This window comes from Lissotriton vulgaris, chromosome 4_1, assembly GCF_964263255.1.
Source record: "Lissotriton vulgaris chromosome 4_1, aLisVul1.2, whole genome shotgun sequence".
Classification (NCBI taxonomy): Eukaryota; Metazoa; Chordata; class Amphibia; order Caudata; family Salamandridae; genus Lissotriton; species Lissotriton vulgaris.
Genome location: NC_141691.1, coordinates 699,632,061 through 699,920,418, shown reverse-complemented (window position 1 = coordinate 699,920,418; position 288,358 = coordinate 699,632,061). Strand labels below are relative to the sequence as shown.

At 45.7% G+C, this 288,358-nt stretch overlaps 1 protein-coding gene across 1 annotated transcript; it reads right to left on the bottom strand.

Moving 5' to 3' along the window:
- Nucleotides 1-47,445: 47,445 nt before the first annotated feature.
- Nucleotides 47,446-287,990, bottom strand: LOC147722464 (uncharacterized). Its single transcript, XM_086966847.1, has 29 exons — nt 287,943-287,990; nt 248,424-248,532; nt 239,301-239,603; nt 223,474-223,597; nt 207,676-208,069; nt 203,286-203,363; nt 203,165-203,176; nt 202,970-203,056; nt 199,027-199,080; nt 182,135-182,188; nt 179,387-179,440; nt 174,204-174,257; nt 171,676-171,729; nt 171,507-171,560; nt 163,773-163,826; nt 154,292-154,345; nt 124,789-124,833; nt 108,013-108,066; nt 107,876-107,929; nt 106,398-106,451; nt 93,842-93,913; nt 85,549-85,584; nt 83,176-83,220; nt 81,888-81,920; nt 81,332-81,478; nt 80,166-80,342; nt 53,997-54,087; nt 53,064-53,141; nt 47,446-48,262 (listed from the first exon to the last, which is right to left on the bottom strand). The coding sequence occupies exons 1-29, from the start codon at nt 287,961-287,963 to the stop codon at nt 48,033-48,035; spliced, it is 2,676 nt and encodes an 891-aa protein (XP_086822973.1). The 5' UTR covers nt 287,964-287,990; the 3' UTR covers nt 47,446-48,032.
- Nucleotides 287,991-288,358: the final 368 nt, after the last annotated feature.

Sequence of the window (288,358 nt, the reverse complement as noted above, 5' to 3'; positions counted from 1 at the left end):
CCTGGGATGCCTGTGGCACTAGACATGTTAAGGAGTTGGCTAAGCATTTCTACGAAATGCACGGGGCAATTTGTTGATAAAAGTTCATGAACTTCCGTAGCTGTCCTTGCAACTAGGAGATCATACGTCTCTTTTGATGACGTTATGGGCACTGTTGTCTGCAAAAGCACAGACTTCATTTTGCTTAAAGTATCAATTCGTATAGAATAGAGATTCAGACGAGGCCAGATGGCAGTCTCTGTGTCTACAAGCCCGCTTGGAAACAATGCTTGCATACAGCATTTGACCATGGATGTTACACTTACTAGATAACTTTTCCCTGGCACAAGGCCACAACATCTGTGATCCGTTCTAAGAATGTAACTCCTGTTTGCAAGTTGCATAAAGAAGGGCTCTATCTGAGTTGCAGGTGTAACTAGCTGGTGGCATGAAAGTGTGTTAGAGCTACCTTCACAGGCGCCGTGTAGATTAATACCCTGGCACAAAAGTATACCGCTTAGTGAATGTTTACAATTTTCACCACTAAGAAATACATTTTTGTCGCTGTCACTATAGCAAGAATGTGTGTATGGTAATTTCCATTCTGATTTTACATATCCTTTACCCAATCGTTCATACTGGCCAGTAGGTATGTATTCAAGGCACTTTTTAAATCGGAAAGTTGTTATCGGAATTGTGATAATTCCGTGTATTATCCATTCAATGACAGGACTCTCTGACATTGTCAATGGTAATCTCTCAAGTTTTTCGATGCTCAGGATTGTATAGTCTGCTCCTTTCTGTGCCAAACTGATTTGTTTATCAGTAAGGTTAAAAATGGAAAATAATGATGTTGTGTTTATTAAACGCCAAGGCACATAGCCTGAACGAAGATTTTGCAGCATCCAGCCCAATTGTATAATAGAACCTAATTGTGACTGGCCATGCTGTAACATTAGCAAGTCTCTGTCTATCACATCAAAGGCAGAGGATACAATATTGTCCAACGAATATATTCTGGAGGACAGAGTCATTAACCCATTGTCCACTACAGAAAGTGATTTCTCCAAATGAATACGATCAATTTCTCGTATTTTTTCAGCTGTTTCAATTTGTTTGACTTTCCAAGCCTCGTTGTATGCAGCATAGATACTGGTCGCTATGAAACGTTTTTGACGCTGTTTGCGTGGTCCAAGAATGAAATCGCGCAAATCAGCACCATCTTTTAGTAAAGACAAGTGTTGCTTAATTTCAGCCAGTGTGGATGATGTTAGCCATTCAAGGCAGAGTTTCCCTACACTGTATGGTGTTACTATCCCTGCATGTTGTCTCTGGGAGTATCTCGGGTCTTGTCTGGTCATTTTTAACCCCTGTGTTTTATTCAGGAATCTATCTTGACAGTTGTTTGTGTCTGTAGGCCAGATTAACCACTTTTTCCAATCAGGATGTGTTCTGTTAAAATGTAAAATTTGTGGCACATCTAACTCAATATCTGTAGTTGTATTTTCAGGTATTGGCTTTGGAATAGACGGTGTTTTAAGGTCTTTGATCTTAGCTAATCGATTTACAAAAGGGGGTGGTGATGAACAGAGTGTCTGAATTGAGCAGACCACTCTTACCCAGTCCAAAGATCAGGGCTTGATCCATCACCGTTATTTATCTCACTGCCCCATCCCAGCTCAGAACCTGGCTATATGCAAATCAGTCTGTCCCTGGCCCAGTGCATCATGGGAACAGGGCAGACTAAACTACCAAGCCAATTCTTTACCAGAAAGGAGACAAGCTACCGGGGACCGGTTTCTGGCATTTCAGCCTCTTCGGCCCGGCTTGCTTGAATCCTGATGGAGCAGTGAGAAAGGGACTCATGTCTGAGTATACCCTGCCACACCTATAGTGGCCAAAATCGATTTACAAAAGGGGGTGGTGATGAACAGAGTGTCTGAATTGAGCAGACCACTCTTACCCAGTCCAAAGATCAGGGCTTGATCCATCACCATTATTTATCTCACTGCCCCATCCCAGCTCAGAACCTGGCTATATGCAAATCAGTCTGTCCCTGGCCCAGTGCATCATGGGAACAGGGCAGACTAAACTACCAAGCCAATTCTTTACCAGAAAGGAGACAAGCTACCGGGGACCGGTTTCTGGCATTTCAGCCTCTTCGGCCCGGCTTGCTTGAATCCTGATGGAGCTGGGTGAGAGTTTTCTGCTTGATTCAGAGACTCTGTCCCTCACCACCCCTTTTTGTAAATATTTTTGTCCACCCTAAGCGTGGAAGGGTATTCTCAGATGTGAGACCCTTGCTCATTGCACCATCAGGATTCAAGCAAACCGGGCCGAAGACGGCTGTAATGCCAGAAACCGGTCCCCGGGAGCTTGTTTCCTTCCCAGTGTAAGAATTGGCTTCTGTAGTTTGGTTTGTCCTGTTCCCATCATGCACTGGGACAGGAACAGACTAATTTGCATACAGCCAGGTTCTGAAACTGGGATGGTGCAGTGAGCTAAAAAACGGTGTTGGATCTAGCCCTGATCTTTTGACTGGGTGAGAGCTTTCTGCTTGATTCAGAGACTCTGTCCCTCACCACCCCTTTTTGTAAATATTTGATCTTAGCTAGGCCAAGACAGGATGTTTGGTGTATTGTGTCATTCAAAAACATCATTTGTTCTGGTATCATGCAGGTTCTGAATAGTGCTTCAAGGCCTTGTACCTGCCAATCTTTTGTACCCCAAATTGTTTTCGTTTCAATGTTATTTTTCCAATAATCAAAACCAAATGTCATAATTTTTTCATAAAATGCTTCTGAATATATCAATTTAGAATTTGTCAGCATTGTTTTCATTCCTGTTTTATCTAACAGTTTGTAATAAAACGTTTCTGCATCACTGGTGTTAAACCCTGAGAAGTATTTGAATTTCTCAAAAAATGCTTTAGAACTGCTTTTAGGTGGTGTAGCACAATGTTCCCATTGATTATACATAAAAACATTTCTAGGCTGTGCAGATTTATGCAAGTAATGATCGCCATAATGTGTGTAGCAGAATAATTGCTCATAACTAGATGAACCTTGTAAATAATCATGTTCTGTGAATCTAGCTGACATTATTAAATCAGACATCATGTCATTAATACTGTTAAAGTCCCAATCATCAGAGAATGTACTAGGTTTTACAAAGTCACTTAAGGAAACCTTCAGTTGATGAGGATACTTCAGGATTTCGACCGGACCATAGATCTCATAGTCAGTTTTCTCCCATACTACCCCACCAGGTATTGGAATTGCTGTGACATTTACTGTTGACAGTTCTCTTTTCTTCACGTGGGATGATCTGTGTGGTTTCAGGACTAAGTTGATGTTCTGACTTGCTGTGTCCATTCAATTGTAATAAACTTTCCTAAAATTAAAACGAAAATTAGGCATAGTAGGAGTATGAATACCCCTGAAATAATCCAATGCTCAATCAACGGTGAATCCAGATATAATTCTTTGATTTGTTGAAGGAGTCCTGTTGTATTTTCTTTAGAATACTTTATTGTTTCTGGCATCACTTCGGAGTCGTTTTGATCTTCAGAGAAGTTGTCGAAGTTGATGAAATAACCAGAGGCAGTTCTGTCGATTGATGGGATTGTTCTTTCAATCTGTCTCTCGGTGGCACTTTCTGATGCCACATTAGTGTAGACTGGTGTTTCTTGACGAACTGTTTCAATCTGTGTCTCAAGAGGCACGAGTTCCATGGCATTATTGCATAGTCCTTCTCTGTGCACTGCAGGCTGATCGAATGTGATTAGTCTTTCAGTTTGAACCTCTTGGATTGTTGCAAGTTTGGGTATTCTGTTGTTTCTTGGGAGTCCACTGGGCCTACTGTTGATTATAGGCCACATGCTTGTGGTTTTACCAGGTCGATAGACACGACTCTGTTCTCCTTTTTACCAGCAAGGGGCGGTAATACTACTGATCTTGTTCCGGTGACTGCCAAGACAGGTACTGCTTTTCTGTAAGAAGGCCCAAATTTCTTCTTCACCGCGATGTTTTCTCTGACTAGATCCCCAATCTTTGGAATCCAGATCGGCCTTGCTGGGGCTGTTGCTTGTGGTGCCTCGTCAGTGGTAGATGGCTGTTGTTTTAACTTTATGTTGCTTAAGGATTTTCTTGTTTCATTCAGTTCCTGTAAAACAGCCAAACGATCTTTGATGTCAAAGTCTGTTGTTTTTTCTTGTACCACTGATATCTGACTATCGAGGTCCTGAATGTTCATTCTAATTCCGAACAATAGTTTGTATGGGCTGAAACCTTTTAGAGAATTTCTTGGCAAGTTATTAAGACTAGTCTGGACACTTATTAGATGTTTGACCCACCCAGCGCCTGAACCTAATACCTTCGCTGTTATAGATCGCTTTATGTCCCGGTTTTTTCTTTCTACCACACTATTCCCTTCGGGGTGCGATGGACAAGAATACCGCAACCTAATTCCCAAGCTGGCCATGGCCTCCTTATAAGCTCGAGAGCTGAAAGCAGGACCCTGGTCAGAATGGAACGTGGTAATTGCGTATGTGCGGATATAGACTCGCAGATCTCTCTTATAACAGTTCTAGCGTCAGCCGAGCGCTGGGGGCCACATTATTTAAGTGTTTTTTAGTCTTAACTATTAATAGGACGCAGGATGGGGTGTAGGCAGCGTTACGCTCTTTCTGATTGGTAGCCGGTAGCATGGATCACCACTGCGATCCCTATCACAGTCCGGACAGTTCTTTACATATATCTGATGTTGCACGCTCATCCCCGGCCACCAGTATACTGATTGAAATTCAGTCAGAGATTCCCTCATCTGAATGTGCCTTGGACCTTCACCCATGTGTGCGTCTGCTATTAATAATGCTCTCCTGTTCATGTTTGGAATTACCCTATCCCCCACTCCAGGGATTCGAGCAAAAGGAACGGAGTTTGCATCGATTACGTATGCATAATTGAGTGGATAGTTCACGGGTAATGCTGCACAGTCGCCTTTTACGGTCGTTTTTACTGCCAGCATGGTTTCCCCGTCTATGTATTTTTCTGTACGCTTTTTTGTGGCTACGGAAACCGGGTTAGTTGCTTCCGCTGTGGCTGTATTAGCCAATGAATTCCCTGCAACGTGAACGCCATCACGTTGAAGACTCTGTGCGTGTATCACGTGAGTCTTTTGTAGTTCTTTATGTAAAAGAGCTACCTGTTTCCAGAGCAATTTATGCTTTATTGTGGCACCTGTGTCATCTTTGTAATGGTTTTCAAACCACCTCTGCTATTTATTGTTGTAAGAGTTGACGCAAAAATGAGAATCGCACACGATAAGTGTCGGGAATTCACGTTCTGCATTTTCGAGCGCCATCTTTAAACATCTGATTTCAGCTCTCGGAGCCGAACAGTTTCTCAATGATTCAGTTTTTGTTACTTTCGGTCTGAATTTACCGCTCAGCCAACGACCTTTAACAATCGCACAGGCTGCATCGTAGGATTTGCTCTCTACGTTGAAATGCTGTACAAATCTGTCTGTATAGATTATACAGGCGTATTGTGGGAGAGGCAGAAGTTCGATTGGCAGAGGATATTCTTCTTCATATTCTAAATCATTCAGTTCTTCGAATTGCGGAGCGAAATAGTATTTCACATCTTCCGCTCCTAGAGAATCTACACACTGTATCCATCTCGGATCCAGTGACACTGTAGGCAGGTTTATTGGGCTGAATAGCGCCTCGAAGGCGGATTCCGCTGTGAGGATATTAATCCTTTTGCCGTGTGCTAGTTCTCGTTCATTTGCTAATGCGATTTGCACTGCTTTCACAGTTCTTTCTGTGAGACTGAATGCTTTTTCTACTTGTGTGTACAAGTGAGATTTAATTGAAATAGGTACCTTTTCTCCCTCATTAGAGGTTAGGTACGTGAATCCACATCTTCCTGGGATGACTCGGATTACAAGATCGCGTGTGTTGTCACGTGTATCTATTTTTGTTTTAGCTAACATGTCTGTTTGCAGTGATCTCAAAATTTCTGTGTGTTTTTGAGTCCAATTGATTTGTTTAAAATCAGGTTTAATTAGTTCGTAGAGAGGTTTAACCCTCTCTGCGTAATTTAGAATGTATGTTCTTCCGAAATTCAGAAAACCTAGTATGGATTGTAAATTCTTCAGCGTTTTTGGAGCTTGGAGTACAGCGCACTTCTCTAAGAAGTTGTCCGCTAGGCTTTTTCCTTCACTTGATAATTCGTACCCTAAAAATAGTACTGTCAGATGGGCAATTCGGGACTTTTTAAAGTTGAATTTGTAACCCTCTGCTGCGAACCCAAGTATAATGGTGTTCACTCTTTTCAAGTGAGTATCCAAGTCGTCGTCTGTGAGATAAATATCATCTACGTAAGATAATGCCTCATCATCATATATTTGTAGTAACTCTGTTACTCTAGCTGAGAATAGTCCTGGGCTGTTCTTGACCCCCTGTGGGAGTCGACAGAATTTTTTCTGCGACCCAAATGCAGAGAAAGCGGTCAAATATCTGCTTTCTGGTGCAATGTTTTGACAAAAGAAACCATTAGATATGTTTAATGTCGTTTTATATTTTTTCCTAACTATGTTATTCATTAGGGCTGCACTATGTGAGTTTTGTACCGCAAATGTTTTACAACATGCATTAAGGTGTCTGTAGTCCAAAACTAGACGATATGAATTGTCTGGTTTGGAGACAGGAAACAAAGGATTGTTCATTTGAGAGGTGCATGTTTCAATCACCCCCTGGTATTCAAGTTGATCTAAGACCTCCCTGACTTGTTTTTTAGCTTCTTGCTTAATGGGATACTGCCATTGGGCAGTTGGTTCACTTTTTAACTGGATTTTGTGGGGAGGTGAGTCCTCATCCCATCCTACATGATTTTTATATAATGCCGGTGCCTGGGCTACTGCCCATTTCCTTGCATAAGTATATTTTTTGTGAATCCGAATGTGATTCGAGAAGGCAGGCATAATCATTTCTTCGCCATGAGGGCACTCCCTGACAAACTCTGGGGGCCAATCTTTTTCAGCTAACAGAATATCATAGCCTTTTGAGAGCTTATCCCAAAATAGACCTCTTATTTTCTTAGTCTTATCACCCTCTATACGCAATGTTATTTCGTATATCTTATGGGGCTCGCTAAGTCTGGTGTCGGCAGTTTCAACCTGAATGTATTCATTCGTGTCCAATGTCTCCAGATGACTCATCAAGATCTTGCGGGCTATACTGATTTCTGCTGCACTGTCCAACATTGTCAATGCCCACTCCCCGTTTTTCAACTGTGTCCTCAGTATTCTCGGCATGGTTGATTACTCTAATACTGGCTACCTTCTTTTTTGGAAATTGAGATTTTTTACTCTGAGCAGGTTCCTTGTCTTTGGACTTGGTGTGCTCTCCTGGGTCTGACCGTCCTCTTCTTTCCAATTTCTGCGAAAAAGATCGAGAGGGACGTGTATCAATACTTTGATATCTATCAGGTTTTTTCAGATTATCCCTATTTCTAAGGTTAAATCTTTTCTCAGAGGGCTCCCTCTGGGGAGACTGGTGTTCTCGAGTCGGAGTTCTTTCCCTCCGTCGAGGAGACCTTCCTCTGGACTGGAAAACATTTTCCTTGGGAGTGGATTGTTTATTTCCATCCCAGCTCTTTTTAGGAGTGTTTAAATTATTTTTAATAAATAATTTTTCAGGATTTTCGAGCAGTTGGGGCTTTACTGGTTTTCCACCCAAGCTGTCTCTACCAAATTCTTCATAGCATTTTTCTATGATTTTGGCAAGCTCAACTGGCTGATCTTTTATATCTGTTTCCTTCAACTTCTGGCGAATCGCCACAGATGCTGCTTCTCCTTTTATATTGGCTAATAATATAGCCGAGACCTGCTTGAAGTCTTTCAGTAATTTCATACCAAGAGTTAAAGCGGGCTCTGGACCGTATTCATTTTGAATCTGTTTTAGCACTTCTGGTATTACCCCGATAGACGGAACACCATGTGTTTTTGTGTAAATGGAAGCAAAGACTGTACCCCAAGTGTCACAGTCCTCCACGTGTGGTGCGATTCTCATAGGAAGGCAGATGGTCAAGATTCTGTGTTTCTCTATAGGGGTAGTATCAGGAAATACTGCCTCTATTTGAGTGATTTTCTGTGCTAACCAGAAAGGAATTTGTTCCCGTTTTATGGGTGTTTTACCAAGACATGACTGTATGTTCTGTGGTGTAATTTTATTAGTATTCCCCTGATGAGGGGTCAGCTGTTGTACATTAACAGCTGGTTGGACTGTTGCAGTCCGCATTACATATTGGACTAATTGCCTATGTATTTTTATAAGTGTTTTTAGCTGTACTAACAGCTCTTCTCTAGACATTTTTGCAATGTCCGGATGTGGTGTGTAGCTGGCTAGAACTGGCCACGTTGCTCCTGGTCTACCTAGTGGACCGAGCCTGGTAATATGATCATTATGTTTTAGGGCGCCATTAAACCAGAGCAGGTGCTCTTGGAATTTTAGTGGGATTTCAGTCTCCTCGAAAGGAGCGTACTCTTCCGGAGGTTCCTCTATTTTGTAATAGTGAAACTCTTTTGTTGTAGCGTTTGCCGCTGGAATGGAAAGTTTATCCATGAATAGAATACCTCTGTCTGCCGATATTCGTGTGCCTCTATCACGAAAATTACTGTACCACCTTGAGGTGTCAGTCCGTTCTCTATAAGTTTTAACGTTATAGATTTTCTTAAGTGGACCGGGATGATAATTGCATCCGGGTCTGTGTGTTCGGGACCCTGCTGAGTCGCATCTGCTGCGGCCCCAGTGGTTCCGTTTTCTCCTGGCATTGTATAAATGCAGGTTTTGCAGAGTAGGTCTCCAAGGAGACAAAGATTAGGTGCACAATATTTTGGAACACTGTATCCTTCAACGTTGAATAAACCAGAGCTTTACATAGGAATCTCTTCCTACTGAGTTCGGGCGGATTTTAACCTTTCACCCACTCCAGACGTCTATTGGAGTATTTACGGGAGAAAGGGGTCTGTGTGAAATATGCACGACTGAGTTACTCTAACGTCTTGCGTTAGTTTATCGCCTTACCAAACGTTTGGGCGCCATGTAGTGTAGTTCCTAGTTTCCCACTAGGCCCTGCGCATTGGAATAACATAAACAGTAGTATCGACGTAGAAGTGCGGATCTTCCAGGCCTCTACTGACTATGCTAAACTTAAGTGGGTTTGTTACCAACTAGCTCAGAGGTCACTGGAAACTTTCTTGGCTGAATAGGAAGTGATCAGCTTCCCTGGCACAGACAAGAAGGGATTCAGTTTTCCAACAACCGTGCAACATGACAACTTTGCTCCTCAGATCAAGAGTCAATCTCTTTGGTCGTATGAAACAATAGACAGTTATTTTACTCAGTCAGGTTAGTGCAGTTTACTTTCACAATATGTAGAGAATAGAGAGACGGGCGTTTGTCAATAAAGGGTTAACATTTATTGAACAGTCTTTCTTCTCGTACAAGAGAAATGTATTGCCACAATTGCAAGACTTGTTATGATAAAAAGTACGTACAGTAAGATAAGTATTGCGAAATAATACTGTAAAAGCATTGATATGGTTTCTTAGCCATACAATGGTTTAAAAGTAATAAAACATATATACAGTCATATATACATTAGGCTAAAATACTCAACTGGTGCTTCTAACTACGCCTACCCCAGTGTACCTGACCTAAGCCTAATACTTGGGAGGGGAGTAAGTAAGTAGCTGTAAGTTAAGTTGGTTTTGCCAAGGTTTGCTTCAAGAATTCTCACTAAGGGTTTAGTCAACACCATACCTCTGAATAGAATGATGGAGGTCTGGTATCTCCTTCAGGGGGAACTCGGTATCCCAGTCACCCGCGAGGGTAGACCAGAAACGCTGGAGCTGGATTTCTCTGCAGGAGAAAGACAGCGTCTCTCTTCAGCGCGTCGAGGAGGAGGAGGGGGGACAGCGTCCGCGGGCAGCTGGCATCTGCTGGGCTCTTCGCAGAGGGACGGCTGTTCAGCTCCTAGTTTCACCACACCATCGTTCGCGCTTTGTCAGTGATAATGGTATCAGCAGCTTGCATACAGCAGCTTCATCAAGCGACGGGCAACAGGCTGCAGCAACAGGCAATTGCTTAAGGCAACATTGGTAATATTTATACCTGACAGGTGCCTGGTTTGACGTAAGTTTGCTGGACATAAGACGTCAATTAAAGATGTCACTAGGAAGTGATAGCTATCAGTTGCTCATTAGAGTTCCATTACTAACCAAAACACAGCAAGCGGGGATTTCCAGGTTTGCTGAGTTTTTATCTTGTTGAAGAACTCGGAGTGTTAATCTAGGAATCTCAGATAGTGACTTCTGCTCTGTCATTGCACTAATTGGTTGCAAAGGAAGTGGCAGAGAAAACTATTCTGGAATGTGGCTCTGTTCGTGTGAGGCCAGAGATGACTTTCTGAATATCGCACTTGAACGGTTATGCCAATATAAGGAATAAATGGATTTATAGCCGAATAGGGGCATAAGGTCACAGTATCGATCAGGATCCTAGATAAGCACGCAACATGTCCAAATACCGGTCGGAATCGGCCAAAAATCTGTATTTTCGGCCGTTTCCGACCGGTATTTGGACACCTACATCTGGCCCATAGAGAGGGAGATCAGACCGAAGGAAGTCATCACAGTTATTGCTCACTTGAAACTGGGCAAGTCACCTGGCCCGATGATTAAACCGCAGCCTTTTATAAGCAGTTCGGCACAATGCTTGCCCCCTTGCTCACTCGGCTCTTCAATTCCTTTGCAGCTCCCAGGGCGATCCCCTCTTCCATGTTGAAAGCAGCGATAGCCGTTATCCCTAAGCCAGGGAAAGACAAGTCAGATTTTGGGTCATATCGGCCTATCTCGCTTTTGAATGTAGATCTGAAGCTATATGCAGGGGCTGGTGGATCCTGATCAGGCTGTATTCATACCGCAGCTGCAGACAAGTGACAATACGAAACATGTAACGCACCTCATAGAAAAGGCCTCTAGTATACCCGGGAACTATATGCTCCTCACAATCGATGCCGAGAAGGCCTTTGATCGGGTCCATTGGCCCTATCTCGAGCAGGCACTGGTCCACTTTGACCTGGGGGAAAAGATGCGGACGCACATTTTTAGCTGCTACAGGTCTCCCACTGCCACAGTACGGATCAACGTGCACACGTCCAACCCATTCCCTATCAATAGAGGCACGAGGCAGGTGTGCCGCCTGTCGCCCCTGTTCTTCTCTCTCTACATGCTGACCATGGCAAAAAGGGTCAGAGACCACCCTCAGATCACGGGCATCCCCTTCGGAGGGGACACTCACACCATAAGCTTCTATGCAGACGATATGCTAGTCACCCTAGCGAACCCAGGGAGGGCGTTGGGAACCTTCTTGGAGGAACTGGACACTTTCGCCAGCACTTCTGGGTTTAAAGTTAACCAAATCCATAGCGATGAATCTTTCCTTGTCACCCCAAGAGCGGGCGGACCTGCAGGCTTGTCATCCTCTGCAGTGGTCCGATGATGTCATCCGTTATCTGGGTATCCATTTGGCCTCGACCTTGCAGGCCATGAGGATGTCTAACTACTCTACCAGATTTCATGGCTAGAGCGTATCACAGCTGTCAAAATGACGATCCTCCCCAAAATTCTCTATTTGTTTCAGACGCTCCCCTTGCCACCTTCAACTGGCTGGCTACATAGGGTGCAATCAGAACTCTCTCTTTTTATCTGGCATGGGCGCAAGCCACGACTAAAACAGATGGTTAGCTTTCTCCCGCCTCACGAAGGGGGACTCGGGATTCCAGATCTCATGCTCTATTATAACGCCGAGCAGCTTTGACATTTGGTCTAATGGAGCCGGGCTGAGTCCGAGAAACACTGGCTTTTTCAAGATTGTGCTGTCGCAGGTACGTCTCTCATGAAAATTCCCTTCCTCTTGACGTAGAAGTGCGGATCTTCCAGGCCTCTACTGACTATGCTAAACTTAAGTGGGTTTGTTACCAACTAGCTCAGAGGTCACTGGAAACTTTCTTGGCTGAATAGGAAGTGATCAGCTTCCCTGGCACAGACAAGAAGGGATTCAGTTTTCCAACAACCGTGCAACATGACAACTTTGCTCCTCAGATCAAGAGTCAATCTCTTTGGTCGTATGAAACAATAGACAGTTATTTTACTCAGTCAGGTTAGTGCAGTTTACTTTCACAATATGTAGAGAATAGAGAGACGGGCGTTTGTCAATAAAGGGTTAACATTTATTGAACAGTCTTTCTTCTCGTACAAGAGAAATGTATTGCCACAATTGCAAGACTTGTTATGATAAAAAGTACGTACAGTAAGATAAGTATTGCGAAATAATACTGTAAAAGCATTGATATGGTTTCTTAGCCATACAATGGTTTAAAAGTAATAAAACATATATACAGTCATATATACATTAGGCTAAAATACTCAACTGGTGCTTCTAACTACGCCTACCCCAGTGTACCTGACCTAAGCCTAATACTTGGGAGGGGAGTAAGTAAGTAGCTGTAAGTTAAGTTGGTTTTGCCAAGGTTTGCTTCAAGAATTCTCACTAAGGGTTTAGTCAACACCATACCTCTGAATAGAATGATGGAGGTCTGGTATCTCCTTCAGGGGGAACTCGGTATCCCAGTCACCCGCGAGGGTAGACCAGAAACGCTGGAGCTGGATTTCTCTGCAGGAGAAAGACAGCGTCTCTCTTCAGCGCGTCGAGGAGGAGGAGGGGGGACAGCGTCCGCGGGCAGCTGGCATCTGCTGGGCTCTTCGCAGAGGGACGGCTGTTCAGCTCCTAGTTTCACCACACCATCGTTCGCGCTTTGTCAGTGATAATGGTATCAGCAGCTTGCATACAGCAGCTTCATCAAGCGACGGGCAACAGGCTGCAGCAACAGGCAATTGCTTAAGGCAACATTGGTAATATTTATACCTGACAGGTGCCTGGTTTGACGTAAGTTTGCTGGACATAAGACGTCAATTAAAGATGTCACTAGGAAGTGATAGCTATCAGTTGCTCATTAGAGTTCCATTACTAACCAAAACACAGCAAGCGGGGATTTCCAGGTTTGCTGAGTTTTTATCTTGTTGAAGAACTCGGAGTGTTAATCTAGGAATCTCAGATAGTGACTTCTGCTCTGTCATTGCACTAATTGGTTGCAAAGGAAGTGGCAGAGAAAACTATTCTGGAATGTGGCTCTGTTCGTGTGAGGCCAGAGATGACTTTCTGAATATCGCACTTGAACGGTTATGCCAATATAAGGAATAAATGGATTTATAGCCGAATAGGGGCATAAGGTCACAGTATCGATCAGGATCCTAGATAAGCACGCAACTTGTCCAAATACCGGTCGGAAGCGGCCAAAAATCTGTATTTTCGGCCGTTTCCGACCGGTATTTGGACACCTACATCTGGCCCATAGAGAGGGAGATCAGACCGAAGGAAGTCATCACAGTTATTGCTCACTTGAAACTGGGCAAGTCACCTGGCCCGATGATTAAACCGCAGCCTTTTATAAGCAGTTCGGCACAATGCTTGCCCCCTTGCTCACTCGGCTCTTCAATTCCTTTGCAGCTCCCAGGGCGATCCCCTCTTCCATGTTGAAAGCAGCGATAGCCGTTATCCCTAAGCCAGGGAAAGACAAGTCAGATTTTGGGTCATATCGGCCTATCTTGCTTTTGAATGTAGATCTGAAGCTATATGCAGGGGCTGGTGGATCCTGATCAGGCTGTATTCATACCGCAGCTGCAGACAAGTGACAATACGAAACATGTAACGCACCTCATAGAAAAGGCCTCCAGTATACCCAGGAACTATATGCTCCTCACAATCGATGCCGAGAAGGCCTTTGATCGGGTCCATTGGCCCTATCTCGAGCAGGCACTGGTCCACTTTGACCTGGGGGAAAAGATGCGGACGCACATTTTTAGCTGCTACAGGTCTCCCACTGCCACAGTACGGATCAACGTGCACACGTCCAACCCATTCCCTATCAATAGAGGCACGAGGCAGGTGTGCCGCCTGTCGCCCCTGTTCTTCTCTCTCTACATGGTGACCATGGCAAAAAGGGTCAGAGACCACCCTCAGATCACGGGCATCCCCTTCGGAGGGGACACTCACACCATAAGCTTCTATGCAGACGATATGCTAGTCACCCTAGCGAACCCAGGGAGGGCGTTGGGAACCTTCTTGGAGGAACTGGACACTTTCGCCAGCACTTCTGGGTTTAAAGTTAACCAAATCCATAGCGATGAATCTTTCCTTGTCACCCCAAGAGCGGGCGGACCTGCAGGCTTGTCATCCTCTGCAGTGGTCCGATGATGTCATCCGTTATCTGGGTATCCATTTGGCCTCGACCTTGCAGGCCATGAGGATGTCTAACTACTCTACCAGATTTCATGGCTAGAGCGTATCACAGCTGTCAAAATGACGATCCTCCCCAAAATTCTCTATTTGTTTCAGACGCTCCCCTTGCCACCTTCAACTGGCTGGCTACATAGGGTGCAATCAGAACTCTCTCTTTTTATCTGGCATGGGCGCAAGCCACGACTAAAACAGATGGTTAGCTTTCTCCCGCCTCACGAAGGGGGACTCGGGATTCCAGATCTCATGCTCTATTATAACGCCGAGCAGCTTTGACATTTGGTCGAATGGAGCCGGGCTGAGTCCGAGAAACACTGGCTTTTTCAAGATTGTGCTGTCGCAGGTACGTCTCTCATGAAAATTCCCTTCCTCTTGAAAGCCCATTGACCCTCCAACCTATACACTTCGCAGGTGACACGCACAATCCTCGCAGTCTGGGATCGGACTAACACGCGCCATGACCTCACGACTTTCCCTTCTCCACTGACATCAAAATTGGATAATCCTGACTTTAGCTCCAGGATGGGCTCACAGACCTTTCGATTGTGGCGAGTGGCTGGATATCGCGCATTAGGCCTCTTATTCGCCAAAGGTGACATTATCCCCTTTTAGCAGCTTCAGGCAGATTACAGCCTCCAAGAATCCGAACGCATGCACTATTTACAGGTGCAAAACTGGGCTATGCATCGTGGCAACCGCTCACAGGCAACTAGGCTTCTCACTCCCTATGAATGGTGGCTTATCATGCGGTCCTCAGACAAGAAGTTGATGTCAGATCTATACAAGATGCTACTGTCCAGATATACCCACACTTACCATGTGGGGCATACACGTTGGGAGAGGGACCTTTGATGTAATCTCAGCCCCAAGGAATGGGAGGGTGCATGCTATAGAGTGTGCCATACAGTAACACATGTAGGTCTCACTGAAAACCTCACCAAGTTAGTGTATCACTGGTACTAAACCCCAGAGAGACTTCACCAAGCCGCCACGATGCAGAACGCTGACTGCTGGTAAGGTGTGGGAAGAGGGGCACAATGGTTCACCTGCTGTGGGATTGTGAATATCTCCGGACTTACTGGACACACATTCTAGAAGATGTGGACAAACATCTTGACACTGAAGTCTCTAGGCTTCCAGCATATGTCCAGCTAGGGGTGCCAAACCAGCTTACCTACCTCTTGAAATCCAGGTGAGGAAAAAAGATAGCCGTAGCACTGGGCACAGCCATCCAGAACATAATAATTAATTGGCGAACCCCCCGTATCCCTGCACACACACAGGGTGGTATCAATGATTATGGCATGTGTTAGGCATGGAAAAGATTTCTCTTACCCTGGCTGGGAAAGGCTCCTCCTTCAGCCATCTGTGGCAGCTGTTCCTCCCTCTGCTTTCACAAGAATTGAGGGAGCTGTCCTGCCTGAGTTACTTACGCCTTCTACGCCTATCGGTGCCGGAGCCCTCTGCGTAGGCTGACTAGCCTTTCGGACAGACACCCCGCTTGGCGCAGTGCCATATTGCCGGAATGGACCGTGGGAGGGTGGCTCTTTCTGTTTCCTCTTTTTTTTTCTTTTCTGTTTCTTCGGGTGGTGGGTGGGACCGTATCTATTTATTGTTGATTTTTTTAATAATGATGCACTGATTTTTATTCATGGTGGGCCCAGTGTGGCCCATTACATGTGAGCTCGCTTCTTGCAATGTTCAATAAAAAGAATTAAGCCATGAAATATTTATTTTAACTAACATGCCCTACATGCAGTATACATGCCAAAAAAAGCAGCAAAAATGCATAGTACAAAAATTGTCAGCATAGCAGTCAGTCCATAAACCATGAAGGGAAATGGTTCGGAAAAAGACAATGGAGAAAGGACTAAAGTACCTACCCCCCCATCTCTTGCTAAGAAGAAGTATTATTATATAATAGAAGAACTCTGGGGTTTGTCAGCAGACCCCATACCTTAGTCTTCAGACGATAGATCTATACCCAAGGTTATTTATGACCACAATCCCATTGGGCTTAGTTTTGATTTACATTTTACATCAACCCCGAGGTCATGGTCCTTTGAACGTAAATTTTTGTATGATGCATCTTATATTCAACATATGACTAAATGGATCCCCGAATTTTTTGAGAACAATAAAGGATCCGCCGCTATTAAAATAATATGGGATACGTTTAAGTGTGGGGTTCGGGGCAAAACCTTGAGTTACTCCCTTAGAACACAGAAGGAGATTAGAAAGAAGGTGGAAGCTAAGATGCTTAAATTGAGAGATCTTGAAATACAACTTATGCAGGCATGTAATGCAGGGCTTGATACTGATAGCATTACAAAAGATCTGTTGCTGCATAAGGTCAGGATACATCAGAGCTTCGCTTCAAAATTTGCACAGCAACTTTCTGCATTTCGTATGGAAGTTTATGAAGTGGGTGAAAACTCTGGGAAACATCTGGCTAAAAGGCTGTGGGAGAAGGCGGTTTTCGCCTCTATAGATAAAATAAATGATACTACAGGGAAAACGGTCAATGATACTTCAAAGATATTGGAGATGTTTCGCGGATTCTATTCTAGGCTTTATACAGAGGATGGTGGTTTAGACTGTGGAGACAGAATATCAAATTTTTTGGAATTAACTCTCAATGGTACCTTGACAGGAGAGGAAAGGGAGCAACTAGACCTACCTATTTCTTGGGAAGAAATAGATTCTTCCCTTTTATCTTTAGCGCAGGGGAAGGCAGTCGGACCTGACGCTATTCCTCTTGAATTCTTCAGGGTTTTTTGAGGTATCTTAAAGACAAAACTAGTCTCTATATTTACAGCAGCACAGCAGGGCACTTCTCCTCCGTCGTGGAAAGAATCAACAATCATGTTTTTTGTTAAAAAGGATAAATCTCCTCTTCTTCCATCTTCTTTCCGTCCGATTTCATTAATAAATGCAGATAGCAAAATGTTTTCTAAAATCTTGGCTTCTCGTCTTTCCACTGTCATAACCTCATTAGTTTCTAGGTTTCAACACAGCTTTATCCCCGCACGGGATACGACTAATCATATCCGGCGACTCATTACCTTTCTCGACTGGGCCCAGGCAACCAGATCAAATATTGGAATAATCTTGCTAGATGCTGAAAAAGCTTTCGATAGGGTTGCCTGGGCTTATTTATGGGATATGTTGGACAGGAAGGGATTTGGTAAGGGCTTCATAACTGCACTTAAGTCTATGTATATTACTCCTAAAGCATGTGTTCGTATAAATTCACAGTTATCCTCTTTTTTTTCAATCACTAGGGGTACTAGACAGGGGTGTCCTTGCTCACCTTTGCTTTTTGCAATTTATATTGACCCTTTACTTAGTTACTTTAATTTGGAAGAAAAAATTAAACCAGTTTGCTTGGCCAGTGTAAATTATCGGGCATTAGCATACGCTGATGACATTGTTGTTTTCACAACCAATGTTGAGAGTGCGGTGCCAGCAATTAATGCTTTAGCATTAGAGTTTAGGGCATTCTCGGGATTACATTTGTTGAAAACCCAGATTTTATGTGCAGGACATAACATGCTGACTAATTTCCCGACTGTATCAGAGGTGATGTACCTAGGGGGTCAAAATTTCGCTACCTATATCTGGAATCCCGTATTTAAATATGAATCCGCTCCTGGCTAAGATTAACTCCACTTTGCAATGTTTAGATCACCTACACTTATGTTTACATGGTAAGGTTAACGTTCTAAAAATGCTGATTCTACCTAAGGTTCTATACCTCTATCGCTCAATTCCCTTGGAATTTTCCCCTACTTGTATTAGAAACTTAGAAAGTGCAACATCTAGATTTTTATGGGGATGTAGGCGACATCGAAAGGCTCTTAAAAAAATTATTCTTAGTAAAGAGCGTGGAGGATGGAATGTTACGTATTTTTTGTTCTATTATTTTGCAGCAACTTTACAATATATCAGTCCATTAATAATGGGAGAGCGAGCTCAAATACCAACCTGCAGCTCTCCTTCTATTTATGAGATGATTCTGGGGGAAGGAGCAAAATCCCATTTTCTTAAGATGACAGAGCCCAGTTATTATAAGAAAACCAAATTCAAGACGCTAAAAGCAGCATTTGAGGTATGGTATAAAATCCTAAAATGTCTGGGATTAACCAAGTTGAATGCCTATACGCCATTTGCAGCCTCTGGTTTATTACCAACTGAAATTTTTTGTGACCTAGTGGCGATTAGGTGGAACTTAAAGGGCGTTCGCTATTTGGGCGACCTTTTTTCCGGAGGCCAGTTGGCCTCCTTTCAGGAATTACAGAATAAGTACTCTTTAAGTAGAAATGATTTTTTTAAGTTTCTTCAGATTCGTAGTTTTTCTCAAAACGTATCATCTCCCTCAGGCATTAATATGAATAAGGTCCCCCTTCTGGATCTCTTGCAAAAAAAACTCAAATAGGGACTTTCTATCTTTGTCAGCTCCAGGAATTAGGGGATGATTTAGCTGTATGCCAGGGGAGGTGGGTAAGCAAATTGGAGGTATCTGATATTAACGTTTTAGAATCGGTTAAACTTGCCTCCGAATGTCTTATGACTGGGATGATGAAATCTCAACCTTTTATGTGTATACATGATCTTTATTATACTCCTAGTAAAGTTGTTAAATGGAGTACTACAACAGGGACAAAATGCAATCGCTGTGGTTTGTAGGCTGCAGATGTTACACATATGTTTTTTGGTTGCTCTAAGCTCGGAGAATTCTTTAAACAAATCGAGAATTTTCTGGCTGTTGTGTTAAAATTTGATGTCAAAATAACCGCTGTGATGGTATTAATTGGTTTAGACTCAGGTAATTTAAGACCTAAACCGTTAATGTTTTTTCTTTTTATCTGTATGGCGGTAGCCAGAGCATGTATTACTTGGGAATGGATTAACACGGACTCTCCTTCCTTTTTCAGTTGGAGGGAAAGATTACTATATATGTATAATATGGAAATTGCTATTTATAGATTAAAGGGGGCCAAAAAAAGGGCTCTGGGTGCAAAAATTTGGGAGCCTATAACTGAATGGATCTAGATATTGTTTTATAATTCCTATGCAGAAATGACATACCTTTTGTTCCTTTCCACGTAATCATTTGTTCTGTTTCTTCTTTCTTTTGTGTATAATATATGATCGACCACTACTGTATATCCATGCATAAAACAATCAAATAAAAAAATAGATGCTAGATCTTCAAAATGGGTGCTCTTCTCCCTGGAAAGGTCCCTCTCCAAGTGTGTGTCACCTATTTGTGCACCCTACTAAAAACCCAAGTAAGCTGTCAAATCAACAGCAGCATCTGTGTGTTTTGTCTAAGGGGTAAGGACTGGCTGTGAGAAGTTGGCCTGCTATGTGATGCTCACTAATTCTAGTGATCACCTTGTACCATGCCAAGCAACCCTTATGATGATTGGTTGTAAGTCAACCTTATAGACCAGCAATCCTAGTAGCGTGGACAAAGCAGTCTTAGGCTAAACTCTGTAAAGACATGTGAAGCGAGCTGTTTTACCATACACAATCCCCTTGAAAACCAAATGAAAGGACACCACACAGATATATATTGAAAATACATATATATATTTATTTACTACAAAATCCCCTATACTCTTTATGAGCTCAGAAGCAAATGCGTTAAAACAAAACACAGTTTAAATATACAAAAGTTGCACAATATGGATGAGCCCTAGGGGCCATCTAAACCATATACTAAAATGGTGGTATAAGAACCACCTAGCTGAAAGGAAGTAGGCCTAGGGCCTTGGGAATCGCTGAAGCTGTTCGGGACTAACAGTGAAGAAGTTGGGAATGGCCCGCGGGACTCGGGTGCCGCGGGACTCGGGGAAAGTGCACGCATATACCAATGGAAAGTCAATGGTGCGTAAAAGTTACAAAGTTAGTGATTAAGAGGTGTGTACCAGTGTAGGAACACCGGCGTTGCTGAGTTACCTCACCCACAGGAAGCGGGTGCACAGGTGCGAAGTAGTGTTGGGTTTCGTCACGCAGGTCGATGGTGCTTGGAGCTGAAGATGCTGCAGGCGTCGAGACGAGAAGAGTTCCGGTGGATCCAAGGGTGGATCTGAAGTGGTGAAGACCTGAAAGCAGAGGGGACAATGTTCAAAGTCACTAGCCAGTGAGTACTGTGGAACCAGGATGGAACCAGGCGATGTCGGGTGCAAACAGGCGATGAGGTGAAGATCGTCTCTGCAGCTACGTGAACACGAAGAGGTCGAGGATGTCCAGGCGTTGGTCACAAGCTGTCCCTTGTAGGCTCTAGCTGCTGGCGGTAACGGCTTCTTGATCAGAGCAAACAGGCCTTGGCTAATGCAAGCCACGCAGGAATCGATGCAAGCTTCTCACTCGGACCAGCAATGTCAGAGCAGGTGCTCCTTTTTACAGGAGCGAGGGCAAGTCTGGAGCAACCAGACCCGCAGTGTAAATTTTAGGTTTCGTCGCCAAGATGGCAGCTGACCACGTGGCAATTGGCCGGGATGGCGCGTTGAGTGGCACGATGCAAAAGGGCCTCATGCAAATCGTGGAGATGCGGGGGGGCTGATCTGCGTTGCAAGGGCTGCTCGGTTGTGGGGCTTCTCAATCCCCAAAGCACAGCGTCGAGGGTGCCTGGGGTGCTGCGCAGTCAGCTTCTCGGGGGTCTTTCGAGATGTCCGGTCCCACGTCTCTCGGTGCCTCCACGGGTCCCTTCTTTGCAGGGACTGTGGATCGGGCGGTGAGAAGTCTGGGAGTCTGGGTCTCGTCAGGTTCTGGGCTTGGGCTTCGGAAGGAGGCGGCGGCAAAGCAGATGTCGAGTTGCTTGATGGTGCCTGTGTTCACAGGGTGGCCACTCCTAGGCCACAAGGGAGATGCTCTTCAGTCTTCTGTGCAGCAGAATGTCGAAGTCCAGTCGTCTTCTTAGTTTCAAGTTGATTCAGGATGATCTGAGGTGCTATGGCACTGCTCCCACTCTTATTCCCAATCTGAGGGGTGGATCACCTGCTAGGTCCCTCCTCTGGGTGGGGCCAGGAAGGGGGGCAGTTACACCCCCGTTCCTTTGTCCAGCTCCGCGCCAGGACTGGGGCTGGAAAGCCCCAGCACCGGTTTGGACTAGCTTATGCACGAGGACACCTTGTGTGCCCCGGGCATGTTTGATTCTATTCAGCCCTGTCCTACCCAATACACAAAATCCTGTCTGGGGTGGTGCTCGCACCTCCCAAGGCAGGAAACCCTTTGTCCAAGCCTCCCTCGCTGGAAGGACTCCCAGCAGCAGGAGGTCAGACTTGTGTCTGTGGTGGCAGCATCCATTTTGTGATGCTGAGGCTCGAGTTTAACTTTAACCGGGGTTCAGGTTATGTACAAGTCGTGTCCCTCTAGAAGGGTGGACTGCTATCCCCGTCGACAGAACTGTCGAGGGGATAGTATTCCAAATCGTATGACACCTTACTCGACATGTTTTGATAAAGCCAAACCAAAGTTAGCATATAACCGCGAGGATTATAATGCACTTAAGAGTATGTGGTATGGCAATATCCCGGTACAGCTAAGGGAGTTGTTCCCGACAGCTGCAGACAGGCTCCGCTCATGCTAGAGCACCGTCTCACATGAAACCACGCACTCTGCCTTCAAGATTGCAGAGGCCTTCCATAGTAGTGGCTTATAGGTTAACATGTGTACAGTTAAGGGTATATATAGGGATACTATATCTAAGTAAGAGGTGATTACACCAACTTACCCCAGCTGAGTGATCAGCCAGTTGTGTCAAATATGGAGTCCAGGCCAGGGGTGGCACAATACATGCTGCAGCCCCTGGTAGGCCTTGGCTACACCTATGCCCTGGGTACCTATGGTACACTGTTACAGGGGCCTATAAGGTGAACCAGTTCCAATTCGTAATGCACCTAGAGTGCATTGGCAGTAATTTAGAGAGAGAACAGCAGGCTGTGGGTCTGATTAGCAGGCCCACAGCCACATTAAGTCATAAACCAGTGAAGCAAAAAGCAAAAATTTGGGGTGACCATAGTATAGCAGACCCTACTCTCCTACACAACCCCCCCCCCCCAAACGCAGGGACATTAGACTAACCTTGACCAGTTGTGTCTTCATGTTCTAAGTGGAAGTACCTGGAGAGACCATCTGCGTTGCCATGGTCAGTCCCTGGGCGGTGCTCCACTGTAAAGTCCATCCCCTGTAGGGAAATGGACCACCTGAGTAGTTTGGGGTTTTCACCCTTCATCTGATTAAGCCATAAGAGGGGCTTATGGTCGGTCTGAATCTTGAAGTGAGTGCCAAACAAGTATGGTCTCAACTTCTTCAGGGCCCACACCACAGCAAAGGCCTCCCTCTCAATATCTGACCAACGTTTCTCTCTGGGGGTCAGCCTTCTGCTAATAAAAGCAATGGGCTGGGCGTGACCATCTACATTAAGTTGTGAAAGCACAGCTTCCACTCCCAACTCAGAAGCATCTGTTTGAACAATGAACTCTCTTGAGTAGTCAGGACTCTTCAGGATAGGTGTAGAGCACATGGCCTTCTTCAGGTCATCAAATGCCTTTTGACAGTTTACTGTCCACTGAACCTTTTTGGGCATCTTCTTGGATGTCAGATCATTAAGAAGAGTCACAATGGACCCATAGTTCTTAACAAACTTCCTGTAGTACCCAGTCAGGCCCAAGAAAGCTCTGAATTGAGTCTGGGTAGTTGGAGGGGACCAGTCCTATATGGTCTGGATCTTACTTTCCAGTGGCTGAACTTGGCCTCCACCTACAAGGTGGCCCAAGTACACAACCTTACTCTGCCCTATCTGGCACTTTGTGGCCTTGATAGTGAGGCCTGCCTTTTGCAGAGCCTCTAGCACTTCCTTTAGGTGGACCAGGTGATCCTCCCAGGTGGAGCTGAAGACAGCAATATCATCCAGATATGCTGCGCAAAAGTCATCCAACCCAGTAAGGACTTGATTCACCAACCTTTGGAAGGTGGCAGGTGCATTTTTCAAACCAAAGGGCATCACCACAAATTGGTAATGTCCTCCTGGGGTAGAAAATGCTGTCTTGGCTTTGGAGTCCTCAGATAATCTGATTTGCCAATAGCCAGCTGTCAAGTCAAATGTGCTCAAATATTTGGCAGAAGCCAACTTGTCAATGAGCTCATCTGCCCTTGGAATAGGGTGTGCATCTGTCCTAGTGACAGCATTGAGTCCTCTGTAATCCACACAGAACCTCATCTCTCTCTTGCCATCTTTGGTGTGAGGTTTGGGGACCAGAACCACTGGGTTAGCCCAGGGGCTCTCAGAAGGCTCAATAACACCTAATTCCAGCATCTTTTGCACCTCAGTCTTTATACAGTCCCTGACGTGGTCAGGTTGCCTGTAAATCTTGCTTTTCACAGGAAGACTGTCACCAGTGTCCACCACATAGGTACACCAGTTAGTCTGACTGGGTGTCAATGAGAACATATGTCTGTATGACTGCAAAACTTGTCTACAGTCATGTTGCTGATGTTCAGTGAGGCTGCCATCTAAGGCCACACCATCAACTGAGCCATCTTCAGGGTTCTGAGTTATCAGGTCTGGGAGAGGGTCACTCTCTTCCTCCTGCCCTTCATCTGTAGCCATGAGCAAGCCCATGTCTGCCCTGTCAACATATGCCTTCAGTCTGTTGACATGGAGCACCCTGTGGGGGCTCCTGGGAGTTCCTAGGTCCACCAAGTAGGTAACCGCTCCCTTTTTCTCAACAAGTGTATGGGGTCCAGACCATTTGTCTTGGAGTGCTGCTGGGGCCACTGGCTCCAACACCCATACCTTCTGTCCAGGCTGATACTCAGTCAAGACAGCCTTTTGGTCATGCCAAGCTTTCTGTAATTCTTGGCTAGCCTCAAGGTTTTTGGATGCCTTCTCCATATACTCAGCCATCCTGGAGCGGAGATCAAGTACATAGTCCACTATGTCTTGTTTAGGCTTTTTGAGAGGTAACTCCCATCCTTCCTTCACCAGACATAGGGGTCCTCTTACAGGGTGCCCAAACAACAATTAAAAGGGGCTGAAGCCAACCCCCTTTTGAGGGACCTCTCTGTAAGCAAACAGAAGGCAGGGTAGAAGGATGTCCCATCTCCGCCTGAGCTTTTCTGGTAATCCTTTGATCATACCCTTTAGGGTCTTGTTAAATCTTTCAACAAGCCCATTACACTGTGGATGATAAGGAGTGGTGAACTTGTAGTTGACACCAGATTCCTTCCACATAGCTGTCAAGTATCCTGACATGAAGTTGGTACCTCTGTCAGATACTACCTCCTTAGGAAACCCCACTCTGGAGAAAACTCCCAGTAAGGCCCTGGCCACAACAGGAGCTGTTGGGGTCCTAAGTGGAATTGCCTCTGGGTACCTGGTGGCATGGTCCACCACTACCAGTATGAATCTGTGCCCAGATGCTGTAGGGGGATCCATTGGACCTACAATATCAATCCCCACTCTTTCAAAGGGAACCCCCACCACAGGTAGGGGTATCAGGGGGGCCTTTGTTGTGCCACCTGCTTTACCACTGGCTTGGCAGGTTACACAGGAGCGGCAAAACTCCTTGGTGTCTTCAGACATGTGAGGCCAGTGAAAGTGAGGGACAAGCCTGTCCCAAGTCTTATTCTGGCCTAGGTGTCCTGCTAAGGGAATATCATGGGCCAAGGTAAGAAGGAAGCCCCTAAATTGCAGAGGTATAACCAACCTCCTGGTTGCACCAGGTTTGGGGTCTCTACCCTCTGAATAAAGGAGCCCATCATCCCAATACACTCTATGGGTACCTTGAGCATTCCCAGCAGCCTCAGCAGCAGCCTGCTGTCTGAGGGGCTCAAGAGAAGGACAGGTTAACTGAGCCTGCCCCAAGTCTGCCCTAGAAGGTCCCCCTGTCCCCAGAAACTCAACCTGATCAGGTTCAAGTTCTTCAGGGACAGTTCCTTCAGGGGTCTCAAGATCATCTTCCTGTGAAGGCTGATCCTCACTTGTAGGCAGTTGGGAAGGCACAGCCTTTACCCTCCTGTTCTTCTTCTTGGAAGGTGCTTGGTCCATTGTTCCAGGATCGAAGACCTGAGGTTCAGAGAGGCACTTTTTGGCATGTGACCTGGTCACAGCAAGGACATGTGATGATATCCCTAACATCTCTGCATGAGTCCTATACTCAACGTCTGACCATAGATAGTTCTCCAGGTCATTGTTCAACAAACATTCAACTGGGAGATCAGCACTAACCACAACTCTTTTTAGGCCAGTTACCCCTCCCCAGGAAAAGTTAACAACTGCCACACTATGGGTAGTAGTGACATTGCTGGCATTGGTCACCAGGTAATTATCACCTGGCAGGTATTGTCCAGGGTCCACAAATCTAGGCGTCACCATAGTGATACTGGCACATGTGTCCCTGTATGCTTGAGCCACTTTTTCATTAATCAAAGGCGTCTGCCTGTACTTGCCCAGATTACTGGGGCTGACAGTAGGGGCCCAATCTAGTTCCCCATCACAAATCAGAACAGCCTGTGTAGGGGTTCTGACTAGGCCAGAATCTCCCTCAGTTCCCAAGGTGATACCCACTACCCCCTTAGTTTGTGGACCAATACTGCCAGCTGTACTAGTGGGTGCAGGTGCCTTAGGGGCTGCAGTATTGGGGGCTCCACCCTTTTTACACTCACTTGTCCAGTGAGAGGTGGTTTTACATGTACTACACCAGGGTTTTCTTTGACCTTCTTTCTTCTTCTTCTTCTTGGAAGTTTGGGACCCACCCTCAGTATTAGTTTGGGGCCCTGTTGAAAACTTCTGGTCTTTAGCTTTCTGCTCCCCACCCTTCTGGTCTGTTTTCTTTTGGTCACCACCCTGGTTCTGGTTCTGGTTCTTTTGCTTAACTCTGGTTCTAACCCATTTGTCTGCCCTCTTTCCCAATTCTTGGGGAGAGGTCAGATCTGAGTCAACCAAATGTTGACGCAACTGCTGGTTCTGACAATTATTTAAAATGTGTTCTCTCATAAGCAAATTGTACAATCCTTCATAGTCTGTAACCTTACTTCCCAGCAACCATCCCTCCAGAGCCTTAGTGGCATTTCAACAAATTCAGACCAGTCCTGAGTCTGTGTCTTTTGGGTTTCTCTGAACATTAACCTGTACTGTTCAGTGGTTAAGCCTAACCCATCAATCAGAGCACTCTTCAGGACCAGGTAGTTTCTAGAATCCCCATCACTAACTGTGAGGAGTCTGTCTTGGCCTCTACCTTCAAAGGAGAGCCACAAGATTGCTGCCCACTGCTCCTGAGGGATCTGCTGTACTCTGCAGGCTCTCTCAAGTGCAGTCATCCATTTGTGGATATCATCCCCAGCTTTGTAGGGGGGCACAATCTTACTCAGGTTTCTATTGTCATAGGACCTGTCTTTATCCTTTGGGATAATGCTGCCACCAGTGGGTACTAACCCACTCTCTCTAGGCTGTCTTGCTCTAGCAAGTTTCTCTTAGGTCAGGGCAACCTCCAATTCTTGCTTCTGGATCCTAAGCTCAGCCTCTCTCATTTTGGCCTCATGTTCCCTTCTCTGAGGGCTAGTCATCCCCCTTCTGGAGTGACCATGAGAACCTGTAGAAGCCTGGGAGGTATTGGATTCACCTGAGTGATTCCTCCTCCTCCTATGTTCCTGGTTAAGTCCACTTGGGGGTCTGGGTAAGGTCATCCTTAGCTCAGTCCCAAATACACTTAAGTTAGCCTGGGTAAGCCGGCTGGCTGGCACCTGACTATTTCTACCATCATCAGAGTCACTGCTCCCCCCTTCTGTCTCCTCTTCTTCCTCCTCCTCATCAGGCTGAATATCTCCAGTGACTTGGTCATCCTCATCTACCTGGACTATAGGGACAGGGGTGTCAGTATTATCATCTTCAGTGGGAGAGCCTCCATCAGCATTCCCTGTGGGGTCTGCTTTAGAGGTTTTTAGAGCTTCAGACTGGTCTAAAAGCTCTCTGAGGTGATCTGTGGTAGGGGTTGGACCCATCTTGAGACCTCTTAAGGTACAGATCTGCCTCAGTTCTTTAAAACTAAGCATAGCAAATTTGGATGGTGCCCTTGTAGGGTCACTCTCAACAGGGACAGTCCCAGTGGACCCCTCTGCTCCAGACATTGCTCTAGTGTGGGTGGATATGTTGCAATCTACCTACACTGGTGTTTACCTACTAAACCTATCTAGTAGCTGTAGTCAGGGTGTGCTACTCCCTATCCTCTACAACAACTAAGTTCAGTAGAACTTAGTCTTGTTTTATATGAACCTAGCAGTTGAAACATCATACAGGTATGTATGATCTTTCAAATAATACTCTCAAAGATTATAATGGTAAAACAACAGCAAGCTCAAATCCCAACCGCTGCTCACCAATGTGAGAAGTTGGCCTGGTATGTGATGCTCTCTAATTCTAGTTATCACCTTGTACCATGCCAAGCAACCCTTATGATGATTGGTTGTAAGTCAACCTTATAGACCAGCTATCCTAGTAGTGTGGACAAAGCAGTCTTAGGCTAAACTCTGTAAAGGCATGTGAAGCGAGATGTTTTACCATACACAATCCCCTTGAATACCAAATGAAAGGACACCACACAGATATATATTGAAAATATATATATATTTATTTACTATAAAATCACCTAAACTCTTTATGAGCACAGAAGCAAATGCGTTAAAACAAAACACAGTTTAAATATACAAAAGTTGCACAATATGGATGAGCCCTTGGGGCCACCTAAACCATATACTAAAATAGTGGTATAAGAACCACCTAGCTGAAAGGAAGTAGGCCTAGGGCCTTGGGAATCGCTGGAGCTGTTCGGGACTAACAGTGAAGAAGTTGGGAAAGGCCCACGAGACTCGGGTGCAGTGCGGAAAGTGCACGCATATACCAATGTAAAGTCAATGGTGGGTAAAAGTTACAAAGTTAGTGATTAAGGAACCTTCCGCTGACCTAGAAGGACAAAATTTTAGACCTAGGCACTAGAGGTGTGTACCAGTGTAGGAACACCGGCGTTGCTGAGCTCACCCACAGGAAGCGGGTGCACAGGTGCGAAGTAGTGTTGGGTTTCGTGACGCAGGTTGATGGTGCTTGGAGCTGAAGATGCTGCAGGCGTCGAGACGAGAAGAGTTCTGGTGAATCCAAGGGTGGATCTGAAGTGGTGAAGATCTGAAAGCAGAGGGGACAATGTTCAAAGTCACTAGCCAGTGACTACCGTGGAACCAGGATGGAACCAGGCGATGTTGGGTGCAAACAGGCGATGAGGTGAAGATCGTCTCTGCAGCCACGTGGACACGAAGAGGTCGAGGACGTCCAGGCATTGGTCACGAGCTGTCCCACGTAGGTTCTAGCTGCTGGCGGTGTCGGCTTCTTGATCGGAGCAAACAGGCCTTGGCTAATGCAAGCCACACAGGAATCGATGCAAGCTTCTCACTCGGACCAGCAAGGTCAGAGCGGGTGTTCCTTTTTACAGGAGCGATGGCAGGTCTCGAGCAACTGTTAAAACTTAGGCCGCAAACTTCAACATTATCGGCGCCATCTTGCCCCTTTTCGAGCCCATTCGTGCGCGTAAGCGGCAGCCATTTTGAGTACCATGGCCTCTCTGCCCCTCGCTGGTAGCCAGCGCCTCTCTCTCTCTCCCTCCTAACCTCGCAAGCATCCCCCGCACGCTGACAACCCCCGCTCTCACATGCCTTGGGTCATAAACCCCTCTTCAGCGCAGCTCTGCCTCGGAACCCCATCCTGTTCCCAGCGCAACACCTCCCTTCATTCCTTTCATGGTCCCGGGTCCTTTGATAAAACCCCCTTTTTCCTGTGTGCCCGTTTGTCCTCCTCGTTCTCAGGCCGCCACCTGGCCCTGCGGATACTGTTTATTGCCCCCCCCCCTGTACAGTAGGAAGCTTCCCCCATCAAAGGACCCTCGAGTTGATCAAAGCCCCCACCCTATGAGATCCGATCAACCCCACACATTCCGTGAATCGGCGGAATATCCAGCTGCGCGATAATCATCACCTGTTGTGACCGGGGTGGGGACTCCAACTGTAAATGTGTGTGGGAACGGGCCTGAAGGGGGGATTCCGAGGATGTCTTTCCGTACATCAAAGTGTTGACAGAGATGTGTTTCATACAATAAAGCAATAAACTCGTGTATAAGAGGCCAGGCCTCAGAGATGCGGGAAGAGCACCTCGAGAAGATACCCTGTTGTCTGATTTGATGTGTTCTGCTCCGTCGGAATAAAACTTCTGTTTCCTGCCTTCCAGTCTCCAGCGCCTGCCTCTTTGTTTGGTAACTTGAGTGGGTATAGAGGCGGTTAACGCCGGGCCACTCTGAAAAAGGTCATCGGCCCTACCTTTTTCCACAATTGGCGTCCCAAACGTGGGGCCCATCAGCGACTCGTGGATCCAGTGGGAGAGGTCCTGACGACAGAGTGAACGACTGCAACGATCGGGAGTGCACCTGTCCGATAGACCCTCGTCTGACAGCCGATCATCCGAACTTCACTGGTTCCGAACAGACCTCTCTCGAGTGATCTACGGTCCTGACTGGGAACCATCAGGAGTGCCGCGAGGATCACGAAGAATAGAGGACGATCGGGCGCTGGATTCGGAAGACAAGAAACTGTCCATGCGGTCCGGGTAAGGTCGTGTAAACACGACGAATTGCGAAATGATTGTTTGATTGTTTGGAAAATACTAGTATTACTCTTTGTTGATTTGTTTGGAGATTCGCTGTCTGCAAACGGAGAAACAACAGGCTCTCTCTTTGCAAGCAGTGAAGGATAGGTAACGCAGACTTTTGTCCCCATTGTAATCCGCGTGCCTATCTTTCTCCCCCACTGATTGATTGATTGTTTGCCCGAACTACTGTTCGTGGATTGTTCTCTGGAGATTCTCTGTCTGCAAACAGGGAAGAACAGGTTCTCTCTTTGCAGGTAGTGAAAGGGTAGGTAACGCAGACTTTTGTCCCCATTGTAACCCGTCGTGCCTACTTATTCTCCCCATTGATTGTTTGATTGACCGAACATTGACTGTTCGATATTGGTTCTTTTTGAGGTATTCACCGCCTGCAAACAACGTAGAATAGAAATATTCTGTCTAGTCTTTGCACGCAGTGATAAGATAGGTAGTGCTGACTTTTGTCCCCGTTGTAATCCGTCATGCCTGTCTTCTCCCCACTGATTGGTAGCCTGTTTAGCCCGGACCGCTTATTAGAGATGAACCATCCGGCTCCACTGGAAGGCACCCCTAATAAGGACATGTTCATGAAGCATGGACTGATCGCTATAGCTTATAGCAAGCTGTGGCATAAATATACGAAAAAGGATCGAGAAAGTCAGTGGCCACTGATAGGATCCTTCGATGAGGATAAAATAAGCGCGCTAGAAACTGCCCTTGGTAAACACAAGACAACGCCCACTATGCTTGATAGTCTCGGCATGTGGCGCAAAGAAATCGAACAACGTAAAAAGAGAACTGAGAGTAGGTTGGGAAAAGAGCTGCGAAAAGCAGCCCACCTAGCTGCTCAGAAACTAGAAGAAGAGATTAAGGAAAGAGAGGAAGCCAAACAGAAACTAGAGATGGAAACATCAAGCCAGTGTCCGGTTAGAACACCCTCCACGCTCTATCCTGAATTACCCTTGAAACAGCGAGCCAACGATGATCTGCTGTTAGGTCCTCCGATCATCTACATGCCCCCTCCATATGCCCCTTCCCAACCCTTAACACAGCACCCACCACCCCCAAGCACAGACGAGAGTAGTACCAGAGCTTCGGCCCCCGTGGCCTCTGTGCCGACCGAACCCCTTGTATTAGGTACAACTCAAGTGACAGTGTTAAATGACCCGGAGACCCGGAAGGCTGATTCTGCAAGAACGAACAGATTAAGCAAGGATGAGCGAGCAGGGATAGACAAGGTAGTGAGGACATTGGTAGAAAGAAAGGAAAGTGAAGAGCATGCCACAGACATGTTCAACACGTATACAGGGAGCCACAGACAACATTTTACCGTACGACTGTGTTACCATATCTTGAATGCGTACGAGGACCGATATCGAGAAAAGGGTCCCGAGAGCCTTACGACTCTATACAGAAAGGTCGATATCGGGGATGAGAGTGAGTGTGATGTGATGGACCTCCTCACGCGTACGCCTGAGGTTTTCCGCCACCTCACTGAACAAGAATCGGAAGCTAAACCCCCGACACCCGTAGCAACCGAACCCCAAACTGAGCGAGCTAGCACCATGATGCCAATTAGAGAGGCTGTTCCCTACTGGGTTCCTCCACGAGGTCTAGGAACTCACGATGACGTTAACCACAAAGATGCAAGAGGGAGGGTAGTGTATAATTGGGTCTACCAGCCATGGGATCGACAGGATATCCTGACGTTCCGAAAATCTCTGCCTGATTTACGTAAAAACCCCACTGCCTTCTATACTGAATTAGGTACAGCCCTAGGTTCAACGATCATGACCCTGGCTGATATCGATTTGTTTTTCGGGCTGTCTCCCAGCTGATGTGTGGAAGCTAATCCGGAAAGTCGACCACCTTGAGCTGTTCGGACATACCTGGTCACAACTCGAAGACATAGATAAGCAACGAGAGCCTGGACAGAAACCCTTGAAATCCATTTTAGACCTCCCAGATAAGATCGTACAGAAATTGAAAACCCTGATTCCAGAAAAGAAAGTGGACTGGTCGATAGTAACGGCTTGTCGTCAGAAACCCCAGGAGGATGTATCGGAATACTTCTCCCGGTTTGAAACGGTGTTCTCCGATTACAGCGGCCAGGACATGACCACTGCAACCGGACACCATCTGTTTGTCCAAAATTACGTTAAAGGTTTGTCACGGAGGTCTCCCAGAAACTGCAGGCCAGCGAGAGTAGTTGGGCTGCCTCCAAACCTGCGGCTATCCTCCAGATGGCCCAATATTACGAACACCAGAAAAACGAAAACGATAGAGCGACAGAGAAAAAGAAGAAAGACTTAAAAGAGAGGGTGATGATTGCGCAATTGCAAGGGGTGACTATAGGACGAGAGCAATACAAGGGAAGCTATCAGGCGAATGTCCCTAAGAACGCACCTCCTAAAGACCGCACCTCGACACCCCACATTGGACGTACAGACATCAGAGAGGACCAGTGTGCCTTCTGAAAAGGATATGGCCATTGGAAATCCCAGTGCCCGGTTCTTTCAGAGATGAACAGAAATAGGGACCCCAAGGACGTAGCGGGTGGACCAAGAAATAGAGGACAGCAGCGGGGGCCCACAAATGACATGACTAACGATAGATCAAACAGACCGAATACATTTGACCGACCCAGACAGAATCAGTACCAACAGTCTGACTGCGACGATGCCCACGACTTTGCATAGGACTGCCAAGGGCAAGGGAGGGATCCAGTCGAGCTCTATGTTGACCAGCAAGGTCCTTATGTCACTGCTAAGGTCCTGGGTACAAAGTCTCCATTTCTGGTAGACACTGGCCCAACATGTAGTGCGTTATCTAAACGACTGATTCCAAGGGCACCCTTGTCTGGCTCACTTGTGACATCGATAGGTTTCGATGGAACGCCCTCCACTAACCCTTTGTCCGCTCCGATCCCCTTTGACTTAGAAAACAATACCACTGACACAACGTTTTTGCTTTCCTCCAATACTCCTGACGCCATTATGGGACTTGACTTACTGAAACACTTCCGAGCGACCATTAGATGTTCCCAAGACGGAGTTCGAGTTTTCCTGTACGACAACCCCATTCTGCTTAGACATTGCCCTTCCCGACGCATGTTTTCTATCAATGACGCTGACACATCCCTGCTTGACACTCTGCCTCCGTATCTGTGGGCCAAGACGGATTCGGACGTAGGGCGATGATGATTGACCCAGTGCACATTACTGTCCGACCAGACGCAACACTCCCAAAACTTCCACAATATCGGATATCGCCCGAGGGCGAGAAGGCATTGGTAAAGATTATTCAGTCACTGATAGACGCAGGAGTGGTAGAGGAAGTGGTTAGCAATGTTTGCAACAGTCCTATCTTGCCCATCATCAAGAAACAGGGAGAGGGGGATGAGAAAGCATACCGCTTCATCATCGACCTTCGAGAGATCAACAAAGTGGTTGTACCCCAGTACCCCGTGGTCTCAGACATCACCACTATCCTGACCTTGATTCCTTCTACTGCCACCACCTTCACTGTCATTGACCTTAAAAATGCATTTTTCTCTATCCCCATCCACCCAGACAGCCGATATCTCTTCGGCTTCACCCTGAAAGCCCGCTCATATAGGTTCTGTCGAGCACCCCAAGGATACACTGAAAGCCCCAGTATCTACAGTCAGGCCCTCAAGAGACAACTGGATCAAGTCCAGTTACCCGATGGAGTGGTGTTAGTACAATGCGTCGATGACATCCTTTTGGCGGCCGACACCACTCCACTAGCAGTCACAGCACTATTCAACTCCTGCACTTCCTTGCGGAAAATGGCCACAAGGTCTCCAAAAAGAAGTTGCAATTTGCCAACCCCAGGTCACTTACTTAGGCCACCTCCTGTCCAAAGACGGAAGGAAACTTACTCCCGACCGGATCCAAACCATTCTCGAAACCCCTGTCCCTAAGACTCAGAAACAGGTTCGCTCCCTACTAGGCCTCACCTCCTTCTGCCGACAGTGGTTACCAAACTTTAGCCTCATTGTGAAACCGCTGCTTTCTCTGCTAGTTAAAGATGTCCCCTTCCCACTCCCTTGGACCCCTGAGTGCCAAACCTCCTTCACGGAACTACGAGATGCCCTCTGTTCGGCCCCTGTCCTAGGTACCCCCGATTACACAAAGCCCTTCTCCCTCTACACTCACGAAAGGGAGGGGTGCGCTTTATCTGTCCTAACCCAGTCCATTGGCCCAAAGCAACGACCGTGCGCTTACTTCTCTGCCACTCTTGACCCTGTAGCCAGAGCCTTACCTGCCTGCCTTCGAGCTGTAGCTGCCGCTGCTATCTCTATCCGACAGAGTGAGGGGATCGTGCTCTCGAATTCCCTCACGGTACTAGTACCCCATGCAGTTGACACCCTCCTGAACCAAACCAAGATGCAACACCTGACGAGTGCACGACTGACTGGATACGAGCTGACTTTGCTTGCACCCCATATCACCCTGAAAAGATGCACCACACTGAACCCGGCAACTTTGCTACCCCTACCAGAGAACGATCCCAATGTGCCCCCTGTACACGACTGTGTGACTCTTACGGACGAACAGACTAGAAGTAGGGTTGACCTCAGAGACACGGCTTTTCCTGACCCTGACGGAGAGCTGTGGGTGGACGGCTCTTGCATCAAACTCCCCGATGGCACCACTTCAGCTGCCTATGCAGTCACCACGGCCCGAACTGTAGTAGAGACAGCCCGCATCACACAACGATCTGCCCAGGCAGCGGAACTGATTGCCCTAACACGAGCATGCATCCTGGCAGCAGGAACCACAGCGAACATTTACACCGACAGCCAGTATGCCTTCGGGGTGGTTCACCATTTTGGGCTCCTTTGGAAGGAAAGGGGATTCTTGACCTCACACGGCACTCCTATCTTGCATGGAGATTTAGTCTCCGCCTTGATCGAAGTTGTCCTTCTCCCCAAAAGACTTGCGGTCATCAAATGCCAGGCACACAAGAAAGTGACAGACATTATTGGACAGGGAAATGCACTAGCGGACCTCACTGCTCGAACGACAGCTGAAAATAGGACGACAACACGCATGTACGTGACCAGGTCACAAGCAGAGAAATGGACCAACGCTAGGGACACTGTTAGGGACATTCAAATGGCTAGCACACAACGCGAACTGACTGAATGGGCACGGGTGGGACTAAAGGACGATGAAGGCTGCTGGCGGGCGAAAGACGCAAACAAATGGTTGTTACCTGACTCATACCTGATTCCCATACTGACTATGGCACACTCCCCTGCTCACATAGGATCAGCCCCCATGATTGAACTTGTCTCCAGAGTTTGGCACAACGATAAAATCACGGACTCCGCCAAACGTCTGGTCCAACAATGCCCGATATGCCTGCAACATAACCCTGGTAAAGGAACTGTGGTCCCCCGGGGAGGGTTTGGGGTTCCCAATCACCCATTTGAAGTCCTACAGATGGACTACATCCAGCTAGACAGATGCCAAGGCCTGAAATATGTGCTTGTAGTGGTGTGTGCATTTAGCAAGTGGGTGGAGGCATACCCAACCCGTGATAACACTGCTATGGCCACTGCAAAAGTACTGCTAAAAGAATTCTTCCCTCGCTACGGCCTTTGTCGAATTTTATGGAGCGACAATGGCCCCCACTTCATAGCCGAAGTCATCCAGCTCATCTTAAAGGGGATGGGTATCACACAAAAGTTCCACGCAGTCTTCCACCCCCAGTCTGCTGGACTAGTCGAGCGACACAATGCCACACTGAAGTTAAAATTAGCCAAGATAGTGGCTACCACAGGACTGAAATGGCCAGACGCTCTCCCACTGGCGTTGCTATCAATGCGTTCCACCCCCACCAAACACCACCTGACACCATACGAGGTCGTTTTCGGCCGGCCCATGAGCGTCTGGTCTGCACCTAAACCAACCTCCACTCATGACGTCCCGGACGTCCTAATGTCTGATTATTTGTACAAGTTAACTGAAACGCTGTCTGTCATTCATCAGCAGGTGCAGCAGGCCATCCCCGATGCTTCCAGGGGTCCTGGCCACGACATCCAACCGGGGGACTATATACTAGTCCGAAATTTTCAGCGGGCGAAGAGTTTGGAACCCCGGTGGACGGGCCCCTGGCAAGTGCTGATCACCACCCGGATGGCGCTTCGAGTGGAGGGGAAACGGCACTGGCTGCACGCACACCACTGCAAGAAGGTCTCCTCGACCCTGGCCATGACAGAAAACATCGACAACCAAGAAGAGCTCCTGAAAAAGCATCGACCATCACTGAACTGCTATCCTGACACCGAGGCACTTGAACTTGCCAAATTCTCTGATCCCACTGTGCCAACCAGAGAAGGGTATTTCCTGCGTCGAAAGAAGGGAGCTTCGGCTAAGTAGACCACGGACTGAGTTAAAATCTCAGAACGGTGACCTAAACACTACCAAGGGTTACCCGGAGAGAAGCTAAACAAAGTCTGTGGTTCTGCCCGCTACCGAGCACCTTGAAGATGATGGAAGCGCCAGATAAGAAGATGATGGAAGCAACAGGAAATACCCACTACAGGAACCCAAAGACTGACAATATGCACAAATCAAAGACAATCGCCTTCTTCATTGTCTTCCTCTTTTGCCTCCTCCTTATGACTTCCTTCTGGATCTTGGAAGAGAGCACGCCTGCTCATCAGATACTGTTAACCACTGCACAGCCTACCACCATGAAAGAACATTATTTGATCTCACTCTCTCCTCAACTCAGAGAAAGGCGAAAGGAGTTCTGGAACAACTCTTTAGTGCAGCTACTCCACCAGCACAATCTCGCCACCAATGCCACCAACTGCTGGATCTGTGGGTTGCTACCCCACGCCACTGGACACTCGATACCTTTCATCCCTTCACCCTTCTCAATTCACGGCTCCTGCCTTGCTTGGCTGATCCTCCTGCAAGAAAGCTATAAAGACAATGCCACCTCCAGCAAAACCATGACGCACTTCTTTCATGAGGTCTGGCGAAACAAAACAAAGACACACTTCTGCCCGCAGACCTCCAACGACTCAATCCACATGGACATCCCTACTAAAGAACGAATCGAAATGCAGGTGTTCAACAATCCAACCAGACCCACCTTCTCCTACCTGCGGAAACGAACGGCTGCCACTCTGACTGTGGCCCTGTCAGTCATCAACGTCACAGGCCACATGTGCATAGAAGGGCTTGGGACACAGCTGGTAGGCCGCAGCGCCTGCCGTTTCACCAGAACTTTGGACTCCACCGATCCACCTTCCTTTGTATCCTCTCCAAATATGTATTTCGTTTGTGGCACAAAGGCTTACACCTGGCTCCCCAAAGGCTGGGGGGGCACTTGTTTCATCTCCTTCATTCTTCCTCCGACCTATGTGGCCCCAACAAATCACCATAGACAAAAGCGAGCCATGGATATTGAACAAGCCGACTCAACAGGAGCACAGTTCCTCGATGCTATGAAGGGACTTGTTCCACTCTGGGGCCCGATGGCAAACAGCCGTGCCATCCGACATCTGACTCAGGCAGTCGAGACAACAATGAACATCACAGCTGGTGTTCTTGCTAATAACACAGCCGAACTTCAAGCGGTCCGCCTGGTGGCTCTCCAGAACCGCCTGGTTCTAGATGTGGTTCTTGCGGACCGTGGTGGAGCCTGCCGCATCATTGGGTCCAGCTGTTGTACATATATACCGGACAATTCACCCTCAGTATACAAGGCCATCGAACACCTCCACAGACTCTCTTCAGAAGTCCACCAAGAACAGGATGAATGGTCGATTGGTGGTTGGTTCTGGAACACCGTTAAGAACTGGGGCTGGAGACTGTTTACGATTATCCTGATTCCTGTAGTTGTTATATGTGGGTTGTGCTTAGGAATCCAATGCCTGCTGCCTTTGTGTTCCTTATGTATGAATTGTATTTGCCCTAAGACTGTGGACTTTGGAAATGAACGCATGGGAGCATTATATGATGCCGAGGTTAGGAATTTGATGAAGATTGACATTGAGTAGGCAAGTTGGCTAGATACGTTGAAAAGGGAGGACTGTTAAAACTTAGGCCGCAAACGTCAACATTATCGGCGCCATCTTGCCCCTTTTCGAGCCCATTCGTGCGCGTAAGCGGCAGCCATTTTGAGTACCATGGCCTCTCTGCCCCTCGCTGATAGCCAGCGCCTCTCTCTCTCTCCCTCCTAACCTCGCAAGCATCCCCCGCATGCTGACAACCCCCGCTCTCACATGCCTTGGGTCATAAACCCCTCTTCAGCGCAGCTCTGCCTCGGAACCCCATCCTGTTCCCAGCGCGACACCTCCCTTCATTCCTTTCATGGTCCCGGGTCCTTTGATAAAACCCCCTTTTTCCTGTGTGCCTGTTTGTCCTCCTCGTTCCCAGGCCGCCACCTGGCCCTGCGGATACTGTTTATTGCCCCCCCCCTGTACAGTAGGAAGCTTCCCCCATCAAAGGACCCTCGAGTTGATCAAAGCCCCCACCCTATGAGATCCGATCAACCCCACACATTCCGTGAATCGGCGGAATATCCAGCTGCGCGATAATCATCACCTGTTGTGACCGGGGTGGGGACTCCAACTGTAAATGTGTCTGGGAACGGGCCTGAAGGGGGGATTCCGAGGATGTCTTTCCGTACATCAAAGTGTTGACAGAGATGTGTTTCATACAATAAAGCAATAAACTCGTGTATAAGAGGCCAGGCCTCAGAGATGCGGGAAGAGCACCTCGAGAAGATACCCTGTTGTCTGATTTGATGTGTTCTGCTCCGTCGGAATAAAACTTCTGTTTCCTGCCTTCCAGTCTCCAGTGCCTGCCTCTTTGTTTGGTAACTTGAGTGGGTATAGAGGCGGTTAACGCCGGGCCACTCTGAAAAAGGTCATCGGCCCTACCTTTTTCCACACAACCAGACCTGCAGTGTAAATTGTAGGTTTCGTCACCAAGATGGCCACTGACCACATGGCGAGTGGCCGGGATGGCGAGTCGAGTGGCACGATGCAAAAGGGCCCCAAGCAAATCATGGAGAGGCTGGGGGGCTGATCTACTGTGCAAGGGCTGCTCGGTTCTGGGGCTTCTCAATCCCCAAAGCACAGCGTCAAGGGTGCCGCGGGTGCTGCGCAGTCAGCTTCTCGGGGGTCTTTCAAGATGTCCAGTCCCACATCTCTCGGTGCCTCCACGGGTCCCTTCTTTGCAGGGACTGTGGATCTGGCGGTGAGAAGTCTGGGAGTCTGGGTCTCGTCAGGCTCTGGGCTCGGTCTCCGGCAGGAGGTGGCGGAAAAGCAGATGTCAAGTTGCTGGATGGTGCCTGTGTTCACAGGGTGGCCACTCCTAGGCCACAAAGGAGATGCTCTTCAGTCTTCTGTGCAGCAGAATGTCGAAGTCCAGTCGTCTTCTTAGTTTCAAGTTGATTCAGGATGATTTGAGGTGCTATGGCACTGCTCCCACTCTTATTCCCAATATGAGGGGTGGATCACCTGCTAGGTCCCTCCTCTGGGTGGGACCAGGAAGGGGGGCGGTTACACCCCCGTTCCTTTGTCCAACTCCGCGCCAGGACTGGGGCTGGAAAGCCCCAGCACCGGTTTGGACTGGCTTATGCACAAGGACACCTTTTGTGCCCCGGGCATGTCTGATTCTATTCAGCCCTGTCCTACCCAATACACAAAATCCTGTCTGGGGTGGTGCTCGCACCTCCCAAGGCAGGAAACCCTTTGTCCAAGCCTCCCTCACTGGAAGGACTCCCAGCAGCAGGAGGTCAGACTTGTGTCTGTGGTGGCAGCATCCATTTTGTGATGCTGAGGCTCGAGTTTAACTTTAACCGGAGTTCAGGTTATGTACATGTCGTGTCCCTCTAGAAGGGTGGACTGCTATCCCCGTCGACAGAACTGTCGAGGGGATAGTATTCCAAATCTTATGACACCTTACTCGACATGTTTTGATAAAGCCAAACCAAAGTTAGCATATAACCGCAAGGATTATAATGCACTTAAGAGTATATGGTATGGCAATATCCTGGAACAGCTAAGGGAGTTGTTCCCAACAGCTGCAGACAGGCTCAGCTCATGCTAGAGCACCGTCTCACATGAAACCACGCACTCTGCCTCCAGGATTGCAGAGGCCTTCCATAGGAGTGGCTTATAGGTTAACATGTGTACAGTTAAGGGTAGATATAGGGATACTATATCTAAGTAAGAGGTGATTACACCAACTTACCCCAGCTGAGTGATCAGCCAGTTGTTTCAAATATGGAGGCCAGGCCAGGGGTGGCACAATACATGCTGCAGCCCCTGGTAGGCCTTGGCTACACCTATGCCCTGGGTACTTATGGTCCACTGTTACAGGGGCCTATAAGGTGAACCAGTTCCAATTCGTAATGCACCTAGAGAGCATTGGCAGTAATTTAGAGAGAGAACAGCTGGCTATGGGTCTGAATAGCAGGCCCACAGCCACATTAAGTCATAAACCAGTGAAGCAAAAAGCAAAAATTTGGGGTGACCATAGGATAGCAGACCCTACTCTCCTACACTGACCAAAACAAAATAACAAGGGGCATTGCTGTTCAACCTTTCACATAATGTTCAGTCAAAATCCCAGGAACATGCAGAGAGTGAACACAGTGATTAGTTCTCATTTGAAAGTATTCTTTGAAATAATGGCAAAAAATAAAGATGTGTAGTAATGTGTGCAAAGCAGCAGGCAAGTTGCAATGTGCTCATGCTAAGTTAGTGAAAAACGACAATGTTCCTATGGGCCATGTGACAACATCTCACACGTGCACCAACTGATTTAGAACAATACTTCTGCCTTTAACATAAAACAGTGATTTAGAGGGAAAGCTTTTAGCCAGTCAGCAGAGACTGCATCTCAATGGATGACTGCTACCCAGGCTCTAACTAGGGGCTATGGGGGACAGCTATTAGGCAGATTAAAATACTGAGACATTATCTGAGGCAGAGGAAAATGGAGCAGAATTTGGAAGGGATTTCCATCATACGATTCATCTTCCAATGATTCTGAGGGACATCATTATGGCAGTCATGATGTTCCTTCACAAGCACAGTCTGTGCAGCGGAGTTACCATAGCAGTGTAGACCAACCCAGAGATTAGGCACATCGCAGCCCCCTTATTTAGTGCAGCCCCAAATTCCCACATTTACTGGTGGCGCTAGATGTAAAGTTTATACAGCCAATTTTTGTCGATTGATTTCATCTTTCTCTATTTTCGATGTTAACTTTCTTGAACAAATTGTATAGCAAACAAGTGTGTGTGCAGAAAGATTTCTGAGGGAGAAAGAATTTATCCATGGGACTCTGAAAAATAACTAATTTGGTACTTCCAGTATGCGTAAGCATCCCAATACACGCCATTTCCTTCCATTCAATGTGGCGAAACAGAAAGGACAAGAAGATGAGAGGGCGCCTGCATCTTCTGCAGTCCTACAGAATATCCAAACTTATATTCCAGCACATATCCTTGCTGCCCAACTGTAGGTCTTGAACTCCTTATACTCCAGGATAGAACTATACTGCATGGACTGTGGCAAAATATTATCTGTGGGTGAACAGAGTGCCACAGGTCATAATACCCCGGTGGCTGCCCATCAAGCTACCTGCATGAATTAATATCTTTATTTATTTTACATCAAAATTATGACACCCAGTTTTCTTGTTATTTCTAATTAATCCCCCAAAATAGACAAGGGTTCGAAAGAAAATACTTTTAAAATAAAATACAGACAAAGGGTTCATTAGAACAATATCTATTGGTTCAAAAATAGAAAAAATATGCTTCTTATCATGTCTCTCCATAACTGTCAAGAGAAGTCACTATGGACCTGTGTCCAGAAGTACTAATTAGATTAGATTTAAAAAAAAATGGCTTGGAAAATAGGCACCAATCTTTTGCACATCCATTGCAAATAATATCTCAAAAGCTATTCAGTATTAGGTTGGTTCAGAAAATACTGGATCAAGTGGTTCACAATCTCACCTACCTCATCAATATTCATAAGAAATGTTTCAAATTGCAACCTACTATGATTGGCTGCCGTCACATGGATGGTGACCTACTGAGGTCAGCATACTACTCTCTGATTGCTTTGTCAAGGTCAGGCCCTGCACCCAACCGGGGTGGGGCACCCATGCATGGTGGCTGTTGGCCATGGCCCCCTTGGGTGCAGCCAGGACCTGCATACAACTCCCCAACAATAGCCAACTTCAAAGGCAGGCAATATTAGGTTTGACTGCAGGACCTGGCCTAAGTTGTGGAGCCAGGCACTGCGCCCAACCTGCGACCTATTATTTTCGGGCACTACGTTACTGCTGTTGTATGGTGGAACCACTATAATACTGTGGTACCACACTGGCCTGTACTTGGTCCCATAGTAGTGTTGTGTTACTGGCAGCAAAAGCAACTTTTTAAAATTAAAAATACTAGGGGTCATCATGCCTATCTCCTCCCTCCCCACATGGGCTTAGGGCCAGGGTGTACTCATCCTGGAACTTTAAATGCCCCAAATTTTTTCAAGACTCAGGAGGTGAGTTCAAGTCCTGCAATGGAGGCCACAATATTTTCTCTAATGTTGCAGCCAGCCAATCAGATCTTTACAGTCTTTTGGGACGTTTACCAGTTCAGCGGACCCAAATGACTAACAGAGGAAAAAGCTCTCTTGACCAATCTTTTGAGTAATTTTTTCTTTTGATATTGCAAGAGTACCAGGATACCAACTGTTCAGATAGCTCAAATGTCTTCTGTGAATTAACTCCTTTATGTCCATGTCAATCGCCTCCTTAAATGCTAATTTATTAAAAATGGCTGAATTGATTTACACTAAATGACAACAAGCATGATTTCTGACTTCGTGCAAAATTTGGTGCAATTCTGTTTAGCTGTTTTTTCTGTATTGGAGAGCAAACTTTCCATTGAAAATGAAAATTGGAAATCTCACTTTTGGGTTTACCCCTATTTCTTGGCCCCCACACTACGAATCAGTGTAAAACTGTATATGAAGGAGCCAAGGTGGACGGACTTTATTTTTGAATGTTTCCTGCAGAATGTCTATTGTGTCAAAGTTATTTAAGAAACAAAAAATGTGCTTCATGTGGGAAATCTGAGCTGACTATAACTACAATGACCCTATTGCAGCCAGTTTCATTTTACTTGATTTCATCAAGAAATGTTTACAGCCAGCAAACAGGGCAGTGGCGGCTCACAGAAGGAGTGCTGCAGGCGGCGAGGCAAGGGAGAGGCAGGGTGGGGGGGTAGTGGACTCGGACACACGATGGAACAGAGTAAAATAACTAAATAAATAAATAAAACGATTTACCTTGCGCTTGCTGCATCGCCGAGTTGGCGATGCAGCAAGCATAAGGTAAATAGTCCGAGTCCGCTACCCCCTACCCTGCCACGCCCCACCACCCCACAGCACTCCCTCTGCGAGCCACCACTGAAACAGGGACTCAGAGAAGAAAAGGAGGAGGGCAGGAGTCTGTTGGGCCAGGGACATGTTTAAAGGCAATACCTAGAGGTGAAGTGGAGGGTTAAATGAGTAAGACCACAGCCTAATGTTAGGAGGGAGAGCCTAGATGTTACTGGTAAAGAGAGGAGGCCACAAGCAGGGCCTAGAGGTTAGTAGTGAAGCATATAGATCAGAGGCAAGACAAAAAGGTAAGGAGAACAAAATGTAAATGTCAAGCCAAGGCCTATAGGTCAGGAGTGGGACCTGGAGATCAGGCGGCGGGCCAGGCACTAGACTAAAGTGTACAGAAGACCCACGAGCCCATCAGGGGGCCAAAGAAGGATTGCAACTCTATTTAGTACAGCAAGATTTCTAGATTTGTGAGCAGCTGAAGTGGTGTTTTTTTTACAGAGTAGCAGGGTTTGTTAAAGAGAGACACATGTACTGCAACCCAAACACTGGGTACCAGACTCACTTAAACCACCTGAGTCACTGGCAAACCGCTGGCATAGACCTTGGAAGTGGGCTATAATGAACAGCATAGCATGAATCTTTAACCACCTCTCAGAGGTAGGAATATGATCTTTTTCAACTTCTGCTTGCATGTGTAAAAATTATTAATGAACAACCATGGTGAAAAAGCAATGCTTATGCACACCTACAGAACATTTTTACATAACCTCAGCATAATCTCCTACGCCGACGACACCCAGCTGATCCTCTCCCTGACCAACGACCCCGCCGCCGCCAGAGCCAACCTGCACGAAGGGATGAAAGAGGTAGCCGAGTGGATGACGACCAGCCGCCTGAAACTGAACTCGGACAAGACGGAGGTCCTCATCCTGGGCTCCTCACCCTCCGCCTGGGACGACTCCTGGTGGCCTCCCGCCCTGGGCACCGCACCCAAACCGACAGACCATGCACGAAACCTGGGCTTCATCCTGGACTCCTCCCTCTCCATGACCAGGCAAGTCAACAACGTCTCCTCGGCGTGCTTCAACATCCTACGCATGCTACGGAAGATCTTCTGGTGGATCCCCACAGAGACCAGGAAGACCGTCACCCAGGCCCTCGTCACCAGCCGACTGGACTACGGCAACGCCCTCTACGCCGGTACCACCGCCAAGCTCCAGAAGAGACTCCAGCGGATCCAAAACGCCTCAGCCAGACTCATCCTCGACATCCCATGAACCAGCCACATCTCCGGACATCTGAGAGACCTTCACTGGCTCCCCGTCAACAAGAGAATCACCTTCCGCCTCCTCACCCACGCACACAAAGCCCTACACGACCAAGGCCCGAGCTACCTCAACAGCCGAGTCAACTTCTACGCTCCCAAACGCCACCTCCGATCAGCCAACCACGCCCTCGCCGCCGTCCCCCGCATCCGAAGAGCGACTACAGGAGGAAGGTCCTTCTCCTACCTGGCCGCCAAGACCTGGAACTCCCTCCCGACCGACCTGCGCCTAACCCAAGACCACCTCTCCTTCAGGAAGAAGCTGAAGACCTGGCTGTTCGAGCAGTAGCGGCACCCCCCCCCCCCCCCCCCCCCAGCGCCTTGAGACCCTACAGGTATGTAGCGCGCTTTATAAGTGTCACTGATTGATAGATCAGGCTTGCTCACAATCCAATAAGATTATCACAGCCATTCTAGTAATGCACCTCATCCTTAGCAGGGCAAATATCCGAAGATGTTCTGATGAATGTATATCCTGTAAAACCACTTAAACCTGTTGAATCGCAATTTATCTTGAGAAAATATTCAGACACACAACACATTTAAAGAGTGGGTCACATGCAGAGATGCGTATGTCCCCCCTATTTCACAAAATATGTGTATCATAAAAGGAACGGCAATTATGTTGTGAATATTTATTTTACAGTCGATCTTTATTCATTTTGCACAGCTTTTTATTTTTAATCGAAAAATACATAGTTTTCTTTAGGGACAAAATTGAAGATTTGTGGAAATATTTTTTTATTTGCTCAAAGCAGAGAGGAAATCATACTATTCCTACATAACTAATCAAAGCACACCGTGCTTAATCACGTAACAAAATTAAATACGGACTTCAGATGTAATATCTTACAAATCTTATAAACACTTTGGGCCTTATTTATGAAGGCCTTGCGCCGCCGGTGCGTCACTTTTTCCCTTGTTAAAAGTGACGCACCGGCGGCGCAAGGCCTTCATAAATATGGCCCCTTGTTTAATGTATGTTCCAAGTGAATAAATAGCAACCAAAGTTAAAGCAACCAAAGCTTTTTGAGATGTAGGGTAACATCCATTTTCTATTAATATATAATAGAAAAATCCCACTGTTTAAGTTCTTCTGTGTGTGTGTGTTTTTAATTTCTGCTGCATTGTGTCAGATCTCGGGTTCCTCAGATTAGACCTGTCGGATTCGGTATGTAAAACGTATGATCTAAGAGAGATGGCACAAGTTCTTCTCAGCTGCAGAGCAAGCTAGAGGTGCCCTAGGGTCTGTTCGTGGGGAAGTCAGTCAAATTGCTGATTGGCCTAGTAGACCAAATCCACCATGAATATCAAGGTGGTATTACCCTATGCTTAGCAATGTCCGTAAATGATTCAAGAATATGACACCAAAGGGTGCACACTTAAAGGAAGTATCAAATTCCAATTTTCGGGAGCCAGCAAAGCTATCGTTTCACCTACACTGTGAAGGTGTTGAGCTGTCAATCATAGGTTCTGTATGTGTATGGGGGCACTTCTATGGAAAGGCAGTCTAACACTGCAGTTCACTTGTGAGATCTGGGTTATGAGAGGAGTTGTCCAACCAAACTGTCCAGTGTTGAAATGCTTGTGACTGTGTTTTACACCTAAATGGAATCCTTTCTCACTTTTCGCACATTCAGATGTTTAGAGCATGTTGGGCCGAGCTCAAAAGCATTCGAGACTCCTGTTAAGAGATGGGGAAAGGGAGTCTAGGAAACTGGTAAAGGCTAAAGAGCAAATTTATTATTTTGCCCAGCTCTTTCCAGGAAGTAAAGACTAATTACATTAAAAAAAGCATAGTATATATGCAATCTGCCTTTTTCTATTCACTTTTTTGTGAAAGTAAAAAACACGATTGTATCGACACTACAAAATATTGGTTTGATCCAAATAAAGCACATTGGGCCATATGTATGAAACTTTGGTTTTGCGATTCTCAAATACCAATTTTTTGCGAATCGCTATTTGAGAATCGCAAAACGCTATGTATGTAGGATTTGCAAATCATTTTGCGAATCCTACATAGTCCTTAATTGCGAATTGCAAATTGCGATTCGCAATTAAGGAATACCTCCCCATTCATTCTTATGGACCTAGAGGCCCATTGGAATGAATGGGAAGACATTCTCAATTTGCGATTCTCAGTTAGAGAATCACAAATTGAGAATGCAATTTCAAGGGTGCCAGGGTGTCAAGAGGACACCCTGTTGCATCCCTGAAATGTGCATGTGTGCACATGTGGCACACATACATGCCCTCAGGGTATGTATGTGCGCCACATGGCACTTTGAAAAATGCAAAAAAGGGCATTCCTTATGGCCATAATGCACTTTTTCTGGGCCTCGTACATTGCATTTAAGGAATCGCTAGTTCCGATTCCTTAAATGCAATTGCAAAATAGGGAATCACAAGTTTGCGATTCCTTATTTTGCGAGGCTGTTCCCCATTCATACATCCCACTTAGCTAAGTTGCGATCGCAATTTTGAAGTATAAAGATTGTAAAAGAGTATAAAGGTTGTGTATCAATACCAGAATTTTGGGTTATAGAGAGTAAGGCTGTTTTTTTTTATTTATTTCAAGAAAATTGTATTTAATAGAAGATTATTCAAGACATTTTATTTTACATAAAAGTATGCACCTGTCATGCAGATGCATCACCAAGAATTGTGCCCCTGTCCCTAGGTGATATTTACAGAACAACATGCTGAATTAATTCAGATATTAACAGCAATCAGAGAATTAAGGTGTTTTGAAATGCCTCAGAGCTCTGAAACGCGCCTTGCTCAGACACCACAAGCTCCATGCGTGCCCTCCCCGCAAAGGAGATTCAGCAAGCCATCCCTCACTGTCATAGTAATGAGCTCTAAATGCTTCTCTGAGACTCTCGAGGGTTCTGTGAATGTGGCATTCGGTCGAGGAATGTGGCAAAAGAAACAGGAGATCTCCCAAAAGCAGAGACAGTTCACGTTCCAGTGTTTGCTTACCTGCTCTCTAGCCCCTGGCAGGGCTGCGTATTGAAGGATGCTCGGAATGTGGGAAAGAATACAAGGATTAGCGAATATATGGGAAACAATTTACAAATTGTTAGACAGTTCAGTGTGCCTGTTGGGCTTTCTGTGGCATGATCTTCTGAGCAGGTACCATGTTGAGTGCTGCTGTTCCTCCAAGGCCTCCAGTTACTTGGCAGATGTGTCCATTTCCCTAAGCTCTTCTCGTTCTGTCAGTGTTTTGTTGCTGAACCAGCGGTCTAATTAGCAGGCCTTGTTCATCCCGTAGAGTGTGAGCATGGATGCTACAGTCTCTGGCTTCACACTGGCCAGCGACACCTGGTGGTCCAAACAAGCCGGGCTGGCCAGGAGGGCCGGTGTAGCCACGAGGTCCTTCTGCACCAGGCAGCCCATCTTTGGCTACCCCTGGATATCCGTGGTACCCTAGAGAAGGAAACAAGGAGATGGTAATGTAAGAATGTACAATAAAAGACGACACAATCTGTCTGTTCAAGAGAACTCTAAAAGTAAGCAAGGTGAGGTATAAAAGGAGCGCATTCGCTCTATCTTCTGCGATAACAGAGTGAAGAGAGACAACAAAAAGCCCAGAAATTCATCAAAGCAATATACAAAAGGTGTAAAATGGGTACAAATCTCAGCGGCCAGGCTACTCCTAAACATAAAACACTGTGATCACAATACTCCAGACTTCATGACCATGCACAGGCTTGCTGTATCTTCCCAGATTGCATTCAAAACACTGAGACTAATACAAATAGCACTGTATGGAAGAGGATCAACAATCCTTTGCCAAAATATCATACCCACATTCTCAAAAAAGCCTCCAAACACACTTTGACCAATCAAAGTGCCACATTTCAATTCACCCAGGCGTGACGGTCACTAATCCTTAGTCCACCCCAGTAATCTCTGGAACTCCTACACCATCTAGGTAAGGAAACTGCAAAACGACCTCATTTTCCAGAAGGCCAAGAAAACAAGTCTCTCGAGTTTTGAAATGCTTAAGGTCTCCTTTATCAATCAATGCATAAAAACAACCTCTATCAACCACTGAACCACATTAGAAATTACAGGATTATACACCCTCCAACTAAAGCCTCTCCAAAGCACATATGCTAAAATAAAAATGCCCAAAGAGCAATCTATCACATCCCACACACCCTATAAACATGAGCACAAATACTAGTAGTGCCAAGTTCACCTCAATACTTTAAACTATTTGTAAACGCTATATGCACCCTTCTCACGTCTTCTCGTATAGCTTGTTCTACAGCCACACAACCACACAGGCCTGCTTGTAATCGGTCTGAACAGCTAGAAATACAATTTACTACACTAGTACCACATGCAGGCCACACAAGTTCGAGATTATATAATATTCAATTGATGAAAATTGTCGATAGACAAATTCTCTATTGGATCCTACTGTTGACAAATCATTTTGGAAAACCTTCCAGTTTATTCAGAACATCTTAAAACTGGTTATTGTTGGTAACAGTAGATGGAGTGTTACTTTTTCACCCACACATACAGAATCATGTGTCCACAAACTCATATACTGTATTATGTGGATGTGTAAGACGCACCTCATATTCTACAAATGAATTTAATAGAAACTATTAGTTGCTAAATAGTCAACAGGAATTTTCACCAGGGGTAGAGCTTGAAGATTTGTGTTTATTTGCAAAACATAGTCTGAAACGCACTATGATCAAAGCAGGACATTGCTTATGGAAATGGACAGAAAGTAAAATATATTAGCAAGTATAAAACCATATAATTGTACACAGATCATAACGCTAAAATGCACGCAGCTATAGGATTTAAACCATTGTGCATGCATTTGGTCTCGAGACAAAATGTGTGTTCGGTTCAAACTTTCATTCAAAGAACCTTAAAGAGTCTGAGCGTAATGGGTGCTATGGTAATAGGAGATCATGAAACATGGATTCCTCAACAATTGAATAATTAGTATTCATAGCCAGATGTGTAAAGGGAAAATTGCATAACTTTGTTTTCACAAAAGTTCCAAATAGTGTTTTGAGAGTAAAATGTGACTTGCTTGTACCTTGCATAACTTTTTTTTCACGCAAGTGAATATTTTGTGCAAAAACAAATCACGTAAGATACCAGCCTGATACTTGTGTCAACAGAAAATGTCTCGCTTTGCCACATTATCCTGCGAAAACAAGTCTCTTGCAGTCGAAACGTACCCTTATTCACAAAATGTGAAAGTTCGTGAAATTCTGTGTACTGAAAGATTCAGGAATTTTTCAGCCTGAGACTTGTGCCAACAGAAAGTGTCTCGCTCTGAGACTTTTTCCTGCGAGAACTAGTCTCTTACAGTTAAAACGTACCCTTACTCACTAGATGTGAAAGTTCGTGATACTCTGTGTAATTAAAGATTCAGGAATTTTTCAGCACTTACCAGCTTAATTTAAATATCACCTCTTCCTAGAACTAATTCACAAATGAGGAGTCTAGACCAAGCCCAAACACTGTTAGAGGGGATCTCTCCAGGAACTGTGTAGAGGAATAAGCTCAATACATGCCTCTGTCCCATAGCACTGCGAAGTTCCCTAGCGGATGATTCCTCACCCAGGATGGCGGTGTGTCACAGCATCGGTGCTCCAGCTATCTATATCCCCTGACTGTGGATGAAGATCCATAGCATGGCAACTCAAGATTCCAGGCACAACCCCAGTATTACCTCCTCACAACAGGCCTACACTAATGAGGGAGTAAAGGACAAAAAAACAATCCAACATCTGCCTTTGGAAGGCAAGAAGAGTGTCTGTCAGGCTGAACAAAGGTCATCCTGACAGACACTCTATTGGTTCAGGTCAGGCAGCCAGGAGAAAGAAATTTGCTAAATCCAAAGGCTCCTGGCTGCCTGAGCTGAACTTTGCCATACTGTGGATTTCACAATCATGTGGGTGTGACCTCCTCAGCCTGGAAAAAGTGCCTCAAGGCCACAACCTCATGACATAGGGGAGCATCACCGATTGCCTCTGCCCTGGGCTCTTCAGGTCTAAACCTTAAAGTGCCCAGGGCCAAGTGTCAATCAGTGACACTTCATAACAGAGTAGGTGTGTGGTCAGCAGCCCTCACTGACCCCCATCCCACTCTGTGACAAGATTTGCAGAGGAGCCACAACTGGGTGGTAAGCAGCACACAAGACAGAGGACAAGCAAACACATGCTCTGTCTTTGAGTGCTTAATGAAAAAGAAAAAAGTAGTTCCATTGACTATGAACTATGGAAGAATACAAGTCAGCCAATCACAAGTATGGTGAAGAGGCTACATACCAGGGGAGGAGCAAGAAGGGCAAGGCAAGCCTTGTATTAGGAAGCAAGCAAATGAGTGACAATAAAATAATCAAAGGTAAGCAATGGGCGGACTCTGAACCCACTGTAAATGTTTGGTAAGATCCAAAGGAGGCTACAGACAATTAAAAGCTGTTCAGTAGGTGAAACCTGAAAACTTGGTAGTGTTATCCTGTGGCGGGCCTCCCTTATCTGCCCTACATCTCACTGTAAAGCGTAATACATACAATGTATGGAGCTTTCTTGTACCCAGGGAAAGAATCAGTATAGACAATGTGGATAACTTTGAGGTTCAACAGTGCACTGCCATCCTCAGCAAATGCTTCACAGTTGGCATTTGTGTCTTCATCAGGCACAAGTGATATCAACAGCATGAATTGGCACATTACAGAGACGGTCTTGCGCAAACCTGAACTTTGTAATTTCATTGGGAAAGGATGTTATCATTATTTAATATTTTTCTAGCCTAAACCATTTTCTTGCAGTATAATAATGGATGTAAAGCCTCTTGAAATGTGAATGTCACAGATCCAAATAATACAATCAAATCACTCAGAGTGTGCTTTGCTCCTCCCAAGTGGCAAGAAATTGATATACAAACCACTCAATATAACATGATTTATAAGATATTGGTATTATTTGGGTGCAGCAAGAAGGGCAATGAGGCTGTGCTAAATTTGCAAAAAAACATAAGCATAATCAAAAACATAAGCACAAGGGGCAAGGATTTCATTATGTGCGTTTGCTGTCAGTGGAATACCAGGACTGCTGTCAGTTCTTAATTTGTAATATAAGCGCCGTTGCCCAAAGCTCTGTCCGGCAGCTCATGGCTTGTGCATCTAAATGTTGGTGCGCCGAATACCATGGCTGTGTATTCTTGAACCACCTCATGTCTCTTTATTTCACTACCAGATACTCCATGCACTGTCTCTCTTGCAGGTTGTGCTTTCTCCCTTTCAGTGGTATAACAAAAGTTTATGGCCCCCCCCTGCAATGTACACGGAGGGGCCCCCACTCCGGATTTAATCTGGAGCGCTCAGGCCTGAGTACCGTGAAGAGGGAGCCCCTTGCAGCTCGGGGGATGCGGGGGCAGTGTTACGCCCCTACTCCGTTTAGGATGGTTTCAATGTCTTTGTCTTACTTTCGCTTTCTATTTTTTTTTTCCTCTCTTGCTCTAGGTAATTGTCTAATCAGGAAAAATAAGTGGTGGCCACACCCAGACAATACCCCGGTGCGCCACAAGGGTGGGGCCGGTTTTGGGCTCCTGGAGGCCGTTTTTGTTACAGAGCCGTAAATCGGCCCTGTAACAATATAGTCTGAAAAGCAGCCCTGGCAAAGGGTTCGGTCGCACCGCCCTCCCCCCCCCCCGGGCGGGTAAAGGGGGGCCGGCCGAGCTCTTTGCCAGGGCCGATTTTGGCTCCCAGTCCGGCCCTGGTGGTGGCCTGCTAAAATGAGTGCCAGTGGCCCCCACCGGCAACCACAGGCTCAAATTAAGCACTGTCATTCACAAGGGCTGTCTAGTTTTGATTCCACCTCATGACTCTTTCTTACAACACTCTAAACTTCCAGTCTCCTGAGTTCTCTTTCATCCCTGTTTTTTCACCTCTGACAAAGTTTTTTTCTCTTCCTCTTTCGTTCTGCCTTTTCGCCTTTCATTCCTGCTCTTAGCCGAAGTCTGATGATGAAATATAAGTTTTGGTCTGCAAAAGAGAATGCTGGTGCCCACCAGAATGCCGCCATCGACACAATGTAAGCCCTATTAGGAGGGTACCTAAGATGTCACTAAGTGTTCTGAATTAGCTTACTGCATCAAAGAACTCTCCAATAAATATCTGTGGCTAGCACATGAAGCTTCCAACATTTTTCAAATTGGAGTTTTAGTTACAAGTAATCCTTACCTCTGGGCCCTTGAACACCATCTGGTCCAGGGATTCCCGTACCGGTATCGCCCCTCTGACCCTTCTGACCTCTGTCACCTGCAGATTGCAAAACATGACAGAAATGGTGCATTTCAGCATGTGCCTCATTTAATGCAAAAGTGGCTTGCGAAGAAGTAGGTCTATTTGTATCAAGCTTAAAAATCGGTTACTTATACTCATCATGACAGATAGACAAAAATAAACTATACTTGTAGTGCAGAATACGTCTTAAGTACAAACCCCTCCATTTCCCTACACTTTTGTTTGAATCAGAAGTTCATGAACATTATGTAATGCTCCATACTAGGGTGCAGGGCCTGACTGGTCATAGCGGGCACCGGGCAATCCCCCGGGGCGCCGCACGGGTGGGGGCCAGTTTTGGGCCCCGGGGGGCCGTTTTTGTTACAGGGCCATGGGGGCCGGCCGGGCACTTTGCCAGGGCCGGTTGTGGTTCCCAGTCCGGCTCTGCTAGGGTGCTGAACTATGTAACAGGGAGGAGCACATAGCTAGTGCACCCGCATAGGCTGGTGCCCTCTGCTACCGTCACATTGTAAGCGCCGTCTTTGGAGGGGCTCCCGGCAACTGGCTGGGCGGCTTAGCGCGGGTGACATTCTCTCATCCCCCCACACATACAACAGACCTCAGGGATAAAGGTGGCACTGTGGGGCTCTATACTAGAGAGCTAGACTAAAAATCTCTCAGTAGTGCCTTTTAACAATACTTTGAAAGAGAAGCTGCCAAGGCTTTTCTTTTATGTCGTCTGTGTCGTTTTCTTATGCTTGATCCAGACTATTTTTGGAAAATGTTGTGAAAGCGATTGTTCATGCTGCCCTCTCAAATCACAAAATTCTTTACCAGTTTAAACTCTCAAATAATTGTGATAGGCCCTAATGTATGGATATATATATTTACCTGCATCTCCTACAGCTCCCTTTTCCCCAGGTACACCAATAGGTCCTCGTGTGCCGCGATCTCCATTGATCCCAGCAGCTCCTGATTTTCCCTGTTGAAATAAAGGCATTTGGTGATCAGAGGACTAGGGTCCTGTTGTATTGGTCAGAAATATTGCTCAATAAATAGAAGTCCTTCACTGATAATGTTTCTGGGCTTGAGTCACAAGGACATTTGAGGTTATCTGTGAACAAAGGACGGAGTTTACCAGAAGAAATATGTATTTAACAATGCGCTATTCTATTCCATTTACCGTCTTTTGTGTCACATATATGACTAGGCGCAGCACCAAGTTATCCGCAACAAGGCTGGAGCTCCCTTCAAGCCCCCAGGTATGTCAACCCAACACTTTCCACTATCTCATGCACTCTACCAACCAAGCACAAGCATACATAGCTCTGGACAAGCTTTCCTAAGTGCTTCTGTGGTCATAACTTGCAATACAAATTGGTAACACAGTACAGTGCAATACATGTGAAACTTAAGTGCACAAGTTGCTCTTTCTTGCAAACGTAAATTCAGATATTGTATTCACACAATGTAAAGCAACTTACATGCAATATTTCCAAAGATCAGCTCTGGGGCAAGGAGAGGGTATTTGCAATGGACTATAACGGAAGGTTATGTCTCTAAAATGTTATTGGTTGCCCTTTCATTACAAGGTGAATTTTATAAATCTTCTAACCAAGTACTTTTCAAAAAACATTACAAAATTCCTAAGATGGTGCTCCTAATTTCTTCTTCTAAGTATTTGGGACAATTACTCCAAAATCATTTAGAGCTCTGTACTACTAATTTTACAGTCCTGGATCCACAGATATAGCCAATAAGAATTAAAAAATACAACGGCCTATGTGAATCATGAAATCGTCTCCCAATTTCGTTTCTAAAGGGAGAAGATATGTACTATAGATTCAATTACTGGGTGCATCCTAAGAGCAATCCCTGATATCTTGGCCTGCTCTTCCATATGATTGATGAATGGATCATGGTTAACAGTATTCAAAGCCTGAGTTAGGTCCAGTAGTGCTGTTAAGCAAATTGAGTCTGAGCATAATGTAGAGGTGTCTGTTACAAAATGTTTAGGATGGCTGACTTTAATCTATGTTTGTATCTGACGTTCAAAAGCTCAAAGTACATGATGCTGGTATTTTTTCAAATCAATCCGAATTTGTTGCAAAGAAACTTTTTTCAAGATTTTGCAATATAGAGTAAAGTCAGTAAGTACTTTGAGCCTTGAATCATAGTTGGGTTTTTAGGAGGAAGTTATTGGGGTTTGATTTCATTGCAGTACACATGAGTCCTTGGATGAAGAAGATACTAATTATAATGTAGATTTCACACATGCGTAAGGAGGGTAGTTCCATTAACTCACTTAAGACTGCGTGTGCTCAGAAGGGAACAAAGTGCATTTCAGTATGTTGCTTCCTGCCATGCATTGTCAGACATGAAAATCTGATGCAACCTCGGTCACTCTGGTGCAACAGCACATGCAACGACCCAGAAAGGATTCTCATGGGCTGTAGGTAGAGTGCGCATGAGTGGTGGCAGTGGGACTCCAGTACAACGCATGGCGTACTAGGTGTCAAACTTGGGATTTTTCATCAAGAAAGACTGTACTGGATGAATTCTCAAAATGGAATGAATCTGAGGCTTTTACATTTCCATTTCCAAGATGGTGGTTAATCTACTGGAAATGTACTGGAGTATTCCATTCCTAGTAATGTTCTTTCTGTGATGACAGTTCGTGGTTCAAGCATTTTTAAGTTAGCACTTTTAAAGGCAAGATGATTTGCAACACATGTGTTCCCTGCTATTTCGTAGCTCGCATTGTCTATTGCTATTCTTTTTTTACCTGATTTTTTTCATTAATTAAGATAGGATTTTTTTGTCGATTTTCTTTTCCTCTCCTTTGGCTTTCTTCAGCATTTTTCTCCCTCTTGATTTTAGGAGGACTTTTTGGTGCCTTTATGTTATCATCAATGCTATCTGTATCTTCTGTAACAATTCCCTAACATTACCAAAGGAAGCGTTTCCCCTTTGCGGATGATTTTATCTCCTAGCTATGGCCCTCCATGCTAGACACTTGTAACCTTTTACATATAATATCCTATGCAGGATGCCATCATGGCCACTAGGATGCCTTTTCTCTGGCACTTAACAGACCTTCTCATTGTCCAGCTCTTGACAAGATGGCAATGGCCTTAGTCTTTATGTATGCTTTGGCTATTCTCATGCTAGGAGGAGTTCAGAATTAGTTAAATGAATTCAAGGCTTAAACATTTTTCATATTGACTTGGTCAAGTTTTATGAATTTTCTTATATATTTATAAACTTTGATCACCTTGCATTCCAAGATTCCAGATTGTTATATTCAATAGAATAGATTAAATATGTTTTTAAAAAAGTGTAAAGTGTCAGTTCTTTTTTTGTGTTTCGTCATATGTGAATAGAATATTTTTTTAATGTCTTAATGTTAAACTATGTTGTGAATTGCGCATTCGTTTATATGATTTAGGGTTCATTTTCAATAGTTTGTGAATTTCTTTTTTAATTTTTTCTTCCTTCAGATTTTGACTGACAGGGAGCTTAAGCATTCAGGATAATTTTAAAAGTGTGGCTGCGTTCTTACAGTAGTGAAATGGTGTTATAAGTGTTATTAAAAGGAAATACAATATCACATAATTTATGTGACTTTCAGCATGTTAGGCAATCAGAAATGTTCTCCTGGTAGAATAATACTAGGTTTGAAGTACATGTCTGAACTTTTCGAGATTCAAAAACAATCCCAGTTACCCTATTACAAATCTAAGACAGTGGTGCCTTTCTTTGATTTTCCAGTATTTAAACTGTGAGCATTTGGAATTGCCACCATGTGGAAAATTCAGCATTTGCAAACATGCATTTTCATATTTGAACTTGGTTTCTCCAAAGAGAAAATATGTTTCTCCATGGAGAAACCCTTCCCAACACCACTACATTATATAGGGTGATCCCATCCAGTGACATCTCAAGGATCTGGGGGCCCCTCTCAAAATATATTGTAGGGGTCCATGTACGGAAAAAAATAAACTCTCATGATGCCAAGCAATACTAAACTATTTTAATTGTTAACAGGGTCACTAAAAACAGGTGAAATATAGGTCTTGCTCAAAATCCCCAAAACCCTTAAGATAACACTCAGTAGACAGACAAAGTCAGAGGGAGGGGTAGGCAGTGAAGGAGAGAGGTTTACATAGATAAATAGAATATAGCCAAAATAGAGAGAGTTTCACTTTCCCACAGGGCCCAGGGAAATTGCCCAGTTGTCCCATGCCTTAAGCCATCTCAGATCCCAACTCATTTGCGCAACAGAAATACACATTCACCAGCCCTCGACAGAAGTAAGGAGCTGATTAAGAGTTTGGCGGTCCGATGGACCACCAAACCCACGGCGATGGTGCAGCTACCACTGCACCGGTGGTCTGACCGCCTTAATACGAGTTGGGCAGTCGGACCACCATAGGACCACTGGTACCGCCAGGGATCCACTGATCCCTGGCGGTCTTGCAGCGGTCTGGGACCCACAAAAGGCTGGCAGTGCCGCTGTGGCACCACCAAGTATATTATGAGTTTCCTCACTGCCATAATTTTCATGGTTTTCAGTCTATGGCCACTTGTTGCCTCAGGGTCTGGGAATGCATGCAGGGGGACATATGGTGTGCCCCCAGTAAGCATGCACCCCCAGTTTCTGCATGGCATGAACTTAATAGTGGTGTGGTGCTCTCATTGCGGTGCCTTTCTAAGGCTCAGATATAAGCCTTTGAAAGGCACCGCCGTGGGACTGCTGCCACAGGACCACCCACCAGAAACAAACTCATAATCTGGCAGGCGTCGGATTATGGGTTTGGTGGTGTGGTGCGGCCGCCTGCTGCCACGCCACCAAACTCAGGCCCCAAATGTGTGCACTTCCAGAGTGGGACCAGACTCTTAAAGATGCAGATAGCTGTTAATAAACAACCATGTTCAAAGTCTGATTTTGTTCTTAGCCAAAGAAAAGTAATGGATGACAACCAAGATAATGTAGACAAATATAATGAAATGTAGTGGTCATTTAAAGACACTCCAAGTGAATGGAACATATTACATTTGTCAGGTCGAGCCTCTAAGTGCGCATGCGCTGTCTGCAAGACCAGCTGCAATCAATAAAACGGATGTATGACAGTACAACGCATGCTTTTACCACACATGGCTTTACAACGCAGTTTTTACATCGCAAACCATTACAACGCAAAGCGCTTTGGGGTGCTGGATAGTAAAAAGTTTAATTTACTATTCCAACACCAGTCCCCGTGGACACTAGGGAAGGTGTTGGATAGTAAATTAAACTTATTCCCTATCCTAGAGCGCCCCCCAGCGTAACACGTTGTAAAGGCACTGTGTGGTAAAAGTTTCATTGTAAAGGTTGTTCACCAATAAAACAACTATTCCCACCTCCTGCTTACTATTGGTTCACTCCAGCATCACTCTTCTTTGCAGCCTCCTGTCTCATTCCCGCAGCCAATACCTCACTTCCTTTCAAGGCTGAGGAGCACTGGTAAAGCACAGTGTTCTTACGTTTGGCTTCTTTATCTCCTATATGGGAGAACTTTTTTTTATTTATGATTTCGGCCCGTCGCTGCTTGTTTTGCCATCTTTTTAGGTCTCGCCTTTTCCCATTCCGCAGGAACGGAAAAGGAGAGAATTCTAGTAGTCAAATTACTCGTCAAACTATGGCTTTTTCTGTGCGTTTTTCTTCGAGTTCACGTGAATCACGTGTCCAAACAAGCACGCGCATCAGCCTCCCTCCCTCCCTCCTAATTGCATTTTTTCACGGCCACCACCACATCAAAGGGCTTCTCCCAGCGTGTGCTCTGCGGCTTCTCCTCCCCTAATTATTCATGGCTGGACGGCCGTACTTTCAGTTTCCCGGTCGCTCTTGTTTCCCTAATTCTCTCTCACGCTATCACGTGCCCTCTCTTGTACTGTTTTCTCTCTCAGCTCCCTCTTTCTCTATATCTTTATGTGTCAACTGTGTCTCTCTCCATATTATTTGCCTACCCGTTTGTTTCATTTCAGTTTGTCTGTCTTATTCGTCCCTTTGTTTTCTTTCATCATATGTGCCAGGCTGTCACCCCTCATCGCTCTCTTTTCTGTTTTCTGCATTTGCTTGACTCTTTCACTTCCGAGCTTATTAAAGCATAACCCAAGACAGAATACAAACCACTTTATCCATTACCATTATCCTTTTTATGAAATGTATTAATCTACTTGAAGTTGTGCGGGCTTCTCCGAGAGGTAATGAGGTGTCAGCATCTGCTGGGGACCGAAGAGGATTCCTCCTCTCAAGACACAGACGATACTCAATTAACTGAGCGCCAGCAAAAGTGGGCTGGGACCGACTCCATTAAACCCTTCAGATGGTTGAGAAGAATCGATGTAATTATTTCATACAGCTAATACCCAGTGAGGGATGTGCACGCATGCGGCTATGCAGACGACGTGCAAGAGAGGCGCGGAAACAGGAACGCGTGAAGATCCTTACAATGAGACACAGCGTTAATAGGTGCGCGTGATGTGCAAGGATATTATGATATGCAGTGAACCTTCCATAGTTACTATTAAACATGCATCTTTCCCTATGCAGACATGCACAAACAGTGGAAACAAGTACGGTGTTGTTGGCCAATACACTGACTGAATACGACCATAAGCATCAAACAAACAGAAAGCCACAACCTCAACAACCACCAAAGAAAATGATGGTTGCAAGCATATCCAGGTCCTTTGAAGTTCGTGTCAGTGCTCATCACACAGGAGGAGCAGAGGCTGGGATCAGTCCTTGGGACTGCCTGCTGCTGGGCAACGAGAAGGCACTCAAATATCAATAAAGACTATTAGATGGCAATCAGCAGTTGAACTAAGCCAGAACACAATTTGCAGTTTTTTAGAGGTTTCTCACTTCAGAAGGTTTGCTGGTTTGTGGCCAACTAATTATGTCATTTGTATTGCTTATTTTTGGGCCATTTATTAAAGTCATTTTTCCATCACTAAAACTTTCACATAGTCATTTTGGCTAGCCTCCACACAACCACACACCCAACCACACACACAACCACATACCCAACCACACACACAACCACACCACACACACAATCTCACACACAACCACACACAACCACACACCCAACCACACACCCAACCACACACACAACCACACATACAACCACACACAGCTACACACACAACTACACACACGCAACCCCACACACACAACCCCACACACAACCCCAAACACCCACACACACCCCCATACACCCACACACACACAACCCCACACACAACCCCCCACCATACACGCATACATCCACTCACACATACAACCACTCACACATACAACCACTCACACATACAACCACTCACACATACAACCACTCACACATACAACCACCCACACATACAACCATTCACACATACAACCACTCAAACAACTACACACACAACCACACACAACCGCACACACACATCTGTCGCCCTCACTCTATCTATTCCCCTCACTCTATCTATCTATTGCCCTCACTCTATCTCTCTATCGCCCTCACTCTCTATCAATCTATCTATCTTATTGCCCTCACTCTATCTATCGCCCTCACTCTATCTATCGCCCTCACTGTCTATCTATCTATCGCCCTCACTCTGTCTATCTATCTATCGCCGTCACTCTGTCTATCTATCTATCGCCCTCTATCTATCTATCGCTCCACCACAGCATCACTCAGGGGCACCACAGCATCACTCAGCACTACCACAGCATCACTCAGCACTACCACAGCATCACTGGTTCAAATATGTTCTCTCAATGTTTGAAGCTTTATTGCAAATGTCACAAAAAAAGTTAATATTTCACTTCTGTTCTTGGATTTTAGTCACTGAACATAATCTTCACAACAGTTATTTACAAAAGTTTAAGCTATTGCCATTAAAAATTACAATCACTTTTATTTAAGTATTAATTATTTAAAAAAATTAAAAGCCAATGTTAATTGTAATATCAATACATCTAAGTAAAGGCAATACAAAACATGTGACATTACAAATACTAAAAGTGTCACATATGCTAAAGTTAAAAGTATTGGCATTGTAAATCACAAAACATAAATATAAAATGTCACTTACAAAACCAATAGCTCCAACTTTCCTACTGCGAGACCTATTGGCAACGCCAGTGCTTGTTTAATGCAGGTACTATTTCTTCTTTGGCAAGCCCCTTTATGTTGTTGTTTCAAATAACTCTTTTTTTAAATAGTTGCTTTTGCACCAATCGCTGCTTTTTTGGTTCGGCTTACGATGCCGTGCTTCATCTTCTTGGCTTAGTGTGGTGTCTGCATTTCTGCTTCATGGTGTTTGCCTTTTGTTTTTATTTTTTCATATTTGGCCAACCCTCACCCTCCATTACTCCGTCCCCCGCGTCTCCAGCACACACGGCGCTGCCTCTCCTTCGGTTGCAGTCAGTGCTCCTGCAGCTAACCCAGACCCGCCTTTGCCCCTTTGACGCTCGCAGCCCGGCCATGGACGAGGGGGAGGAGGAAGAGGAAGGATCCATGAACTTCCCCGGGCGTGGGTAAGGAAAGCAGTTCCCAATATAATGCCTCCAGATGGGGAAAAAGGTGTGTCTTTGTTTAACGATGATCGATTCAATCCAGATCTGTGACTGGGGGTGAGTGTTTGAAAAGTTTCACCACTCCCTCCATCATCATCTTGTGTTTGCTTTGTTTAAATGCTTACAATTAAAAAAATCTCCTCTTCTACAAATGGGATGTTTTATTTTGCTGACAGCAGAAGTAAGTTGGAGTAGAAAGCATTATCGTCCCTTTCAAACTACTTTTAAATGTGCATTATGCAGTAGATGTTTCCATATGCCGCATTACTAGTTTAGTTTCCAAGCCCTCTAGTTTTTAGATGATCGTTGTTTACTCTGTAAGCACTTGGGTTTTCAGCTGATCCTCGTTAGTTGCTTGCAAACTAAATAGGATCGGCTGAAAAAAAGGGCTTGCAGCTTGTGTTTTCAGCAGATCCCTGCCACTACCCGCCAGCCCATCTCTCCTGGTTTTTAGGTTTCGCCTGGCGTCCGCTGCGCAGCAGCGTTCGTGCAGGTGAAATCTAATGTTAGAACAGTATGGGGGACTTGAAACCGCCCCTTCTTCTATTGGCTAGCTCCATAAATGGAGGCTAGCCATTGGAAGAGATTGGAGGTCAATCACTCTTTCCCCGTCGGAACGCGATTCGGGGGCGTTTCTCGGTCTTTTTTTAAGTCCCGCCCCTTGTTGCCGTGTGTCCCAGGCCACGCTGTGTTTGACTGCCGGCCCGGGACACCCCCGTGACGTCATTCCCCAGGCCGCGCTGCCGGCCCGGGACCTGACTTGTTATTTTAGGGTCCTTATGTTGCTTTAAAGGGTCAGACTCTGGTGAAATCCCACGGCGCTCCGTTGATATTTCTGGAATTGCTGTGTTCGTGACCAGCCGCTTTTGGAATTTCCTGTCTGTCTGGGAAAGTGGCAGCCGGGCTTGGGGCCAGGCCAGGGGGGCAGGGATTCCCGACACTCATCTGGGTTCGGACTTTTATTTTTCCTCGCCTCATCCGCTAGTGAGGTGCATACACCCATCAAAGATGCTTTTCGGACTTGGCGCTAAGCTGTGGGCTCATCCGCTGTCCTCGTGGAAAGCCCCCTGTATAAATGAAGCAAGCCGGGATGAGTGAGCTGTCCACTCTAGGGCAGGCAGTGAAGGCCTCCTCTGTAACTGATGCGGGCAAGGTGCAGTCCAAGCACTGGCTGGCACCGATGCCCCCTCCTTATCTGAGACTGTACGGAACGCACGATGTGGGAGCTACCCTGGCACGGTTAGCGCCAAAGATTTCCTGCATAAATGACGCTGCAGTCCCGCAAGGATCTAGGTGCTGTCCTGGCATGGCATGGCATCGCAGCCCTCCCGTATGCAAGCTGGGAGCAGACTTGGCACAGAGGGGCCCCTCCAGACTCCTTGCGTAGAAGCCGCATTGATTCCTTCGGTGCTCCGTGGCCTTCCAGATGTACAACACAGTGCAGCCAAGAGCGGCGGCTGCCTTGGCTCCAGGGCCCTGGGAGGGGTGTCAAGGGCCCCCGGGCAGCAAAGAAAACGAGCTTCTATTGCTGCTCGGGTAATAAAGGCCAGCAATCCTCAGGGGCCAGTGGGCCTCTCGGGATTCCGGGCACTGGTGCGTCTGCGTCTGCCGTACTGCTCTCATGCATTGCCCACGAAATAAGCCCCCTCCCCCTTCCATACACCGAGGTCTAAATGATATATCAGCTGGATTGATGTTTTTGCTGTGTGACACGGTCTGTTTCCCCCCCCTCTTTTCCTTTTCTTTAAGTCGCCAACTGTTTTCATTTCTCGTTATTTTCCACCCTTTTCACCTTCCTGACTGGTACTAAAGGTTTAGTGGGGATTAGGTTTCATCCAATGCTGCCCCGAAGTTTGATTTACAGTAAGAGCTGCTCTGCTTGGCCCAGAGGCCTCCTTCCTCACTGCGTAGATGATGGTCAACTCCCCGGAAATCGGTGTTTCGAGTGAGGCATGCGGCCTGGCACGGCCCTTCCTCTGGTGCCCAGTGTGTCCAGGGGTGCCTCCAGGCCATTGTGTTCTCTCCCTGGATTTACAGCCACTCACCGCCCTCCATTCTGGCCTCTCTGCTTCCCGTCCCAAGATGCTGGCGACATAACCCGGCAGAGTCCGCTCTCTGCGGTGTGTTAAAGACATTACTGAAACAAAAGCAGTGCCCCCTGGCCCGAAGTACATCCGTGTCACGACTGTCATAGTCCTGACATGGCACGCTGGGCACAAATGTAAAGACACCGCCCTCAGCCCATACAGATAATCTTTGTGTTCGCATAAAAGTAGAGCGCCTCGCATGAGGCAGTAAGCGCTATATAAATGCAACAACAGTAGTATAATATCCATAAACCGCAAGGTATGTATGATTAGGGCGCTATGGATTCGTTGCGCTATGGATTCGTTGCGCTATGATTTTGTTGCGTTAGTATTTTCTGGCTCGTTCGTTCTCCTTCGACTTGAGGCTGCATGAACCATCTGAGCTTTATTACTCCATTCCTACTAGGCGCTAAAATGTTGGCTGTTAACGACAGAGGGATGGATACGCTCACATGGGTTGGGTCTTCGTGGTTTCACATTTGAGCTTGAAGGATCCCCCGGCTTCAGACTGGCAAACTTAAACTGAAAGCCCTCTTCCCCTCCCCGCTTAGCCCCCGCTCCCAGTGCCCGGAACAGCTGCTATCAGCTCGGCAGCAGAAGGCGCTGCTCCGGCAGAACAACACAGGCCCTGGCGCGGCGCCCATCAGGGCTTTCACCATATGCGCTGCAGTTACATCAGATCTGACTCCAAAGGTGCCTAGATAGCTGGTCAGCGACTCTAGGCACACGTATGCACTTTATGTCCTCTGCAATCGTGTAGGTTAATCTCCAGCTCCTGGTCCGAGCGGACAAGGGTGTATAAATAGCTATATATGTGTGTGCGTATGTATTATGCATGCCAAGTGATCGTGTACTGTCAGTTTACTGTGCCACCAGCATTTGTAAATGTCAACAGAACCCCGACGTGGCAGTGTAGGAAAGTAACAAACACTACCGGTTTATTTTTTATATTCCATGGATTTTTTCAGGTAGTAGGCTTGAATACATGAACGTATATCTACAACCGCGCGATATGTAATAAACAGTAGATGAATACTGTCCGGAATGCTGCTCGTTTGTAGAAAAAATGAGTCTTCTAGTGCGTGGAATGTAGAATTTTAGGAGAAACTCACTTAGCTAGGGTTAAAAATAAGGCGCCTAAAGAAGGGAGGAGTTTGTCATGCGCGAGCTGCGGCTGACAATGGGCCCTGATTGGAATTAGAATGTGCAGACTTGTGCACTTGTCATGAATAGAATGTTGATTAGGCAAAGGGCAGTGGTGAAGCCCCACAGCAGTTACAGGCTGGCGGTGATGAAGCCGCTATTTCATAAGGACCCGTGAAATACTTTCCATATTTCACCGGGCCCTGTGAATGCAGCTTTATGTGGCTGTACGTTTTGTGCGGTAGGAACACAGAAACATTAACACAATGATGCAGTGCCAGTGAAAATAATTGTGGGCCCTAAAACACAGAAGCCGAGTCCAGGTGAATGAATGCTGCTAGTTGTACAAGCTCACCCACCCTCACATTATTACTTACAGCGCCGGGTCAGTTTCAGTGTTATTACAGTAGTATACACAGCATTGACATGAGAAAAGAGCTTTCTATTGTCTGACTGCCTGTCACTTTGACGTAAGAAAGGAGAATGCATGCTAGTAAACAGTATATTACTCTATGCACATCTGCATATATTTTCGATGTCCATTCTGGTTCCTTAAAAACTGCCATTTTGTTTAATGCGTGCGTACGTATATTTTGAAACCTTCAGGTTAATCTAATGAAAGTGTTTTTTCAAACCAGTCCAGCATGCTCCTACTCCTTCGTCATCGCGCACGTGCTGAAGAGCTCTTTTGAGGCTGGCCTCTCTGCTCTGCCCCCCCCCCCCCCTTCTCAGCCTTGCACAATTCACTACAGCAGGGAGCCCCGGCTTCCCCTCGCCCCTGCTGACACTACCTGCCTCCGCCCCTGCCCCCAAGGTGATGACACTCACGGACGGCCCTGGGAGCGGCAGGTGGAGGCGAAGACCGGGAGGCTGCCGGGTCCCAGAGCATGTTCTGTGGTGACCACGGTGGGGCGGAAGTGTGACTGACTGCGACACTGCGACACTGACCTGTCAATCGTTTTAACAGCAGGAGGTGAAGACGGGAGCACTGGAATTATGATGCAAGGAGGAGCAAATTATGAAGCAGGGTTGAACAAATGTGGCAGGCAAAGGTAAATTATGCGGTACTTGTGGCAGTATTACTTTATTATTTTGTACTTTTACGCATGTTACCGCTATCTGGACCAAGGGGTTTCCCCCTCAGCACCAGCACCCTTGACAACGTTTTTAGTAACTTTTGATCCGTTAGAGCGCGAAAGAGTTTTTTTTCGTAATCTGCAAATTCTGCAGCAGTAGATGGATTATGTGGCTAGTGCAGAAAGAGCTCCAGCTAGCAGTTGCATAGTTCCAATGATCCTGGATGTAGGCTGGGTGGTGGAACAGTGTGGCAACGGAGTACCAGGTTGTGTCCGGATTCACCCAAGTACGTAGCAAGGGCGGTCATGTTTGGTGGGACCTGCTTCAGAACAGCCGAGGGCCCATTATTAAGATTCTTTAGAAGTTTTGTGGGCCTGGGGAAATAGAGGCACATCTGTGACCATGGCAGCCGTCCCCTAGAGTCCTTCTTTACAGTTAAGCCCCCCAGCCCAGGGATGTCCCCACCCAGTGACTTCATACTCCCAATACCACGTGCTAGCTGGTAGGTGTTCCATAATGCAAAGTGAAATTGCGGAGGAGGGCCTGAGTGTGGCATGTCAGGGTGCAGGCAGTCTAGCATCGGTGTGCTTAGAGCATGTGTAAGGGACTCCTATCCTGGCCACAGCACTTTTGGAGGTGTTCACATACTTTTTCCACAGAGTTTGACTTCTCGGTTTGAGGCTTTTAAAATAACACCAGGTCTCCCTCGGTAGCCAATCCCATATCACTTCCTGCTCATTCTAACAATAGGAAGCAGGTGGCGCTGCTCCTTCCAGCAGCAAACAAGTGATTGTGCCCTTCTGGTTGGAGGGCATAGTGCCAAGATCAGAGGCTTGGCAACAAAGGACTTGGCAGTTGTTCCCAATTGAAAAATTGACGCTGAAAAAGAGTGGGGGGAGGAATTTGGTCTGTTGTGGGGATGTTACTGCGGTTCCTGGCAGAAGAATTGAGATAAGTGACTGATGGGTTCTTGACGTATTTCAGTGTTGGAAAAACGAGCTGTTTCTGACTGAAGGTAGAGGATCAAGGGGAAATGATCTTTAGGGAGAGGATGACTCAATAGAACGTTTCAAAAAATAAACAGGAGACTAAAAAAGGTAGGGTACTCGCAGTGTGTGGGGGGGCTAGCAGTGAGTGGGGGGGCTCGCAGGGTGTGGGGGGGCTTGCAGTGTGTGGGGGGGGCTCGCAGTGTGTGTGGGGGCTCTGTGTGGGTGTGTGGGGTGGCTCACAGTGTGTGGGGCGGGTTTGTGTGGGTGTGTGGGGGGGCTCTGTGTGGGAATGTGGGTGTGTGGGGGGGGTCTGTGGGTGTGTGGGCGGGCTCTGTGTGGGTGTGTGTGTGGGGGGCTCTGTGTGGGTGTGTGTGTGGGGGGCTCTGTGTGTGTGGGGGGGCTCTGTGTGGGGGGGGCTCTCTGTGGGTGTGTGTGTGTGGCATTTGCGAGAGATTAAGCTATTGACATTGTAAATGACAATGCCATTTATTTATCTGTTTTCAAAACCAACACATAAATAAAAATGTTGTCATTTACAATGCCAATAGCTCTAACTTTTGCAAAGGCGAAACCGTTGCATTGTAAATGCTTGTTTTTGTTTTCAGCAACCACTCGTGTTTTCAGCCGATCCTCGCCCCCTCCAGCCCCTCTCTTCTGATGATAGGTATCCCTGCAGATACATGTGCTTAAGACCGAAGGACACCAGTGGTTGTCTGCTCTCTGCAGATACACTTACTGCAGAGCCACGGACACTCCAACTGCCTGCTCCCCGGACTCCTGCAACTGACCCAAGGTCAGGTGTGAGTGATTAGCTCGACCATACCCCTTTCTTTGCATTCTGTGTCTTGTACCTTTGATTCTGGACGTAAATCCAGGACTACAAATTACAAAAGTCAAATCGACATTGAGGACTGTGCACTCTGTTGACACTGCAAAACACATGGTGGCCCTCTGAGCTATGCTCTGCTCGGTCCAAAGTACACTTAGCGGGTCATTAGGATGGCCGGCAGACTTTGTCTGCCCGCCATCCTTTCAGGGTTTGGGACCGCCCGCCATTGGTGCGGGGTCCCATCGCAGACATCAGGATCTAGGTAGATGCGTCACTTTGTAAACCCCTGCGCCACATTATACCTTCGTCAGGTATAATGTATGCAAGGGGGACGTATTGACGCCAGGAAGGGTCGTAAAAGTGACGCAGTGAAATCTATGAGATTTCACTGCGTCACTTTTAGGACACCGTTGCGTCAAAATCTTGCGCCTGCCTCACAGCAGGCGTAAGACTGACGCAGGCGCTTTCACATGGGGCTTGCCCCACGTGAAAGGACGCATTGCTGGAGTTGCGTCACTTTTGTGACACACTCCAGCAATGTGTCACTTTTGCGCTTACAGATACGTCAGAAATACTGACGTATCTGTAACTCCTTGCGACATGATGCCTCATACATTAAATATGACGCATCAGGAATGTCGCAAGGAGTGCGCACTGAGAAGTGACGCATCGCTGCTTTCACGCAGCGATGCGTCATTTCTCATAAATGAGGCCTCAGAGGTTTTTCGGTTTTCCGGTAATTAACACATCTGATCTTTGCCATTCCAAATTTTCTGTCCATTTATCGGCTGCTAATAGTTGTGCTGGTGGCTTGTCCAATTTCTCTTTCCATGCTCTACTGTGGGTACTCGCTGTGGCCTGGAAACAAAGGGGCATATTACCAAGCAATAGCGATAATTATCGCTATTGCTTGGTTAGAGACAAAAAGTTACCGCTGAGCTGCGGCGATTTTTACCGCAAATAAACCTTGGTATTACCAAAGTTTAACGCAAATGCGATAAAAATCGCCGCAAAGCATGAATATCGCTGAAAAGTCAGCGATATTCATGCATTACCGAGCTAATGCTCTTAGCCATGTTATCCACCTCCCATTGGATAACATGGCTAACAACTGCTCAGGGCAGGTGTTAGCTTTTGGAGATATTCGCGCTTAGCGCGAATATCTCCAAAAGTTGGTAATAGGAGATAGCGAGGTTAGCGACTGTTTTCAGTCGCTAACATCTTGGCACGCCCACTTTGCATGTCATTAGTGATAAATATCACTGACATGCAAAGTGGGGCCCAAGATGGTCGCTATCTCCTACTAGCTGTCGCTAACTGGTGTTAGCGACAGCTAGGTAATAGGGAGATAATTTTATCTCCGCTTTCTTGGCTTTTAAAGCCAAAAAAGCGGAGATAAACCCCCTTGATAATATGCCCCAAAGGGTAGAACTTCAGCTGCATCCAGGCGCAGGCTCTCTACCTTAGCAGCATGCATTATTGCAATGGGGACAACTGCAACCAGACTGGCAACGCTCAAAAAGGTGACCCAGGTTATTTCTGTTTGAAAACTCCATAAGAGAGCTGTGTTTTTACAAGCCGTTCAGTGGTTCATGGTTCGCAGAGACCCAAGCCTTTTAAAATAATGCTTATCGCACGAGGCATGTTTATGTTGTTAATAACTTTCTGCATGGAGACGCGCGAGCGCGTCAACCAAGATGGCCGCCGCCACCGGAGCTCCGTGAGCACCTCAGCCTGCAAATCTTCTTTTACGACGAATTAGGCACAGAAAGTCGGCAAAATTACCGGCGCTTGCCTCCCTATGTTGCTCCTCACCTGGGAAGTCGTTTTCTGTTGAATTTCCTAGACGGAAGTGCTTCTGCTTACTTCATGGTTCCTGCTCCCAGCTTCCCTTCAAGGTACTGCCGGTTTTGACTGCCTAGGGGGCGGAGTAAAATCTATGACAGGGCCTGGCTTGGGCCTAGCCACGCCTACAGCTTAGTTTAGCTGCTGCACCTGTTGTTTTGGAGACATTTTTGACGTTTTTCCTCCTAATTACGTCATTTCTGTCACTTTTTGAGGTGTTTATTCGTTATTTCAATATTCCTGTGTGATAGTGAATATTTTTTCACCTCAGAATGGATTCCAAACAATCCACTACTAATAAAAGAAAGCAGCAGGTCTCTCCTCCTCCAACTAAATCCAAGTTGGTGGAGTCTTCAGAACCTTCTCTTGCACTCATTTTGGAAGAAATTAAGGCTTTGCGTCTAAACACTGATACTATTGCCTCAGAAGTAAAAAATGTTCGGAAAGACATGGCTTCCATTTCAATGAAGGTTTCTGACAATGTCATTAAAATTCAAGACAATAAAAATAAGTTGGACGCTTTTACTCCTTTAATGGCCAGCATTGCTCCAATGCATTCCCAACTGTTGGACATGGAAAATCGCAATAGACAATATAATCTACGCATTTTTAATTTACCTGAAGATGTTGAGGGGACTAACTGCAGACTCTATCTGGAATCTCTTCTGCCGGGTCTCTTGAATATTAAGTTTTCCAAAAAATTTGAGATTGACAAAGCCCATAGAGTCCCATCTCATCGGAACCCTCGGCATACTAGGCCGCGGCAAATGATATTTAAGGTACTGCGCCATCATCATTTGGTTCTAATTCGCAAAGCTGCCAGAGAAATTCCGTCATTGTTGGTGAATGGTACCAAAATCTTTATTCACCAGGACTTTGCTAGAGAAACTGTGGCTATTTGTAAAGAATTTTCTTCCCTTCGTCCGCAGTTGAGAAGCCTTGGTTTCAAGTATGGTCTTTTTGACCCTTCTACAATGCGTGTGTGGAAAGATAATGTATCCAAATCCTTTCAGCGCCCAGAAGATCTTCGCTCATTTCTTGATCAGCAGGCTCCTCCATCTATGGATACTCAAGACCCTAACTCTTGAAATGATGGCGTCTGACATCCTGTGTCTTACCTCTGCATAATTTTCTCCGTGGGCTCCAACGGTTAATGGCCATGCTTGAGGAACGTGTGTGCGTTTCTTTGTCTCTATTCATGTTTCTTGTTTGTTCCTTTCTCTATTTTTTTTGTTTCTTCCCTTCCTTTTTTCTGCATAGAGTTACTCTTTTCGCCTGTCTTCTTCTTCCTTCTTCTTGTTCTGATTCCTTTCTTTCTTTCTTTCTTCTTAAATCTTAATGGCTAATACTCATAATATTAAGTTTGTTTCTCTAAATGTAAAAGGTTTAAGGCATCCAGTAAAGCGTAAATTTTATTTAGATTATTTAGGTTGTTGTAAAGCTGGCATTTGTTTTGTTCAGGAAACACATGTTGACGATAAAGTGTTACAATATATGAACAAAAAATGGGTGGATTATATTATCTCTTCACCTGCTAACGGTAAAAAGAATGGGGTTGCTATTTTCTTTGCTAAGAGACTGCACTGTCAAATTCTTAACAAGATTTCGGATACTGATGGCAGATACATTATAGTTAAAGTCAAAATTCATGATTCTATTTTCTTTTTATTTAATGTTTACGGCCCTACTGCAGATGACTCTGTTTTTTGGGCTACTGTTACAACAGAAGTTTTAAAGTTAGGCAAAGTTCCCTTGATTTTTGGGGGTGATTTCAATGTTTTTGCGGACCCCTTATTAGATAGATTATCTACCTCTAGGTTTCGACCTTCTAAGATTTTTCATGCCTTTAAGACTTTTCTTCATACTACCAAGTTAGCTGATATTTGGAGACTGCATCATCCCACTGCTAAGGAATTTTCTTTTTTTTTCAACCCTCACAACTCCCACTCCAGAATTGATTATTTTTTGCTTTCCCCCTCTCTCATTCAATTGGCAAATAATCCAACCATTGGTACTATTGATGTATCTGACCATGCCCTGATTTCTTTTGTTTTAAATGTTTAATCTCCTTTTGTTAAGCAATCTAGATGGCGCATGAATATTGATATTGTCCTTAATGATACTCATAAACCTAAATTATTGCAAGCGATTCAGGATTATTTTACTTTTAATCCGGAGAATTCTACTTCTGTTATTAATCGATGGGATGCTTTTAAGGCTTATATCAGAGGTTCTACAATTTCCATTATGGCACATGAGAATAAGAAATGTAATTCTGATATCATATCCTTAGAGAAACAAATAGCTCATTTTGAACGTTTATTTATAACTTCCAGTGATCCCCAATATAAACTCAAATTACAAAAGCTGAGATATGAATTTAATGCTATTCTCAGTACTAGGGCTGGGATCCAGCTTACTAATTCTAATGCTAGATTCCGTTTCAACTCTAATAGGTCTGACTCTAATAGGTCTGGTAAGCTCCTTGCTAATTATTTACGTATTAAAAGGGATAAAACACAGATTACCTCTATTCAAGGTCCTCAAGGTAAAATCACACTTTCTCACAATGATATTGTGCAAGAATTTTTAAATTTTTATTCTACCTTGTATAATAAGCCAGATTTTTGTGATGATTCTCTAATTGATGCCTTTTTAAATTATTCTAATTTACCTCATATCTCTCCCTCCAATAAACTTGAGTTGGATTTCCCTATCACTACTAATGAAATATTGGCTGCTATTAAATCCCTTCCAAAAAATAAATCTCCTGGTCCTGATGGCATCCCTGCCGAATTTTATAAACAATTTCAAAATCATCTATTACCTTATTTGCACCAGATTTTTTCTCACGTTTGTTCCTCAGATACCATTTCGGGCTCTTTTTCAGAAGCCTTAATTATTGTACTACCCAAACCTGGTAAAGACCCTACCCTTGTCTCTAATTACCGTCCTATTTCTTTGATTAATCAAGACTGTAAATTATATGCTAAAATCCTTGCTTCTAGACTAGCCCCTGTTCTTCATTCTATTATACACTCTGACCAAGCTGGTTTTATGAAAAATAGATATTCTGCTAATAACACTAGAACTTTACTGCATGTTATTGAACAAAAGTCCCGCTCTCCTTGTCCCTGCTGGTGTTATGGCTTTAGATGCGGAAAAAGCTTTTGATAAAATCCATTGGCAGTTTTTATTTAAAACCTTATTGTCTTTTGATTTTTGCCCATCCTTTATTCGTATGATTTCTGCTTTATACTACGCTCCCACTGCTCGCTTATTTATTAATGGTCAGATTTCTAGCCAATTTTCCCTTTTTAGAGGTACACGTCAGGGTTGTCCCTTATCCCTTATCCCTTATCCCTTCTTTTGTTTTTACTGGGAATTGAACCTTTTCTTAATTTCATTCGTCAATCTGAAAATATTCAAGGTGTTACTATTAAAAATGTTACCGTAAAAACTTTGGCATATGCTGATGATGTGTTATTGTTTATTAGTAATCCTGCATCGTCTGTTCCATTTTTGCTTGATATTATTTCTCAATATTCAACTGTATCTGGCTATAAATTAAATGTTACGTAAACTGAATTATTCCCTTTAAATATGCTTTGTACTCCTGATATGTTACCTTCAAAAGACATTGTTTGGCAGAAAAATAAGTTAAAATACTTGGGTATATTATTTTCGTCCTCCTTGCCAGCGACCTTAAAATTGAATTATGATTCCATTCTTGATTATATTAAACAAAAGACCTCCAAGTGGTCTCCCCTTCATCTCTCCTGGTGGGGAAGAATGGAGTCTATTAAAATGACTATTGCCCCAAAAATATTGTATTCTCTTGCAATGATACCTACTCAATTTCCACTCAAAATTACTATGTCTCCCACCTCTAAGATTGTACATTCTTCGTCTATACTCAAATCTTCCAGATTAATTTTTAACGATTTGGACTCTAATTTTGCATTACCCCTACTCTCCACGGTGCATTTGTCTTTATGGCATAGTGCTCTAATAAAATTGAACAGAAATGTTTCTTTTTGGTCTTCATGGATTGCTAAAGGTATTTTCTTTCTTAAAGATGTTTTCTTAGATGGTGCATTTATTCCTTTTACTCTACTTCAATTAAAATTCAATTTGCCTATATCAGATTTGTTAAAATATCAATTTTTATGTAATTCCATTTTAGATTCTTTCCCGGACGGCATTCCGTCTGCATCTTCAGCTGATTTTTTAATTTACATCAATACGGTCTCTGTTTCCCCAAAGGCAGTTTCTGTGTTTTATAAAAAAAATTACTAATTCACTAGGTTCCAACGTTGATGCTATTTCCACTTTTTGGAATAATGAACTCTCCATTTCCCTGTCAACTGATTCATGGTCATTGATTTGGACTAATAGTATTTCTGGTTGGTTACCAGTTTCACTTTATCAAACCAATGCTTATATTTTGTTTAATTCTTTATGGACGCCGTTACGTTTATTTAAAGCTAAATTATTACCGTCCAACCTATGTTGGCATTGTAATTTACATCCTGGTTCTTTACGTCACATGTTATTTGATTGTCCTATTATTATGAAATTTTGGTCCGAAGTATGGAATGTTATATTGAAAATTTTGCCTATTTCTGATTTGCTTTCTTATAAATTGTTAATATGTAAATCGATTGCCTTAATTACTCCTCTTGAAGATGCTGAAGCTAAGTTATTTAATTTTCTAATATCAGCTGCATTCAAATCAATTACTTTTTGTTGGAAGGATGCTACTTCTCTCTCAGTTAATGCTTGGTGGTCTTGGATTATCTTTACAAGAAGAGGTGCTCAATTATCTTTACAAGGTGTTCATCATAATTCTTTGCATTTTCAATCTTTTTGGTCACCTATAGATTCATATATAAGGTTATGACTTCTGTTTTTCTGATGTTATTATACTATTTATTGATTACTATATTAAGTTTGTAATTAATATTTTGTAACTCTATTTGGTTTATTTATTCTGACATGAATTGTATATTTCCCTCTTCCCTTCCTTCCTTCCCTTCCTTCTTCCCTTACATTTTTTGTTATCCTTTCATTGACGTTAGTTTTTTAAGTGATGTGATATTATTATGAATGCTTATTTTTGACTGTGATTATTCGCTTTATGTAATTTAATGACTTCTATTATCAATTTTTTGTACGCATTCTATGTTTTTTCCTCTGTCAAAATTCAATAAAATCATTTTGAACATAAAAAAAAATAATAAAAAAAAAAAACTTTCTGCATGTCTCTGCAGTCCCTAATTCATCCCTGCCATTGCTGCTTCATTGCTTGTGTTGGTTCCCTTCATCCTCCACGCCCCTCCCAGCTGTTTTTGCTTGCTTGCCCACCCCCCTCCCTCTCTATCCCACCCTCTGCCCTGCTTTAATTACCACCAACACCCCTCCCTCCTCCCTCGTGGTGCTTGTTTACCTTTTGACAATGCCGATCGAAAATGAGTGCCTGTTCAGCCTCACACATAAAGGGAGCTTGTAAATTCAAATTCAGCATTCTTCTGTTTACCTTCTTTTTTTAGCCCAATTAAGACAGTGAGTAACTCCTCACGATTAGAGCCCAGCTTAAAAAGCAGATGTGAGCAGTACAGCGGGGCTGCTCTTAACCAGACACGCATAAAAAGAGCCCCCAGTTAAACACCTCCCTGTCAGGCTCCTGGTATCTGCAAGGAGCCACGTTGTCTGCTATTTGCTGTTTATGTTTTTTTAACATGCTCTTAGGCTGCATCTGGAATACTTTCATAAAATAATTTCCGTCATAAAAACAGTCACTCATTGCTTCCACAAACATGGTATAAAGTGGCTCATAAGGCACTGGGGAGCAGACTTCAGCTTTTATACCTGGTGTTCTATTTGTTTGCAAAATTGCTTATTTCAGGTTGCTTCTCCCACCCCATCAGGTCTTACCTTTGTATAAGCTGCTGAAGCCCACATGCTCCCCAAAATACTTGCTCTCACACCAATTAACCCCCTCAATGGCTACAGCCTATTCTGGCTTTGACAGCTGTTTACTGCTCCCGTTCTCAATGGCACCCCACCCCCTCACTTTTTAGTTCCTTAAATAAAGAAAGAAAATATTGGCAGGATTCTAAAGGAAGTTTGTGACAGGGCTCATAAAAAAAGTGCATTTATTGCATTTTCAGGTCCAAGCAACTAATGCAAACAAAGCCCTGGTTCTGCTCTGCAGCCTGTGCTTTGCCACAAGCTCACAACGTAAGCTATGTGTGCCGCTGTGTATGCTTCGTAAATAGCGCTTAGTTAAGAACTGAGAGCCTAGGTGCTATAGGTGGTGACTACTGCTCATTTGATATATTTTCTCATGTCCTGTGCCAAATATGGCAGCTCCATTTGAAGGCTTGCAGAAGCTTACTTTTATCACCATTGACACCCGTGTCCCTACATCTGCTTCCTTAGAGAAGTCATGGTGTGTTTCAGATCATATGGAATCACTACACTCAGAGCGTGCTATAATATAAAACATTCCCCCATGCCCTGCAGTATCATAATTGAACTGCAAGTATTATGGGTTATAGTCCAATTATCGAATTCAGAAAGATGAAATCCTAAATAAAATAAAAAATGTGAACAGACACCTCCAGGCTACAAAGATGTATTTGCAAGTCTGTATTGTTACACTTTCTCTGAGCAAGTCTGCTGCCTAGAAGAACAACTAAAGGGCTTAGAGGTTGCCCATTGCTTAGCATTTGTTGGCTTTATCATCACTCTAATGTCCTTGCTTCTCTTTGGTCAGTGTGTACCAGCTTCATCTTCGCTTCATGTGTTTGACCCTTCACCGGAGAGTGAGCCAAAAAATGCTTCCTTACAGAGTGACATTCTACTGCTCAAGCTTTCGGAACTACTTTTTCATTAAGTTGTAGCACCACAAAAGAGTGCATGTGTTAGCTGGCTATCTAACCCATCCTGCTGTACATTGCTGCTTACCCCATCCCATCCAGTTACCTGTTTTACTTCTGTTCACCTGCCAGAAAAACTGATTGCCTCCAAGAACTTTGTGTCACTCCCACCCCCTACTCCTGTCCTTGCTTGCCCATTCCACCCAGTGCTGGCCACGTCATATCGCTTTTTTTCCAAACTTTACTTTTAGCCATGCTGCACAGCCATGCACTGTATATTATGGCTAAAAGACATTTGAAAAGACAATACCTCTTCCATAGGCGAAAACAAATAGCTTTGCCAATGCTTGTTGTTTGTTAATGTCCAGAGAGCAATGCCTAACTGCTGGTAAGCTTCCACTGGTGTCCTGAAGTGTTTGATCTTGGAACAATTTTTTTCCTGCTCATCCTGAACGTGCATGTATTGTTTGCAGCTCCTCCTTGCTTAGAGGTGAAATTGAATAGACGTTTGTGTGTTTCCAACAGTTTTTGGTGCAAGCATTGTGTTTTAATTTTGTGAATGTGTGCACAATTAAAGTCTCACTTTCTTTTGAATTATGTTTTTATAATTTTAAACTTGGTAACACAATCCACACAAATACACTCTACACCATGCCACATAATTCCAATCAGCAGAATTTCACTCAACGCCACCCACTCCCACGCCACACAATTTAACTCTTCACATTTCCATTTCACACCTAATAATTGTACAATAATTCGCATAATTCAACTCAACAACACAACTAAACACACCACATACATCCAATCATGCCACAAAATACCACAGCACACCTCATAATTAAACTCCACTCCAAAGCACTAAATATTATTCCAAATAAATACACTCCATGACACACAATCCCACTCCACATAATTCCAGTACATTCAATCCTACATAATTACTATCCACTCAATTTCAATGCACACAATGCCACATAATTCCACTACACAAATCCACTCCACCAAGCACAATTCCATAACTAACAATACCAATTCAACCCACATAATTTCACTACACACCCACTCCACATTCATCCACTCCACCCTAAACTAAAACACGTAGGTAAAAGACTTGGGGCCATATGCATGAAGCTAAAATGGGTTCGCAACGCCAAAATTCGCAGAATTTCGGTGTTTGCAAACTCATTTTCGCTAAATGGTATGTATGTAGCAAAATTGAGTGCAAAATAGGGAATTGCATTTAAGGAATCGCACATTTTGCGATTCCTTAAATGCAATGCAAGAAGCATTACAAAAATGCAAATTGGCCTTAAGGAATCGCAAATTACCACCAACTTCAAGGTGGTGGTAATTTGCGAATTCCTTGAAAAATGCACTTTTTTGCATTTTTCAAAGTGCAATGTGAAGCACATACATCCCCTTAGGGCATGTATGTGTGCCACATGTGCACCAATGCTAATTTCAGGGGTGCAACAGGGTGTCCTTTGGACCTCCTTGCACCCTTAAAATTATTCTCAATTTGCGATTCTCAAATTGCGAATCTGAAATTGAGAATACCTTTCCATTCATTCCTATGGGCCTCCTGGCCCATAGGAATGAATGGGAAATTATTCCTTGATTGCGATTCGCAATTTGCTAATCGCAATTACGGAATTTTAAGAAATCACAGAAAAAATGCGATTTTCTACATACATACCAATTTGCAAATCTCAAATAGCGATTTCTAAAAAATCGCTATTTGAGATTCGCAAATATGGATGTTGATACATATGGCCCCTGGTCATTTACAACGCCAATAGTCCCAACTCTCACAAATGCAAGACCTATTACATTGCCAATATTTGTTATAATATCCAGTGTATATGATGTGTCTCTTGCCCGTTCTATTGTATGCTTAATTAATAAAAACATTTTATCCCTGCTTATTGTTAACTTGTATGGGTGTTTTGCTTAGAATTAGTTAAACCCTGAGAAATATTGCATGATGCTGTTTTTCCATAACTGACGCACAGTAAAAGAATTTATTGCATCAATAATAATATGTAAATTAAGACGATGTAGTAAGTAATATAAACACGTATGTTTTCCCCTTAGTTGCAAAAATTTAGATTTCAATCTTTCATTAGAAAATAGTACAACAGAGGAATGTCTGCAAAGCTTACCATTCACTAATCACAGGGGCTGCGACCGCTAAATTGTTTTAGTATGAGTTTACCCCTTCTGTGATTCGGCAAGTGCCACCAAACAGCAACATTGGTTCAGAAGTGCTTTCTGGAAAGGGAGTGTTTAGGGCGTCCCTTCCAAACGTCTATTCAGATTTCTATGTATCAATGCTTCGCAACCGAAATTTCACTCTCAAGCCATTAATAGACGACCGATTTCTCAAAGGGATAGTTAGTCACTCCTAGAAAGGGACCTCATTGGGACCTCTTCCCCTTTTTTAACCTAAAAAGAAATTTGTTTGGGAGTGGGGAGTGTAAGAGATCACTGCAAACTACTTAACAATGCTTTTTACATTTTTAAATTGAGCTCTGTTTCCTTTAAGGAACACAGGCTGCATTTATAAGAATGAATACCTTATTTAAATGCAGGAGCAGGCATGATGATCTGCTGATTCCAGCAGGCCACCATCCCTGGGGTGGCGTCCAATCAGAGTGAGTAGCAATTTTCGACCTATGTCTTCAATAGTTTTGAGGTAGGTCGAAAGTTGGCTCACTCTGAATAGTGATTGTACAAACTGATCTAATAGTACATAGGTCGGTACGCAATTTGCGGCCGCTTTTTGGAAATCAATTAATTGTACATCTGGCACTTGGTACCCACAGATTTCAACAACACAGCACCGGGAAAGGGCTACATTTTAAAACAAATATATATATTTATGGGCTTAAAGCTCACAATGTTAATTGATAATACATGAAAAACTAAGGGCAAGCACACTCACACTGACATGTTTTCTACTCACATCTTCCAAACAGATTTGAACATTTTTCTGAGGAACTGTAAATGTTCATGAACTGTACCTATAATTTCAATGCAACAGAACATGAGTATTTAATACAATGGTCTGTTAATACTAATTGTGGAATGGAAGGTAGCAGGGTAGTTTACTATTCAGATCAGCACACGCAATGATAAACTGACGTCAACAGCCGAACAAATTCACAGGACAAAAATTGGCTGTGCTTTTTCTGCAGTAATGTAGTTTTCCTGATCCAGACAGATTGCCAAACCATCAAGAAGTGAGCTTTTTGGGGGCAATGGTAGGCCTGGCATCGAGTGGTTGACCTAAAGGCTTAAATGGAATAAAGGTTGTCAAATGATTTACACCAATACTATTAGTGTTAGTTTGGTCGCGAGGCCTGTATGTTCAATATTTTCCATTCTTTAGTTCCATATCTATGGATATGCCTCTGCCAACAGAAGAATCCAGCATGACACATCATAATATTGATGATTACAGAAAATATGCAAGCATGAAGGCTGCTGATCTTTTGTGGCACGTGAGATAGCTAATAGGTCTGTTCAGCTGGACATTGAAGGGCCTTGGCTCTTGAGGAGCAGCAGCGGCAATGTACCATCACAAATTTCTTACCTTCTTCCCAGTAGCTCCCAGTGCCCCTCGAGGCCCAGGAGGCCCAATCAGTGTCCTGTTGGCGGTAGGGCAGGCGCTGGCACATTTCTGTCGGATACTGGCGGCATACTGAGACATTTGCTCAATGATCATCCGGCGGCACAATTCATACACCTGCTCATCCTGCAACCCAGCACCCTGAAATACAGATTTGCAACTTCATAAATATAAGGGATATTTGAGCTGGTCCAATTGTGGTCAGCTATTTGTTCCAGGCTGCAGTCACTTTATTTTTGGCAACATTTGGCAGCTATGGTGCATTTGTTTCGGCTTTGTCAAATGATTAGTATATTTCACAGAAAGGAGATCAAATGCAGTTTGCTAGGCAAGTAATATTTGGCATCTAAGATCAACTCCATACAACACCCTGTTGTAAATGCAGATCAAATGCAGTTTGCTAGGCATGTAATATTTGGCATCTAAGATCAACTCCATACAACACCCTGTTGTAAATGCAGATCAAATGCAGTTTGCTAGGCATGTAATATTTGGCTTTAAAGATCAACTCCATACTACACCCTGTTGTAAATGCAGATCAAATGCAGTTTGCTAGGCATACAATATTTGGCTTCTAAGATCAACTCCATATTACACCCAGTTGTAAATGCAGATCAAATGCAGTTTGCTAGCCTAGGCATGTAATATTTGGCTTCTAAGATCAACTCCATACTTCACCCTGTTGTAAATGCAGATCAAATGCAGTTTGCTAGGCATGTAATATTTGGCTTCTAAGATCAACTCCATACTACACCCTGTTGTAAATGCAGATCAAATGCAGTTTGCTAGGCATGTAATATTTGGCTTCTAAGATCAACTCCATACTACACCCTGTTGTAATTGGAGTTTTCATCTCTTAAGGATGAGTGGAACATGTAGAGGAGTTCACTTGGAAATATTCTAACAACATATGTCTATTGAAAAGCTTCCATAAAGTGACCCATCCTTTAGTGGAATTTATGGAAGCATGCCCACTCCATGAGCTCGGCTTGGATGATGTGGAAGAACATGTGAGTGGATCTGTAGCGCATAGAATCTAAATATAGGTTTACAAAGATGCATCACTAAGTTAGGCAAGAAATCCACAACAGTAAAAAAAAAATGCACATAATGAACGAGGAAAGACCTACCTCCGGTCCTGGAAGTCCTTTTGGGCCAGGAGGACCACTTTTTCCATCTTCTCCACTGGAGCCGGAGAAACCCCTTGGTCCTGGTAGACCAGGGACACCTATTCTGCCCTTTGGACCAGGTGGGCCTGGATTGCCACGTGGTCCTTGCTACAGGTTTAGAAAGATTGCAGGCAGTTAGATTAAACTTCAGAGCAGCCAACATCGAAACACACAAATTCATCTTTGCAATGCTGAAACGTTAGTCGCTTAAACTTTGAGACACTCTCCACTGGCAGCGTGGGTGGGTTGCAGCTGGAACACCACGATGTGGATGGTGGAGGTGAATCAAGTGGTGTTCCTTACAGAGGACATGGCATTGTCACACCAGACACATTCCTCAGTTTAGGCACCATTCAGTCATTCAAAGAAAGCTTTTTACCACCAGGATAGCAGGTTTTATAGAGATATGGGTTCACAAAGGAATAACCTATCAATTTAATCATGCTCTCTTTCACACTATTGGTGATGAATTGCAGCAAAACAAATGCAAACATGGCATGCAATGAAAAAGACTTACAAATCCTTTATCGCCTCTGTCTCCCAAATCACCCTGTTTGGGAAAAGAAGAGAACATAAATGATATTTTCTGAAGCTTAGATCCCAGTTCCTTTTTGCATATACAGCCATATGTATGCACTGTCAACTCAGAGTTTATCACCGAGTTTTATTTATGCATGAGTGTGCAAACCTGAAATAGGTTGTCCTTCACAATTGTTGATGTTTTTTTTAAACTACGCATTTTGAATGAAGGTCACAAAGTTTGCAATTTAAAAAAATTTGGAGAAGGCGCTATTGAAGGATTTTAGGGATAAATCCTCAAAAAAGCCACTTTAGCAGTTTTCTGCTAAAAACCTTTTTGCTGGATACTTCTCTACATCAACCATTTTAAAAAAACAATTTGAAAGGTACATTTTGAACAGTTGGCCACAGTAGACATTTGACACAAGATTATAAAGCAGGGTTCCTTAGTTGAGCTCAGGTATGACTAAACAATTATCAGAGACACCAGAACTCAGTTTCAATGAGCTAGAGAACAAATTACAGCAAACAAATATGAAAATCAAATTTAACTGCTTCTTGGCCATTGAAGTGCTGGTCAAAATGAGTAGATAACCCAAGAAAAAACTAAATGAGAGGAAGAGCAGGGGTTGGATACCTTCTCCCAGTAACTTCTAGCAGCAGAGTATTGAGTGGGAGGTGTTCCAGATGGCCATGCTGTGACGTCAATATAGTGTCCTCTTTGACGTTACAGTGATCCAATGAAATACAAGCCATTTCCAAGAAGTGTAGTTTTGGGGCAATTGAAAAAGCATTAGCTGTCCTCTTTTGAATAGTCACCATCAGACACCTGCACTACTATGTTCATTAATGGCATATACGTGGTTAATACTGGGCGCATGCGTCGGGTCTAACTCTCAGCAAGCTGGGGTGACAATGATCCGGACTTAAGAAAAGGATGTTCATAGACACCATGTTGTTGACTTCGCATAAGGGCTGATAGTCCTGTTTAGTTTTACTCATTACCATTTTCCTGTAACCTCATACGTTCTATGCAACCTCCAGTACACGTGGTTTAAATCACTTGTTACAGTGCATTACAAATTTCATATTTCAAATTGAAACCAATTTAAGTCTTTTTAGCTTAATGACAGGGTTATTCCTCAAACCGTGAAAATATGTTTTCAAGATTTTCTCTAAACAGATTTTTTTTCGACCTTCATCATCTCCGGGACTAACACCATTCTTCTCTGGAAGACCTTATTCTGATTATGTAAATTCTCAAACATTTTGTTCTAGGTACCTACCTCAGCTCCAGTTTTTCCTACCGGTCCTCTCTTTCCCTTATCGCCCTGAGGAAAAAAAAATATTTTGTTAGTTCCGATAAGAATTCATTTACCTGTTCCTGTTCATACAAAGACAAAAAAAGCGTATTTATGAGGCCATTATGCAAATACACACCAGGCAATGCAGCCGTTCCCAATCGTTAGTAACAAGCCATGTCCTCATTATTTGAGCATTTTGACCTCTTGGAAAGGTAAACACACAAAGACATAAATAATGATGCATTAAATAAACATGTGTATATTGTGGACGTGTTGCTGAATTAATTTGGGCATTGCACCCTTGGCTGGCATGTAGCAACCAGAAAGCGTTATCTAAAAAGCAATATACTTCACTAGGATACACACCAATACATGTTGTTATACTGTAAGTAAAAGCCTACGTTACGTACAACACTGGTCCCAACCACCATTTATTTGTCCACCTGCTGCCAGGAAATAGAAACCACCCAATGCTTGAGGGTGATAGCTGAAGGATTCAAACAGCGGGAGCCACCGCATGGCTTCACTGGCTACGAGGTAGCAGGTGATCATATGTACAGAATCCCCCACAATTTCACAATTGCGGTGCTCAATACCAGAGTGTGAATGTGTGAGAAGGCGTGTGTTTCTGTTTGAAGGTAAGGGACTAAGAGCGAGAGATAATGAGAGAGAGAGAGTGTGGGTGTGAGTGAGTGTGTGTGAGAATGGGGAAGGCTGGGATAAAGTGTCAGGGAATATCTAGTGGCAGTTGAAAAGGCATGAGGAGGAATCAAGACTACGCAGCCTGGGTATTCAGCAATCCTGACATTCCATAGCACCAGTCATGGGCTGACAAGCTAAATGATTAGCCCCAGCACTTTTATTTTTTTATTTTTTTACTTTACCCAAATAAAGCGCTGTGGGGCAACTTACAGAGGTGTATCAAATACAACTGTAAAGTCACACAGGATAACTTTTGTACTATATTGTACACTCTGCACAGTTGGGTGGAGACCTCTGCAATCGGGGTTAGCGCTCCCTTTGGGAAAACATAGGGAAATTTAGAAAAAAAATATATATATTTTTATGTTAATTGAACATGTAAGTTAATGTTACATACTTATTTTAAATGTAGAACAAATTTTAAAAATGCTACAGCGCTGCCCGTTGTATCTACCCACCACAAAAGAGTATGCCCATTCATATTCACAAACTGTACTTCTATGGTTTCTACAACCAAAGAAAAACAAAACTGTAGTAAATTCATACAGTAGTAAATGCACTCCATCTTGGACCAGGAGCTAATCAGGCACCAGACATGGTCAACTATTGGTACTGCAATGCCTTCCCATAGAAAATGATAGAGGTAGACATTTAAAATAAAAAGCGCATAGGAAAAAACATTAAAATAAAAGAAATTATGATGAGGTTTTAAAAATACATATACATGTACTTTAATGTTAAAATATAAATAAAAAAAATGTATTTTATACATTTTTATATTTGAATACATTTATTTGAAAATAAATAACTATTTAAAAATAATAATTTTAATTAATTGTGTATGCAGCTTTAATCGAACTATTAATACATAATAAATGCAAATAAACTTTTCACTTTTAATGGATTATTTAATCTTTAAAAAATAATTTGTATTAAGTTTAATATACTTAAATTATTTAATTAGAAATTTAGTTAGCAGCACTGTAGCGTTTTTGAGAATTTGTTCTACATTTAAAATAAGTATGTAACATTAACTTACATGAACAATTAACATAAAAATACATATATATTTTTTTACATTTCCATTTTTTTTACCAAAGGTAGAGCTTTACCCCAATTGCAGAGGTCTCTGCCCAACTGTGCAGAGTGTACAATATAGTACCAAAGTTATCCTGTGTGACTTTACAGTTGTATTTGATATATATTTGCATGAGCTTCAACTGTCAACTGGCAGCAGAACAGTCCCCTTGATGAGGTGTGAAAACTGCTCTCAGAGCACATGGGCCTTGGGCGTGGGGAGGTATCTATTCCTCTGACAAGACGACCATCTGGGCTTTGTCCAGGTACTTGTTTAACTTCAAAGACCCCCACCCTGTCACAGGAAAATGATACCCAACACCTGAGTAGGGGCCTTCTTTGATCTCCCAGTCCAGCATGCACCAATCCCAGTGGAAGAGAAGCTACCTTCAGAACTGGTTTAGAGTGACCACAGAGTATTTTGACACCTCCTTTGCTTGCCATGCCCTGGTGAAATTAATTCCACCAGATTTCACAATGATTTGATGCTCTAAAAAGTTGTTTTTCTCTGGAGCAAATCTACAAATAGAAATTAATACTCTCTTGCTGGCCTAGACAGAAGGGAGAGTGATTTACCTCAGGCCCATCATCTCCGGTGTCACCTTGTGAACCCTGCACAAAAGAAATAAACAGTTGAAAAGACGTAAATGTGATAAAAAATCAACGTAATCAGGCACGTTCTAATATATATAATAAAGGTTCTGGTCATGGCAAACAAATGAAATAATAAATATAAAAATATACAAAAACTGAATAGTTTATTTTTGGCGTCCCCCTTTTGTTTATCGTTCTTAGAATGCTGGGGCACAAAGGATGCTGTGTTCGGTAAATCATATTCCAACACTGGAAAGTTGAGAGCTCCAATAAAGACAATGGAGTGGCTCATGACAAGTAATGGTGGCTCCAACCTTCTGTTCCAACATTGCAAAATGTGTGTTTCAGTTTCTCCATTTTTAGTTCAGAACATTCTACAATCTGTGGGTGGAATGCTCTGATAGCCTCATAGCCCTTCTGTGTTGCACTTTACCAGTTGTTAAAGGACTGCTCTCTTGTTATAGACCCTTGCCTTCAGCTCGGGCCTGTAAATCAGCTTCAGAGAATTCAATACCTGGTATAGCCCTATTCAGGAAGATATAATGCTATAATAAAATACAATGCAGAATAGGGCTATTGCATTTGCTATTCATCTCATATCACTGGTTACTTCATTTACAGAAAGACTGGACTACTCTAGTAACCAAGAAGATGCTTAGGGTCCACTTAAAAATAAAATTTCAAACAGTTGCCTTGCTAAGCAGTGTAAGATAAGCTCCCGCATTACTTATAGGTTAGATGGCCAGGCACAATGAAAGAAGTGATACCACTAACATCATCCTCTCACTGACCACTGACATTATGACGACGTTGAAAGTTTTTATATGTGCTCCAATCGCGTTCCCTTGATCTGACCACTATTAATTCTGCATTTTAAAATGTTTTGAAAAGGCCTTGAAATGTGACATCAACCAAGGGCTGAATACTTTCTATTTCCATATCCTCGCTTGATTTACTGGTGCTATAACCTGGATTCCTTTGTTTATATATTTCAATGACACTTACATCCCACTGCAGGTAGGGAAGTCTGGCTGCACAAATTGTCAACTTTCCAATTTGGCTGCATATGTAGATTTACAGATAAAATAAAACAGGCTAAAATCAAATTGAAAGAAAATTGATAGGACAATGATGACATTTCTTTAAATCAAGTCTGATACTACAATTTTGCTATGTCTAAGCACTTTAAATAATAGGTCACTATTTCCTGATTTATTTATAGTCAATTCACCACACCACAATCAGAAGACTGGAAGGCTTAGTTGGCTTTAACAGGAGTCTATTTGTGAACTCTAGGTCACAGCACAGCAGCAGTAAGCATTTAAACTCACCAAACTTTCATGCAGCTACTATTGCACTGAATCGAAACACTTTTATTGTCCTTTCTCTTTCGGAGATGTGGTCAGGTGGATACATTGCTGACCACTGAACAAGGACAATCTGTGAATGATTCCAGACAAATCACTTTATCTCCTTTTCCCAGGAATTTTAAATTTGCTGAGTGAACGATACATGCATTATCTTGTTTAAGATAATGCAAAACATTTAAATGTATCTTGGTACAGGAATGCCTCAAACATGGTGAATATGTGCATTCCCTTCACTGAGTCCCTGACTGCATATGTATCTGGTAACATGACTTATTTTGCAATTAGTATAATTCTAAACTAAGCATGAGAAGAGAGGACTATGTCTGTACCCGACTATGCAAAATCCTGGACCAGTCCTGTGACCTGAAGAGGTGTACCAAGCATACGATCATAGCAGACAGAGGATGGCTGTTCCCATCCTGGGCATAGGACATAAAGCAATGGAGGCATCATACCATGTTTTTCGAATTGATAGTCTGACAAGACCTTTTATCTGTGTCACTGAGATTGCCCTCTTGTGTAAAATGATGCTGTTATGTGAAAGAGCAGAACTTTGTGTTGACACACTGTGTGTATGTTGAATGCTTGTGTTTGTAGTGTACATGTAACACATATGCTGTAGTAGGACTCTGTGTATGTGTGAGCCTGAGTACTGAAACCAGTGAAATCGATTTTGAATGCCCCTGGTTTGTCATAACACCAAATGAAGAATGACAACAGAGTCCCCATATAGTGCATGTGTATTGCCGATATTTCTGTTGTTTCATGGTGGTGTTCCAGATACTGAAGCGAGGAGGATGGAGACAGGTCTGACTGTACACATGTCATTAACAGGAGGCTGCTGATTGTTTTTTCCTGATTGGGCCATTTGTTTGATGGTAGTGGTGGAGGTGGGACTGGAGTTTCTGTTGTGCTAATTGAGGGAGTTTATAGTGTAGGCCTGCCCTTTTGTCTATATCTGATTACCATTTCAGAGAGGCTGATAATACCCAGGTGCAGAAACCTCGATCTTCATTGTGCCTGTGTTGTGGTTGCTCTAGTTTGGAGACAGTCTAGTGCTACCCACTTGGAAAAATGCTCTCCATCTCCTTATGCAATCTCTCTCTTCTCATCCATTCACTATCTCTCTCCCTCCTTCTCTCCTCTATTCTCCCTCTCTGATCACTTTCCCTCCACCTTCCTCCTACCCCCCTCTCTTTTCTCTCTGGAAACCTCCCTGTGCCTGCTACAAATACAGGCACGGCCCATGCCGGGCGTTATACTGGGGCGGTGACATCAGGCAGGGAAGGGTCAGGGTGGGGGGTTGTAAAATGCTGGATCTGGACCATAAGAGGTAAGTACCGATAAAAATAAATTAAACGAATTTCATTGCCCACGCTGCATCACATTTAGCGATGCAGCGTGGGCAACGAAATTCGTTTTATTTATTTTTATCAGTACTTACCTCTAATGGTCCAGATCCCGCATTTTAAAAACCCCCACCCTGACCCTCCCCTGCCTGACGTCACCGCCCCAGTATAACGCCCGGCACAGGCCGTGCCTCTACAAATAACCTCGGGAGGTTTGGGAAATGACAGAGGCACCAAGAGCGGCCCTGGGCATCAAAACTGGCCTCCAAGGGCTACAGTCAACCAGGGAAATGTCTGGTGAAATAAAAGGCCTGTCCGACCATGGTGCTGCCTTCTGTGAGAAGACTATGTCTGGAGAACAACCTGATAAGGGCCCCTGAAAGGAAAATCGCTTCTGACCAATTCTAGACAGTGGATCCATATCTCCGGTCTAAAAAATGTGTATGAAAGTGGGACCCAAACCACCCCACTTTGTTCCAGGTCTGAGTCCTTCATTTCAAAGGAAGCGAGTGATCTGCAGAATAATTAAAGAACTGCAGCATGACCAGGCTAGTGTGTGCCTGACAGTCTCTCAGATGTGAGGGGATAAGACCTTAAGGTTGCAAGGTCTGTCTATTGCTTCAAAGCACATCTCCCTGATTCAGGCTGAGGGTGGAAGGAAGTGTTCCTGGCCCTGCAGGAGAAGAGAATGTCCAGGAGTAGAAGATTGACATTGGGACTGATGGACACCCAGAGAATGAGGATATCTAAGAGCAAATCCAGGAGCGACCCATGCTGCAGAGAGTCCCCTGGTATCTCAGAACGGTTCCAGTTGCAAGCTGCTACAGACCTTTGCCAATGTGATGGGCTAGTTGAGGCATCAGCCTGATCTGGGTTATAACTGCCATGGTGACTGTGTTGGACTGATCAGTGCTGTGTCATTCTGGATTGGAGCCCCAAGTTTCCCAGACTTCTGCGTTCCTCCTCACTCGTCTGCGCACACACACCCCGCATCCGTAACAGCTGTAGCAGGGGCCGCTCCTTCTCCTACAGGATCTATGACGTTACAACGCGTTATTTTACAATGCAGACCGTTACATCGCAATTTTTACAACGCAGGATCCATTACATCGCATGCCTTTACAACGCATGTCATTACATAGCATATACTATTACAACGCATGCCATTACAACGTAAGTATAGGTAAGTATATCTTTTTTAAAAAAATGTAATTAAGTTAATTTAATTAATTTAATTTAATTAATTTAATTTAAATAAATTTTAAAATAGTAATTAATTTAATTTAATAAATGTAATTGTATATATTTAATTTAAATAATTTACAAATTGTAATTAATTTAATTTAATTAATATAATTTAATTAATTTAATTTAATTTATTTAATATAATTAATTTAATTTATTTAAAGTCGTTTTTTTAAAAAAAATGAACCCTAAAAATACCCCTGTACCCCAAAACCCAAACCCAGCCCTGAACCCTAAAAATACCCCTGTACCCCAAAACCCAAACCCAGCCCTAAAACCTAAAAATACCCCTGTACCCCAAAACCCAAACACTGCCCTAAAACCTAAAAATAACCCTGTACCCCAAAACCCAAACCCAGCCCTAAAACCTAAAAATACCCCTGTACCCCAAAACCCAAACCCAGCCCTAAAACCTAAAAATACCCCTGTAACCTAAAAATACCCCTGTACCCCAAAGCCCAAACCCAGCCCTAAAACCTAAAAATACCCCTGTACCCCAAAACCCAAACCCAGCCCTAAAACCTAAAAATACCCCTGTACCCCAAAACCCAAACCCAGCCCTAAAACCTAAAAATACCCCTGTACCCCAAAACCCAAACCCAGCCCTGAAACCTAAAAATACCCCTGTACCCCAAAACCCAAACCCAGCCCTAAAACCTAAAAATACCCCTGTACCCCAAAACCCAAACCCAGCCCTAAAACCTAAAAATACCCCTGTACCCCAAAACCCAAACCCAGCCCTGAAACCTAAAAATACCCCTGTACCCCAAAACCCAAACCCAGCCCTGAAACCTAAAAATACCCAAACACCCCAAAACATATACCTCAGTACCCCAAAACATATACTCCTATACTCATACTTATTTTTAAAATTACTTAAATTAATAAATTTATTTTATAATATAAAAAAACATAAATAAATATATTTATTTATAATTAATAATAATTAAATAAAAAAATAATATTAAATAAAATAAAATAAAAATTATATACTTACCTATACTTACGTTGTAATGACATGCGTTGTAATAGCATCTGCTATGTAATGTCATGCGTTGTAAAGGCATGCGATGTAATGGAACCAGCGCTGTAAAAGTTGCGTTGTAATAGACTCCCGTTGTAAAAGTTGCGATGTAACGGTGCAATACCCTCCTACATCACCACCAAGACCTGGAACAGCTAGCCCCTCCACTTCTGAACACCACCCTCCCTGGTGGACTCAAGCCCTGCCTTTTCAACTGAAACATGGTACCCTCAGCACCCAGATACCCCTAAGGGTGACAGTGCTGCGCTATACAAATACTGACTGATTTGAGTTCAGTGATGCCTTAGTCAGCCCAACTTGGGCTGCAACTGCCACAATTACATCACCAGGGCAATTGGGGCTCTATCTACAGTGATGACAGTATCAGCGATGCAACTACCATGCTGGCTCTGTCTGCCCCATCGGCTGCAATGTCCATGGTACCTGAGTTAGTCATGCCAGAGCCTGTGCCGGCTTAGGAGCGAATAGCCTACTCAGGTCTAATTCCATTACTTTGGCCTGATGGGTAACTGCAGCTGGGCCCACATCCGCATACAAGCACTAAGCTACCATTGAACTGAGTCTGGGCCGCTGCACAGAGAGATGGGGTATGCCGAGCCTCTACAGCAGTCCCTCAGACTTTCTCCAATCACAGTGGGCCTCCACCTAGGACAGGACAGTGAGGCCACTGGTTCTTCACTGGATGAGCATGAGAGGCCAATATACCACTAGGGGTAAGAACTATAGAAACACTGCATGCACATTTGATTTGAGGATCAGCAGAAAATTGCACCTGCAAACGTATGCCCGATCACCCGGGTGGGATTAGTACAATGGGAACCAGTGGGTGAAGTGGCATGCGGGAGAATAATAAACAGGATCACTGCCTTGTATATTAATTTTAACTGAGTAATGATTAGTTCTTCTGTGAGATGAAAATGTACATTCTTTTTTAAGAAGACAAGCCCTGGGCTGGGCATTGAAATTATTGTGTCTGTTGGATCTTTACCTCCCTAAGACGCCTGTGACTGCTCACACTCTCTACCCTTGGAATTGAGTGTGCACTTGGCCCAGTTTCCAGAGCCATTGTAGGATGGGCCCCAAGACATCAGTCACAAATGACTTCAACCAACATGGTTGGGGTCCACTAGCCCATGACTGCCTTGGGGTCCGACAATGTAGTAAGAAGCAACTCTTCAATTATGCTGGTTGGTACTGTCACGAAGATATGGTCCCAGCCTCACTTCTAGTCCTCTCTAACAGCAGGTAAAAGCACCTCACAAGTATACTCTACAATGTACAGCACTTTAGGCTTCAGAAGCTCCTGGGCTAACAAAGGTGCTCTCATTAAGCTGTTTCTTTGGGCGGTGTTCCTGTTTCTTGACAAGAAATTGTTCCTGCTCCAGTTGTTTAAGAATTTGGAAGTGAAATTGTATTCATAAGTGGGCATGTGGCCTCTGGTTAAAGTTATATCCCTAACTGGTTACCTCAAGCTTTGATCTTTGGGCTGGGGCTGTACGTCAGAATATAGTATGCAAAAATATCTTCTGACATAAATACCTTGTTTTAAATATCATTGGCACATAATTGTTCAATTGTGTGCAGCTTTTATACATTTAACTCCTTTGGGGTAATACTTGTTTAAACAATATTCACAACACTATCTTATGTCAGATGATGTTCTGATGATATTCTTGTACCATACCTCCTTGAGGGCAGGACCCTACACTGATGCCCCTTCATATTTTTTTCCTTTGCTTCATATCTTGCGTTTCTGAAGTCTGGATCATAAAATTGCAATTGTTCTAAAGTTTTGCTACACATCCGGTTCTCAGTCTTGATGACACAATATGCATCTCCATTGCTCTACTCACCTTGCAGTGTCTATCCGCTCAAAAGCCAGAAAATCATACAATTCTTGGGTGGGTGTATAAATGTATTTGCTCTAGAGATATGGTTTATCTGTCAATTCTCTCTCTAAAATCCTCACCATGCTCTTTGATTTGACTTAAAATCTTAACTTTTTCATCAAGAAAATGGGTACTCCTGGGCGGTTGAGCTTGTTCTGACTAAGTAGTTCATTGACTGAAGTCTCTTCCTGAAAACATCAGAATTTTTGAAAAACATCCTTTGGTCAAGAAGAAACGGACAACTTACCTATGCCTACATTTTGAGGCTGTTTCTATCAGTTGTACTTTTCCAGGTCCAAGAAGTCCTCTGGTCATATGTTGCACTTGACAAATGCAGTTCCCGCCCATTACCATGTATGATTGTTAGTAACTTTAACCATTTAGTATCGCTATGTAAACTAAGGAAGCTCAAAGTGTACTAAGGATGGCACCGATTGGGTAACGCCTGTCCCAAAGAAAGCAGCAATATAGCATAACCCAAGCTTCTGTTTCAAGTTGGGAAGAATAGGCACCTTTCTGTTCTCTTGCTCCCTTCCAGCTGAGATTGTAATAAGAACAGAGGCTCCATGGCAGTGGTCTTCAAACTTTAAACTTCTTAATGCTGCGCCCCCGTAAAAAAACTTAAATCCTCAGCCCCACTCAATTTTTCCATTAACACTCTGTCAAATTTCCAATGTTTAAATATGTCTAAACATATTTAAACATTGCAGTTAAGCTCTGTTACCTATTTATACACATACTCACAGTCAGAATATAAATGTCAAAAGTTGTTAGTGATGGCCCATTAAAAGGTGGCTTACTGCGCTCATGTTTTTAACACTTAAACTAAGCATGTTGCTTCACTTGGCTAGAGACTGGCACCCCCCTGAGATCACTTTTGGCCCTCCCAGGGGTGCCCGCCTCCCAGTTTGAAGACTTCTGCTCAATGAAGTCCTTCATTTGTAACACTGAATGTAGCAGTGAGTGATGTTTTAATTACACTGGATTAGCCAAGTAAATTGGGTGCGGGAGGCAACTACGTATGTCAAGAACAAGTAGAAAATTCCGGGACTCCCACAAGACCAGTATGTTTTCACTTCAAATAGGTAAGTAGTACCCTCCGCAGAGCAGGAAAGTTCCTGCTGCACCATGGGCGACTTTTTAAGATCCAATGTTAGAAAAGTAAAGGGCAGGTAGACTTTGTGCAAGATTTGTGCCAACATTTGACTCTTTTTCATGTTATACCAATGTAATTAACTTTATGTACTTCTTCTGTACGTATTGCCTGTTCTATTTTTATACAACGATTGCAGAAAGAAGGCCCAGAATGCAAATGAACGTAAGTTGATATGACAGATCTGGTTCAGGGCATAAGTACATAGGCCATTCAACACTCACCTTAGGGCCCCTGAGTCCTTCAGGCCCAGGTTTTCCAGGTACACCAGGGTCACCGCTATCACCTTTTGGACCCTGATTTAAAGCAAAATATTGTAGCATTAGTGGCTCAGTTTAAACATTAGGTTTGGCATAAGAATCTATGAAACATCAATGATACTATTGTTGTACTGAATTTCCATATTTAAAAACAACTGGCATAAATGCAAAAAATGCAACATTTACAAGATTTGAAGAAAGTTTATGCCATATATACATTGAGCAAATGTTCAAACTTTCTGCATACTGCAACATATTTAATAATTCAATAGACCTTTAGGCAAAATAGGTCCCAGGCAGCTGCAATCAGATGTGCCAATACCAGCCCAATAAGAGAGTCAAATATTGAAAATATAGATAGGAAGAAAAATCACCTTTGAGCCCACAAAATAATTTGAGATGACTGATGTGAAGAATGTGCAGTGATCCCCAAAGAAAATAAAAGGTAATCATATTGGAAATGACTATGGACCGACACAGACCAGATGGCAACAACAGAAGCAGACTAGGGAGCCATCAAGACCTGCAGCCGTGGTGTTGTACCCTGCAGCAGATAATGATATCGAAGGCTCCCAGACACAGACTAGTCCTTTAAATTTTTCATAAAGATCCACAGAACTGGTTCCATTTTAGTTTAGTATTTAGCAAAGTTAAGAAGTGCATTGATATTCACAGGACCATCTGTAAACCACAGCTTCCAAAAGCAAGATCCCCATTAGGCTGCAGTCCTTAATAATCATTAGAAAACACAAACACTGGGAGCTCCATTGAAGACAGTTAATTGGCTTAGGGCAAAGAATGGCTGCTAAAGGCTATCTTCTCCTGTAGTATGGGCTGAGGCCTGCTTTGCATGCATGTTATGTTAGCATGGCTTTTTAGAAGTTTAAACGCCATTTTACCTTTTGCTGCTTTTGCACACAACACTGTATATAACTGTTTTTGTAAGCTAGGCTTTGCAAAGGTCTATACATGAGAAAATGTTTGTTTTTGACATCTCTAGACTTACATCGTGCCCCTAGTCTGTACAGCGAGTGCTGAAGCCTTCAAGGTTATCATAACAGAATAGATGTTGTTCGACATGATCGAGTAACGCGGTTAGACACAACAATTTGGTGCCCTTATTATCACACACTTGCCATGATTTCAGACACTTGGAAGATATCCGTTTCCAGGGATGCAGAGCGCTTATGCTGATCCAGATGTAGTTTACTCTTACTGAGCGGAAAGGTAATGGGGTCCCCCACACAAGCCTAAGAGACCTTGTTTAGTTTATAATACATAGTTCCTATATAAGGAGGGTGTTAAAACTAGGCGCTACAAGACCTGGTTTTCACTATCATTGTAATATGATTTCTTCTTTTGTATTTTATGGAATTGGAACAATGCTGACCATATTATTTGTAATCATATGTCTGCTTATGTTGGTTAAGGTACTGCACCTGAGATCACGTCGTTAAAATAAATATTTTAATCTTACTGGGTCTCTCCTTTATTCCTGTTGTGGACTGGTATGAGAGTATAACAAAAGAGTGTTTTCACTTCCCACCATTCCTGAGATGTTCCTAAGTTGCATGTTCTAGGTTGTCTAATCATTGGTTACTTTGCTATTGGACGAAGAGCTAATGTGACACTGATGCTAGCTGTTTGGGGGTTTTCTAGGAACTGAGGTGAGTTTCTGGTACACCACAATTCACTGATGTCCTGGGTCTCTGTAAACAGTTCTGTGTATGAGCAGGATCCTTGCAACATGGCGCAGCCAATGTAGTGGTCTTATTGTGAGACTCTTGAGTAGTGCTTGTATGAGTCCATGACCTCCTCACTGTTGTTTCCGGTTGACAGTGGTGACGGATAAAACCTACCTATGGTTGTATAGGTCTTTTCAAGCTTGATAATATAAATCGGTTTTCTATTGAAGTACTACCCAGTTGTGCTACATTTGATTGCATTGTACTTTAACCTTTCTTTGTCATTATGGCCGTCGATATCCCGCAACATAGTAGGATGGCGGTCCGTAACCATGTGCAAGGCTTTACAGTCGCCTTGGATGGCATGGCAGTTGTATTTGTTGTGGAGGCGGACGCAGCACACCCGTTTGAGCTTTTCTACTCATGGGTTACGATTCCTGCGGTTGATGCTAACACTAATGTGTTTAATACTTTCACTCCCACAGTCCAGCCTGCGCAGTACACTCCTTATAGGACACAGGAGGTTCCGATTTCTGCTTGCCAGCACCGCGTTTGGTTTGATGGCGCCCTTCCCCACTTTTTAACACCAATTAGATTAGGTCCTTTGTCCATTCCAGGCGCTTCTTGGCCTGTTTTGGCTGGATTTACCCCGCACCCACGTGCAGGTGAATGTCCTTTACATTAACTAAGGCCCCTCTATACCTCTGCAGTGACAGTTATTAGGGATTTAGTTAATTATATTTCCCGGAACTTGCCATGTGGGGGTCCTGGCGTTGCAGCTCATACAGTTGGGCCGAACGGGTTGAAGCTTAGTTTGGTACCTGCGTCAGCCCTCGTTACCAGGTAACGAGGGCTGGCGCAGGTACCAAACGGGTGCTTGATGCTGAGGGCGGTGTGCCAATTGCATCACCACCCTCCTCCCGAGGTCTATGGTGTGATAGCTTCACACCTGTCAAGTGCATTTTAATTTTTGTGTGGTCTCCAAATCTGCGAGTACCTACCATCTTTTGCACTTCTTTTTGACAGTATTTTAATTTTCACTTTCACGTCCCTTGGTAGGGTGGTCCTTAGCGTGTCCATACCGCCGGGGTTTAAACGCTATAGGTCCTGACGAATCCCAGGTTAATTAACACCGACATTGGCAGAAACATGTTGACCAGCACGTAAATTTAGAGGAAACAGGCCAGCCAATTTATCTGGCTTAGTTTTCCCACACATATTTTAATATGTCTTATTGATCAGGTAATAAAGAGATTTTTTGATACAACTAAGGCATTTTTAACCTCACCACCTACACTTATTCTAGTCACTCACACAACCACTTAGTCACTCACGTCTTCACATTACCCGCTCCGCAGTAATTCTGTCGTTGAAGCACACTGGGGTGGCATTCGACCACTCCCAGTGGGGCCCGATGATGAAGCATGTCACCGACCAGGTCGGTGAGTAAGGGCTTTCCATAAACACTAAGCAGGTGTTTTGACTTTCGTGTCTTTGTGCTCTGATACTCGTCTTTCCCGACGAGCTTGAACACTCTTTTGTTGGTATTACTGATGATCAGTGGGGAATAAGAGTGTTCCCTTCTCCCTACCTCTCTCCTTGTTGATACATGCCTGAACATTCAGCCATCTTACAATCTTTGCAGGCTGATCTGCTAGAATGTAGATTCTTGTCGACTCGTGATAACCACACCAACCTGATAATAAGAATCGTGCTTGGGGCAGTGGGTTTCACGTACCTCACTTTTAATGAAGGAAACATAGTCCCTATCGCTTACAAGTCACACTTGTACACTTCGGCTGAGTTGCGGTTTTCCACTGTGGAAAAAGTTTTGACTGCAGTGCAGATGGCGATTCTTAAGGAACGTGCACTGTTGCAGGGAAAACCCATTTTGGTTGTTACTCAATATCCTGCCATGGAGGCAGTGACAAAAGCCAGTGTACCGAATTCCAAAGCTTTGCACCCTTGGTGGATACAATGGGCTGCGTCCTTGACATCCCCGGATGTCACGTTCATTTTTGATTCCTCTCTGCAGACACAGGAGTTCTTGCAGTATGAATTTGTTCATCCTGCTCCTCTGACTATGCGCCCACTTGAGGATTTCCAAGCGGCTATGGGTTCAAAGCAAGCATATTCTTCGGCCTGCGCAACTGTGGTTGGTACTATGGTGGATGGTGAATTCTAGTCCGATGTCGTGCAGACACAGACATTAGGGGACTGTACAGCCAAGTTGGCAGAACTTCGTGCTCTGATGCTTGCATTGGAGTACGCCGATCCCAGTGTGACTACTACTATCGTAAGTGACTCTTACTACTGTGTTCAATCATACAGTGACAATCGCCCCTTTTGGGCTGAAAATGATTATCGTGACTCCAAAGATCGCATAATAAAACATAAAATGATCTGGGTTCAAGTGACTGAACTTAAAGAACGGCTGCCACTCGTGTTTGTAATTCATACTCTGGGTCACCAGCGTGTCGGAGTTCACGCTGTTGGCAACTGTCTCGGGATGAAGCCGCAAAGACAGCAGTTGCGACATATGAAGTATGTTGGACAGGCCTCGTGAAGGGCTTGCTCCCTCCCCGCATGACAGAGCCTGGACACCGGGTCTCCCGGGGTCCCCAGAAGAACAACCCCGACGACCCACAGAAGCAACCCGCAACCCGTCCCCTACGGGATGCCTGCTCCCGGACATCTCTGTATCACTGGCCCGGGCCACCACCAGCACCATTGCCCGGCCCAGCCGCCATCTTGGGCACTGCACCACGAGGCCGCGTGGCCTCAGCTCGACCCCAAGCCAGGCCCCGACATCCCGGCACCACCATCCACCCAGGAGGTGAATGGACCACTTGGCAGGTCAATGGGAGAGAGGAGTGTCGATGGCTCTCCCCCCCAGGTGCCGATCGCCCCCAGCCTCCCCGGGCGCTGGCTCCACCCCCCTGCTGGGTGTCTGGACTCTCTCATCCCGGACCTCCCCACCTCCAAGAGCGAGGGTCCGGACATCAAAGGAGGCCAGACCTATAACTGGGGCAGCTCCAGAGCAGGAAGGCAGTTGTATCCTGGAGTCGAGAGACACCTTGAAGAACTCATCCTTGACGGACTGCTGGCGCTGCCGCAGCCCTGCCTTGTGAACCATTGTCCTGCCTGCCGGCGCTGCCGCGGCCTTCTGCAACCTTCCTCCTCGTCCAAGGGACCTGCTGGCGCTGCCGCGGCCCTCTGCAACCTACGTCGTCCAAGGGACCTGCTGGCGCTGCCGCGGCCCTCTGCAACCTACATCGTTCAAGGGACCTGCTGGCGCTGCCGTGGCCCTCTACCAACTACATCATCGTAGGGACCTGCTGGCGCTGCCGCGGCCCGACCCTCCAGAACTCCGAGCTCGAGGATTGTGAGCTATCCATCATTTGACTTCAATACCAGATCGGTATCAAGACTGTCCCGCTACCCCCTGTCCCTTCCAGAGACTAGAATTGAGAGGACCCTTGTGTCCCGATCTCACTGTACCGTGATACCTTGCTTCAAGAACTGCATATAAAGAGCGTTAACCTCATCCTTGTGTGGTGTCCATCTGTGGGGGGGAAGTTACTTGTCTGTACGATCGCTGGAGACGGCCCTCCCCGGAGGCCTCTCCCCTTGTCCTCGGCCGACCCTCCAGGTCCCCGTCTAACACAGTAGCAGCAGTTACACGTTCTAATAGTAAGATTGATGATGACATCTTGGCAGCTATTGTCGCAACAGAGAAGGGAGGTAATTACCCTAGAGGTTTCCCTTCTAAATACTCTTATCATTTAAGTCCTGATAAAGTTCCTTATGTGAGAATTAAAGACGTTGGTAACCACAGACAGACTTTGATTACAGCAGCCCACGCTGGGATGGCCTCATTGCATGTCGGCGTGTTAGCTACTGTATCTCTACTCCAGCAACGATATTGGTGGCGGGGTTTGTACAAATAGACGTATGATTTTGTCCTTCAATGTGGCATTTGTCAGCAAATTAAACCTTCTACTGCTGCACGCCCACCCCAAACTCAGTTGTACATATCTAATAAACCACTTGTGTGTGTTCATTTAGATTACTGCGGTCCTTTCTCATCTGATACTGCGTAAAAGTACATCTTAGTAGCAATTGACTCTTGCATGCGTTTTGTGTGGTTATGGCCGCAAAGGAGTGCTGATTCCAGATCTGTCGTAATGGATCTGCGTGTCTTTGTGGGAATTTTTGCATGTGGTGCCTTCCATTCTGACCAGGGTCCAGCATTTGCCTCTAAGGCATACAAGAATGCCATGAGTTCTTTTGGGGTCCAAGTCAAATTTTCGTCTCCAGACAGGCTTAATGGTAATTCAGTTGTGGAGCGGATGAACCGTGACTTAAAGCAATCCTTGCCAGCTAAGGTTTTAGGTTACTGGCCGAGACTGGTTTACCCACCTCAATAGCGTTCACCGCGCACTTAATAATCTCCTTAGAAGGTCTCTGGGTGGGCGGACCCCATACGAAATGCTCTTTGGCATCAAAATGTACGTTCCAGACCTTGAGGGTTTAGACATGGTGGCGGGATCCGCATCCTTTGAAGTAGATGAACATTCTGCTGTTTTACAGAACTACAAAAGACCAGAGACAGTCTTACAAAGGAACATTTGCCCTGCACATCTGATGCTGCGTTGCAGATTCCGGTAGTCGGCTGGCTACCCCAAGTTGGAGAACTGGTCCGAGAAAAGATCGAGAACAAAAAGGAATTCGGCCCTTCCAATTGAGCTCCAGTTCCTGTGCTTGGAGTGAAGGGTACAAGAACAATTGTTTACCTCCTCTTCCTGGTCGAAAGGGGAACAGGTACATTTCCGTTGACAATGTCAAACTACACAGGGTGGCCGATTCTTCTTAGTATGACACCTGCGGTCTCGTGTCCAGCAATGGTGCAACACTCTGTTCTGGCCGAGAATCCTGCCATCGGGCCTGATTTTGCAATTGAGATGAATACAGTTCCGAATCCTTTATTGAATACACCTGCTGGTGATCCTCTTAATGATACTGAATATACTTACCCCACTAACTTGTGTATGCCTGATTTGGAGACCCGTGTGGCTAATCAATCACGTTTTTCATGTGACACTGGCTCGACACATCAAAGTTCCCTTCAAAAGTTTTTTTGCTTCCTGGTTTAAAAAAATAATTTTGATTCCCCCTTGGACTTACATTTGGCTGGTGCTTTTTTCAATTTTTGTATTCATGTCCATCGGATTTGTGGTGTATTTTTTCCGTTTTGTGTATGGACACTACGTTCAAGAAAGAACTTCAATTAGACTAATTGATGGAACTTTTGCCCCCCACTCCTCTTCGCACAGCATCAAGAAGGACCAGACATTTGTGAATATAACTGCTTGGCCCGTTTTAGTTGGGATTGTATGGGATGCTGTAAAGTTCCAGATTAATGGGCCCACAGAGGTTATTAATGTTCCCAATGTACTCCGTGTTTCTATGGGGGATGAGGTTCAACAAAATATTTGCTCTGATGATTGGAACGTCCAGGCCGTATAGGCTTTATATTCTTATTTGAAATATTATGCTGCTTTTGATGCTGAAGATTTGTATCTAGATTCTGCTAACTATTGTGATGTATTCTGTTACCAGCATTTCGGAAATCACTTTCTGCATAAAGCTAACACGTTTAGAAATGTGGTTAACTACACACAGTGGGAACATTGTCCCGCACCTGTCGAAAGCAGCTCAAAAACTCTTTTAAAAAAAGTTTTCTTACTTTACTGATTTTGATCACGCAAACCCTGGTGCATTTTCTTTTAATATGACTGAAAAGTCCTCTTCCAAAGTTAGACTTACCCACACAAAATTACTGTATTCTAAGTCCTTTATTAACCATATGTTGTTTCTGAATGCTGCTATTTCTCAAACCACCTGCTTTGGATTGGCTGCTTCTAAAAAATTAAATGCTCCTTTTCCTGATTTGGGTGAATGCCCCGAATGGAACAATTACACCAGAACTTCCCTTAGTGATTTACAGGCCCTTTTGAGAAATTCCTCTTTTAATGTTTCCAGCATGAATCCCGACGGCTTGTTGCTAAAGCAAAAAAGTACAGATTCCTGCCAACACCGTTTTCTGGGTCTGACCACTGGCTATACAGAGGTTAGAGTAGATCCCCGGTTCGAGAGTCAACCTTCAGTCACCACCTATTCTGTCTGCAAGTTGTGTTAGAGTTGGCTCAAACACTCTACCTTAGCGTCAGTTAAATCACATTTGGCTAAACTGACTGACATTATTGATCTCAATGATTTTGTGAAAGGTCCTGCAGCAGGCAGATCAAAAAGATGGATATATGCTGCATACAACAAGGTTTGGAAACTTTCCCAAATCGAAGCTACTTCTCGGCTCCGAGCTATTGATCTGGCTAATTTAGAAAGTGCTTGCCATTGTAGATAATAGCATTAACACCCTTTCTTCCCGTATTTACATATTAGATAATATTGTTTTGTCTGTTGTTGATATTGTGCAAGAAGATGTTTCAGTTCTGTGCCATGGACAAAATCAGTTGCGTTCTGTTATGCAGTTTGCATGGACTCTTCAAACGTTAAAATCTGGGAGGGTACCTTGGGATTACATGAACACGTCCTCATTATTTTTGCCTTTTAATTTGACTGTTAAGCAACAATTCATGTCAATGAAAGATGCCTCGTTTTCACTGCTACATATTGCGAAACTGGAGCCGTTACCATTTTCAGTGGCCGGGTCCAATTCGGCAGTTTGGCTCATCCATGGGTTAATAACTTTACCTTTCCCCCTTTCAAATTCAAATCCTGTATGAAACATTTTGCCATAGGTAGATTTGAACCTTTAGGTGGTGCTTATCTTCATGAAGTTTAGAATCTCCCATTTACTGATAGGTGCTTGAGAGAAGGAAAGGACGTTTATTTAAAAGGTGAAGACTGCACATCCACACCAGATTATTCCTTAGTCTGTAGACATTTGCAATTGCCCGGCTCTTATAATGTACAGGCACCGAATCTTGCGTGAGTCTTGAAAGACACCCCAGAAACAGATTTTTCACGTTACTTGCAAACTGTAGTTATTCGTTATTAAATAATGAAGATTGCTGTGGTATGCTTGCTGGAATTCCTTATATTTTTACGGTTTCCTAATGTGTAGTTTGCTGTAAAAATGGCCTGTTTCCTCCTCCACATGGGAGGATCGATGTTTCCATCTGGCCTGCTATTCCGACCTTGAAAGCAGAGTTCAACAAGATGAGTCGAATAAGAGCTCTTTTGTCCCAGAAGGAAGTCGCCCTTACATCTGCGCGTGAAACATTCATCCTTCACGGTGCAAACACTCGTACTGAGGTACATGCCTTATTAAATACAGATCTGCCCCTGCATGTTGGTGCTTTGATTCACACAATTTTTAATGCCTCGTCAACCACGAACCTGGCACACTTTTTTAAAATAGTAAGTTCTGGCCTTGTGACCTCATTCCAAGCTATATTTGGTTTGATCCCTGCATTTTTTCATTCGATTTTTTCGAGTGTCTTTGGCGGTTACCCGTTAATTCTTGCTTTGGGAGCGGGCGTACTGCTGTTAATTTGTTTACTACAAAATGGATGCACATCCTGTGCCCCACAACGGTCTTCCCGGGCTGCTCCAGCTGCGTAACCGAATGCTTGAATACTATGGATCTCTACCTCTGGCGACTCTGAGTGTAGCTTATGGCTTATCCTTCCGGCTTTCCTTCTTTACTTGCGTGCAGCCTGTTTTCCATTGCATGGATTGTGGATTTGAATTGGCCCTGGATTTGTGTCTCTGCATCACGATGTCTCCTGACCTGAATTTTAGTCTACTAATGAGTCCCTTAGTTGCTCAAGAAATAGATTGTTCTGGTTTCGGGATTATGGCCTGCGCAGTGGCTCATGGGGTCCTGGGCAATTGGAACATATGGACTGCGGCCAATGACTTTTTGGCACGCAGTTATCTTGAAGTAAGTCTGAGTTGTCCTCTGATGTTGCTAGAGGCTCCAGCTATTGAAGAACATGTATGTTCATTTCCATTATTGAGTTAGATGGCTGAAATGTTCTCAGACGATAATAATGACTAGCTATTAGAGGCAGTTGCGACATCAGTGCCTATACGTTGTTGGATTGAAGTCATAATTTTTTTCATATTCATAGACATGTACTGGTATCCTGAACAATTTTTTAATTGGTTTAAAAATGTTTGTTTTTTTAGCGTCATATTCACAACATGGCCACCCGTGGATGTTTTTCACTGACTTGGTTGCTTTTTAATTTGAATTTTTACTCCCTATTATCAAGTTTGGCAAAAACTTCTGAACTTGGTTCTGTCTCATTCGAACTTGAACTCTGCGTTCTATGACTTCCACCCCCTTTATTGTGCGTTCTCCGATCAAGGGAGGGTGTAGTATGGGCTGAGGCCTGCTTTGCGTGCATGTTATGTTAGCATGGCTTTTTAGAAGTTTAAACACCATTTTACCTTTTGCTGCTTTTGCACACAACACTGCATATAACTGTTTTGTAAGTTAGGCTTTGCAAAGGCTTATACATGAGAAAAGGTTTGTTTTCAACATCTCTAGACTTACATCGTGCCCCTAGTCTGTATAGCGGATGCTGAAGCCTTCAAAGGCTATCATAACAGAATAGATGTTGTTGGACATGATCGAGCAACGCGGTTAGACCCAACAGCTTGGCAGCTGTGAGCCCACTAAGATTCTGGCGCCCTTATTATCGCACACTTGCCATGATTTCAGACACTTGGAAGATTTCAGTTTCCAGGGATGCAGAGAGCTTATGCAGATCCAGATGTAATTTACTATTACTGAGCGGAAAGGTAATGGGGTCCCCCACACAAGCCTACGAGACCTTCTTTAGTTTATAATACATAGTTCTTATATAGGGCGGGTATTCCAACTAGGCGCTATAAGACCTGTTTTTCACTATCATTGTAATATGATTTCTCCTTTTGTATTTTATGGAATTGTAACAATGCTGACCATATTATTTTTAATCATATGTCTGCTTATGTTGGCTAAGGTACTGCACCTGAGATCACGTCATTAAAATAAATATTTTAACCTTACCGTGTGTCTCCTTTACTCCTGTTGTGGACTGGTATGAGAGTATAACAAAAGAGGTTTCTCACTTCCCACCATTCCTGAGATGGTCCTAAATCGCATGTTCTAGGTTGTCTAATCATCGGTTACTTTGCTATAGGACGAAGAGCTAATGTGACACTGATGCTAGCTGGTTGGGGTTTTTCTAGGTACTGAGGTGAGTTTCTGGGACACCACAATTTACTGATGTCCTGGGTCTCTGTGCACAGTTCTGTATATGAGCAGGATCCTTGCAACACTCCAAGACTAAAATGTTTGACTTTATTTTTCTTCTTTTTTAATGTAGAACATTCTATACCCTTCTAGGATTGTGATGGTTAGTAGTTGTGTTTGTTCTGTCCATTTTTTCTTTTAATACAAATGAAACACAGCAAGTAGGCAAGACCAGGCTAACGCCAACTGTTACCTTTACAGGTGTATAAGACACTTATACTGCTCTTTCTAACTTTGGGTCTTATTTTCAGAAAGGTTGTTCTGCTGGAGTGTTTAGTGAAAACCCCAATTATACCTCAAGAGATGTAGATGCATCCCATACAAACATTTCACAATACTAATCACCCGCATTTCAGTAAAATGGTGTAGTCCTGTCAGATTTACTTTCCAAATATAGGGCCTGATTAAAATCTTGGCAGATGGGATACTCCGTCACAAATGTGAGGGATATCCCGCCCGCCGTATTATAAGTGCCATAGCATACAGTGGAAGTGTAATACGGCGGACGGATGTTTGTGACTGAATATCCTCTCCGCCAAGATCGTAATCCGGCACTAAGATTTTAAGCTATCCAAATCCTAAGGAAGCTTCATGGTGAAACTGTAAATAGCTTGGGGTTTCTCCCTTTAAAGAAGGACTTTAATAGAAAGAAATAACCTGTAGAGTAACTATTCACTTTGTGACAAAAGAACACGGGCGTTGATCAGGTTCTTGCTTTAGGAACCTTCCATCCCTAACGCAGCCAGGGTGCGTACAAAAGTGTAAATACTGGGTCTCCTCTACCTCTCCTGCTCTGTGTCTAAGCAGGATTCTGTTCTGCCAGCTCCTCACAGAACCCAGGAGGTTCATCAGAGCATTCGTAAATTAGTGCATTTTCCGTCAAAGACATTTATCAATTTCGTCTTTTGCTAAAATGTGAAATAATCAATCTCTGAAAAGTTAAAAATGAACAAATATTTAAAGTTTATTCGAAAAATTGGTCATTTAAAGTACAAAGATGCGTAGGTAGTGAAAGTAAACTTGGTACCTTTTAAAATGTTGTGAATTCAGGTTTTTTTAATTTAGCATTCCTCATGTGAAAGAATGTTCAAAGGTGCAATCTTGCCTTGTGCCCTAATACACCAAGACATCTTTGGCTTTTGAAACAAAAAAATCAAGATCAAGCCACATAATCACACAACTACTAAACCTTAAATTACTTTGATTGTCATCCTGGTGCTCGGACCTTAGGCCTGCAACAGGCACATTCAAAGTAAATGTACATTTAATTTGACACAGAGCACGCGGGACCAGCAATCCTTCATAAGTCCTCACACTTCAACAAAAGTCCAAAACCTATAGTTCCAAAAAGTGAAAAACATGGGAATTTTTAAGCAGACAGATGGAGATTTCCACATGCACTCATTTCATCGAATTGTTCCATAACATATCTAAAGATCCACATAGCTTACATTCATCATTTAAGAAGGGAAGTAGGGTCACAGCTGTTTCTGGAACTTACCATGGGCCCTTGTCTTCCTTGTGGGCCCCTCGGACCTGGATCGCCTTTATCACCCTGCAAAAAAAGACCACCAAATTAGTCCTTTCGGAATCCATCAGAATCTAGGTGAACATACTGTCAGTGTCATGAATGAACAAGAACCAAGCATTAATAAGATGGTGTTCTCCAATAGCATTGAGAGTGAGCTATAGACAGCATACCCAATTTAATTTAAAGCTGCATCTCCATTTGTGTCTCTTCCCACATCTACCACTACTGAAAGCTAAAATTCCACATTTTGTTTTCAATAGGCAGAGACAAAGGTTTGGGGTGTAGTGTGCAGACATGAGCCTACTGCATGGTTTGCAACCATGAAACTCTTCATATTTGATCTTAACTCTACTTAACAAGGTGCATTTATCAGGAAGTAAAGAATGTGAAAGTGTGTAGTAACCCTATCACTGTACACTTCCTGTATTTGCCCATTCTGCATTAAAAGTGCATGTGTTTTCCAGTAATATTGCAGCATTAATGTGATATCACTTTATAACAGCACATAACAACCATGAGCCTTATGTCGAGTTTGGTGGAGCGAGATAGCTGCCAAAAGATGAGGGAAGTCCCATTGGGCCTTGTTAGATATCCTTGGACACCAAAGACTTAGAACAGCCGACGATTATACAACACTTTTTGGCAGATAGCTCACATCCTCAAAACTCTAAATAAGGCCACTTTTGTTTTACTGCCACTAACCAATGGCTGGTGGTAATTATGAGGAAACGTGTACAAAAATGCATGTGAGGCAATATTGCACATTATTTCTCCTAACAATTTGATGAAGTTTGCAGCACATTCCCCTCAAAAAAGAACAATTAGTCCACTCCTTTCTGGTGACTGGTCCCAGACTTATTGGGGAACTCATTGCACCCCTTTACCTAACTTGTGACTGTGGAAAATGTACCTCTCTTGTGTTTTATTTTACAGTTTTATGTTCCATCTGCAAAGGAATACACCCGCAGATCCTGATGCTAAGAAGCTGGATGTGTCATATGAACTCTTAACTGACACCTTTTGCAAACCCACGAGAAATGTCACTGCTTAAGAGGCTCGCCAAATCAAGTACTCTGTGCCCTAAACTTGCATATTGGGTGAACACATTTATGTATGGGCCAGTTGTTTGTGGATGCAGAAGTAACCACAGTATTTCATTCTCTACCACCTAAAATATGTGACAATGGAATGAAATGAACAAAATTGGATTATTGTTACCATTATTATTAATAATAAGACTAGTAATATAATTAAGTTTCATAATATTTAGCTGCTGATGTCATATTGGGTACAACATGGCAATATACCCTTCAAGGAAGCGGTTAGCATTAGCCTGTTAACCCCAAGTCTCAAAGACCTTCTATGCCGCGGCTCTATACAACCACATTACATTTAAAGGAAAGCCACAGTTCATGTTGCAGTCCAGGCTCTGGGGAGTGTTCAATCACCTTTTCTCCGAATATTCCAATATTTCCTTCCCTTCCAGTCACTCCTACAGGACCCTAGAATTAAAAATACACAGGTAAGGACACACGTTGAAGTTTCACTGATCTAGAAATGCTCTTCCTTGTGCTTCAGAACTTACGTTCTTTCCAGGTTTCCCATCATACCCTGGGATTCCGGCAGATCCAACATTACCCTGAAAAGAAGTAATACAAGAGTCATCAGAACATTAGGTTGACACCAAAGAGTTTTTTACAGGTGCAGACTTTCTGGGGGACGACCCCCAGCCATGTATTCTAACGGTGTCTTACGTCGGCTGTAACAATACGTCTATCAGGTAAACGATGAACTGGTCTATCTTGGTCACTGATGTATGACAAAGTGCTCAAACCGTCCTCACTAAATGTATGGGAATAATCTGTACTGAGTCAATGAACATCCAGATGTACAATGCTACATCACTGTCTGTTTTCTCTCTAACGTTTGTGTCAGAGTCAGCGGCATACCGAGGGACATCTCACAGCATTTCACTTTAGCCCCCTTAAAAATTCCTAATACCTTCAAAGAATGTAGTGAGTTTTATGAATAGGCCTGCAAAAAAGGGTCATGTTGTCCTTAGCTCATGAAAGGAACCTGTAGAGGTCCACAAATGCGCCAAATACCGAAGCAGTTGAAGAAATCAATATTTTACTGCATGTCAGTGAACTACCTCATTCAAAGAGAGAATGTCAAAATGTGAAACCAGAACCAATCAAAACCGCCTTCCCCGCTTTTCCAAATTGTTTGATCCTAAGCAAATATTTAATTTGACAGGCTTTCCTTTTTCATTGTCATCACATGGGACCGCACGTTTAAATACTTCCGCTCAGGATGTGCGCTGTACAAACACCATTTATATTTGATGTAATAGACTGTAATGTTGCTCCATTTATAATAAGAATCCAGGCTACTTAAGGGTTTTCTTGACTTCTGACTTGCCTTCTAGATCACTAATGGCATTGTCCTAGGGGGAAGGGGAGTTGGGGTGGGTGGCGAGTCGGCGATAGTGAGCCGCAAACGTTTGCTAAAACTATCACTTGTAATAAATATCTGCCTACACAAGATATAATCTAATGTACTAAGGTGAAATGTTAAAGAAACACATGTTTTTGAATTTTGAAGAGTTCGTACCCTATTTTTAAATTGTTAGTTGCATGATATGCATGCCACACTTTTTCATGGCTTGAATCTAGCACACACTCTTAGAGACCCAAGGTTCTGCTCTGTCTCAGCACGACTTATTAATTTGCCTGTGCAACTTTCTCTATTTGTGACTTGGGCTCAGTTAATGGGGCTACGAGTCACTTTATAAAATGCAGTGGTGGCTCCTCCGCTAAGGCGGAGGAGCATCGCCGCACTGCTTTGCAGCAGTGAAATAAAGGATAAATAAAATGATAATAACTCAAGGATGTTATCATTTTACTTTGTCCTGGACGAAAGAACTGTGAAAGATTAAACCCAGATCTGTTGACTGGGTGTGAGTCTTTGATTGGTTCAGATGCTCCGTCCATCACCACCCCCTTTGGTACCGCTTTGTTCGCCATAAGTTGGCAGGGTATGCACAGACATGAGTCCCTTGCTCACTTTGCCACTGGATTCAAGCAAGCCGGACTGAAGACGGTTGAAATGCCAGAAACCGGTCCTCGGAAGCTTGTTTCCGGTCCAGGGAAGGCATGGCTTGGCAGTTCGGGCTGGACTGTTCCCATGAGGCACAGGGTCATACTGATTTGCATATGGCCATGTCTGAACTGGGGTGGCAGAGTGGGCTAAAGAACGGTGATGGATCAAACCCAGATCTGTTGACTGGGTGTGAGTGTTTGATTGGATCAGATGCTCCGTCCATCACCACCCCCTCTTGTACCGCTTTGTTCGCCATAAGTTGGCAGGGTATGCTCAGACGTGAGTCCCTTGCTCACTTTGCCACTGAATTCAAACAAGCCTGGCTGAAGACGGCTGTAATGGCAGAAACCAGTCCCAGGAAGCTTGAATCCGGTCCAGGGAAGGCATGGCTTGGCAGTTCGGGCTGGACTGTTCCCATGAAGCACAGGGTCAGACTGATTTGCACATGGCCATGTCTGAACTAGGGTGACAGAGTGGGCTAAAGAACGGTGATGGATTAAACCCAGATCTGTTGACTGGGTGTGAGTGTTTGATTGGTTCAGATGCTCCGTCCATCACCACCCCCTTTTGTACCGCTTTGTGCACCATAAGGTTGGCATGGTATGCTCAGACGTGAGTCCCTTGCTCACTTTGCCACTGGATTCAAGCAAGCCTGGCTGAAGACGGCTGAAATGCCAGAAACCGGTCCTAGGAAGCTTGTTTCCGGTCCAGGGAAGGCATGGCTTGGCAGTTCAGGCTGGACTGTTCCTATGAGGCACATGGTCAGACTGATTTGCATATGGCCATGTCTGAACTGGGGTAGCAGAGTGGGCTAAAGAACGGTGATGGATTAAACCCAGATCTGTTGACTGGGTGTGAGTTTATATTGGTTCAGATGCTCCGTCCATCACCACCCCCTTTTGTACCGTTTTGTTCGCCATAAGTTGGCAGGGTATGCTCAGACGTAAGTCCCTTGCTCACTTTGCCATTGGATTCAAGCAAGCCTGGCTGAAGACGGCTGAAATGGAGTGGTGTGGCTCACTGGTTAGAGGCGGCAGACCCGGAAGCAGAGAGCGGCCCGAGACCAGGGTTCAATTCCCGACGCGGCAGGGTCGTGGACCAGGGTCAACGGACTCGATAATTCTCGCCTCAGTGCCTACTCTAACCAGGGATCACACTCAGCAACTCTGGGCATTAAGCTTGCCTCATCTTCACAACGGCCCCCCACAGACGCCGTGGATGCCTGTTTTCACCTTGGAGATACCCAGAAGGGACCATCTCACAGGGAAAGCCAGGACGGGTTCCCCGGCAGTCTTCAGCGCCAGGACACCCCGAGATGGGGTAACAGTGCGCTTTACAAGTACCATAATTACATTACATTACAAATGCCAGAAACCGGTCCTAGGAAGCTTGTTTCCGGTCCAGGGAAGGCATGGCTTGGCAGTTCGGGTTGGACTGTTCCTATGAGCAACATGGTCAGACTGATTTGCATATGGCCATGTCTGACCTGGGGTGGCAGAGTGGGCTAAAGAACGGTGATGGATTAAACCCAGATCTGTTGACTGGGTGTGAGTGTTTGATTGGTTCAGATGCTCCGTCCATCACCACCCCCTTTTGTACCGCTTTGTGCGCCATAAGTTGGCAGGGTATGCTCAGACGTGAGTCCCTTGCTCACTTTGCCACTGGATTCAAGCAAGCCTGGCTGAAGATGGCTGGAATGCCAGAAACCGGTCCTAGGAAGCTTGTTTACGGTCCAGGGAGGCCATGGCTTGGCAGTTCGGGTTGGACTGTTCCCATGAGGCACAGGGTCAGACTGATTTGCATATGGCCATGTCTGATATGGGGTGGCAGAGTGGGCTAAAGAACGGTGATGGATTAAACCCAGATCTGTTGACTGGGTGTGAGTGTTTGATTGGTTCAGATGTTCTGTCCATCACCACCCCCTTTTGTAACGCTTTGTTCACCATAAGTTGGCAGGGTATGCTCAGACATGAGTCCCTTGCTCAGTTTTCCACTGGATTGAAGCAGGCCTGGCTGAAGACGGCTGAAATGTCAGAACCCGGTCCTAGGAAGCTTGTTTCCTGTCCAGGGATGGCATGGCTTGGCAGTTCGGACTGGACTGTTACCATGAGGCACAGGGTCAGACTGATTTCCATATGGCCATGTCTGAACTGGGGTGGCAGAGTGGGCTAAAGAATGGTGATGGATTAAACTCAGATCTGTTGAATGGGTGTGAGTGTTTGATTGGTTCAGATGCTCCGTCCATCACCACCCCCTTTTGTACCGCTTTGTTCGCCATAAGTTGGCAAGGTATGCTCAGACGTGAGTCCCTTGCTCACTTTGCCACTGGATTCAAGCAAGCCTGGCTGAAGACGGCTGAAATGCCAGAACCCGGTCCTAGGAAGCTTGTTTGCGGTCCAGGGAAGGCATGGCTTGGCAGTTTGGGCTGGACTGTTCCGATGAGGCACCGGGTAAGACTGATTTACATATGGCCATGTCTTAACTGGGGTGGCAGAGTGGGTTAAAGAACGGTGATGGATTAAACCCAGGTCTGTTGACTGGGCGTGATTGTTTGATTGGTTCAGATGCTCTGTCCATCACCTCCCCCTTTTGTACCGCAACAGCTTTGCAGGGCAGGCGGGCTGCTCTGATGACAAAAGCAGTGGGATTGGTGAGCATACTTTGTAAGTGCACCTGAATGTTTGGCCGGCCGTCTCAGGCTGACTAAACATGAATGCTCCCTTTGCATGTTCTCCACCCAGGCTGCATTACAGCCTGGGTGGAGAACATGCCTAGGCTCCCATTCCCTGGCTGAGCACAGAACCATGACGCTCAGGGGAGCGTGGGTGGGCTTCCTGTTCTTAAGGTGCAGAGGGACTAGGAGGAGAGACAGTGTAGAGACGCGGCAGTAAGTTCTGATTTTATTTCTTATTTTAGATCCCTTTAACCCTCCCCTCGCCCGCCACCTCCAATCTGTGCCAGGCAAGAACTAGAAACATGAAGCCCTGACAAAAGGCACTGATTTGACAACTTTAACTTCAAGGCTTCTTGTTGCAGAGACGAAGAGTGCATGAAGTGAAATTACATTTTAAAAAAGTGATGCTGGGCATGGTCGTGCGTCCGGGTAGCTCCAAGTCTTCGCTGCCTTTTAAAGCAAATAACATGGCACTGGGGCATTGGAGGGCCCCCCTCTAAGATGCCACAGACATCGGAAGGGCTGGCGAGAGAATTTACCGTGCTCTCTATGACGGCAAGCCCGGGGGCTGTTGCTGTGCACCTAACACCAGGGGGCTACACCCACAGCCGCCATCTTGATCCACCCTACACCCTTAGAGCTGCAGAACGAGTGGGCAAACTTCCTTGGTGGATCACCAGAAACCCCAAGCGATCTGCGCAATGGCACTATTAACGTCAGCGGCGATTTCGAGGGCAGATGAGCGAGGACTGGAGATCGTCCTCCGACAGTGAAAAGGTATGGCACCTCGCAGAGGGAACGACCTGGGACTGCCATTTTGGGAGGTCCGGAGAGCCGGAGAGTCTGCGCGCCCCATCGCAGCCGAGAGATCTTCACACCAAGCGCTCTTGAGGCAAGCTGATGAAAGGTGTGATGGAGTACTGAGTTGCGCCTGATCCCTCCCTCCTTGGCAGAAACTAAGCTACGTAGCTATAAGCACGCATTAAAAGAGAGCGAGGCCGCCTAATCCTAGTGCAGAGGAAGACAATCACAACAGGGCTCCAGAAGGGGAACAGCACCGGCGGCCCTCCAGTTGGACCTGGGGAACTCGGAATGTGCCGGTGATCATCACCAGCCCGAAAAGAGTCGAAGAGCGACCGAGAGGGACTATGAAATAGCGGAGGGTGCATAAGGGGAAATTATTGGACTGGGCAGACCTGTAGCTCAACCACCTGCAGAAGGTAAAAGCCATGCTTACCACAGTATCACTAGGCCGATTGAGTGTGAGCTCGGATCTACCAAACTAATACGCAAGTCCGCCAGTACCTCGCAAGAAAAGCCACCCAGGCGAGCGATTACAGGCCCCACGCCGTGGCCTGCGATAACCACATTCACCCCACCATAGGGGTAATATTGGAGTTGCGTGTATAAGCAGAAGAATATAACTGCAGGCAGCATTCTGGGAGAAGGTGGCTCTCCCCTGCGAAGCTAACATAAAGACCGGGTTTACCTCCACACAACACACAGAAAGGAGACCCACTTGGACATTGGCGTAGAGGGCGCAGCACAGCAGAGCTGGAAACACACCACAGTGCTATACTATACTCAAAGGAGCCTGAATCCAATACTAGAAAAGCTTCCTGACCATCTGGAAGCGATCCTGCCTCACACCGCCAGGTACTTTGAGACTACTATCCTGATTACCTGGGCAAGCTGCAACCAAAGAGTGATACGGACTACGGGCTATGCCACGCTCCAAGGCAGGGAAAGACGCTGCTGCAAATTTGAAGGACTACCCAGTGACCACCTTGTGTAACAAAGCTGGTCCCTCAGCTACTGCGTCCATCCACACCGGAGGGATCGTCCGAACCTCTCACCCAGGCCTTTATGACCAACTTCCTACACAAAATCAAAACAGAAATTTTCTCCCTTAAGGCCCAATTTAAATCATGCATCAAAGAACTCAAAAAAGACAACTGAAATTGGGGAGAGAGTGGACGATCTCGAAATGACAGTGGCTAACTGCACAGAAGACCAGGGACATCTCTGAAAGTGACTGGCTTCGAGGAATACCATATTGAGCTCCAGATAAAGCAAGAAGAGAATAGAAGTAGGCGCACAGATATTATGACATTTGTAGCAGAGCTCCTTCATGAGATCAGAGGTGATGAGGACACTTCCCCAGCTGCTTTTGAGAGGGCGCGTCATGTGGCTACATACCCTGGGCGGTCTGAACTGGTCCCTGATATTCTAATCAGAGTATGTTTTTTCACGGCGAAAGAGGCAATACTACAGACGGCGTGGAACAAAACTGAACTGACACACAAAGGTTCTGCCATCCAACTCTTTCAAGACATTGCCCCAACTACACTCCAGCGGCGCAGGGACTTTACACAAGTTACCGACAAGCTTAATGAAATGGGCATCCAATACCAATGGAGCCACCCCTTTGCCCTAATCTTTACATGGGAGACCAAATGCTGGGTATTGCACTCTCTCCAGGAAGCCAAGCAATTGCTACAACTCCCTATGTCCTTCAGAGTGGCAAGCCCTTCACCCTTGCCGCCATTAGACAAAGAGCCTGTGCAATCCGAGTGGGCCAGGGTCCTTAGACAGCGACGAGGGGGCAGAAATAGGGGACAGTTATCTGCACAATCTAAGCAGGACATTATCCAGCACCTCCGATCCATGGAGGACAAGAAGTCATCCCCTCCCTCGCAGACTGCGTCAGAATAACATAACTGGCACGATTAAACAAATGCCTGTAAAATACTCCTGCAACAGGTTTTTGGAAGACAATGAGAAGCTCTACGCAGAGAAGAACCTCCCCTCCACCCCGGCATAGACCAGACAGCAGAGCTGGAAGACCCTGTTTGGCGAAGTACTTGCCTCTTGAGACCCGCTCTCCCCAACGCTAATCCTAAGAGAGTGACCTCTCTGGAATGGACTGTGTTATGGCGCCTTGCCCATTCTTGGACTGGAATAGGAATTGTTGGCCTTGTTGGCCCCTAATTGTTTTTGAAACTTCTATTTTTTATATGTCTTTTCTCTTTCTTATTTCTTACACCCTTTTGGAGGGAGGGAGGGAGGGAGGGGTGTTCAATTTCAAGCGAACAGGTCCCCCAATTGCGATTACTGGAGCAAGGGATTTCCCCGGAATATCTCCCCTTGGGTGTTGGTGCGACATCCTCTACCATTTACTCTAACAGACTGTCTATTCGGGCAGAACACCGTGTCAGGAGCATTCCTCTTTCAATCCAATGCCATAATACAGGTGGTCATATTAGACATCCACAATGACCACTATCCCCTGCTACTATCCCTTAATGTAAAGGGCCTCAACGCCCCTAACAAACGCCGTCAGATTTGGCGCTATCTGCTATATCATGACCCAGACATTATTTTCTTACAGGAGTCACACCTCCCGAAAGAGGACACCCACTGCATGGCTCACCACAAATATCCTCTCCAAACCTGGGTGTTTGCACCTACGAAGACAGCTGGAGTAGCAATACTCTGTAAGACAGGAATTGCCCAAGGTAACACCCGAGTGGAAAAGAGCAGAACATGGTAGACATATTACATTTGTGGTACAATTAGGGGCACAAACACTTATTCTTTTTATGTCTCGCGACCTATCGATGTGCGCAAGCGCATCGAGCGGAGCGAGAATTCATGTGGCGAAAACATCTTCAAACCAAAGGGCTTTCAGCCCCGCGGTTTTCATGCTGTTCACGTGAACCACGTGATAACATGCACGCGCATTCAGGGCCAGCCAGCCCAGCACATCAAAGGGCTTCTCCTCCCCTAATTATTCATGGCCGGCCGCAGGCCGGCCGTACTTTCAGTTTCCCGGAACGGCTTCTCCTCACCTAATTAGGGGAGGAGAAGCCCTTTGATGTGCTTCACACCAATGCGCCTCAGTCATTCCTCTTGTTTGTATTTGCTTCCAGACTCCACGATCTGCTCATGTGCACAAGACGCTTTACACATTACACTCATCTGCCTGAAGTGGGAGTTTTAAACAAGAAAAGCTGGTCCTTCTGTACTTGCAGTTTCACTTCTAATGTGTGTTGTTATTTATCATGATTTTTAGCTGAGGTGTATCACGCTCGTTCATGAGTTTGATCTTTTCATACTGTGAAATGTTTTCTAAGTTGTTTTTGATTGTCTTACCGCTGGAGGTCTCCCTGTGCTACATTTAGCCTCTGACACATGGAACGCCACGCAACAACGCAATGCCACGCAACAACGCAACGCCACTCAACCATGCAACGCCACTCAACCATGCAACGCCACTCAACCATGCAACGCCACTCAACCATGCAACGCCACTCACACATGCAACGCCACTCACACATGCAACGCCACTCACACACGCAACGCCACTCGCACACGCAACGCCACTCACACACGCAACGCCACTCACACACGCAACGCCACTCAACCACGCAACGCCACTCAACTACGCAACGCCACTCAACCACGCAACGCAACTCAACTAGGCAACGCCACGCAACTACGCAACGCCACGCAACTACGCAACGCCACGCAACTACGCAACGCCACGCAACTACGCAACGCCACTCAACTACGCAACGCCACTCAACTACGCAACGCCACTCAACTACGCAATGCCACTATACTACGCAACACCACTCACACACGCAATGCCACTCACACACGCAACGCCACTCACACACGCAACGCCACTCAACTACGCAACGCCACTCACACACGCAACGCCACTCACACACGCAACGCCACTCACCTATGCAACGCCACTCAACTACGCAACGCCACTCAACTACGCAATGCCACTCAACTACGCAACGCCACTCACACACGCAACGCCACTCACACACGCAACGCCACTCAACTACGCAACATCACTCACACACGCAACGCCACTCAACTACGCAACGCCACTCACACACGCAACGCCACTCAACTACGCAACGCCACTCAACTACGCAACGCCACTCAACTACGCAACGCCACTCAACTACGCAACGCCACTCACACCTGCAACGCCACTCAACTACGCAACGCCACTCAACTACGCAACGCCACTCACACACGCAACGCCACTCAACTACGCAACGCCACTCACACACGCAACGCCACTCACACACGCAACGCCACTCACACACGCAACGCCACTCAGCGCCACTTTCACACACACTGTGCAGTGCACAATAGGTCTCGCAGTAGGAAAGTTGGAGATATTGGTTTTTTAAATGACAAAGCCCTTTATGTTTTTAACATGCAAAATAAAAGGCATTGTTATTTGCAATTGTAATAGCTCCAACTTTCCTACTGCGAGACCTATTGGCAACGCCAGTGCTTGTTTAAATTTATGCACCTAAACAGGCGCAAGATGTATTCATAAGGGATCTTTTAAGAGAACAGATACCACAGAATGAAAGCCACCTTGTTTTAGGAGGAGATCTAAACTTAGTATGGGATGCAGAACTCGACCGGAGTACCAACACCTTCCAAGGAACTGGAGCCATGTCTGCCCCTTGAAAATAGCAATTGGGGACCTGGAACTTATAGGAGCCTTTCGCTACCACTCCCCGGACACACTTGATTACTCATACTACTCGCAGGCACACTGTTCCTACTCCCGCATAGACTATCTTTTTCTTTCTCATTCTCTTGTGCGATCCAGTAGATGTAACAGAAATTAGGGAGGCAATCACAACATATTTCATACCTAACGATCTCCCTGAAACTCCATTCCCAGTTGTGTGGGACGCTTTTAAGGCCATCACTAGCGATAGCGCGCAACCGAAAAGCCCGCCTTGTTGAGGACAAGTTAACTAGCGACATAAAAACAATGGAGAATGGATCACGAGACTCCCTCAGCCATTAATTAACGATGCCGGGCCATGTTCCGGGGTCAACTAAGGGCACATAGAATGAACAAAGTGGAGCGTTCCTTAATGGCACTACGGCAGAAGTACTATGATAGGGTGGACAAGGCGGGGACAATCCTAGCGCGCCGGTTGAGGACGAGGGCAGCAAAGGCACACATAGCAAAAATTAAAAGCTACGGACGACACATGGGCCACAACTGAAAAAGCTAAACTAGCAGCTTTTCATGACTATTACACTACCCTCTATGCAGAGGAGAACCCCCACCCAACTCAGATTCAGGCAGTGCTGGCTGACTACGAATGGACTCCACTAGATAAACAACATGTGCAGATCCATGAGGAGCCACTCACACTAGATAAACTTAATCGGGCAATGAAAGACCTGTCGCTAGGCAAAACATCGGGTCCGGACAGCTTTCCGTTCCACTTCTACTGCATCTTCCTATCACAAATACAAGACCAACTGTTGCGCCTCTCTAACTCATTCACAGACACCACTGGTCCATCAGCCTCTATGGCTATGGCAGAAATGGCATGCATCCCCAAACCAGGCATGGACCACACACTATGTTCCTCTCAGCCCCGATTGCACTTCTTAATACAAACTTGAAGAGCTACACAAAAATCTTAGCTAATCGTCTAGAGCCACACATGCCAGGACTTATATAACCAGATCAGATTCATATGACACCCCCAGGGAGCTGATAATGTACGATGGATAGTACACTTGGTAGAAAAGGCACAACATTGGGACATTCCCGCCTGTCTGCTGTCATTAGAGGCGGAAAAAGCCTTTGATCGAGTGGACTGGGAATTCTTGAGGGCTGTCTTACATAGAATAGGGCCTGGGGCCCACGATGACCTCTAGAATAATGGCATCATACTCCTCCCATCAAGCCCAGGTTAGGGTAAATGGCAAGCTCACAAACCCAATACATATATATAGGGGCACAAGGCAAGGCTGCCCGCTACCCCCTTGCTTTTTGCTCTAGTAGTAGAACCTGTCGCTATAGCAGTAAGACAGTCAAGCAAAATTAGCGGCATCACCCTTGGAGGAGTGGAACACAAAATAGCTCTATTTGCAAATGACTTATTACTTATGTTATCGAAACTGCAGACCTCACTGCCAGCCCTTCTCATTCTACTGCAAACATTTGAGACAGCATCTGGCCTTAAAATCAACCCCACCAACTCTTCAGAGCTAAACCTTGCAATCCCCGCGGTGGAGATCCGACAACCTAATCCCTTGCCCCTTTCCAATAGGCTAAACACTCAATTAGATACCTCAGACTTAACTTAACCTCCACGGTATCTAAATGAACACAGGCAAACTGGCAAGAATATAAAAAACAAATCATGGAGGACCTGAGAATGTGGAAGTCCTTAGCAATATATCATGGTTGGGGCGAGTTAACTCAGTTAAGATGTTGGTGCTCCCGAAAATATTATATCTATTCCAAACACTGCCCACGTCAATACCACAAGCCCGCATCCTGCACCTACATTGTGACCTCACCACTTTCATTTGGGGGGGGAGATCACGCTTCTCAAACAAATTACTCATGCGAACTCGGGACAGGGGGGGTTAGCATGCCCCAATATAATGATGTACTACATGGCATCAAACTTGAGTTATATCTCTGAATGGGTGGTTCGGGAAAGCAAGAAAACTTGGCTCCTCATGGATAGAGCAGTGGCACACATGCTAATTTGGGACCTTGTGTGGCTCCCGCGTCGGGTCAGGCCGCGTCGCGCCTATATAGCTTCACTCACAAAAACAGTACTGGAAATTCGGGCCAAAATTACAATACCCAGGGACCTCACCTGCTTTCCATCCCCTAATACTCCTTTAGCGCGTAACCCCAACTTCCTGCCAGCAGTGCAGCCCCACTCTTTCCCAGCATGGGCAGAAGGTGAATGCCGGACAATACAAGATCTTTTGGAGGGAGACTCCTTCAAGATTTCAAGCAATGTATACGGGAATTTCACCTCCCAGAGGAAGTGCGATTGCAATATCTTCACCTTAGACACTGGTTGCAGACACCATCTAACATACAGGGGGCCACCCGGCCCTTTACCCCATTTGAGATACCAGTCCACTCATATGACGGTTCTCGAGGCCTGATCTCTCGTACATATCAAGTACTGCAATTTTCAGCCCAGATTAAACCCCACACATGCCAGTCGCACTGGCAATCAGTCAGTACAGATGACATTAACAACAAGCAATGGGAACAACTTAGGCGGGACATGCCAAGAATATTTAAAAGCATACCATAGACTGCATATTAACTTATAAAACAGTGGTACTACACTCTCAAAGGCTCCATAAAATGTTCCCCAAAACCCCACCCACATTGCTGGCTATGCAAAAGCATGGTTGGGGACTTCCTCCACATCTGGTAGTTCTGTCTGTTGTCATCCACCTATTGGAAGGAGATCCTCAGTCATATTAAGAAGGTAATCGGCTACCTTATACCTGAGATTCCAACAATGACTATCCTGGGACTAAGACCTATGGCCCTCCTTGCCATGAGCCATGAGGACTGGCGTATAATATCCCATATGCATGGAGCAGCCAAAAAAACAATAGCGGTGTCCTGGAAGAAAACAGACATGCCGCCTGTTGCCTTGTGGTTCACCCGTCTGTGGCATACCATGTCGATGGAACTTCTCACAACATGGATAACATTTTGCAAGAACAAGTTCACAAACACATGGCAGCCGCTAGTAGATTACTTTTCTAAGCTGGAATACGCCTGCTTCCAGCCACCAAAACTCAGATCCTTGCACCTCTTTGAAGATAAGCTCCTACCTTCATGCGCAGATGAACTTTGGGGGATAAACCAGATTGTACATATAGAAGGCTCACTGTTAAGCCCCCAACGCTCTCACTTAAGAAATCTCCCTTCCTTCTCTCCCTCATCTCTCCCAACTTTACCGTTCTCTTTATTTATAAAAAATGCTCTGTTTTTTTTATTTTCAATTACTCGGCTCGGAAACATGGTTAAAAGTTAAGTTGCAAATACAATTTACCTACTGTTTATCAGATGTCGGGCATGTGATATTGCAAAGTAGATTGGATGTAGAGCAAATGTTAATGTTGGACACCAGTGCTATGAACGATTGAGCTCTCTTTTTTATCCTCTTTTCTCTTTTTTTCTGTTCAACTGTCGTTAATATGGTGTAAACCTTTAATTAAAAGATTTTAACATAATAAAAAGTGATGTAAGGGCAGGAACATCAGGCTGTTGTGTTGTTCGGAGTTCCCAGGGAAAGCTTCAAGGGCCAGGAAGGATGGGCGGGGGCGTAGCTTCAGCGGTGAGAGTTTGTGGTTTGATACCCCTCTAATGCATTTTTGGTTGGGTAGTTGGCTCTCGGGGGCCTGAATCAAGTCTGCTATGTCTGTGTTTTTCTCGTCATTTTCAATTCACTAAGAGGTTTTAACTTGTTTATTTTTTGGATCGAGAACCAAATTATATATGTAGTGACCAATTTACAAAACAAAGTAGTACATATCCATACTAATATAATAAAGAGAGAGTCCAAACCTTTGAGGCAGGTAATCTCAGGAACCACAGCACCAATCACAACACCCAATACAGCGTTGGAAAGGGCAGTTGCAGCAGAAGGACATAGGCTATGCAGACGCCCACCATATACATATAAAAGGTAAAAGAACCGTGCCAGCAAAGTAGTCCCTTGTGGGTGTGTCTGCTTTGTGCTGTGGGCGTGTGCTGGGGGCGTGCAAATGCTGGGGGCGTGTGGTACTTTCCGCCCTTCATGCCATGTCTCATATTGTGTGCTAATCCCACCCTGCTCCCTTTAAGTACCCCTGCACCCCATATTCATAATCCACCCTTACTCCTTAAAATACCCCAACACCCTTAAACACTAACCCATCTTAACCCTATAAATATACCCTGTACCTCAAAACCCAAACCTATCCCTAAACCCTGAAAATACCCCTGTACCCTAAAACCCAAACCTAGCCCTGAACCCTAAAAATACCCCTGTACCCCAAAACCCAAACCTAGCCCTGAACCCTAAAAATACCACTGTACCCCAAAACCCCAACCTACCCCTGAACCCTAAAATACTTCTGTACCCCAAAACCCAAACCTACCCCTGAACCCTAAATATACCCCTGTACCCCAAAACCCAAACCTAGCCCTGGACCCTAAAAAAACCCTGTACCCCAAAACCCAAACCTAGCCCTGAACCCTAAAATGCACCTGTACCCCAAAACCCAAACCTATCCCTGAACCCTAAAAATACCCCTGTACCCCAAAACCCAAACCAAGCCCTGAACCCTTAAAATACCCCTTTACCCCAAAACCCAAACCTACAACTGAACCCTAAAAGTACCCCTATACCCCAAAACCCAAACCTATCCCTAAACCCTAAAACTACCCCTGTACCCCATAACCCCAAACTATATCTGAACCCTTAAAATACCCAAACACCCAAAAACATATACCTTAGTACCCCAAAACATATACCCCTATACCCATACTTACCTTATCCAAATATTTAAAAAAAACATGCTTTTACCATTCATGCATTTACAACGAATTTCGTTGTAAATGTATGCGTGGTAAAAGCATACCAAATGTAATGCGATGCGTTATAATGGCATTGCGGAGTCATGGTACTTTCGTAATGAAAGTATGCGGAGTGATGGTATGCGGAAAGAAAGTTGAGGAATAATGGGGGTTTACCCTCCCCCGGTAAGTACATTGGTGGCACGGCGGTCCACATCTCCAGCAACATACTCATATTTTCACCACCCATTTGAAAAATGCATAGGTCTCTCTCATTGATGGTCCCGTGCCTACCACTAATGAATGTGTTCTTCTGTAATGAAAATTGTGCTCATGCCATGTTGTTGAGTTAATGCTATATAATATTGCAAGGAAAAATAAAGTAGGGAAACTCGAGTTCACACTCTACTGAATGCGCACTCTTAAGTGCATCAGCAGTGCACTGTGAATCGGAGTGTTTCACAGGCCTGTCACAGATAAGAAATGCTATCAAAACAAAATCCTACAAAACAATATACTACTGGCCGGCAGCAATTCATGCCCGGACAACGTCGGGACGGGCTGCTAGTGACCTTATAAAAGTACTCCTTGAATTAGTGGAAATGGACAACGTTTTGGAATTCACAAACATTTGCAGTAGTAGTCTGGGAACGCTGCAATTCTCAAGTTTCCAGTGATTCTTCTGGCAATCAAACACTCAAAAGGTGATGGGATGAACGCTTTCAAGTAGTCTAACGCGTGGCAATCGTTTGGGGTAGCATTCCCACCCATCGTTATTCACTCACTGTGCAACTCTAGACAGAGGCCCACCTAATGCATATCAGTGCTGACCCTTATTTTTTGGGAATGAGTCCATCTCATACCTTGGTCTCCTCCTTTTTTGTTCGGGAAATATGAGATTCACATCCACACATTTCAGTGGCTAAACTACTCTCTTGAATATGGCCTTGCAGTGGGAACAACTACAATCTATGCACTACAGGCAAGAGTTTAAACGAATGTAGACAGTCAAGAAATTGGTCATTCAGTCCTGTACAAAGCATATTAAGTATCATCTCAAATAATTAGGTCAACTTTATTTGATCCTCTATAAAGCTTTCAGTCAACTGTCAACTGTCTGCCAGACTGTTGGTTTAAACTCTCTTTCTCTCTCTTTGTTTTTTTCTTTCCTCCTCTCCTCTCCCTCTTTCTTGTTTTTTTCTTTCTTTCTATTTTCATGTTTATTTCTCTCTTTACCACTCTCTCTTTCTACATCTTTTTCTGTCCTCCTTTATCTCTCGCATTTCCTCTCACACTTACTCTCTATTTCGGTTCTCTCCTTTCTTCCTCAATTTCTCTCCTTACTTAGAGTCCATCTTTTTTATAATTTTCTCTTCTCATTCTTTTTCTGTCTCACTTCTGGCTTCTATCACTCTCCCTAACTCCCGTTCTCTCACTCGCTGATTCTGCCCCATTTACCTGTCCTTAAGCTCGCCCTCACCCCCTTGCTCTTCTTCCTGGCACACCCTACTTTCTCTCTATTTCTTTGCTTCTATCTATTGCTCAACGTTCTTTTTCTTATCCCTTGATTTCTGATGCGTTGATCACAGCACATCTTTTTAGTTGTCATGTACCAATTGTCAAGGCAGCTTTACATTACGATTTGTTATGGCATAAGGCCTTCTATAGTTGTAATGTTAATTGCAGAACCTACTTTAATAAGCTCATAGGCACCTTTGTGCAGTGAGATTTCATCTTATGGTATAGTTTTATCAGTAATTCTTAGTTTTTACTGTTCAGGACCTGATTACAAATTAGGTGGTTAAGTCTGTCCTGTGCTTGTACCCCTGTTTACACACGAGATTGAATTATGAGATTGCTTTTATTTAACACATCCGGTAATTATCGGGTGCAATAAATAACCCAGCCTACGTTAAATTTCGGCAGGTCAACCCTGCCGAAATTTAACAGGTGGAAACACATGGTATTTACTGTAGCATACGAATTTTGGTGCATTAAACACCAAAATCTGCTTAACTCATAATAGGCGTTATTTATCGCACCTGATAAATACCATATTCTGCAGAACCGTTAAATAATACCTCAACTTATAATCAGGCACCATCTTCAAGGGGGAATTTTCCTGTTCTGCTTACTCAGCACTGACAGATGAACACTTTGCACAGTTGGCATCTCCTTACCTTGGCACCTTGTGGTCCATGTCCTCCTGGTATTCCTAGATAACCCTGAATGGTACACAAGGAAAGAACAGAAAGATTACACATTTTGGTGGTGCTGTACATCTCTGTGGCACACGCCTCTTTGTGGCAGAGCATGGATATAAACAAGATCAATTTGCACCCTATAATGCCACACTTCCACCAGGCAAGACAATCTGCTCCTGCACCTTTGTACTAAAGGAGCTATTATCCTTTTAAGAACTGAAAGAGCAATACACTTCTAAGCTCTGAAAGGTCACTCAAAAATGTCCACCAATAATGCTTTTCTATTGCACTGAATTCTTAATATGTGTACGTTGTTTTAATCACTTATGTAAAAGAGAGTACCTTGCAAATCTTCAATAACATCATGGTTGAGCTGGAGCTCACATGTCCATGCAATAGCAAGTCAAAATGCTGACTGAGGTGTGTGACTGGTAAGAATTAGAGACAATGGGGGCGGAGCTAGCCGGCGTTCATGGTGGACGCTTAAGTGCGGAGCTCTGCGCTAGCGCTACCGACTATCCTTCCAATATCCTTCCAGAGCGGCAAAACCTGCGAAATTCCGGCGGGGACTGCCTCCCCTACCCCCTGCGGACCTCCGGCGTGACTCTTGAGGAGCTGCGTGCGCCGGTTCCCCCGGCGCCGTCGCCGACCGAGGAGCCGCGGACCAGGCCGGGATCCCCGCTCTGCCCTGGACGCCGAGGCCGCGCTGCGTCACCCGACGTGCGGCCCCGGCGAGAGGAAGCCCCGCTGTGGCGCGGGCGGCGTGACCGGCGGGAGCCGATGCCCATCCAGCGTTCCGCGATTGCACTGCGGACCACTGCTGTGACGCCTGAACCCCTGGAGAGGAGCGGAGGCGCCGAGTGAGAGCCGGCGGCGAAACGGCCCGGCTGGGAACACACATGTGGCGCTCACACGGGCGCCATTGCATGCTGCGGAGGGGACCCGCCTGACGGCCTGAACACTTGGAAGGAGCCTCGCGGAGCAGCGGGCAGCTTTGGGACGGAGGCCACTCAACACGAGCCTAGCTCTATCGAGCACTGCACCCCCGAGCTGACTGGGGGTGTCCTGACATTAAGGCACCCGGAGGGGGACAGCGAGAGGCGAGTGCCTACCCTGACCTGAGGCGTTACTGGGCACGCAGGACTACACGCGACAGGGGCCTGTACGCGTGGCCTCCGGTGCCGGTCTGTGCACGAGGTCAGCTCCCGCATCGTCCCATTGGGACACATTTGACACTGTAAGGTCTGTGAACACTGGCCTCCCTATCAGCAGCAACGATGGGCAAGGGCGATAGGACGCAAACGAAACTTTCGTTTGACCAGAGGAGACAGAAGGCACCAGAGCCACCGGCGGCCCAGTCCCCGGGTGCAACTGCGGACACGAACACCGCGCTGTGCACAGAAATCAGAGGCATGCTCAACACGATGGAGAAAGGCCTACAGGAGGGCATGACGGCCATCGGCACCAAGATTGACGCCCTGGCGTATCGAATGGATCGCATGACGGAGAGGGTGGATAAGCATGCGGAGAGGCTGGACATGGCGGAGCGCAGGCTGACGGAGGCGGAGGAGGCGCAGACAACGTGGGACGCTGACCGCAAGCAGTTTGGGAGGCTACTACAGGTGATACAAGAAAAGTCGGAGGACTTAGAGGCTCGCTCCAGGCGGTCCAACATACGCGTCACGGGCGTGGCGGAGTCGACCCAGACAGGGAAAATGGAGCTGTTTGTCGAGAAACTACTTAAAACTCTATTGGGGGACGACACCTTCTCTCCCATGTTCATAGTGGAGCGAGCCCACCGTACCCTGGGCCCGAGGCCCGCTCCAGGGGCGAACCCTCGGCCGATAATAGCGAAACTCCTCAACTACAGGGACAGGGATGCTGCCCTCCGAGCTGCTCGAGAGAAGGGGGAGTTGCAGTACGAGGGAATGAACATTTCGCTATACCCTGACTTCACCTCCAAGGTACAGGAGGAGAGACGGAGATTCGTCCCCTATAAGCAGCAGCTCAGAGACCTGGGCTTGGACTATGCCATGTTGTATCCGGCACGGCTGCGCATCAATAGGCAGGGCCACTCACATTTCTTCACCGACCCGAAGGAGCTGCAAAAATCCCTGAAGCAGTGGATTAAGGAGCATAAGGAGAGCCGGACGGCGCCCGCGGAGGAGGGCGCTGACAACGAGGATCTGGATGAGCAGGACTAGTGTGACGGAGGGGCGCAGTGGTCTCTCCTGAGGTCCTGGCCACTCGAGGCCTCACCATGGTCACAGACTCTTGGCCCGGGGGATGCCCAATCTGGGCTCTCCACTGCAGTGAGCGGACATCTGGACATGGTATCACGGGTGAGATCTGTTCGGGCCGCACGGGTTTAGGTGGTGGGCGGCACTCTCCATGACTCAACTAGCCTGCCCGGGGGTGGTGTTGATAACGGCCCACGACAGGGAGGGTTCGATGGGGTCTGGGGGGGGGGGGTGGTAAGGCGGGTACGATATTGTTCTTGTTACTTCAAAAGCCGCACTGGCAAATGGGGGCGCTGGCGTAGGGGCGGCCAAAAGACATTGCGCAGAAGCGACGACCGGACGTTGGTCGTTTGAGACATTGAGCGTGCTACCTCTGCCCTGGCGCTCATAGTGCTTGCGGCTCTACTTGAGACTGCTTGGGGGAGTTTGAAGATGGGTGGGGGGGGTGAATGTAGGGATTTCGGTCACACCAGGTTGGGGTTGGTTGACTGTGGGCGGTGGGGGGCGATTGGGGTTCTGAGTTCGGGGAAGTTTGGGATGTTTGGGGAAAGGTCCGACATGTGCTCTAAAATGTTTTGTTCTATAGGATGGGTGGGCGGCTGCTGCCACTGGTGCGGGGGGGTCCTTGTCGCTGCACTACAATTGTTGTACTCCTTCACTGTTAATGGCTGACACACCACAGGCAGACACACTGAGCGATACCGAGTCCCTCAGGGCTCTTACCTGGAATGTGAGGGGTTTGAATGATTATCGGAAACTCCGTAAGGTGCTACACTACCTACAGAGACACCACATAGACCTGGCGCTGCTGCAGGAAACGCATCTGCCCAACACCAGTAAGATGCTAATGCACAGGGGGATCCAGGGTCACTCCACTTACGCAGGCTTCACCACCCATGCCAGAGGGGTCCTCACCTGGGTCAATCCGAAATCCAAGCTATCCCTCGCCCTGGTAAAGGCGGACCCGGAGGGGAGGTTTTTGTTAAGCAAGTGCACGGGCAAGGGACTTAACCTGCTGGTCATGAATGTCTATGGCCCGAACTATGACTCCCCTGAATTTTATACAACGGTGGCGGACCATTGTACTGAATGGGCCACTGGTACTATGATCTGGGGTGGGGACTTCAATTTCACCTTTAGCCCTGAGCTGGATAGGTCTGCGGGCCCTGCCAGGCGCCCGGCGGCGGCTGCGCAGTGCATGCAGGCAGAAATGCTGAGACTGGGTCTGGTAGATGTGTGGAGGGATAGGAATAGCGCCAAGGGGGGGTACACGCATTACTCAGCTTACCACAATATCCATACCAGGATTGACTACTGGCTGGCTTCACACTACCTGCTCACCATGGTCAGGGGCTGCAGTGTGCTTCCCCGCACTCTGTCGGACCACTCACCGGTGCTGTTGGCGTTGCGGACTCCCCAGCAGAGAATCCCGCCATTCACGTGGCGCTTTCCACCCTACTCGCTGCTGGATGAGGCTTTCAGGGCTGACCTGGGGGAGGACATAGACACCTTCTTCGACACCAATCTGGGATCAGTGGACAGCTTTGGGACGGTTTGGGAGACATTTAAGGTGTACGTGCGGGGGGTGGTCATGGCGAAACACTCAGGGGTACTAAAGGCAATTAGAAACAGGCTGAAATATCTGGAGGGGCAGATAGCGGACTACGAACGCCGACAGCTGCTTGACCCGAACCTGCCTGGGGATGAGACCCTGCAAGACCTTTTGAGTGAGTTCCACGAGGAAGCTGACAGGGAAGTGCGACATTTAGGAAAATACGCGACAGCGCGCGCGTATGGCGAAGGGGACCGCCCGGGGGCACTGCTTGCCAGGATTATGAAAGGCACTAGGCGCAAACAGACCGTCGCGGAAATGCGTACCTCAGGGGGGGAGACACTCACGGAGGAGACACACATTCTGGCGGAATTCAGGAGGTTCTATGAGGAGCTCTACACCACTAAAATCTCCGGGGTCGAGGACCAAATTGACAACTACCTCGCCTATATCAGGATGCCATTCCTTGAGAATTGGCAGAGGGAATTTCTGATGTCCCCCATACACCGTGAGGAGATATCCGATGCACTGGCCACCATGAGGGCGGATAGTGCCCCCGGGATAGATGGTCTGACGGTGGCCTTTTACAAGGCGTATAAGGATAAGTTGCTACCCCACCTCTCCACCCTCTTTGACGAAATCTGCGAGAACGGCGCTATGCCGCATTCCATGCGAGAGGCGCTGATTGTCACCATACTCAAACCTGGTAAGCCCAGCGACCAGCCAGGCTCGTACCGCCCACTGTCCCTTCTTAATGTTGACGCTAAGCTCTATGCAAAAGTACTAGCTACCAGGCTGGCACTAGTGGCGCCGGGGTTGGTGGCCCCGGAGCAGGATGGGTTTATCCCGGCCAGGAACCTCACTTACAATATCCGTACGGTCATGGGAGCCATGCAGCATACTAGGCATGACACTAAGGCCATTGCGGTCTTTCTTGACATGGAGAAGGCCTTTGACTCTGTGGAGTGGCCCTTCATGCGCAAGGTGCTGCAGAAGTTGGGGCTAGGGGGACTTTTCCTCCAACTGCTGGGTGCCCTCTATCACGAGCCCACGGCCAGAGTCAGATTGGGAAATGCAGTCTCGGAGCCGATCTCCATCACCAGGGGCACGAGACAGGGATGCCCCCTTTCCCCGCTACTCTACGCCCTTGTGGCGGAGCCACTGGCGTGTGCGATTCGGGAATACCACTCGTATGAAGCCATCAACTACCCCACCTACAAAATGGGCATTTCCACATATGCGGACGACACCCTGCTTTATGTCAGGGACCCGGCCAATAACCTCGCGTCGGTGCTGAGGGAAGTGGTGAGGTTCGGTGCGCTCTCCGGACTGAAGGTTAACTGGGCGAAATCAGTTGCCTTCCCACTAACCCCAATCACGGTCCCCTTCGAGATGGACTACCCGCTCCAATGGTCCACTGAACCGGTAAGGTATCTGGGCATCATGCTCCACACGGACCCTGAAGTTATGCTGAGGGAAAACTACGGGGTGGCTTACAGCAAACTAGTGGATGACGTAGAGCTCTGGATTAAACTCCCGTTATCTCTGATGGGGAGGATTGCCTTAATGAAAATGGTCATTCTCCCGAGGTTTCTGTTCCTGTTCAATAATCTCCCGATTGTTCTCTCGAAAGCCTTCTTTGCAACCCTGAACAAACTCTTGGTGCGACTAGCGTGGGCCGGGAAACAACCTAGGGTGCAGTGGAAGGTACTGCAATTACCGTATGAGCAGGGGGGCTTAGCTGCCCCGGACCTGGAACGCTACTACAGGATAGCGCAGGCCTCCCACCTCCACACCTGGATACATGGCAGCCGTGATGTTCCGCACGTGATACTGGAGCGGCTGTTCGCGGACCCTACTCCGCTTCCGGCTACTATTTGTGGCCCGCAAGACCGCAGAGTTGGCGTACTAGACTCCCTCCTGTCTACCAACCATGCATGGCATTCTATTCTGCAGAGGCAAAATAAAGAACTAATGTACGCTCCCAACATGCCTCTACAATGGGCGCTCTGGCTACCGACCTTGGCGGAACCGGGAGTCCATAGGGCCCTTCACGAGTTGGGTGCTCTTACTTTGGGGGACCTATTCGAGCATGGACAGGTGAAGACGTGGGCACAGATTTCACATCGGAGGGAGAGCCCCACACTGCTCCAACGCTTTCAGTACCATCGGGTCCGTAGCGCCCTGCTGGAGCTGCTGGGCCCCGACATGGAGGAACCCCCTGCGGTCCCGGAACTGGTGTATATCATTGACACCGTCTCACCAAAGAAGCTGATTACTAGATTATACAGGATAGGGCACGAGCACACGGCCCAGCTCTACACGAGGGCGAGACTGGCCTGGCAGACTGACTTGGATACACACGTCGATGACGGCATGTGGGCCTACTGCTGTGCGGCCACCAGGCGCCTTTCCCTGAACGGGAGGCACCGGTTGATACACTTTAAGTTCTTACAAAGGGTATACCACACTCCGGAGAGGCTCCACAGGTACGGTCTCCGTGACACCCCACACTGCGAGAGGTGCCGGGCTCGGGTTGCGGACTTCCTGCACATGGCCTGGAGCTGCCCGGGAGTCCAGAGGTATTGGGCCAGCGTTTTCGCTGAATTGAGCGCCATAGTGGAATTGGACCTAGCAATGGACCCAGCCCTTGCTCTACTGGGGTACACAAAATCGATCCCAGTCGCGGTTAGGAAACTGGTGAGCGTGGGACTGCTCCTGGCGAAGAGGGTAGTCGCATTATGCTGGATGAGGGGGCCATTACCTACGCTCAAGCGATGGGTTAGCGACATGAAATACTGCAACACGCAGTCGGACACATACAGTGAGCTCCTACCGCCCGGGAGTCGCCCCAAGAACTTCTGGGGGCTGTACCAGACCTACTTGTCCTCCAAGCTGGACGGGGAAGTCTCGGAGGAGGGGGAGGGGGGAGACAGTGGGAGTGACATGCAAGAGCCATCGGATACACATGACTAGGGTGCTCCTCCGCACGACTAATGTACTGTAAATGGTGGGGATTCTCCATCCTACTAGAAGTGAGAACAGGGGGGAGGCATTCCGGGCAGGGGGAGGGCGGCAGGCCGCACTAGCTACCACAGGTGATAGAGACGTCCATAGGCGACTCGGGGAGCACGAATGAGGGACCAGTTGAGGGGAGGGGGGCGTTTAGAGGGTTGGGGTTGGTTTGGGGGGGGGGGGGAAATTTAAAACTGTTTTGCTTTACCAATTTATCTGAATTGCACACTACTTTGCGGATGGTACGAGCCCACAGAGGAGGCCCGTCCCCGGCAGACCTCCAACGAACTCTCACACTGGACTCTATGATGTTAATATGTCATGGTATTTGTACTTGTTGTCGCATGGAGACCTGTTGCCGGCCCGGGATGGGTTGTAGGCAAGTGACTGCGTATACATTGTGCTGTGCTTTTTCATAATAAATACAATAAAAAAAAAAAAAAAAAGAATTAGAGACAATCCCATTCTATACATGGCACTTCCACGTCTCTAGTATGGTGGTTGGTGTTGGTACATAGATGTCCATGTGACCACTTTTGTGGTCTTTAAAGATGAGGTAGGTCCAATGTAGACCTTCATCAGACACGGGGGAAACTGAGTTCTGTGAATTATACAGATAGTTGAAGTCACCCAGTAGTTCCATTTCTATTGAGGAAAAAGGCCAAAAACCTATGGCCCAGATGTATGGTGATTTAATGTCAGCAAAGGTTGTGATTGGTTTAATCACAGAGGGTGGGTGTTAGACGGACCGGGAGGGTCGGCCGAGATTACGGGGAGAGGTCTCCAGGGAGAGCCGTCTCCAACGACTGTACAGACAAGTAACTTCCCCCCCACAGACGGACACCACACAAGATTGAAGGTTAACGAGACTTTATATGCAATTCTTAGGTTACGTGGTATGATACAAGGAGGTCTGGACTCAGGGGTCCCCTCGGTTCTAGTCTTTGGTTGAGGAAAGGGGTAGCGGGACAGTCTTAGTTACCAATGAGTACAAAATAGCTCTCAATCCTCGAGCTCGGCGTTCTAGATGATCGGGCCGTGGAGGAGCCAAGCAGGTCCCGAGATGGATGAAGGAAGGACGACGGTCCGCGGCGGAGCCTGCAGGTCCCGGTGAAAGATGACGGTTACAACGGTCCGCGGCCACGCCAGCAGATCCCGACGACGATGAAGGATGAAGGTGACGACGGCTGTGGCAGCGCCAACAGGCAGGACGATGGTGCACAGGACAGAGCTATGGCAGCGCCAGTAGTCCGTCCAGGATGAGTTCCTCTTTACGTCTCTCGACTCCAAGATACAACTGCCTTCCTGCTCTGGAGCTGCCCCAGTTATAGGGCTGGTGTGCTTTGATGTCCGGACCCTCGCACTTGGAGGTCGGGAGGTCCGGGATGAGGGAGTCCAGACACCCAGCAGGGGGGTGGAGCCAGCGCCCGGGGAGGCGATGGGCGAGCGGCACTTGGCGGGGGAGAGCCATCGGCACCTCTTTCTCCCATTGACTTGCCAAGTAGCCCGCTCACCTCCTGGGTGGAGGGTGGTGCCGGAATGTCTGAGGCCGGGCTAGGCCCCGGGTTGAGGTTGATCGGGGGCCAGGCGGCCTCGTGGTGAAGTGTCCAAGATGGCGGCCCGGGCTGGGCGCGTGGGCCGGCAGTGGATCGGATCCACGAGGTTAACGTGCTCGGGGGCAGGGGTCCCTGAGGGGACGGAGGACGTGCAATGGTGGTGTGTGGTACTTGCGGGACCGGGCTCGGGCCTGGTTGAGCCGGGGGAGAGCGGCCCTTCATGTGGCCTGTCCAACATGCGTCCCCCCCAGCTGAAGGCGGGGAGAGTTACCCATCCTCTTGGGGACTCTCCTCGTCGAGGCGGAAAAACCGGGACAGGCCATCCGCGTTGGCGTGGTCGGACCCAGGCCGGTGTTCGACTGTGAAGTCCATACCTTGCAAGGATATGGACCAGCGTAGCAACTTTGGGTTTTCCCCCCGCATATGCATCAGCCACTGCAGGGGTCGGTGGTCGGTCTGCACCCGAAAGTGGGTGCCAAAAAGGTAGGGCCGGAGCTTCTTGAGGGCCCATACCACAGCGAAGGCTTCCCTCTCTATGGTGCTCCAGCGTTGCTCCCGTGGTAGGAGTCTCCGGCTGATGAAGGCCACCGGTTGATCAAGGCCTTCGGGGTTCACTTGAGACAGGACCGCCCCAATGCCCTGGTCGGAGGCGTCCGTCTGGACGACGAACTCCCGGCTGTAGTCTGGGGCCTGGAGCACAGGAGCGGAACACATGGCGGCCTTCAACTGTTCGAATGCCGCTTGACACTCTGGTGTCCAGTTCACCTTCTTGGGCTGATTCTTTGACGTGAGTTCGGTGAGAGGCCCCACTATGGTACCATAGTCTTTCACGAACCTTCGGTAATAGCCCGTGAGGCCCAGGAAGGCTCGTACTTCGGTTTGGGTGATAGGGGGCTGCCAGTCCTGGATGGCGGCAATTTTCAGCTGTAGAGGGGCCACTAGGCCGCTTCCCACCTGGTGTCCGAGGTAGGTCACAGACCCTTGTCCAATTTGACACTTGCTGGCCTTGATCGTGAGGCCAGCTCGCTGAAGGGCTTGCAGTACTGCTCGGAGGTGGTGGAGGTGCTCGGTCCAATGGTGGCTGTACACAGCGATGTCGTCTAGGTAGGCGGCGCTGAACCCTTCGAGCCCCGCCAGGACCTGATTGACGAGCCGTTGGAAAGTCGCTGGGGCATTCTTCATGCCGAAGGGCATGACCGTAAAATGGTAGTGGCCATCGGGGGTGGAGAAGGCAGAACGTTCTTGTGCTCGGGGTGTGAGGCCGATCTGCCAATAACCTGCTGTCAGGTCGAAGATGCTGAGGTAGCGGGCAGCTCCCATTCGGTCGACCAGTTCATCTGCCCGGGGGATGGGATGTGCGTCCGTTCTGGTGACTTCATTCAGGCCCCGGTAGTCGACGCAGAACCGGAGTTCTGGTGTGGTTCCGGGGGCGGCTGCTTTGGGGACCAGTACGACCGGGCTGGCCCATGGACTGTCTGAGGGCTCGATGACCCCGAGCGTGAGCATCTTAGCCACTTCCGCCTGGATGCAGGCCCGTACCCGATCAGGTACGCGGTAGGCCCGGTGGCGGATAGGAGGGCTGTCTCCGGTGTCCACATCGTGCACACACCAGGAAGTGACACCTGGGGTGAGGGAGAACAGACTGGCGAACCGTGACAGGAGGGCTTGGCACTCTTGGCGTTGTTCTCGGGTGAGGGTCTCCGAGAGTCGGACCCCATCCACGGAGCCGTCTTGCTCCTGGGTCCGCAGGAGGTCAGGGAGAGGCTCGGAGTCGTCTTCAACCCCATTGTCTGTGGCCATCAGCAGGCTGAGTTCTGTTCGTGCAAAGTGGGGTTTCAGTCTGTTGGTGTGGAGGACTCGGAGTGGGTTCCGGGAGGACTCCATATCGATCAGATAGGTGGCAGGACCCTTGCGCTCGATTACCTTGAAGGGTCCCGTCCATTTGTCTTGGAGAGCGCAGGGCTCCGTGGGGGACATTACCCATACCTGTTGCCCCGGCTCGAATTCAATGGATGAGGCGTTCTGGTCATACCATTTTTTCATGTCCTCTTGACTGGCCTCTAGGTTGGCTTTTGCTAGGTCTCTGAACCGCCGGGACTGGTTGCGGAGGGTGAGGAGGTACCGGAAGACATCTGGAGGGCTCTTGGCCGGAGGCATCTCCCAGCCTTCTTTGATCAGGCTGAGCGGCCCCCGCACTGGGTGCCCATATAGCAGTTCGAATGGGCTGAAGCCTAGGGATTTCTGTGGGACCTCTCGGTAGGCGAAGAGGAGGCACGGCAGCAGCACATCCCACTGGCGACGGAGGGGCTCTTCCAATCCCCCGATCATCCCTTTTAGCGTGCGGTTGAACCGCTCAACAAGTCCGTTCCCTTGGGGGTGATAGGGGGTCGTGAATCGGTAGGTGACCCCACACTGTTGCCAGAGGGATTTCATGTATTTAGAGATAAAGTTCGTGCCTCTGTCGCTGACGACTTCTCGGGGGAACCCCACACGGGAGAAGATCCCCATCAGGGCCCGGCCGACCACTGGGGCTGTCACGGTCCGGAGAGGAACAGCCTCAGGGTAGCGGGTGGCGTGGTCCACTAGCACCAGAATGAAGCGATGGCCTTGTTTTGTACGCGGGTCCAGGGGTCCCACAATGTCTATTCCGACCCTCTCAAATGGGGTCGTGACTACTGGAAAAGGTTGCAAGGGGGCCTTTAGTTTGCGGCCGCTCTTCCCACTGGCTTGGCACGTGGGGCAAGATCGGCAATGCTGGTGCACATCGTTTCTCATTTTGGGCCAGAAGAAGTGGGTCACTAGGCGACTGTAGGTTTTATCTTGTCCCAGGTGCCCTGCCAGGGGGACATCGTGGGCCAGGTTTAGCAGGAAGTCTCTAAAGCGGAGGGGCACTACTAGTACTCGGTTGGCCCCCAGCTCGGTGATTCGTTGCTCGCTGTACAACAGATCATTGTCCCAGTAGACCCAATGAGTTCCGGAGGTATCCCCTGCGCTTTGGGCGAGCGCTTGTTGGCGGAGTCCCTCGAGGGAGGGACAGGTCTTCTGTTCCTGGCGAAATTGTTCTTGTGTGGGTCCCCCCTCTTGGGCCCACTGGTCAAGGTTAGCGAGGTCGGAAGGTTGAGCAGGTTCGAGGGGGGTGTCATGGTCGGGGGTCTCGGCTGGGGCGACCGGAGGCGGTGGCGCCGGCCATTCTGGTTCTTCCGGGTGATGGTTGGCACGGGCGGCCATGGACCGGGTGGTGACGCACGCCCAGTCCGGGACGCCCAACATCCCCAAGTGTTCTTTTCGCTCCACGGCTGCCCACGGGGAGCTCTCCAGGTCATTTCCGAGGAGGCAGTCCACGGGGGCGTCGTCTCGGACCGTCACCTTCAACATGCCGGAGACCCCTCCCCATTCAAAGGGGACGCAGGCCATCCGACACAGACTTTCCGAGTTGTCGGCTGATCGCACAGGGCAGAGAATGTTCGGTAGATATTGTTCTGGGGTCACCAGGTGACAGCGGACGGCTGTCACACTGGCTCCGGTGTCCCGAAGGGCTTCGGCCCGTTGTCCATTGATGCTCACCCATTGGCTGTACTTCTGGGTGTTAGCGGGTAGGGGGACCCGCGGGACCATGTCTCTTCCCCCTAAGCACGCGAGAGTCATGGCGGCTGGCTCCCACTCTTGATACTCTTGCTCGTCTGTTTCTTGTTCCTCGGAGATCTGTTCTTCCCCTAGTGCCGCGGCGGCCACATGGCGGGGTTTTGGACTCTGATACTGCGGGCAGCTTGGGTCGTTTGCATAGTGGCCGACTCGTTGGCATCGGTGACATGTGACATTGGCTCTGTACCCCGGTCGCGCCGGGGTGCTGCCCCGGTTGGCCGGGGGGGTGGTGCTGGTAACGGGGGCGGCCGGAGTGTTGTCTCTTCCTCGTCCTTGGCCCCCTCCTCCTCCTCTGGGTCGGTGGTGACCATTGTGGTTCCTGTTCTGCTCGTAGGACCCATTCCGGCCCACTCTGGTGATCTCCCACCGGTCAGCTTCGGCTGCGAGCTGCCGGGGATCGGTTAACTTGCTGTCGAGGAGGTGCTGGCGGAGTTCAATGAAGCAATTGTTCGACAGATGCTCCCATACCATCAGATTAAATAGTTGCTCGTAGGTCGTGACGTTGCTTCCCCGGATCCAGCCCTCGAAGGCTCGGCTAAAGTATGTTACATAGTCCACCCAAGTTGTACCCGGGATGCGGGTGCAGTCTCGGAACCTCTGACGGTACATCTCGGGTGTGAGACCATAGCGGGTGAGGAGTGCCGCTTTCATATGGTCGTAGGAGGTCATCTGGTGGTCCGGGAGCTGTAGCAGGGTGTCGCGGCCCTCATTGAGGAATCTTCCCCAGAGACCGGCTCCCCAGTCGCTTCTATCGATCCGGTGTGCAGTCATAGCGATTTCATAGGCTTTAAACCATTGCTGGATGTCGTCCTCTCTGAAATATTCTCGGACAACATCCTTGGGGATGTGTACCTTTTTGTCTGTGGCCCCTGAGGTGGGGGGTCGCTCGGGCACCCCTGCTTCTTTATTCTGCTTGCGTAGGTTGATCTCGGCTAGGTTCCGTTCGTGTTCGTACGCTAGTTTCTTTTCCTCGAGCTCCCTTTGTCTCTGTTTCTCCTCTCTTTCTTCTCGGAGACGCAGGTGCTCTAAGTTGATTTTTTGTTCGGCCAATTTAAGTTCAACGTCCATTTTGAGTCGGGCCATTTCTAGTTCGTGTAGTCGGGTTCTTTCTCTTTCCTGGATCTCGTCTTGCGAGAGACCCGTTCTTTGTCCTTCAGGGGCCGTGGTCGTTTTTTCTGCGGTGCTTTGATCAGGGGTTCCGGCAGCCCCGGTCTCTGCCCAAGATTCTAGGGCATGCTTAAAATCGTCCTTGGTACTCAGTCCGGTGGTAGCGATACCCAGTTCGATGCAGAATTGTTTTAGTTCACGATGGTTGTACTCTTCCAATTTCTCCATTTGGAATTTCTCGGTTGATCCGCTCTCTTTCGTGGTCATTGTGACTTCGTCGTGGGGTGAGCTACTCTCTGTACGTTTATGCGGTGATTCGGATCCCACTTCTGACACCAATGTTAGACGGACCGGGAGGGTCGGCCGAGATTACGGGGAGAGGTCTCCAGGGAGAGCCGTCTCCAACGACTGTACAGACAAGTAACTTCCCCCCCACAGACGGACACCACACAAGATTGAAGGTTAACGAGACTTTATATGCAATTCTTAGGTTACGTGGTATGATACAAGGAGGTCTGGACTCAGGGGTCCCCTCGGTTCTAGTCTTTGGTTGAGGAAAGGGGTAGCGGGACAGTCTTAGTTACCAATGAGTACAAAATAGCTCTCAATCCTCGAGCTCGGCGTTCTAGATGATCGGGCCATGGAGGAGCCAAGCAGGTCCCGAGATGGATGAAGGAAGGACGACGGTCCGCGGCGGAGCCTGCAGGTCCCGGTGAAAGATGACGGTTACAACGGTCCGCGGCCACGCCAGCAGATCCCGACGACGATGAAGGATGAAGGTGACGACGGCTGTGGCAGCGCCAACAGGCAGGACGATGGTGCACAGGACAGAGCTATGGCAGCGCCAGTAGTCCGTCCAGGATGAGTTCCTCTTTACGTCTCTCGACTCCAAGATACAACTGCCTTCCTGCTCTGGAGCTGCCCCAGTTATAGGGCTGGTGTGCTTTGATGTCCGGACCCTCGCACTTGGAGGTCGGGAGGTCCGGGATGAGGGAGTCCAGACACCCAGCAGGGGGGTGGAGCCAGCGCCCGGGGAGGCGATGTGCGAGCGGCACTTGGCGGGGGAGAGCCATCGGCACCTCTTTCTCCCATTGACTTGCCAAGTAGCCCGCTCACCTCCTGGGTGGAGGGTGGTGCCGGAATGTCTGAGGCCGGGCTAGGCCCCGGGTTGAGGTTGATCGGGGCCAGGCGGCCTCGTGGTGAAGTGTCCAAGATGGCGGCCCGGGCTGGGCGCGTGGGCCGGCAGTGGATCGGATCCACGAGGTTAACGTGCTCGGGGGCAGGGGTCCCTGAGGGGACGGAGGACGTGCAATGGTGGTGTGTGGTACTTGCGGGACCGGGCTCGGGCCTGGTTGAGCCGGGGGAGAGCGGCCCTTCATGTGGCCTGTCCAACAGTGGGCCATCTAAGGGGCTTCAGAAATGGGTTTAGAAATATTTTCCAAATCGCAAATTGGAAGGGGCTTGTTTATCGCATCCCTTCCAAATTGCAATTCATAATGCTATATATCAATGAGCTAAACTGCAATTTTTGGCGCAAACCATTGATAGTTGCCAACTTCAAAAAAGTTGTAAACCATTCGCAAAGGGGAAGGAGTTCCTTTCACATATGCAATTGAAAAATAGTTTTTGGGGGCGTGGGCATTGGTCTGAGAACCACTGTCCACTCTTAAAGAAACCTTTTTTCATTAAATGCTTTTTTTTTTCCTTAACTGTCCAGCTGCATTGACCATAATGGAAAATGGGCTGCATTTAAAAATATGTACCTTAATTAAATGCCATCGCAGACAGAGTGGTCTGCTGACTTCAGTAAACTACCATTCCTGTGATGGAATCCAATCAGAGCAAGAGTCAATCTTCAACCTGTTGGACATGGCCCTTCTTTGGGGATTTCCCAAAAACCTTTGGTTTCTGTTCTCCTGGTTTTTGTTGGCTCTCTGTTCCTGGCCTTAGGACGCTGGGCACTTTCCCACGGTACTGCAGTGGGAAAGCGCACACACCCTTCCAGCACATGAGAGGAAAGGGTGTTTATGTAATTGGTTTAGGTGTTGTACCTGTGAGGGCCTTGTAAAGCTATACCACATTCCTAGGACTGGTACTGCACTGGCTAGGGGTGAGCTTGGGGTAGGTGAGTGGCCAGGTAGGTACACCTGTGAGTTTGCTGCCCGGGTAGGGAAGAACCCTCATGTGGGTTTTCCCTACCTCAGGGGTCGGATCTTGCCATGGGACACCTCCAGGGTATAGCTGATTCTCGTGTTGTGGCCTTAGGTCCTGGGGCACTTTACCACTGTAAATGCAGTGTGAAGGTGCGCACACCCTTCCTACCCATGTTAGCAAGGTGTGCTTACCTGATGTTGTGAAACAGGTCACCAGCCTGCCATTGCAGGCCGGCATGCACACTCACACCAATGATGTGCTTAAACATGTGTCCAGCCTGCCATTGCAGGCCGCTATGTGCCCTTGTACCTATGATGTTGTAAAACATGTGCCCAGCCTGCCATTGCAGGCTGGTCTGCCCTCTTGCACCAATGATGTGCTTAAACATGTGTTCAGTCTGTCACTTCAGGCTGATGTGCGCATTTGCACCTATGGCGTTTCTAAACATGTGCCCAGCCTGCCATTGGGGGTCTGTGTGTGTGTGTAATTGCACTTCTCCTCAGGCTGGCCATTCTACAATCACTAGCCATCCAGATAGGACCTTTCACTACCACTAAAGCACCCAAGGGTATATTTTAAGGGGTGAAGTGAGTGATAGGTAAAAGGCCGGGCAGGTACACAAGTGTGTTCTCTGCCCAGGTAATGAGGAATACCCATGTGTGTTTTCACTACCTATGAGGTTTGCTCTTCCCATAGGGTAACATGGGAAAATTGTTGAAATTAGTTAAGGTGGCAATAACAGATTGCAGTGGAGCAGCCTCAATGTTTCCTATCATTGGACATTGACAAATACTTTCCAGTGGTGAAGGTGGTTTTGTCATTAAAACTTCGAAATGCAATTTACAGAAAGTGTGCATTTCTCTGCTATAAAAGTCTTTGTGTGCCTTTTTGCTTGGCTCCAGTCCATACTGGAGGCTGGCGGACCACATCTGAGCATTCCCCAGCAACAGCCATAAAACATTGGGCATGCAACTGGAGCGACAGACCTCTGTAATCTGAGGGTGTGGATAGATGGATTGAAGGAAGAGGTTGTGACACTTGGCCTTTGGAGCTGGAGCAAGGCCCCACTAAAGAATAAGATCTGCATTTTGCTCATGGCAGACAGGACTGAAATTCAAAGGAGACATCTGTGGTTCAGAGGAAGAACATTTGAACCAACCCCAACTTCAAAGGCACACTACAGTATAACTCAGTAGTTCTACTGTAGTGTGCCTTTGAAGTTGGGGTTGGTGCCATACTTCAGCAGGGCAAAGATACATTTGTGGGGACGTGGGTCTGGAGAACCTCGAGCTGGGTGGTGCACTCTGCCAGAGGAATCTGTCATGCACAAGGAGGATTACTGCCATTGAAAGGGACTGTGTGCCCTTCCTGAATAGTGCCTGGCCCGGGCTGACTACCCGCTGCTGTGTGGCACCATGAAGTGTGCTCTCCACTGGCTTGTTGGTTTTCCCCCTGTTCTTTTGGAATTCTCAGGGTTAAGAAAAATCTTCTATGAGGGACCCACACCATCTACTTGTGACACCGGGAGAGCTATGCCCTCTAAAATGCCCACGTCATCTACCAGATCCCAACTGGTAACGAGGCATGAATGTGGAAATAAGTATTGTTTCTGGAGACCTGATTGCCTTGTGCGGAGCCCCAGATGTCTTGCCATCATCTAAGGCATGTGGCCCCTGCATCATGGGGACCTCGGCATGAATAAGCAGCTTGTTGGTGGTGAGCGGATTCACTGATTGCGCGATCCAGTGTGCCCGCTTTGTCGATCGTGCTGCATCTCTTTCTTGCGACAACCCGACTGAATGCTCAAAATAATAATAATAAAGAGCTTATAGAGCGCACAGTAACGCCATCACGGCGTGTCCCCGCGCTAAAGCTGTCAGTGAGCAACGAGTGAGCCAATGATCTACGCAGTGTATAGATGTGTTTTATATATATATATAGATCTGCTTTTTTGGCTTTAAAAGCCAAGAAAGCGGAGATAAAATTATCTCCCTATTACCTAGCTGCCGCTAACACCAGTTAGCGACAGCTAGTAGGAGATAGCGACCATCTTGAGCCCCACTTTGCATGTCAGTGATATTTATCACTAATGAGATGCAAAGTGGGCGTGCCAAGATATTAGCAACTGAAAACAGTCGCTAACATCGCTATCTCCTATTACCAACTTTTGGAGATATTCGCGCTAAGCGGGAATATCTCCAAAAGCTAACACCTGCCCTGAGCAGTTCTTAGCCATGTTATCCAATGGGAGGTGGATAACATGGCTAAGAGCATTAGCTCGCTAATGCATGAATATCGCTGACTTTTCAGCGATATTCATGCTTTGCGGCGATTTTTACCGCATTTGCGTTAAACCTTGGTAATACCAAGGTTTATTTGCGGTAAAAATCGCCGCAGCGCTGCAGTAAATTTTTGTCTCTAACCAAGCAATAGCGATAATTATCGCTATTGCTTGGTAATATGCCCCTTTATTTTAAATGAAGAACTGGTTACACCAGTGGTGGTAATAGCAGCTGAGTACCTGCTGAACTGATCTAAGCACTACTTTACATTTCAAATGTGAGAAACAACATCCATCTTTGCGCCTGGCCATCAATCTTTACACCTCTTGAACTCAAACATCTGATGTTGCCCTAGCAACCTCTAGTTACCTCTGGTAGCTCCTTCTACGTTCCAAAGTTGAGAGGTTTCCCTGTCTAATTCTCCATACACCACTGAACATCGCATAACTTTCTTGATCTTGGTAGCTTGCCTTCACTGCACCTGAACTCGACAAGTGAATCAAGCACTTGTGATTTACTAGATCAGATCGAGTGATTTAGCTTGACTCAATTTGATCTAGCTAACACACCTAAATCAATAATCACAAAGTGTAATCTTGGTCCTCTAATACATTATGACTTTCTACATGAGCCTGGACTTGAAAGCTAACCTCACTTATTGACTATAGACCAACCATTTCAATTGCGAAACAAAAATATGCTAAAAAAAATAAATCGCAGCACTCCCACCAAAAAAGCCAGAGAATTGACTATCAATTTCCTACCTTTTCCTGTATATTTCAGACCCCTATACCAACCTCACCCCGTGCCATTGCTACCTCCTGCTATTCCTATTGCCACGACTCCTCACTCAAGCTCTTCTTACCTCCCACCTCTCGAAAATCTCCTTCCCCTTCTTTATACTACACCATAGTCAGGCAGGTCAGGCATTTTGCAGATGACGTCCCTTCCTATGGAACACAACGCCAGATACTTAAGTTAATATCAGGAAGAACTACGCAGGTCGATTGTGGAGTTCTCCGAGCATGCACAATGTGTGTGCTGTAAATCATAATTGTAGGAGTGGTTCAGTGACAATTTAGCGCTGTGGAAACTCGACATGAACCTCCTGTCAGGAAAAGATGGCCATGGTTGACCACTGATCGGTGTTTGCTTATTGCACCAAAACTATTAAGTACATGGTTTTAGATCTACTTCTGCTTACAGTGTATGCTTTGTTTGTAGGTTGTGTTATTTCCTATTTGCCACAGTTCTGTGGTACATTATTATTATTATTATGTTCTTATATAGCGCCAGATTCGACCCCCGAAGGGGTATCTCCGCGCTTGCCTTGGGAACCCGTCCTGGCTTTTCCCTGTGAGTTGGCCTCTAAAGGGAATCCCCAAGGTGAAAGCCAGGCATCCCGCCGCGGGGGGCCGTTGTGGAGATTAAGCAAGCTTAATGCCCAGAGTTGCAGAGTGTGAGCCCATGATTAGGTCAGGCACCGAAGCGAGAATTATCGAGTCCATGGACATTTGAGCTCAAGACCCTGCCGCTCGGGAATTGAACCCTGGTCCCGGGTCTGACCTCTGCTTCAGGGTCTGCCTGCTCTAACCAGTGAGCCACACTTCTCCACATTAAACTTTTAATTATGCCATGGAACTTTCAATTGGATAGATTGAGTACAAAACAGTGTATCCTCATCATTCTCTGAGAAAACACACCATCCAGTTTTTTGTTTTTTTGTTTTTTATTTTTATAAATGAATGGAGCACTTTCAATAATTGGTATTAATGGTACTTCAGTTTTGATTAATATTACATTTTAATGGATGGGAAATAAATTCTCAGTTGAAATAAGATTGCCCATGTTGTACAACTGCTTAGATACTCACGGTCCAAACTGTTTGATCCAATGCAAATACTTTATTTCACCAGGCATCAATTTGTCTCATTATCACATATAAGAGCACCTTCGAATACGGAGTGTGCGCTCTACAAAAAACCTCGCCTGGTTGATTTAGTCACTTCTAATATTGCTCCATCTATTATAAGAATCGAGGTCACAGATCGGGCACACATGAGGACTGACTTGCCTCTTATTCACTAATGGCATGGTTGATCGAGGCAGGAATGTTTCGCATTAAATGTTTGAAAACTCACGTCATACATACTTCTCAATGGAGAGATATGTTCTGCTGTACTTTAAGAGAAACGCTGCTTCGTGTATAGAAATGCTCCTCTTTGAATTTTGAGCTCTCCTTGTTGATTTGTTGACGCGCCCACCTCTACATTAACCCAATGCATTCCAATGCCTATCATATTTGATGCTCGCTCAGAATGTTTCATCCCGTGGACATTGTGTTTAGGTCTTGCATGGGTTACACCAGCTACAATCTTACATGACAAGAAGTGTGTCATACTCCGACCTTTCCACCCTTGAAAATGCAGCTAGTCTGCATTCGGCAAACACTAGATTCTTTATAGACAGTTCAAAGGTCATTGTACGCAGCAGTTCAAAGGCCATAGTCCAGGCTGTAGTACGCTTGAGAAAGGATTCACTCCGGTCTGTGCTAGAACACAGATGGAGAATGAACTGAGCTTTAGTCTTGCCATATGTGTGCTGCCCTGAGGTTCAATCCACGCTCTGGTATAAAGCAATAGGGACCCATATTTCCCTGCTTTAGAATGCATGTCTAGAATGCACAATACAACAATGTGGATCGAAATTGCACTGCGCTAGTGTGTGGATCCAGAAATCACTGTACTGGAACGTGGACTCAGAATGCACTGTGTTACAGTGTGGATAGGGGAAGTGCTGTGCTAGAGTGCAGATCTGGAACACAGTGTCAAGGCATGTGGATACAGATTGCACTGTGCTAGAGTGTGGATCTAGAATGTACTGCACCGGGTCGTGGTTGCAGATTGCACTGTGCTAGAGTGTGGATCTAGAATGTACTGCACTGGGTGGAGGAGGCAGATTGCACTGTGCTAAAGTGTGGATCTAGAATGTACTGCACTGGGTCCTGGATTCAGATTGCACTGTGCTAGAGTGTGGATCTAGAATGTACTACACTGTGTCGTGGACGCAGATTTCACTGTGCTAAAGTGTGGATCTAGATTGTACTGCACTGGGTCTTGGATGCAGATTGCACCGTACTAGAATGTGGGTCTAGACTGTGCTGTACTGGGACGTGCATGTAGATTGCACTGTGTTAGAGTGTGTATCTGGAATGCATTGTCCTCTGATGTGGATGCAGTTTGCACTGTACTAAAATGCTGTTCTTGGATGTACGGTACTGGGAGGTGGATACAGAGGGCACTGTGCTAGAGTATGGATCTAGAATGTACTGCACTGGGTCGTGGATGCAGATTGCGGTGTGCTAGAGTGTGGATCTGGAATGCATTATCCTTTGATGTGGATGCAGTTTGCACTGTGCTAGAATGTGGGTCTAGAATGTATTGCACTGGGTCGTAGATGCAGATTGATTGCACTGTGCTAGAATGTGGGTCTATAATGCACTGCACTGGGTCGTGGATTCAGATTGCACTGTGCTAGAGTGTGGATCTAGAATGTACTACACTGTGTCGTGGACGCAGATTTCACTGTGCTAAAGTGTGGATCTAGATTGTACTGCACTGGGTCTTGGATGCAGATTGCACCGTACTAGAATGTGGGTCTAGACTGTGCTGTACTGGGACGTGCATGTAGATTGCACTATGTTAGAGTGTGTATCTGGAATGCATTGTCCTCTGATGTGGATGCAGTTTGCACTGTACTAAAATGCTGTTCTTGGATGTACGGTACTGGGAGGTGGATGCAGAGGGCACTGTGCTAGAGTATGGATCTAGAATGTACTGCACTGGGTCGTGGATGCAGATTGCGGTGTGCTAGAGTGTGGATCTGGAATGCATTATCCTTTGATGTGGATGCAGTTTGCACTGTGCTAGAATGTGGGTCTAGAATGTATTGCACTGGGTCGTAGATGCAGATTGATTGCACTGTGCTAGAATGTGGGTCTATAATGCACTGCACTGGGTCGTGGATGCAGATTGCACTGTGCTAGTGTGGATCTAGAAAGTACTGCACTGGGTCGTGGGTGCAGATTGCACTGTGCTAGAGTGTGGATCTAGAATGTACGGCACTGGGTTGTGGACGCAGATTGCACTGTGCTAGAGTGTGGATCAGAAATGCATTGTCCTCTGATGTGGATGCAGTTTGCACTGTGCTAGAATGTTGTTCTCGGATGTACGGTACTGGGACGTGGATGCAGGTTGCACCGTACTAGCATGTGGGTCTGGAATGTATTGCACAGGGTCATGGATGCAGATTGCACTGTGCTAGAGTGTGGATCTAGAATGTACTGCACTGGGTCGTGGACACAGATTGCACTGTGCAAGAGTGTGGGTCTAGAATGTACTGCACTGGGTCGTGGATGCAGATTGCACTGTGCTGGAGTGTGGATCTGGAATGCATTGTCCTCTATTGTGGATGCAGTTTTCACTGTGCTAGAATGTTGTTCTCGGATGTACGGTACTGAGACGTGGCTGCAGATTTCACTGTGCTAGAGTATGGATCTAGAATGTACTGCACTGGGACGTGGATGCAGATTGCACTGTGCAAGAGTGTGGGTCTAGAATGTACTGCACTGGGTCGTGGATGCAGATTGCACTGTGCTGGAGTGTGGATCTGGAATGCATTGTCCTCTATTGTGGATGCAGTTTTCACTGTGCTAGAATGTTGTTCTCGGATGTACGGTACTGAGACGTGGCTGCAGATTTCACTGTGCTAGAGTATGGATCTAGAATGTACTGCACTGGGACGTGGATGCAGATTGGACTGTGCTAGTGTGGATCTAGAAAGTACTGCACTGGGTCGTGTGTGCAGATTGCACTGTGCTAGAGTGTGGATCTTGAATGTACGGCACTGGGTTGTGGATGCAGATTGCACTGTGCTAGAGTGTGGATCAGGAATGCATTGTCCTCTAATGTGGATGCAGTTTTCACTGTGCTAGAATGTTGTTCTCGGATGTACGGTACTGAGACGTGGCTGCAGATTTCACTGTGCTAGAGTATGGATCTAGAATGTACTGCACTGGGACGTGGATGCAGATTGGACTGTGCTAGTGTGGATCTAGAAAGTACTGCACTGGGTCGTGTGTGCAGATTGCACTGTGCTAGAGTGTGGATCTTGAATGTACGGCACTGGGTTGTGGATGCAGATTGCACTGTGCTAGAGTGTGGATCAGGAATGCATTGTCCTCTAATGTGGATGCAGTTTTCACTGTGCTAGAATGTTGTTCTCGAATGTACGGTACTGAGACGTGGCTGCAGATTGCACTGTGCTAGTGTGGATCTAGAAAGTACTGCACTGGGTCGTGTGTGCAGATTGCACTGTGCTAGAGTGTGGATCTAGAATGTACGGCACTGGGTTGTGGACGCAGATTGCACTGTGCTAGAGTGTGGATCAGAAATGCATTGTCCTCTGATGTGGATGCAGTTTGCACTGTGCTAGAATGTTGTTCTCGGATGTACGGTACTGGGACGTGGATGCAGGTTGCACCGTACTAGCATGTGGGTCTGGAATGTATTGCACAGGGTCATGGATGCAGATTGCACTGTGCTAGAGTGTGGATCTAGAATGTACTGCACTGGGTCGTGGACACAGATTGCACTGTGCAAGAGTGTGGGTCTAGAATGTACTGCACTGGGTCGTGGATGCAGATTGCACTGTGCTGGAGTGTGGATCTGGAATGCATTGTCCTCTATTGTGGATGCAGTTTTCACTGTGCTAGAATGTTGTTCTCGGATGTACGGTACTGAGACGTGGCTGCAGATTTCACTGTGCTAGAGTATGGATCTAGAATGTACTGCACTGGGACGTGGATGCAGATTGCACTGTGCAAGAGTGTGGGTCTAGAATGTACTGCACTGGGTCGTGGATGCAGATTGCACTGTGCTGGAGTGTGGATCTGGAATGCATTGTCCTCTATTGTGGATGCAGTTTTCACTGTGCTAGAATGTTGTTCTCGGATGTACGGTACTGAGACGTGGCTGCAGATTTCACTGTGCTAGAGTATGGATCTAGAATGTACTGCACTGGGACGTGGATGCAGATTGGACTGTGCTAGTGTGGATCTAGAAAGTACTGCACTGGGTCGTGTGTGCAGATTGCACTGTGCTAGAGTGTGGATCTTGAATGTACGGCACTGGGTTGTGGATGCAGATTGCACTGTGCTAGAGTGTGGATCAGGAATGCATTGTCCTCTAATGTGGATGCAGATTGCACTGTGCTAGAATGTTGTTCTCGGATGTATGGTACTGGGTCGTGGATGCAGGTTGCACTGTGCAAGAGTGTGGGTCTAGAATGTACTGCACTGGGTCGTGGATGCAGATTGCACTGTGCTGGAGTGTGGATCTGGAATGCATTGTCCTCTATTGTGGATGCAGTTTTCACTGTGCTAGAATGTTGTTCTCGGATGTACGGTACTGAGACGTGGCTGCAGATTTCACTGTGCTAGAGTATGGATCTAGAATGTACTGCACTGGGACGTGGATGCAGATTGGACTGTGCTAGTGTGGATCTAGAAAGTACTGCACTGGGTCGTGTGTGCAGATTGCACTGTGCTAGAGTGTGGATCTTGAATGTACGGCACTGGGTTGTGGATGCAGATTGCACTGTGCTAGAGTGTGGATCAGGAATGCATTGTCCTCTAATGTGGATGCAGTTTTCACTGTGCTAGAATGTTGTTCTCGAATGTACGGTACTGAGACGTGGCTGCAGATTGCACTGTGCTAGAGTATGGATCTAGAATGTACTGCACTGGGACGTGGATGCAGATTGGACTGTGCTAGTGTGGATCTAGAAAGTACTGCACTGGGTCGTGTGTGCAGATTGCACTGTGCTAGAGTGTGGATCTTGAATGTACGGCACTGGGTTGTGGATGCAGATTGCACTGTGCTAGAGTGTGGATCAGGAATGCATTGTCCTCTAATGTGGATGCAGATTGCACTGTGCTAGAATGTTGTTCTCGGATGTATGGTACTGGGACGTGGATGCAGGTTGCACCGTACTAGCATGTGGGTCTGGAATGTATTGCACTGGGACGTGGATGCAGATTGCACTGTGCTAGAGTGTGTATCTAGAATGTACTGCACTGGGTCGTGGATGCAGATTGCACTGTGCTAGAGTGTGGATCTAGAATGTACTGCACTGAGTCGTAGATGCAGATTGCACTGTTTTAGAATGTGGATCTAGAATGTACTGCACTGGGTTGTGGACGCAGATTGCACTGTGCTAGAGTGTGGATCTAGAATGTACTGCACTGGGTCATGGACGCAGATTGCACTGTGCTAGAATGTGGGTCGAGACTGTACTGGGACGTGGATGCAGATTGCCCCGTACTAGAATGTGGGTCTAGACTGTACTGTACTGGGATATGAACGCAGATTGCACCGTACTAGAATGTGGGTCTGGACTGTACTGCACTGGGTCGTAGATGCAGTTTGCGCTGTGCTAGAGTGTGGATCTGGAATGCATTGTCCTTTGATGTGAATGCAGTTTGCACTGTGCTAGAATATTGTTCTCGGATGTACGGTACTGTGACGTGGATGCAGGTTGCACCGTACTAGAATGTGGGTCTAGAATGTACTGCACTGGGTCGTGGACTCAGATTGCACTGTGCTAGAATGTGGCTCTAGAATGTACTGCACTGGGTCGTTGACGCAGATTGCACTGTGCTAGAGTGTGGATCTAGAATGTACTGCACCGGGTCGTGGTTGCAGATTGCACTGTGCTAGAGTGTGGATCTAGAATGTACTGCACTGGGTGGAGGAGGCAGATTGCACTGTGCTAAAGTGTGGATCTAGAATGTACTGCACTGGGTCCTGGATTCAGATTGCACTGTGCTAGAGTGTGGATCTAGAATGTACTACACTGTGTCGTGGACGCAGATTTCACTGTGCTAAAGTGTGGATCTAGATTGTACTGCACTGGGTCTTGGATGCAGATTGCACCGTACTAGAATGTGGGTCTAGACTGTGCTGTACTGGGACGTGCATGTAGATTGCACTATGTTAGAGTGTGTATCTGGAATGCATTGTCCTCTGATGTGGATGCAGTTTGCACTGTACTAAAATGCTGTTCTTGGATGTACGGTACTGGGAGGTGGATGCAGATGGCACTGTGCTAGAGTATGGATCTAGAATGTACTGCACTGGGTCGTGGATGCAGATTGCGGTGTGCTAGAGTGTGGATCTGGAATGCATTGTCCTTTGATGTGGATGCAGTTTGCACTGTGCTAGAATGTGGGTCTAGAATGTATTGCACTGGGTCGTAGATGCAGATTGCACTGTGCTAGAATGTGGGTCTATAATGCACTGCACTGGGTCGTGGATGCAGATTGCACTGTGCTAGTGTGGATCTAGAAAGTACTGCACTGGGTCGTGGGTGCAGATTGCACTGTGCTAGAGTGTGGATCTAGAATGTACGGCACTGGGTTGTGGACGCAGATTGCACTGTGCTAGAGTGTGGATCAGAAATGCATTGTCCTCTAATGTGGATGCAGTTTGCACTGTGCTAGAATGTTGTTCTCGGATGTACGGTACTGGGACGTGGATGCAGGTTGCACCGTACTAGCATGTGGGTCTGGAATGTATTGCACAGGGTCATGGATGCAGATTGCACTGTGCTAGAGTGTGGATCTAGAATGTACTGCACTGGGTCGTGGACACAGATTGCACTGTGCAAGAGTGTGGGTCTAGAATGTACTGCACTGGGTCGTGGATGCAGATTGCACGGTGCTGGAGTGTGGATCTGTAATGCATTGTCCTCTATTGTGGATGCAGTTTTCACTGTGCTAGAATGTTGTTCTCGGATGTACGGTACTGAGACGTGGCTGCAGATTTCACTGTGCTAGAGTATGGATCTAGAATGTACTGCACTGGGACGTGGATGCAGATTGCACTGTGCTAGAGTGTGGATCTGGAATGCATTGTCCTCTGATGTGGATGCAGTTTTCACTGTGCTAGAATGTTGTTCTCGAATGTACGGTACTGAGACGTGGCTGCAGATTGCACTGTGCTAGAGTATGGATCTAGAATGTACTGCACTGGGACGTGGATGCAGATTGGACTGTGCTAGTGTGGATCTAGAAAGTACTGCACTGGGTCGTGTGTGCAGATTGCACTGTGCTAGAGTGTGGATCTTGAATGTACGGCACTGGGTTGTGGATGCAGATTGCACTGTGCTAGAGTGTGGATCAGGAATGCATTGTCCTCTAATGTGGATGCAGATTGCACTGTGCTAGAATGTTGTTCTCGGATGTATGGTACTGGGACGTGGATGCAGGTTGCACCGTACTAGCATGTGGGTCTGGAATGTATTGCACTGGGACGTGGATGCAGATTGCACTGTGCTAGAGTGTGTATCTAGAATGTACTGCACTGGGTCGTGGATGCAGATTGCACTGTGCTAGAGTGTGGATCTAGAATGTACTGCACTGAGTCGTAGATGCAGATTGCACTGTGTTAGAATGTGGATCTAGAATGTACTGCGCTGGGTTGTGGACGCAGATTGCACTGTGCTAGAGTGTGGATCTAGAATGTACTGCACTGGGTCATGGACGCAGATTGCACTGTGCTAGAATGTGGGTCGAGACTGTACTGGGATGTGGATGCAGATTGCCCCGTACTAGAATGTGGGTCTAGACTGTACTGTACTGGGATATGAACGCAGATTGCACCGTACTAGAATGTGGGTCTGGACTGTACTGCACTGGGTCGTAGATGCAGTTTGCGCTGTGCTAGAGTGTGGATCTGGAATGCATTGTCCTTTGATGTGAATGCAGTTTGCACTGTGCTAGAATATTGTTCTCGGATGTACGGTACTGTGACGTGGATGCAGGTTGCACCGTACTAGAATGTGGGTCTAGAATGTACTGCACTGGGTCGTGGACTCAGATTGCACTGTGCTAGAATGTGGCTCTAGAATGTACTGCACTGGGTCGTGGACGCAGATTGCACTGTGCTAGAGTGTGGATCTAGAATGTACTGCACTGGGTCATGGACGCAGATTGCACTGTGCTAGAATGTGGGTCTAGACTGTACTGTACTGGGATATGAATGCAGATTGCACCATACTAGAATGTGGGTCTAGACTGTACTGCACTGGGTCGTAGATGCAGATTGCACTGTGCTAGAGTGTGGATCGGGAATGCATTGTCCTCTGATGTGAATGCAGTTTGCACGGTGCTAGAATGTTGTTCTCTGATGTACGGTACTGGGACGTGGACGCAGATTGCACCGTACTAGAATGTGGGTCTAAAATGTACTGTTCTGGGTTATTGATGCAGATTGCACTGTGCTAGAATGTGGGTCTAGAATGTACTGTACTGGGATGTGGATGCAGATTGCACTGAATAAGAAAATGAATCCATATTGCATTGTGTTAGAACATGTTTCTCGCTTGACTAATTTCTGCAGATCTCAAGCATACGAGGTGTGACTAAAAAGCAATTCAGCAATGTAATGCTACCACAGATTTCTAGACAATTTATTCATTCCTTCAGTGAAAAGTTTTCACATGGTGAAATGTTTAATACTCTCCCAGGTATCTGCTTTAGCCTGCAATTGGCGAAAAGGAGCTCTGTAATTTCTTACATTGACAGAATCTGACTCTGGTATGTTTGTTACTTGGGGTTTCTTTCATTACTGAACAATTTCACATTCAAAAGCTGGAACAAATCAGCTTGAAATTCAAACACATGGTCCAAGTGGACCCCTTCTCTAACATGTGCACCATTGGGAAAACGTTAGTTTCCATATCATTTGCAGCAGTTGATTTTGCGAGGCGAGGAGTGGGGGCATCCAATACCACAATGCTCCTGGGTGTAGAATTTGTGATGTATACTTGACACACAGATTAGCAGATTTAGAAAGCAGTGTCAGTGTTGTCACATGAAGTACACTTTGATAAATGTTCCAGTAAGTTCTCTCCCGAACGGATCATACACGTTGTTAGTATGGGAGTCAAATGCACAGAACATTCAGGGCCTCATTTAAAAACCCATTGCACCCCCTGATGCACCAGCAACACAATGGGCTTGCCCATATTTACAAGGTCACGAAACGTCACCCTGCGTGACTTTTCATGGCCTTGTAAATATAGGCCCATTTCACGCATTGCTCTGCGTGAAAAGGGGCATTTCATGGGTGTTGCTGAGGGAGTTCACACGCAACATCCATGGAATCTAACAGAATCCCAGATTTACAATGTTTTGTAAAGCTGGGAATGTGTCAGAATCCTATGCCTCCCCAGGTTCGGTGTGGGAGTGGCGCACTGAGGAAAAAAACGTGTATTTCCTCTTCTTTTTTCTCAATGCCGCACACAGAAGAAAATGCAATCAATGATTGTTTTTGTTCAGGAATGTGTCCATTCCTGCACAAAAACAATCATCTCCGCAACGCAGACACTCTTGCAACTCATGCAACCAATGATGTCTGCGTTGGTACACGGTTACTGTTTATGCGCTGTGGCAGGAGAGGACAGGAATGCGCCGTATCTTATAAATACAGCGCATTTCTGCCCTTTTATTCTGGCGTACAGCAGCACAGCAGGAATGCTTGCTGCGCTGCCATGCGTCAAAATACAGTAAATGAGACCCTCAGTGGGATGTGCTGTTTTGACCATGTCCATTTGTTTGTTAGCATTTTGATGTTTATAGCACAGAAAAGACAAAGGGCATCAAACCGACGTAAACTGAAACGCCCCGCTCCAGCCTCCCAGCTGCTCCTCCCTTCCACCTCCCCATATATGGAGGCCGCGCAGCGGGCGCGCCGCTGACGCACCAAAGCCGGGCCTAAGGCAAGCCCGTCTGCACCCGTTTATTCTCCGCGGAGGTTTACCAAATATTGGAATATCTGCTGATAGCAGATCTGCTTGATATAAACTTACCGGGGATCCGAAGTCACCTGTGTTTCCAACCGTTCCCGGAGAGCCAGGAAAGCCCTAGCAGAAAATGAAAGCAGACACTTATTGGAAGGGAAAGAGGAAGAGAGAAAAAATGCAAATTGCTTACAATCGTTCAATGTTTTTTTATTTTGTGGTATTTCTCTCACACATCTTACCACTTCTCGGCAGTCTTTTCTGAGTGCCTAGTTGTTTATTGAGAGATGTTGAGTTCTGTGTAAAGTTCTAAAACCGGTTTATGTACGAGTTCTATATCGGATTGTTAGATTGATAAAATATATATGAATAGATAGATAGATAAACCACATAAACTAAGCTTCACCTTGCCACCAGGCAGTCATAATGTATATATATTAACAACAGTCCTATGTGCTGGCCCAGGTGGTGTTTTTACCAACACAGCAGACAGCATAATGTTAATACGGAAACTCATATTTGTTTATTTTCCCAGAATTCAGCTGCAAATCAGTGTGTGCAGCCTCGACATTAAATAAGTACAAAAAGTATATGATACACTCCAATGCTGGGAATCAACACTGACGCAAGAATACAGCGAACACGACCAAACAAAAAGGCAGGTCTGGCCACAAATATCTTTTCCCTGTGTGAGAGCAGAAGGAGGGACTTGGTTTCTAGAGAGGTGGTGGGCTTTTGAGCTGTCAGCATCTGGAATCTTTGTGATAAACACCGCAAAGTATAATGCAGATGAGCCCAGTCTCTTCTGCTAGTGGGCTCATTGGAATTAAAGAGCCCCTTCTGTTCAGGGCCAAAGAAGTAAGAAAAGAACCTCACTTGGTCTGGAGCCCACCTTCAGCCAAAGGCTCCCTCTCTGGTCTTGCGCATCAGGGAAAAGGAAAACAAAAGGCTGTGAGCTGCGCCTCTGTAGGCCTCCTTCGTGCTCTTAGTCCGGAAGCCTAAAGGGTGCATGGTGTAGCCTGGTTCTCCCTGGCATTGGGGATTTTGGAGGGTGGCCGACCAGCGGGAGGCTCTCTCCCCCCGCCCCCCCCCCCCGGGAAGTTTGGGGCACCAGGGGAGGGGGGGGGGGGTGAAGCTTGACACTCTGGGCTCGCCGTAGCTGGCGATATTGGGCTGGTTGGGCTCCTTGGGCTCCTTGGGCTTGTTTTGGGCTTGTTAGGTATTTAACCGGCCATTTTGTGTCACTGCACACTGTTTGTGGTGCAGTGACACAGCACGAACAAATAGATGTGGGGTGAGGGTCTAGTTTAACGACCAGCCTATGCTATTATCCCAAATAACATGTATCATAACAAAGTATAGCTAGGGGTCAGAACAAATGATGCATCCTGAGTGAAACCTCCTGTGGTGTGAGTGAAAAAGGGATGAAACTAAGCTAATCGTGTGTTGTGAGCAATCACACAACTAGTCCCACAATGCTGTGAGGAAAGTTCCCATCAGTCACCACACGGATCCGCCCTTCATCATCTGGGAGTCCCTACTCACAGGGGTGATCGTGAGACCCGCTATGGATTGGCCAGATGTCTAAGCCTAATCCTATATGTGGTGCTCACTGTGAGCGGAATACCAAATATGTATTGTAGTGACTGAAAAGCAGTGCTAAAAAGTGAAGTGAATTAAGTGCAAACAGAGATATAAAATTAGGTAAAGAAGAGGGAACTACTTTATTCCAATCCTCTTCAGTCCTAAGAATAAGAGAGTGCGTAGTGGACTCAACAAATAACCACTATACTAGATGAAAGGTCGACATGTTTCTGCAAAATAGGTCCACGTGGTATCCAGCTGCTTCGTCAGGACCATTATCGCTACTGCTTTTTATTAAAAAATAGTGAGTTCAAAACAAAGGTGAAGGAATAAGATACCACCACAAACTTGGTGATTAAAGAATCTCTCCTACCAATTTGGCAGGAGAGAAAAACCCACCTCACCTGGCTACAGTGCAGGTAAAACAGGGCACCGCTCTATCCGTCGGTACCCTGCGCGTCCCTCTGGGCTGACGTGGGAGGTCCAAGTTTGTGGTGGTATCTTATCTAGTCCACTACGCACCCTCTTATTCTTAGGACTGAAGAGGATTGGAATAAAGTAGTTCCCTCTTCTTTACCTAATTTTATATCTCTGTTTGCACTTAATTCACTTTGCACTTCACTTTTTAGCACTTTTTAGCACTAGTTGTGTGATTGCTCACAACACACGATTAGCTTAGTTTCATCCCTTTTTCACTCACACCACAGGAGGTTTCACTCAGGATGCATCATTTGTTCTGACCCCTAGCTATACTCTGCAGTGACACAGCAGCCAGGGGCCGTAGGCAGTTTCGTGGTGCAGTTTCGTTGAATTGCGAGGCGGACTGTAGCTTGGGCGTGCTGTGAGCGTGGTTGTGCGCTTTTGCTCCAGGCGGTGTCTTGCTAGTGCGGGATGGCAGCGTGTTCCGATCCGCGGGTGGCCGAGGCTTTGCAGCAGTTGAGCGAGGCGGGCCGCATGGACATCGTGCGGCCCGATCTCAAGGTAAGGCCGCAGCGGCGCGCTGCCAACGGCGCCGCTGCGGCTGTGGCGGCATGTGAGCCGCCTCGGTCGCGGCCGGCTCACCGGGGTGGGAGGGGGGGCGGAGGAGCGAGGGGCGGAGAATGGCGCAAGGAGGCAGCGCCGCGTGGGAAGGCGAAGGGAGGCGCCAAGAGGGCGGGGCGGAAGGGGAAGAAGCGGGCCCTTGAGTTTGTAGATGAGGTGGGGGGGAGGGGGAAGGTGCCGGGGGGGGCGGGGGCGGCATGCAAGGCAGTGGCTGAGCTGGGAGGGCAGGGGGGGTGGGGGATGATGTGGGGAACCAGGTAGTGTTGCCGGTGGAGGGTGGAGGGTGGGGGGAGTGGGGAGGGGGGCCAGGGGCTGAGAATGTTGAGGGGCCTGTTGTGGAGGGGGGATGCAGTGCAGGAGGGGGAGCGGGCCGAGGCGCGATGAGCAAGGTGGGCGGTTGGGGGGAGGGGATGGGGGGCGGGGCGGTTTCCCCACTATTGATTGAGGAGACGGATGTGGAGGATGGGGGGGGCGAGGGGGGGCGGACACAGAGCTGGACTGGAGTTCGTCCTCATCGGAGGAGGGGGGGCTGGGGGGCCCAAGTAGGCTGGCGTCACCGGGGCAGCGGGGGAGGGGTGGGGGGAGGGGCCAGGCGGAGGGGCGTGGCAGACCAGAGGTGCTGGGGGGATGCGCGGAGGCGGAGGTGCGGCAGGCGGGAGGGGTGGGTCGGGAATGGGGGTGGGTCGGTGGTGGTAGTGGAGGGGAGGCAGGGGGAAGAGGGGGGGTGGGGGGAAGTGGCGGGCCAGGGGGGAGTTATGGCGAGGGGGAGGGGAGCGGTGCGCGGCAAGTGGGGGGGGCCTGGGGAGTTGGGCGTGGGGGGGTGCTGGGATTACGGGGGGTGGGCCGGGGGGCTGGGCCGGGGAGGGGGGTTGGGACCTAGGGGGCGGGGGGATCCCGTTGCGGCGTGGAGGTCATTCGGCAGGATGGGGGAGGGGAGCGGCAATGGGATGGGGAGCGGGGGAGGGGCGGCGCGTGGGGGGAGAAGGGGGGTGTTTTCACCCTGGCATGCTGGACTCCACCTTTTTTTCTTGGCAGGAGCTGTTTGCGAGGCGCTCGGGTGAGCAGCATGCGGCTCCAACCCACCGAGAGGATAGGCCGGCTCTGTTTGGTGCGGGCGGCCGAGCTCCAGCGAGGGACCTAAATCATGACCACGGCGAATGGAGGCGGGATGTGTCTCCGCCGGCCCCTCCCCGAAGGGTCTTTACGGCCGCCGGGGGTAGGGGAGGGAGGATGGATGCGAATATTTCTGATTTGACTGCGAGTGTGGCGGATTGGAGTGCGACTGTGGACTTGATGGATTTGATGCGGGTGTGTCGTGAGAAAGCGGGTTTGAGCCGGCTGCAACCCCCAAGTGGGGGGCCGGGGTGGTGTGGAGCCGGCGAAGGAAGGAGAGATTCGGGAGGACGGGGGTCTTGTAATGTTGTTAGCAGTGTATTACAGGTGCCAGCAAGGCAAGAAGTGCCCAGAGTGACGGCCCCCTCAGCTCCACTGGTTAGGTAGCGGGATCCAGCAAGGACGCCGACCTTGACGCCAGGTAAGACGGGTGACGGCGTGGTGAGTGGCAAGCGGCGTTGTGTGCATGTTTCGGTGGGGACGGGGGGCGAAGGGGAAGATGGATGGCGGCTGGTGCGGGGACGGTACGTGCAGGACGCGGGAGTGGGCACGGACGGAGCGGCGCCGGGCGGAGACGGGTCGAGCGCTGGCGCCAGGTCGGCGGCGGCTGGAGAGAAGGAGCCGGCGGGGGGGGGAGGAGAGTTGTGTGGTACCGGTGCGTAAGTTACCGTACATGGGGCTGACCAAGCCGCTGGGGGCCCACCTTTCGGCGGCAACGAAGGAAAAGATCTGGAAAGGGGAGTACATTGACATCTTGAAGCTTCTCCACAGGGAGTTGACGTCCAAGGAGGGGTCGAAGGAAGAAGAGCAGGAGTTAGCTAGGCGCCCAAAGGTGCCCCTGACGGTAGACAACTGGTCAGCGGCGTTCCTCATATACGTGAGCGTGTATTGCGAGAAGTTCCCGGACCGGTCCGTTGCGCTGTTCAAATACATGGATGTGGTGCAGAGGGCACAGGTGACTTACGGCGGGTTTGCGTGGTCACACTACGACGAGGAATTCCGGGCGCGCATGGCGGCGGACCCAGAAGCGCAATGGGGGGACGATGGGAGGGGCCAAGTTTGGCCGCACCATTTACACGGCAAGCGGTTTGCCGCTGGTGCCGCCCCCCTTTGCGGCCTGCCCCACCCGTGGGGGGGTGGGGCAGGGAGACTCTGGCAGCCAGGCCTCAGTCGGGGCCTGCTGGGACTTTAATAGAGGAGCCTACAGGCGGGCGGCATGCCGCTTCCGGCACGAGTGCTCGTCGTGTGGACGACGGCATCCAGTGCTGCGTTGTTGGGGGCTCGGGGGCCCGCCGGGCCGCAGCAGCCCGTGCAGGAAGGTGCTCCAGCCAGAGGGGGACAGGGTGGGGGGAGGGGAGGGGGCAGAGGGGTGGGAGCTGGGGATGGAGCCCTGGTTGGCAGCGTATCCGCGGGCGGAGGATGCTGCGGTGCTGCGTCGTGGTTTCCGGGAGGGGTTTAGGCTGGGGTACGAGGGCCCTCGGATTGCTCGCTGGGCGGACAATCTGAAGTCAGTGAACGCGCACAAGGGCATTGTGAGAGAGAAACTGTTCAAAGAGGTCAGAGAAGGTCGGATGGCGGGCCCCTTCACGGCACCGCCGTTGCCGGGCTTGATCATCTCCCCCATCGGGGTGGTGCCCAAGAAGGAGGAGGGGCGGTTCCGACTGATACAGCATTTGTCTTGGCCGGAAGGGGAGTCGCTCAATGCCTACATTTCGGCAGATTTGGCGTCGGTGATTTATTCGTCGGTGGACGTGGCGCGGAGGCTCGTCGCGGCGGCGGGAAGGGGCGCGCTGTTGGCGAAATGCGATGTCAAGTCGGCGTTCCGACTCCTTCCGGTGCACCCGGCCGATCACCAGTTGCTGGGGATCCAGTTCCAGGGTCTCATCTTTGTGGGCAAGGCGCTGCCGATGGGGTGCTCCATTTCATGCGCGCTATTTGAGCGTTTCAGCTCATTCCTACAGTGGGTTTTTTCCAGGCGCACAGGCTCGGAGTCAGTGATGCACTATCTGGATGACTTTTTCCTGGTGGGGCGGCCCGGAGCGGCGGACTGTTAGCAGCAGCTGGATGGTTTGGCCGGGTTGATGGGGGAATTTGGGGTTCCCCTGGCGCCAGAGAAGACGTGCGGTCCCAGTACGGTGTTGTCCTTTCTCTGTATCGAGCTCGACTCGGTCGCCATGGAAGCGCGCCTACCGGAAGACAAAAGGTCAGCGATGCTGGTTCTGGTGGATGGAATGTTGTACAAAAGGGGGTGGTGATGGACGGAGCATCTGAATCAATCAAACACTCACACCCAGTCAAAAGATCTGGGTTTAATCCATCACCGTTCTTTAGCCCACTCTGCCACCCCAGTTAAGACATGGCTATATGCAAATCAGTCTGACCCTGTGCCTCATGGGAACAGTCCAACCCGAACTGTCAAGCCATGTCTTCCCTGGACCGGAAACAAGCTTCCGAGGACCGGTTTCTGGCATTCCAGCCTCTTCAAAGAAGCCTGGCTAATCCACTCAACTCTGACCAATCAGGACAGACCACTGGAAGGCTGAATCTCAATTTACAAACAATAAAGTCTTATACCTTCTTGTATGTACATTTTAGGAGAAATTAAATCATATCATGGGGTTGAGTTTATAAATACCATTCTGGGAAGTCTTTGAATGGTACTTTTAGCCTTCTCCTATCAAGAGTTATTAGTTAATAACTTATTGCCATGTTAACCTATGTGGCAGGGGATTTGCCATTGGAAAAATAACTTGGGCCATTTTTCACCCCCAGGGCTTATAAAAACATATTTTATAAATACTCTGCCTATATCTACAGGACCCCCACTCCTGGTATACCTAGGGGAGACTTTAGGGGTTCTGAATATGTAGAAATATTGCAGAACCGCCCTCCATAGTGCTCCTAGCACCAAAGTCGATTTTGTGCAGCACTTTATCACAATGTGGGGAGTGAAATGTGCAATTTCACTTAACCCAGGGCACATGAAACTCATTTTATAAGGGTCCTCCTTATACATACCTGACCCCCCTCCCCGCCCCCCATCCCCCACCCCTGGGACACCTAGGAGAGATCCTGGAGGTACCTAATATGCCCAAACATTGTAGGTTGTCCAGTTTTAAGTGCCCCAAACACCAAAGTCGAGTTTGGGTAAAATTTACTTTTTAAAAGCAGTCCTGCAACACAGGGCTACTTTTATACTAACCTCAGGCTGAGCAGTGCACACATGCAAGTGCAGAAAAGGGCTGCTGGCCTCTAAACTACCATGCCCAATTATATACTAGGGACTGAGAGGTAGTTTCTATCGCCCTAACCTATTATATACTAGGGCCCTATGGGGTAGGTCATGCCAATCACAGGGGTACCCCCAACCTATGGTGTACCCTAGTGTATGTAGGTGTTTTCACTGTATTCTAAGTGTCTTCTGGCATAGCACTGGTCCGGTGCCTGGTTAGGCAGAGCCCAGGGTCAGTCAGAGTCAGTTACCACCAGTACCAGTCAGCAAAACGTTGGGGGTGCCCAGGGCACAGGATGACTTTGCAACAGTACACATCAGTTTTTTGCCCACACAATTGTCATCCTGTAAAACTGGGAGAAAATTATGTAAGTAAGTAGCACTCATAGAAGTTTAAGCACCTTATAATGGGACCAATATGTACTATTAATACTGTATCCCCTATTCTGAGCAGTATAAATCAGAATGTGGCTCAAATTCTGCAGCTGGCAACCTCAAAACCTGGGATGTCCGCATTTACTCATTTTGTTCAGTTTGTGCCAAATCAGCAAATAAGGGCATCAGACATTTTACTATTTATATCATAACCATCATACATTCTAAAGGGTTTTTACAATAAGCCTTTATTACAGACTTTATGCCTAAAGCATTATTTACCAATGTTTTATTGCATATGGGTTTGCGAGGGTTACACTTAGGTCTTTTTTTGCACCCTTGAAATTTTAGTGACTTCTAGTTCATGGATTCCTACCATTTCCGATTACTATTTAGTACTTTATAAACATATTTTACAAAAAAAACTGATTTTTCTTTAATTTTAACTGTTGTGCAGTGAGTTTGTACTTTCCTCCCTCCAAGCAACTCTTAACTCTTGCATGGTTAAGCTTGCAAGTTGTAGATGCTCATGTAAAGAGGTTTAACTCGAGCGGACAAGAGAGCTTCTCAAAATGTTACTGTGTGTACAACATATGTTTAGGTTCTGTCGACATCAGAATGTGTAATCCCCAGTGCACTTGTTGCACTTCATCCAAATGTTTATTGATACTGATCTCAATAGTTTAGTCTTAGATCTTTTGGACACGATTGTCCTGACAAAACAGGGGTTCAAATGGATAATAAAGTCTTGTCATGGTATGGCAGTCATCCACTAATGTCCCCCATAAAAACAATCACTATTTCTCATAAACACATACACAGTCTTGCTCAGCTCTGATATACAGGCTGCAGCTGTATTACGAACATTGCATCTTTATGACTTATTCATGTCTTCATCTAAACAAGTTTAGGTTACAAGAACGTTTCTTACTAAAAGTTTTCTGAAAGACTTGTAAGGAGACTCCCACCCTGAAAATGAATGTTAACCACAAAGAGCATATCACGTAGGGATGCATAATCCACACAAGTAATTCCACATTCCCACTCTACACATCAACCTAGGCCTGGCCATTTTCAGAAGTAGATCTTCCAGCAAGCGTCGGGTTAACCTCTTCAATGCTAATGACAAGGGTAACTCGTCATGATGTACTGGTTGAGCTGTGCTGATGACAAGGATAACTCGTCATGTATAATGGGAATTATCAAAGATCAGCACAGGAGGGGGAAAACCCCTTAGCAGATAAGGTGTTAAGCATCAGCAGCAGTTTTTATAGCTGCAAAATTAAGTATGTAGATGCATAAATATAAAAGACATTACTATTGTATTGATGCTTTGGAAGGCTGTTGATAGAGTGGAAATTCTATTTACATTTTAACGACAGAAATAATCTAACATGACATTTTTTGAGATAAAAATTAATAAGCATGCGTCAAATACACGTTATAGAAAAGATTACGACAATAAAGAATTTTAGTTACTGCATCGTATAAGCATGCAGAAAAAGAGTAGTTTCGATGATATCATACATATAAGTAACATAGGTTGTGATTTACGAAAGAAAAAAAACGATATTTTATTAACGCCTGTTAGAAAACCTGCAAGTGTTGAACTCTCACGTTACAAGGTTTACTTCTAATCATTTCTGAATATCATTTATATGAAATAATAAATAATAAGATTTATCAAATAGTATGATTAATCCTGATTATGGCAGTGAATTTTACTAAAATGTACTTCTTTGCGTGCAAATGTGTGCTTCGAAAATGACAAAATAAAAGTAGGTGCTACGCATTTATATTTGATGATGCTTTCGTGAACCTTATGGCAAATGTACTTCATCTATATAACAATCTATATTGTCTGAAACAATATTAATAGTGTGTGGTTTAAAATGTATTTACATGTTGGTACTTTAAAAAAAGAAAGTTATAAGTACCCTATAGTGACACGTATTATTTGTAATCCTACTAAATGTTCCTAAGTGCACAGAAGTTATACTAAAAACTTGATGAGCATATATGATCTATTAAAAAGACTTAAAATCACTCTTTTACCTCACCATGCCTAAATTCGTGTTGTGTCTGACCTGGACTTAAACCACATTCCACATTATGGGAAATATTACAGAATGCATAGAGTTGCCTGCCTATTACGGAAAGTATAGAACCAGAACAAAGTAAAGAAAAAAGTGCCTCACAAAATACCTTTTGCCCTTTTCTTCCCTGGGGTCCATCTTTTCCCTGGGGACCTTGGGAGCCCTGTAGAAAGCAAATATAGAACATGGTGTCGTTAACACACATTAATGGAACTTCCAAACTGCTTGATATGAAAGCAAAGCGGCAAACAGTGAGCAGAAGCAAAAGTACCCCGAATTGATAGATCTTTGTGATATGCAAACATCTTCCTATATACAGTATGTCCGAGACATTTGCAACCCCGTTATAAATAATAGTTTGGAATTCCTTGGAAACGCCTTATTGGCTGATGAAACGGGGACTCGGAACATCAGCCTACACTGATGTCGATGGCAGCCCAAGTAGGGCAGACGAGACATCCACCTTCTGCAGATGTCCCAGGATGTGGCTTAACTGTGAGAGCTGCCGACTTTGGAACTAGGGAAGCAGGTTCGAGTCTCGGCGTTGACTCAAAATCTTGTGATTCTGGGCAAGTTACTTAGGGGCAGATTTACAAGGAACTGACCCATATGCATAGATGCATCAGTTTCCTTGCTGCAGCGCTGAATGTCCTTGCGCCACTATGGATGTGCTGTATTTACAATACAGTGCTCCATGGCGCCAAGATTAACAGATGCGTCAGAAATTCTGACGCATCTGTTGGCACAAAAGTGACGCATTGCTGGAGTTGCTCATGAAAGTGATGCAACTCCAGCAATGCGCCACAATAGATGGGTGAGTCCCACACAAAAAGCCCTGCGTCATTCCTTACGCCTGGTTTGAGCAGGCGTAGAGATTTTGACGCAGTGAAGGCGTAGAGTGGCGCAGTGAAATCTTGTAGATTTTACTGCGTCAGTTTTACATGGCTTTTTGCATGGGAACGCCCACCCTACATATATTATACTTGGCGCAGGTACAATGTGACGCAGGGCTTTACAATGTAACGCATCTCCCTAGATCCGTCACATTGTAAATGGGCCGCTGAATTTTACGCCGCGGCTGTGTCACAAAAGTGACGTAATGGCGGCGCAAAAATCACGAAAGGGGCTTGTAAATCTGCCCCTAAAGGTCCCGGTGCCTACCAAAAGTATGTGTCCTTGTGTAATGTAACTGGTGCTCATGGTAAAGCACTCCAAGACCTTCGGGTCGAGTTTGCGCTATTTAAAATATATATATATATATATATATATATATATATATATATATATATATATATATATATATATATATATAGGCTCCAACGTATGCAAGGTACAGCACACACGGGCACTCCGGGAAGTTTCAAAACACCTTCATTTTCGCAGACGCGTTTCAGCAGTGGGCTTTCATCAGTGCTCAAGGTGTTCAGGGTGTCGATCGTTCGTGCACACCGTTCCGTTTTTTTAAAGAGAAGCTAATCTCTCTTGATTGGTCAGGTCTCAAGGTGTGGCAGTTGAAACAGGATTACCCCGTACTTGGAAGGTGATGTTCAAGTTTAAATAAAGTTCCTTAATTTACAGCACATTTTCATTGCTGTATGTGGCGTCAGGGCCGGCGCTAGGCATGGGCAGTGTGGGCAGCTGCCCAGGGCCTCGCGCTCAGCACAATAATAGGGGGCCCCCGATATCACACATTTACAGGCAGCTCACCTATTCTCCGAGGCCCCCCTCCCCAACTCGATCACATTGCTAATGTATTTGTGAGCCGAGCAAGGTGTCTTGACCTCGCTGTTCAGGGCGGCATTCCTGGGTGTGAAAGGTGGGGGGAGGGTAAACAAGGGGTAGAGGATGTGAGAGCAACAAAGCCAATAATTACGGCAGCTCTCCAGAACAAGGGCGGGGCAGCTCCTCTGTTAAAATCCTGTATTGAAGAACTTGTCTGCCGTTTGTGTATTTCCTCTCCAGGAGATAGATGGCCCTTTGTTTCCATGATGAGCCAGGCATCAGCAGATAAGGAGAGGTTGATGAGGGGAGGGGGGGAGCATCTAGCTCAGAGTGCCACAGTAGGGCAGTGTTTATTTATTTTATGCGTTTTTAACTCACACTGACTTTACCAGAAGGTGTCAGAGCGCTTCACAATAGGAACAGTACTGATACAGGAGGAGAAAATTCCAAGCGAACAAATTACAAAAGCAAACGTTAAGTTACATGAGGCAAAAAAAGTGACAATTGTGAGCAAAGAAAATAAAAGAGGTAGCAAATGGTACATTACAGGAGGAAAAAGTGACATGGGTGAAGGGTACAAAAGCGTACAAAGTAGAAGTAGAGGTAAAATACTGCAATAAATGGGGGACAACTCGAACACAAGAACAAACGTTAAGGAGGCAATGGTGGCACTTGTGCTCAGCAAAGTGTCTCACTACTGCTTTGAGACACAGCCATTCCGTTTCTGCATTTTGTTCCTAGGCGACAGAATGCCCCTTTGAGTCCAGGAACAGCCGGACATAGGTAAGGAGAGGTGGGTGAAGGGTGGAGGGAGCCGCCAGATCACTGGCTTTTTTAAACATTTGCAACACTCAGTTTTTTTTTTAATGAGAATATGCATTTAAAATGTATTTACGACTGCCGTGGTAGAGCAGGGTTTTGTGAAATGCCTTGTTATTGCTTCAAAGGGGCAGAGCAAGCTGCAAGGCCCAGATGTGGGGCCCCCCCTTCCCTGGGCTTTATAGCCATTACTCCCTCCTTCCATTATTTGAACCCCTGTGAAATGTATGCAAAAAAGAAACTCTTGCTGGAAAAGTAGTCTCTTTCTAAGATTTTTCCCTTCCAAAGTGCAGCATCGGGAAGGAGAGCAAGACCAGAGTGTGTCGAAAAGGGGCCAGATTGATTTTATTCACATCCAAAACACGTTAGTGCCACTTTACAGTGTTTGCCAATGAAGCACTACTTTTGTTTTCTTGTATTTCTCTGAGCAGCATTTTTTGTTCCGAGTGAGGAAGCACCCCATTCCTGGAGGTACTGTGCCATACCCGCTTGATGGGCGGATAGGAAAACAAAATGCATGCCGCAGCTCTGTGTTCACGAATGTGGTCTTTTTAAACCATACTGCTTACATTTTGTAAGGATCTAAGCAATGGACATTGAAACGGGTCCCTTCTGGTCCTGTAGTCATGTCCTTACCTTTTCATGGAAAAGCACTCACTGATTCTGAACAATGAGTGTAAAAGCGTTGAGGTTAGCATGTTATTCATGCTTACATTTCACATGTTTTACTTAATCTTGCATTCCCTATCTGTGTTTGCTTTTTTCCAGTATGTTAATTTTATTTTAGGCTCATATTGCTCTTGTCTAGTGCATAATTTAGATTGTGTCTCATTGAGGTGTTTATTGTGGGGCGCAATTGGGCTGTAGGTGAAGGCAGTGCGACTTTCTCTCAGTGGGGCAGTACGGTGGTCAGTGGGGGAGAGGATGTGGCACTATGGTCAGAGCTGCCAAATTTGGAACTTTGGAACCAGGTTCCGCCTTCATGACCAGTCCACCATGCCATTCTCCTGAGAGAGCACATTCCCATGCTAGTCCTTAGAAGTCCCCGAAAGACCTTAGAAGAATGGTGTCTGAGTACCAGCAGGTGGACCATAGCGATGGCAAGTGTCAGTTAACCTTGAAAGCCCGTCCACTACAACCCCTATTGAAGCTCCCCTCCAGTCTTGTGGGCAGGCCTACGAAGCAGAACACCTTAGAGCAACAGTGACTCTGTCACTGAGGTCACAGGACCCTTGAGCAGGGAGGCTCTAGGGCGGTGTGACCGGTGAGATCGCACTGAGCTGACTGAGGTTGGGGTCGTCATGTTTTTGAGTATATTTTGTTTTTAAAAGCACTTGCTGCCTCCTTCCTTGCCTCCAACAATTTTTGGCAACAATAAAAATATCATGATATCTCCGGTGATTAATGTTTCTTCCTTGAGACAGATAGAGTTTCGTCAGGTGGAAGTTTTGACTTGTGAAACGGTAGAGCAGAGGGTTAATGTGCCTGCTCCAAAGAACATGTACCGTGCAGATCACTAAGTCAACATGATGTAAATAGGCCAGTGGGTTACTGCTTTTGTCAGAGATCCTATTGTTACTTGCAGTTTATAAGTCAAACTCCTAACTTAGAACAATGAGCTATTAACTGTCATCTAAGAGCTACATGCAAACACAAAAGGTATACATTAGAGCGTTATGTTTTTTTCCCCAGTCTTTGATTATCCTAATGATGCAAAAAGGGTTCATTTGGACAGAAATCAATCCTGGTTATTAAAGAGAATCCCCAACTATGGTATTACGTTCTAAATCCAGAGTTTGTGTTTCTCCAAATAAATCGCTATTAAACTATACTGCCTACTAGTAGGATTGTCATGTGACTCCTACACCTTGTAGTCCTTTGTCTTATGTAACATTACCTTTTGTGATTTACAGACGTATGATTGATTGTCTCTGTGTAATGTGTGTGATATAAAGTTCTCTGACACCCTACACTGATGTCAGTGGCGCTGTAAATCAAATTGAATGCATCTGAGCAAGAATGTGGTTGTGGAGACTTGAGGGACACTGTTAAAGGGTGGTAGTGAGGGAATCCATGGCAGAGCGAGTCATTGGGAGGAGGGGGGGAAACAAACATTGTCGCATAGGGCTCCACCAGCGCTAAAGCCAACCACTTCTACTTTCTACAGTTCTAACACCCAATCAAAAACGCTGATTTCAAAACCACTTCAATCTGAAGCATACCTTCAAGTCGATGTATGATTTAGCAGTGGTCTCGGTTGTTTTAAGTCTTTTTTATTCATGTACAATCTTTATTTGTTTGCAATGGTGTCTTGTAATTTTGTATTATATGTGTTGTGTTTTTGCACATAACATAGTTCTGCCGAGTAAAGAGCCCACACATAAAAAAGATTGTCCTATGACTCTGGGATCCTGGTGAGAGGATTTACGTTAAAACAAATTACTAAGTATTAATGTCATCCAAAGGTAGCACAATAATGGCACAGAAAGACAAGGGAGCTTTTTGAAATTTGCAATTATATCCATGGTGTGAGAGGTTTTCTCTTGTGTAATTTTATATTTTGAATGATCCCGCTCCTCATTACCTCCACAGGATCTCCCCCTTTATGAGACAGAACTGGAATGTTTATCATGCAGTCATCTGGAAACAATCAGTTAACATGAGTAACAAATATCCATCTTTGTTTAGATCTGAACCTAGCTTTTCCATCCTAGTGACAAATGTAATCCATTTAATAAAGTTTTAAAATATATGGACTTATTTAATTTGTATATTTATCTTTTTATTCATGTTACTGATATCCACATTAGATCTCTTTAGTGATGCCAAATAAGATCAATATTCTGCGATGTCACTTTCTGTGATGTCACTTCTTGTGATGTTACCAAGGATGGCTCCTCCACTAGGGCGGAGGAGTGTCACCCCACTGCTTTCTTGCAGAGCGAGAAGCAGAAACATAAAATGCTAAAACTAAAATGTTATGTTTCTGCTTCTCGCACTGCGAGAAAGCAGAAGTGTTTGGTTGGGGGAGGGTTCTGCTCTAGGGCAAGGGAGGAGTGGCTTGCACACTGCTAAGGGCTCCGACTGTTTGGTCGGCCCTCTGGGGCCGACCAAACCAGTCATGCGCACTCTGGCCTTTTTGGTCTGGCTGGTCACCGTCCGGACCAATCACAACGCTGTCATTTCAGCTTTGTGATTGACTTGGGAAAGGGGAGGGAGGCTGCAGGAGAGCAGAGACGACACCAGACCCGGAAAGGGAAGTTTAGTTTTATATTAACCCCCTGCGTACCCTCCCGCAAGAACCCCGCGAAACCCCCCACCCGCGAGTCATGCCGGCCGCGACTGGATGTTACATGCAAATTAGAGGGGCCTCACATCTTCCCTTTCGCCCGGGGCCCCAGAAGTTCTAGGACCGGCCCTGTGTGACGTTTTTGGGATATGTCGGCTCCAATGTCAATTACCCCAGACACTGTGTGCGCTTTTCCTCGCCAAGCCTCTTGTAACAGGTCGGAACCGCAGGCAACAATAATTAAAGTTGTACCTTGAATTAGGATAATCCATGACATATGGTCGCGGGCCCTTCCATGAAGAGACGGTTCAGGGTCTGTAAAGTTTAACACTCCAAGTTCCTTCGTGGCAGACTAGCGAACTCCAGGCGGGTGCTCTCGTTTTAGTGAGGAAGGGACTCACTTGTAGATATAGGCTCCAACGTATGCAAGCACACACGGGCACTCCGTGAAAGTTTCAAAACACCTTTATTTTCGCAGACGCGTTTCAGCAGTGGGCTTTCATCAGTGCTCAAGGTGTTCAGGGTGTCGATCGTTCGCACACAGCGTTCCGTTTTTTTAAAGAGAAGCAAATCTCTCTTGATTGGTCAGGTCTCAAGGTGTGGCAGTTGAAACAGGACTACGCCGTACTTGGAAGGTGATGTTCAAGTTTAAATAAAGTTCCTTAATTTACAGCACATTTTCATGATGTTAGATTGCTGTATGTGGCGTTTTTGGGATATGTCCGCTCCAATGTCAATTACCCCAGACGCTGTGTGCGCTTTTCCACGCCAAGCCTCTTGTAACTGGTCGGAACCGCAGGCAACAATATATATATATATATATATATCTTTTTTTTTAAATAGCATGAACTCAACCCGAGTATATATATATATATATATATATATATATATATATATATATATATATATATATATATATATATATATATATATATATATATATATATATATATATATATATATATATATATATATATATATATGTATATATCCAACTCTAAGAAAGACCAAAAAAAAAGAAGTTGGCAAATGTTTAACATGTGCAGAGCCATCAAAGCATCTCGATTCCATTGACCTTGACGAAAGAACTTTATGGCCCATCCCCTGAACTGAGCAGTTGTCCTTTAGCCTCCATTTTATAACAGTATCGACTCATGCCCTATCCTCTTTTTATTTTGTTTTACAGGCAAATTTTCTCCATGCAACAGCACTTTTGCACGAACATCTTAGGCCTAACCACAAACACAGCATTGAGGCAAAAACAGCAGATTTGCATTATTATTTCAATATTCGTTAATAAGGAGCGGGAACAGTTGTATTTGCAGAAGGAAACAATGTGGAGTAAACGAATTTGGCTCTGTTTTTACTATCTGTGTAACAAGGAATAGAAAAAAACTTGTATTTGTTTTTTTAAAGACGAACTAGAAGTCTGTGTTTAAGGCAACATCACTCTAATATTTTATCACATATGAAGCATACATAGGGTAAGATCAGTTTGGTTTGTTTTTAATGGGCACTCCTGGATTAAAATATCTGTTTTTAAGACCTTTGTGATTCATTTACAATGATTTCATTGCAATATTTGGACAGTATATGGTTTCATAATCTTTGTTCATTTTGGCCATGGTGCATAAATGGGCCTGTTGCATGGACACGAGCATAGCCTGTCTGCTCCCTTCTGTTTGAAACAAGAAAGAAATTAGTGCAAATGTATCAGCAGTGTGAATGTTCTGTGACACAATCCTCCTTCTTTCAATTGGCATTTATTTATCATGTATGTTTTAGAAGCGTCATGAGAAAATGCATGCAGCTGAATTTGACAGAAGGCATCGTAAAATAAAGAATCGTGTTACTAGTCCTGTAAATATGAGAGAATGTGAGTATAGTTTTTGTATACAATATTTTGCCCATTCCTTGAAAATGTGATCATTATTTACTCATTAGCCCCGTGTCGTTCACTCTCGATATTTTTTTTCATCATGAAGAAAATGCAATAAAAAATAAAGCGCCTACCTTCCCACCCGGTGCTCCATCCAAGCCATCGGTACCGCCTCTACCAACGTTTCCCTGTAAAGAAATGGCAGAGGTTACCGCTGTCTGTCTCCCAAATAGGGACAGCCACAGCTGCCAGCACTGTGTTGTGGGCACCCAATGCAAGTGACATAAATTGTAAATGACTCACTGTTGTCCCCTTCGGTCCAGGCTCCCCCCGAGGACCAGTCAAACCAGGGTCACCCTGGAACAGAAGATTACCACAGGTTACACACATATCCTGCACCACTGAATGGCTTCTTGTAAGCACGTATTTAAATGCACAGAGGCAGGGAGAAGGCGTGAGTTCAGACCTCACAAAAGCAAATAGCATGATAGTTCCTAAACCATGTGAGTGGGTCAGTAAGGAGCAACAGAAATACGTGTACTATGTAAAATGCACTTGGTGACCAGTGGTGGAATATGGAAGATATAGTGAAAATAATTCTCTTAGCAACTATTGGAAAAGGTCAAACAAGCAACCAAAAAAAGCTTCACTTTATATTTAAAATCACGAAGTTTTGTTCCTTCTGCTGAATCACCACAAGAAAGAAGCATTGGCAAAGCTAACAGGCCTGCCTAATAATAACTGAAAATGCAAGGCAGGCTTATTGGATTTTGCAATGTTTATTTGAAATCCTTGTTGGCAGCAAACCTCAGGGCTATATGGAGGTAAGTCAAGGACATTATTATGTTAAACCTGCTTACGAAGAGACTAAGGGCCTGATTTACAGTTTGGCAGTTAGGATACCCTGTCCTCCAAACTCTTGATCTGCCTACCTCATTTAGAGATGAGTGGGCCCTAAGTTTTCTGTCAACAAAGCTCCTGTTGGTTCTGTGAATGGAAAGCTTCTTCCAAAGGCCTGGCGGAGTAGGGGCATTGAAGCACGGGTATTACAACACCTGCCTATTTATGGTGGCTGGGGTAACGTCCTTTTCTTCTATCCATCATGAGGACCAGAAAACAAAACTAATGAACCCCCAGTGGCAGTCATTAGGTTTTTTGTCTTTTAGACACAAACTCCCGCTTTAGAAGTTTGTTTCGGGAACAAAAGCAAAAGTTGAAGGTTTGGTGGACGGCTGTCAATATCGACAGAAGGCCCCCCAAATTTTTTGTACCTTGAAGAAAACATTTGATGGCAGTACCTTCCAAGGGACCGAAAGGACCGCTGGGCCAGCAGTGATCTATAAATGTGAAAGATGGAGTACCATTGGGATACTGGAAGTAATGTCCTCCACCATCCCGATACTACTCCGTCTGTCAAACTAAAAACAGGCCTTAAGTGCAGCTCTGTTAAAATAGCATGTGATTAACAGCAAAGCGATGTCAAGAAAAGGCTTTCAACTAAACCTTTAAAGAATTACCTCTACAGGCATAACAACCATACTCCCATCCATTGGTGCCCCATTACCACGAGAGCTCTCGCGTCATTTGCGCTACCCATTACAGCCTTCTTTGCTCCCCTCTTATGATGGTGTCAGCAATATAGTGCAAGTCTTTTTCAGCCTTAATCTCTGCTTCATTGAAAAATTTGGGGATTATTTACAAGCCCCTTGCGCTGCCGGTAAGTCACTTTTTCCATGTTAAAAAGTGACACACCGGCGCCGCAAGAGGCTTGTAAATAAGCCCCTTTGTGTCTACTGCTGGGGCCTATTCACAACGTTTTTTTGGATATGTAAAGTTGCACTCATGTAGTACTCTTTTACTTGCTCTTAGAAGCTTCTATAAATTACTCCCAAAACATCTGAATTGTGTTTACTGATTAATCAAGTACAATTAGTAGAAATAGAAATGACTGTGCCCTCTTTGCTGTTTAACATAACATATCGTGTATTTGTAAATGAACGTTCACCCAAGGGTATCTTGGCGCTGAATAACAGATGTTTATTGTTACCCAACTCAATGGTACTCAGTTTACCTAACAGGGAGGGACTTAAAAGAGTACTCCTGTAATACTTCTTCCCGTACTCATAAATGCTATGTGGATCTGCTTCAATGAGAACGATTTCCACTTTGGGGGAAACTTTAAAACTGACTTATTCTCCTAAGTGTCATAGCAGGAGTACAGTAAACGTTTAGTGCCAACTAACTGGTACTGTACTAACTGATGTGTCCTAGCAATCTATAAACATAATATAATTAGATAGAAATATCATAGTAGTAAGGAGATACATTACATGGAGTGGGTTCAAAAACTCACAAAGTACATCAGAATTAAGTTAAAAGACTAATGATTCTTATGTCCACTTTAATACCAATTAAAGGGAAGGACTTTTGATATCATAAAGGTGAGTAAACTGTTAAGAATACAATGTTGTTTTGTGACTGTAGCAGAAGGCGAGGATACAGTGGCAGAATGTAGTTGTATTGTGTATATAAATGGAAAGTCACAACATTAATATGTCCCTATTGGTGCTTCCTCTTGGCATTTTGAGTGGTGCTTGTTTAAATCAAGGCATATATAATTTAAAATAGATCATCAACTAACACATTACATATTTTCCTATAACCCATTCAAGAAGTTCCAATTAATATATGTTAATCACGCCACTGTAGAATAACATGGCATAATTGTGATTGTTAATAATTTAGATTAAAAAAATCATATTGGAGAATGTTTTTGCAGAAACAAAAAAATAAGAGAATGAGACTATTTTACAAGTGAAAATATTCCTTACCTTATTGCCCAGGATCCCTTCTTCGCCTCTCTCTCCAGGCGGTCCAACGTAACCCTTAGGAAAAATATTGATAGCATTACCACCCTGACAGCAATACATAGATAAATATTTTTACCACCCTGCCAGCAATACATAGATAAATATTTTTTACCACCCTGACAGCAATACATAGATAAATATGTTTTACCACCCTGACAGCAATACATAGATAAATATTTTTACCACCATGACAGCAATACATAGATAAATATTTTTTACCACCCTGACTGCAATACATAGATGAATATTTTTACCACCCTGAATGCAATACATAGAAAAATATTTTTACCACCCTGACTGCAATACATAGATATATATTTTTTACCACCCTGACTGCAATACAGATATATATTTTTTACCACCCTGACTGCAATACATAGGCATATATGTTTTACAATTCAGTCGAGGTAAATATTTGCTTAATCTTTTATCTCTCCATGTGGAAAATATGTTCTGTTGTGGTTAAACCCTGTAACCCATATTGCTGGTCGCTCCCCACCTAGGAAGGTATTTACTCGTCTTTGACGTAACTATTTGTGCACGTATCCACCATGAAAAATTAACTGTATGAGGATATTCACTAACGTACAGACCCGTGAATACTCATTTACTTTGCAGGAAGACCAGTCCAAGAATGCACACAAACACTCCTTACCCTAAATTTGTGATTTTGCAAATTTCACCTACAGGCCTAATTTCCCCAGGAGGTGCAACTGGTGATGGGCCGGGCACCATACATTTGACAGCCAGTTTGATGCTGTTTCTGTGTCGTACTTTACCTACAAATTTTCAATATCTGCACTTTGAATTTTTGTGTATTTTGGAAGTTTTGCTTGAATGGCAGATTACGTTTATTCTTGAATTTGTGCTGTTCACTTTGAACCACTTCGTCTCCACAAGAACCTCCTTGCTAATACACTCTTAACAGCCCTTCCCTAGATTGAGGGTCTAACTCGTAATACAATAATTCCAATAAGTATAACTTATCCCACAGACACACCTAATTCTGCCGTACAGTGTTTTATCTACTAGCTATTCATTTCTTTTCGCCCTTGCTCTGAAATTCCGCTTCAACAAATTCTCTATTACAAAGTTTTGTGCTCTTTTCATTGAATTCAGTGACGGACAGCATTAGCTCAGCTCAAATTGGCTAACTCTGGATTCGAACATGCAATTACCTTTGTTTTTTTTTTACTTAGGTAAGGCACATTTTAATATACCTTCTGGCATTAAGCTATTGCTTGACCTGTTGTGCCACTTTTGTTGGATAACAAATAATTGGCACACTCATCTCCAATGGCTACTAAGCTAAGAACCTAACTTGCAATCATGGAAGCTATTATCTCTTAAAAACCGTACCCTATTGCCGCATTTATTATGCTGTACCCAGAAATGTATTTGTTATGCCTGTGCTGTTCATCACTCAATTACTCTTAAACACTTCTTTTCACTAAGTCACCCCTGGATCTTGATGTCTACCTACTTCCCTTCAGTCTTTACCGGCTTCCCAAGCTATACCCTTTGTCTTCTGCCTTTTCTTTTTACTCATTGTGTCCTCCTGTGATTCAGAACTTTCAAATCCTTGGAATAGAGTCAGCCTGGTTAAAACTCAACAGTATCATAAATACAATTTTAAATTTCCTACACACTTTGTGCTAAATTTACAACATTTAGGGGCATATCTACAAGCTCCTATTGCCATGGGAATGTCACTTTTTGTGTTGTTCCCGTGGCGATAGGGGCCTTGCCTTATGTACAAGGCAGCGTTAAGCCACTTAACGTGGCTTAACGCTGCTTTGTACATAAGTCACCCTTTCCTGCTATGTTTAGCATGAAAGGGGCATGCAGTGGCTGTTGTGGTGGGCGTTCCACCGCAACACCCATTGTATTTGATGCTGCCCCCTATGTACAAGGGTGGTGTACAGAGGAGGCAGCACCAAAATTAAGACCAGGAAAATCCTGGTCTTAAGTTGGCGAAATGAGTAGAAATCTATTATTTCTCCCCCTTTTTGCTTTTTCCACGTGTGCTGCCTTGTGCAGCACATATGTAAAAAGCAAAATGCCATGGTATGTTAATGTACAGGAAGGTGCTCCTGAGGCAACCTCAGAGGATAACATGAGGTTGCCTTATTACATTAAATAAGTGCTAACTTTTGATTGGGAACACATGAGCATTTAATGTTTGATGCCTGTGAAACTGTTGCTCTTAGAAAGCTGGCATTTCCTTGCCCTAACTATTTGGTGCCTGCAGCCAGTCATAGGTCAACTGGCTGGATGCAGTTAGGAGTTGGACCTTGTTTATTCTTCCCAGACAGCCACACAATAAAGTGGTTAGGTGTGCTTGGATTGGCCATCAACTAGCAGGATGGGGGTGGAGCTGGGCACAGTCCCACTTGCAACGGAATAGACTGTTTTCTGCCTTTACCCAAAGTACTTGTCAGCACTGTGTTGTCCCTGAAGCCAGCTTGGAATCAGGGGAGTCAGGAAACTTCAAACACTTCAAAGAAACTTTTCTAGTAACTTCTCCTGGTTCAAAAAAGGCACCAGGTTTAAATCAGGGACCCTCAGACCCAATCTTCATTTCACTTTCTGGATCTGCAGAAGGACTCTCAGAAGACTGCCTGATGCTGTGGCCTATTGGGTACTCCACAAGCCTTCTTTGCTGCACCCTGAAGGACTGCTTTGTTGGCTGGAGACTGCCTTGAGCACTCAGAGGCCTGGCCTGATGCTTGAGCCCTGCTTCATCACTTGAACCCAGGACTACCAAGTTACTCCAATGGCTAGTTTGCTGGCCTCCTAAATAGATCCTCAGTGACAATAAAGGCTCCAATCATCTTGAACCCACATCTGGAACCCAACGTAAGTAAGTCGTGACCCTCCATATGGTGCCCCTCCAGTCCTAAACCCTTGTGGTGGTGCTAAAGGTGCCCAGATCTCCAAAATGCAAAACGTGGGACTCCACGATAATGCCGCTTCCTCCTTGGACACCGCCTGCAGCCTTGCCCTGCTGAGCTTTACCTTCTCAGAACATGTTTCTGCAAAATGTCTTTTACGTCTGAAGGTAAGCACCGACTGGACCAATCCACTTTGACCCGGTCTTGCGTGACTAGATGTTGTGGGTCTTGCTCTGATCTTTTAGGCACTAGCTTTTACATTAAACTTTAAAAGTTCATAACAGTTCTACTGATTGGATTTTTTACGTTTTGGTGTCAAATAATTTATTAACATTTACTCTATTTTTCTAAATTGGTGTGAGATTTTTCTTGGGTTGTGTTCTCACTTTATTACTGTTTGTGTGCTGAATAAACACTTTACACATTGCCTTCAACTGAAGCTCGACTGCTTTTTGTGCTAAGCTACGAAGGATTAAGTGCAGGTTAATTTAGTGACTTTTGTGGCCCACTCCGACAGGGATTGGGGCTGGTGCTTGAACGGGTCACCTCTAGGCCTGGACGGAGTTTGTAGAGTTTCACTCCTCGGAACTCTGCAAAGTGCCGGAAAAACTCAGCTGCGCGCCATGGAGTTCTGCCAGTGGCAGAGTAGGTTAAGTTGCACTGCTCACACTGATTTTTAGCGCCACAAGTTTGTCTTGTCCTGTAAAATCAGAGCAAATGGCACTACGCATCACGCCAGAGGGCGCTGCTGCTTTCTGTAGCTCGAGTAGACATTCTACTTGAGCAGCAGCTTCCTCAATGCGAGCGGCAGGCAGATTCCTCAAGGTCAGTGATCGCGACCAGCCACGACCGCCTGCGTTGAGAAATCTCAGCAGGAGCAGGTCTAGAATGCCATTTTCTCTCAAGAATGCTCACCAACTTAATGTTGGAGACCTGCTTGAGAGAAAAAAACTCTGCGCTGCGTCTCTTTTTGAAGTTTTTCGCAACTCTGCGCAGAGTGGGCAAAACTCAGCAAACTGTGCCAGCGGAGCAGAATTCTTCATCCACCCCTAGTTACAACCCATTCAATCAACAACCTAATTTCTCGCAAATAACACCAACAATAATTATAATATTTACAGCATTTATACAACTTTATCTACTTAGTCTGAAAGTGCTGTAATAACTTGTGTTACTATTACACAGTCTAGTAAAACTCACGTTATTCACCTCGATGGTGAAGCAACATTACTCCTCTGTGCTATGTTGTCAGTTTATCAATCCACCCGCTTTAATAGCTAATATTTAGACAATGTAGTCCTGCGCAAGATTTCCCATAAGGCATTTTCAATGCCTTGCCTTTAGTATAGTCTTCTAGCCATGGGGCCTCATTTATGAGAAATGACGCATCGCTGCGTGAAAGCAGCGATGCGTCACTTCTCAGTGCGCACTCCTTGTGACATTCCTGATGCGTCATATTTAATGTATGACGCATCATGTCGCAAGGAGTTACAGATACGTCAGTATTTCTGACGTATCTGTAAGCGCAAAAGTGACGCATTGCTGGAGTGTGTCACAAAAGTGACGCAACTCCAGCAATGCGTCCTTTCACATGGGGCAAGCCCCATATGAAAGGGCCTGCATCAGTCTTATGCCTGCTGTGAGGCAGGCGCAAGATTTTGACGCAACGGCGTCCTAATAGCGACGCAGTGAAATCTCAAAGATTTCACTGCGTCACTCATACGACCCTTCCTTGCGTCAATACGCCCCCCTTGCATACATTATACCTGGCACAGGTATAATGTGGCGCAGGCGTTTACAAAGTGACGCATCTACCTAGATGCGTCGCTTTGTAAATATAGCGCAACAAGGCGCATTTTTTATGCTACTGGTGCGTCACAAAAAGTGACGCACCAGCGGCGTAAAAGTGACGCACAGCCTCGTAAATGAAGGCCCTGGAGTCTTGCTGCTGTTCTTGAAGCCTACACTGTGTTGATACCCTACGAACGTGAGCCTGGCTGCTTCCTAGGAAATGATGACGGATGAGGCAGACGCTGGAGAGATGTGACGTTTTCATTATATTGTTCACCAAGAATGCCCTCTCACCTAAAACTAACCATGGGGAAAAGTGATACCAATAATGAGACGGAACGGACAAGGTTTATATGTCGCCTCTTGTTATTATGGTTTCATGGGTTATGTTTGTAATAAATATACTCGGCGAAAGGTCAGCAGTGGCGGAGTTTATTTGTGTCCACCTGTCATACTCACAATGGCGCCGGAGTAGCCTGAAGGCCCCTCGGATCCATCGTCACCCGGATCACCCTGCGGAGAAAAAGTCAGTTCATCAACAGAAGCAAAGACATTTCGAAGAACGCATGCATGTCTGTTAGTTCGATGATTCATCACTGTGACGAGTGGTGAAGACAATCTCTACACGCCGCGCTTAAAAGCGGTAATGAGCGCCTCTAACTAAAGCCTGTCACGGGTACGCGCGTTTTATCAACTTCAGTCAGCTTGAGAGACCACAGGCGGCTGCTGCAAGCTCGGGCAAGCATGGCGGCGCCCAGGATGCTGTTGCCTGGCACTGTTCTGTCCCGGGCACGAAGGAGCACTGCCAAGCTCAGGAACATTCATATAGGGACCATGTTGAGCATCCACATTGGGACTTCTCTCTGAGGCTAAGAGTGTGTTATGGCAACCCCGGGCATAGAGGGCTGTATTTATATCAGCACATTGGTAGCTGCACTTTAATAATTATTGTTGCAAAGAAAGAGGGGACATGGAAAAGAATAATCAGGCTTCTTGTAGCAGGCAGTGTCTAGCGAAAGGTTTGTCTGAAAAAAGTGAGGGATGGAATGAGTGAATTATTCTCAGCCACTGGTAATTTTTCGGGCTTTATCCCAGTTCATTATTTTGCCCACCGTGACACCTCGGTTTGGAACCAGCCATATGCGATTCAGTTCGCATTGGACCAGGGTCAATAACGATTTGCATATGGCTGGGTCCAAACTGAGGTGGCATGGTGTGCAGAATAACCTTGGACTGGGGTGCGCACCGAGTAAATTACAAATGACTGAGATTAGTGTAAGCATTCCTTCCATCGCATTTTGTACATTTTAGAGTGTCGCCCTAAGAAAGGTTTGTGAAATCACCACTCATCACAAAGCTTCTAAATATCCACCTTCAGGCTATGACCACTGGGATACACCATCCACACAATCATTCAATGACAAATCCGGTCGAGGCGCATATTTGCCAACTCAGTTTACACGAGGCACAAATAATTGACTTAATTCTCAATACCTCTTTAAGAACAAAAACATTTGTAGAATTAGGCCATCATTATGTATGTAATGTGACTAATTTGATTGGGAAAATTATAGATTGATTCTTTTAAGACTGAAAACAACCACAGAGATAGCAAGGATCAGAAAAACAAGCGACAAAATACTATACTCTCCACTAGAGGACAGCATTGCACAACCTTTCGCATAAAATCTCGCCTTCCGTATCATTTGCCTTAATTAACTAAATATCTGGGGCATTGACTTCTCTGCATTGTTTTCTTCTGTAAACCCCGCCTCTTCATTCTATTTTGGACGCTGCATTAGTCAAGCAGTATTGTCTCACCGCCACCCTATAAATTCTAATGATCCACCTAACCATGAGTTCCGAATAACATACAAAAGTGCCTTTAAACTACCTGCAAGTTAGGTGGCGTGATTGACAACATTCATTATAAAATATAGCACAACACAGCACAACATTAAGAGAACAACATAAACGAAAATATCACACCACAGTACCAAAACATTACACAATTAAGTTCAGTTCAGCTGTAGTTCTCCAGTTCCTCTTACAAATTAGTTATATTTAAAAAATACAAGGGATTTGCCCTGCAGAAAGTACAGCAAAATCCTAATCAAATCAAAATGAAACTGCCCTTATGTCCCAACCATAAATGACAATGTAAAAGCTGCATTCTGTCTCAGGTTTAAATGCAGTAGAACCTGAACTTGCGCTGAGCTGAACCAAGTATATATTTTCCGCCATCTTGAATTAATGTTGCAGCACACCAAGTTATCGTTGTTGTTTTTCCGTCTCTAAATAAAAAATTGTAACCTTTCCACTAAGATAGTTCCCAGAGGCTACTTATCACGCTGTACCTAAGCAAGGACATCCCAACTGTCTCAGGCTATTGTTTTTACAGTGTAGCGCTTACTGTGGTTGAAGAAACCGTGAGAGCAACTCAATTCAGTATTATGAGAGAATCTTCAAATGTATTCAGCAGTAAAATATGTCATGCTTGTTCCTTCTTGACGCATATCCTAAGAACCATGTACCTGTCTAAAGTCCTAAAAAAAAGATGTACCTTTATTCTGTAACTAGGAGCCCCTTTGTCCCACTTTCCTATGGAGAATCTATGATGGATTTTCCATTGAACTTTACAGAGATGTTTGCACTTGTGATCTGTATTCTTTACTGCCAACCATACTTATGATATATTTTATGTATTTTTCTTAATAATTCTTTCTATAAAGACTTAACATTATAACCCATGCCTTTCTTTCCTATTGAGAATGTCACAATTCCTACTATTGATTTGAGATCGCAAGAAATAGAGACCGGTCCAGTCAGGGAGCACCAATGTTGGTATAGATATTACACTGCCCATGGTTCAAGCTGTTGACATGCTCATGGTAAGATTTTGAGAAACAGGTTTGCATGCCAACACTTCCTGCACTAAATTTCTCTGCCCCAGAATGAGTACCCATCAGTTGCTCTCTGACTCCTGCTGCAGGGGGTGGTGCATTAGCCATCTCTGTACCTCTTACAAATGAATAATCCTGATCCGACAAGAAACACAAAATATATTTAAACTTGTTTATGGACCAATAATATAAGCGACTGGGCAGAGGTTTTCAAAGACAATGGAACCAATTGTAAATGGTTACAAATATTAAACAAGTAAACAATACATTTGTGCTTTGTGGTATGATAATCAGGAGGACATACCCGTGGTCCAGAGTCACCTCTTCTGCCTTGTGCCCCTTTGTGACCTCTGTAGCCCTGTGCAAAGATGGAAAAATTGAAATTTAGAACATTTTACTTGAAGTAAAAATAATAAACATGAGTGGGGATTTTTAGACAGTTTTTAAAGTAGGTTAGACATTTCATGGGGATTCTCAAGGGGCTACTCCTGACTTACTCCAAGAGCTCAAGAGTAAGCTAGGAGTAGCACAAGACTAAGTCAAAGCAAAATCATTTTGAACCGGTCGCAACTCGCAAGATGCCCATCACACCTAAATTCTCTGTCAAGCACACATGCTGTTAGACCTGGCATCTTTTGGTTTGGTTTCACCTGTCTTTTTGCCTCTGACCTCCTGTTTCTGATGGGTACTGCAATTTGTTTTTGCTGGTGTAAGGACTCTAAGCATGTTACCAATGCTGACCAGTGCGAAAGTCCAAGTGCTTCCTGTCTGAAATGTAAAGGCAATTGGTTTCTCCATGATTTGCATATTTGATTTACTAGTAAGTCCCTAGTACAGTGTACCATGCATGCCAAGGGCCTGTAAATCAAATGCTACTAGTGGGCTTGCAGAACTGATTGTGCCACCCTCACAAGTAGAACTGAAAACATGTCTCACACCTGCCACTGCAGTCTCTGTGTGTGCACTTTTAAACTGCCTTTTTGGCCTGGCAAGTGTACCCATTTGCTTTTTGACAAAGTGCACCCACTTGCCAGGCCCAAACCTTGCCGTTTATAACATCTAAGGCACCCCTAAGATAGGCCCAAGGTAGCCCCATGGGCAGGGGGCAGTGTATTTAAAAGGCAGATAATGTACAGGTGTGTTTTACATATCCTGGTAGTGAGATACTGCAAATTTTTTTTTTCACTACAGCAAGGACTATCTTTTCCATAGGTTATCGTTGAAGCTGCCTCGTAACATCTTACAAGAGTATCTTTTATTTGGGAGCAGATAGTAAATCTCAGTTTGGGGTGTCTGGACTCACAATTTAAAAATAAATCTTTTAATGAAGCTAGTTTATAAATTGCAGGTCTGAAAATGCCACTTTCAGAAAGTTGGCATTTTCTTCCTTTAACCATTCTGTGCCTCTGCCTGTCTCGGAATACACATTTGAGTTAGGATGGCAGTTGGGCTGTTTGTGCAGTCACTCTATGCAGTCACACAAAAGGAGATGAGGTGTGTGCTGCATATTGTAGAGGCCCATCACCAGTCTGATGGGTCTTCCTGAGCTAGAGTGGTGGGAAGAGTTGACACTGAGACTTGAACAGGGCTATCCCTGTCCTCACACAAAGCTGTCCCTACCCCCCTGTAGTATGTCTGGAGGCAGGGCAGCGAAAGGTAGGGTCTTATGCACTACAAAGAGTATCCTTTGAAGTTTGCCTACTTCAAAGGCTGAAATTGGTGTAAGTACTGGACCTGTGACCTCATATACTCAGAACACTTTTGGGTTGAGGGCATTCTGCCAGGAAGAAGAGCTGGATAACTGTTAGAAGGGACTGCCACTTTGCTGTCGGGTTTGCTGTGTTGGCCTGCTGCTTTGCTGCTTCTGTCCTGGGAGTTAAATGAGTGAACCTTGCTTTCTACATCCTGCTTCCAAGGTTCCCCAAGGACTTGAGTTGAGCTTGCCTTCTTTTAAGATGCCTCAGGGACATTAAATACTTTACATGTTCTTGCTAACAGCACTTGGAATCTTCTGCTGAGGGTCTTGTCTTACCAAGAGGTGCCAAATCTAGTTCCTGGGCCCTTGGAGTCAAGCGGACTGTGCTGCAACCCAAGAAAAGAAACCCCAATGACTTCATAGACACTGGGGTCTGCCACAGATGCACCACTCCGACTTACATCGCAACCCCGGTTGCCGACGACAGCAACCTATTGACTGCACCATGATCATCGAGACTGCTGCCCGCTCTGAAGTAGCGGGCACCACTCATGAAGAGCATAAGCACCACCCCTGCTCACACGCCAGCCCCAACTTCACTGACAACAGCGCTCCAGAATTGACGCCACACCACTGCCTGCACCAGAGCCAAGGGCACCCTCATGAAAAGCACGACGCACTGCCAGATTTATACTGCAGCTCCGGTCAGCTGACACCAGCACTTTTGCATCAACACTGTTAGACCTGGCTTGTCCAGCAGGTTTATCCCCAGACTTTTTGCTGTTTGGCCTTCTGTTTCTGACCTAGTCTTGTTGGTTTTATGACTCTGGGCACTTTACCACTGCCGATCAGTGCTAAAGTGCATATGCTCTCCCAGTAAATGGTTATGATGGATTGGTGATTCCATGATTGGCCTATTTGATTTACTGGTAAGTCCCTTGTACAGTGCACTGTGTGTACACAGGGCCTGTAAATCAAATGCTGGTAGTGGGCCTGCAGCACCGATTGTGCCACCCACATGAGCAGCCTGTAAATGTAACTCAGACCTGCTACCGCAGTGTCTGTGAGCAGTTTGGTACTGCCATGCCGACCTGGCAAGTGCAACCACTTGCTAGGCCCTAACCTTCCCTTTTTTAACAGGTGAGTCACCTCTAAGGTAGACCCTAGGTACCCCTGTGGGCAGGGTGCAGTGTTTGTGAAAGGTAGGACATGCCCTGATGAATGTGGCATGTTCTGATAGTGAAATACTGCCAATTTTGTTTTGTACTATTGAAAGCCTATCTATCCCATAAGATCGATTGGCGAGTTTATTTATAACATCTTACAAATATAACGTCCCATTGGAACAAGATTGAAAGATGGAGTTTAGTATGCCTGAACTCAGAATATAAAAATGCATCTTTTTTTAGTTTAATTGTTCAATTGTGTGTTTGAACATACCACTTTTAGAAAGTAGGTATTTTCTTGCCTAGTCATCCAGTGAGCCTCTGCTAGGTTGTGTATTGACTGTATGGCTTTGGAGTGACATGTCCTGGGGATGCGCATTCTGTTCAGACAGCCACATGGGGGGTTAGGTGGGTACTGCCTTTCCAGGGAGAGTCAGGGCTGGGCTGAATAGACCTGGGCTGCATTCAGAGTAGAGGGAGGAGATTTCTTTCACACCTGAATGGGCCTAGTCTGCCTGGGACAATACTGTCTCCACCTACTGCCAGGAAGCTGCACCAGAGAGGACAGAACTGGTTTTGGCTGGGCAAAGTGCTTCTCTGCCACAGGGAACAGAGATATTTACTGTATAAAAAGAGGGACCCAGGCCCCAGATTTTTAGTTCACTTCTGGAAATCAACAGGAACTTTTGCCAAGGAGATGAGCTGGAGAAACTGAGGAGGAATACTTCCCCTGTTACGTTTTGCTTTCTGGGGTGGGCCTACAGTGGCTAATTTCTGGCAAGGAAGGGAGAAGGACTTTGTTGTTTGCTGTGTCCCCTGCTTGAGGAAGATCTCCAGGGGCTTGAAATTGAACTTACCTCCTGTTCTGATGTCTCAGGGACACAAAGCCTTCACCCCCAGCACCCCTGAACTTCCTTGTTGGGAGTTCTGAGCCTCTGGAGGTTGTTCCGGCTGTTGGGAGCTGGAAAAGCAATGCAACGACCAGAAGCACGATGCAACCTGTTTCCGATGCATCTCTAAAGAAACTGGCGGGCTTTAGAAAATGCTGCAAGCTCCATCGAGTGCACCAGTGTGAGATCACTGCACCGATTCCGACGCCAGCCCTGCTGTGCGGCTGAAAGAGCCCACGCATAGACCCCGATTGTCGCATCGCATCGAGACGCCAGGTCTGTCGCATAGGTGGGGGATGCGGTAAGAAACCGACGCAACACCTCCCAAAGCAGTAAGAAACCGACGCATCACCTCCTCTTTGGTAAATAACCGACACATCACCTCCCCTACGCAGCAGTAATGAACCAACGCATCACCTGCACCGGAGCAAGGAACCAAAGTATCACCATCCCTCAGTGTAAGGAACCGACGCATCACCTTCCCTGCGACCCTTTTTATTTGTACGCGCAACGCATTCAAGGAACTTTGTGTGAAAAGCGTTGCATCTGCAATTTGCTTTGAACTGAACAATTTCTACCATTTGAAAGTCATGTTTTTATTACTGTATTGTGGATTTGCGTCGTTTTGGTCTTGTTTTGTGTAGATAAAGATTACTTATTTTTCTGAACTGGTGTGGTGTCAATTCGTATAGTTTTACTGTATTACTGTATGTGTTCACAAATGTTTTACACACTGCCTCTGAGATAAGCCTGTCTGCTCGTGCCATGCTACCAAGGGGGTGAGCAGGGGTTATTGTAGAAGTGTATCCCCCATACCTTGACTAGAAGCAAGGGTTCCTATTTGGACAAAGGTACCTACCCTTCCAAATAGAGACCCCCTATTCCTAACAGACACCGAAGAGCCGAAGCTTTGACTCACGGCCTGATCTTAAACACTGAATCAAAGCTGCTCCACGGTAAGGAAGTGGGTGAGGTATTTATTTATTTATTTATGTAGTTTGTAGAGCGCACAGCTACCCCCGAGGGGGTGTCCCGGCGCTAGAACCTGAACCTCCAGGGGAGAAGAGAGGGGCATGGAGGGAAAACAGCAGAATAAAAATCAGAGTCCAGAAAAGAGCCAAGTTTTGAGTCTGGCCCGGAAGATGGATTCAGAGGGACAGAATCTAAGATCGATTGGCAGAGCGTTCCACAATTTTGCCGCGATAACACTGAACCCTCTGCCACCCATTCTAGAGAGTCTGAAACGGGGAGAGATCAGAAGGCGGAGGTTATTGGATCTCAAGGATCTGATGGAACGGGATATTGAGACACGTTTTTTCAGGTAGTTGGGTCCGAGGTCGTTGATGGCTCGGTAGGCAAGGGTAAGGATCTTGAACTGGATACGGCTGGCCACTGGTAGCCAGTGAAGTTCCTTACGATAAGCGGAGACTGATTGATGGTAGGGAATATTACCAATCAATCTGGCCGCCGCATTCTGGACAATCTGAAGCCGGTCTATCAGATATTGGGGGGCACCAGCATAAAGGCTGTTAGCATAGTCCAGGTGAGACGTGATGAGGGCATGGGTAACTGTACGGCGGGAATCCAGAGGGAGATAGGGGAGTATCTTTTTGATCATGCGCAACTTCAGGAAGCAGGCAGAGGTCACTTTATTGACCTGAGTTTTGCATGAGAGGGAGTCGTCAAACTGAAATCCCAGGTTACGAGCAGAGTGAACGGGAGAGGGAGCGGGATCAAGTGCCGTGGGCCACCACCAAGAGGAAGGGATGGGATTTTTCTGGTTAAAAAACAGCACCTCTGTCTTGTCTGCATTGAGTCTAAGGTGGTTATCAGTCATCCAGATACTGATGTTGTTGAGACACTGGCGGAAGTTGGTGAACGCGGAGTCCGAGTGGTCTCTGAAGGAGAACACCAGCTGAGTATCGTCAGCATAGGAGACCACCCTGACTCCGTAGGACTCCACAACGTCGGCCAGTGGGGCAAGATAGATGTTAAAAAACAGAGGGCTGAGGGCAGAGCCCTGTGGCACACCGCATGACAAGGGTTTTTCCTCCGATTTAAAAGGCCGCAGCAATACCCTCTGACTTCTTCCTGAAAGGAAGGACTCGATCCAGCTAAAGGCAGTGCCGCCAATGCCTATCTGTTTGAGTCGGTCAAGGAGGATGAGGTGGGGGACCGTATCAAATGCAGCGGACAGGTCGAGGAGGACCAGCATGGCCTCCTCGCCCCTGTCCACGCATTCCCGAATTGTTTCCGAGACTTCCAGCAATGCCGTCTCTGTGCTGAATCCCGCCCGAAATCCGGATTGTGAGTCGTGTAGTAGAGAGTTGCTTTCCAAATACTCCGTGAGTTGCAACTGCACAGCTTTTTCCAGGACCTTTGCGGGTTTGGGGAGAAGGGAAATGGGGCAGTAGTTGGCGAAAACAGTGGGATCAGCATCAGCCTTTTTTAGGATGGGAATCACCAAGGCCTCCTTCCAAGTGGTAGGGAAAAAGCCATGGCGAAGGGAGGCGTTCCAGATGGAGAGGAAGGAGCAGGCTAACGAGGGAGCCAGCTCTCCCATGAGTTTAGCAGGGACAGGGTCAGAGGGAGCGCCAGATTTGCAATGGGTGAGTAACCTAATAGCATCGTCCCGGGTGAGTTTATTGAAGGAGAGGAAGGACGGAGAAGCTGGGGGACTTGTGGAGGGAGGCAGGGAGACTAGCCCTTTAGGGAAGGAGATACAGAGTTTGTTTATTTTTTCATTTTTTTCATTTTTTTTGCCAGTGCAGCCTCACCTCTCCTGCAACAGTAACCAACCAACGCATCACTTCCCCTGCCCTTTAGTAAGGAACTGATGCCTCACCTCCCCTGCAACAGTAAGGAACCAATGCAGCACTGGCCTCCACAACGCCTTACTTCCGCTGTATTTTGCATCATCTTTAATTTTTACAACACCTCCAAGGTACTGTACTGGGCTCTGCCCGACTCCATAACTGGCCCTTGCTCCATAGACATCAGACTGTCTTCGTGAAGTCATCGACGTCGACTGTGACCAAATCGGCCCGGTTGGAGTTATTTTTGATTTCTAGAAGCTATACTTGATTTAATCTTGTAAGAGTCATATCTTGATTTGTATATAATGAATTTCTGTTGTTTTGGTCTTATTGTAGTCAGATAAAAAAAATGGCTATTTTTCTAAACTGGTATAAGATATATATATATTTTCACTGAAAAAACCATAGGTTTCAGCGACGTTATAGTAGAAATTAGCATTTTTTTTAAAAAACTTAGAAATTCATGAAAAAAACACAGGTTTCAGGGACATTATAGTTAGTTGGACATAGCACTCGTACCAATCCAGTGAAATTAGTCCGTTATCGTTAGTTGGGCTAACTATAACTCGCGCCCCCGCAATGAACTGCTGATGAAGTCACATATTACATCACGCATGACATGGTCAGCAACATCACTTTGACATCTCAAATGAAATACTGATGACATCACTGATGACATCATCCAGTGACTGAGTGTTTCTGAAAAGTTTAAGAACGTTATCTATATATACGCCAAGGTGTATTGAAGAATAAGTGGGTGTATGAGTGTCTGTATGGATGATTTTGTGGGTGCGCGGCTGACTATAAGTAAGTGATTAAACACGTCTTAGTGAATGCATGGGTGAGTGACTGATCTGTGTGACTGTCTGCATCTGTCTGTCAGTTGGTGTGTAAGTGGCTGCATAGGTTGGCAAGTAGCTAAATGAGTGTCTATATGGGTTAATGATTGGTTGTCTGAGTACCTGTATGAGTGCCCGAGTGTTTGTGTGGGTGGGTGGGGGGTATATGACTCCCTGCATGGATGTGTGAGTGGGTGATATATTGGTTCATGAGTGCATCAGTGGGGGGCTGTATGGGTGGAGGAGTGTGTGTATGGCTGTCTTGGTGAGTGAATGAATGTCTCAATGGTACATGTAAGAGTAACTACGTATATGAAAGGCAGTATATGTGAGTGTTGGAGTATATACGTGACTAAATGTGAGAGTGAGTGATTGTGGGAGTGGCTGTATGGATGAGTGTGTGCTTGTGTCAGTGATTGTATAAGAGAGTAAGTATGTGTTAGTGTCTGTATAAATAAGTGAGATGTGTGTGTATAACTGTATAATGAATAAATGGCAGTGTGGTTGATTCTTTGGGTGACTGACTAGCTATGTGAGTCTATGGGTGAGTCGTGGTGTGTGAGTATCTGTATAGGTGTATGAGTGCATTTATATATATATTTGTGGCTGTATTGATCAGTGACTGTGTGAATGAGTGACTGTATGGGTGAGTGGATGTGTGTATAGACCTATGAATCAGTAAGTGGGTATGTACTAACTGGGATTGGTGTGTCTCTGGTTTCGAGAATGTTAGTCTGTACTTTTGAGTAGGTATATGATAGGTTATATTAGTGTGTGAGGAGGTGCATCAGATATTAAAAGGATGATGTCATCAGTGATGTCATGAGGGGGAACAGCGTTTACAACGCAACTTTTAGCACGCAGTACCTTTACCACGCAACTTTTACAACGCAAGTCGTTACAACGACTTGCGCTGGGGGGCGCTGTAGGATAGGGAATAGTTTAATTTACTATCCAAAACCTTCCCTACTATCCACGGGGACTGGAGTTGGAATAGTAAATTAAACTATTCACTATCCAGCGCCCCCCAACGTAAGTCGTTGTAACGACTTGCATTGTAAAACCTGCATGGTAAAGGCATGCGTTGTAAAAGCATGCGTAGTAACAACATACATCCTGTCATGAGTGATGTCACTGACCATGTCAAGAGTGATGTAATATGTGATGTCATCAGCAGTGCATTGCGGGGCGGGAGTTATAGTTAGCCCAACTAACTATAACGGCTGAATTTCTCTGGTTTTGTACGAGTGAAATGTCCAACTAACTATAACGTCCCTGAAACCTGTGTTTTTTCAGTGAATTTCCAAGGTTTTTTAAATGCAAATTTCTATCTATAACGTCCATGAAACCTATGGTTTTTTCAGTGAATTTCTATGTGTTTTTCAATGCTAATTTCTAACTATAACGTCTCTGAAACCTATGTTTTTTTCAGTGAATTTCTAAGGTTTTTTAAATGCTAATTTCTGACTATAATGTCCCTGAAGCCTATGGTTTTTTCAGTGAATACCCAAGGTTTTTGTAAATGCAAATTTCTAACTATAACGTAGTATTCGCGTTTGCAGAGTGGTGCAAAAAGGGGCCTGGGCCTCCAACCATCACTCAGGAATTGCACAGCATAGGACTTACAGGAGGTACCAGGAGGGCTACTTGGCCCCCAAAGTCCCTTGGAGTAAAGTGGACTTCATTCCCAAACCAGTAGTGTGCCAGGGGTCACGTTTGCAGAATGTTGGAGGAAGGAGGCTGGCCTCCAAAGACTTCTTATCAATCAGACTGTATGGGACTTACTGAGGTAACAGGGGGGGCAGTTGCCCCCATGTTTCCACCACTCAGTAGACATACCTCCTGGTGCGCTCTTGGTTGTGGTATTAAGTCCATTTGCCTCCTGAGGGCCCCTGGGGGCCAACTAGCCCTTCTGTTATTTCCAGTAAGCCCCACACATATGGATTGCAGAGAGTGTTCAGAGGCCACACCCCCTTTTACACCACTCTGCAAAAGCACCTCCTGGGGCACTGCTGCTTGGGGGATGAAGTCCACTTTAGTTATGAAGTCCTCAGGACACAAGGGGACCTCATCGCTCCACCAGCAGTGCGCCAAGAGGTGCGTTTGCATAGTGATATAAAAAGGGGCATGGTCTCGGACCACCTCTCAGCAATTCTACTGTGTGGTGTTTGCTGGAGGTACCTGGTCGGCTAGTTGGTCACTAAGGACCCTGAGGATTCAAGGGGACTTAATTGCCCAACCTAGAACGCACCAAGAGGTGGTTTGCAGAGTGGTGCAGGGAAGGGGCGGAGCCTCCAGCAAGATGCCAGCTTTTCTTTTTATTCTTTCTTTTTAGAAGCGGGGCTATGTAGTCCCCCTTCTCTTAGTATTTATTGGGCCCTGGGGATCCCAGGGCTTTAGCCATAAAAACAAACAGAAAGGGAGCCTTGTGGCCCTGGGGGCCCCCTCCCCGGGGCATGGCCACTTCTTTAGATTATTATTTTTTTTTACAGGAGAGGGGCTGGTTGGCCCCCCTTCCCTGGGACACTTCTGGCACAGGGGACCCCGTCTCCCAGGGCCTGGCCTCACGTTGGGGAATGTGAGGGGAGCCCTCATACTCCCGCAGTCCCTGTGGCTTCCCGCCTCCTGCGGGAGCCGGCATTGCTTTTAGGCAAGGGGAGCAGCTGACATGCAGCTCCCTTTACCGAAAAGCAATTCTGCTTTGCTTCATGGAAGCCAGAGCAGGTTTCCTGGTCCCACTTCTATGAAGCAAAGCAGTGTTTGCTATGACAGTGCGGGAGCCGTGCTCCCACCCTGCCATAGCAAACTATAATGTCCCGGGGATGGGTACCCCGGGACATTGCTGGAGATGGCCCTGGGGGCCATCTAGGGCACCAGGAGGAGGCCAGCCTGGCCCCCTCCCATCTGTGTGCTGCCCCGGGGAGGTGGAGGTCTCGGGGCCAGGGGGCCGCAAAGGACCCCATATTAGAATAATTAGTGCCCTGGGAAGGTAGTGGTCACCGGGGCAGAGTGTGGGGGCAGGAGCCCCCCTACAATTTCATTCAATAATTGATGCCCCCGGGAGGTTCCATTCGCCGGGGCGTGGGGGGCCTGCGAGGCCCGCAAACTCATAATAATTGAATGCCCAGGGGAGGTGATGGTCCCTGGGGCAGCATGGGGGGAGCAGAAACCCCCACACATATTTATAAAAGTGAGGTGGTGGTCCCCGGGGCTTCAGAGGCCCCCATGGGCCCTGCAACATAATTATAGATTGCACCAGGGACCTGGCCCACCCAGGGGCTTAAAAGAAACAAAGCTCTGGAGATCATGCTTCGATTTTTTTCAGCGGGATTCGTGCACCCTATGCGATTCCCACTGAAAATATTGTTAAAAATCCTTTTTTGGGTCCTGGGGGTCCCTGTGGTACTCCCTGAGCAGGCCCAGGGGGTCAGGGTGTTTTTACTTTGCTGCCTTTTCTTGTTTTTTATCGTTTTCTTACCTTTTGCTTGTGACTCGGTTCAACCGAGTCACAAGATGGCTGCCAATGCTTCCTGGTTCTGAAACAAGCACGAGATCGGGAGGGTTCAGCCAATCAGTCCTCCCAATTCTCAAATATCGATATCTGCAAATGTTAAAATTTCTCAAAAACTACTAAATGGATTTTCAACATTTAAAGAAAAGAGTGCTTTCTGGACCAAAAGCTACCTTTATGCTAAATTTGTTGTAATTCCGTTCAGGAATTCGGGCTGCAGCCATGTCTAAAGTTTCCTTTGGAAATTAACATGGAGAAAACATGTTTTGTGACCCCCTGTTTTTCTCAGCCCCCGCTTGACAAATCGCCCCGGAACTTTCAAAACAGGAGCTGACCTGAGCGGGCCATTAGTTTGGAAAAGTTTTGAAGATTCATCAAACTGCGCCAAAGATATTGGCAAAAGAAAAAAATGCTTTTTGAATAAATATATATATATATATTTTTTTTTTTTATTGTTTTTATAGATTGCCTCAGGGATAAGCCTGACTGCACTGTGCCATGCTACCAATGGGGTGAGCTGGGGTTATCATAGGTGTGAAACTCACTTCCCCGACTAAAGCAGTAGGTTCTGCCTGCCTTAGGAACACACCCTAGCCATCCCTAGCCAACCCGAATTGCCATCTTTAACACATGCAAACAATTAATTTCGCATAAACCCAAAAAGAGTGAACACACCTGTAATACTTCTGCTCTGAAGTGTGAGCAGAATGCATAAGTAACTTCACCAGTTCTAAAATAGGCATGTATACTGTTTTGCAACATTCATTAACAAATTATTTCCACCACGAACCCCTTCACCGAGGTTACTATGTCATGGTAACAACAATAGCAACCAACAATAGTTCCTGAATTAAATGTTAAAAGGGTAGCAGTAGGCAATTCATTGACGCCATGTTTTCAAAGAAACAAGAGGGACGTTTTCCCTAGGGCTCTGCCAAAGACCTTTTATTTCCCTGTTGATTGATAATTTCCAAAAGTCGCAATCGAGCGCAATTTGCGAGTCGCAAATTGTCATGGTCGTACATCTGGCCCTAAGAGTGCTACATTTGCTTGCCTCTTTTCTTCCAAAATATTCAGTGTAATGTAAAAAGTTCTTTAAGATTTGCTCACTGTCGTTAGGACTCTATGGCACACGCACCATCTCTGATTTTACCACCCTTATTAGTTACACATCAATACTTCATAACAAATTATTATTAACAAAATTATTTCTCATAGGTATTGGGGCTTGCGAATTGACACAATTCACTAGTTTGTAACAGCCTTTTATTATGTAATATTAATTTATCAAGCTTAATGGCATTTACCACTGCTTGTTTTTGATTAACAAATGGTGGCACCACAAATCATACAACATTAGGTGGGTAGCCAGGGAACACTGTCGTACATTTAAGTGCATGTAGGAGGGGTCTAAAAAAGTCACAATGTTCAAAACAAGCATTGGCAAAGCCAATAGTTCTTGCCATTGTGAGATTTATTGGCTTTGTTAATGTTTTTAGCTATATTGCAAATGGCTGAATGTAAAAAAGCTGTATGACACAGCCAGCATTGACCATGCTTGGGTTATCCTGTTTTAGGTTTAAACCTATAATAACTGATAAAACCCCACTGAAAGGGAAATAGCCCTCACCAGTGTAAATATGTAAACACTGAAAAAAACCTGCACTACCACAAACTAATAGCCAATACAATATAACTTTGTAATACCAGCTAGCAGCAAGAAAGACTGTGCTAACATTATTCTGCTTGAATTTTGTTGTTTGGGGATGTCACTAAAATATTGTTTCTTCTTCCTTTTGATTTTTTCAGTTTTGTGGTCTTTGGTCTAAAGTTGCAGGGTTAAGAAGCATGTTTTATGTCTTGTTTAATTAATTATAAACTGTAGAGAATCAGAAAATATCAAAATCATTTGATATTTGGCTGCGTTTGAGTCTTTCATTGATGGATAAAATGGCTGGTTTCATAAGAATCTTTACCAATATGTACTATCACATTTACCCACAGAAAATGGGTGAAAACCCTTAATACACCAGCCCCCAGTTTCTAGTGAGTCAGTATTGATAGTAGGTGAATTGCCAACACCTGGGATTACTTAAAAACACTGAAAAACCCCCACTAGAATTTTCCAACAATAGAAACTGAAAACAGGAAAGCCTATCCACGGTACAGTACTTTTTATTTTCAGTCATCCTGCACTGAAGCTAGCGCTGCTGTAATATATGGCTTAAAAAATATTGGCAAAGCCAATAAATCTCGCATAGGCAAAACCTATTGGATTTGCCAATGCTTTGTATGGAATGCCATATGGTAAGTTATACATTTTTAAGTAGTGTTTACAACAGTTGAAATGCTACTGTTATAGAATGGAGAATGCCCTTGCCAAGGTGTTAGTGTGTCAAGATTCAGAAGCATTTAAAGACCATACCAAAACTGTGAAAATGTGCCATAGAAAAGCACTGAATGTAACGTAAGTTGTGGATAGTCAGAAAAGTCCAATAGGTTACAGCGTTTACTACAGTGAGGCTTTAGGCTATGTGCTACTTTGGGTGCAATGGTTAGAAAAGAACAAAAAAAGCACTTCTGTTTATTTAGTCGTAACAGATAGTATTCTATGGGTTTCCTAGACCTTTTGGCCCCTGTGCCACTGCACCTGCTGCACCATTTATATCATGGCTCTAGTGTCTGCAAGGAAACTGCACTTGTAACTGTTTGCTTAGTAGTAACATTTAACAATAAACAGTGTTCAGTGAGGTTTCCTAGCCCTTTTGGCCCCTGTGTCACTGCACATGCTGCACTATTCAAACCATGAACCTAGTGCCTGCAAGGTAACTGCACTTGTGACGGCTTACTTAGTAACATATAGCAATATTCAGTGTTCAGTGGGTTTCCTAGAACTTTTGGTCCCTATGCTACTGCACCTGCTGCACTATTGAAATCATGAACCTAGTGCCTGCAAGACCAATGAGGAAATCATTTATATCCAGTAATGTATCCATTCTGAAGAAGGCACAGTTGCAGACGGAATACATCATTATTGTGTAGGTAAACAAACACAAAAGCTATCATGCAAAGTGCCTTTAAACTTATCCATCTCTCCCAAACAAGTTGCTACAGATGTCGTTAATAAAGCATATGCTTTACACATCAAAGTTAAAACCAAGCACTGTTAAATTGTGTTTCAATGTGGCTGCCTTTTTCCTGTGAAAAGATCTTATCCTGTGCTTGACAGTGAATGGACCATAAACAGTGTAAGTTGCCCAAGATAACCATATTTTAGGTTGACGCTGAGACTGAAATGCAGTTTTGTACTTTGTTCAAAAAAAGGAAATTTTGCAAAGTAAATGGACTCACCAAAGAAGAGGAATTTTGCTAAAAACGTGCAAACGTTTTGTGCAGATGAAGAACAAGATACTTTTTTAAATGGCCATGTCTAAAATAAAAAATTTAAAAGGGCACAAGCAGGATTATGGAGAAAGTACCCTACATTTCTCTTTCCTATAAACGCGCTCACTGTGAAGTCAGAAAAAAAAGCAAAATAACCAGGCTCCCGTGAAAACACAACTTGACATTTGGCCTCGGTCTTTGAACGCCCAGCAAACGTGATGAGATAAGAGCAAGATTTAAAGGCCTGTTGAGAGAAAACAAGTTTGTGGAAGCTTACAGTAAACACTACTTTCTCATCGCGTCGGACGGGCTGAACCTGGACAGCCTAAAGCAAATAAATCCGGCAAATGGGAAGCAAGAAAGCGTGAGTTACAAACCACAAAGGCAATTGTTAAGTAAGTAGACAATCGTAATCCTTGAATATCCTTTATTTCCAATATTAATGGTAAATAAAGAAACAGGTAAGTGCCAGGTAACACAACTACTCAGATCCCAGTTCGGCTTACAACTGGCTAGCCTCACTGGAATCCCATGACATAATACCATTCCAACACTTGCACAGATACAAGCCTTAAAGCTATACATATTAATTGTATAACTATAATATAACAAAGATAACAATATAACACATCCCCCTCTTATAAATGAAATTAAACAAAGTAGGTGAAGAGAGAGAAAGGAAAAAAGTTAAAAGAAATAAAAGAAAATAAACAACAAAACTTCATTACATATTCTTTAAGCCAAGCAGGCAAAACCCCTTTTCTCTTGATGCAATCAATATCCCTAACATTTAAGTTTGTGTCTGTATTTTTATTTGGGTCTGTATTTTTGTTAGACATAGACATCCCAACATCCAAAGAACTATCATAAATGAAACCATCAACAAGCCCTTCCTCTCTTCTTAAAGAAGAAAGAGACATATCTGAAAGGTTTTTGTTAGTGGCTGACTCAGAACCATCAATCCTTTCTTTCCTAAAAACATCCAGAGCATGTGAATTAAAATTCCCAGGAAGCTAATTGAGACTGTATATCACTTTTATCAAAAGAATCCTCAACCCATTCAAAGTTCCTAATACCTCTTGTTTCCAAATTCTCTTTAACATGATTTTGATTCACATCAAAAGCAGCATCCTTGAGATTCCAAACGTTTCCATCATCCAACCTAACCGAATAGCGAAAAACTTCAACAACCTGCTTAGGCGAATCAAATTTACTTTCACCTTTTTGAACTCTAAAAGGCTTTTTGATGCAAATCCAGTCACCAATTACAACAGGAGTGTCTTTAGCGCCATGGTGTTTATCATAGTATACTTTACTCTTTAAGTGAACTGACTCCAAATTCTTTTTAACCTCCATAGGAGACCATTGTTGTACACTGCCCTTGAAAAACCACCCAGGGTTAAACTTACATCTAGGTGTCCTACCCCTCATCATCAAAAATGGAGATAACCCCGTACTACCATGAGAAGTGATTCTATAGGACCAAACTGCCTTCTGTATTTGTACTTTCCAATCCAAATTCTTACCTATGGCTGCTTGTAAAATACCTTTAATCACTCTATTGAAACGTTCCACAGTGCCATTTCCGCTGGGATAATATAATGCTGTGGTTTTGTGTTTATTCCCACACAGTTCAAAATAATCCTTAGCCGTTTTAGATAAAAACGGTACTCCATTGTCCGTCAAAACATTATTAGGCAAACCTTCCATCACAAAGATTTTGTCTAAAAACTTAAGAACAGTTTGCGTGTCCGTTTTTCCCACAAATTTGGAAATAGGCCACTTAGTAAAGAGGTCATTAGCCACCAATCCGTATTCCTTTAATTCTCCAACTGGTCCAAAAATGTCAATCGCTATAGTATCCCAAGGAAAACTTGGAATTAATCCTTCACCCATTGTAGGTCTTAAAGTCTTTAAAGACTTATCAGCCGAACAACAAACCTGACAACCTCTCACAACATTTTCAACCAATCCTCGTCGCCACTTGATAAGTAAGTAGACAAGCAGAATCCTTGAATATCCTTTATTTCCAATATTAATGGTAAATGAAGAAACAGGTAAGTGCCAGGTAACACAACTACTCAGATCCCAGTTTGGCTTACAACTGACTAGCCTCACTGGAATCTCATAACATAATACCATTCCAACACTCGCACAGACACGAGCCTTAAAGCTATACATATTAATTCTATAACTATAATATAACAAAGATAACAATATAACACCAATGACAAGCGACGTGCAGAATGTATTCCCATGTCAACTTTCTAAAACTCGATGTCTTTCACATACCACCCAGCTATGGTAGGCTGCGATTTAAAACGTTGGCCCAGATTAAATTTCCATTATGCTGGCGTAATTTTGCGTTATTTCACGAATTTGGTGTTACTCTTGTTGAACAAAATGCCCAAAATGATGCCATCCAGCGCAGGAGCACAGAAACAATACAAATGACTACCGCACTTGTATTTTTTGTACTATATATTTTTTAGGGCAAACTGTCTGATATGAATGTAAGCATGCATTTCATGCTTACAGAATTTTGCATAGTCTCACAAAAGAAAATATTGCCAATATCGCCCCCCTTTAGGAAAAAAAGGACAAATATAACACGAATGGAAAGGTGCACTGGTAGACAATCAATTTTACACACATTGAGAATTTGATTAAAATGCCTTGGTTAACTAGTATTAAACATCCTTTAAAGCAGCTTTACTAGCAACTAATGTTTACAATGTCCAATTCGATACTAGAAAATTGTTAAGCTCTTTAAAAATAGTTCCTACTGGAAAGAGCAAGCAGTGGAAAGGACACCCTGGTAACCATGGACTCTTTCACATGTCATTTTCATAAATCAAGGAGCAAAGAAATCAGAGCGTGTGTGCTTCACTCACATGCCTTCCTTGGGCCCCTGTGTGTCCATCAGCGCCCTGGCTGCCCTTTTCGCCCTGGAAAAGAAAACATCTGTTACTCAAGTATGTGACTGAAGGAAGCAGCTCAGAACTTATGGAGCCTGCCACCTGCTGCCGGCACCCCTATTTTTTTAATGGTGATTAAAAGCGGCGTCTGACTGTAACCCTCAGTTTAAGTAAGTAATACGAAAAAACCGCATTATAAATGATCTCTCTCAATGTTATCGAATACTACGGTAGCCATTTAAAGATAGCGGGGCATATTACCAAGGGCATTATCGCCGCTTTAGCTGGAATTTTTCCCGCTAAAGTGGCGATAATTGTATCGCCCTATTACCTAGCTGTCGCTAACACCAGTTAGCGACAGCTAGTAGGAGATAGCGGGCATTTAGGTGCCCACTTTGCATGTCAGCGATAATTATCGCTAATGACATGCAAAGTGGGCGTGCCAAGATGTTAGCGACTGGAAACAGTGGCTAACATCTTTATCTCCTATTACCAACTTTTGGAAATAATCACGCTAAGCGCGATTATCTCCATAAACTAACGCCTGGCCTGAGCTGTTCTTAGCCATGTTATCCAATGGTAGGTGGATAACATGGCTAAGAGCATTTGCTCGGTAATGCATGAATATCGCTGACTTTACAGCGATATTCCTGCATTTCGGCCGATTTTTATCGCTTAAGAGATAAACCTTGATAATATCAAGGCTCCTAAGCGATAAAAATAGGCGAAGCTCGGCGATATTATTTTGCCCGCTAACCAAGCTTAGCGATAATTATCGCTGTAGCTTGGTAATATGCCCCAGCTTTTGGTAATCATTGTTAAAATGTGGTGCTGTTTGCAATCAGCGTGGGATCATTTGCAACCCATGTGATCTTACAATTGCTAATTTTAGTAGCTAGTTGGTTGTTATGTTTCACTATTGTTGCAGCCTTAAAATCCCAATTAAATTCTTTAAAATACCCTGTGGCCCTTTGTTAGGGTAAGGGCATTGTGATTGCAGCTTCCTGTGATGTCATCAGGAAGCGACAGGGCATGTGAAGTCACGTCCACCTAACTTTGGTTATTAAACTAATGCCATATGTCCCTGCTTTTGAAGAATGTGTTGGAGACTCCCACAGAGGATTACGATTGAGTCACAGTTATTACTGGTTCCCATTTCATGGATTCCAGCTTTTGAAACAGTAATGTTAACGCACATGAGGATTTTGTTACTCTAAAAATCGATAAAACATGTAGAATAGGCCAACTGGGCACTATTCACATGCTTAGGCACCATAGTATATATAAGGTGAATAAAAAACTAGTAGGCATGCGGGAAAAAAATATCGCCGAGCACCGAGGATTTTTACCGCTGAGATGCCTTGTTATTATCAAGGTTTATCTCAAAGCGGTAAAAATCCTGCAAAATGCATGAATATCGCTGAAAAATCAGCGATATTCATGCATTATCGTGACAATGCTCTTGGCCATGTTATCCACCTTCCATTGGATAACATGGCTAAGAACTGCTTTCAGCAGGCGTTAGATTTTGGAGATATTCGCGCTTAGAGATATTCGCGCTTAGCGCGAATATTTCCAAAAGTTGTTAATAGGAGTTAGAGATGTTAGCGACTGTTTTCAGTCGCTAACATCTTGGCACGCCCACTTTGCATGTCATTAGCGATAATTATCGCTGACATGCAAAGTGGGCCCCTAAATGCCCGCTATAGCCAACAACATGTCGCTAACTGGTGTTAGCGACAGCTTGGTAATAGGGCGATAAAATTATCGCCGCATTAGCGGGAAAAAGTCCCGCTAATGCGGCGATAATGCCCTTGGTAATATGCCCCTACACCTTCAATTGTAGATCCCAGGATTTTATGTACACAATGATAATCTGTGAACATGGAATATTTACATTTACAGCAGATTTTAAGCAATACCACATTTAAGTGGCAGTCGTGGGAATGTGGGTTTCCCGTCGGAGGGACATGACGTTTGGCTTTAGTAATGGCTGTCAACAACCACTAAATCGTTCGTTTGTGGACACTCACAACCCTTCCCAATGGGACCCAATTTTACAAACGTGCAATGCAGATTAGCAATAGTAATTCCTCCAGCAGAAAGCTTTCTGGTGGAAATTTCAGTTATGGATAAAATGATGTCACCGCTTTACCAGCTTTCTGAGAAACATGTTGTTACTGCCAAAAAACCCTGGTGTAAATTTACCAATAGGTTGTGATAAATGCCCAAAAAACGAAGAAAAACGTTAGTTTTCACCGTGGAGACAAAAAAGTATATTTGATATACAGTGTATTTACTCATTCGGGCAATGTACAGGAGTAAGTTTAGGCAGCAAGGGTACACAAAGAAGCTATGACGCATAGAGTGGCACAAAAAGTACGAATCTAGTGAAATTGTAGTTGGAAAAATACATACTGAATATTTGGCGACTTCTGTCCCAATGTTTCTAAAGTGACTAAAAACCTTCGCGTTGACTATCTTTAGAAATTCAGCAATTGAGGGCAAAGCGTGCACCTTCCATGGGTGTGCAGCATAATCTTGCATCTCCATGACTATTGAGCAGAGTAGACCAAATTAAATAATTTAATTAGCTATTTGAAAAGCTGTCATTTTTTAATAATTCTCGAAAACATACAGAATGTGGAAATCCTGGACCAATTTGCAGAATGGAAAATTGTTATGGGGTATTGGTCCTGGGAAAGGACTTAAATAAGATGTTTAGTAAATTTTTATACTACACAATATGTGAGACACCTAGTAGCGCCACAAAGAAGAGTAAATACTGGAAACATTACAATAGAAACACCTGGTTCAAGGGCACCAAGAAAAACACAAATAAGCTGTGTGCCTACTTTGCTGAAAACCAGACTATAAATAAGCGTGGGTAATACTAACAATGACGTGTGAGGAGTCCAATGTAGGTCCAGGAAGGCTGGATCCTTATCAGAACTACAAATAGAACAAAAGAAAGCACTCTGCCTAGGGATATAATGGCCCTAGCTAGAGGATCCAAACAATATATAAGGGGTGATTCGCCTAGGAGCTGACACTGCACATGACAAAAACAAGGTCAATGTGCAGTGTCAGCTCCTAGGCGAATCACCCCTTATATATTGTTTGGATCCTCTAGCTAGGGCCATTATATCCCTAGGCAGGGTGCTTTCTTTTGTTCTATTTGTAGTTTTCTCCCCCCTATGGCCTGCCTACATCCTTAAAAAACCCATTGGGGAACCCCCTTCTTTTGCTCACTCTCTGGATCCTTATCAGAGACTGAAGATAACCATTGCCAATGTAAATAGGTTCCCTTAGATTCAGTCGGTGTAACTTAATTTTACATGACTTTCCTGAAAACCTAGTATGAATCCTGGCCTCTGGGACACCCGCTGGAAAGACTGATTTCTTACTCATGTTGTAGTTCGAGGGGGGTTTCTGGCCTCGGGGGGGGGGGGGGGGGGGGGGGGAGGTAGAATGGTGGTTACTAAGGCTGGCACTTGGCACCATAGCCCGTGAGCATCGTTTGATGTGAACTCATCCACCTCCAAGTATCCATCCATGCTAAACCAAGAATGAATCCTGCAAGAGACTCCGAAATGGAATGACGCTATCTATTGTAAAGCAGTGATAATACTCCATGAATAAGGTTTGAGAAACCACATGAAGTGATGTTGATGGTTCAACCAAGATCTGAATTATAATGGTAAATAATTTGGGATTAGATGGAGGAGATGGCACTCACATGCCACCTAAGACTTGCTCCAGACCTGCGAGTTTGCGCTGTTCTGCATCAAGTCATGCTCAGTGAGCTAGAAGCTGCAATCTGCTGCTCACCTCCTTCCTATGTGAGCCTTTAAATATGAACAATTGCACATTGGGAACCAAATAAGGTTGATATTATGTCAGCAAATGTCTCTCCTACCTTGGCACCAGCAAAGCCTTCGAATCCTGGATCTCCGGGATTGCAGTTGCAGTCAGTAGGCGTAGCAATATCCCCTAAATCGGCACACTTGAAGAAAACACACAGTTGTGCATTAGTAATTAACAGGCTTCATGTTCCCACAAAACAATTCAAACTACATTTTTAGGAAGTCGAAGTACATTTATTCCAACTCACCCGTTCATCTTGCTGAGAAGGTTGAAAGAAAGACAACAAAATGGAGACAGAAGTCAATGTTTAGCAGGTCAAATAGTTGTGAATTGCAATGGTGTCTTTAAATGAGCAGTTGGGCACTCACCACTCCAGGCAGGTCACAGCAGGCTTCCTCTGCAGCTCTTTCGGGGTCTGTGGATAGCTCAAGCCGCTGCACATCAACCTGTAGAACAATCAGAGAGACAAACGTGGTGAGGAGGATTGTAGTGCCCACCCGCTCCCATCCCCCCGGGATCCCTACGTGGGCGATTTGTGCCTATCGGACAAATGAAAAAATAAGATATCTAGTTGGTGATCAGGGAGGGGTAAATATTAAAGCATGGCCACAAAGTTGGGTGAAGATGGCACACTTTGCTCACCGTGCACTGTGCAAGTTTGAGGAGTTTTCCAACATCACCCAACTCTGGTACAGAAAATCTCATCAAATAGGGATTTTCTTGCATTCCTTATCTGTGAGAAAATTCTACTCTGGAGAAGCGGTCTGTCATTTCTAAATGAACCATTCCTGTTCAAGCAGGGCTAAGTCTGGTTTGCATGGAGTTGACCCCTTTTTGAGGTCGCCTAGTGAGCAAAATACTATGGATTGGAATGCAGGCCGAGCAGCTGGTAATGACTTTTGTAAGCATTCCACCTATCACCTTTGTTTTTTCCCTTAAATTTACACCTACACATGAACTGTTTTACCCATTTCTATGAGACTGGCAATCCATTTATTTTTACTCTTCTGGTTGTAAGTACTGCTTTAGATATTTGTATAATGTACTATTAGTTTATGAATTTGTAGGGTAGAGATGAAGGGCAAATGGTCATTCTCCATCAGCTCCAACAGTTTCCAAGCCTTCATTCCTAGTTGAGGAATGCTCGTTTTTTATCATTATATTTTTATTGGTATTTACATATTACAGAATACAATGTGACATATAACACATAACATGTTTCTCGGGCATACACATAAGGCAATGCGGCTTGCGGTGGTGGCTGTGTTCAATTGTGTTTGGCTGATTGGTCTTACAGTTCTCGCTTGTCTGCCCCACAGTCTTGCGCACATATAACATTGAACATGTAAGTTGTTGCGGATGGTCGCGTGTCTAGTTGATACATAATACGCTACATAGAACATAGAGTTGATGGGTGGTTGTTTAGTGAAATTCTCAACATATGTTTTTGATAGAATACATTTATTTGAGCAAATGCCAAGGTTGTATAGTATGCGGAACGTCCCCTTCTTTGATGGCTTTAATATTTGGTGATAATAACTTAAAAGATACAACTGTTTTTGGTACTATTTGTTTAACGTCTTAGATAAAAATTTGGGAAAGTGTTTTAGCATATGCGTGCAATAGACTAATTGTACATTATAACGTATTATTGAGTTATAAAAGTATTTTAAAGTGAGTGCAGTTGAGATATTTGTTATGTCGAACAATTAATAGAAATTTAAATTAGAAACCAGTCTTCAAAGCCTTTTGTGATATGTTGATGTTTTTCTAAACACAGTATGCATTGTCAAGGCTTGACTATACAACTGAGACACACATTCGAATTCTGAGATGGCATTTACCACACAATCTGTGTGGCAGCTTTCACTTCTACTTACATTTGTTGTTATCTAAAGCAGGCACTTAAAGCTGGCAGTGAAGATATCACAAATAGTGTTAATTTCTGATGCTACTAATTGATGTGACCTGCATGCTAAACCAGCATTCACTTCTCGATGATGGGAAGAGCACCATATGAAAATGTAAACCTTCTCAATAATATCCACAAACCAGCAGATGTGTGTGTCACCCAATACTTTTGTAAGGGGCACATTTTCTTATGTGTAATATACAGGCCTAACATCCAGCAAGATGAGAGATAGTCTTAGTGGCGGCAGATCTTTTATCCCGAAGTAGGCAATATGAAATTGGTGTATTCTGTGTTTCTCCTCTCATTGTTGCCTTGAAGGAGATACCAGAAACTCTTGGGCCAGCAGGTCAGTGCTGGAGGGTGGAAACAATAGGGCATATTATCAAGGGATTTATCTCCGCTTTTTTGGCTTTAAAAGCCAAGAAAGCGGAGATAAAATTATCTCCCTATCAGCAACAGGGTGCTAACACGCAAATTCGCATGTTAGCACCCTTTTTCTCTACGCTTCCCCTTGCATCTCTAATGAGATGCAAATGGGGCGTTCCAGAGAAAAATAATAGGAGAAATGTTGTTAAGCAACATTTCTCCTATTATCAAGGATTTCGCTAACCCTGTTAGTGATAAAAAAAAGCAGCGCCAACTGCGGTTAGCACTGCTTTTTTTACACCTGGTATTTGCCTGACTTAGCCATGATATCCTATGGAAGGTGGATATCATGGGTAAGTTTGTGAGCCCCTATCATCAAGCTAACGCCAAACTTCGAGAGATTATCGTTGGTTTTCCAGCAATAATCTCTCAATTGGCAGTTAGCGCGAGGATTTTTATCACTTCTGAGATAAACCTTGCTAATAGCAAGTTATCTCTGCGATAATTTCCGGCGATGCTTAGCGTTAAAAAATGTGTTGCTAAGCATCGTTAGCGGTAAATATCGCTGAACGTTGGTAATATGCCCCAATGTTCTTAGGGGCCAGGCCTTGAGCAGAAAGCGGGGCAGTCCAATCAATCAATCAATCAATCATTGACACTTATAAAGCGCGCTACATACCCGTAGGGTCTCAAGGCGCTGGGGGGGGGGGTGCCGCTACTGCTCGAACAGCCAGGTCTTCAGCTTCTTCCTGAAGGAGAGGTGGTCTTGGGTTAGGCGCAGGTCGGTCGGGAGGGAGTTCCAGGTCTTGGCGGCCAGGTAGGAGAAGGACCTTCCTCCTGTAGTCGCTCTTCGGATGCGGGGGACGGCGGCGAGGGCGAGGTTGGCTGATCGGAGGTGGCGTTTGGGAGCGTAGAAGTTGACTCGGCTGTTGAGGTAGCTCGGGCCTTGGTCGTGTAGGGCTTTGTGTGCGTGGGTGAGGAGGCGGAAGGTGATTCTTTTGTTGACGGGGAGCCAGTGAAGGTCTCTCAGATGTTCGGAGATGTGACTGGTTCGTGGGATGTCGAGGATGAGTCTGGCTGAGGCGTTCTGGATCCGCTGGAGTCTCTTCTGGAGCTTGGCGGTGGTACCGGCGTAGAGGGCGTTGCCGTAGTCCAGTCGGCTGGTGACGAGGGCCTGGGTGACGGTCTTTCTGGTCTCGGTGGGGATCCACCAGAAGATCTTCCTTAGCATGCGTAGGATGTTGAAGCACGCCGAGGAGACGTTGTTGACCTGCCTGGTCATGGAGAGGGAGGAGTCCAGGATGACGCCCAGGTTTCGTGCATGGTCTGTCGGTTTGGGTGCGGTGCCCAGGGCGGGAGGCCACCAGGAGTCGTCCCAGGCGGAGGGTGAGGAGCCCAGGATGAGGACCTCCGTCTTGTCCGAGTTCAGTTTCAGGCGGCTGGTCGTCATCCACTCGGCTACCTCTTTCATCCCTTCGTGCAGGTTGGCTCTGGCGGCGGCGGGGTCGTTGGTCAGGGAGAGGATCAGCTGGGTGTCGTCGGCGTAGGAGATTATGCTGAGGTTGTGTTTGCGTACGATGGCCGCGAGGGGGCTCATGTAGACGTTGAAGAGGGTGGGGCTCAGAGATGATCCTTGGGGGACGCCGCAGATGACTTCGGAGGCCTCTGACTTGTACGGTGGTAGGCGGACTCTCTGTGTTCTTCCGTCGAGGAAGGAGACGATCCATTCCAGCGCCTTGTCCTGGATGCCGATGTTGCTGAGGCGCCGTACTAGGGTGCGGTGGCAGACCGTGTCGAATGCCGCGGAGAGGTCTAGGAGGATGAGGGCCGCTGTTTCTCCATTGTCCATCAGGGCTCGGATGTCATCGGTGGCGGCGATGAGGGCGGTCTCGGTGCTGTGGTTGGCTCGGAAGCCGGACTGTGAGGGGTCGAGGGATCCGTTCGTCTCGAGGAAGGCGGCCATCTGCTTGTTGACGGTCTTCTCGATGACTTTGGCTGGGAACGGGAGGAGCGAGATGGGGCGGTAATTCTTGAGTTCGGTGGGGTCCGCTGTGGGTTTTTTGAGAAGAGCGCTGAGTTCGGCGTGCTTCCAGCTCTCGGGGAAGGTGGCGGTGTCGAAGGATGTGTTGATGATGTCTCGCAGTCCACAACACTGACTCTAAATATACCCCCTTCATGAGGTAACTGGCAGGAGACATGAGGCACTCTATAAAAACTCTATCTAATTAAATCAATAAAAACAAAGCAAGTAATGTCACAAATAGTACAAAACAGATTTCTACACAAGCAATAACAGGTAAAGAGATGTGTAAAAAGTCATCAACAGGCCTCTGATGGAATGGCACTAGTGACATTGATCAGGTGCAAAATTAAAATTTTCTGGGCAAAGAAATGGTTAGAGTAACTGTACGCTAGATGACGTTTCCTCTCCAACTTATTTGTGTATGAAATCCCTCAAATGGAACAGAATGTTTACTCACAGCAGGAGTGGCGTTATCCTTTATCCTCCTTGCTAAAGTGCTGACACCATCTGTTTTGATGAGTCCATACTGGCGTACGGGGGCAACGCCCACTTGCTGGCAATCCACGTACAGAGTGAGCTTGTTCCGCCTGGCGCTGAGGGAGAGCTTGTGCCAAGCGCCATCAAACAGCTTCTCCACATTCTCAAAAGTAGTGGTTTTCTCCGACCCAGACGCAGCAGCATTGTACACGTCCACGGCGTTGCTCTCCCCGTAGAGACGCAGCCTGAACTGCTCCACATTGTTCTTGTCCTTTAACTCCCACAGATTCCATACTACATCTGGTGTCCCTTCCCTCATCCTGAAAGTGGAGACTAAGGAGAATTCTGGAGGGAGCCCATAGGGGCTGATAAACCTTAAAATAAATAAAACAGAATATAATTAAAAATAGAGCTTTGTTTAGAGAAGCAAACAATCTTCTACACCAATGTACTCTCCACATTTAATTGGAGTCCTTGAAGTTGGCACAATATGATAGAGTGTTTCAGGAGTGTCTAATGTAGGTTAAGGAGGGCCACATGCAAACTACATTTGCAAAATATGCACATAAGGTACATTGACATAGAATGCATCATAAGTAGCTGTTATTATTAATATATGGCAAGGGACTCAACTAGATGCACTGAAAACCAAAGCATTAAATGCATACCAGCCCTTTACTGTGAGATAAGCTAGGAGGTAGTTTTAAATACAGTAGATATGCACATATTGACAGCACAAAGAGGTATCCGGTCCAACTATTACAATATATTCCCTGGCTGATGTGTGACTGCACACTGTTCTTATTCTACAAACCAGATTCTGCCACATATATTTAGAATCTTACTCATTTTTCTCCTATAACACTTACAGGATGGAGTTTAATGTGCTCACAGGCATATGAAAGAAAAAGAACATCCTTATGCTTCTCTGGACCCTTCCTTTGCAAGGGACATAGAAATCATGTGTAGTATTCTTGAACTTTGTGAATAAGTTATAGGCTTTCAGGTTATAGTGGGTTATCAGTTATGTAGAACATGTCCATACAGTGGTGACATGTTGCGCTGTGCTCTTTGTATGTATTGGACCTGTCCCTCTCTGCAGGGTAATCCCCAAACTTTTTACCTTCCCCCCTCCTATTTACTGAACTTGTTTTTGCTGGCTTTAGGATTCTGCTCACTTTACCACTGATAATCAATGCTAAAGTGCTTGCATCCTCTCCTATAAACATGCTAAATTTGATTTTTACCCAATTGGCACATTTAATTAACTTGTAAGTCCCTGATACAGTAGAACTGCATGCACCCAGGGCTTGGAAATTAAGTACTAATAGTTGGTCTGCAGCACTAATTGTGCCCCCCGCTTAAGTAGCCTTTTTAACATGTCTCAGGCTGGCCAATGGAGCATGTGTGTGCAGTTTTAAAATGTCAATTTGGCTACGCAAAATAAACCATTTGCCAGGCCTAAACCTTCCTCTTTAATACATATTCTCTTTAATACTTATGCCACCCCTAGGGTAGGCCCTAAACTGCCCCTAGTGCAGGATGCATTGCATTTAAAAAGTGAAACATGCACTTTTCAAATTTACATGACCTGGTAGTGAAAAACAAAAGTAGTTTTTCACTATTGCAAGGCCTACCTCTCCCATGTGATAACATTGGGTTACCATATTACATTTAATAAGTGTTAACTCTTGCTTGGGAGCAGGTAGGAAAGTCATGTTTGATATCTGAGGAATTGCTATTTAAAATCCTCTTTATTGTTAAAGTAGGATTAAGTCTCAATTCTGAAAATGCCACTTTTAGAAAAGTTAGTCTTTTCTTATCCTAACAATGTGGTGTCTGTAGCCTATTCCTGTGTCACATAACTAGGTGCAGATGACAGCTGTCCTTTGTGTATTCCTCCCAATCAGTCTCACAATAGAGGGTCTGGGTATTGGCAGGATGGGCCACCCTGGCTTAATGAGGGAGTGAAGAAGTCACCCGAGATACTTACACTTTAAATCCACTGGCCCAGCACAGAATAACAATTTCACACTAGACTATTGTGCCCCTAACAAACTGGGACCAAGGTGGGGTAGCAGGAAATTCCAGACACCTCTGTAGGGGAAAAATGCCAGAATCTTTTCCTTTTTCAAAGGAACCACTGTGGAAAAATGAGACCCACAGACCCACTCTTCAGATCACTGCTGGACCTGTGGAAGACTCAGAAGAAGGACTGCTCAGCCCCCTGTTGCAAGAAGGACTGCCCAGCCACCATGCTGCCCTGCTGCTCTGCCTGCAAGAAGGACTGCTCGGCTGCCCTGCGGCCTGAGTAAGATGGACTGGACCTGCACCTTGAACTCGAGACCACCAAAGTGACCCCATATCTCAAACACCCTTGAACCCTGCACCTGGACTCTGCCTACTGTGAGTCCTAACCCCCTCCTCCCCAAGTGGTGCCTTCCCACGCCTGGATCCTTAGAAGTATGAATAAAGGTGCTCTGCCAGCCGAGGACCCTATCAGAATAGATGCAGCGCAAAGCAACCCAACAAAGCCCTTGCAGCTCCTCATCTGAACAGACGCAGCACGATTCAACTCGCCGCTGGATCGTGCAACCCAGCTCTTAGCAGCTCCCCATCAGAACTGACACAGTTTGACACACCTCAATGCGAAGCTTTTCTGGCAGCTCCTTTTTGAAGACACCGCAGGATACAGCAACTTGATGAAGAACCCCGCATTGCACCTCGGAACTGCCACTGCCCAGCGAAAAATCTGGCATGCATAACATGAGGTACAATTGTCAGCTGGCCTAACCTGGTCTCTGTATCTAGCCCTCACTCCATCGCAGTCAGCCTGAACCAGGACTTTGTCCCAGTCCAGCACAATCAGATAACCGTAGTTGGCGCTTTGTGCTTGTAGGCACTATGTTTACCTAAATCTCTAAAACCGCATAGCTCCGGTTTTAATAATTGGATATTTGTTCTTTTGTTGTCAAATAACTTATTACATATTACTCTAGTTTTCTAAATTGGTGTGGGATTTGTCTTGCGTTGTGTTTTCACTTTATTACTGTTTAAGTGCTGCACAGATACATTACACATTGCCTGTAAGTTAAGCTTGCCTGCTTTGTGCCAAGCTATAAGAGGGTTAATCACATGTTAATTCAATAACTTTTTGTGGTTAACCCGAACAAGGATTGTGGTGTTGCTCAAGTAGGGTTTCACCCTCCCTCAACCAATAACCTAATTTCTCATACTTTGCATATGCTGTCTTTAATAATGTGTACATGCATTTTCCGAATTATGGGGCTCATTAGGATTGCGGTTAATCTGCATCCTCCGGGCCGGCGGAAGCCACCGCAGGCCCGGAGGATGCGGATTAACCTCTGCGGACTGAAAAAACACCCCCCCGCCAGATTAGGATGGCTGGGGGATCTTTTTTCCGTCCGGCGCTTTTCCGCCGCGGTCGACTTCCGACCGCGACGGAAAATCTCTAACATGGCTGGCGGTGTCTATCAGACACCGCCAGCCATATTAGGATGTCAGCGGTCCTATGCCTTTACACGGCGGCATTTCCGCCTTGGAAAGGCATACGGACTTTTCTTTGGGGGCCCGTTGCGGGCCCCCAGGGGTGAAGGGGGTTGGGGGGTGCACATGGGGGGTACCTATGGTACCCCCCTGCCTTTGTGTGCATGAAGCGGCAGGAACCACGCGGTGCCTGCAGCTTCATGCACACAAAGGAAAATATGGGTATTTTAACATTGCGGCGTGTGCTGCTTCAAGCAGCACCCGCCGCAATGTTAAAAATACAGGATGTGAACGTCAGGGTGGTGGTCACATCCTAATTAGCACTGAGGGACCGCCGCTGCCCCTGCGGACGGTCCCTCCTCCTCTGGGGTGGCGGACGGACGCAGGTCTGTCCGCCATCCTAATGAGGCCCTATATTTCCTGGATTACATTCATACATGTTTTATTCAGGTCACTACTGATTTATGCTTCACTGATTCAATTTGAGATTGAAACTTTACTAATTTGTTAATAAACCTTCATTGTTTGCAAATGTACCCTTCTTTGTCATTCCCGTGGGGCAACTTATGCTTTACAGTCATTGATATATTGTTGAATTTATAACTTTTGCCTCTTTTCAAAATAAAGGGCCATTCCAGTGGACATAGTAGAGATTCGAGTTTCTGACAAGTTTGCGCGGTGCAAACACCATCCTTGTCTTTCCCGCAATCAAGAGGTTTAATTCCCATATTTAAAGGCAAAATTAGGATCAACCTCTACAGATTGGGCAAATTTCATGCATCGGAGGTTACAGCAAGGAAACCAGGTTCTAGCAGAATCAAACGTAACCTCAAGGTAAGAGAAGTGATAAACTCTCTCCGTGATTTTGTGTCCTGGTCTTTCTTGAGTTTGAGCCACAAATCATTACATGGGTTTAGAAAGATTAGCATGCAAATCTTGGTTATCCATAAATGTGAGAAAAGCATCTACTAGTATTTTTCAAACCATCATTAGCAGTAAATGAAAGTTAAATGGCGTTGTCTGTATAAAGAAGCATCTAGATAACCTTATGACTCTTGGCGATTAAATAAAGATTGAGATTCATGATGTATGAAATTAATAATATTGGGTTCAAAATACAACCCTGGTAAATCACCCTGTTTAATCTAAAAGATTCAGAGCTTTCACCACAATCTTCAAATCTAACAGCAGAAGATAAGTCGGTATGTAAACAGTGGAGAAAATTAATATGTGATGTGTCAATACATATAGAGCATAAAATCTGTTGTACATCAGATCTATTAGCATGATCAAAAGCACTACATCCAAATCCTGGGCACACGTGCATTAGTGTATACATATGAGGTCACATTATCATATGTCCATTCAAGAATTTCATTAAAGTTCGCAGAAGTTTTTTTTCTGTTTCTTTTAATTCGTATCACGTAGAAAAAGTAACCAGCAAAAACAACCAGCCGACACGCGTTTCGTCTAGGAGTATACTCCCATGACTTCTTCAGGGCTGGGAATGATACAAGTAATGATATAAATAATAACAAGGTGTGGAGATTCATAATGGAGAGTGAACTCTCCCACAAGGTGACATAGGTGATAAACACCCATTGACTGTGGAAACCCTATAGAACCCAAGGACCGTTACATGGTTAAACATATGAAATTCTAACGTTACAGAATTATTGCTGAGGAAGTGAGCAATATATGTGCATCGGCGATGTGCAGAGTGACTTAATATGAAGCAGATAAACATCACAAGTAGGCTATACATTCCTAACATCATTAAGTGAAGATTTGGACCACACAAATGAATAAAGAGTGAAGATGTGATGCATGTGAGACAAGGTTATTCGGCATAGAGGTTTACGAGAGAAGTATAAGTTATGCGGCTGCCTATAAAAGGCCCAAATGTAGATCATTAGATCCATAGTCGAAAAGGTGTGATGGGAAGAATGTTGCCTGTATTAAGGTGGGAGTAAACCGGACTAGAAATTAAACAAAGAAAATTACCTATGCAGAATGGTACAGAGACCTGTGAATCTGGAGAGAAAATTAGGGAAAAGTAACCCCATAGAAACGTATAAGGAAGCTGGCAGGCGTGAAGGGGAAAACTCTTCAAACAATAAGCTATTTTCATGCATGAGTGTTCTCTTACCCAGGAGCCGGTAGGATATGTAGTGGTGTGTTTTACATGTCCTGATGGTGAAATGCTGTGAAATTCGTTTTTCGCTATTGAAAGGCTGTCTGTCCTATAGGTTGACGTGGGAGCTGCCTTGTAACATCTTAGATAGAGAGCTGGAGTTTAGGCTTCCTGACCTCAGAATTTAAAAATACATCTTTCAGTTGAGTTGTTTTTTATATTATGTGTTTGAAAGTGGGCATTTTGTTACTTAACCATCCTGTGTGCCTCTGCCCGCTTGTGTATTCACCGTCTGGTTTCGGAGTGACAGGGGCTGAGGATGTGCATTCCTGCTAGACAGTCACAAGGGGGTTGAGGTGTGTCCCGCCTTTCCTGGGTGACTCATAGCCAGGCTGAATAGACCTCTCTGCATTTAGAGTGGAGGGAGGAGTTTTCATTAGCACCTGATTGGGTTGTGTCTGATCTGCACAATGCTGTTTCCACCTCCTGTAGTGAAGCTGGAGACCAGAGAGGACAGAACTGGCATTTACTGAGCTCAGAGACTTTCTACCTTAATCTTCAAAGGGAAAAGTAGTATAAATATCGGGGCCCTTACCCCAGAACTTTAGAACTCTTTTGGACTAAGGAGCCTACCAAGAAGAAGAGCTGGAGAAGCTGTTATGATGGACCACCACTTTGCTGTGTGCTTTGCTGTGTTGGCCTGCAGTGGCTGAATGTGTCTTGGGCAGTGAAAGTACTGGATTGGACTCTCTGCAACTTATTTTCCTGAGTTTCTACAAGGGCTTGAGGTACAGTTTGCTCCCTGTTCAAGAAGTCTCAGGAACAGCAAATACTTCAAGATCGTCCGCTTACAGCACTGGGAACTGTGGGTTTTGTGCTGCAACAGAAGAAAAAGCAACCCAACACCGCCAGCTACGCCACTGCTGGATCCGTGAACTTTTGGCACCGCATAGAGCACCGCCCCTTTTTTAACGCAACCCTGATCTCACCAATACCATCACCGAGCCGCTGCTTGCACTGTGACCTGAGGGCCCGCACTTCACATGCATCGCTTCACATCGCTGCCCTGGTATCCCTGACAATGCTCCATGCCAACATCGATGCCTCGGACTGCAACGTGGCCTGGGGGCACCGTTCGTAAGTTACACGGTGCAACGCCGCATCCAACACTGCTGTCCAGGCCTGCTGGTGCCATTGACTCCAGATCGTCTACCGATCACAGTGCTTCAGCATCGACGATGACGCTGACTGCACCGTGACCTTTCAGCACCGCCACGAGCACTGCGCTACTTTGCTCTGCAGCCCTGATCTCACAGACGCCACTGGAAGCCATCTCCGAGCTGCTGACTGCACGTCCACCTGAGGACACAGCAAGCCACACTGCTCTGCTCCACACCGCAGCCCCAACGCCAGTGATCCTGACTTCAACCTCACAGAGTTCAATCTGCAAAGCGTGTGACTTCAAGAGCCCACAACTCCTGCACTGTCCCCCAGAACCGACAACTCCACTTCTATGGAGCTCATCGCAAGGTCCACGATGCCCTGCATTTTCAGGCTACTGCTTGCGGGTCTTTTCTGACACTGTAGCTGGCTACACGACGCTGCGATCAGCCTGAACTGTTGGATTTTTACTGTTTTGGTTCTGTTTCACACAGATAAATATTGGCTATTTTACTAAAACTGGTGTTTTCACTGTATTACTGTGAGTTATGTGCGAATGCTTTACACATTGCCTTTGAGATAAGACTGATTGCTCATGCCAAGCTACCAAGGGGGTGAGCAAGGGTTATTTTACAAGTGTAATCCTGCTTACCCTGACTATATATACTTGGACAAGGTGCATATCACTGCCAAATAGAGACCCCATTTCTAACAAGGACATAATGTAAGAGCCATGTTTTCAGTTTCTTTCAGAATTCTAGCACTATGCTGGCTGCTCTGATGTGAGGGGGAGATCATTCTAGTTTTTAGGAGCCAGGTACAAAAAGGCACAGGCACTGGCTCTTCAGAGATTCTGTGGGTGCAAAAATGATGGCTTACCCGACTCTAAATAGAGCAGGCAGACCATCAGTTCGGCTGTGAGGGGATTCCACAATATTCGTGGCAGAGTACCCTATCTATCAAACTCTAAATCAGGCCCTTACTCTCACGTGAACGGGGTAGTGATAAAGCAATGTAGACATTGCTAATCTTCAGACAAGTGGAGACATAATGAAAATGTAAGCTGTAACTTTGTAAATATGACCATATGACCAAATATGTCCCATTCAAAATGGTTTCAGCAGGCAGACATCTTTTGGTATTGTTTCAGTATTTCAGTCAATGAAGAGCAAAGGGGGTTGTTTTCTTAGAGTTCAGGAAGCCCTTCAAATCTCTTCCACTCAGAAGACACATGAATACCATTAAGGCCATCGTTTACATTGAATGGCATATTTGGGGTAATACCGCAAATCACTATAATATAGCTGCCCCTGCTATTTGCAGTATAACCAGAAATGTAGCTCCAAATGCGTGATACCGTGTTCTCACCGTCGTCCATTTTTAAAGCTGCGGAGTTATCACCAGCTTTTCGATCATGCTAACTGGCGAGGGTACAACTTTCCCATGCGGCTGTGTGGTTTTAACGCAGTTGTAATGTAGTAATACCACACCAATTTTAATCACGAAAGTCATATGCACTTTTTGATGCATGTCTTTTGGCGTCCTGGGAGGTAAACTGGATTAGGAGGAGGCTAGCACCAAGGAAATAAAGTGGGAAGATAATTATAGTTGACTTCCAAAGATTCTTTACATTCAGAAGCTTTATCTGCGATAGAGAAGGGCACAATGGAAAAGTAAGCCTATTTGTTTCAGAATGAAAGGCCTTATCCAGAGCTTCAAGTAGGCCAGGTCCTGCTGGTGCTCAGCAACAGCAGTTCTAAAAAGCAGGTGCTGAGACGGGTCCAAAATCTTAACTCTGCATCAGTACCAACCTTCACTGCCTTTGAACTTCAAAGAGAATCTTATAGTTCTTTCACAGTCTCAGAACTGAAGTATTTTCAATAGTATTTACAACGAAGCCATAGTTGTTTCTTATTTATCTTATGTAACTAATAAGCATTAACAAAGCCAATAGTCCTGGCTTGCTGTAGGTATAACATTAATTGCTGTATTATATATGTGGATGCAATGATCGAAACAGCAACATACCAGTTGTACGGCACACTATGCTAAGAATAGGTTTTTAGCTTAGTTGTTTTAAGCAAGCCACGCCCTCAGTTACATAGACCATGCCCGTTTGAGGACCCCCTCAGTTTTTTCATTCCACTTAAAGCCCTGTCCTTATCTATCGAAGCTCTTTACACATTCCATATCGGTGGCGAAACGTGCTGATACATAAAGGTCCTAAAGTCTTCTTTAAAGTTGATAGCCTCGAAGGAATGAGAAAATAAGCAAGAATGTAAAATCATTTTGGGAGGGGTGTCATATCAGGTCAGGGCACATACATTTTTCTATCTGCGAGTCATCAGTGAGCAGCTCACAATACATTATTTCCCATAGCTGCAGAGAATTTCCTCATGGTGCACAGTTGCTTTGCACGTCTATGTTGGATTTCTGTGATAACTGAGACCTAAGGTTGGTGTTTCATTATTCTAAAAGCACTTAGGGCCTCATTCAGTGTGTAACTTTTAATCCCAAGTGCCCTGATAATTGGTGTTACCGGCCCCACTGAGATTAGATGTTTTCAGGAGTTACTTGCAAGCACTGGCTACTGAAAGCACCAAATATCTCCAGATAAAACTCCAGGAGTTTGTGGCACAGATTAGGTTCTGAGGGAGGTGCCGCCAGGGGCGGGGTTTCCCGTAATGGTGGAGGAGCGTCCCCCACTGAGTCAGTCAGTGAAAAATAAAATGATAAAACAATATTATAATTTCTTTCGCTGACTAAGCCACAGGGTCTTGGGTGGGGACAGGCTGGGCCATGGCAGGGAGGAGGAGTGGTAGATGCACTGTAAAGTGTGCATGTTGGTTTGGCCGGCAGCCTTAGACTGGCCAAACAGATATGTGCAGTTAGGTTTCTCCAACCCAGTTGTGTTACACAGCTGGGTTGAAGAAACGGCACAGACTCCCAGGCTCTATCTGAGCACAAACCAGGCGGCTCAGACCAAACCTGATGCTGCTCTCATGCTATGTATAGCATGAGTGCAGGGTCAGGATTTGGTGGGGCCTGTGCTGGTGTCCCAGGGACTGCTGGGACACCATCTGAAGAAGGAGAGAATAGGAGCACCGAGGCAGACGGCAGCAGGACAGGTACGTTTTTTAGGTCGAGGGACCTGTCGTTTCTCACTGCGAAGCAGTGAGGGGCGGAGTCCCGAAGAATTAATGTTTTGGAGTTAGGGGCTTTGAACCCGCCTCTATCCTCCATTCTCCTCCATTGGCTGGCTTCCTAAACGGAGGACAGCCATTGGAGGAGAATGGAGTCACTCCAATAAAGCCCCGTCTCTTTCGGATTCGGGGGCGTGTTTTTTTCGTTCTTTAGCCCTGTGACATCACCCGTCACTCAGAACCCAAAACACGCCCCCGAATCCAAAAATGTTGGAAGCTTGCTTCCGCCATTTTTTGGGGGTTGTTGGTAGGAACAGTCGCACTGGCCCATATGCTTGGCTGGATGGACTAGCATGGTTGTGTGGACTTACCCGGTAACTTTGCCTGGGTCTGATGCTAGAGTTTGGAGATCCGGAAATTGTGGACTGTTATTACAGCGGTCAAAAGGGATCGGCTTGACCCTTCGGCTGATCTGTTATATCGGAGGCTGTGTAGACACTGGCAGCGTGGTATGGCTCTTAACTCCATGGCTGCTAAGGCAATTCCCCTCCTGTGCTGGGAATTGCTATTTGACATTATTTTATGACGAGCTGGGCTCGTCATCAGTGTACAAGGAGGCTACACCATGACGAGCCCAGCTCGTCATCAGCTTGGAAGGGGTTAAATCAAACAAAGCGGCTAAAGATTCAAAGGAGACCTTGAAGGATGGCGCAATGGATACAGCACAAGGCTCGAGCCAGGTGCGGCACGGGGGCCACTTGAGGAAGGGCCAAGCCAGCGTGACGAAGCCGAAAGATGCTGGCGTGGCGGGCGGAACTAGTCTTTGTGCTGCTGCTGCAGTTATGGAGGGCTCCCTACTGCAACCGACAGTAGCCGAGGCATTTAGGGCAATGACGGCCTGAGTGGTGTTGCTCTCCCCGCCCCAGCTGTCTCGGGGGCTCAGAGGAATGATTCGGGCGGGGATACGGCCGGTACTAAAGTTATGGAGGTTGCGCAGATGGACTCTGGTCGATTGCCGTATACATGACGTTGCTGTATTAAAATGGCCACACTGTTTTTTTCATTACATTACAAGCTGCTGTAAGCATTACGGTGCTTGTCCTTTTGTGTTCATGCCCTTTAGTGTTTGCATGCACGTGTTTTTGTCTGGGCCCTCTCCTTACCCCGCTGACTCTGTACCCTGCTGCCGGTAGACATCATGGGGAAGACCGGGAAACTGCGCTCTGGCACGGCCGGCAAGCTAAAGCGCTGGAAAAAGGGACATAGCAGCGACTCCAACCCTGCCACCAGACAGCACCGTGAGGCTGCAAGGAGCCGCTTTTTCAGTCATCCTGCAGGTAGGAGAATTAACACTTGGTGGTCTTGGAAAGTTGGATGTACAGCAGTTTTCTTAATGGTCCCTTAATACATGAGGTGGTGTTACATTTTGGAGCATTCGCTGGCGTTTAAAGCACATACATGGTGAATTTAGCCTGCAATGCATGCTTGACTCGTCTCCGCTCTGCTGGGGGGTGCCTGCGTGCACTTCTGGGGTGTGCCTGTGTGCATTCTCTACCTCTGTGCACTGCTAGGGTGTGAGCCTGCATGCCTCATCTGCGCTTTGCTGGGGGGTGCCGGCGTGCACTTTTGGGGGGGTGTGAGCCTGCCTCATCTCCACTCTGCTGGGGGTGCGGTGCCTGTGTGCTTTCTCTACTTCTGTGCACTACTGCTGTCGGGGTGCCTGCCTGCTGTACCCCTGTGCACTGATGGGGGTGCTCCTCACTGCTCTACCTCTGAGTACTGATGGCGTTTTGCACCCTACCTCTGTGCACCGCTGGCGGATGTGGGGGGGGGGGCATGCGTGCTGTACCTATGTACGTCTAGGGGGTGACTGCGTTCTGTACCTCTGTACTGCTGGTGGTGTGCCTGCTTGCGTTCTCTACCTCTGTGCACTAGTGCTGGCGGGGTGCCTGCATACTGAACCTCTATGCGCTGCTGTGAGTGTACCTGCCTGTTCTACCCCTAGTCTGTGCACTGCTAGAAGTGTGCGCCTCACTGTTCAAGTTCTGTGCACTGATGGAGGTTTGCCTGCCTGCTCTACCTCTGCGGACTGCTAGGGTAGTGTGCCTGCATGCTATACCCCTGTGCACTGCTGGGGGCAGGTAGGTGTCTGCGTGCTGTACCTATTTGAACTGCTGGGGGGGGTGCCTGTGTGCTAAACGTCCGTGCGCTGCTGGGAGTGTGCCTGCCTGCTCTACCTCTGTTCAGTGCTGGGGGTGCACCTGCGTGCTTTACCACACTGCACTCTTGGCGGGGTGCTGCCTGTTCTACCTCCATGCACTGCTGGGGATGTGCGCCTGCATTCTTTACCTCTGTGCACTGCTGGGGGGGTGTCTGCCTCTTCTACCTCTGTGAACTGCTAGAGTTGTGTACATGCAAGCACTACTTATGTGCGCTGCTGTGATGTGTGCCTGCCTGTCTGCTCTGCCACTGCGAACTGGTGGAGTGGGTGTACGCCTGGACTATTCTATCGCTGTGAACTGCTGGGGGTGTGCCTATCTGACTTGTTTCTGCAACCTGCTGGGATTGTTCCTGTCTGTTCTATTTCTGTGAAATGATGGGTGCGAAGCTGCCTGCTCTACCTGCCCATTGTATCTTCGTAGTGAATTGCTGAAACGAGTGACTATCTGTTCTACCTCTGCGACCCGCTGGGAGGTGTGTTTGCCTGTTCTATCTCTGAACTGCTAGGAGGTCTGCCTAACTGCTCTATCGCTGAACTGCTGTGAAATGTGCCTGCCTGCTCTCTCTGTGAACTACTGGCCTGCCTCTGCCTGTCCATCTCTGCCACCTACTGAGATGCGTGTCTGCCTGTTCCGTCTCTGAAATGCTTGGTTGTCTGTCTGCCTGTTGGTTACGTGTCTGCCAGCTCTGTTGATTATCTGCTAGAATCTATGGCTGGCTGCTTTGTCACTACAAACTGCTATGATGCGTGCAACTATGCTCTGTGTCTGTGAACTCTATGCTCTGTTATGTTATGTTATGTTATTCACACTTATAACGCGCACAGCTGCCCCAGCGTGTGTCTGTGAACTGTTAGGATGTGTGCCTGCCTGGGCTTTCAATACAAACTGCTGACATGTGTGCCTGCCTGCTCCATCACTACAAACGTCTGGGATGGGTGCCACCCTGCTCTCTCTCTCTCTGAACTGCAGGGATGTTTGCCTGCCTGCTCTCATGGCATGTGCCCCCTTTTATTCCCTCCTTAGGTACCAGCAGATTTTTTTTCTGCAAGCATTGATTCACTTGTAACGTAATCTTTTGTGTAGCGCTTTATTCTGCATGAGGAGCACGTCAGAGCATACCGCGCTCTAGTTTTAAGAAACAGACTTCTCTTTTTTTTGTCCGAATAATGTTCCATGTTTGCAATTTGAAGTTTTGCTTTTCCATTATAAATCTGGGACTGTAAGCCCTCGAATTTGATTTTTTTTTAAAAACAGCGTACGTTAATCCGCAGATCTTTGTCGAAAATGTTTATTTTGCTCGACTTTGCAAGTATATGGAGCAAGTAGACACCTGCACACCCCGGCCCCCTTAGCCTCGCCTTGAGCGTTTCCAAATGTTGGTATGTGTCGCTTGTAAGGGTCTCTGTTAACTCGGTTCTCAACTTTTGCGTCCAGTGTACAACCACGTGTTTGTAAAGCTTATGAATGAATGCATTAATGAACAGGCTCGCACAGAGCAGCTGTGTGAACCATATCGACCCCCTGGGCACATGCAAATGAGGCTGGATTGTAATGTTTACAAGGGCTGTATGTGTGCGCAGGTCCGTTCACACGGCCTTTGGCCAAATGTCTTTTTTTCCATGTTTCTTCCGTAGGTTACTAGTGATGTTAATACGAGTGTACGGATGCATTTAACAGCTTTTTACATACATTGTTTTATAGACAGGGTGGCAAAAAGCAGCCATTGACATGCCTTGCATGCAATCATTGCACTGCTTTCGGCATATGTGCCCTGCTTGTTCTAGAATAAATGTATTTTGAAATGATTAGCCAGAATGACTGTCAGAAAATCAGAAGCCCCCCACCCCCCAATCTTATTGCCCAAGCTCCGCCCCTCGCGAGAGGCTGATTTTGCCCGGGACCTGTTTTCGCGCGGAGAATGATTTGGCACATAAAACGGTTGCCAAGGAGCTTCTGTTGAACAAAAGTTGGAAACTCACACCAGCCAATTGAGAAGGCAGGCAGGCTCAAATAGTCCCATGTGCACGATCTGCCTGGCAACAAGGCGCTAAAGAGATGCCGGGAGCAGAGGGCCGCAGTCGGTCAGTATCATCAGTTCGTGAAGCGAGCAGCAGAGGCGACCGTCTGTACGTTTGCATCTCAAAATCAGCCACCTCTGAAGCCTGTGGGTTTACCCCAGACCCCATGGACGACCCCTCGCTGTGCTTGCTCCCCTGCCACCTGGCTGTGCTTGCTCCCCTGCCCCCTGGCTGTGCTTGCTCCCCTGCCCCCCCTGGCTGTGCTTGCTCCCCTGCCCCCTGGCTGTGCGTCCTCCCTCACAGTGCTTGCTTCCCTGCACCCTTGCTGTGCCTGCTTCCCTGCAGCCTCGCTGTGCTTGCTTCCCTGCACCCTTGCTGTGCTTGCTTCCCTCCGCCATCGCTGTGCTTGCTCCCCTGCCGCCTGGCTGTGCTTGCTCCCCTGCTCCTGGCTGTGCTTGCTCCCCTGCCCCCTCGCTGTGCTTGCTCTCCTGTGTGTGTATGTGGCTCTGTGTGTGTATGTGGCTCTGTGTGTGTATGTGGCTCTGTGTGTGTATGTGTCTCTGTGTGTGTGTGTGTGTGTGGCTCTGGGTGTGTGTGTGGCTCTGGGTGTGTGTGGGGCACTGTGTGTGTGTGGGGGGCTCTTTGTGTGGGATGCTCTGTGTGCGTGCATGGGGCTCTGTGTGTGTGTGTGGGGCTCAGTGTGTGTGTGGGGGGCTCTGTGCATGTGTGTGGGGCTCTGGGTGGCTGTGTGTGGGGCTCTGTGTGTGTGGGGGGGGCTCTGTGTGGCTGTGTGTGGGGCTGTGTGGGGCTCTGTGTGTGGGGCTCTCTGTGTGGGGCTCTGTGTGTGTCTGTGTCTGTGGCTCTGTATGTGTGTGTGGGTGGCTTTTTGTGGGTGGCTCTGTGTGGGTGTAAATGCAATAGGTCATGCATTTGCGAGCTATTAAGCTATTGGCATTGTAAATGACAATGCCATTTATTTAACGATTAAGCTATCGGCAATGTAAATGACAATGCCATTTATTTAACGATTAAGCTATTGGCAATGTAAATGACAATGCCATTTATTTATGATTTAAAAAAAAAAAGTCATGAGCAATACCAATAGCTCTACCTTTAATAATGCCGAGACCATTGCATTGTAAATACTTGTTAATTATTAGTTCCCTAATCCCCCTCCCAGCCTCCCACTTGAGTTTTGTGGCGGCCGCCAAGGGGTTGAGCGCAAGTGTTACTGCAGAGGGGAGTCCTGGCTAGCACAGACCGTGCTCAGAACTTTTCCCACTGCTCGGCAACAGTCCACTTGATGTCTTGTGAGATCAATAGCTGCAGAGAAGGGTTGCTGAATCCCCTCACCTCTTTTTTTTTAAACTTTGCGAAGGGCAAACATTTTAAAATAAAAAAAAAATAAAATTGTAGTTACATGACTTTGCAACTTCGCATATCCTTGTTAACTTTGTTCCACATCCCTCAATCATATCGACAGCTCTACTACACTTTGATTTACTTTCACGTAATTTCTCAGTTACTAAAACAGGGTCTTGAACAAGACATATTAATAAGAAAAGGACAGCAATATTTAGTACATTTCGGCACCTTGCTTCTCTTTTCACTTGAACCCTTGGTCCCAGTTTATAGGCCGTCAGTTCGCTCTGAGATCCTGGAATAACATGCACGCCGGACACGCTGGCCACTCTGAGCACCTCAAGCAAGTCAGTAACTGGAAGAGAAAAGAAACAAAGATGTGTCTTGAGGGAGCGTGCTGGGATGTGCTCGTTTTCTCCAAAATATATTCGCGATTTCTAGGGTAGGGACATGGATGTCAAAGCACTATACAAACATTCATGAAAACACAAATGTTGAAATAAAAACGTAGCAGAATTCAGTCCATTTTCCTCTGACAGAAAAAATAAAAGTGCAATATGAAAATAAAAGAAAGGAAAGAAAAATAACAATAAGAAAATAGAAAAAATAGTACTTAAGCTTTGTGAGGGTGATGAAAAATTTGAAAACTGATGTCAAGTCACTGTTTGAATTTCAATTGATCCCGATTTGCTTTGCGAGGACTTCTTGGGACAGTTAAAAATCAAACATCTTGAATGTTTGTGAACCAGTTACCAACAACCACTGCCCGACTAGCAATACTCACTCTGCTCCACTCCACTCCAGCCTTCACTGGGCGGAGCCTGAATCAGGTGATGAAGAGCGCTAATGGAATCAAAGCTTCCGGGTACCAGTGAGCAGCTACACATGAGGCCAGGACGGGTTGGAGTTACATCGAGGATCCAACCTCTTCCCATTATTATTCAATACATACATGTGTTCTTTGGATTAGTCATTCAGCAATACCAGCTGGACCTCTAAATGCCTGCTGATGACGCTGGGATGCAACTATGACTTTGGAAGGTAGTTAGAAAGTATTCAAAGCCAGTCGGGAATAAATATTTTTTGGATCAAAGAAAGTCTCCAGTGGGAAATGGTTCACTTGGTCTCGGCTAGCCAGACACCTCACTCTTATTCTCTTGGCCCTGACACTTCTGTACAGCCCAAACCAGCCAAAACAGTAAAAAAGAAGAGGTCCCCCTGACTCTGAGCTCGGCTTTATTCCACAAATCGAAGTGGTGGTGAGAGGAGCAAATTGCCAGTTACACATGCTGAGGAAGTTACCACTCCTTCTCGACTATGGTTTAGATCAAGTCCTCTCATGTTTCTGCAACATTTGTCAACATGCCCAACAAACAGATTACAAAGCTTCAGATCTTTGATCACGCCCCTTTCTCACTGCTTCTGTTTTCATACACTTATCTGTTTTAAAAATCAATTACATTCTGATGTATTTTTTTTCTTTTTATTTGATTTTCAAAAAGAGACGTACATTCACAGAATGAAAAAGGAAACCAATTCTTACAGTTATCTTGGCATGGACAAAGAAAACCACATTAGTCGATTACAGAGATATTCAGTAGAGATCGCGGTGTAAACGAATACAAAGCACAGCACTGAGCAATGACAGGGAGTCAGAGAAGAAAATGAAACAAATTCCTGAAGTCACATCAATTGTGCTTACAGCAGGTAACATAGGCAATTATAAACCCTGCATGATGGATGAGATGATGTTGGTACAGGGCCCTCATGCACAGGAGACTCAACTGTATTATTGGACAAATCCAGTGCAGTAGGAGTCTTTAATCTTCGTCCTCGTCCCCACTCTGCCGTGCTAGTTGATATTGTGTGTATAAGCCCCAGAATCTTTTCGGCCTATTACTAGGGGGTAGCAGCTCATTGTACACATCAGATTGGGTATTACAAAACAACATATCTTTTTCCCATTCTGTAACAGTAAGGGTAGGTCCCCGCATCCAGCATATAGCTATTCTGCATTTCGCCAGCAAAAACCCCATGGCGACTAGCTTTCTGACACCCTTACGGAGCGGTTTCGTGTATCCCATTAATGCCAACAAAGGGTCGGGAGTGAGCGAGAATCCCACTACGGTGTTTAAAGACTGAAAAATGTGCCTCCAATATGTTGTTACAGGGGGACATTGACAGGCGACGTGAAAAAAATCAGCACCAGGCATGTTGCATCTGTCACATTGATCAGTGTCCCGCAACCTTTACTGAATAATCGCCGCGGCGTGTAATGTACTCTGTGTAAAAACTTGAAGTGAACTAATCTATGTCGGCCATTAGGTGAGATCTTTTGGGTAACCTCAGAGCAGTAGTGCCAGATCTCATCAGTGAGTGGGGTGCCAAGCTCTGTTTGCCAGGTCAATCTGGCTTTGGTGTATGAGGTGTTGGTAATAGTTTGTACCAAAGCATAAAGATTGGAGACAAGTTTCACGGGAGATTTAGTGCGGAGCAGTATAGACAAAGCTGGGAGCCCTAGGGGTTCCAGTAGCTCCTCTCCTAATAATGCACGTAAGGTGTGGCGTAGTCTGAAATAATAGAATTGCATTAGTGCAGAGGGGGACTACACTCCCGCAACCACGTCTTCCCAGGATCGTGCCCTCCCATCTTTGAACCGGTCATCCATGTCATGAATACTCAAAGTGTCAAGTGCACGAAGAGCACCTGGTTCAGAACTTGATTTGAAGCCACTGGCACCACTCCACTCGTAACAAAGGTGAATATAGTTGGGAACCAGCATGCCGTTTCAATATGGTGTGCCAGGCGTGCACTATAGAGTTTACCAAATCTAGGACACCGCAGCATCTTATTGGTGGTTGGGTCAACAGGCGAGGCAACTGGTTAGGAAGAGCTACCACTTTTTCTATCTGAAGGAGTGAGAGATCGGGCAGGCCGTGTATCCAAGAGTGGGCATGTGAAGCCTGCGCTATACGATAATATATTTCTAAGTCAGGGGCACCCAGGCCTGAGGCGGAGTAGGGCATTGTAAGTATATTGAATGCAACGCGGGGAGTATTAACCGCCCAAACTAATTTGCACAGCAATGTCTGCAACTCGCGAAACATATGCCAGGGGACAACTATATGTATGTTGAAAAATAGGAAAAGGAAGCGATGAAGGACAATCATTTTCATTAGGGAGATTCTACCAACCAACGAGAGGGGAAGTCGAATCCATCTGTCTATATCGTTGCTCAATTTGATAATGACCCTGCCATAATTAGCCTTAATCACCTGATCCGCATCAGAATGAATTTGTGTTCCTACGTACCAGATCGGGTCCGACGACCACTGAAGTGGGAAATCTAGAGGTGTTGGCAAAGTCGCTGGAGTGAGTGGATGAATAAGTGATTTATCCCAGTTTATTTTAAGGCCGGACAGCCCACCAAAACGTGTCACTTCGCGAAGTATTGGCGAAAGCTTGACCTCTGGGTTCCGAATGTATAACAACATGTCATAGGCAGAGACAATTAGGTTACAGTTGGGAAAGCGTAACCCCCTATGCCCATGGTATTCGCACATAGCTCTCAACAGGGGCTCTGCAGCAATTGCATACAGCAGCAGGGACGGGGGGTATCCCTGTCTAGTGCCTCGAGATATGTGGATGAGGGAGAAAACTGTTTCTCCAGTCTTCACTCTAGCCAGTGGTGAATTGTATAATACCGACACTAATTGCAAACTGATCGCGCCCACTCCCTTACGTCAGAGTACTGCCAGCATGTACTTACATTCGATAGAATCAAAAGCTTTCTAGGCATCTAGAAACGCCGCTGCCACCTTAACTTCCGGCCGCACATGCTGTAAGACTCCGAATACTGTTCTCAAATTATGTGATAACATGAGGCCTGGGATGAAGCCAGCCTGCTCTGGACTAATCAGGTGAGGGAGCAGCAGAGATAGGCGAGTAGCCAGAATTTTGGAGAATATTTTGATATCGACATTAAGTAAGGAGAGGGGACGATAAGAGGAGCATTTTTGGACATCTTTATCAGGCTTCAGTAGTGTTACGATCAATGCCTCAGGCATGGAAGGCGGCATGATCCCAGTTTCTCCCAACTCCTAGAATAGTGTACTCAAATGACGGCTCAGTATTTCGCTAAATACCTTGTAGAACGTTATCATTAGTCCATCCTACCCCAGGACACTTCCCTCCATCATAGAACCCAAGGCTAGGTGTATCTCCCCTAGGTACATTCTGATTTCTCTCACGGTAATTTGACCTGTATAGCTCCATCTGCAGCAAAACGTCCCTCCTTTCGGACGAGCTTCCTCTAATCTTACACCATACCACTGGAACAATCTTCCCTTGTTCATTAAGGTGTGCCCTGAGTTCTCAAACTTTAAAAATCATCTTACGACCTGGCTGTTCAAATCGCTGCTTCTCTATTTGTCTGTTGCCTCAGCGCCGAGATGCCCCTGCAGTGGTCAGTCATTGCACTATACCAAGTATCCATTAACATTAACATTTCTACCCTACCTCAGATTTTGAACTCCTCCTTTTTTAAGTCGGCTAAAACTGCTGCAGCTCCCTTTGACCCCTTCATAGCTTCTTTTTTCCTAAGCTCTAACCCATTTCATCTCTTTTCCCCCAGTGCTATTTGATCGTTCTTTACCACTACCTCTTTCCCTTTCGCCTTCAAACGTGATGTAATTTTAACACCTCAAAAAAATACTCACTCATTCTTTTCCTTCTAATTTCCATCCTACAGCGTGTTGCATTTGTAGTTCAGCACATCTAGAATGCGCTGTGCATCACTAATGCTCTGCATTTCTAGATTCTTATTTGTTGTTTCATTCTATTCATTTGGGTTTTCACCCCACCCATTCAGCTGAGATACCTTTCTGGCTCTGATCACCTTAATTCTGCTCGTCATTCTAGATTATCTTCTCTACTTATTTCCTTGAGTCTCTTCTTTGTCTTTGACACAGTGGACCACTCCATGCAGTTCTCCATTTTGTCGTCTTTCAGAATGCCTAGTAGGGCTTTCCTCAGGGTTCTCCTCCTAGCTCTATGGTCATACATATTCTGTTAATTAGGGTGATTACTTTATTATTCGTCTCCCATTCTCCTCTAATTTATTGGGTATCCAGGGGTCTATCCTTGGCTTGCTTTCCTTTTTCCATTGATCTCGCTCCCCTTTCTGAAGTCATTGCATCTTTTATTCTTTATTACCATCTACTGCTGACGATTCCAAGCTTTTTATATCTTACTTTTCTTCCCCTCCTTCATGAAGGAAATCAATGGAAAAAGGAAAGCAAGCCAAGGATAGACCCCTGGATATCCAATAAATTAGAGGAGAATGGGAGACGAATAATAAAGTAATCACCCTAATAAACAGAGTATGTATGACCAGAGAGCTAGGAGGAGAACCCTGAGGAAAGCCCTACCAGGGATTCTGAAAGACGACAAAATGAAGAGCTGCATGGAGGGGTCTACTGTGTCAAAGGCAAAGAACAATTCAGAAAAGGGGTGGTGATGAACAGAGTGTCTGAATTAAGCAGACCACTCTTACCCAGTCCAAAGATCAGGGCTTGATCCATCACCGTTATTTATCTCACTGCACCATCCCAGCTCAGAACCTGGCTATATGCAAATCAGTCTGTCCCTGGCCCAGTGCATCATGGGAACAGGGCAGACTAAACTACCAAGCCAATTCTTCACCAGAAAGGAGACAAGCTACCGGGGACCGGTTTCTGGCATTTCAGCCATCTTCGGCCCGGCTTGCTTGAATCCTGATGGTGCAGTGAGAAAGGGACTCATGTCTGAGTATACCCTGCCACACCTATAGTGGCCAAAAACGATTCAGAAAAGGGGTGGTGATGAACAGAGTGTCTGAATTAAGCAGGATTCAAGCAAGCCGGGCCGACGACGGCTGAAATGCCAGAAATCGGTCCCCGGAAGCTTGTTTCCTTCCCAGTGTAAGAATTGGCTTGGTAGTTTGGTTTGCCCTGTTCCCATCATGCACTGGGACAGGAACAGACTAATTTGCATATAGCCAGGTTCTGAACTGGGATGGTGCAGTGAGCTAAAAAACGGTGTTGGATCTAGCCCTGATCTCTTGACTGGGTGAGAGTATTCTGCTTAATTCAGAGACTCTGTCCATCACCACCCCTTGTTGTTAAATATTTTTTCCACCCTAAGCGTGGAAGGGTATACTCAGATGTGAGTCCCTTGCTCATTGCACCATCAGGATTCAAGCAAGCCGGGCCGACGACGGCTGAAATGCCAGAAACCGGTCCCCGGAAGCTTGTTTTCTTCCCAGTGTAAGAATTGGCTTGGTAGTTTGGTTTGCCCTGTTCCCATCATGCACTGGGACAGGAACAGACTAATTTGCATATAGCCAGGTTCTGAACTGGGATGGTGCAGTGAGCTAAAAAACGGTCTTGGATCTAGCCCTGATCTCTTGACTGAGTGAGAGTATTCTGCTTAATTCAGAGACTCTGTCCATCACCACCCCTTGTTGTTAAATATTTTTTCCACCCTAAGCGTGGAAGGGTATACTCAGATGTGAGTCCCTTGCTCATTGCACCATCAGGATTCAAGCAAGCCGGGCCGACGACGGCTGAAATGCCAGAAACCGGTCCCCGAAAGCTTGTTTTCTTCCCAGTGTAAGAATTGGCTTGGTAGTTTGGTTTGCCCTGTTCCCATCATGCACTGGGACAGGAAAAGACTAATTTGCATATAGCCAGGTTCTGAACTGGGATGGTGCAGTGAGCTAAAAAACGGTCTTGGATCTAGCCCTGATCTCTTGACTGAGTGAGAGTATTCTGCTTAATTCAGAGACTCTTTCCATCACCACCCCTTGTTGTTAAATATTTTTTCCACCCTAAGCGTGGAAGGGTATACTCAGATGTGAGTCCCTTGCTCATTGCACCATCAGGATTCAAGCAAGCCGGGCCGACGACGGCTGAAATGCCAGAAACCGGTCCCCGGAAGCTTGTTTCCTTCCCAGTGTAAGAATTGGCTTGGTAATTTGGTTTGCCCTGTTCCCATCATGCACTGGGACAGGAACAGACTAATTTGCATATAGCCAGGTTCTGAACTGGGATGGTGCAGTGAGCTAAAAAACGGTGTTGGATCTAGCCCTGATCTCTTGACTGGGTGAGAGTATTCTGCTTAATTCAGAGACTCTGTCCATCACCACCCCTTGTTGTTAAATATTTTTTCCACCCTAAGCGTGGAAGGGTATACTCAGATGTGAGTCCCTTGCTCATTGCACCACCAGGATTCAAGCAAGCCGGGTCGACGACGGCTGAAATGCCAGAAACCGGTCCCCGGAAGCTTGTTTCCTTCCCTGTGTAAGAATTGGCTTGGTAGTTTGGTTTGCCCTGTTCCCATCATGCACTGGGACAGGAACAGACTAATTTGCATATAGCCAGGTTCTGAACTGGGATGGTGCAGTGAGCTAAAAAAACGGTGTTGGATCTAGCCCTGATCTCTTGACTGGGTGAGAGTATTCTGCTTAATTCAGAGACTCTGTCCATCACCACCCCTTGTTGTTAAATATTTTTTCCACCCTAAGCGTGGAAGGGTATACTCAGATGTGAGTCCCTTGCTCATTGCACCATCAGGATTCAAGCAAGCCGGGCCGACGACGGCTGAAATGCCAGAAACCTGTCCCCGGAAGCTTGTTTCCTTCCCAGTGTAAGAATTGGCTTGGTAGTTTGGTTTGCCCTGTTCCCATCATGCACTGGGACAGGAACAGACTAATTTGCATATAGCCAGGTTCTGAACTGGGATGGTGCAGTGAGCTGAAAAACGGTGTTGGATCTAGCCCTGATCTCTTGACTGGTGAGAGTATTCTGCTTAATTCGGAGACTCTGTCCATCACCACCCCTTGTTGTTAAATATTTTTTCCACCCTAAGCGTGGAAGAGTATACTCAGATGTGAGTCCCTTGCTCATTGCACCATCAGGATTCAAGCAAGCCGGGCTGACGATGGCTGAAATGCCCGAAACCGGTCCCCGGAAGCTTGTTTCCTTCCCAGTGTAAGAATTGGCTTGGTAGTTTGGTTTGCCCTGTTCCCATCATGCACTGGGACAGGAACAGACTAATTTGCATATAGCCAGGTTATGAACTGGGATGGTGCAGTGAGCTAAAAAACGGTGTTGGATCTAGCCCTGATCTCTTGACTGGGTGAGAGTATTCTGCTTAATTCAGAGACTCTGTCCATCACCACCCCTTGTTGTTAAATATTTTTTCCACCCTAAGCGTGGAAGGGTATACTCAGATGTGAGTCCCTTGCTCATTGCACCATCAGGATTCAAGCAAGCCGGGCCGACGACGGCTGAAATGCCAGAAACCGGTCCCCGGAAGCTTGTTTCCTTCCCAGTGTAAGAATTGGCTTGGTAGTTTGGTTTGCCCTGTTCCCATCATGCACTGGGACAGGAACAGACTAATTTGCATATAGCCAGGTTCTGAACTGGGATGGTGCAGTGAGCTAAAAAACGGTGTTGGATCTAGCCCTGATCTCTTGACTGGGTGAGAGTATTCTGCTTAATTCAGAGACTCTGTCCATCACCACCCCTTGTTGTTAAATAATTTTTCCACCCTAAGCGTGGAAGGGTATACTCAGATGTGAGTCCCTTGCTCATTGCACCATCAGGATTCAAGCAAGCCGGGCCGACGACGGCTGAAATGCCAGAAACCGGTCCCCGGAAGCTTGTTTTCTTCCCAGTGTAAGAATTGGCTTGGTAGTTTGGTTTGCCCTGTTCCCATCATGCACTGGGACAGGAACAGACTAATTTGCATATAGCCAGGTTCTGAACTGGGATGGTGCAGTGAGCTAAAAAACGGTCTTGGATCTAGCCCTGATCTCTTGACTGAGTGAGAGTATTCTGCTTAATTCAGAGACTCTGTCCATCACCACCCCTTGTTGTTAAATATTTTTTCCACCCTAAGCGTGGAAGGGTATACTCAGATGTGAGTCCCTTGCTCATTGCACCATCAGGATTCAAGCAAGCCGGGCCGACGACGGCTGAAATGCCAGAAACCGGTCCCCGGAAGCTTGTTTCCTTCCCAGTGTAAGAATTGGCTTGGTAATTTGGTTTGCCCTGTTCCCATCATGCACTGGGACAGGAACAGACTAATTTGCATATAGCCAGGTTCTGAACTGGGATGGTGCAGTGAGCTAAAAAACGGTGTTGGATCTAGCCCTGATCTCTTGACTGGGTGAGAGTATTCTGCTTAATTCAGAGACTCTGTCCATCACCACCCCTTGTTGTTAAATATTTTTTCCACCCTAAGCGTGGAAGGGTATACTCAGATGTGAGTCCCTTGCTCATTGCACCATCAGGATTCAAGCAAGCCGGGCCGACGATGGCTGAAATGCCAGTAACCGGTCCCCGGAAGCTTGTTTCCTTCCCTGTGTAAGAATTGGCTTGGTAGTTTGGTTTGCCCTGTTCCCATCATGCACTGGGACCGGAACAGACTAATTTGCATATAGCCAGGTTCTGAACTGGGATGGTGCAGTGAGCTAAAAAAACGGTGTTGGATCTAGCCCTGATCTCTTGACTGGGTGAGAGTATTCTGCTTAATTCAGAGACTCTGTCCATCACCACCCCTTGTTGTTAAATATTTTTTCCACCCTAAGCGTGGAAGGGTATACTCAGATGTGAGTCCCTTGCTCATTGCACCATCAGGATTCAAGCAAGCCGGGCCGACGACGGCTGAAATGCCAGAAACCTGTCCCCGGAAGCTTGTTTCCTTCCCAGTGTAAGAATTGGCTTGGTAGTTTGGTTTGCCCTGTTCCCATCATGCACTGGGACAGGAACAGACTAATTTGCATATAGCCAGGTTCTGAACTGGGATGGTGCAGTGAGCTAAAACACGGTGTTGGATCTAGCCCTGATCTCTTGACTGGGTGAGAGTATTCTGCTTAATTCGGAGACTCTGTCCATCACCACCCCTTGTTGTTAAATATTTTTTCCACCCTAAGCGTGGAAGAGTATACTCAGATGTGAGTCCCTTGCTCATTGCACCATCAGGATTCAAGCAAGCCGGGCTGACGACGGCTGAAATGCCCGAAACCGGTCCCCGGAAGCTTGTTTCCTTCCCAGTGTAAGAATTGGCTTGGTAGTTTGGTTTGCCCTGTTCCCATCATGCACTGGGACAGGAACAGACTAATTTGCATATAGCCAGGTTATGAACTGGGATGGTGCAGTGAGCTAAAAAACTGTGTTGGATCTAGCCCTGATCTCTTGACTGGGTGAGAGTATTCTGCTTAATTCAGAGACTCTGTCCATCACCACCCCTTGTTGTTAAATATTTTTTCCACCCTAAGCGTGGAAGGGTATACTCAGATGTGAGTCCCTTGCTCATTGCACCATCAGGATTCAAGCAAGCCGGGCCGACGACGGCTGAAATGCCAGAAACCGGTCCCCGGAAGCTTGTTTCCTTCCCAGTGTAAGAATTGGCTTGGTAGTTTGGTTTGCCCTGTTCCCATCATGAACTGGGACAGGAACAGACTAATTTGCATATAGCCAGGTTCTGAACTGGGATGGTGCAGTGAGCTAAAAAACGGTGTTGGATCTAGCCCTGATCTTTTTACTGGGTGAGAGTATTCTGCTTAATTCAGAGACTCTGTCCATCACCACCCCTTGTTGTTAAATATTTTTTCCACCCTAAGCGTGGAAGGGTATACTCAGATGTGAGTCCCTTGCTCATTGCACCATCAGGATTCAAGCAAGCCGGGCCGACGACGGCTGAAATGCCAGAAACCGGTCCCCGGAAGCTTGTTTCCTTCCCAGTGTAAGAATTGGCTTGGTAGTTTGGTTTGCCCTGTTCCCATCATGCACTGGGACAGGAACAGACTAATTTGCATATAGCCAGGTTCTGAACTGGGATGGTGCAGTGAGCTAAAAAACGGTGTTGGATCTAGCCCTGATCTCTTGACTGGGTGAGAGTATTCTGCTTAATTCAGAGACTCTGTCCATCACCACCCCTTGTTGTTAAATATTTTTTCCACCCTAAGCGTGGAAGGGTATACTCAGATGTGAGTCCCTTGCTCATTGCACCATCAGGATTCAAGCAAGCCGGGCCGACGACGGCTGAAATGCCAGAAACTGGTCCCTGGAACCTTGTTTCCTTCCCAGTGTAAGAATTGGCTTGGTAGTTTGGTTTGCCCTGTTCCCATCATGCACTGGGACAGGAACAAACTAATTTGCATATAGCCAGGTTCTGAACTGGGATGGTGCAGTGAGCTAAAAAAACGGTGTTGGATCTAGCCCTGATCTCTTGACTGGGTGAGAGTATTCTGCTTAATTCAGAGACTCTGTCCATCACCACCCCTTGTTGTTAAATATTTTTTCCACCCTAAGCGTTGAAGGGTATACTCAGATGTGAGTCCCTTGCTCATTGCACCATCAGGATTCAAGCAAGCCGGGCCGACGACGGCTGAAATGCCAGAAACCGGTCCCCGGAAGCTTGTTTCCTTCCCAGTGTAAGAATTGGCTTGGTAGTTTGGTTTGCCCCGTTCCCATCATGCACTGGGACAGGAACAGACTAATTTGCATATAGCCAGGCTCTGAACTGGGATGGTGCAGTGAGCTAAAAAAACGGTGTTGGATCTAGCCCTGATCTCTTGACTGGGTGAGAGTATTCTGCTTAATTCAGAGACTATGTCCATCACCACCCCTTGTTGTTAAAAGGCAAAGAACAGACTCAAGGAAATAAGTAGAGAAGATAGTCTAGCATGACGAGCAGAATGAAGGTGATCAGAGCCAGCAAGGTATCTCAGCTGAATGGGTGGCGTGAAACCCCAAATGAATAGAAGGATACAACAAATAAGAATCTAGAAATGCAGAGCATTAGTGATGCACAGCGCATTCTAGATGTGCTGAACTACAAATGCAACACGCTGTAGGATGGAAATTAGAAGGAAAAGAATGAGTGAGTATTTTTTTGAGGTGTTAAAATTACATCACGTTTGAAGGCGAAAGGGAAAGAGGTAGTGGTAAAGAACGATCAAAAAGCACTGGGGGAAAAGAGATGAAATGGGTTAGAGCTTATGAAAAAAGAAGCTATGAAGGGGTCAAAGGGAGCTGCAGCAGTGTTAGCCGACTTAAAAAAGGAGGAGTTCAGAATATGAGGTAGGGTAGAAATGTTAATGTTAATGGATACTTGGTATAGTGCAATGACGGGGAACATCCATGACAACGCGGTGAAAACACTGCGTTGCCATTACGACACAACTTTTACAATGCAAGTCGTTACCACGACTTGCGCTGGAGGGCGCTGCAGGCTAAGGAATAGTAGATTTACTATTCCAACACCTTCCAAACTGTACGTAGGCTGGTGTTGGAATAGTAAATCTAACTATTCCTAAGTCCAGCACCCTGCAGCGCAAGTCGTGGCAACGACTTGCGTTGTAAAAGTTGCGGTGTGATGTACCGCGATCTAAAAGATCGCGTTGTATCATCATACATCCTGCCATGACTGACCACTGCAGGGGCATCTCGGCGCTGAGGAAACAGACAAATAGGGAAGCAGCGATTTGAGGCCACCCTGACAGCCCCTATAGAGTGACCATGAATTAAGGTCCCTTAAAGTCTTCTAGCTCTTGCCATGTCTGGTGTGTATGTAAAAATAAGAAGGAAATTGAACAAACACAAGAGTTATATGCATTAAATGGGATTAAAAGGGGGGTTTACAATTACACTAAGCAGGATGATTGTTTTAGAGTGACTGCTACTTATTTTATATGCATGTCTGGAAGATAGGTAGTACCTCCTAGAGGGTCTACTAGAGGTTCATAAAACATATCCCCAAAGACAGTGCTCATCAAGCCTTCGATTGTGTGTCTATTTCCAGAAGAGCTGAAGGACCACTTTTTCTGGTACAAAGAGAAAACTGTGATGACTTCTGTGGTGATAACCTGAGAAGAGATAAAACCAATCAATGCGGTGAAGATGGAGCAGCAAATACTAATACCTCAGGGACACTAACCAGGAGCTTCTTTTTATATTGTATTAAATTACTGTAACTGTTAGGATAACATCTGTACGACTGTGAGGAGTTGACTGGATCCAACTCTTCAAGATCAAGCTTGATTGAATATATATTTTTCTTAAAGTGCACACTCGATTTGGTTTGCACATGTGCTTTGGTCTAGCTGTAGAAATACATATTGCATAGACTATTAACTGTGTGGTAGATTAACATTCGCTTTTGTCGCTGGAATTCATAGCGAACTAAATGCAGATATGGGATCCCTGGTGAGACTTCGGTAGGTTCGCAGTTTTGCAATTTTAGCATGTTTTCAGCAGGTTAGCACCCGAGGATCTTGAGGCATGCCTGCGCTTATTTTAAATTGCCCCGATTAGAGGTGGGAGGGGGAGTCATGTTGCTGGCTTTCACGACCTACAATGAGCACAAAGAAATGTATTTCCACCACAAATATTCCCAGGACCCTGTGCATGGAGTCTCTATTCTAAATGTCTTCTCCCCTCCGGGAAAATGAAGGTGTGAGGGAAGATTGGGAACAATGGGGGCATATTATCAAGCATTGTGTCATAATTATCGCCGCTTTAGCAGCAGAAAGCTTCCGCTAATGCAGCGATAATGGGCTTGATAATATGCCTTAGAGAATTCCCATAGAAGCCCATGTTCACACCAGAACATGGGCTTCTATGGGAATTCACAAGGGCCTATTATCAAGCCCATTTTCGCCGCTTTAGCTGCAGTTTTCTGCCACTAAAGTGGCGATAATTATAACGCTGTTCCTTGATAATATGCCCCAATGATCTTCCACACCTGGCTCCAGGAACCAAGCAGCAGGGTGACTGCAGATTGTTCAAGACCTGGTAATACCTTGCTGTCCCCAGTGGAAGTGTACCAGAGGAGGCGTCAAGGGCATCCTTAGTGAAAAAGTCAGCAGCCAAGAGAGCTGCAATACAATGTAAAACAAAAAGGAAAGAACCAAGAAAATAGAAATCTGGCTTGGACTACCAGTGAAGCAGGAGTGTGCCACACAAGCGCGTGCAGCACTAAAAATCTGCATATCATCCTGGTGTCCCCAGAAGGACAAAGATACCCCACACAAAATTAAAAGTAGATTTGGGGCCACCTGGAGCATCAGCAAGCCACACAAATCCGCTATGCAGGTAGAAAAAAGTTAAAATGTTACATTTTCAAGGTGGGAGTTATTTGAAACACTCATTGGGCTTAGATTTTTTAAGATCCTGGGGCTACTGTGAGATCTCCTATTGGGCTCATTAGTTGTTGTGAGACAACGTAAATAAATATAGAAATAATCATGTTAACCCCTTGCGTGCGGGGCGTATTCCCCGCCTGTGCTGACTCCGCCTTGCGCGGGCAGAGTCATGACGGAACGTTTCCGTCATCAGCACAGCTCAACCGATGCTGATGACGGAACCGTTCTGTCATCAGCACGCAAGGGGTTAAATGCGGTAGGTCTTTTGTCATATACATGAAAATCGTATGTCAAGGCCCTTAGGTTCGGGCTCTGTATTGTTAAAGACAAATGTATAGTATGTGTTGTCAAAGCAAATAGGCCATTGGTTTTTAAGGTTCTATGAATTGCCAAGGACTGTAGGCTTGAGTTATTATGATTGGGAACATCTTGACAGAGGCAGTACCTTCTGGCTTTTCAATACTTAACAGACGTCTGTGTTTTGCTGCAGGTCCATGTAGAGGTAATGCTGTTTTGAAGGATGGAGATTGCTGATGCACAAAAGGGTTTTTTACCCCCAAAGTTCTGCTTTCTTTATTAGATTTTATTTGAAAAAAGTCAAAACAACAACAGTTGCATGCACAAAAGGTTTAAGGTACCTCAAAACTAATGTGTCAAGACCAGTTTCAGGGGTTACTTGCACCTTGTGGTATTTTTCAAAGGTCCATGCTTTGCACCATAGTTACTTTGTGAGGCCTCTTTGGAGGGATTCTGATTGGTATTGGCCAGCTTGCATTCATTTGTAATGTTATGCTTTGTATTTAGTTATAAATGCATTAAAGTATGTTTCCTCTTAAAAGGAAAGCACTTACTAGACAATTATGTATTGAGTGTTATTTTGAGCACTGCTGAGTTCTCCGTTTCTAGGACTTGGGGTTAAAGGCCCCCTTTTTTGGACAGCTGGGCACCAGTTACTTCTGATTGCCCTGGGTTGTCCTGAACTGAATTTCTCACAGCTGCCATACATGACAATTGAAGTGGATGCAAAATGGCTCCTCCAGAAGTTTGAAACTTTTTGCCGTTGCCCAAGAGACATTTCATATCTCAGGTGTGTACAGAATGGCTCTTAGTCCCACTTGGTACCTTCTTCTGTCCCACACCGATTCCGATCTGCCCTTCTGCTTTTTATATAGAATATGTGATAGACTTCCTAACTGCCAGCACAATTGCAACACGCGTTTCTATACCTATGAAGATGAAGGCCCTTCTAATTAGACATGTTGTCAAATGTCAATAAACAATGGATAGATTACAAAATACTGAAGCTTTTTTAAAACAAGACTGAGCTGCTATTTGCCACTCCTGAAGGCACTACCCCCCTCATCTGCCTAAGTAGGAACAGCAGTTGAGGCACTGCATAAAAAGCCATCTATAAAAGAAAAATTTCAAGCAGGATCATCAGTTTTCATAGCAAACAGCTGTACGAGATCACAACATTTCTGGAAGACCAATACAGGGCAATCAGTGTATACAGTAGCGGCAATATAATCAATATATCTCCTCCATCTTGTCTCCTCCACAATATATACTGTGTGCATCAGCTTCAATTGACATCAACAATCACAATTATAACAACAACTTACATGATGAACGGAATTCTTCGAGGTTTTCCGCAAAAGATGCAGGAATGTACTTGTGGTTAAAAGCCTTACAAATACAAATGCTAATTGAGAATACCAAATGAAGGTGCAAGCCCAATTTTTGCAATATCCAACTAAATTACTGTGGACCTGATGCATCACTTTTCCTTAGAAAGCCTAGATTTCTCATGCTTTATACATGCCAAAGAAACTGAAACTGAAACCAATATTTGCATCTGCCTTACCTTCTGCGCTGTTGGAGATATCTGGTGGTGGCATGATCTCTTCATCGACCCTTGTACTTCTCTCGCGGTAATATGGGACGCTTGTGGTGGTGTACTGAGGTTTCTTATCAGAGGTTAGTTTTGCATTTGGATAGTATTCAGGAGAGGTCTCCTCTGGGTAATATGCCTCTGTGGTTTCTTTGCTATATGGTTCTTCTGTAGTTGTGACTAGGTAGTCATCCCCCGATTCGTAGCCATCGTATGGAGCACTTCCATGTTCGTATGCTTCTGCGAATACTTCTTCATGAAAGCCGTCATCACCTTCTGGGAATTCAAATATTTTAATCGCATAAATGATGGTTTCATTGAACGATCAACTCATGTCTACATTGAGATAAATCTACTAAAAGGACAAGCATTGGCAATGCCATTAGGTCTGGCTTTAAAGGAATGGTGCATGCTAATGTGAAGTATTACAGGTAAATAGCAGGGCAATGGATATGTATTTGTGTGGAAACAAAGAACTGTAGAATAATATTGGTGTAGGTGAACATGTCAAGTTACAGGTGCACCATTAGGACAGGCATAAAAATATATGCAGGTAAATGACTACCCTCTTCCAATCTCTGCTGCTTCCAGAAAAACAATACCATACATTATCTGGTTATCTCCATAAATGATCTAGTTATCGAAGACACTTTAATAGTGTTACAATGCCATGCGAATATCCCTGATAGTTCAGGTAGCTTGATAAATAAACAAAATTATAAAATCTGTGTGGAGGCTGAGCATTTTTGTGTAAGCATACAAGTTATGGCCAATCAAAACATGTACTTATGGCTCTCAACATGTGGGCAGAGCCAAAGCCCTCTCCTGGCGATACTCGCATGCTTTTCTGGCGACAGCTGCGTTGTCAAGTCAGACCATAAGAAGGCATAGCACAATGAGAGACCGGGAACAAACCAGAAACACACACTAAAATACATGTCCTCTGCTACTTTTCATTCTTAAGCTGTTCTTGCTGCACCAAACTGCACCAGGTGGTTTAAACCAAAGGATGGGTGGCACTTTCAACTTCCACAACTTTTCCTTTTCATGAGAAGCCGTATGGTTCTAGCTCTGGGTATGTATTTTAGTATGTGTTCTTCTCACCCTGTAGGTTGGATGGAGTAGTGCATTTTTGCAATGTTTGCTAAGACCTCCAAACATTGCCCACCATCACTCTTAAGTTTCCAGCGAACCTACTTTTAGCACAGGTTCTCTATATTATTTCTTTTTTTAATTTCAACAAGCTACTAATGTTAACTAACATTTCAACATTTTTAAAAAGCACCATGTTGTGAAAGAAAAAACTTTGCAAGTACACTTCGTAATTTTTAGCATGACTCAAGTTGCGTATTATTTGACAAATTGATGGAACTATAATAGCCATGGTTGCTCATTAATTGATACAGTTGACTACTCAATTGATCTTAAATGGCTCTGAAAGAACCCCTTGATTGTTACATTACTAAACACAGTGACAGGATTGATGAAGCAGAGCAAAGGATTTTGGACCTAGAGGATAGTGGTAGTGGTTCAACATTCGGGGTTGTCCGCATGTTGGAATCATAAGTGTTGCAGCTGCAGGCTGAAGGTGAGGGCTTGGAGGGTCACACAAGATAGAGTAACATCAGTATCTTGTGATACATGAGACTAAACAAATGGAGAATATGGATAGAGTTATAGATGATGACTTCCTCTCCAAGCACTTTGTGGCTGAACATGTGCACAGGTCACTAATAGTGCAGCCCTCAGCAGGCCACCATGGCCAATAATAGAAATGGCTCTTAAATTTAGAGACCGAGATTTTATTGTTATGTTGGCCAAGGAGAAAAGTTGACTTAAGAGGGATGCAGGGTGGTCGAACCTCAGAGTGGATCCCAGTCTTGGAATCACTTTTAGTGAAAACCCCTGAATTAGCCGGCCCCTGGTGCCTTCATGTCTGTGAAACTTCAACTTACCTCAACTCGCCTTTAAAGCAAGTTAATTTCTGCAATTACTGTCTGAGCAGCACTCTCAAATGATTCGTCTGTCCATATTCCAGTGGAGCTAAGCGTACGGTGAGTGCCATAGGCTAATTGCAGCTGACAATCCTTGCCCGCTTCTGCCGTCTGGAGACCCACAGCCCAGTGGGGTTGGCTGTGTGGACACTGGTGCTGCCTATAATGCGTCTCCTGCTCGCCCGGGCTCTGAAAGTAAGAAGGATCCCACCATCTTTACTGAGGTAGGTGACGGGTTCCTATCATCCCTCAACTGCTCATTGAATCCCAACGCCACCTCTTATTCTGAGCTGATACGGCACCTCTGAATTTCCTGAGCTGTTGGGGCTGCTGGTTCTGCTCACTTGCTCGCCCGAGTTCTGGACCGGCTTTGAAAAAATGAAGGAGCGCGCTATCTTCACTGAGAGTGATGAGGAGGGGACCCGACTGCTCCTCTATCGCTCTTTGGATGCTGTTGCTGCCTATTCCACCCAGCTGTTCCAACGTTTTTGAATTCCCGAAACGCATCCGGCATTTCTCCTTTGGGGTTGCCGAGGGAGCCCTTCATTCTGCCCAGGTTGGTGCTGAGGGTCCAATCGCACCCTGGACGCCTATACTAATTCTGCACCCCCTTGCATTGACCTGGCACCCACTGTACTGGGTGGTGAGTGCCTTATTACTTTATTTTTGTCACGTACACTTACATAGCTGGTAGCATGATACATACATATAGCATACTTTCAGTGGCTATGTCCATTTACACTGACTGATTTGTAACGTTTACATGATGGTTATTCCCCATTAGCATGCCATTCCACAATGGTTGTGACCCAACTCCTAGACTGTGCATGTGTCCATACAATGTGATCCAAAACCAAGTTAACAGAGGATACACGTAGGATCCTTTGCGCTAGTTAGGTACTACAGACAAGGGTTGTGACACATGAAGTTTTCGTACTTATTTCCGCCGGTTGTGACCCACTGCATTAATTGGGCACATATGTACAGAAGCAAAACTGACACATACATGCACTGGTTGTGACTCACAGAATGCACCCGGATTATACATGCCAAGTCTACCTGGTGTCTGGCTTTCTGCCAGTCCTGGTTCTACACAAATCCCCAATCCTTGTTGATCCTTACCTCTGCATCTGGTGTTGTCCTTGCCATGAGGAGTGTCTCACCTTGACCTGTATGCAAATTGTTCACCTATATTGTTTATTTAAGTACATTTATGAAGCATATTTCATTCTACTGTGCTCCTCTATCCTTGCACTTAAACGGCCACTAAAACGTACTCTTAATGGCATCACCTACTAGACACCGAAAAGTGATTTCTAAGCAATTGTCATAGAACCTGGTTATTAATACGGAGAAGGATCCTTCCTGCCTCTGTAGTCGGCATGCAAGGAGTGCCGGTACAGCTTAATCTCTGACAATACAGGCTGGTTTCAACTCAGGGTTTAAGACCAGGGACTATGAGGCCTTGTGGGTTCACGTCTAGGAGTTGGCCCGAACGCCTCTCGTATCCCCCCATCAGAAGTTTTCAATCCTCTCTGATCATCTGGGAAACTACTAGTACCCCCCTTACCCTGGGCACCCAATGCCCTGGACCTGCAGGATAGAAGATGAGTGTGCTGCTGCAAAGCAGCTTAATCCACTGACTGATGTATAATAACGATATATTAGCTGCTGACATACTCGGATCAGGCCTTTGTTATTTTTGCCAATGTTATGCCTATAATTATATTGTATACCTATATTGTGATTTATATGCCTATACTGTTATTTTATGCCCATGCTGTGATTTTTGCCTATTTTACTTCCCATGCGCACTAAAGACCCGGTGTTTATTGTAGTCCACTGACGCTGTTTATTTAACCACTGGATGCCTTGTTCCTCTTTCTATGTACCCAAAAAATTGCATCTACTGACCTCACCCGGCACCATCTCACTGTTTTCTTTATGTATGATAACCCCTAAAATCCATGACACTGCAAAGCCTGCTGCAGAAACCTTTCTCAGCCACCAGCTAGAGCCTCCATTCCACCAGATCCCAGTCTGTCTTGTATACAAAGGGCTTGGTACAGTCTGGCCCTAAAATTTGTCACTACCCCCAGCTCCTTGATACCTTGACCCCTAAGGACCCAGAAAGTACAGCATACTCTTCGACACTCCTCATCAATCAAGACCCCTTTAACTTGCAGATATCCTAATAGATCATTGTGTGGACCTCCCCTCTACAAGAATCTAACACTGGCACTCTACTCTTCCCACGAAGTGACCACCAACCCTTCCCACCACTCCTCCCTCCCCATGCACATCACCATCATCCAACTGACTAACCAATGCTCTCATAATCCCTAACCCAGGGCTCCATCCTGAACACAAACACATCACCCCATAACCCAACCCCCTCCCGGAAATTCCCACCAAATCTCTCCAAACACACAGCTAAAACCTAAATACACAAGCTCCTCAAAGAACACCCAGAAACACTAATAACTGACATCTATCACAGCTCAACACAAGGAGGCCTCATAACAGACATCATTTTCTTCTCCAAAAATCTGCCAAATGGAGAACCAATTTCCTACAGAGTAACCAATGCCACCAATATCCCATATGGATCCAAACTCACCATATCCCCTTCATAGAAGTTTGCTGGCTAACTGTTCATAACCATAATATCATATTCACTCATAATATAAAAAGCATATCGACAGAGAAAAATCCACCTTCTTCAGTGCCCAACTAGGCCAGTCTAAAAATTGTCCCAAAGACCTCTTCAAGATCATCAAAAACCAAACCTCCTCCACTCCCAACTTCCTACAGATGCTTTCAGTAAACGCTGTCAAGAGTTTGCTAAATTCTTCTCAGACAAGATATCAAATATTGAACTCTTGTTAGAACCCTCCTCCCTCTCCTACCATCAAAGACGGTACCAACGCTAGCCCCCCACACAACTCCTCTCCAATTGATGTTTATCTCTACAATCCCAGCACCTCAAAATATCAGAGCTACAGCATCAACCACCTCCAACCAAAAAAGAATGCAGACTGGTCCAAATTCGAAACCATATCTCAAAAGGAAGTGAGGGAAATACTGCCATCCATAGAGCCGAACTCCCTCCTCTCTAACCCTCTTGCCTCCTCTCTTTGTTAAAAAATTCAGTCAGATCATCTTTCCGGCCTGGATGAATATCATCAACTCCTCACTATCAAGCTGCTCCATGCCGGCCTCCCTTAAACTTGGCCAAATCACCCCCTTCATCAAGAAACCCGACCCCGACAAACTCAATAACTACAGACCCATCACCAACCTCCCTCTATTTGCTAAAACCAATGAAAAATGTGTCCTCTCTCAATTAAAGAAACAGATGGAGAAATTTAATTTACATGACAGATTACAATCTGGATTTAGGAAGGTTTGCAGTACAGAGACTGCAATCCTGAACATTACTGATAGCCTACAAAGATCCCTTGCGCTGATCCTGAAAGAAGCCAGAATTGCCTACCATCTCTATGCAGATGACACCCAAATCACTTCACTCAAAGACATCCTACATTCAACAACACTCTCTCCCTGATACACACCTGGCTCAACAACAGCCATTAAAATTAAACCCCAACAAAACTGAACTCCTCCTTATCCTGCCTAAAAACAACTCCCACCGCTGGCTCAACAGTCTAACTTGACTAAACTGTAAACTATCTTCATCTAACCCTGCCAAATCCCTTGGGATTACTCTTGACAAAAGCTTGAATATGAAATAACATATCCACACCTCCTGCAAAAACTGCCTTCTACACCTTAAAACACAACAAAAAATCAAACCATTTATCCCCTCCAAAGACTTGAAGACCCTTATCCAATCCCTTGTTCTTCCCAAGCTGGAGTAGGCAACGCAACAATTACTGGCATTTCAAAAACACCCCTCCTGTAAATGAAGTCCACACTCAATGCAGCAGCTAGACTGATCTCTGGTGAGAGACGATTCAACCACATCACTCCCACTCTCATGAAACTCAACTGGCTACCAATTGAAGCGAGTAGTATATTCAAAACAGCCTGCATAACACACAAAGCTCTCTACTCTGGTTATCTGGTTATCCTACCTACCTCGCTAGCAAACTCGCTAAAGCAGGCCAAAAAAAGACCACCACGAAGCTCCAGCACCCTTCTCCTCATCCCTCCCAAATTCAAGAAAGCCAAATCCCGCACTCGATCCTTCTCGGAAAACGCCCTGAGAACTTGGTATGCCCTTCCCAAAGAACTGTGTGACAACCAATCCTACCTTCACTTCAGCAAAAACTATAAAACTGTCTCTTTTCAAATTCCTAAACTAATCCACCTAAACTACCTAATGTGACCTACCAAGTTCCATGTCTACTCAAACTCACTACTTACTCTGATGAACTGGCTGACAACCAATCTTACCTTCACTTCAGGAAAAACGTAATACTGTCCCTTCTCAATAAATTCCTAAACTAATCCACCTCAACTACCCTGCTTCAGTTACTAGTATCCCGTCCAACAATCTTACTATACACTCTGACCCGGATCCCAACCCCCTCTGTATTTCCCACTCCCTCCATATGATGTATCTTCATTTTCTCCCCACTTGTATCCACCTCCTGTAAATAAGTCCTGTTTACCTGCTTCTTCCCCTCGATTGTATGAATTCTTATCTTTCCCGCTTCTACTATGCCTACTGTAAATGTTGTAAATGAGGCGCATGTAACTCCTGTAAAGCCTTATCATAAGTAATTCTTGCAAAGCGCTCTGATGCCCTCAGGTCTAGTTCATGCTATATAAAACTCAAAAATAAAAAAATAAAAAGATGGTTATGAGATACTGGGTGTAAGAGGTGTCAAAGAAAACAGGTCAATAAACATTCATTAATGTGAAGATGGTGCTCATTTAGTTACACCTAGTATCTTAATAAACTGCTTTCCAGTAAAAATACATAAGTGTGTAAGTATACGATTATTCCAATTTCTTGCTTTCTAGCATTGTAAAATATAAAGTACAATGGGGCATATTACCAAGCAATAGCGATAATTATCGCTATTACTTGGTTAGAAACAAAACTTTACTGCTGAGCTGCGGCGATTTTTACCGCAACTAAACCTTGGTATTACCAAGGTTTATCGCAAATGCGATAAAAATCGCCGCAATGCATGAATATCGCTGAAAAGTCCGCGATATTCATGCATTACAGAGCTAATGCTCTTAGCCATGTTATCCACCTCCCATTGGATAACATGGCTAAGAACTGCTCAGGGCAGGTGTTAGCTTTTGGAGATATTCGCGCTAAGCGCGAATATCTCCAAAAGTTGGTAATAGGAGATAGCGATGTTTGCGACTGTTTTCAGTCGCTAACATCTTGGCACGCCCACTTTGCATGTCATTAGTGATAAATATCACTGACATGCAAAGTGGAGCCCAAGATGGTCGCTATCTCCTACTAGCTGTCGCTAACTGGTGTTAGCGACAGCTAGGTAATAGGGAGATAATTTTATCTCCACTTTCTTGGCTTTTAAAGCCAAAAAAGCGGAGATAAACCCCCTTGATAATATGCCCCAATGTTTCATCTCTGCATAATATTATTTATTTTGCAAAAAGGGCAATGCACTTATTCTAGGCCCATCATACTATAGTAGCTACTGAGGAGGGCATCTATGTATTGTCTTAACATCAGTATTCGGTATTTTGTGAAACGCACTTTTCAGCATGTTATTGTCAATGATCTATTCAAGAGTTAAGCTATGGCTATATGAGTAATTTCACAGTTTGCACAGTCTGCATTGTAAGCCCAATACTATTCTGAACAGTTTAAAGACCAGTTTTACATTTTTGTGCAAAAAATGATCTGATGAAGTGGCGTCTTTTTTACTACATTTATTTTACTTCTAGCTGGAAATTGGGTGCTACTTTCTTTACTCTTTGTCAGCGCACACATTTAGGTGTAGTGTGGAATTCAAACATATTTTCCTTTCTGTGGTGTAAATCACTACATGTATTTAGTTTAGCCACTATTTGCTTTTAAGTGAATGGTTAAACTTAGTGCAGTTGACTCTGGACTTATTTGATCTTTTTTAATTAACACTATTGTGTCTAGACCTCAGAGAGCCATTGCATTTAGAGATATTTGAAAAAAAGGACAACTTGAATTTGTACAAGATTGAAGTCTCCTTCTGTAGTGGTTGCCTGTGCCTTAGAAGTGTTTACTGTCTGGGCTCATGGAGTGGCAACCAGTTGATTTTTCCAACATTGGCCATGTTTGATGCAGAGAAGGACTTTGACTCTATTCATTAGTCTTTTCTTGTGGAAGGGCTCTGGATGGTGGATGCGGAGTTCTTTTTATTTCTTTGGTTGGATTTCTCTGTGTATCCCATGGTTCGGGTGCAAATGCACCTGAAAGTACTCGGCTTTTTCCACTAGCCAGAGGGACAAAACAGGTATGCCTCTTTCTCATCCTGATTCTTGCTATCACCATGCCTTCTGGCTTGTACTTTATGTGAAAGTAATTTTGACAATTTTCTATCTTTCTGCAGGAATCAACATTTTGTCAATGAGGTAGTGAGATATATTAAATGTTTAGGGCTGCAGATAAACTGGATGAAGCCAGAGCTGCTGCCACTGTCTGCATATAGCGAGTTGGGAGTGAGCTTGGGTTCCTGTGGAAATATGACATGATCAGATATAGATGCATTAACATTATGTGCAGGAAGGTGTGCCTTGCTGCACATAAACCATCTGAAATAGCATTTTGAAACTTCTATGTGTGTTGCACAATGCAGCACACATGGAAACAGCAAAAACAAGGAGAGATAAAGCATTTCTCCTCGATGCTCCGGTTTAAGACCAGGTTTTCCCTGTCCATATTTACGCTGCCCTGCGTCAAAATCAATGGGTGTTGCGGCAGAACGCTCACCACTACACCCATTGCCACCCCCTTTCACACTAAATATAGCGTGAAAGGGGACCTTATTTACATGGCAGCGTTATAAGGCTAAGTGCATATCGCCGCAGGAACATTGAAAAAAGTGACGTTCCTTTTCCGAAAGGGGCTTGTACATATGCCCCCTAGTGACATAATCAAACTATATCAAAATACCTGAATGATATCCAGAATGCTCCTGTCCGTAGGCAACACTGGGCAGCGCAGAAAGCAGAAGAGTAATTCTGAACCAGGTCCAGACATTTGTGCCCGCAGCAGATGAAATCTGAAAGATAACGCAAAAGAAGATCATGGTTCCTTAAGTAAGGTATTTGGATTATACATTGTGCTACATTAAATCCTTTTGACTTTTTTAAGATTATTTAAAAAATTGCGATTTCTTGGCTCTTTTTTACCTATCATGATTTTGACTTATCAGATGTTGCATTTTAACTCCAGTCCTAGCAGCTTGAGTGCTGGGTAATGTCGAGGTTCATACATTCGTTTTTCGGTCTGTCTTGATAGCACATTTGAAATATACAGTGGGCCTTGGCCCCAGCCGAAAGAGTATTCCTCTTTCACAGCATGTTGTTGGCTGTCTAGTATATAATTTCACTTCCCATGGGAGAGCTTGCAGCGCACAAAGACATATTTTTCATATATAAATACTCTAAATAAACATATATTTAATGATCTCATGCATGAACCGAATACATAAAGTAATTGTTTTTATTTTGTTTGCACGAAAATCCTTTTTCTAAAGTTTAGGCAGCAGTCACGATGTAAGCCAGATCTATTGGCTGTGCCAATGCTTGTTTAAAGGTCAAAGTAAAGATTAAGGGGCGGATTTACAACTTCTGGCACATCTCTGCTAATCAGCAGGGATGCGCCAGAACAGTTGCGACACGCCAAACCACCCGTGCACCACCACTGATGCGCCGCATTTACAACGCAAAAAACACAGTTGATGGGCAGAATGCAGAACAATGTCTTACATTCACCCCAGTGCAAAGATCTGGGCCTAAATCCATCGTTTTTTGCACTCCACACCGCCCTAGGTCAGACACTGGCTATATGTAAATCAGCCTTGACCCTGTGCCTCATGGGAACAGTCCAGCCCGAACTACCAAGCCATGTCTTTCCTAGACCGGAATCAAGCATCCAAGGACCGGTTTCTGGCTATCAGCCTTCTTCAGCCTGGCTAGCTTGACTCCAGTGATGTGGAGAGCCTGGGACTCACGTCTGAGCATACCCAGCCCACTCGGGGTGAAAATTGCAAAAAACACAGTTGATGGACAGAATGCAGAACAATGTCTTACATTCACCCCAGTACAAAGATGGCACAGGGTCAGACTGATTTGCATATAGCCATGTCTGAACTGGGGTGGCAGAGTGGGCTAAAGAACGGTGATGGATTAAACCCAGATCTTTTGACTGGGTGTGAGTGTTTGATTGGTTCAGATGCTCCGTCCATTACCACCCCCTTTTGTACCGCTTTTGGCCGCCATAGGTGTGGCAGGATATGCTCAGACGTGAGTCCCTTGCTCACTTTGCCAGTGGAATCAAGCAAGCCGTGAAGAACCGGGTTTTAGAACCCAGTGGCGCCAGGGGAAACGCCCGAAGTCTTCGAGTTCTCCTGTCTTGGCAAACAGAGACACGGGACACTTCTAGGTGACGTCAACGACCAAGTTTATTGGCTGCAACTAGGAACAGAGGTCTACGAAGCACAACACGGGTGGTTCGCTAGAGACTGCACAATTTAGTAAAGCGAAACATCGTCTTTTATGCAGAAAATCACATTCCTGACTAGCATTCATTACTTACAAATGGACCAATCATACAGTGACATTTCACAAGTATCGCATAACGACAAACCCACTTTCAGTTGTCCAGCCACCAGAATTGACAAGGCAAAATCCAACATTCCTGCTCGGATAAGCCGGACAAACCCATAATAAAAGGGCCTCAACCCAAACCATAAATAGGCCATAAAGGAAGGAACAGAAACAGATGAGAAGCAAGATAGAAGGGTGTGTGCATGTACCATAAACTCAGCAATGTCTTGCTCTTTGATCTCTATCTGACCACCTGCCTAACAAGGAACTGGCTCAACGAGGTCAGCCTCGGGCAAGGGAGTCAGTTCGTTCAGGTCACACAAAAGTCAGCTAAAGGTGTACGTGTCCCAAGGACTCGTTCGGCCGCAGTCATCGGCCTATGTGAGGGCAACCACAAAATGGCTGCCGTACACAAAATGGAACCCGTAGGTTCGAACGAAATCCCTGAATACACAGTGTTTCCATTAATCGATTATGACGAAAACACTCGTACATTCCGCACTCGTCCTTTGCCGTCCGCTGATACAAAAATCGTCTCGATACGACGACCTTTATTGAACGGGTTCAGAATCACGGAACCTCAGACCCTCCTTTTGCCCTTACATAGGCAATAAACCCAAACTCACGTCAGTCTGAATCCAGGTCTATATTCATCAGATCATCAAGATGTTGCTGTAGCATCATCCTAGTACTTAGCAACTCTCTCTGGACAGGTCTCCTTGCACACGAAGTAGCACAAAGGCCACAAATAGCAGGAGCACACTGTACGCAAAGACAGAACAGGAAAAGGATAGCTAAGATCATCCCAATGACCATCAGAATCTTCCATCCCCACGTGGATAACAATCCCCAAACCCATCGGATTAACGACCAATCTCCTTCGTCCACATGTACAGACTCGGAGATCTTATGTAGCTTGGAAATGGCTTGGAAAACTGTTGGAGCGTTGTCTGGAATGAAAACACAGCAGCTCGATTAAATCAATTTACATACCCCTCCTCTATCTGCAAGTATGACATCTAACGCAACTCTGTTCTGGAGAGTCATAAGGCGATCCGACTGGAGCTCAGCAGTCAAGTTACTAAGGGCACCGGCAGTTTCGACTATGGTGGACTCAACCACTCTCGTCAACTGTCGAATGTTCCTGCTGTTAGCCATAGGTCCCCAAAACGGCAGAAAACCCTTCAAGAAATCTCCTAATTCTTGTCCTGCAGTATCTTTCTTACTGAAGACACCTCTAGCAAATCTCGTCTTGTGGTAATCTGCCGCAGCTGTATACGTGGGAGGCAACAGGAACGAGACAAAACATGTGCCCGAAAAATCAGGGGGCAACCATGTATACGCTCTATCGTAACACATGAAATAGGTACCCTTAGCTGCTAAAAACGATGGGGAAGTCTGGGACGCAAAAACATACGTCTCAGTGCAGACACTCTACCCTAACTGAGCTCTCGGATTCTTGCCATTACCTTGCAGACAATAATGACCCTGATGGGGCACTATCCAAATCGGAGAGGATCTTTTCGCTCACTGGTTAACACTCAGACTAACTCCATATCCAGCTACGTTCCAACCAATGTATGCTTGTGTCTCATCTCTCGAGATAGTCTCATAGGAACTAATTCCTCTAATCATGTCCACTATACCCTTGACTAGAGCACTAGTCTTTGGACTATCCTTCACAGAACGTAGGGGGTAGACTTCACGAGCATAGATGAACATCGTTCTGTATGCCCACACAGAACCATTGTAGCTAAAAGGCAAAACCAGGTAAGGAATACCTTTATCGGTAGTATGAGGCATAAGACCACACACCCAACAATTAGTCGTGTTCACTACTAACTGGTGTTGGTGCAGAAGCTGAACAAAGGAATAATTAGCGAATTCCATTCTCCTGATGGATTCATGTTCGGGCAGAGGGTGAAACAGTAGGAGGAGGCATAGGTTGTGTAGTGGATACAAACGTCACTTGAAAAGAGAATGTCACATATCTAATTAGAAACATCATTAAGCTAAACAACATAAACAAACACAATATTAAAAAGCGTTTTCTGCTCATTACAGTACATATTTTGCTCTTGAAGCTCATTCTTTCAACAGGTCTCTCCATCTCGAAAAACTTCATCCTCTAATCATGCTGTTCGCGGCGGTAGGGTGTTCCGTGCTAAGAAATGCGTCTGTCAGTCCAGGGAATGCCCAAAGACCAACCAGAGCCGTCAACCTAACGTCTTCGGCTTGCACGCCAAAGACTTTGCACCGCGACCTTACAGCTGAACCCGGATGGTGGTTTGAAAAACAAAAATCAAAATAGTTCCTCGGAGGAGAGCTTAACCTTAAAAATCAGCAAAAAAAGAATTTAATTTTTTATTTGTCCAACGACTCTTGGTCGCAAATTATAACACTCTTTGCCAGGCAATATCTGTTCTCGGAACAAAAGCTAGGTTCAGAAGTATCCAAACGATTCGACTGAGGCACAGCTTCTTGCAGAAGATCGTCCCTTTCTCGTTTAGTGTTTGTTCCAATCAAACGTGCATCGCTAAAAGGCAGAAAACGAGGCACGGTTTCAGTCTCAGAGTCAGGAATACCTTTCTGGACCCACGGTCGTACGGCAGAGGCAAAGGTGCTCTCTTACAATGTACGCCGTGGATCGAGTTCTTTTTACAGCGCACTCGTACTGCTGATCGTGTGGATAAAAGCACCAAGTAAGGACCAATCGAGCGTGGCTGCTCGTTCTTAGTGCGCTGGAAGTTCTTCACGAAGATCCACGAGCCAGGTTCGATAGCATGTCCTGGATCTTCGGATGCTTGTGGCAAGGTATCATGAACCTGTTGATGCAAAACACGCAATTTAGCCATCAATTCATAAAGGTAATCAAGCAACACAGGGTGCTCTATATCACTGAATTTGGTCGGCCGAGGCACTCCCCATATATTCGCCAGGCGACCAAAAACCACTTCATATGGACTAAGTCCCATTCGTGAATACACAGTCATTCTTGTGGACAGAAGTGCTAGCGGCAAGGCATCGGGCCATTGTAGACCAGAGCTCACCTGAATCTTGGCTAGTTTTAGCTTAAGGGTGCCATTATAGCATTCAACTAAACCAGCTGATTGGGGGTGATTTGTAGCATGGAATTTTTGGCGGATTCCTAACCCGTTACACCCTCTCTTCATCACTTGACCCACAAATTCACTCCCATTGTCACTCCAGACCATTCTCGGCAATCCATACCTAGGGAAAAATTCCTTAATAAGGGCTTTAGCTGTGGACAAGGCAGTATTATCTTTCAAAGGGTATGCTTCCACCCATCTTGAAAAAGAGCAAACAACCATGAGCACGTACTTTAAGTTGTTGCACCTCTCCATAAGGATGAAGTCTAGCTGCAAAGCCTCAAACGGATACGTCGGACGTGCAAAATGACCAGCTGGAGTTGGAGTTCCCTTACCAGGATTATACATCAAACAAACCATACAATTCTCAACCAGATTCTCTGCACACTTAGGAATTCCAACATTTTGCCATACTGGAGCTAACAACTTGCAAATCCCTTTCACACTGATATGAGCCATTCCATGAGCCATCGTAACCACTGGAAGTACATACGCATCAGGTAACAACCATCGCTGATGCTCTGACAACTCAATCCAACAACCATTCGAATCCAATTTACCCTTACTTTCTCTCCATTCATTCAACTCTTTCTCTGTAGCTTCAGCTTGAATGGACTTCACGCTCTCTATCGTATCTTCACTCATGCTTCTATCCGGAACCCATCTCGCCGGACCCGCAACAGACATTCGACTTATCACATCTCTCGCCGTTTCTTTCGCAACTTCGTCTGCAAACGCATTACCATGACCAACATCATCAGTAACTTTCTTATGCGCACTGCATTTCACAATCGCAACTTGCAACGGCAAAGTGTGTGACTCAAGAAGTTCATTCACCAACTGACCATGCTGAATCTTAGTTCCATGCGAAGTCAGGGACCCACACTCTTTCCACAAACGTCCAAAACTATGAGCCACACCAAACGCATACTGCCTATCAGTGTACACAGTCACTCGTTTCCCTTTCGACAACACACACGCTCTTGTCAATGTAATCAACTCTGCTGCTTGTGCTGAATTATGTGGGATACGTGCAGCTTCAACAATCGTATGCAAAGTCATAACAGCATATGCCGCAGTCGTATCACCATTCGGAAGTTTAAAACACGAACCATCAACCCATAAGGTACCATAACACTCTGGAAGAGGAGTGTTCCTAAAGTCTATTCTCCCTTTCGTTTCTTCATCTGTCCTAAGGAAGGAATCATGCTGTTCAATAACATCTGTCTCAACTGAAATCGGCAACAACGTAGCTGGATTCAACATGTTGCATCTCTTTATATGCACATGACTCGCTAAGAGTGTCAATTCGTAACCTGACAACCGAGCACTACTTAAGTGCTGTGTCTTGGTGCAATTCAACAAGGTATCCACTGCATGTGGAACCATCACAATCAATGTATTATCCATCACCAAACCAGCAGACTGTCGAATAGAAACAGCCGCTGCCGCTGTAGCTCTCAAACAACTCGGCAACGCTCTAGCTACCGGATCCAAAGTCGACGAAAATAAGCACATGGATGTTGTTTATCGCCAAACTGTTGTGTCAAAACTGACAATGCACATCCCTCTCTCTCGTGGACATAGAGTGTAAAAGGCTTACTGTAATCTGGAGTACCCAACACAGGAGCCGAACACAACGCATCGCGCAATTTTGAAAAGCTCTTCTGACATTCGTCAGTCCTAGGAATAGGATTCGGAGTATCCTTAACAGTAAGAGCTATCAAAGGTTTTGCAAGCAGAGAAAAATTAGGGATCCACTGTCTACAGTATGATGTAATACTCAGGAAAGCACGAACTTCTCTCTGTGTCGTAGGCATACTCATTTTTGCAATAGCTTGAATTCTTTCTGGGGTCAATCTTCTTCCCTCCTTCGATAAGAGGTGACCTAAGTAGGTTACTTCTTGTCGACAATATTGCAACTTCAAAAGAGACACCTTATGATGGAAAACAGACAAATGCCGTAACAACGACAAAGTAGCCTCTTTGCAAATCTCTTCATTGTCAGCAGCAACTAACAAATCGTCGACATACTGAATAAGGGCAGCACCATCAGGTAAAACAATCGAATCAAGCTGTGTTTTCAAAGCCTGACTATAGATCGATGGACTCTCGCAATAGCCTTGAGGAGCGCGCTTAAACCGGAAACTTCGGCCTCCCAAAGAGAAGCCAAAAATATCTCTACTCTCCACGGCAATCGGGATGCTGAAGAAAGCATTCTTCAAGTCAATCACCGAAAACCACGTGGCTGAAGCCGGATTCAAAGTCAGTAAAGCGGTGATATCTAGAACAACAGGAAATTGCGGAACAACAATCTTATTCACCTCGCGAAGATCGATCACAAACCTATATACAGGAGGCTGTGAAGAATCTGTACGTTTCAGAACAGGCAAAACGGGACTATTGCACACATTACCTCTCGTCTCTTCAATCACACCTTTGTCAATCAGATCATGGATGATGGCTAAAAGTGCCCTTTCACCATCACTGGAAATCCGATATTGGGGAATACGTGGCAATCTAGCATTCGCTTTCAACGTCACAACATACAGTGGAATCTCCAAAAGACCCACATCATTAGGACCAGTAGCCCAAAGAGAATCAGGGAGAGAAGACAATTCAGCTGGAAGGTTATCTTTAGATAAATACATCGGAGAGATCACTCTCTTTCCCAATGCAAGCGGTACTCCTGAAGGAGAACAATGTAGCGTCGCATACAATCTTTTCAACAAGTCTAATCCCAACAGGTTCTCACCACAACCTGTCGTCAGAATAAGGGGTGCTTCGAATTCACAAGGTCCAACAGAAATAGACAACGGACTGGAAATCGGATTAGTAACCGGGGCGCCAGAAAAACCTACTGAAATATTTGTTAAGCCAGACAAAGGTGTGCCAGGGAGTTTAGAGTGCATAATAGAACTCTTCGCAGCACCAGTATCCAACAGAAAAGGCTCTGACACACCTGATGCAATCACTTTAACATAAGGTCCACTCTGATCTACTGGAACTGAAACAACTCCCTCTCTTTGCTTATGGCTGTTCTAGCAATCATTACCATCCATATTCTCACCTTCGACATAGTAATCGTCCGTATAGTACTGAGCCGTCCTACCAGACGCACCATTCTGCTGATCAAAACTATTCATTGAATTCTGTGGAGGCAAGGAACGCGCATTCTGAGGGAACACACCACGTCCTCTACCTCTAGGAGCTTGCTGAACACCTCGACCTCTCACACCAGAAGCACCATTTGTGCACTGTAACAGAACCGGACAACTATTCTTGAAATGACCCTCTTCTTTACAATACGCACACTGATTAGGGCCTACAGGAAAACGCTGCTGAGAAGACTCGAACCTTTGCGAGTTTCTCTGATATTGCTGAGGTTGCTGATAATCGCGCTGATTATTACGAGGCGGATACGCTTGCTGTAAAAGAACCTTCATCTTCAATTCTTTAGTCTTCTTGTCAGCTCTATCTTTCTCATCCTTATCTCTATTCTTGTAGTACTGTGCAGTAGCCAATATCTGCGCTGACGTAGAAACAGCCCAAGCACTCTCAGAATCCTTCAACTTATTGCACAATTCCGGAAGCAAATTATGCACGAACTTGTCAACGAACAACCGTTGACCACCTTCCGTACTCATGTCCTGACCACTGTGGTCGACAAACGTCTCTTCAAACCTGGTGAAAAAGTCAGACACACTTTCCTCTTTCTTCTGCTTACATGCAGACAACTTATCCCAATTGACACTCACGGCAGGCATCAAAGTCTTCATGTAATTAACAATCCTACCAGGGAGTTCTGCAACTAAAGCCTCTGGCTTAGCACCACCAACTTGTCTAGCATTTGCAGCACCAATATTAGCCCATGTATCATCTAACTCTTGCGCATGATCCATATGACGAATCATTCCCCATATAGGCTGTGGAACTACGTTCCCAAACAACATGTCTATGTCAGCTAGCTTCATAATACATGAATCTGCAGTCTGTGATAATTCCTTATAGTACCCTGCAGGATTTTTACGTGGATCAGGCAAAGACTGCTTAAGGGCCAAAACTTCAACTCGCTTCCATGGAACATGCACCCAAACACGCTGAAAATGAGGCGGAATAGGTGGATTAGCGGCTACATCTCCTGCTCTCCAAACTAGGGGAACCTCTCTCATCGGATATTGTCGCGCCTTTCTCCTAACTGAAGAATCAGGCTCAAACAACGGCCTAGAAGGAGACTCACTCCTAAACGACAACAATGTCGCAACTGCTTTCTCAACATCAACACCCACTATAGTTCCCTTCGCAAACTCAGACTGTATACGGAACAACTCAGGCGGAGACTGTCCCAAATCACCATCTTCCCATTCTTCACGAAGGAAAGTACACATTGTCCCAAAAACATATCTCTGTGTCGATGCTTCCCATTGACGGAAAACATCCATAACAGACTCAAAATTATACTTCAAAGGATAAGTAACCCATTTAGGCGCTAAATGATCCAACACTGTCCGCTCATTGGGACCAGGCAATTGGCTACGCAATTGTTTACGCTCTGAGACAGGTGTCATACCCAATGACCCAAAGAGAGGAGAAAAGAGACCAGTAACAGTATCGGTCATTCTTTGTCGAACAGAAAGAGAAGGTGACGAAAGAACAGGAGGAAAAAACGGGATGAGACAAAGTATGCATAGGAGTCGTAGCAGAAGGAGTAGATAATACAGGCGTAGGAGTTGGAGACGAAGCAGGTAGCAAAGTCGGCGGCCCTTGAGAAGGCTGCGCCAAAAGAATAGGAGCCAACTGAAGAGGAGCTGGCTGTTGTAGAACCACAGGTGGCAAAGCAACCAGAGGTTGCACAACTAAAGGTGGCTGAGGTGCTGTAGCACTCTGCACATAATGGGGTGGCAAACTCAACAAATGTGCCATCAAAGAATCTTTCTCAAGGTATTTCTTTGCATCTTGTTGCTGAGGTGGCAAAGCTGGATAACACTTATCAATCGCCAATCTACGTTGCCTAAGCAACTGTTCACTCTCTTGTTCTTCTTCATTATCTCTAAACTGTATAGCATCTTGCATTACCAAAACACCTCTCTCTCTCTTTTATTTCTCTTCGCTAACTTAATTTCTTTCTGTTTGGCTTCCTTTCGCCAAAGGCGGAAAGAGTCAAACATCGCCGGCCGGGCTTTCTTCTTGAACAGTTTGACTTCTAAATTATCTAAAATCTCTGTATCATAGCTACCATATTGGGGCCACTTTAGGACACCGTCCTTCCTAGTATATCTAATCCATACTTCATTATACGTGATAGGGCCCACACCATGTTTTAAATAGAGCTCATAGGTCGGAGTTCCAATCGGAGGCACCGGACACGAGTCCTCCAATCGGGAATCCCTATTACAACCGCAACAAAATATCTTTCTTAGTCTGCTAAGACCAGGCATCTTCGCTCTCTAGTCTAGCTTCAAACTTCAAGGGAAAATCGAATACGATAGCCTCGTGTATACACAAGTCCCTCTGCTTTGGAGCTTGCAAGTCCCAAATCAAAGATCCCAAGGGGATACCCAAAACAAAACTAAGGACTGGGAGACGCTCCACTCATACTTAACTGAAATATCGATGACGTCGCCAGAAGACCCGTCTATTGTCACGCTCTACAAATCATTTAATGGCGCCAAGACAGGGCGACAGTCAGGGCAGCAGTCCTTCGTAGCCGTCGGAAAGCGCGGAACCTCGCAGCAAAGTCTTTCGGACCACGACGACATACAGGGGTCGATGAAGTGGCAGGCCTTCCTCCAGAATTTTCACACGAAGCTCCTCACGATCTTCAGGCTTGGACCGGTACCGCTGACGTCGCCCCACATTGGGGGCCAACTGAAGAACCGGGTTTTAGAACCCAGCGGCGCCAGGGGAAACGCCCGAAGTCTTCGAGTTCTCCTGTCTTGGCAAACAGAGACACGGGACACTTCTAGGTGACGTCAAAGACCAAGTTTATTGGCTGCAACTAGGAACAGAGGTCTACGAAGCACAACACGGGTGGTTCGCTAGAGACTGCACAATTTAGTAAAGCGAAACATCGTCTTTTATGCAGAAAATCACATTCCTGACTAGCATTCATTACTTACAAACGGACCAATCATACAGTGACATTTCACAAGTATCGCATAACGACAAACCCACTTTCAGTTGTCCAGCCACCAGAATTGACAAGGCAAAATCCAACATTCCTGCTCGGACATGCCGGACAAACCCATAATAAAAGGACCTCAACCCAAACCATGAATAGGCCATGAAGGAAGGAACAGAAACAGATGAGAAGCAAGATAGAAGGGTGTGTGCATGTACCATAAACTCAGCAATGTCCTGCTCTTTGATCTCTGACCAGCTGCCTAACAAGGAACTGGCTCAACGAGGTCAGCCTCGGGCAAGGGAGTCAGTTCGTTCAGGTCACACAAAAGTCAGCTAAAGGTGTACGTGTCCCAAGGACTCGTTTGGCCGCAGTCATCGGCCTATTTGAGGGCAACCACAAAATGGCTGCCGTAAACAAAATGGAACCCGTAGGTTCGAACGAAATCCCTGAATACACAGTGTTTCCATTAATTGATTATGACGAAAACACTTGTACATACCGCACTCGTGATTTGCGGCCCGCTGATACCAAAATCGTCTCGATACGACGACCTTTATTGAACGGGTTCAGAATCACGGAACCTCATCCGGGCTGAAGAAACCGGTCCTCGGAAGCTTGTTTCCGGTCCAGGGAAGGCATGGCTTGGCAGTTCGGGCTGGACTGTTCCCATGAGGCACAGGGTCAGACTGATTTGCATATAGCCATGTCTGAACTGGGGTGGCAGAGTGGGCTAAAGAACAGTGATGGATTAAACCCAGATCTTTTGACTGGGTGAGAGTGTTTGATTGGTTCAGATGCTCCGTCCATTACCACCCCCTTTTGTACCGCGTTTGGCCGCCATAGGTGTGGCAGGGTATGCTCAGATGTGAGTCCCTTGCTCACTTTGCCACTGGATTCAAGCAAGCCGGGCTGAAGACGGCTGGAATGCCAGAAACCGGTCCTTGGAAGCTTGTTTCCGGTCCAGGGAAGGCATGGCTTGGCAGTTCGGGCTGGACTGTTCCCATGAGGCACAGGGTCAGACTGATTTGCATATAGCCATGTCTGAACTGGGGTGGCAGAGTTGGCTAAAGAACGGTGATGGGTTAAACCCAGATCTTTTGACTGGGTGCGAGTGTTTGATTGGTTCAGATGCTCCGTCCATTACCACCCCCTTTTGTACCGCATTTACAATGCGGCGCACCATGGCGCACGGATGGGCAGATGCGTGTCGCATCCCCCGGCGGAAAGACAGCGCATTGCTGGAGTCGCGTCGCAAGCACGACGCAGCTCCAGCAAGGCTCGGGGTGCCCCATGCGGCGTCAATCCTTAAGCCTGCTTCAAGCAGGCACAGAGTTTTGACGCAGCATGGCGGTAAGAGTGACTCAGTGAAATCTTGCGCCGGATCGCCCCCCCTGTACCGGAACGCCCACATGTGGGGCAGGGCATTTACAAAGTGACGCATCTCCCTAGATGCATCACGTTGTAAATATCCCGCAGCATGGCGCTTGCTTTGCGCCGCCACTGCATCACTAAAGTGACTCAACTTCAGCGCAAATGTGGCGTACGGGGCTTGTAAATCTGCCCCTCAGTGCATTGGAGATGCATTACTGTACTGGTTGGTGCTCCCCAAACAAGATGTAACAGAAGCAGGGATTTCTCTTAAAACAGCTGCAGGCTTTGGAAAGTTGTTGACGTCTATCAGAGTTTATGTAAAATCCATGGGCGATTAAGTCTCTCTAGAAACGTGGGCAATAGATAAAAGCAGAACTCTCAGTGAGTTAGTTTGAGCACAGACTCACGAAAAAAAAGAACATGGTTGTGGGAGGAGTGAGGGGGTGAGTCTATAAAAAAAAGTTGCACCCCAGCTGAACTAGGCAGGTGGCAACGTTTTAGAATATGCGTCAATTACCTTATTTGATTCCGCCTGTGAGCTCTCTTTATTTCTATGAGAGTCTGACATGATGATGGGGTAAGAACATTGATTCACTTGTGGTTAGGACATAAGATCAGCAATCGAGCAGACTAAGGGCCAGATGTAGGTAGCCCTTTACCGATCGGAATCGGCCGAAAATACCGATTTTCGGCTGTTTCCGATCGGTAAAGGGCTATGGAGATGTAGGGGCATATATTCGGTAATTTTACCGAATCGTTATTATTACCGAATCGGTAAATTTACCGATTCTGTAATATTTACCGATTCGGTAAAATTACCGAAAATGCAATGTGGGTAGCCAATATTCCATTGGCACATGGCTTTCAGAATCGGTATTTTACCATGGAATTAGGCATGGGCGGAAAATCCGTTCCGCTCGCGGATTTTGCGGATTTTCGGGAAATCCGCAATCCGCGAGATTTGCGAATCTCCCGCAAAATCCGCAAATCCGCGAGCAGCGGATTTTGCTCGCACTGCTCGCACTGTTCGCGTGAGTTCGCGTGAGTTCGCGCCCCGCGAATAAGTGCAAAATTGCAGAAATACGATTTTAGCAAAACTGAAAGTAACTACTTACCAGGTTCAAAAGTTCAGGCTCATCATTAGTAGCCATTTCCTGTAGTGCTTCCTGAGGGGCCCCTCCAGAGTTCAGTTGCCAGTTGAAACTATTATGTGACCCTGCTCTGAACCTCAGAATAGTTACACATATGCCACAAAGGTCCTGAATTACAGCTAAGGGAGACAAGCAGGAGCCAGGCTGGAAGTTAAAATCCATTAATCAGCCCCTAATTCATTATTGTCAGTTGGGGCAGGGCAGGTGTTGTAACTAATTTTGCAACAATGAAAGCACTTAGCAAGTGCAAAAGATCACTAATCAGGGCGCACTAAGGAAGCAGGTGCCAGCTAAAAAAATATTCTGTGACACATTAATCAGCCCCAAATTAATTCAGGTCACTTGAGGCAGGGAAGGTGTGCTTTGCTTTGCCGAAAATAATGTACACTGGACAACCAGAGGGTGTGGTGATGAAACAGAGGGTGGCATGGGTGGGCCAGAGGGTGGCATGAGTAGTCAGAGAGTGGCAGTGGTGACAGAGAGTGGCAGTGATGAAGAAGAGTGTCCCAAACAGGCTGGACACGTAGAAACAACAAGTTCGCGAAACTTGCGACCCGACAGGTAAGTTCGCAATTTGCGAAAGTGTACAAAACCCTCGCGAACTGGCAGAAACACGGGCGAACACAAAAAAAAAAATCCGCAAATTCGCGGGAATTCGCGGATTTTGCGGATTGCGAATCCGCAAATCCGCAAAATTCGCGAACGCGAGATCCGCAAAATTCGCTCATGCTTACATGGAATACAAATCCATGGTAAAATACCGATTCCTGTGTACATGCACATCTGTGCATGTACACATGTGCCATGTGACAGACAGACGTGCCCTTAGGGCATGTCTGTGTGCCACATTGCACACATGCCCGTTTTGGGGGTGCTAGAGGGTGTCAAAGTGACACCCCCTGCACCCTTGACAAATTCGGTATTTACCGATTCGGTAAATACCGAATCGGTATTTGAATTGAATCCTATGGGCTTCAAGGCCCATAGGATTCAATAGCAAATACCGATTCGGTATTTACCGAATCGGTAAATACCGAATTCTTAAGGAATCGGTAACTAATCCAGATGTTGGTACCTACATCACATTTACCGATTTTGAAATACCGAATCGGTAAAATTCGGTATTTCTAAATCGGTAAATGTGATTTACCTACATCTGGCCCTAAATGCTGTCAGTGAAGGGAGCTTTATCCATTTCTGTGATGTGATAAAAGGCACATCCAGGTGGTCTGAGCAGACATCATCACTACCCTTAGGAAAATGGGTGCCTACTGCTAATGTTCGCCCCTACACTCAACACCCCCGTTTGAGAACCTACTTTCAGATGTTGAGCACTACTGGTCGGTTGGGATGTATGACGTTAGCACGCATACTATTACCATGCATACCTTTACAACGCGGTATTTACAACGAATACTGTTACAACGCATAGCGCTTTGAGGTGCTGGATAGTGGTAAGTATAATTTTATATTCCAACTCCAGTCCCCGTGGACACTAGGGAAGGTGTTGGATATAAATTTAAACTTATTCCCTATCCTAGAGCGCCCCCCAGCGCAATGCGTTGTAATGGTATGCGTGGTAATGCCTGCGTTGTAATGGTAGTGTGTGGTAAAAAATGCGTGCTAAACATTGTATACCGGTTGGTTGTGACCTTCCAAAGGGATGAATTATAGAGCACAATGCGTTGCCCAAGCAGTATTTATGGGTTCCTTCCCTACATGTAAACAGTGGTGGTATAGCGGCTACAAAGGGACCCGTCTGAGACAAGAGGCTTTACAGAATGTGGATATGTATTTATATATAAAGAAAAAGTCTCCTCTCAAAGAAAGAAGCGGGAGCCTCAGAGGGGATTGGCAAAGCAACACACTTTAATCTTCAAAGAATGGCGAATGCATTTCGGCCGGATTTGGCCTTCGTCAGCGCCTGCAGTGTGTGAAATAAGAAGTCCCAGAAGTCCTGCAGTGGAAATACACCCCACCGCACACCGATAGGTGCAAAATGTTAGCTCCGCCCCTCACAGGTAAAGTTTTCAGCTGGTCCGGGGAGGTCCACGGACTACATGACCCAGGATGCACTAGTAGTTCCAAGGTAAGTGTAGCTGAGGGGCGTTGATCCAAGTGTCCAAAATAGCGAGGGTTGGGGTCATCGCAGGACAGGACATGCACAAGAAGTTGAGGGTGCCGCCTCGCGTCCCCACCCCACAAACCGGAGACCAAGAAGCAAAGTTGCTGGGGCGGGAAAACAATGTAGCCCGCCCGGCAGAGGCGGAATGCCTCATTAAGCCGCATCCATTCACCTGGACATCCGGCGAGCTTGGAGATATTCACTACCGTGAAGAAACAGAGACAGCCGAGACTGGGTCCAGATTCTCCAAGCCACAGAAAGTGAGTGGGCTCCTGAACGCGCTTCTGGCACACGCGTGAATTTGAATAAAGAAAAAGTCTCCTCTCAAAGAAAGAAGCGGGAGCCTCAGAGGGGATTGGCAAAGCAACACACTTTAATCTTCAAAGAATGGCGAATGCATTTCGGCCGGATTTGGCCTTCGTCAGCGCCTGCAGTGTGTGAAATAGGAAGTCCCAGAAGTCCTGCAGTGGAAATACACCCCACCGCACACCGATAGGTGCAAAATGTTAGCTCCGCCCCTCACAGGTAAAGTTTTCAGCTGGTCCGGGGAGGTCCACGGACTACATGACCCAGGATGCACTAGTAGTTCCAAGGTAAGTGTAGCTGAGGGGCGTTGATCCAAGTGTCCAAAATAGCGAGGGTTGGGGTCATCGCAGGACAGGACATGCACAAGAAGTTGAGGGTGCCGCCTCGCATCCCCACCCCACAAACCGGAGACCAAGAAGCAAAGTTGCTGGGGCGGGAAAACAATGTAGCCCGCCCGGCAGAGGCGGAATGCCTCATTAAGCCGCATCAATTCACATAGACATCCGGCGAGCTTGGAGATATTCACTACTGTGAAGAAACAGAGACAGCCGAGACTGGGTCCAGATTCTCCAAGCCACAGAAAGTGAGTGGGCTCCTGAACGCGCTTCTGGCACACGCGTGAATTTGAATAAAGAAAAAGTCTCCTCTCAAAGAAAGAAGCGGGAGCCTCAGAGGGGATTGGCAAAGCAACACACTTTAATCTTCAAAGAATGGCGAATGCATTTCGGCCGGATTTGGCCTTCGTCAGCGCCTGCAGTGTGTGAAATAGGAAGTCCCAGAAGTCCTGCAGTGGAAATACACCCCACCGCACACCGATAGGTGCAAAATGTTAGCTCCGCCCCTCACAGGTAAAGTTTTCAGCTGGTCCGGGGAGGTCCATGGACTACATGACCCAGGATGCACTAGTAGTTCCAAGGTAAGTGTAGCTGAGGGGCGTTGATCCAAGTGTCCAAAATAGCGAGAGTTGGGGTCATCGCAGGACAGGACATGCACAAGAAGTTGAGGGTGCCGCCTCACGTCCCCACCCCACAAACCGGAGACCAAGAAGCAAAGTTGCTGGGGCGGGAAAACAATGTAGCCCGCCCGGCAGAGGCGGAATGCCTCATTAAGCCACATCAATTCACCTGGACATCCGGCGAGCTTGGAGATATTCACTACCGTGAAGAAACAGAGACAGCCGAGACTGGGTCCAGATTCTCCAAGCCACAGAAAGTGAGTGGGCTCCTGAACGCGCTTCTGGCACACGCGTGAATTTGAATAAAGAAAAAGTCTCCTCTCAAAGAAAGAAGCGGGAGCCTCAGAGGGGATTGGCAAAGCAACACACTTTAATCTTCAAAGAATGGCGAATGCATTTCGGCCGGATTTGGCCTTCGTCAGCGCCTGCAGTGTGTGAAATAGGAAGTCCCAGAAGTCCTGCAGTGGAAATACACCCCACCGCACACCGATAGGTGCAAAATGTTAGCTCCGCCCCTCACAGGTAAAGTTTTCAGCTGGTCCGGGGAGGTCCACGGACTACATGACCCAGGATGCACTAGTAGTTCCAAGGTAAGTGTAGCTGAGGGGCGTTGATCCAAGTGTCCAAAATAGCGAGGGTTGGGGTCATCGCAGGACAGGACATGCACAAGAAGTTGAGGGTGCCGCCTCGCATCCCCACCCCACAAACCGGAGACCAAGAAGCAAAGTTGCTGGGGCGGGAAAACAATGTAGCCCGCCCGGCAGAGGCGGAATGCCTCATTAAGCCGCATCAATTCACCTGGACATCCGGCGAGCTTGGAGATATTCACTACCGTGAAGAAACAGAGACAGCCGAGACTGGGTCCAGATTCTCCAAGCCACAGAAAGTGAGTGGGCTCCTGAACGCGCTTCTGGCACACGCGTGAATATGAATAAAGAAAAAGTCTCCTCTCAAAGAAAGAAGCGGGAGCCTCAGAGGGGATTGGCAAAGCAACACACTTTAATCTTCAAAGAATGGCGAATGCATTTCGGCCGGATTTGGCCTTCGTCAGCGCCTGCAGTGTGTGAAATAGGAAGTCCCAGAAGTCCTGCAGTGGAAATACACCCCACCGCACACCGATAGGTGCAAAATGTTAGCTCCGCCCCTCACAGGTAAAGTTTTCAGCTGGTCCGGGGAGGTCCACGGACTACATGACCCAGGATGCACTAGTAGTTCCAAGGTAAGTGTAGCTGAGGGGCGTTGATCCAAGTGTCCAAAATAGCGAGGGTTGGGGTCATCGCAGGACAGGACATGCACAAGAAGTTGAGGGTGCCGCCTCGCGTCCCCACCCCACAAACCGGAGACCAAGAAGCAAAGTTGCTGGGGCGGGAAAACAATGTAGCCCGCCCGGCAGAGGCGGAATGCCTCATTAAGCCGCATCAATTCACCTGGACATCCGGCGAGCTTGGAGATATTCACTACCGTGAAGAAACAGAGACAGCTGAGACTGGGTCCAGATTCTCCAAGCCACAGAAAGTGAGTGGGCTCCTGAACGCGCTTCTGGCACACGCGTGAATTTGAATAAAGAAAAAGTCTCCTCTCAAAGAAAGAAGCGGGAGCCTCAGAGGGGATTGGCAAAGCAACACACTTTAATCTTCAAAGAATGGCGAATGCATTTCGGACGGATTTGGCCTTCGTCAGCGCCTGCAGTGTGTGAAATAGGAAGTCCCAGAAGTCCTGCAGTGGAAATACACCCCACCGCACACCGATAGGTGCAAAATGTTAGCTCCGCCCCTCACAGGTAAAGTTTTCAGCTGGCCCGGGGAGGTCCATGGACTACATGACCCAGGATGCACTAGTAGTTCCAAGGTAAGTGTAGCTGAGGGGCGTTGATCCAAGTGTCCAAAATAGCGAGGGTTGGGGTCATCGCAGGACAGGACATGCACAAGAAGTTGAGGGTGCCGCCTCGCGTCCCCACCCCACAAACCGGAGAGCAAGAAGCAAAGTTGCTGGGGCGGGAAAACAATGTAGCCCGCCCGGCAGAGGCGGAATGCCTCATTAAGCCGCATCAATTCACCTGGACATCCGGCGAGCTTGGAGATATTCCCTACATGTAAACAGTGGTGGTATTGCGGCTACAAAGGGACCCGTCTGAGACAAGAGGCTTTACAGAATGTGGATATGTATTTATATATATGGATGTACATATTGCTCTTTGCATTTCGTGAACATAGCAAGGGAGCAACAGACCACCGGATGTGAGGGTGCTGGCAACTCTATCAAGATCTTAGTATTATACGAATGCATTTCACATGTTTCAATTCTTGGGCACGTGGAAATGAAGTGATTTGCCCAGAATCACACGTTTTACAGATAAATTCCAATGGCAGGATTCCACCTCAGATCCTCAGGTTCCAATATCAGCAGCCTAGCCACCACATCAGATCTCCAGTGTGTTAACACGAGTTTCAATTTCAGCTTGTAAAAACACCCCATATCTGGAGGAAATAAACTCTTGGTAAATTCAGGGTGGCAGATTTACAAGGTCTGGCGCATCTCTGCAAATCAGCAGGGATGCGCCAGAACACATGCGACACGCAAAACCACCAGTGCGCCACCACTGATGCGCCGCATTTACAATGCGGCGCGCCGTGGCGCACGGATGGGCAGCTGCATGTGGCATTCCCCGGCAGAAATGCGGCGCATTGCTGGAGTCGAGTCACAAGCACGACGCGGCTCCAGCAAGGCTCGGGGTGCCCTATGCCTGACATGCTGCGTCACTCCTTATTTCTGGTTCAAGCAGGCGCAGGGTTTTGACGTAGCATGGCCGTAAAAGTGACTCAGTGAAATCTTGTAGATTTCACTGCGTCGCTTTTACGAGCCGTACCTGCGAGGGAACGCCCACCCGGCGCAGGAACGCCCACATGAAACCTGACGCAAGTTTCATGTGGCGCAGGGGTTTACAACGTGACGCAACTCCCTAGATGCGTCACGTTGTAAATACGGTGCAACATGGCGCATGGTTTACACCACCGCTGCATCACAGTAGTGACGCAACGGCGGCGTAAATATGTCTCAAGGAGCTTGTAAATCGGCCCCAGAGTATTTTTGTATTACAGTATTTACCGGTTCTGTACTGCTGTGCTGTGACAATCATTCCAATCAACAAAATGAATTGAAAACTTATCAGAATCACACAACACTCTCATTGGTAAATGGAGATACTAAGAGCCTGATTCATGAAAGACCCGTTTTGCGAGTCTTTAATAGCGATTCATAAGGAATCGCTATTACAGGCTCGCAAAACGGGATTCATGGAGGAATCGCAAATAAAAATGCGATTCCTACATATTCCTTATTTGCGATTAGCAAATTGCTAATCGCAAATAAGGAATAACTCCCCATTCATTCCTATGGGCCTTTTGGCCCATAGGAATGAATGGGGAGTTATTCCTTATTTGCGATTAGCAATTAGCTAATCGCAAATAAGATAGCGATTTAAAGGGTGCCAGGGGTGTCCAAAGGACACCCTGTAGCACCCCTTAAAAGAAAATTTGAACAGGTGTTGCGCACACACATGTCCAAAGGACATGTGTGTGTGCAACATGCAACTTAGAAAAATGCTTTTAAAAGCATTTTTCTAAGCCCAGGGGTGCGGCCGTCTCCACGCGCTTGCGACTGATACAGTTCAGATACCTCCACCGTACATATTACACTAGACAGCGCTTGTGGAGGGCGGGATTGATTGCATCCCCGACATGTCTTAGATGCAGCTCTGAGGTGGGCACGCTACTGCATACTGTGTGGGGCTGTGGGGCTCTTCAGAGGTTTTGGGACAGAGTGTTCCGGTGTTTGAGTGAGGTGCTGGCCTGGGAGTTGCAGAGGGACCCCAAACTGGCTCTCCTTCATGTTCTGGCTGGAATTGGGGGCAATAGATATAAGCGTCACTTACTACTTCTGGGTCTGACTCTGGCCAAAAGGGACATAGCGAGATCCTGGAAGGCACCTCGTGCCCCCACCATCACGGCCTGGCAGAATGGTATGGATTACTGTATGGGTCTGGAGCAGCCTGTCTATGTCGCACGGGGATGCCCCCTCAAGCACTTTAAAATTTGGAAGAGGTGGGCGGACTATCGGGGCCTGGAACTGGACCCACCCGCAGAGGAGGAGGCCCTACAGTACGATTGATGGCCCTACGGCCTTTGTTCTGGCTTAAAATATGCAGCGTTTGGCATGGCACGGACGGAGTAGGCAGCAGCACGCTTGGGAGGGGGGGGAGTTGAGGGGGGTGGATAGGGGCAGAGGGGTTTACTAATGGACATTTCTTTGTTTACAATTTCCTTCTGACGTATCGCCTAAGAAAATGTTTGCATGATGTGCTATTGATCATTTGCCCTAGTAATTGTCTCTGGTGTTCAGAGCACTACGCGCTATATTTTTGTCATGCTACCAATAAAATCTGTTTTAAAAAAAAAAAAAAGCATTTTTCTAAGTTTTCGCTATTTACCACGAGGTTTGACCTCGCGGTAAATAGCGGGCCGAAATTGCGAATTCGCAATTTTAAAATGGATGATGAATTGCATTTAAGGAATCTCAAATTGAGATTCCTTAAATGTAATTCCACGCAAATTTGCGAAATCGCTATTAGCGATTTTTGCATTTGGATGATGAATCCCAAATGCAAAAATTGCACTCGCAAAGGGCCAGATTCTCAGATGAATCAGGCTGTAAATGATTTCCTCGTCTGTGGGTGAATGATGCTGTGTTAATATTCGCATTCTCAGATTCAGATATTCTTAAAAATGGATGATGTAAAAGACGTCAGCACATAGAAAGTAGCACCACAACCCATTGAGAGAGTAGGAAAACTGTGGCTTTCCCATTAACCCTTGTGAAGAGTGGACACCCTGCTCTAACCTGGTTTACTTTTACCCTTTTCTCAAAATAATTATCTTCATAATATTTCAACCTTCATTGCTACCATCAGAGTGCAAGACCATTTGCCTGTGCATGCTTATTGTTTTGACATCATATTATCATGGCATCTATTGCACGAGGCAATAAATGTAGTCAGAAAGAAACACAATATGTCCAAACACACATTACCACAGATAAAAACAAGAAACAGATACGCAGGTGATCTTGCAAATTATGCAAATCAGTACTCTGGAAATTATAGAGAGGGTCGTTTGGAATAGGGGAGTGAGAATTGTCTTCTACTATAAAAAGATTTCTATGGGCTTTATTATCTCACCCATCTATGTCTATTGTGTGAAATTCTCATCCGTTGCCGCATGGGTCCAAGGGACTTACAGTGGTGTCCTCGGTTTCCCAGGGGTCTTCAGACCCAACCCAGGTATGTCCCTAACCTATCTCTAAGGGGATGTAGGGGCCTATTAGCAAGAAATAGCGATATTTTTCACTGAACGTGGTTAGCGACTTTTTTTTATCGCTGGCTATCGCTGGATATTTTATCGGAGAAAACATGCTATTAGCAACGTTTTTCTCCATTGTGCTAAAATATCCAGCGATAGCCGCGAAATGCAAGAATATCACTGGAAATCCAGTGATATTCTAGCATTAACTCCAATGGGGGCTTAATCTGATAATCCACCCCCTATTGACTATACAGGTAAGTCAACTTTTTAGCAGGCGTTAGTTTATAGCGATAATCGCGCTTAGCACAATTTTTTTTATTGCTTCGCCTGCCTTGCTAATAGGGATAGCTGTGTTAGCGACTGTTTCCAGTCGCTAACAGTATGGGTACGCCCACTTTGCATGTCATTAGCGCTAAATATCTCTGACATGCAAAGCGGGCCCCAAGCCTGCAGCTATCGCCTAAAAGCTGTTGCTAACTGCTGTTAGCAACAGCTTGCTAATAGGGCAATAAAAATATCGCCGCTTTAGCGGGAAAAAGTCCTGCTAAAGTGGCGATATTGCCCTTGCTAATATGCCCCGTAGTGTCAATTTGGGAACTTTAATAATGCATTGGACTTTATTGCAATGGGCCGCTGCTCAAATGCTTGGACTTAAAACACCTGCTGGGGCTTTCCTCCAGCTTTCTGAACATCTTCAATACAGACCTTAGCGGACCCTGCTGTTCTGGCGCTTCCAGAATGCAAAGCTGGGCACTACTCATCTCTTCTTGGCTAGAAGCAGGCCAGAAAGTCCAGCTGAAGCTTAACTGACCTGCCCTGCACTGCTTCTGACCCTGCCTGCATGGAAGCCACCAGCTGTCTCAATGTGTTTAGAGAAGGGTACACAGCTTCTAGAAGCTATCTATCCCTCATAGCACAGATTAGAAGAGGGTTACCTCAAGACACTACTACTAAAAGTGCAAGTGAGCTGAGTGGCGACTCTTAGAAGTGAGCACGCCACTCTCTCAGGACATGTAATTGCTTTTCGTTCATCATTTGCCCCTGCTTTGAAGAAACGACTTAGAAAACACCAGGCTTGTGTGGACATGAACCAAGAAGGGCACGAGTGGTCCGGTGTGAGCCACCAGACAGCTAAAAGCGCTGCAAGGCCACGTCAATGCCAAAAAGAGTACAACAATCTTTTACGTCTGTCGAGATACATCTTTTCATGGCTGCAACATAATATAAATAGAGGGGAGCGGTGAGTCAGAACTCTCAACCATTGCTTGCTGGGAGCGTCATTCTCTTTTGGACGAGCCCACACCAAGGCTACTGGAAATTGGAACTGTCTGTCATAATCTATACAGTGATGTTTCTTTACAGACTTACAGGGGAGGTACTCATTCTTTGACTGTGCCAAAGCTGACTGCACCTTTAGTTAAGGGTCCTATCAGTGTGAAGGCAGGTCAGATCTTTTCGTGTTCCTGTCACCTGATCAAACAAGATCCAGATCTCTTGCATTCATATGATTTCTTCTGCCTCTGGCAGCCAGCAGGTGGCACCCTTAGACACATTTTGTTGCACTTTCTGCAGGGTAGGACTGGCCTATTGGGTAATCAGGCAGTGCCCAATGCACTGGACAGACAGATCAGTGTATGAGCCATGTTTAGGTCTCTGCATGTGCAGTCTCAAAGAGACATGTTGTATACACTCTGTTGACTTACAGCCCACTCATTGCTTTTAACTTGTTACTTTCCATTAAAAAAGGTTGCTTACTAGTGGTTAATCTTTCTTATTTGTCCCCCCTTTTCGCGTTTTGTTACCCTCCACAGAGCACCACCTTATTACTCGTAACCTTACACTTTTCCCATTTTAGCAACTGTTTCAGGGACTACTTTTTCCTTCATTTACGAGCATGTCACACTAGTGTTCAATGTTTTCAGTTGCTCTGAGCTTTTCTATAAACAGGGCTGTAATTTTTGTTCTTATCTCATCACATTTGCTGTTCATTCAAAGACCAAGATAAAGCGTCAGACGCTGTTTCCCCGAGGGCGCCTGTTTAATTTTCTTTTGCAGACTTCAAAGTGAAAGAACTCGTCCCCACTCCCATCCACGCTGCTGCCCCCTCCTTCCTTGTTTATTAATATAGCAACTGGAACGATTACTTTTGTTCCCACACTCCGAAGGTATCGTAGCACTGTGCGCGAGCCAGCTGCATTACATACGAACACATGCATTTTTAGGTAAGAAGAGAAGTAGTTAAATCATTTGTCCAGAACCACAGGATGTTGAACCTCCCGTCGAGGCTCAAACCCGATTCTCCAGGTTCAAAGTCGGCTGCTCTTTCCATTACACCATATCCTCTCCCATCCTCTTCATCGTCCTGTTTGCTCTCTCCCTTCTCCCCCACACCAACTGGAATGATTTTTTAGATAATTTCAGAAGCTGCACGCTGTTAAAAGTTACTTAATTTAGGTAGTTTAAAAACAAAATTATTTTGAATATAATGCTGTGGCATAGGAAAGCACACACCCATTAAGTTATGTAAATTTTTACATTAGCACGGGGGCAATAAAGAGGTGGCTGCAGAGGATTCTGGGATCTGTGAGATGGATTGTGTGCCAGCAAAGACAGCAACAGTACAATAAATATAGGCAGAGTCCTTGTATGTATTAAAAGTCAGAATATAAATGTGCGCACATAGTTCCAGAAAACTCTTTACTCTATTATTTTGAAAATATAGCCACTGGGACCATTTCCCCTCTTGTCTCCCTCCTCACCCACACTTCGTGGTGTTTGTTTACCACCCCCCGCCGCTGGGTGTTCTTTAATTTTCTTGGTGTAGAACCCCGCCATTAACCTGCACTGAATCACTGTTTTTTAGGTCTCGCCTAGGCAGCGAGCATGCGCTGCTATAGGAGGGCCTTTAGCCATCGGTTTGCTCCTTTTCAAGCACAATTGTGCTTGTGCTGGCATCCACCTTGCGGGAGCGAGCTGCAGCGTGCATTCTAATTGAAAACATATGGCTATGACGCCGCCACTGCTTGCTCCCGCAAGGCGGAGGCCAGCACAAGCGTGCTTTAAAACAGCTGCTGCTTGTTTGCGTTCCAGCATTGGTCATTCACAGTGATTGAACACAGTGCGGGCCATGCTTTTTTTTAATTCCCCCCTCACTCTCTTTAGCTCGCACTCTCTCTTTCCATCTCTCTCTTTATTGGTGCAGGTCGCATGTCAAACAGACAGCGATACGTCTTTAAATGTTCTTTGTAATGACAATTAACAATAGCCTCAATTTAAGGCAGACACTACTGAGCCATAAAATATCACATTATAAGTTTTCGCTCATGCACGTCTCTCTCTCCAAAGTGTCCCATCACACTCCATTTTACTGCATTGCGTTATGTTTGCATGTCACTTTCCTACTACCGGCTGCGGGGCCTAAAATGCTTGAATAGCTCAAGTAGTGGCAGTGCTTTATCTGCTATGATTCCACGTGAACCACCACGTCCACCACCACCACATCCACCACCACCACATCCACCATGTCATCCACCACCACATCCACCACCACCACGTCCACCACCACGTCCACCGCCACCACCACGTCCACCACCATCAGGCCTACCACCACCTCATCCACCAACACCACGTCCACCACATCCACCACATCCAACATAACAACGTTCACCACCACCACTTCGTCCACCACCCCATTCATCACCACCACCAACACGTCCAACACCACCACCATGTCCACCACCACCATGTCCACCACATCCACCACCACCACATCCACCACCACCCCATCCACCACCACCACCACCACCATCACGTCCACCAACATGTCCACCACCACATCCACCACCACTCCATCCACCACCACCACGTCCACCAACAGCACATCCACCACCACTATGTCCTCCATCACCACCATGTCCACCACCACCATGTCCAAAACCACCACATTCGCCACCATGTCCACCACATCCACCACCACATCCACCACCACCACATCCACCACCACCACCACATCCACCACCATCACATCCACCACCACCACATTCACCACCACCACATCCACCACCACGTCCACCACCATTATGTCCACCACCACCACCACGTCCACCATCCCCTCCACGTCCACCATCCCCTCCATGTCCTCCACCACCACCATGTCCACCACCACCACATCCACTACCACCATGTCCAACACATCCACCTCCACCACCACATCCACCACCACCACATCCAGCACCACCATGTACACCATGTCCACCACGTCCACCAACACCACAATGTCCACCATGTCCACCACCACCACATCCAACACCACCACATCCACCACCAGCACTACGCCCACCACGTCCACCACCAACACCACTTCCACCACCAACACCACCAACACCACCACCACATCCACCATGTTCACCACCTCATCCAAAACATCCACCACCACTATGCACACCACCACTTCATCCACTACCACGTCCACCACCACCACCAGTGACTGGTAAAGTGTCACTGGAGGCCAGGGGTAATAGGAGTGTCAACCCCGGCTGTACATGGGACATTTAAGGATGCATTGGGAGCAAGAAGACGGGAATAGGGGCTAGAAGTATTACACCAGACCCAAGATATATTTTGAAGAGGCACAATGTCACAGGGGCTCCTGTAAAAGCACTCGCTGCCTCTATAGCTCAAAGTGGCATACCTGCACGAGACACTCACTCAAAACAAGCATTTGCATAGCCAATAGGTCTCGCCTTTGGAACCTTATAAGTGTTTAGCCATGCAACAATTTATGTTGTTGCACAGAGGATATTGTGCTGGATAACTAAACACTTATAAGGTCCCAAAGGCGAGACCTATTGGCTATGCCAATGCTTGTTCTTCTCTTGCACTCTCACTGCCCTACTCAAGCTCAAGCTGTCCCATGCCTAGGTGAGCAGGTCCCTTGAATTCTGGTATTTGTGGTACCATCCCTGTTGGAACTGGCTCTTTTTGCAGGGTTATCCCCAAAATTTTGCCTTCCACCTGTATTTTTCTGACCCTTTTTGTTCTGGTTTTAGGACTCTGGGTGCTTTACTACTGCTAAGCAGTGCTAAAGTGCATGTGCCTGCTCCTTTAAAACAGGGTATGATTGGTTTACACCTGTTTGGCATATTTAATTGATCTGTAAATCCCTTGTACAGTGGTATACTGTATAGCTAGAGCATGTTAATTTAATGCTATTAGTGGGGCTGCAGTGCTGCTTACGCCACCCACAGAAGTAGCTTTTCAAACCTGTCTCAGGCCTGCCACTGCAGTGCCTGTGTGTGCAATTTACTGCCACATTGAATTGGCATTTAAAGTTAGTTGCCAAGCCTGAAAACTCCCTTTTACTTCATGTAGGTCACCACTAAGGTAAACCCTAGGTAGCCCTATGGGCAGGGTGCTATGTAGGTAAAAGATAGGACACGTGCCTTTATTGTTTGGCAGGTCCTGCTAGTGACAAACAGCCTATTTGGTTCCTCACTGCTGTGCGGCCTACTCCGCTCATAGGCTAACATTGGAAATTCCCATAAAGATTCTTAAGTGGTAATTCCTGATCTGAAAGGAATAGCGCTGCCATGTTTGGTATGTTTGGAATGGTGGTGATCAATCATGCTTATTGGTGTGGGTGGATTTGTCATTAGCCAACCAGAAACCCCATTGTGAACACTCCTCCTGCCCAGCACCAGCGGCTATATTGTGAGCCCTGTGCTTGACTATAGCAAACTGTTCAACTTAATTTGCGGAACATACCTACAGACGTGGATTGAGTTTGAGGTCTCGTGCTCTCATCCTCTAATGAGGACCACTCTTTTCAAACCAACCCACTGCCAGGCTACTGACAGCAACAAGATGCCATTGGAAATGGTGAACATCTCTTTATTTAAAGACTTTGCAAGAAGGCATTATAATTTTATTTACACTCGTTCTTATTTATGGGACCGCTTATATAAATTATATATGGTTGTTTAAAATTATTGTAAACATGGTTTGCAACCAATATCAGAATAAGCACTTGTTAATCTACAAGCCATGAAAATGCCATGCATGTTTTAGAAAGCAGATATGTGCACTAGTTTTAGCATTTGCCATCAAGCTGAGGTATGTGACAAACGGGCTCAAAGTGGTAGAAAAAAAACATAAAACACATTTTACAGCCCAGCTCCTTTCTACAACAAGCCACTATGTAGCGTTCGTTATAACCGCCTCTCTGAAGCAAGTCATGAAAGAAGAAACTCTTGCCCTATGTGGGTGAAAATTCCGCACCCCTGCTGTGACCCCTTCTGACCTCTCCAAACAGAGGAGGATTCAGTGCTGAGGGGTGGAGAGGCCCAGCAGTTTGCTCACTGGAGCGTGTGAAAACGGTCTGAACTCTGAAGCAATATCCAATCGGCGCGCTGCTATCTGCTGCCCAGCCAGGCGGGATCCAATCACTTCTGCCTCCATTAACCCAAAACTAAAAATACAACTTGCCTAAGAAGGCTGGAATCTTAAAACTCCCAAGTCCTGCATATGGCGCTTATTTCTTCTGGTGATTCAGTTTCTATGCGGTCCCAGTTTTGGTAGATAAGAGAAATTAAGATCAGGGATATACCTAAGGGGTGCTCCTTATTATATTGCTTAATAGAGCCGTCCTATTGGGCTGAAAAGGAACTCTGATACGACCAATATTTACGCAGGTTATTCAAAATGTTTTTCTTCTCTGATTTAGCATTCCACTGTAAAATTGGGACGCAATGCGTGTCAATCGTGTATGAGCCCATATTTCGACGTGTTTGCACGTTTAGCATTCCATTTCCATTCCCATTCCAATCCATTACCAGGTTCTAAAACTGATGATAAATGGGCAATATAAAAATGACCGCAAGTAGCATTACATTACTTAACAGTTCTATGTTGAAGCAGGTGAAAAATCGTTTAAGCTGAGGCAGCGGATATATCTAAATTAGGACATGGGTGCAGAAATACTTTGCCCAAGGTCATATTACTTAGTCAAGTGGGGGGAGCCGAATTAGGACTCGACCCTGTTGGTTCTCTGTAGCCACCGATTTGGGTAATGTGCCGGTCCTCGTGCCCCATCAAGCGCTTAAAAGTTAAAACCAAAGAACATGCTGTCGTGTGTTACACATTATCTCCAGTTAAACATGAAAACTAAAACTAAAATGTTATACGGGTGTTGAAGGAGGGGAAGGGAATCTGGTAAGCTGCGTCACAGAAAGCAAGGCCACGACATTTTCATGTTGGTATCATAAACAATGCGAACCGTGTCATAGCAATACTTGTATACTTCCCACCAATGTGCAGTGCAGTGCAGTTAATACCTGCTGGCATCACTGCCTCCTCTGTGGTGCTGTTTACCCTGCTCCCTCTGCACCCTGACAGCCGCACTACCCATTCCCAGTGTTTCCAGTCGACAGAAGACCTTCTCACAACTGCCGTGCTAAGCAAGCATTCACCGTATTCAGCGCCACTTTGTGGGAATCTGTAGCATACAACACACGGATAATATGTACAACAGAATCATGGTGGTATACATCTTTGCAGTTGTGTAACGCAAAATGATGGGGTCTCCTGCATGTGACAAGCGGCCCCTTAGTCTCAAATATCCAACTGGTATTCATTGACATAAGACTGAACGGAGGCCAGAGGGAGTTTAGGGTCCCTTGAAGATTGCGGTCCCGCCTGCACCACAGGGGCTACAGAGGGCTTGCGTTAAACCCTTCATTTTGTCTTCAGTCCCCCAGAAGACCCTTATTTTTAAAAAATGGGGCACAATTTATAATTCTTTTCCATGCGGAAAGCCAGCATCTCTCAGAAGAAAGTAAACTTTGTAAACACTCTGGGCCTCATTTACATTGAGGCTGCGCCACCGGAGCCTCACTTTTTGCAATGCTCTGGTGGCGTTGAGGCATGCTCCATATTTACCAGGCAACTCTAAGCCACTTTACAGGGTTTAATGCAGCCTTGTAAATATTGTTCCTTTTAACAAAGTTTTCTGCCTTAATGGGGCGTACAATGGTTGCTGTGGGCACTCCCAGCAACACTCATGTCTTTTTGACACTGCCCCAGATTTACGAGGACTCGTAACTCTGAGGCAGCACCAAAAACGTATGCCTCCTCAGGAGAGGCGTAAGGGTGGTACAACGGGGAGGAGCACCTTTATTTCTTCTAGTTTTTCCTTTTTCTGTGTAATGCAGCACACATAGAGAGAGGAAAAAGCTTATTGTGATTGTTTTTGTGCAGGAAGGTTTTCCTTCATGCACAGAACCAATCACCTCTGCAACGAGACACCCTTGCACCATGGTGCAAAGGTTTCTGCATTGGTCTATTGCAGCCCATTGTGCGCCAACGCAGGAGAAAATTACAGGAATGCGCCATATCTGATATATACGGTGCATTCCTGCCCTTTTTTTTTGCTATAGGGTAGCTCAGCACGAATGTCTGCGGCGTTGCCCTGCGGCAAAATCTTGAAAATAAGGCCCTAAGTACGTAAAAATCAAAGATGATATAGGAGTTATAGGAGCTCCTGTTGGCAGGGTAATGTAAAATGGTGGGCTCCCTCGTGGAATGTGATGAGCCTCAACACCCCTCCATCCCCCGTCCCGTGAGTCTCCCATATCTCAGATATACATAGTCCTTGGGATGAATGTGGGCACCCTGAAGAGTTTGGGGCTCTCTTTGAAGTGGCCTACTTTGCGCCGCTACTTGTTGTAGAGTTATTGGGGAGTCAGGTGAAGGTAAGTGAGGCACGCACCAGTTACCTTTTACATTATTCACACATTTTTATCTACGCTCACTACTAAATCTACACCTGCATGATCTAAATCGATATGGTAGCGTACATGTGAGAAAGTACCTCCAGAATTCACATGCATAGCATAACGGGAAGGTAATAGTCATATGTGGCCAGATAGACGAGCCACATGTAGGAGACGAGCATGCGCACGAGGGCGCCCAAAAGAATATTGTTTACAGCCGACCCCTTGTAATGCGAAGTAATGCAATCCTGCAACCACGTTGTCAGTTTACATGTAATAAACAAATGGCAACCATGAAGAGCTTAACAACTGACCGTCGCTTCTAACATGTTCTCCCTCTCTCAAAAGCCTACAATGATATTATTGATAATGATGGAAAGATCCAAAGCGCATTAAGTGTTGGGGGATTCCCGAGCAACAACATTGCAGCAGAGTGAATATGCACTGGCTTGCAGTACCATACAGACCTGGACTGAAACGGACAAAGGCGAGGACCCTCACTGCTTCAGACTCATCTTTCCTGCGAAAAATTAGAACACTTTCTGTGCTCCATTGTGCAGTTATTGAGCCCCTTGCAAGCAAGATTTATGGTGCAAAACTACTCCATTTGCGCTTACCACAACCTGATGCGCTTTCATAAAGTTCTTTTAATGGTTCGCAACTTCGCATGAGTCTGCCATAAAGGTAAACTAGAAACATTTCTATGGAAAATATAGCATTGGTAGAAATGTCGATTTGTAATAAAAATTCTCAAATTTAATGTCATAGTTTTGGGGAGGGAGTTTCATGCAATGCAACCCAAAATAAAGTTCTAGACCCAGCAGTCTTTCATCAATCAGGATTCATACATCACGGCAAACCACTCGTGAAGGTCTCAAGGAGATGGAGATGCTAGCTGCTTTGTGGTGCTCTGTTCATTTGAGCAGCTAGGGCTTGAGTCCTTTCCTGAAGTCCCAGAGCGATGAGGCGTTTCTTAGGTGCACAGGAAGGTCGCTCCAGGCTTTGGCCGTCAGAGGAGAGAAGAAGCGCACTCTGCTGTTGGCTCGTGGATCTGGAAGGCGGGGGCTGCGAGGGAGAGGAGGCAGATTGCAGGTGTCTGGTCGGTTGGTGGAAATTAATTTGTTTGTTGATGTATGCTGGCCCTTCATTGTGCAAGGATTTGTGTGCATGGGTCAGCATCTTGAACTGGCATCCCAACTGGATCGGGGGGGGGCCCAGTGTAGCTTCTTAAGGTGCAGGATGATGCAATCCTTCTGGGGAGGTCAAGGAGGAGTCTTGCCGCTGAGTTTTGTATCGCCTGTAGTCTCTTCAGGAGGAGCGCAGTGATTCCTACGTACAAATTCTGCCCGTAGTCCAGCCTGCTGATGATGAGGGCCTTCTGGTGTTGATTGGGAGCCATCTGAAAGTCTTACATAGCATGCATAGAGTGAGGAAGCAGGCAGAAGAGACTGTGTTTACCTGTTACTGCATCGTTAACTTGCTCTTTTAGTTGTCAAGTCCAAATGTTTTTATTTATTTACTTATTTGATGCAGTTTTATATAGCGCAGACTTTGCCCAAAGGTGTAAGAAGCCTTTCCAAAGAACCAAATACGTTACATAAGGAGCATTAAACACTAACAAGTAACAAATACAATCAGGCTAATTAAAAAGGTAAAGATAAAATAAGAGGTGCAAGAAATAGGTTAATACAGGTATAGGAGACATATTTACAGTATTGCGCTCAAGTGAATGCCAAGTAGTCTGAATTAAGCCTGGAAGTGTCTTATGAAGAGAAGAGATTTAAGATCTGTTTTGATGGTCCGGATAGAGGCTGTGGTTCGGAGGGTTGGTGGAAGTGAGTTCCAGATTCTAAGGGATTTGGAGCACCCTGCTGACACGTCACAGCTGAATTACCTCATGCATCATGGTCGATGTGGTGCAATGTTGCTCGCTTCACACACAGTTATCACAGTTTGTTGCCCAGTGCCAGTACCAGTATTCTTTCCAAGTGTATCCCCAGACACGTGTTTCTAGATTCCTCTTTCATCAGTGGGTAAAAATGTTCGTAGGTCGCTGGACGGGGTGCTCCAACCCCCTTTGACTGTTTGAGAGTTCCAGATTCTAGCTGCATTGCCTGAAAATGTTGGCAGACTCAACAGTACTGAGACCTTATCTGCACCCTTCAGACTCCAGAAGGTCATACATAATAGAGAACAAGCCATACATAGTGCCCATTAGTGCGTGCATATACCCCCTCCCCCCAAATCAGGCAGTTACTCAAAATGCACACACAGCTTCCTCAGCCCGCAGTTGTGTCTGACTGCCCATGCAGCACGCACCCATATACAGTACAGCACCCGTCCCCACCCAGCAGTGTCAGAGAGCTCACGCATACTTGCCTAAACAAAGCACCCACCACAGCTTAGCCCTTTGCTCGTGCACCTGTGTAAGAAACAAATGGATTGATGAATACACTCCTATCGCCAGGACAGCAAACCCCGGTGAGCCCTGCAATGAGAGGCAATTCATGCACACCTGCTGAAACGCCCAAGCTCACCCCAGCAGTCGGCTTATGTGTCTCCAAATTTCTCCAGTAGCCATAGACAGAAAAGGTGGCCGGGTGAGCGCAATCCTGATATGTATACTGTCCCCACAGCCAGTAAGGTGCTGCCACACATCACACGCATACCTTTTTTCAGCATTTACCCACTGCATGTGCAACCCATTCAAGAAAAGGAACTTGTACCCTAATTTTGTAACTTTTTAATCAGAATCCCCCAATTTTTTTTGATTTTTTTAAAACTATTTTTAAATATAGAACTTTCTTACTATCAAAAGAAACTCCAGGCACCACGTTGTATAACATAGCATAACATACATTATTTGCATGATTATTGAAAACCGTTGCAATAGTTTACTTTTAAAAAAAAAACTTAAATAAGCAAAAAAATCGTTTTTCCGATTTTACAGCAGCTTTGTTTTACATCTAAAATCGAAGAGCCAGGTGACAAGATATACTCCAGTGGCTCTTGTATAGCCATTATGTAAAAATCAAGAAACCGTAAGAAAGAAATGCCATAACAACGAATCTAAAAAAGGTGGAATTGAAGATGGCTTTGTGCTAATAAAAAGGAAACAATACAGATCATTGAAACAATTAAAATTCTCTATATTTTTAAAAATAACTTATTGAAGACTCATGATGTTTATAAAGATGGCCATATGTAGCAGTGGATCTTGAAGAAGGTCGGAGTAGAGATATGTTTGTGGGTAAAGGTGGGTGTAAATTTGCTGGATTGGTGTAGAAACCAGTATAGTGGTAGACACTGAGATTGTGGTATCCGTAGGTGTAGTGGTGGATGTAAAGGCAGGTGTAGAGATACGGGGCAGGGGTAGACAATAAAGTAAGATATGTGTAGAGATAGAGGTATATATAAAGGTAGGTGAAGTACTTTTAGTAGGAGTAGAGATAGTGGTAAGAATAATGGTAGAAACAAGAGTCAATGAATCAGGTAAAAGAAGTATTGGGTTTAGTGCAAGGGATAGGCTACAGTTTGATTATATTTTCATCATCACAGGATCATTTATTGTGGGTTGTTCATTACTGACAAAATTAAATGAAAACTTGTCACTTCAATGTTTTCATTTTATATTCCTTATTATTGTTTTTCATTATGCATTCCATGCAGCTACATAAATTCCAGTGGTGTAATTATGACATTAAATCTGGCATGAGTTATTTCTAGAAAACTGCACAAACTCCATCTAATGGCATTGAGAAATACAGCCAAAGTGGTACCCAATAAATAAATGTTGTTGCTTAATTTAGACTTAGACAACGTTTTAAACTTGGAAAAAAAGTTTCAATTATTTGGGAAGCCTTCAGCCGGTCATGAGAATACTGTTTGCTCAGAATCCAGGAAGCTTTAACTGCACAGTAGAGGAAGAATTCGTTCATTTTCTTCTTCATCCATACATTCACTCACTCCAGCAATCCAGTCACTCAATTACTTTCTCACTCCCTCACCACTTCACACATTAATCGTTCGATGCCACTTTCATTCACTCACTTCGTCATTAACACATTGGGTCCCTCATTTCCCTCCTTACTTCAATCCATCACTCATTCTCTTTTATACTCATTGCTTCATTCAAGGGCTAAATTGCATGCACTCTAATTAATTTCTTCTAAATTATATTCATTCATGAGTTCATTTCTTCACTTGATTAATTGCTCATCTCTTAATCATTCATTCTTTTAACTGCCATTCAATAACTAATTCATTCGCTCAACCAAGGGCTCAGTCATTGACATCTTCATTGCTTTCTTCCCTCAGCCACTCATTTGTTGACTTAGTCACATCCTCCTTTACTCACTTAATCACTTACTTCTTCCATAACGGACTCATGCATTCAACCCTCCCTCACTTGACAATGAATTTATTCTTTTAATCTATAAACTTGACTTAGGCTGTCCATACATATTTGAAAAGCCAGACAGCATTACACAGACTGATAAAGGGTGGGTCAAAGATGGTTTCTTACAGCATTACTAAGACTGACAAAGGGTGGGTCAAAGACTGTTTCTTATCCTACAGAGGGGCCCAGAGGGAGGATGGGGAAGTAACGAAACCTGCAGTTTTGTATTGTCTTTAGTCTCTTCAGGAGGCACGCAGTGATTCCTACGTAGAAAGTGTGCCTGCAAGCCAGCCTGCTTGTGATGAGGGCCTGCATGATGGTTCTTCTGGTTTTGATTGGGAGCCATCTGAAATTCTTACGGAGCATGCGTATGGTGAGAAAGCAGGCACAGAAAACTGTGTTTACCTGTTTCTACTGAGTTAACTTGGCCTTTTAGTTTGCAAAGTCCAAATGTTGGCAGACTGAATGGTACTGAAACCTTAGCTGCATGCTGCTGGCACAGGAAGATCATATACAACGGATAGCAAGCCACACAGTGCCCAGAAGTGATGCATAGAGCACCCCTGTCGCGCAGCTTCTCTAAATGGGCACACCGTAGAGAATATGGTCTCCTTCAAACTACCCAAGCTGCGGCTCCCTATCTAGCCGTTGTACAGAATACGTGGGAGCGGATGCTAATGACGCTCTGCAGTATCCTGCATTTGTAATATATGTATTTTACACCTCCTGCTCAGCCAGTGCCTGTGCTCTCTGTAGAGTAGGCTCCATTAGATGGTTTCTGTGCTGCCTTCAAGGACAATTTGCCCCTTCCAACATACAAATGTTCCCTCTTGATGAGTCGTTCCCGCATATCCTTCTACACTTTGTCTTTTTTTGCACATTTTACCCCTCCCTCGCTAAATGGTTTTAGCTTCAATTACTAAGCAAATATAAGTTTAGCAGCTGTAGAGTAACACTGATTTCCCTCCAACAACTAGGTCACCATACTCACAAGGCAGTTGGTTCTTTCTTAGTGAATGCAATTTATTAGCGCAAACCTATGCTGTTCTAGTAATCGTCTTGCTGGCTGTTTTACGATGCACCTTGCTTTTATGTCATTCGTTGTATTTGATATGTGTTGATTGTATTTGATGTTTTATTATGCTCCTTTGAGTGCTTTTTAATAATTATGTTTTTATGTTTAATGTAATATTGTGATTTTATAATGTATCCTTTATGATCTGTTTCTACTTTTTGAGTAATTTTAATCTATACTTGTCTCACTCTTTCACATTTACTCCCTCCATCGGTCGGCAATTCATTCACTCGGTTCAGTGATAAGGTAACACGAACATATCTGAGTAGCCCTACAGCATGACACCACGAAATACCACGTGACTGCCACGTTTTAGGAGACCACCACTACCAGCGAATGGGAAGCCAGGCCTCATTTTCAGAAAAGGTCCCCCAGAGTGTCCCTCCTTGCCCTGTTTCACTATACACACGATTCCAGTAGGGCAGTTATTTTAATAAGCGTTGCACTGAGGTGACAATAAGAACACACAATTAATATGTATGTATTTGTTCACTTAAGTTAGTCATATTATGCAAATGAACATACAGTCTTTCCTGGGACATTGAGGCAAAAATATTTTTGCAAAGTTCGGGATTTTCAGACTTCATCAGTGACGTTTTAAGACAGGGGCAAAGTGGGCGCTGGCCCAAGGCCCCAGCCTTTTTAGGGGGCCCCTTTTAGAACAGCTCGCTTTACCCTGATGATCTTGAGTAATTCTTAAACACATTTTTAAATACCTTTTTCCTTTAATTTATTTTGAATGTGGACGATTACAGACATTTTGCAGAGAAATGCACTGTTTATGTTTCATGCAACAGCCCCCCAAAAAGTTTCTTTTTGATGTAAACAGGACCTCGCATATGAGAAATAGGAGGGTGTCACACAGATCATTTGCAGTAATATTAGTGAGCTGCTGCTGTGTTAAATATTGAAAACACAAGTCATTATCCCCGAATAAATACATATAAACACATTTAAAAGTTGGACGAGTGTGCCTGTGCACTGTCAGTGATTTGGCCAAAGAGGTCATAAAAAGCCTGAAATTGGATCTTTTAAATTGAAAGATGCCCTGAACAGGGGCCCCCAAAATACATTTGGCCCAGGGCCCACAAAATCCTTAAGATGTCCCTGCATCTCTTTAGGGGCTGTGTTAATAAAGGGCATTTTAGGGTCGAGTCCCTATATTTGTGCCGATTCATATGGACGCATGTTTTCGAGAGTAGCCAGTAGCAAGTTCACCTCATTTCGCACTTAGGTGCAGCCTTTACTCACCTCTGCGCATCTCCGTTTGCGCATCTCTTATTAAATCTGCTACTGCGTCACAGACAGTTTGTAGTAGGAAAGAGCATCTCACTACTCACGACGTGGCAGCCCGAGCAGAAGGGAGACTGCAGTGGTCTCGCAGGAGCCAAGGGGATCTGGCCTGACGAACTGCCTGTGGACCCTCGACTCAAACACGTGCCCAGCAGCAAGGCAGGGATTATTTTTTTACACAATGTGGTCATTAACCTACGAGTTGCAATTTCTGCAGGATATCTGAACGCTAACAGAAAAAAATAGCAAACGATTTTAGGAGATGCAACACACACGCCTCGAGGAGCGAACTATTGAATTAAGGCACATTTATGAGAAGTGTGCACAAATTAAACTATCACGTTTTAGTTGTATGCTTTCCACTTGTATAACATTTCTTCAGAGCCATGCCTTTTCTTTTACCCACATAGTATATTTTCCATTTAAATAATACTTTAGGGTGTATATGTAGTTTAAATTCATACAAAACCTTTACTTTGGTCATTGTACACTTCAGAGAGCAACAATCTATGCACCTGTTTAACTTTAGTTAAATTATAAATGACCTGTCTTTCATCCCATGCTCAATTTACAAGTCTGAGGTAACTGCTGCCCCCTGAATTTAATCTTAGAATGGCTCATTCACAAAGGTCCACTTTCGTAAAAACCCAGTTCCCATACACATTACCATTACACTTTAGCATACGAAATCAATTAGACCCTTTTCACTCGTATCAGCTTAGGGAACAATTAGATAATAACAATTACATATAGAAACTTAAATATCCTTTTGTGCAAGATGCAAACATTTGAATACATACATGAAAAATATATAGTTTGATATATTTCTCTTTGTATCAGGGTACAGGTTGGAGTCCTAATATGTGCCTGATCGAGATGACGCCAAAGCAACCATTTGCCAACTCTGCTTGAAATTTAAATACAGAAATCCAGGATTTCACTACCACAGAGTGCGAAGTATCCCCCCCCCCCTCCCCGAAACTTCTTTCTCCCTTTTCTGCCCTCATCTCTCCTGCTCTGGGTCAAAGTCTAAAGATGGGAAATAAGCCCCGGTCCCCTCAAAAATGACCGCTGGGCCCACCACCTGCTGCCACCGGCACAAATTAAGCACTAGTTCCACCACAATGATGTTGGTCAGCATTAGGCGGCGAAGACCCTCCGCCGCAGTGAATTGGTGCTACATTCGCAATAGCACAAGAACCTTAGGAGCGCTAACTGATAAGAGGATATACAACCCTAGCACAACTGACTTCCTGAAGTATTATGAGTGAGGAACCTCGCAGTACAGACTGCTCTTGAATTTGTGACTTACAGTCTTATAAACCTTGACAGAAAGCTTGACTTTTCTTTTATCATGTAAAGCGTGGAGTGACTCCCAGGCATCTTACTCTCTGTGATTAATTGATGAACAACAAGAGAGACAATAATCCCAAGTAATACCATGAGCCTTCCATATTGTCACAGTCTACTTAGTTGTCCCTGGTGGACATCTTTTATACCGGCGTTCCCTTGCCACTTGCAATACAGTATTTGATTAAAGCTATTGTCACCCAAAGCAAGCAGATGTATACGTGTGACCACAAAAGTAACGCCTTAAGTACATATTACAGGCTCTGTAAAATGTAAAGTAAATCAGATATGGTAGAATTTTGAGCTGGTTCTGCTGGTGCAAACTTTTCACCATGCAGCATACAATCATTTCCAACTACATAGACCATAGGGTAATTCCTGTCTTATTATGGTTGATTAGCTGCAAAATATGTCCAAGTAAACCCCTGTGATATACAAAGAAGAAAGCAAAGCAGAGAACGCATTACCAAATCTTACCTTTGCACTTGAAGTTTGCATAGTGTTGCAGCTGCTAGCACCAAGCTCGTGTGCACCAGCTGCAAGTGGTGGTTAGGAGATTCCTGCCTCCTCACTGTCTCTTCATAGTACTGTTGCTGGAATGGTGGGTGTCTGCCAGCTGGGCTCCCCTCTCCTTCCTGGAGCTCTGCTCTTAGACTACTCGGGGCAGGTTTAGTCAGCCCTCCAGTGAGCCCATGGGATTCACACAGCTCACAGAGCTCACTGGGCTGCCTTACAGAAGTCCCCAACCTGGTGAGAAATGCCTGACCTCTTCAGTGCAAATATCCCTGCATTCTTTCAGCTAGAGACTTGAGAGCCTTCCCCCTTGTGCCAACCAGGATACACCCAATGTACCGAGCTAGCTCACCTTTAGTTCCTTAAGAGGTAAAGATTCG

What these genes read in the sequence shown, in the direction of transcription:
- LOC147722464 (XM_086966847.1), bottom strand. Translation starts at nt 287,963, where the DNA reads ATGCAAACTTCAAGTGCAAAG. An exon ending in CAAGTGAAAAGAGAAGCAAG is followed by an intron (nt 208,070 to 223,473) that starts GTGCCGAAATGT and finishes ATTTATTTTAAG; the next exon opens with GTTTATCAGCCCCTATGGGC. An exon ending in ATGGGAAACCTGGAAAGAAC is followed by an intron (nt 107,930 to 108,012) that starts GTAAGTTCTGAA and finishes TTTTAATTCTAG; the next exon opens with GGTCCTGTAGGAGTGACTGG.